This window comes from Podarcis vaucheri (assembly GCF_965113315.1).
Source record: "Podarcis vaucheri genome assembly, chromosome: 1".
Taxonomy (NCBI): Eukaryota; Metazoa; Chordata; class Lepidosauria; order Squamata; family Lacertidae; genus Podarcis; species Podarcis vaucheri.
Genome location: NC_138759.1, coordinates 107,402,878 through 107,691,235, shown reverse-complemented (window position 1 = coordinate 107,691,235; position 288,358 = coordinate 107,402,878). Strand labels below are relative to the sequence as shown.

Sequence of the window (288,358 nt, the reverse complement as noted above, 5' to 3'; positions counted from 1 at the left end):
CAAGGGCCTACCTTCCCAGTTAAAATGACTTGGATTGACTCGATACAGGCTCTTCCAGATGACCTGTTTATGGAGAAGTTGTCTTGATTTGATTGCACAAAGCTTACATAGGTGCTAGACTATGTCCTGTCTTTCTTGAGCACTCATTCTGATTGGTTTATGGTGAGGTTGTATGGCAATGACTGTTCATCAGGATTTGCTCATGTGGTGGTTATACATCTTCCCTTTTGTTCATCTACACTTTTCAATGCATTTCCATGTCACTTTACTAACTGCAAAAAGTAAATTTAAAATGAAGGAATAAACAAATAAGAGGTTTGTCGTGCCAGGTTGACAGAGCGCTTTAATCTGCTAAATTTCCAGTACACACTTGATCCCTCCTGCAGAATATTTATTATGCTTTTATATTTGTCGGAAGCCACACAGAGTGGCTGGGGTAATCCCAGTCAGATGGGCAGGGTTGTTGTTGTTGTTGAAAAATACTGACAGGTCTAGATGCAACCTCATTCTGGTAATAGATGGACATTTCTGGGATCCATTCAGAATAGGCTCACATCAGGTGACTTAATTTGAACTTGATTTGCCCTGGGTCCAAATTGAGATTGGATCAGAGTGGCCATTTTGCAAGTCAAGGCCCAGTAGCTTCCCCTGTTGTTGGGACTATGATTTGGAACCATCTGTTTGACTAGATTCGACCCCTATCGCTTACCCATTTACAAAGGACTTCAGAAGGGCCTGCTTGGCAAGGCCAGTGGCCCATCTAGCCCAGCCTACTGTTCGCACAGTGGCCAAACAGAAGCCTCTGAGAAGCCTGCAGGAAGGACTTGAGCACATGAACACACTCCCTTCCTGTATTTTCTGGCATTCAGAAGCATACTTCCTCCAACAGAATATAACCATCATGGTTAGTAGCCACTAATAGCTTCTTTCCTGAAGGGTTTCAATTTTGGGTTGTAGTCAAGTAGTCAAGATGGCCTTTCCCATTAGCACAGTGAGGACACACCCATTTTGAATAGGGGCAGGGTGCGCTGCCACAATACAGTGGGACCTCTGGTTGCGAACGGGATCCGTTCCGGAGGTCTGGCTGGATCCCGAGGTTTTCACAACCCGAGGAGAAGCGGTAGACCGCTTCTGTGCATGTGCACGCGGCGGTAGACCACTTCTGCGCATGTGCATGTGGCAAAACACTTCCTGGTTGGCCGCTTTCACAACCTGAAGTTTATGTTACCTGAGGGTAACGTAACCTGAGGTGCTACTGTATAAAATACAATTTTAAAATGAGTTGACAAAATTAGAATCAGAAGAAGAGGGAAGGTGTATAGATAGATAGATAGATAGATAGATAGATATAGATATATCTTCCTCCTTTGGTGCAATGGGTCAATGCCTCTGGCTCTTAACCAGAAGGTTGTTGGTTTGAGCCTACCCAGGTTAGGATTCCTACATTGCAGGGAGTTGGACTAGATAGATGACCCTCTGGGTACCTTCCAACTCTACAGTTCTATGATTCTACATATAATCAAGCGTCAAAGGCCAGGATCAAGAGTATATGATGAAAGTCATACCATGAAGGTGAGGAGGAAATTCCAAAGCTTCGGGGTGTCACAGGGAATGCAATCTCCAAAGCCAGCACATGCCAGAAGTGGGAAGGCAGCAGCTCAATGCATTTGGGTATGATATCAGACTTATTAGTTTTGCAGGGGGCTGAGCAAAAGACAGGAACTGAATTTGAAGTGAATTAGACAAATATTTAGTTTGATCTTGAGCAAACTTTTCATCATGCTGATCTGGTTTTCTGGGTTCTGCCTGCAGTTCTAGTTTGTGTTGGATAACTGTAGTCATTTTATTAGACTTCTGAGCTGCAGCTGTGCTCCTTTAACTCAGCTGGCTGGATCACAATTGGGGGCAAATTAACAGACCCCCCCCCCGGGTTTGAACATGTGGGGAGATGCCTTTGCTCCTCTAAGGCTGTTTTTGGTTCTTTTGAAGAATGATGATCAGGTGTCAAAGCCCAGCAACTCTTTGAATTTTGTCCCCTAAATACCTTCATGGCTTGTGGGTTGATGACTTGGCTAGGCCAGCACATTTTGAGGCTGCATGGGCTCTGAAGAACACGGTAGTGGCACTTGCCATTGGTCCAGGACTTGGAACTAAGGTGGCATCTGTCAGAGCTGGAAATGAGGCAGATTTCTTTTATTTGCTTCTTTTATTTATTAAATTAGTATACTGCCCTATACCCACAGATCTCAGGGAGGTTATAACATAAAATCACAATATAAAAACACAAAATACATAACAAAAACAGAAGCAACCGAGTAACCACCCCTTGTGATTGAGACATCATCATCTCATCCCAAGAACCAGAAGCACCTACAGGTGGGAGATAGGCAATTCATTAGAATAGGGGTGAACCTCCTTGTAGAACTTTTAAGTTGTTGTGAAAGTTCTGGCTCTTGTTTGATTGGAGAAATGGTCTTCTCTCTTCTTTCTACTGCTCTGCATCAGCTTTATCAGTTCTATATTTCAGAAGATGCGGGGCATAGAACTACATCGGGAGAGGAGACAGTATGTCATTTATTACACTAGAACAATGGGCTAGTATCACAATATTTTGAGTGATTCTTGCCACAACTCCAGATCTTGTAGCCAAGGTGGAACCCACCTTTCAACCTTTGTTACCTCCTTCTTTTCAGAGTGAGTTCAATGCAGTCCTTTTTATGCAAACAATTCTGTGAATGGTACCTGGTCACTAACTTTGCAAACAATATCATGGAGTTCCATGGGCAAAGGTGTTTGGATCACAGCAATATAGTTATGTTATTCACTGTTCTTCAAACTCTCACCCCTGCTACATAGTTACCATGTAAGATGTTCTTACTTTAATTCTCTCATTAAAACTCTTTCCATACTTCTGGCCTCTGGGTTTTTATTCCCCAGGGGTATTTCCAAACTCTCACAGCTCATCCTCTAAATAGTTGTACAGTAATCATGCCAAATTAATTGCATGCTTCTTAAGCCAAGAACCTACTCTTAACATTGCATTGCAAAGCGGTATATGCCCAGTAGTGTTGTTGCCTAAGAAGTAATGGGAATAAACTGGATCATAAAACTTTCATTCGGTGTTTAATAATTTCTTCACATCCCTTCCATTTGTTTTGATAAAAATCCTTATAGACAGCTTTAGATGAAAGTGGAGACGGCAATTCTGTAAAATAATTTTCCATTTCCTTCTTTTTTAAAAAAGAGAGAAGTCTGTCTCAGTCCATATTTTTTATGCTGCAGCTCCATCTAGCAATGATCACCGGAAATTCACAGAGTTTGATTCAAATGTATATATGTAACTACAGGCCTGTGTGAAAGGACAGTGAAACATTAATCACATTCTAGATGGATATGACAGAAGGTGGATATGGAGGGGCAGGCATCTAAGATTATTAACCGTGTGAAAAAAGGGGCTGCTGATAACAGCCCACTGAAATTAGTGGAAAGAGAGTTTAAGAACTACAGAAAAGGCAGCAGAAGAGTACCTTATGGAGTGATTACCCTAGGGATTCCTGCAGTAACCTGAGTCTGAAAAAGATTGACCTGTGTCTGTTACTTGAGATAATCAGTGGATCACACAATACACGCCTCTGGTTATCCCTAAATATCCAAATGTAGAAGTGTGGGTGGAGGCAGAGAATGGATTCCAGCACAATACTCCACCAGCCCTTTCTACATTCTGCCCCCCTTAAAAAAAAAGTTGTTTCAAACAAGGCAACTCTGTCATTTTTGTTTCCCTCAGTTTCTAATTTTTCCAGTGTTAAATCCAGTTCTCCACATTTCCACATCAGCTTGTGTTTTTTTCTTTTAAAAGTCCTCATGATAATTCATCAGCATTTTAATATGACCTTCCCCTAACATACATAGGTTTGATTGCAGTTCCCCCTGATGTAAACACTTATATTTTGCCAAGCAGTTTTCCCTAATACGTCTTTTGTATGTATGTGTATCACATTGCAGGAGACATGCGTTGCAAAAATTCAGAGAAGTGCGAATGTTGAGAGTTGGCCCAAAATGGTTTCAGAACATGTGAAAAGTTCACCTATAGATGTGAACTGGGTCCATTTCTCCTCCATCCCTGTTTCAAACTTTACAAGCCATTCTGTTCAATGTAAATGTAGACATCTGTAAGCGTAAGCGATGGAAGTCAATCAATGAAATTTTATTAATATTTTCATATTGAGATAATTGTAGAATAAATTTCGAAGAAATTCTCCCAACTTTTCTTCTTCTTTTCTTCTCTATCTTTCCTTCTTCTTTTTTCTTTTCTTCATCTTTTCTCTTTTGTTCTTTTTCATATATGTGTGATCTGAAACATATATGTATGTGTGTATTTGCTATATTTTGCTTATATTTTGTGATCATTATGTTAAATAAATTAATTGTAAAAAGTAAACATAGACATCTGAATGTCTGTCTTGTCCAAGTGTCCAGTGCCAGATGACATCTAGATGAAAGTTCTTAGGCAAGATGAAAACTTTCCTTCAGCATCTCAAAGGTGTGTGCTGCTGTAACCCAAATGGCTCTGATTACCTGCATGTAGCACAATGTGTGCAATACCTTCACATTCTCTTCCAGGAAGAGGAGAAGAGTAAAGGGGTTGCAGTGCAAGTTCTTCAGGGGCTTAGGGATGCTTAGTAAAGAAGGCCACACTTTTTAATTGGGCTTCTTGCAAGTTGGCCAATATTTCCAGGATGCTTGACTAAACAGGCTTGATCTGGTAGGCTCTCCTTATGTCTCTCTCTGTGTGTGGTTTTTAATAATGACAGGCAGGTACAGAAAAATAAATAAAATAAAAACGAGGGGTTTGAAAAATAAAATTAATAATTAGTTGATAACAATTGTTAATAAAGAACTATAGGCTGCAGCTATGTGATTGACTGAGTCCATGATAAAACATACTAAGAGGGAAAGGATATGTATATAATTGCAAAGGGTTGTATGGTCTAAATCAAAACAATTACTAATTTTCTTGTTTCAAAAAAAGAATATAAAAAGTAACCTTGAATTGTAGTAAATCCAGACGCTTACATAGACCTGTGGTAGCTGACACTCTTGAGCCACTGTGATTGTGTATAAAATAAAGTAAGGCCAGGTGGCAAAGAAGCAGAAACCTCAAGCATATTGGACCCCTGGACATTTTTAGCTTATGTGAGTTTATTGCAAGAAGGGCGATTTGCCTTATGTTATGTTTTTATGTCCTTAAAGCCTTTTGTTTTAACCAGTAGCAGATCCACCCCTCTTATTGCCTCACTACACTGCTGCAGCCCTTTTAATGCAAGAACGGGGAACCTTTCAGCCTCTAGATGTTGTTGGACTACAGCTCCTATTATCCCATGTGGCTTGAGACTGATGGGAGTTGGAGTACAGCATTTTGAGGGCCATGGGTTGCTTGATCGGTGACATATTTTATAGGGTGCTCCTCCTAAGTAGAAAAATGAAATGGTTAGGAAGGGCGTTGTTGTTCGGAAGCAAGAGGATTGCCTATTGCTTGAAAATATCACATAAAGACAGAAATAAAAATGTCATTTTATATATAGCAAAGCAGGAGATATAGTTTTTACTTGATAGGTACTAGGAGTGGTATTATGAACAGAGAGGTTATATAACAGTAAAATGGAAGACTCAAGCAATGCTTTTGTTAGCTTTAGCTGAACATGAGCAGTACAAGTGATGGATCTGAAAACAAACAAAAACGAAATGTTAACATTTTCTAATTTAATTTTGAAATTCATAAATTCATTTTTTTTAGTTATGGTTTATCTTATTAAAAAGTTGTCTTCTAAACTCCCCCAGCCGGCTATAATACAATATCTTTGTAGTAATTTAATGTGATATTTGCAAAGCATCTGATGCATGAGGTGAATGTACAATGGAAGAGATTTGAAACAGCATGAACTCAGCCTCAGATTCGATACATAATGGCTTGGTGGCAACTGCAGGAGCCAAGCTGTTCTTATGCTTTTGAAATTTCTGCCCCACCAACAGAATGGCTCCACATAGCATGTAGTGGCATTTGACTTTGGGTTAGAGCAGCGGTTCTCAACCTGTGGGTCCCCAGATGTTGTTGGACTACAACTCCCATCTTCCCTGACCACTGGTCATGCTGGCTAGGAATGATGGGACTTGTAGTCCAACAAATCTGGAGACTCACAGGTTGAGAAACACTGGGTTAGAGCAAAGGGACCCGATGTGGTGACCTCCAAATGTTGTAGACCACATTGGGACTAACAGTCTTAGCCAGTGTGGCCAATGGTCCTGAATGATGGGAGTTTTAGTCTGCAACATCTGGAAGGTACCATGTTGGCTACCACTGGTTTATTTGGGGAAGGAGTTCTTACAAAAATATGCTAATGCCCAGCATCCTGATTGGATACATAAGGTCCCCTTCCCATTAAGCAAATTGATCATTTGTTGAGTGAGAAGGGGGTGATAACCCTCCTCCTTAGATAATCTGCACAGATCACCTGTGTGTCCTATATATGTGCACAAGGGAGGCTGTGTCCTCTGTATGTGTGTGCAGGAATATACTTGAGAGTATGGCTGGAATGTGGGCATCAGATTTATTGAGGATGTTAGATTTATTGAGAAACTGTCTAGGCCATAGGTAGGCAAACTAAGGCTCGGCGGCCGGATCTGGCCCAATCACCTTCTAAATCCGGCCCACAGATGGTCCGGGAATCAGAGTGTTTTTACATGAGTAGAATGTGTGCTTTTATTTAAAATGCATCTCTGGGTTATTTGTGGGGCCTGCCTGGTGTTTTTACATGAGTAGAATGTGTGCTTTTATTTAAAATGCATCTCCGGGTTATTTGTGGGGCATAGGAATTTGGTTTTTTTCCCTTTTTTCAAAATATAGTCCGCCCCCTCACAAGGTCTGAGGGACAGTGGACTGTCCCCCTGCTGAAAAAGTTTGCTGACCCCTGGTCTAGGCTATAATCCATTATAGAGCTGAGTAGCCTTGTGCTTGACTGTGGTCCTAGATCAAGTGTGGAGAACCAATGGCCAGGGATGTTGGGAGCCCAGCAACATCTGGAGGGCGAAAGCTTCCCCTATCCTTGCCCTAGATTATATTTTGCTTCTGTTAGGGACCTTGTGGGACAAAAATGTGGTTTTATGGAACATAATTCCCTAAATGGTTTGGAAAAGTACACTTTTGCAGCTTCTGCGGGAGCAATCTATGCCTGGAATAACCCATGTCCGGAGACACAGGCATAGGTTATTCCGACTTCAAGGCTCAGAGATTCACATGCGGCCGTGCTGAGGATGCATCACTTTCAGGAGTAAGAAATAGGGTGACGAGGATGAATGCAATGCTGATGGTTGGTTTTGCAAAACAGGCATCTTTGAGCGCAGCAGAAATTGTGTATCCTCAGATTGTGCACATGGGAATTTGTGTGTAGGGAGCCACACTTTGGAAATCCAAAGGTGCCCCAGACAGGAAGCATCCTTGGCATCCTCTCTCCATTAATTTAACTTCTGAATACCTTATTTTGTGTGCATTTGCATCCAATTTTGTGACTTTGACACATGGCTTTTATGGGTCATACAATATGATAATCTGCATAGTAGGATTTGCAAATGCAAATTTTGCGCCACGTGAGCTGTTAGTGCTGTTGGTTTCAGTTGTGGAGTTGATCATTGACTCGATAGCCCATGCACCTGAGACTGGTGCCCTTGAAGCTCAGTGCCCCATGCTATTGCACAAGTTGTCTGCCCCTGCTCTGAGGCTTACTAGTTGTAGCTTCCACAGTTCTCCCCATCTAATGGAAAGATAGAATGGAGACTGAGCTGTCTTAAGCTTTGCAACCTCATTAGAACCTACCATGTGCCAGGTGGCCCAGGGAGGTCAATGTGGGACCTCTCTATGACCATTCCTTTTTCAAAAGAGAAGAAACTGGCAATGGGGTGTTTTGCAGAGCAACCATTCTTGGATTATTATTTATCAAACCATGCAGTGACATCTGCAGAGCTACCTACATGGAGAAATCCGCCAAGTTTACCACCTCAAGTATGCAATCCCTTCTGCTTCATATATTAGTCATATACAATCTGTGTCATACTGTGTGTGGTCTAGAGTAACTTGTGATCATAATTCAGTTTATTATCTATTAGCACCCTGTGCTGTGGGAACAGGTCAGAGCTGAATGTGAGCACAGAAAGTTCCATAGCATGCCAGTGTTGTATTGCAAAATGAAATTTTTCTTATTAATAATAAAGCCTGGGTGAAAGCTGAGCTGCAGATTCCCTCTAGCTCAGATTTTGCTTTTTAGAGCAGCACTGCTTAATATGTGAAGAACATCTCCCTCTAGTGTCTACTGTGCTGCATTTCTCACCTTCAAGTGGAGTGTAATGAATTGGCTATTCAGAACTTGTAAAAAGTTTGTTTTAGCCTTGAAACACTGAGGTTTGGTTTTATTTTAAAGGATGGTTCCTACTACCCAGAGTTGTGAGGTGTGCGAATTCTTCCCATTCTGTTCACCTGTACACCAGACAGTCTTAGTTTGCATCATGAACTGGCAGGACGATGGGGAGGAGGAAGAGGATCCCAGCGAGGCATGTAGCCAGGACTGGGACACACCGGGGGCAAGCTGGGGATGGGGAAGGAAGTACTCCCAGGGTGATGGAGAATGGCGAGGGAATGGAGATCAGTGCACAGGAGCCAGAGCAGCAAGACCCATCACCAGAGTCAGAGGGGCCCCTGTCTCCACGAACACGACAGGCTCTGAGGCATAGGGAGCAGCAAGAGGCTAGAAGGCTGAGGCAGGCAAGGGCCCACAGCCCAGCTCCCTAGCTGGCCAGGTGGAGCTCGCCAGCTCTGGCAGGAGATTCCTCAGATGGAGTAGGCTTGAAGCAGGTGGAGGTCACCTGCCTCATCAAGCCCAGGTGCTGCAATCAGCAGGCAAAGTACAAAAGGGAAGGAGAGCTGAGGTGCTGTGTCTGCTCAACTGCCCATGTTGATAGGCCTCGGCTTGGGTGGCCTGGACCTCTGTGGGACTGTGCTTTGGGTTTGACCGTGGACTGTATCCAGACTTGGCTTGACCCGGGACTGCATTTTGTGGACATTGCTGGTGTGACTTGACTCCCAGACCTTGGATTTTGGGCTTGACGTACTGACTTGCCATCAGGTAGGCCAGGCTTTTAGGACAGTTTAAACCCATTTAAATAGGCATACATAATTTGAATCTCAGTTTCTGCCTGATCCTTGATGAAGCAACAGCTCTCTCTCTCTCTTCATGCCCAGCATCTCTCGACATTATTTGTTGCCACTTGCTTATCTACTGTTTGTTCATGCCTCTGTGGTACCACACACTTTACATGGTCTTGGACCCCGGTATGAGGAATTTCCACTGTTGACTGAATAATTCCCATTAATCCAAGTTATGTGTGTTTACTCACAGGTCCAACTGATTTCAGTCGGAGCAACTCCAAGCAATTGTTCAGAGGACTGGACTGCACTCATTTGTGTAAAAATGGAAACAACACTTTTGCTTCACTTTAATTATCACATTGCCATGCCAGAGCACAGGAAGGCCAGTGAGCTAATAATTCCATGAACTGAGATATCCGTGGAAGAAAGGAAACTCTGTAGACTGAAATTTGGCCAAGGTGTAATGGGAATCTGTGCAAAAGTCCCAGCAAGACAAATTACAGCTATGATCTGTTTGGAAGAAGCAATGCACAAATGACATGAAGAGGAGGAGTAGTTTGGACTTGATATCCCACCTTTCACTCCCCTTAAGAAGTCTCAAAGCGACTAACAATCTCCTTTCCCTTCCTTCCCCCACAACAAACACTCTGTGAGGTGAGTGAGACTGAGAGACTTCAGAGAAGTGTGACTAGCCCAAGGTCACCCAGCAGCCGCATGTGGAGGAGCGGGGAAGTGAACCCAGTTCACCAGATTACGAGTCCACCGCTCTTAACCACTACACCACTCTGGCTCTCCAGCATGAGCCAGCGAAAGGTAAGCACATTAATATCCCATTTAATTCAATAGGAGAAAATGAGGGACGAGCCTTGGGTCAATGAGAGAGAGTCTGCATAGCATGTTATGAGGTCCCATCCCTGAAAGGGGGTGATCAAATGCTCCAAGGCTCAAGCACCCTTCACCTTTCCTCTGTCCCACAAGAGCCCAGATGCTTCCTTGGGGCATGGCAGAGGGAATGTGGTATTGGCACAGGAGGCTAGGGCTATTCCTCAAGCTATTCCTTTCACTCCAGGGATTCTAGAGTGCAGAGGGCAGCGTGCATTGTGTGAGCACCACTGCTCACAACATCCCTTGCTAGGAAAGATCTCTCCAGGAGACCGCAGGGAGCCACTGTGAGACAATGATTGTCTATGTATAACAAGGGTCTGACTCAGCATTAGGCAGTGTCTTATGTCCTAATGAAGCATATACATCTGTACTTGAAATCAATGGCACATATATGTGGTTAACGTGGGCTGCATAGCATCCAGCACATATAGGAAAACAGCATGACTTGTCTTAAACAACATGCAATATACTAGGCAACTTCCTAATGCAGTGCACACCTCTATGGAAATGGAAGGGGGGAAACTGGAATATTAGAAACACATCATGTTGCAGCATGCCCTTTTGAGGGTTTTTTTTTGGGGGGGGTGGAGGGTGGGAGAGATGGCCTTGCAAATGTAGCTTATTTCCTCTTTCCTAACTGGTGTAACCTATGTTAGAATCATTTCCTCCAACTGCAACAGTTCCTTGCAGCATGTGCCGAGCTCCCACTGGCAACAAGGATTTCTCCATTCATTACCATGGATTGCTCCATGTGCCCAAAGTGATGAATGCGTAGGCTTGCCCTTCCTGTGGAAACTCAAGTTGGAACTGTATTTCAGCACCGAAGGCCAGATTCCATAGCCATTTGTTGATCTGTGAATGAGAATTCTGGCAGATGAATGAAAATATGACTGGGACTAGGAGGAACTATAAATGGCATGGCTAAAAGGCTTCTGACTGCCATTAATTCCAATGACTTCTCTTATCTGCGTGAGAATGTTTGGCATTTTAACACTTTAAGTTAAGTGCCTCCAATGTGCATTTAATTTAGATTTAATAACACCATTTTTTTTTCCTTATGGAAACTCAGTCAATTATTGAAAGCATTTCTTGAGGTTTAGCAATTATTTAAGAGGTGAATTTACAGTAATGTAATTAGCTCAAATAGCATGTTCATAGAAGTAGCATATTTAAAACAACTTTAAATATTTGTTAGTGAAAAGGAAATATTTTATACCACTCTAATTTGGTAATATTGTCTAATAAAAATTTCAGTAACATTTAACAAGGCAGTTTATTCATATTACCAAGGGCATTCTGTGGTGGGGGAGAGAGAGAGAGAGACAAAAACTACAGGAAATGCAGTACCTCTAGTGGGAATGTAGCTAATTTAAAAACTGCACAAGCAATAACTTATTTGGATCTTGCTAAAATGAACCAGACAAAATTCACATGTAGTGTTACATAGTTCAGAAAGGCTAATGCATGCTGCAATTGAAACATGTCACTCTGTAGTCATCGTTTACTGCGATAAAATTTAGGGTTCTGATAGCTTGTGGGATTTGTACCAGATTTCCATGTAGGACTAAGGCTGTGTACACACCATATATTTAAATTACACCCCCCCCCCCCCGAACTGTAGTTAAGGATGCTAGGAATACTAGCTCTGTGGGGGATAAACTACAGTCCCCATGGTTCTTTTTGAGGAATATGCAACAAAATGTTATGTTGTGGAACATTCCAAGTCCGTATTCCAGTCAGCCATGCCTTAGTTCAGGATATTGGATTCTGTTGCTCCTCCTTCTGGTTCCTCCCCCACCCACTCACTGTCAGTATTCTGAGCCAACAGAGCGTGTTCAATATTTATTGGGTTGGGTTTTTCTGCCCTTCAGTTGTTGTTGTTGTTTTTAAAAGGATTTTGTACTTGTGCAAACTTGCTCCATGTGACAGCCCTTTAGATAGCTGAAGATGGCTCTCATTTCTCCTCTTTGTCTCCTCTTATCCAGGCTAAACATGCCCATCTCCCTCAACCGTTCCCCATAAGGTTTGTTTCCAGGCCCTTGATAATCTTGGTTGCCCTCCATTGCACATGTTCTGGCTTGTCAGTACCCTTAAATTGTGGTGTCCAGAAGTGGACACAGTAGGTGTGGCCTGACAAAGGCAGAATCGAGCAGTACTATTACTTCCCTTTATCTGAGTACTATACTTTTGTTGGTACTTCCTTTAAAAAACTTGAGTAAGGGAGGAAAATTGAAAGGAATTTGAGGATCCTGTCACTAAATATATTTTAAAGATTTCTTAAACTAGATCTGGAACAGGATGCTAGTGCGGTAGGCAGCAGGGCTTTCTGATGACCAGTGGTGAAAAGGTTACTGACAGGTTGACATGGTGGGCTGCAGATGAATTCTTCGTGTTGGTCCTCCCTGTGGGAGTTGTCAGACACTTGTGCTTGAATCATGTTTTCCCCCGGGGGTGGTATTGAAAATAGGTTCTTAAATTCCACTCCGTTGAGCTTCTTCCAGTGAAGTAGTGGTTGTAATCAGAAAGGGGCCAGAGTTAGACCTCAGGTAAAATAATTGGGAAATATTTATTTCAATCAAAGCATAGAAATGCTGACAATATACAAACTCAACAATACAGTGGTACCACAGGTTAAGTACTTAATTCGTTCCGGAGGTCCGTACTTAACCTGAAACTGTTCTTAACCTGAAGCACCACTTTAGCTAATGGGGCCTGCTGCTGCGCCACTGCCGCACGATTTCTGTTCTCATCTTGAAGCAAAGTTCTTAACCCAAGGTACTATTTCTGGGTTAGCGGAGTCTGTAACCTGAAGCGTATGTAACTCGAGGTACCACTGTAATGAAAATATAAGAATAAAAAAGCATGTATGGATGAGAGTGCAAGTTATAAATGGCAAATGTGATTGGCATGTAAAAACAATTTAACTAAATTGCTACAAGTAAAGCATGCATATTAACAAGCTCTAAGCTGCATTGTCCTAAAACTTGCACCATCCAAACTAGTTAAAGCTTACTAAATTCACTGCCTTATAGTAGTTTAAAGATTAAGGGAGGGGGGTAGGATTATAGCCACCAGTCCAAGCAGAGATCCAAGGAAATGGTTTGTGTGGACTAAGAGGGACTGTTGAGAAAAATGAATCGGGATCCTGGATAATACAAATGTGAAATAAGTTCAGATAAAAATAGAGGGAAAATGTTTAAAATTGACATAGTGAAGTATGAGAGCATTACAAGGGAATAAAGAAAGTAAAATAAAAATGGGAAATACTGAAAATAAAAACTGCATCTATTGAAGACTGTTCATGAACCAAATATCCATCCCGCACAATGGCTTAGAGAAAACAGCCAAGAGCAGCTTTGAGGAAAAGGAGGAGGGGGAGGAGTCTAAGGCAAGGGAAATCTCTATTAGAAAGTTGGAGCTAAGCAAAAATAAACAAAGAAAGAGGAGGATTAAGACAGCACTAACGCTGAAGTTCAGTCTGTTTTTGATCCTGCTACACTTCCATGTTTTCCTGTCTTCTGATTCACTGTTCTCTTATCCAGTTGATTCTCTGACTAAAATGATGAATCAGTGGTAGACTCCTGTAAGAACAGGGGTTCTACTTTATGTTTTAATAACTATTGTTAAGGGATCAATACTCTTGAAACAAGGAGTCTTGTGAACGTTGCTAAAAGTTGCTATGGTGTCTTGGTCTCTTTTTCACCCTGGTACATAGATCTCAGCTTGACCAAAGCCATGCCAAGCATCCTGTTTCTCACAGTAGGCTCCAGGCAGACTGACGCATTCCTGCTCTTAATGCATACATCCAGGTCTGCTTAAACCACAAGCCAGAGTTTTGATTGACCAAAATCGATATTCATTCCATTCTATTGCTTTATGGGATAATCAACCTCATCATGTGTGCAGATTTGTTGTCGATACTGAGCTGAGTGACAGGGGTCCCCTCTGAGCACCTTGATGATGTCTCAGTTGTAAGTGTCATCATGGAGCACTTGCTCTCGGGCAGTTGGAGCTGACCAGGTGTCATGACCCTTTCCCAGAGACCATGCACTCTGACTGGTTCAGAGGACAATGAGGCTCCATTTCTATCCTTGGGGAAGAGGTACCAGGTCTGTCTTCACAACTCTCTTGAGACAGAGGACAAGTCTTGCCTCTGATTCAGAGGAGTTGTCTTGGACAGTACTGTTGTCTCCCAGCCCTACCAAAGACTGGCGAATAAGGTGGGGGCCCTTTAACAACCCGAAAGCTTCTCTAGGGAGGTGGGGCTAGCTTGCTCAGATAGTGAGGCTCAGTGATTGGAGGCATAGCAGCTCACAAAGCCAACATAGCATAACCTCGGGAACTCTCCAAGGCCTGCAGACACTCTGGTGCCTTAAAGTCCTGCTGAGATACTGCTGGACTTTCCCTAGGAGTTCTGAGCTTTCCAAACAGGAGTGGGGGGGCAGTGTCTGAGAATGTCATCTTAAAATAGTATTTATGGTAGGTACCCAGATGGGAGCCGAGGGTGGAGGGAGCTGGAACTGTCCATCCAACTTAGTGTTGTTGACACCAACAGGCAATGACTCTCCAGGGTTTCAGGTGGGACTATCCCCCAGCCCGACCAGAAGACAGCAAGGGTTGAATCTGGGACGTTTTGCATGCAAAGCCTGTGGTTTATAATTGAGCTCCCGTGAAGCTGTAGATAGAAAAGGGACTGAATACAAGATGGCCAGTATCTTAATGTCTTTATACAATCAAAGCTCGTTCTGCATCCACCTCTGCTTGCGTCCGCTTCGGTGAACGTCCGTGGCAAACCTGGAGGTACCGGAATGGGTTACTTCCGGGTTCGCCGCTCGCACATGCGCAGAAGCACTAAATTGTGCTATGTGCAGACGCGGCGCTTTGATATGCGTCATTTCTGGGTTGTGGTGGGGCCTCCAGAACAGATCCCTGCTGTAACCGAAGTTCCACTGTATAAAAAAATAATACACGTTTCAGTCAAATGTCTATCTACATTGTACATCTTGTGATAGTACAAGTCTACGTGTACAGTCCTGGTCACCCCATATTATAAAGGAGATCCTAGAAATGCAAAAGGTACAGATCTCCAGGAGTTACTACACATGAGGAGAGGCCAGGATTCCCCATCTTACAGAGGAGCTCAACATGTGTACAGAGGAACCTACATAGAACCTCTTCTCATGTGTGCCCAAAGTGTAGATGGCAGAGGGTGAATCTACCCTCTATGGCGTCATGACTACCTTTGTGTATTGTGGGGGCACCCCCCTTTTGTGGGCACTGATTGGCTAGGCTTGTACATGTGATTAAACCAGGAATTAAATAAGAAGCAGTAACTTGAAAGGAAAACAATGCAACAGCAGAAATAGCAGTGGATAGGATTGAAAAAGCGGTGAATATTCTCAGTTAAAGAACTTTACAGGAGACAGCATCTTCTGCCTCCAATTTTTGTTTCTATTTTTGCCTGGACATCAAATATGGGAACATTCAGCTCACTCCCAATAAAAAAATTTCTTTGAAACATTTTCCTCTTACAATGCAATAAGAATTCTCTGAAGCACTTAACCTGGGTCCTTGGCACCACAAGGTTCTTCACTTGCTGCTTTCATGTGTTTTCCCCCTGAAGCCTCTTTATATTGAATTTGGAGGACAGCTGCCTGTCAGAAGTTTAACACTTTTCAAAAATATGTCCTCCCAATGTGATTTGACATCCTTGGATAGAATCAGGATTGCTTGTTGATACAACAGTATGATGGAATATAAATACAAATTGGAAACATACTTGATCAAAATGGACAAATTCTCCTTGAGGAAACACTTTACTATGTTCAGATTTCACTTAATGACTACTCATGTCATAGAAGGCAACTGTCAAAATGTTCCATATAACTTGTAGTGTGGATACAATGGAGGGTCTTTTAAATTATTTGTGCAATTGCTATCTGTCTCGGTGCATAAATGGAATAAATACCTCTGGAGGGGTTTTTTTTTTTAGATCATGGACCATGCTCAAATCAGCAAGCAAGATGGGCTTCTTTCTTGCCAATAGAGCAGAATCTCTTTGGCTTTGGTCAAGGCCTAATTGGACTCGGCATGCCCAAGGAATTTCATGGCCTCTGCATTCGCAAGGGAACTCGTGACATGCAAACTACTGTGAGGCCCTAAATATTGCAGCAAGCTGTATGAGATAACCTGAGGTGGCCTTTTAAAACTTACTTTCTTTTTAAAGCAGCTGATAGTCACTGCAGGTGGCTAGTAAGTGCTGCTGCTACTGCTGCTGCTGCACACGTTTAAAATAAGGCCACAAGTTCCCCAGGGAGCAATAGGAGATTGGCTTCCCATATCTCCTGGTCGCAGCAACACCGTCATTTGGCCCTTGTTCCTGTAGCCTGTCCCTGATGAAACAGCAATGCTGAGCTTTCTTCCCTGCGCTTGGCCTCAGAATGGCAACTATTTGCAACTACAACATTTCAAAAGTGATATCCAACTGGGCGGGGAGAGTGATGGGTCCAAAATGTTGCACCATTACATATTTTGGACTTGAGAGCTTCTTATAAGGATTTGGTCTACCTGTTGAAGAAGAACACCATTCTCTTCAGGTGGGAATTTCCACAGGGACTGTCTTTTGACTATAGGGGGAAGAAGGTGAAAATAAAGACGATACAGGATAAAGACAGGTTCCTGCAAAGAAATCAAGAAGATTTACAGAAAGGAACTGTAGACCCAATTGCTGAGCAAAAGAGTGTAATAGACATCCTGAACCTCTCGTTTGGACAGAACCTTCCACCACCAACAGAGGAGGAACAACAATTGGGAGCTGTTGGAGGAATACCAGAAAAATAACAAGATGGCCCTGCAATTCCTTAGCTGGAATTGTAATGGGATGAACAGTCCTTTGAAGAGACGACAAGTATTCCATATTTTGTACAGAGAACAACTGGACTTGATTTGTTTACAGGAAACCCATATAACTAGAGCACACAGGAGACTGCTTATGAATAAAAAATTGGGACAAGAATTTATTTCGTCGGACAAAGTGAAAAAAAGAGGAGTTGTGATTTATGTAAAAGAGAAGTGGGCTCCAAAAATGATGTTCAAAGATGAACAAGGAAGATATTTAGCGGTGGAGATTCAGGTACAAGGAGAAAAATTTTTGATAATTGGGATCTATGCACCAAATGAAGGTAAAGCAGAATTCTTCAAAAAACTCCATGAAACTTTGACGGATTATTTGGAATATAATATGATAATCATGGGAGATATGAATGGTGTAGTTTCTACAAACATGGACAAGACACAAAGACTGACACTTACTAAAGAAGGGAGACTCCCGAAGACTTTCTTTGAAATGACTGAAAATATGGACTTAATAGACATTTGGAGAACAAGGAACCCTCTTGAAAGAGAGGGAACCTTTTTCTCCCATGCAAAGATGACCTGGACCAGAATCGACCAAATATGGGTTACTAGTGGAATGGCTCCGAAGATTAAGAAGGTAGAAATCTGCCCAAAAACCTGTTCCGACCATAACGCCGTGAAGATGGAAATGAAATTTACAACAACTGGTCAGTTTAGATGGAGAATGAATGACACCCTATTTCGAGATAGAGAGATCCACATGAAGGCCCAAAAAACTCTAAAGGACTATTTTGAAATCAATCTAAAGGGCGATGTGGAAAAAAGAGTGATCTGGGACGCAAGTAAAGCTGTGATGCGAGGATTTTTGATTCAACAAAATTCAATAAAGAAGAGAAAACAGAATGAGAAAAAGGAAAATTTTTTGGAAAAGATAAAAGAAGGAGAGAAAAAATTAAGATCAAAACCAAAGTCCCAGGAGATTTTGAGGGAGATTAAGTTGTATCAAACGCAATACATGGAATTGATGAACCAAGAGATAGAATGGAAAATAAAGCAAGTGAAACAAAAGACATTTGAGTCGGCAGACAAATGTGGTAAACTTCTGGCATGGCAACTTAAGAAAAGACAGAAATTAAATACAGTCACAAGTCTAGAAGTGGATGGAAAAAATATATCTAAACCCAACGAGATAAGAAATTGTTTTGTGAGTTATTTTAAAAAACTTTATTCCCAAGGATTACAAAATGAAGAGGACATAGATAAATTCCTTAATAAATATGGATTACAAAAGATCTCTCATCATAGCAAGGTGGATCTAAACCAGAGAATAACAGAACAAGAGATAGAGGGTGCCATTCAGGACATGCAACTGGGCAAATCTCCAGGGCCAGACGGACTGACTTCCAGATATTACAAATCTTTAAAGGAATGGCTGATACAACCGTTAAAGGAGGTTTGTAACGAGATCTTAGAGGGAAAAAAGGCACCCGAATCGTGGAAAGAAGCATATATCTCACTCATACCAAAGACAGAGACTGAAAAGACTCAACTGAAGAACTACCGCCCAATTTCGTTACTGAATGTGGATTACAAAATTTTTGCAGACATTTTAGCAAAAAGATTTAAAAGAGTACTGATGGAGAAGATTCACAGAGACCAAGCAGGCTTTCTCCCAAAAAGACACCTCTCAGACAATGTTAGGAATATAATAGACATTTTGGAAAAGTTAGAGGTGAACATAAATACTAAAGCAGTTTTGATATTTGTGGATGCGGAGAAAGCCTTTGACAATATTTCGTGGAGTTTTATGAAAAAGAATCTTCATGGGATGGGGGTAGGACAAGGATTTGAGAATGGTATGGGTGCAATATATTCTGAACAAAAAGCTAAGTTGATTGTAAACAATGTAATAACTGAGGAACTTAAGATAGAAAAAGGAACACGACAGGGGTGCCCAATTTCCCCATTGCTTTTTATTTCGGTCCTGGAGGTGTTGCTGAACATGATTAGAGATGACCAGCAAGTTAAAGGTGTAAAGGTCGGAACCAAACACTATAAGTTAAGAGCGTTCGCAGATGACCTTGTATTGACCTTGCAGGAGCCAAACACTAGTACAAAAAGAGTGTTGGAAATAATCCAACAATTTGGACAGGTAGCTGGATTTAAATTGAATAAACAAAAAACTAAAGTCTTAGGGAAAAACCTAACAGATATGGAAAAGAATAAGTTTCAGGAGGAGACAGGTCTGACGGTGGTTAAGAAGGTGAAATATCTAGGGGTTAATTTAACATCTAAAAACTTGAATCTGTATAAGGACAATTATGAAAAATGTTGGTCAGAAATTAAAAAAGATCTAGAAATATGGTCAAACTTGAGATTGTCAATGTTAGGCCGAATTGCAGTGATTAAGATGAATGTATTGCCTAGAATGTTATTTTTATTTCAAACTTTGCAGATTATTGACAAGATGGACTGTTTCAAGAGGTGGCAGAAAGACATTGCGCAATTTGTCTGGCAGGGCAAAAAGCCCAGAATAAAATATAAAATATTAACAGATGCAAAAGAAAGAGGGGGATTTGCCCTGCCGGACTTAAAATTGTATTATGAAGCAGCAGCATTCTGCTGGCTGAAAGAGTGGATGCTCCTCGAGAATACAGATATCTTGGACTTAGAAGGTTTCAATAATGCATTTGGCTGGCATGCATATCTATGGTATGACAAAATCAAAGTGCATAGTGCCTTTAAAAATCATATTGTAAGGAAAGCGTTGTTTAATGTTTGGATGAGATATAAAGATCTGTTGGAAAACAAAACCCCTAGATGGTTGTCACCCTTAGAGGCTAAGGCTCACAAGAAAGTTAATATGGAGGTCGGGTGGCCAAAGTATTGTGAGATCTTAGAACAGGATGGAGAGAAACTGAAATTAAAGAGCCATGAAAAACTAAAACCCAAAGTACAAGATTGGCTCCACTATTATCAAATAATGGAAGTTTTTAAACAAGACAGGAAAATTGGCTTCCAGGTGGAAAAATCAAAACTTGAGACAGAATTGTTAGAACCCAATACTAAGAATTTGTCAAGAATGTATAACTTGCTGTTGAAATGGAATACACAAGACGAAACAGTTAAATCAGTTATGATTGAGTGGGCACAGGACATTGGTCATAATATTATGTCTGCTGACTGGGAAAGGTTGTGGAACACTGGTATTAAATTTACGGCATGTAGTGCTTTAAAGGAAAATGTGATGAAAATGGTCTATAGGTGGTACATGACCCCAGTTAAGCTAGCAAAAATTTACCATTTGCCTGATAACAAATGTTGGAAATGTAAGGAAACTGAAGGTACTTTTTATCACCTTTGGTGGACATGCCCGAAGATTAAGGTTTTCTGGGAGATGATATATAATGAAATGAAAAAGGTATTCAAATATACCTTCCTTAAGAAACCAGAGGCCTTTCTCTTGGGCATTGTTGGCCAATTGGTGCCAAAAAAGGATAGAACTTTTTTCATGTATGCAACAACAGCAGCAAGAATACTGATCGCAAAGTATTGGAAGACACAAGATTTACCCACCTTGGAAGAATGGCAGATAAAAGTGATTGACTATATGACATTGGCGGAAATGACGAGCAGAATTCGTGACCAGGGAAAGGAGACTGCGGAAGAAGACTGGAAGAAATTTAAGATTTATCTTAAGAACTATTATAAACTTGATGAAGTTTAGTCTGTCGAGATTTTACAGAGAGAAAGGGTTGCAGTAATATAAGATTAGATCAAGAAAGGACTATGATGAATTAGGATGGGAAAAAACATTTATAAGTTGCTATAAAATTTCGACATGAGGATGCAGAAAGGGGAGGTATGGGGAAGTCCGAGGAAAGAAGTTTATGAAAGGACATTTTGAAATTATATTTGTTTGTTTGTCTGTTTTTCTTTTATGTTTGTTTGTTATAAAAACTTTTGTAAAACCAATAAAAATTTTATAAAAAAAAACAAAATGTTGCACCATTAGTGCAAGGACTTCCTCTTTTGCAATGGGACTTACTGTTCCTCACCTCACCCTGAGCCTCCTCAAGTTTGCGCTGGGATTTCTACCCTGAGAAGCAGATGAGTGTGTGCACGCATGTTGACTGCGTTAGAAACAGCCCCCTTGTCTGACTACGATTTCCCTCAATTGAAAAACAACAACAACTGGAATATTAATTGATTTTGTACTGCACATGAATAATGTGGTGCAACCTAGCAGTGGCAAACAGACACTTTTTTTGTCTTCTCCAGCGCCCAACCTTTAATTCCCATTCTGTGAAATGAGAATTCTCTGCGCACACTTATGTGGAAGTAAGGCTCATCGAATTTAACGGGATTCATTTCTATTTGACATATATAGGATAAGAATTGATGCTTTTGAATTATGGTGCTGGAGGAGACTCTTGAGAGTCCCATGGACTGCAAGAAGATCAAACACATGCATTCTTAAGTAAATCAGTCCTGAGTGCTCACTGGAAGGACAGATCCTGAAGCTGAGGCTCCAATACTTTGGCCACCTCATGAGAAGAGAAGACTCCCTGGAAAAGACCCTGATGTTGGGAAAGAAGGAGAAGGGGACGACAGAGGACGAGATGGTTGGACAGTGTTCTTGAAGCTATGAACATGAGTTTGACCAAACTGCGGGAGGCAGTGGAAGACAGGAGTGCCTGGCGTGCTCTGGTCCATGGGGTCACGAAGAGTCGGACATGACTAAATGACTAAACAACAACAAGGATTACACTGTAAATAATCTTTGATCCATGTAATTTTTACCCTGCCACAGTCTCATTCTGTTGGGTGGTTTGCTTCCTGTTTGCTATGGCTTATACAAGCACTTTTCTTTTTGCACTGTTTCTCTTATCTTATAAACTGTAACAAGCTTTCTATGAGCTAACTAAAGACTGTCAGAGGAAATGACAGCCAAATCTGCGTATTATTACTGTCCCTTGTTCATGCGGCCATGAATTTATTATTAGTTATAACATTAATTATGGTCAGGCATGGAGTCTGAGAGGGGAAACCAGAATCCACATCAGGCCACTGAGCGGAGCTCTTGTCCAAATGATGGCAAAACCCCCAAAAAACCAGCTAGATTATTTGCATTTTCCCTTTGACTGAAATGAAGCACATACTAAAAAATTATAGTTCTTTTTTCTGCTATAAAATTGTCAAGGAAAAACAGATCTCCACTATTAAAGAACTTCTCATACTCCTGATATTATATGCATTATTGGGTTGGGAAGAAATGATAGCGTTTGGCTCTGTGCTAAAGTTATCTGAGGCTGTGCTTTTTTTATTAGTTTAGAAATCATTGTTGAATATCTTAGGGGTGAGCTATGCTGCTCTCATGCATGGAAAAGGGACTCTTTGGAATATAGGATCATATCAAACATTTCCGAAGAGGCAGCTGCACAGAAACCATGAATTACTTGCTTCATCAGTGTATACTCCCAAGTGTGGGGAACCACTGGCCCTCCAGGTGTTGCTACAACTCCTGCCATCCCTGGTCATTGGCCATCCATGCCTGCTGAGGCTGATGGGAGTTGTAGTTCTATAACATAGGGAGGGTCAAAGGTTACCCACATCTGATTTAAACAGATGATAGACAGCCATTAACTGGCCATGCTGTACAGTGGTACCTTGGGTTACATACGTTTCAGGTTACATACGCTTCAGGTTACAGACTCTGCTAACCCAGAAATAGTACCTCGGGTTAAGAACTTTGCTTCAGGATGAGAACAGAAATTTTGCTCCGGCAGCGCGGCGGCAGCAGGAGGCCCCATTAGCTAAAGTGGTGCTTCAGGTTAAGAACAGTTTCAGGTTAAGTACGGACCTCCGGAACGAATTAAGTACTTAACCTGAGGTACCACTGTAGTTGAATCCTGCATGGTAGATTCTGCACTGAGCGCAGGGAGTTGGATCAGTTGACCTCCAAGATCCCCCTCAAGACTGTAATTTTATGTTTCTTCTTCCTATGCCTAGATTATTGGCGATGCCTAAAAGAATCCAGGTATATATTTTCAATGGGATGGGACATATTGAGGGAGACACACATATTGGGATGTGTGTCTCCCCCAAAATACATGGCCCAGAGAGGAAGCAGGAATCAATGCAAATATGGTTTCTATTAAGTCCCTACTACCAGTAGCATCTTTTTCTTCTTCCACATTTCCTGCCCTTTTGTTGTTCTTTGGTTGATTAATATTGAGCCCAAAGAAGATTTCTGTGAACCCCAAGAGCTTCATCCTTTTTACTTGGTGTTTATAAAAGCACTGCTATGGCTACGCTCTGCCTTCATGGTTGGAGAACGTAATGCTTCTGAATACCAGAATGCTGGAAACTGCAGGAGGGAAGACTGCTCTTGCACTCAAAACTTGCTTGTGAGTTTCCCAAAGGCATCTGATTGGCCACTGTGAGAACAGGAAGTTGGCCTTGATGGGCCATAAGCCAATACCCTCCAACAGTTCTCCAATGAAAATAGGGACGTCCTAAGGAAAAGTGGGACATTGCGGATCAAATCAGAAACTGGGACGGCTGCTCTAAATCAGGAACGTCCTTGGAAAAGTGGGACACTTTGGAGGGTCTGTAAGCTTGATCCAGTAGAATCTTATGTTCTTATGTTACACTACTGCTTCTGCTTGGATGTTCTTTTAATGTACTCCTGTAATTGCCTGCCTTTATGTCAGAGCACACCAGTTGTACCTCCAGAAAGAAAACACTAGAACTGGAGGAAGATGATATTCTACCACGTTGTGATACTTTATGGCACAGGTACTTCAGCCACTAGGTAATACCACACAATTTGGCTTCTATGAATTCCAGGCCTAATTCATAATCTAAAATTAATCTTCAGCATTGTCACATATTTATTTCTACTACTTTCTGCCCTGCATGGGATCAAAAAGTTCCAATAAGTTTAACAATCGATTCTTTTTATGGGTGACATCCAGCTAAGTCATACTTAGAGTAGGTCCATTGAAATCAATGGGCTTAACTCCACTGGTTTAAATGAATCCACTCTTGAGTATGTCTATATTACACACACATATTTTTCAAGGAAGAGTAACCATTGCTTCTTTGTCCCAGTCAGCCTTAGTACAACGTATGGTCTTTCCTAATGGATAAAATTTAGCCTGACGAGTTTATAAACAACCACCAGTATCCCCATCTTAAAACACTTTTTTTTTTTTGCAGATGGGTCTCCTACCATGTCCTCTGCTGGTGCACTCTCAATTTCTCACACATAGAACATGATTTCATGAGCTTTTGCTATAACTTTGGGAATGAAATGGTTTTATCTTTTTATTCATTTCCTGCTGCTTCTAGCTTGTTTTAATATTCATTGCAGAAATTTTTAAAAAGGAAAGCCCTCCCTCAAAATAATAAAGCAATGTGATGTTTGAAATTGCTCAAAACTTAGTGTGATACCAACCTCATGTCTACTCAAATCTAAGTCATGTTGAATTCAGTGGTCTTTACCTCCTAGTTAAGTGGGGTTAGGATTGCAACCTTAGCCTGCATTCTCACCTGCCTTTATTCTGCAAGCCACATTTTGACAATAGGTTTGCATGTCCCATGTAGTAAGTCACCAGTGCATTGATCTATATTAAGATCTCTAATAGATGGCATGAGACTCTGCATGCTTTTAATTTTCCTTTTAGAATCTTAATATTTGATCTTTGAGAGCTATCTTGGCTACTGGGTATCACTATTCTTGAATCCTGCTGTTGACACAGCATACGCAGTTAAATGCAACAGAATAAAAAGTCAGCATAGACTTTTCTGCATTTCTGTGCTTCTACCATGGGGTGCCACTGTAACCACAGACTCTCCCTGTTAAAGAAAAAGAAAAAAATTTACACATGGTTATCTCTTTCAGATGACTGGATTTTTCAAGTGACATGGGATCATTATCTAACATTTTTTAAGAGTATATATTGTTTTCTTAATATTATTTGGGTTGGCAGAAGATTACCCTGTGCTATGGAGGCAGGATATAAAAAATAAATTCTATTAGAAGGAAAAATAAAGATTTGGCTTTATTTTTATTCTCTCTCAGTGAGTGATTAGGGATGGAACAACAAGTCCAGAATACATAAGAATGGACCTCCCAATTGCAAACATTTATTAAGCTCTTTAAAAATTGTACAATGAGAAGCCTTCCTGAGGTCTGGACCAGCAGGCTTGTGGCTGTTTTCAATTCATTAAAAAAGGGGGTGGAGGGGTCTCAGCTTATATATTTTTGTACAAGTGGAATGCTATTTTCAGCTTATTTATCTTTTACATGTTCTCCTGCTGCTGCCCTCATATTTCATTGATTCAAAGGGAGAGAGTCACACAAAACACTGGTGCTGGTATAGTTCCATGAAGTGCAACCTTGCACACTGGCTTAAAGTGTGTGCTTACTGCCCAAAAGTTGTATTAAGTTCTACTCAATTTACTTCCAGGGAAGGACATATAAGCACATGTGACAATCCTTCGGTGCATCCAGTGATGTAATTGGGAGTGCAATCAGGTATCAAATCTCCCGTGTGAACTTCTAGTCTCCCTCTTTCTGCACTCCATTCTTTCTCTTTCTGCTATTCCCTTCCCCCATTCTTCTTTCCTTGCCACCTTCATTAAATATGATCAATGGCTGCCTGGGTATCTAGGGCCACAGGGTGCCCACCCCGACTTTAGATCCACAAAGGAGATTTAATTTACACATCAGAGGGACATACCCAGAATCACTTAACATGCAAGGCATGACACCTCTTCTGTCAAAGAGCAGAGAGGGCAGTAAATCACACCATTCAAAGTTGGAGTTAACTCTTTCTTAGCAAAAAACACAATCTTCATGGACTTGACTGAGCGTCAGGCCAAATGAGCAGCACCACTCATCCCTGGTAGGTCTAACCCCATGGATCAACTGCTGAGAATGAAAGACCCCGCCTTCTCACAGCCATCTAAGCCCCCTCCTTTCCACGGCTTTCCCCAAGCAATCGTCTGTGTGCGGCCTGCCACTGCTCTGCCTTTTTGAGCTCTCTTCTGGTTCTCGGAGGCAAGGTGGGAGAGGGGAGCTTGTCAGAGCAAGAGGAGGAGATGCCCATGACTCTCCACAAGCCTGACTCATCTCTGCCTCTTGGCCTCCCTCCTTTCACCTGCTTCAGCTTCAGCTTCTGTCTCTGGTTCTTGACTTCTCTCTGCCACCGACTCTCACAGATCACTAAGCCCGGTTACCATTTCCCTGTCTTCTCCTCCCTCTGCCCACTCATCGTTCCTCCACCACCACCAGTCAGACTCTGAGCTTTCTTCCCTTGGTGGTTCCCCAGCTGTTTCCTCCTCCCATTCCTCTGCGTCTAACTAGTCCACAATGTCCTTGTTCACTGATCCTTCCAGACAGCCTTGCTGGATCATCCAGGTGTTCATCTAGGTCAGGATTCTATGCAAAAACAAACAAACCCCAAAACCACCTCCCAGTAGCATTAAGCAGCCCACCAGTAACTGCTAACCCCTGCTTTGTAGCATTTGCAAACAGCAATGGTTTCAACCCCTCTCTTTTTAATCTATATTTCAGCTGCACTTAGTGGGAACTGTGACAAATGCCTCTACATAATCTACTTGTCCCGTTCATTATTTATGGTTATCTTCTATAGACAACTGGCTGTCTCCTGACTCTTGTGCTAAACCTATTGTTGAAGAGCTAACAGATGGGGAAAGAGGCACTCCCTAGCTAATTACAGAGGTTAGAGAGGAATCTGCAGTCGCCAAAAATAAATGGGAGGACAGCAGTTTGATAACATGAAAAATGTTTTCTTCCCAGCTTTCCACTAATCTGATGGAAGCGTCAAGTAGAAGAAGGTTTTGTTCTCCCTTCCATTAAATGACGACATTGGCCCACTGGCTTACAGCAAAAAATAAAAACAAAAATGGAGCATTCAGGACCCAAAAGGAGATTATTTTGTCCTCTTTCTCACAGCCTCCCACATGTGCAGGTGCCTAATTGTATGGAGTTTACCATTATGATTGCAGCCACCACGTGTTCAAAGAGATAACACAGTCCTCAGTCCTGAAACCACTCTTTCTGATAGTCCTCACCTGAGAACAGCAGGGAACACAGCTCTGAAGACACATGTGAACTAACTTTTTAAAGACCAAGCGCTTTCTCTCATTCTGCTACCGCAAAACCCTATTACTTCCATCTCAACCTGACAAATGTAATCTGTGCACTGTAGCATGGTCATCGGGAGAGGTTTTTTTCTCTGCAGGAGGGGGCAAAACCAACCAACCAATCTGTAACCAAATACACACCTATCATTTCTGGTAGATCTGGTGACTGACGCAGTGGTGAAGCATAGAAAGACCTGGCTTCTGAGAAACTCCCATTGTTTCTCTACTCCTTCTACAGATGGACCTTGCATCCAGATGCTTTCTCACTCACTGCTGCCTGAATCCGATTCTTTCCCTAGATCTCTTGACCCTCTCCAGTCCTCAAACAATTGCACTAGGGCTATGATTAACTTCCTCCACCCCCACTGCTTTTTCTTTTTTAAACAAACATGTCAGGATAGTATCACTGGACTACAGGGTTGCTATTCATTTTGCCCCCTCAGTGGATACATCAGTACTGGATCACAGCGGCACCTCCTGCAAAATGGACCTAAATAATGATGGACTGTATCTGTGTTGAGATTAGTGAAGTATTTTTAATAGCTTTTTTGTCTAGAATAAGACCTGGACTGCCCAGTCACACTAAAACTCTGGACACCAGGATTGTTTTCTATGGGGCACCAATCGCTTCTCCACCAGGAAAAACCAGGGGGAAATGGCTTTAAAACAAAGCAAGAATCTGGGTGCTTCAATATTCTTCTCTTTGATTGGCTAGCTCTGCTTTCCTAAATGTCAGTCAGTTATTGACTAAAAACACTGATAGGCTGGCTTTCAGGGAAGTGTCCACAGGATTTTGCTGTTAATAGTTCTTAACCGTGGCTGGATCAGGGCCTAATGCTTGCAGTTGTCCAGATGACAATCCCATGAATACTTAATTGGAAATAAGTCACACTGAACTCAGTGAGGCTAACTGTTGATTGATTGCATTTGTATCTCATCTTTTTCCTCCAAAAACTTTATTTATACCCCACCTTTTTCTCCAAGAAGCTCAAGGTTGTGTGTACATGATTCTCCTGCTTCTCGTTTAGTATCCACAACAACCCTGTGCTATAGGTTAGACTGAGAGGAGGAGACTGGCCCAAGACCACCCAGTGAGCTTCATGGCCGAGTGGGGATTTGAACCCTGGTCTCTCAGGCCCTAATCCAGGCATAGGCAAACTTGGCCCTCCAGATGTTTGGGGACTACAATTCCCATTATCCATGACCACTGGTCCTGTTAGCTAGGGATCAGGAGAGTTGTCCCAAAACATCTGGAGGGCCATGTTTGCCTACGCCCACCCTAATCTGACACATTAACCACTACAACACACTGACTCTCATAGGATTGAGTCCCATAATTCTGCAGATTTGTGTTGTTTCCCTAAAAATTAACTGTGACCTTTGAAAGACCTAACTCACTTTCTAATTGCATAGTTTCGGAGCTTATTTTCCACTGCTCTGTGTGTACAATCCAATACACTTGCTAATTGCTTCTAACGAACTCCTACAATTTATTAGGGAGAATTGCTCTGCTGGATAAGTTTTCCTTTCAACAATCACTATCCTAGTTCCATTTTTAAGAACATTTCCTTTCATTTTCTTTATTAACACCCATAGGCTCCCATGGATCGCTAATTAAGTTCCCATATGATATTTCTTCACCGGGCAAGGATTTTTGAGTAGCTCAGTATGAATCCAGAAGCATATCCAGAAAGCACTTCTTTGTGCCTTTCAAGTTATGCAGGGACTCTGGACCCAGCCGTGTTACCAGATGTTCTTTTTTCATCGGCTGATAATGGTGCAATGGTTTGCCACTGCTAAGCTATCAGGCATCATTTTAGTATTATTATTATTATTACTACAACAAAGGCTACCTCCGAGGCAGTATCAACCTATGTGTTAATGGAGATAGTTTTTTGTTTTTTTTACATTGCCGTAAATGTCAGAAACTTGGTGAATGTTGACATTTATTGGTAGCGCTTCATGTTTGCGACTTACGGGAAATGGCAGAAATGGTTGACATTTAGCAGTGCATCTCATGATTCTTCAGCATCCACATTCGCACGATATATTTAAAGCACTATTATACCACTTTAAGAGTCCTGGCTCCCCCCAAAGAATCCTGGAGGCTGGAGTTTATTAAAGATGCTGAGAATGGACAGGAGACCCCTGTTCCCCTCACAGAACTGAAATGCCCAGATTGGTTGGTTGAGCAGTCAATCCATTTTCTCAGTGAACTCTGGGAATTGTAGCTCTGCAGGGAGAACACAGGTCTCCTGACAACTCTCAGCACTTTAATAAACTCCAGAACTCAGGATACTTTGGAGGAAGCTGCAGCTGTTAATGTGGTATTATAATGCTTTCAATGAACAGCGTGGATGTGGCAAAGATCTCAGGGTCCCTCAGTATTTGTCCCAAGGCTGGATTAAGGTGGGGACTTTGGTGCAGCTTGCCAAAAGGGGCCTGCATGGAATTTAAAATAGCCATTATGGAATCAATATTCATTTTATTATATGTATTTGTATACTGCAGCGAATGTATACACTTTGATCTAATTCCAACGTAAAGGCATCCATTTTTCTCATGGTCTACATTGTCACTGAAGCAAGAAATGACTGCAGTTTCAGAGCCACTTTTGAAACATGTTAGTTTTTTTTAAAATTTGTATTTTTCAGTTTTTAAATTTTACAACATACAAACATCCAATACAGGTACCCCATTAGACTCCCCCACCCTTTTGTGGTTCCCTCAGTTATAATTTTCATAATTCATCTCCTCCCTTGTTCCAATTATTATTTACTCCCTCGGTCTTTCTTAGTTAATACTTTTAACTATGAGTTTTAAGATAATCCTGCTAATTAATTGTTTACAACAAATTTTCAAATCGTTTACATAATTCCTCCATTCTTTATTAAAGATTGTTTCTTCCTGGTTTCTGATTTTGCCATGGTAAGTTTTGCTTTTTCTGCATAGTTCATTAATTTTATCTGCTATTCTTCCTTGGCTGGAGCTGAATCGTCCTTCCAATTCAGGGCCAGCAACATCCAGGCTGCTGTGGTTACATGCATAAATAATTTTTTCTGGTCCTTACATACCTCTGCACCTAATATTACTAAAACAAAAGCGAAGCCATGTTCAGAAAGTGTCACCACTTTCATGAAGATTAAATAATTTGAATCCCACTTCTGAACAGGGGGAGTGTGTCAGCTCAAAGTTTGCTTCAGATCTCACCCATGATATAACCCAGGCATCAAGTATTGGCTGAATAAGCTAATATTTTGATAGCTTGCTTGTTTTTGACTTTGGATTCAAAAGCATTTCTCTATCAGCTATGCATACCCTAAGCTTGCAGCATATTGGATATGATGAATAAAAGCCCATTGCCCCCAATGTGAAAGAAATGTTTCCAAATATACTGCTCAATTTCCCACTGAGACCAATTATCTTAAATATTTAAATCTCTCTGTGATTTTTTTTTTTTTAAAGTTGTAAGATTTAATTTATTGGATGGGAATGCTTTTCATTCTCTAAAGATTTAATTATAGATTGAGCTTTCTGTAGAGGGCAGAGGGTGTGCCACATGCATTCATCTATATGAACTTGATTAGATAATGTTTGTGAAACACAGTTTCACATAGCTGTGTTTGAAAATTACTTTGCTGCTGCCCATGTGGCAGAATTAACACAGGGTGATAAGACCTGTTCACATCAACAGAACCCTAATAATACTAAGAGGAAATTGAAATGACAGTTTCTGATAGGATTGAGAATTTTCTTCAAATGTAGCTCCTGTATACTTACCCTTTTTTATTATTTTACGAAGAAATAAGATAGGATCTTGCTAAGCCTATTTAGTCAGGAACATAGGAAAATGCTGGTTCACAGACTCAAATTGTCTACTCCAAGGATGGGGAACTTCTGGCCTTTTGGATGCTGTTGGAATACAACTCCCATCATTCCTGGGCCTTGGCCATGCTGGTGGGAGGAGCACATGGGAGTTGGAGTCAGTGAGCTCTGGAGGATGACAGGTTCCCCACCTGTGACCAGTTCCGACTGGTAGTGGGTCTCCCATCTCTCAGGCAGAGAGGTTTTTCACATCAACTGCTCTTTTTGATTGGAGATACCAGGGATTAGATATGGGACCCTGTGCATGTAAAACATGCCCTGCCACTCAGCCGTGACCCCTCTCCAGCCATTAAGTCCAATGGGACTTGCTCCTTAGTTTAAAATGTTTAGGGTTGCAACCAGAATTGGCATTTTGGTAGTGGCGCCTGTTATGTACTGAAGTTCTCACCCTGGGCCAGCAGGGGAATACTGTAGATAGTTTCCACTCAGGTCCACATATGCAAATAAGGAATTGAAAGTGACGCTCAGTGATTGGATAGTTACAGAAAGTTGTTACTGTTGCTTTTGTAGTTGAGCTCTATATAAGCAGGTTGGCTGAACCCTTCAGTTCAGTTCAGTTCTGGCCTGTAAATAAACAAGAGTGGTTTGAAGAATCGCTGTGTCATCTGATACGTTCACCCATAACTTAACAGTGCCCTTCTTGTGGGATGCCTTCCCATCAAATGTCAAGGAAATACGCAGCTATTCTACTTTTAAAAGAGGCAGCCCTGTTTAGTGAAGTTTTTAATGTCTAGTGAAGTTTTTAATGTTTAATTCTGTATTGTGTTTTTAATATTCGATTGGGAGCTGCCCAGAGTGGCTGCGGAAACCCAGCCAGATGTGCGGGGTATAAATAATATATTAATAATAATGATGATATTTCATTCTTTGTAATGAATGGCTAAAGCCGCTGCCCAGGCTCTGATGCCTTCTGCAAATAAATGCTAAACAGAAGTGAAATAGTTAGCATTTGACAATCTGACATCAGCTTTCCAGATCTGAAAGCACAGCGTGTATCCAACTGAATTAAATCTGGGAGCATACATAGGCTGAAAAGATGGAAATAAGTCATAAGGGGTCTAAAATGTGCAGTGGACAACTATTTCCAGTGTTCTAATTTTGCTTTGCTTTCAGTCTGTGTTAAAAGCCATCTACTTGGATAGAGCGAAGAGCTGTAATTATGAGAGACAAGCGTCAAAACAATATCTTAGACTTTCCGTAGGGACTTCACAAACAATAACCTCAGTTTATCGTGAAGTAGCTTGACTCAGCACAAAAAAACGAGTTCTCTAATCTTAGATGAGGGGAGGGGAACTGATCGATAAGAATCAGAGGGGGCTGTGGCTTAATGGTAGAACACATTCTTTGCATGGAAACGGTCCCAAATCTAATTCCCAAATATCCAGATAGGTCTGGGAGAGGTCTCATCTAAATCCCAGAGAGCTGCTGCCAGCCAGTGTAAACCAGGCTGGAAGGAAGAGGGCTGAATGCAGCCCTCCAAGGCTCTCTTTCATGCCACCAGGACTCTTTTCAGTCCACACACCTCGCTGCCCCTGCTTCACACACTCCTCGAATGGTTTTGTTTCTGGCCTAGCTGGAATATGTCTTGGACTCTGAGAATGTTATCTTGCTTCCTTAGATGGATGATAGTGCACGTGTTCTCTCTCTCTCTCTCTCTCTCTCTCTCTCTCTGTGTGTGTGTGTGTGTGTGTGTGGAACAGGGGTCAGCAAACCTTTTCAGCAGGGGGCCGGTCCACTGTCCCTCAGACCTTGTGGGGGGCCGGACTATATTTTGAGGGGGGGGATGAACGAATTCCTATGCCCCACAAATAACCCAGAGATGCATTTTAAATAAAAGGACACATTCTACTCATGTAAAAACACGCTGATTCCCGGACCATCCGCAGGCCATATTTAGAAGGCGATTGGGCCAGATCTGGCCCTCGGGCCTTAGTTTGCCTACCCATGGTGTAGAAACTGGCCTATGAAGATGAAACTCGACATTTTTCTTTATTAGAAGGTAAAATTCACATTTCATTGTTCCATCCACATTTGCCTCTGGCTCTGCCCACTACTAACAAGTCCCCCGGTCTGCCACTGCCACCATGGGTGTCTCTCTTTATTGTTTTTCCATTTAATTGCTGTTATTTTCTATGATGTTTTAAACTTTATTATTTATTATATTGTGTACATCAATTTGAGACATATATGTGAAAGTTGGTAACAGCAGCAGCAACAGCATGGTATGTTGAAGAACAGCCTACAGACCAGACTTACAGGTTATAGTTTCTCTGCGGAAGTTGATTTTAACTTCCAACAGAATAGGAACAGGTAGAAATATCGGGCAGGGGTGCGGGAAGAGAGGAGAAATCTAATTATCCCAGATGATTGGTACCTAACAAAAACTGTCAGGAAACTGTGCAGAGAACTTTTAGCCCAAGGCTAAAAGTCAAACTAGTTGCTAACTATATCCACTGAGAAAAAAGTAGTTCCCAAGTGGAATAAAAAATAACCTGGAGCATATTTTTCTTGTTGATCTGATGGTGTGCTGTACAATGAAGAATTGATATAGGAAACATTTTACTGGGGTGGCTAAAGCTACAGTCTTTCATAGTAAAGATCCTTTTGAAACAATGAGTTAAGACAAAGATGGGGAAAATTATGTATAGGAAACCACATACATAAATGCCAAAAAATGGATGGCATTGTAAAAATAATTGCCCCACTTTCCTTGAACTGATCTTTTGCAAAAGGAGAGGGTTCCTTTTCCTTATATCCTCTTCCAACCTGCCATCTCAAACATGGGCAGTCACTTTCTTGTCTTGCTGGCACTTTCAGCAATATCCCATGATTTCCATTTCTTTTTATAGTAGCGCATTATTCCTGTGATGCTGATCCTCATCAAACATGACCTTTCTGAAGGTTTGCATTGCTCTGCTATAAATTAAATGTGAGGAACTTGGTTTGAGATTAGCAGTCGTGTCAATCAGAAATCTCTTCTATCACATCTGCTCCGTTGCAGCCACAGATTGGACATTTAAGGAGCTCAGCAGATGGTGAAAAACCTCTCAAGTCAACTGACTTGCAAAGAACTTCCATTTGCAGAACTCTTAATGACCCTTTTCCCTTTTTCAGTAGGAGAAATTAGCTAAATTAAAAGACCAACAAACCCCATCTGTTCTCCAGGATACATGTCATTGGCTTACAAGTCCCAAAAATGGAATCATGTTTGTGAGCACATAAATTTTAAGAGATAATGCTCCTGAGATCAAATTTAATCAATATCGTAAAGTGAGAAAGAAAATTAAAATGAACACAAATCTCTCTTTATGCCCATTTGGCTCCATTTTATTTACTTTCAGAGGTTTTTTTTAAAAAAAATATTAATTAATTTTCTATCCCACCCAGAGTGACAAACAAGAAAGTTGTAAAATGAGACAATAAAAAACCAAATGCAAAACATTGGAAAAATATTGAAATGTTTACACTGGAAGATCTATATGCTGCCTTTCAAATAATTTTTAAGGCAGCTTACATTATTTTCAAATGATTCTCAAAACGACCTCATATTTTTAGTAATAAGATTTTTTAGAAGCTCACATACCATGCAAACACAACCCAGCAGCCCTTAGTCTTCCCACTGATGGGTAAGTAGTGATGGATGATTTTGATTTAGGTTTCTCTCAATTTCACTTCTCCTCTCCCCGCCCCGCCCCCTAACTTCCATTGCTTGGCATTTCTGCAGATCAGCATTTTAGGGTGAATTTCTCCCAATAAAACTGATATGCTGTTTGACCAATTAAAAGCAATTTCTCATGATACAATTCATCCCCCCCATATGCATTTTAAAGGCACACTTTCCACTAATACAGTGGTGCCCCGCAAGACGAAATTAATTCGTTCCGCAATTTTTGCCGTCTAACGAATTTTTCTTCTTGCGAAGCACGGTTTAAACGGCTTAACAAAGTCGCAAGACGTTTTCGTCTTGCGAAGCAAGCGCATAGGGGAATTCGTCTTGCGAGGCAAATCGCGAATGAAAAAACCTTTCGTCTAGCGAGTTTTTTGTCTTGCGAGGCATTCGTCTTGCGGGGCACCACTGTAAATGAATTTTTGTATACAATGGAGCTAGGAGGCTTAGTTTGCGGTTCAGAATCAAGTAGAGTTGTACCTCAGGCTAAGAACTGAATTTGTTCTGGAGGTCTGTTCTTAACCAGAAACTGTTCTCAACCTGAAGCACCACTTTAGCCAATGGGGCCTCCTGCTGCTGTGCGATTTCTGTTCTCAACCTGAAGCAAAGTTCTTAACCCGAGGTGCTATTTCTGGGTTAGCGGAGTCTGTAACCTGAAGTGTCTGTAACCCGAGGTGCCGCTGTATCCGCTTCCAGAGTTAATGCTAAATACAATAATTCTGGCAAATGAGCCACCACAGCTGCTCAAGGGCCATGAAAATTTCTGTCCTGGGCTTTTTAGACTCGTCTTTCCATGTACTATCTGAAACCATTCACTAAGGCAGGGATGGCGGATCTGTGTCTCTGGATATTATTGGCTTACCATGCTGTTTGCCCTGCTGGCTGGGACTGATGAGAGTTGGAGTCTAACAAACTGTGGATAGCCACAGGCTCCTCATCCTTGCCAGACTCCGGAGTCTGCCTGCCTGCTCCCACTCAGCCGCCCTACAGCTGGGGGGGGGCAGGCAGTGGGCGGACTGTTTGGGCAACAAGGAGAGACGTGTGGCTTGGACGTGCTGCAGACCCCGCGGTGAGTGCCTCAGGGCATTTTGTCACCCCCCTCAGTGGTGACACCCAGGGCGGCCCTCACCCACCGCACCCCCTTCCTCTGCCCCTGCCCCTTGCACAAAGGAAACAGTTAAGGAAGCATACTTCCCTTTGTGGCTGTTGAGCTTGGTTGAACTGAATGGGGCAGTTTGGTTTAGTGAGGTGACATTCAAGGGCAGAGAGGAAGGCATGTGGGAAAGGGTTTACTCATTACTGTGATGTAATCTTGACTCGGGTCCCCTAAAACTGCTCTGTTTCCCCCCCTCCCCCAGAGCAGATAATCCTAAACACAGTATTTGAAGCTGTAGTTTAAAAAGTTGTGTCTAGTTTGACCTTGTGTCTCACTTTGAAACTCTGCACTTTTATCTTCTGAGTCTGAAGAGCAAACCCGTAGTGTAGTATTTTCCCTTCAAAGCCCAGTCTTGTTTGAAGATTCTCACACGCTCAGCTGCCATACTAGCTACTTGGAACAATTTCATCCCTCCTTAAGCTCTCAAATTACCATTTGTAACTGAAATATTATTTTAAAGCCAATAAGAAAGCAAAATGGCTACAATTGCCTTTGGCCTTCTCCAAGACTGTGGCAGCCTTATAATAGGGTTGCCCTATTCCAGCGATTCTCAACCTGTGGGTCCCCAGATGTTGTTGGACTACAACTCCCATCATCCCTGAGCTCTGGCCTTGCTAGTTAGGGGTGATGGGAGTTGTAGTTCAAAAACATCTGGGGACCCACAGGTTGAGAAAGGCTGCCCTATGCGGAAGGGCAAAAAAAGAGGACAACGGGGGGGGTGAGCACCAGGGCTGGCTCAGCTGCGGATCAGGAGCCTTCCCTCTCCCCAGCTGAGCTATATAAAGATTGCTCGCCTGCTACCAAACAAAAAAACCCCTGAACATTTCACCAAGTCTAAAAAAAAACTCTCCCCCCACCCCGGACCCAGATTTTACCTCCCCCCCCCAAAAAAAAAGAAGAGGACGTGTCCAGGAAAATCACAATGTATGGCAACCCTACCCTATGATCACATGTCTTGCCTGATGGAACGACAAGATCTATATGGGTCCTAGATGTTGTGCTGCAAATGTCTGCAGGTGGGAAACCAAACAGAAGACAAAAGCTTCCTTGTCAGCTAAACCAGGGATGGGGGTGGGGAGGACCTGTGGACCTCCAGTTGTTGTTGGCACCAACTCATGGCATCCCCTGACACCAAAGAGGAAGAGTGAGAAATGTTGTCTTTGAAGAAAGAGGTCATCATCTGCCTTTCCACCTCCTTAGGGCACAATGAAATTTAGGATATTGCTTCAGGATATCAGGTTCATTTTAGCATTCCTAACGATAAAGTTCCTTTTTTGTAAAGGTGGATTTTACTGAAGGCTTCAGTGGGTACGTAAATTTTTTAAGGAATGTCCTTAGGACTAAGTCACACCTCATAGAGTTTCTGCTTATGATGCAGAAGACAAACTAATAATGCAAGCATCTGATATAGGGCACAATTATAGGGTACCTTGGGGGGATATTCTAACCTTAAACCCCCCCCCCATGATACGACATCTCTTTCTTTTTCTTTGAATACCTACATATGCTTTTGTCTCATGCCAGAAGATGCAAATAATGGCTATTCTTCAGATATAATTAAACAATTTACTGCTGGAGGCCTAGAATAGGATGCTGCCTGACTGGCAGACTGCAGTTGTGTGTAGGGAATATTCTCACTGAGCTCAATAGGGCTAAACATGCTGAAGACTGAGCTGCAAGACTCCTATAATTTCCACAGTTCCTTGGGGAGAGGGATCAAGCCCAGCCCACCCATCAGGCAAGGTGAGGCAACCGCCTCAGGTGGCATAATCTACAGGGGCAGCAGATCCAGCCTCCACAGAATGCATTGCCTGCTGCTTCCGCTGTGGCAACAATGGCTGTAGTGCACTCCACAGCAGCCTCTTGGGGAATAGGAGGTGCTGATTGTGTCCTCCTACCCTTAGGGAGGAAATGATAGGGGTTGCCCTCTGGGGTTTCCTGGGCTCTGCAACCCCACTAGTGTGATTCAGAGCTGGGCTCCTTTCTCCCCCATGATGGTCTTTGATTCCCACTTCAGCCATTGTTCCTATCTTCGATCTTCTCTCACTCCCTTGTTCCCAATGTACAGTGGTACCTCGGATTACATATGCTTCAGGTTACAGACTTTGCTAACCCAGAAATAGTACCTCGGGTTAAGAACTTTGCTTCAGGATGAGAACAAAAAATGTGTGGTGGCAGCGCTAAAGTGCTAAAGTGGTGCTTCAGGTTAAGAACAGTTTCAGGTTAAGAATGGACCTCCGGAACGAATTAAGTATGTAACCAGAGGTACCACTGTATATCTTTATTCCCCCTTTGTGCCTAATGCAGATCTTCACTCAACCCTCCTCCCCTGGTGGGTATAGCACCATTTTGTAGTTCGCCTTAGATGCCAGAACGTCTAGGGCCAGCCCTGAGAGGGATTACATACGCCAGTCTGGGAACTATAGCTCTGGGAGACAAATGGGGGCCTCCTAACAACTCTCAGCACCCTTAGCAAACTACAACTCCCAGAAATCTGGGGGGACGGATGGACTATGGCTGTTTAAAGTGGTATAACAGTGCTCTAAATGTATGGTGTGAATATGGCCTGGATAACAACACTAGACTATATTGCCATACACTACTCATTCCCAGACACCTTGCTGTGCTATAGAATGTCGATAGACTATAAAATATCTTCTGTTAGGTTTTGTAAAGTCATGGGATGATCTTGGACCCAGAGGAGCCTCTTACAGCATAATAAATGACACCTCTCTCCCCACTAAACCCATAAACCCATTGGGATACCATTAATTAACCAGAAGTGGGTATGTAGGTGCCATTCATATAATATATACAGTTTCTTGTATTTGTGCATTGATGATTAGTTTCCCACACACACACACACACACACCCCTTCCATGCATCACTAAAACATACCAAGTAAGCATAAAAGAATCCATTTCAGTCTGACTTTTGTCTAAATTAACCTGCTCATTGAACCAGAGACTCTGGGTAATTTGGATGCAGAACGAGTTTACGCTTGCAAATACCTGGGGAGATATCTATTATCATGAACATATAGCAAAAAGTGAAAGGAGGAGTATTACACCACTTTGCTGGCTGCTTAGTGTAGGTCAATCCTTTTATTTTCTCTTAAAACTGGTTATGAAGCAACTGTGATGAATTCCTGCAGATAAGATCTTTCTCTCCTGCTGCTTGAGCCCTTTGGAATTTTCTTACTTAACATCTGAGCCAGTGAGGTTCTGGGGGGAGGGGGAGGGGAGGGGAGGTTGCCAAAAGCTGGACCACACCAGCAGAATGACAAATGAGCCCATTGCTGGAAACCAACCAATGTGCATCATTAGTGTGTTTCTGAAAACCTGAATAGCAATAAATATGTCTTAATGAAATAAAATTACCCCTTTTAAATAGATGCATCTGTACATGTAGACTCGTGGAATTGTAACCCTGCATTTTAAAAAGAGGAAATTTGCATTGCTGTTGGGCTATCAACAAAAAAAAACAACAACATAGGCATGTTTTGGAAATGACAAATAAGGGCCTTCTCTGCAAATAAATGATGAGCACTCATTTTGGGGACATTCCTACTTGGAGAGCTTCATTAATTGTGGTCATCAGAGGTGAACTTCCCTCCAAACGGAAGAGTTCTGGGTTCAAATAGTCCATAGGATAAAATGCATGGTCAGTGTCCTTTAACCTCTCACACTGGACTAGAAGTACTGGGACATAAGATATATGTGTCCTTTTACCCCATGCAGCCTTTACATTTCCAGATCAGGGGATTCTTTGCCACACACTGTTCACCTTGAATGCCATCCCTCTTCTAAGCATCTGTAGCTTGAGTACCAAAGATTCTGGCTACATACCAAATAAAGAATATTATTTAGTAATATTCTCTTTAAGGCAAGAGCACTCCATCTTTGTTCTCTGCAGTCATAATTCCCGCTTGCATAGAAGAAGAAGAAAGGAGAGGAGAGAAATGATTCTCAGTTTCTTCTGGAAAGCACTTAAACTGTGGTGACCTAGTTCAGTTCCATTTATCTGCTCCTCTTTGGAAACATTCTTTCTCAGAAGTGTGAAGACAGTGATAAAATGATGAAAAATGACTCAGGGGTGGGGGTGAGGAATGCAGAAATGCTGTAAATGCAACTTTTAATGGCTTTATTTTGTATCTTGTCACAATACAAATACAGGCACAGAGGCAAACACACAGTGTTCATCAGAGTAGCCAACCTGATGCTCTCTGTTCTGCTGCCTCTGTATCTGTATAGCAGGAGAAACCAAGGTGGTTGCTGGACTACAACTCCCATCATGACTGTCCATTGGCTGTGCTGGCTGGGGCTGATGGGAATTGTAGTCTTTGATGTTACCGCCACTATTATTTCTTCTTCTTCTTCTTCTTCTTCTTCTTCTTCTTCTTCTTCTTCTTCTTCCATTTATCACCTTTTCCTCCATGGAGCTTAAGGAGTGGTATACATGGTGCTCCCTCATTTTCTCCTCACAAGAATTCTGTGAGGTAGTTTAGGCTGAGAGGCAGTGACTGGGTCCAGGGTCACTTAGTGAGTTTCATGGCTGAGTGGAGATTTGAATCCTGGCTTCCTATGCCCGAGTCCAGCTCTCTAACCGTTATACCACACTGGCTTTCAGTTGACAAGTTGTAATTTCATTGAGTTTGGGGACCTCTCGCATTTGTTTCCATAACTCTTATGCACTGGTTGTGGTACTAGATAGCTCACCCTGCCATGTGGAATTGAACTGCCAATCAGCAAGCTAAAGAGGCTCAGTGGTTTAGACCACAGTGCCACCCTACGTACTGCTGCAGTGGGAAAGTAAGCAGAGTTTCCTGTGCTCTGGCACCAGTCATGGTTTTCCGTGCTCTAGAAGCAGTTTATTCATGCTGGCCACATGACCCGGAAAAACTGTCTGTGGACAAACGCCATCTACCTCGGCCTGAAAGTGGAGATGAGTGCTGCACCCCATAGTCAAATCTAACTGGACTTAACTGTCCAGGGGTCCTTTCCTTTCCTTTACCTTTACCTTTACCTTTACTAGAGAGCCCATAACAACTCTGATAATACAAAACTGAGATACAATGCTAATGACAGCACACCACAAGCTACTATTAAGAAGCTCTATTCAAGTGATGTGACCATGAGCTCCTTTCTAAAGTCCCCTCAACCACTTCTGCCATTGTGATAGCGACTGGCAACATGGCAACGAGAACCTGCCGATCTTCCAGAGCGTTCTGTGTTTGCATTCAGCCAGCAGCTGAACCTTTGCTGGCTTTTCTTTTTAATTGGCAGCTCAAGCATAACAAATGAAACAAAAGTTATATTTAGAGCTATGAACAAGTCTGCATTATGAGGGAAAGAACATACAGTACAAGGAGAAATTCATTATTTATTTCTCAAGGCTCTTCCCTACCTGGGTATTGCGTTTCCATTTGGAAATATGCCAGTGGATTTTTGGTCGTTGCTGTTGCAAGGAGTTCAATGGAGCTCTAAAAGTGTTTCTTTCCCTTTTCTGCATTATTGTTCCACGTGGTCTTCTTTCACAGCAGAAATATAAAGCCAGGTGAATCTGTAAATGTTCTCTCCCTCTCATTTTATTATTATAATGTGCAGGATTTGCCTAACAGACCCTGTCAGCAGAAGCTGTTTCCCACCTCTCCTACCCCCCACCCCCAAAAAATATTGGCTTGGGGAGGAAGGATCCCAAAAGAGCATGCAGGGAAGCAGGGATGGTTTCATCTGGCAAGCTAGAACATTTGAAATTAAATGAAGTTGAATTCTACCCTATGTCTTTTCACTGCCTGTCTACCTATCCTATCCAGCCTGGGACCTCATGGTGAAGGGCAGGTAAGAAAATAATAACACCACTAACCGTAGTAATATCTACCTACATACCCACCTGGAACCAATGAGTAGGACTACAACTCCCATCAGCCCCAGCCAGCACATCTGGAGGGCAGCAGGTTAGTGAAGGCTGGGGTGGAAATCACAAGGAAGTAGATTCTGGCTAAACTTCAGGAGAAACTTCCTAACAGTGGACAGAGTGCCCCAGGAAGTGGTGGGCTTTCCTTTGTTGGAGAAGAGGTTGGCTGGATACTGTAGTTTGTCACATCCTGCATTGAAGTTCCAGGGAGCAGATGGGGAGAGGGGGCATCGTCATGGAACTGCTTACCCAAATCATGTTGGGAGTGAGGCAGGAGAGCAGTGAGATTAGTCTGCTTTGGGTGCACAATCACAGCCAAGCTGGTGCTCCTACTGGTGTTACCCCAGCACCCTGACTTTAATGCTGTCATGCTCAACTCCTGCACAGTCCAGGTACCTGGCAGTGACACTGGTGCTGGGAGGATGGCTCTGTAGCAGCGCCCACCATGTTGACCGCTCCTGCCTCCATTATCCCTTCCATCTTTATGGTTCTATCTAGTTTGGTATCTACAGTTCCCAACAATCTGTCAGACTCCAAAGTGACCAAACAATACCCAATATTGAGTTATACCAATGAAGAAGAATGGCCATGCAGATGGGCATCATTTGGTTTCTCCATGACTACTGTAGGGTTACTGAAGGCAGACAAGACATTTAAATCCAGTCACCAATGTTCTCCTCAAGTGCACACATTTACCTTTGCCCATCTAGGTTAGTATTTGCCCTCCACCCTTATAGAGAAAGGAGAAATGCTGCAATTGCTGTTGGGACTTCATTTCCAGAGTGCTGTTTCGCTCCTGATACTAGGTTGCTCAGCCTTTATGTACAACACCTCTTTATGATATTTATTTCCACATATGAGTGCTGATCAGGTGTGAACCGCAACCTGATCTTCTGTTAAAGGCCTCATTCTGGACTGCTCCACTTAGTTTAGCATAGTTAAGCTCTCCTCTATACAAAACTGCACCTGTACAAATCCAACACACCGAGAGACAAACATCCTCCCAAGATGCAATGATGACCACCAACTTGAATGCCAGGAAGAAGAAGAAGAAGAGTAGTTTAGATTTGATATTCCACTTTATCACTACCCTAAGGAGTCTCAAAGCAGCTAACAATCTCCTTTTCCCTTCCTCTCCCACAACAAACACTCTGTGAGGTGAGTGAGGCTGAGAGACTTCGGAGAAGTGTGACTAGCCCAAGGTCACCCAGCAGCTGCATGTGGTTCACCAGATTACGAGTCCATTTAATTAAGACCATCTTCCACAAACTCATGCCACCCAGATGTGGTGGACCATAACTTTGATCTTCCCTGACCATTCTGCCATGCTGTCTGTAGCTGATGAGAATAGCCAGTCTTCAAGATATGGATGAAACCTGGCTCAGCAACTCTTCAGGGATTCAGAGAGGAGTCTTATGAAGTTTTACTTACAGATGCCACAGTTAAAAGCTGGGGCCTTCTAAGTTCAATGATCTACCATTGAGTTACAACCCTTCCGCTCGCTTAGCCTTCTCTCTAATAAGGCCTGTTTGTTTTCCATTGGTAGCATTATTTATTTATTTACAGGAAAGTTGAGTCACGTAATTTTCTATCCCATGGCACACTCTGGAGATAGCCTAAGGCTAGTGATCCAGTACACATATACAATAGATTAAGTCCTATTGAACAGAGTAAGGATTACTTCTTAGTAAAATAGGCATAGGATCACTCTGTCTGTGACTTAGAACTGTGAAGAAAAGTAGTCAGACTTTGTGATTTTTATGCTCTCTCCAATTTGTGACCAATTTTTTTTAAAAAAAACGCCTGAGTATATCCTACTCAATTACTTGCCCGTATTTAGAGCAAACAGAGTAGGTGAGGGAAGAGTGTGCCCTTCTGTTTCATCTTTTAGCATCATACATCACTTAATAACAGGTAATTCTCACTTTTCAAAAGTTGGAGTTTCTTAGCAGTGAGAGGATTAGCAAAACAATTTACTTGCTTTTAGCCTGTGCAAACTTATCCCTTTCAAGTTAATTGCTAACTAATTTTGCAACTTTGTAACTTTTCTTTATCAGGCAATTAACCTTTTCAAGCAAAACCATCAAAGCCCTTTTCTGAAGTCCCAGGTTAGCCTTTGATAGCTGACCGGCTTCAGGAAGCAACTTTCATTCTGTCCCCCAGCACCGTATATTTCCTGTACATTCCTTCTAGTGGATGAGCATGTACAGAATTGTCCACTGCGACCTACTTGGTGACACTTTACCTCTTCGTAATTAACGATAAAGGTCTAAAGGATACTGTCCAGGAAGAACCGCTCATTTGCTTATTTAAATGAGTGAAGATAGCACAGGCACCATGTTCAGCAAATTGCATCCAGCTTCAAAATAAGCCAGTAGAAGTGCAAAGTCCATTATCAACAGTATTTATTATTTTTTTCCACTCTCTGCATTCATGTCTGTCAATTTGCTGATCCAGCAACTGATTTCAAGACACTGCATTTTTATCTTCCCTAGCTCACTTTTTGCAGAACTGCTGACTTAGCAGAGATCTTTCTACAAAATAATTTAAACTTCACTAACAAAGTGAATGGGCTACTCTTGTAAAGGAGTAACTATGTTGGTCTTGGATAGCAAAATGTTCAGCGCATCTCTAAGAATCTTGTAAGCTGATCTATTTGCAGACAACAACATTTCATCAGAAGCAGATTGTTTTAAAATGACTTTCTGATATTTTAATCAACACCGAAATCATTGATCGAAATGGTTTAATATTAGAGAAAACGACTGATTCGTGCCTGCCATCTACAGTTGTAACACAATTAGCACTTGTTTTCTTCCATTCATCTTGCAAACCGGTTTATTGTAATTTTGGGTTGCCATATTTCAAAAAGTGAAAATCCAGACAGAAAAGTTCTTGAGGTTCTTTTTGCAAAATCTCAAGCTTTAAGGGAAACCACCTAAAATGCCACTACTGACATGGGTTGCCATACATCCAGATTTTTCCAGATGTTCCAGTGATTTTCACCTGGACACTGTTTCCGACAACCAATCCGGGAAATTCCAAACATATGGCAACCTTATTGTTGTTATTTCAAGTATTTATATGCTGTTTTTATTCTTCAAAAAATTGCAGTGTGGTTTACAAGGAATTCAAACAACAAAATTTAATATAGTCTTATTTTTCATCATTGTTATTAATTCAGTTTCTCAACTGCCCTTCACCATAAGTACTCAGGTCAGATTACAGTGATTTAAAAATACAATGTTAAAATCAGTTTAAAACAAATTAGACTCAGGAGAATAGAGGGGTCCATTCAGGTGTTGAAGGCCAGGGCAAATAAAATCTATATTTAGCAAACACTGGAAACTACCTAATGATGGTGCCAGATGCACTTCTGTGAGTTAAGAATTCCACAGTTTTGGGATTGTCACAGAAAATTACCTCTCCCAGGCTGCCACCATTTTACTATTAAAACAGATAAAACATCAAAAACTGTAAGACAGGATTCCACTCACTCAACACATTTCCACTTGTTCAGTGCCCAGACAAATACAGCTCTCACTCACACACCTGTACCTTTGTCAGCTTGCACAAACACACATGCATGCCCACAAACATACTCTCCCTCATTCCCCACAAATATCAGTCATTGCAGGTCCGTACGCAGAAAATCTATATCTAAACATGGGCAGTGTAACACTCTGGGGCAAACACCAAATCTATTCTATGACTCCACCAACCCTCAACAAAAACCTCACATCATTCATTAAAATAAAAAAATTCCTTCCAGTAGCACCTTAAAGACCAACTAAGTTAGTTCTTGGTATGAGCTTTCGTGTGCATGCACACTTCTTCAGATACACACTGAAGAACTGTATCTGAAGAAGTGTGCATGCACACGAAAGCTCATACCAAGAACTAACTTAGTTGGTCTTTAAGGTGCTACTGGAAGGAATTTTTTTATTTTGACTATGGCAGACCAACACGGCTACCTACCTGTAACTGGAATCATTCATTAAAAACACTCGTTCACAAAAGGTTATCATTTATGGCTGAGGAAAAAAAGCTCACACCCCAGTTAGCAGACACCAATTCTCAGCTTCCACCCGCTCAGTAGTCAGATTCCAACCATGCTCTGAGCAGTCCTAGTCTTTGACCTTTGGACAGCACCACACATCCCTACAATCAGCCCTGAAGCTGTGGTGACCAATAGACCAATTAGCAGTATTCAGTAATGGCACATCCCAAAGTAGCCCCAAAGCTGAAAATATAAAGTTCTGCTGGTGCCACCCCACCTCAATCTTTACACCAAAACCTAGAAATCTAGAAAGGACTTTCTGCTGAAAGCAGCTCCATTTGAAAGTTCCTTGGGCTGGAGGGTGAAACATATCCCCTAATGGCAAGCTGTCACAGGAGCATGTTGATCAGTAAACTCACAGTTCAAAGTTGGAGTAAACTCTTTATTAGCAAAAACACGATCTCTGCAGACCTGGCTGAGTGTCAGGCCTAATGAGCATTAGTAGCTCATTTCCAACAGTCTCACTCGATGAAAACCAGTTGCTGAGACTGAAAGTCCCTGCCTCTTCACAGCAGTTTAAGCCCCCTCCTCTCTAGGGCTTTCCCCAAGCAATCAGAGACTGCATCCCCGTGCAGCCAATCTCTCCTCTGCCCTTTTCATGCCTCTTCTGGTTCCGGAAGACAAGGAGGGATGGGAGCTTGTTGAAGCAGGAGGAGGGAGACACCTGTGACTCTTTACCAGCCTGACTCATCTCTGCCTCTTGACCTCCCTTCTCCCACTCACCTGCTTCAGCTTCTGCCTCTGATTCTGGACTTCTCTCTGCCACAGACTCTCTCAGCTCACTAAGCCCTGTTAACTCTATATCATTGTCCCACCACCATTCCCTGGCTCTGAACCTTCTTCGCTTGGTGGTTCTCCAGCTGGTTCTTCCCACCATTCCTCTGCATCCAACCAGTCCGTAACACAAACATAGTTTTGCTCTCTCTTTCTCTTTGCAGTTCTCCTGCTGGAAGTTGTTGTTGTTTAGTCATGTCCGACTCTTCTTGACCCCATGGACCAGGGCAGACCAGGCACTCCTGTCTTCCACTTCTTCCCGCAGTTTGGTCAAACTCATGCTGGTAGCTTTGAGAACACTGTCCAACCATCTCGTCATCTGCCGTCCCCTTCTCCTTGTGCCCTCCATCTTTCCCAACATCAGGGTCTTTTCCAGGAAGTCTTCTCTTCTCATGAGGTGGCCAAAGTATTGGCGCCTCAGCTTCAAGATCTGTCCTTCCAGTGAGCACTCAGGGCTGATTTCCTTCAGAATGGAGAGGTTTGATCTTCTTGCAGTCCATGGGACTCTCAAGAGTCTCCTCCAGCACCATAATTCAAAAGCATCAATTCTTCGGCGATTAGCCTTCTTTATGGTCCAGCTCTCACTTCCATACATCACTACTGGAAGTAGTGCTCCATTTTGAAAGCTCCTGTTGAAGCGATCTGAGGCCTAGTTCCATGTGCTCCACATTACTGCTGCACATATCAGTTGGGTGCACAGAGCCCTGGTGCTGAAGTCCAAACAGGGCCTTCCAGCGCAAGGTATTTTAGTGCACGTCACAAGTTGTGCAGTAAAGGACAACATACTGAATTGGCAAGAGGCAAAGAACCACTCATTGGAAGGGGACATGCCACTCCATGTTAGAAATCTGACTCCCAACTATGGGTCTGTCCATAACTGTATGGATATCATCAGTCAGATTTAGCAGAGACATATATTGGCTAATGGTGAACAGGCCGGTTTGCCTTAAAGTAGGATGGGGATGGTTTGTTTTCCCAACCTCATTATCATCTGCCCTAGTTCCCTTTCTGCATAAGAGGGTTGTTTTTTATATATAAAAAATGCCACAAGCATCGATTAAATTTGTACTGCTTCTTCTCTGTAATCTTTGCTATTGTAATGAGAATGTGCGGTAAGAAGGAACATAAAATAACCATTTTAAGCGATGAGAAAATAATTTTCAAGAGGTATGTTTTGAATGATAATGAGAAAATTCTCAAAATGTAATCCATAATTGGTCTGCTTTGCATTTCTGCCAAGAGCATTACAGCAAGGCTCTTGCTTTTTTTAAAAAAAAAAATACAATAAAGTGGTACACTGACGGCATCAGTCATTTATATGGGGTGTACAATAGAGGTGCGTGTGTGATGCGCTATAACCATTTGGACTAAGTCCACTCTGTTACCACAGAAGGGGACACTAGGAATTTGCATCTTCCTAAATTCACATCTCCTGACCCAATACGCAAAGTGAAATGCAGCCAAGCTTCAAAACCTGAACTCATTTTGCAATGTAGTTCTACAACAAAACAAAACAAAACAACAAAACAAAACAAAAGTGTACAAAGAGCATGCATTGCCTCTTTCTTCAAGTTCTAGGGTCTTTTCTTACATTTGATGCGAGACATTAGTGCTGTTTACAGAATAAGGTTGGGGAAGAAGATGGGGGGGGGAGGGGGGGAAAGGGGGTTGGGGTGGTAATATTTTCTGCCAGTGTCACTTGCTTATGATATGTTTCCTTGGTGGTGAGAGAGGTTGGAGGCGTCCAGAGCATGGCTGCTTATCTTTAGTTGGCTGCAGTGAGATTTGCTTGCATGTGAGGGGGGAATATTGGGTCAAGTTAGCCGTATTGATTCATATGCTGTCGGTGGGTTCTTGTCTTGTTGGGCTGTGTATGTGATAAAGGGGACCCATACCAGTGTGAAGGCGTCCTCGTGTTAGTCTTAGTCTATAGATTAACTTTTCTAGTAAGGCTGTTTCCCATACAATTTGGTACCAGTGGTCCATGTTCACTCCTGACACATCTCTCCAGAGTCAGGCTATAATGATTCTGGCTGCTGAGAGTGAGTGGGTTATAAGCTCTTTGTAATGTGAGTGGGCATTATTATCCTGGAGTATGTTTAATAGGGCCAGTTCTGGGGTGACTTCTAATACCCGTTTAGTTATTTTGCTTATTTCTTGTAGGACTGTTGTCCAAAAGGGCTGGATTTGGGGGCATTCCCACCACATGTGAAGGCATATGCCTATAGAAGTACAGCCTCTCCAGCATTTTGGTGAGGTTCATGGGCATATCAGCATATATTGGTGAAAATAATGTACAGAAATACACCATATTAGGCAAAACTCCTAGCCAAAAAATGTGTATATTAAGTAAAATTGTGTACCAAAATATTTATATTAGGAGAAATGTGCGTGAAACCTTCATGCAGCCTTTCCTTTTTTAAGACATACTGATGTGGAAATTAGGTAAACTGCACTTAAGGCCAGACAAATGATAAACCAATAGAAACTGAAGGAGATGGATTGGTCCATCTTTTCATGTACTGTACTAAAAATGCCACTGTTTAATAGGGTCAAGAAGACCTGTCTTTTGCACACTAGTTGATGCCTGTGCACTACATATCAAGTGAATTTCTGTCCAGTATAGTAGACTCTGAACTTTGTAATGTGGCCAGTAAGTAATGAATTATGAAATTATGAAAGCTGTAGAATTTGTGTGACAATAAGAATAATAAGTGTGTGTAGACAAAAATGTGAAAATGCTGTTTGTGAGCATTTATATTTGTTGCTCATGATTCAAAACAAAATTGGGAGGGCATGGTAGTCAGGTGAAAAGGACCCAGGGTTAGACCACAAGCTTAATGTGAATCAACTGCAATTAAATGATGCATCAACAGAAGTACAGTGAATGTCAAGGGAATAGTCTTGTCCCCATGTGGAGTACTGTTTCTAGAGCTAGGCACTACAGTTTATTGACAGGATATTGACAAACTGAAATGTCTGCAGACAAGAGTGACCAACTTGATAAATGTGATTCTGACTAAACATTAGAAAGAACTTTCTGATTATAAGAACTGTTTGACAGTGCAACAGACAACCTCGGAAGGTGGTAGACTGTCCTTCACTTGAGGTTTTCAAACAGAGTTCAGATGGCCATCTGTCAGAGATTCTTCAGCTGTGATTCCTGTGTTGCCAAGGTGTTGGATTAGGCAATGCTTTGGTTCCAACTCTACCATTCTGTGATTCTGCCACTCTACGTCTTTGTAAGTCACTGTCTGAGACTGGTAGGATTTGGAATCCAACATCTGGAAAGTTGCAGCTTCCCTGTCCTTGTTCTAGGGAATAAATGGGTGAATGGCACATTTATCATTTTACTTCCAGCTGATTGCAATAGAGCAATGCTCAGGTGCAGTTCAAGGACCCTAGTGTCCAAAAGCCCACTGTATGGATGAAACAACCTTTTTCTACACCACTGCCAACTTTCTTTAAAGTTCTGCAATGGCACAATTACAATCCTACAGATCATGTGACGACGTGGTTGAGTTGCACCACAAACAGTCTTAACAGGGAAAGATTTGAAGTGGGCTCTGCATGTTGGACTTAATATGTGCTCTGTTCTGAACTATAATAGTTAAGTGATGCCGTATGCTTCTCTAATTAAGACAGAAACAGCAACTGTTGCTCCTTAACTATCTCGTCCTTCGTCAGTCTATTTAGACAGATTTAGCTAATTTGGGCAACTGGTGTTGCTAAGCAACCAAACTACTCTTGTTTTTCCTAGCACCCAACAACACTATTCTTGAGGCAGATGTTGAAATCCTCCATCTCTTCCCATCCACCTCCAATTAAATCGCTGAAATCTCCCCGTCCAATGAAATTGTCTAGTGATTACCAAAAACTATATTAGACTGATTCCTGATTGAGGAATATGCAAAAATCAAGAATGAAAGCCTCTGCAGGACAGCAGGTGCAGCAGGTTTTAGTTTCCTTTTTAATGAAACATGTTCACTTTTTGCTATGCAACAACAGGTGACAATTTCCCATCTCTGATGGTTATAGATACCCCCCATACACTGGAATTCAGCCCCCCCCCCCACTTACGCCTGCTTCAATCTCATACTTCTGTTTTCTGAATTTATTCGTTAAACAGTCTATATATATATTTTAAAAATCACGCAGAGCGTTTCTGCTGCTGTTGTTGACATCAGCTTTGTTGGGAGGTATGCATTTTAACAGGGTCACTCAATACATTACTGTTTATGCCTTCTATGAACTAGTACAGGGGTAGCAAGGCACTAGCCTCTGGGACTGATTTGCCCCTGCCAAGCAATTGTATTCCCTACCCCAGTTTGGTTGCAGTACCTCCATATGATGGGGGTGGCGCTGTGGTCTAAACCACTGAGCCTCTTCGGCTTGCCAGTCAGAAGATTGGTGGTTCGAATCCCCACAGCGGAGTAAGCTCCCGTTGCTCTGTCCCAGGTACTGTCAACCTAGCAGTCCAAAAGCACAGCAGTGCAAGTAGATATATAGGTCCTACTGTGGCAGGAAAGTAAATGGTGTTTCCTGCCATTTCTGTCAGGGTGTTTCATTGCGCCAGAAGCAGTTTAGTCATCCAAATGACCCGGAAATCTGTTTGTTGACAAACGCTGGCTCCCTCGGCCTGAAAGCGAGATGAGCACCACAACCCTTTGAGGCCAGGGGTCCTTTACCGTTTACCTTTACAGTGGTACCTTGGGTTAAGAACTTAATTCATTCTGGAGGTCCATTCTTAACCTGAAACTGTTCTTAACCTGAAGCACCACTTTTGCTAATGGGGCCTCACGTTGCCACCGCACAATTTCTGTTCTCAGCCTGAAGTGTACTATTTCTGGGTTAGCGGAGTCTGTAACCTGAAGCATCTGCAACCTAAAGTGTCTGTAACCCGAGGTACTACTGTACATGTATGCAGCATGGTTTGTATTACAATGGCAAGCCTTTTCCAGACCCTACGAGGGATAATGGAGTAGTAGTAGTAGTAGGAGGAGGAGGAGGAGTAGTAATAGTAATGTTGGACTAGGGATGGTGAGATACAAGTTCATATCTTCCCTCAGCCATAAACCCTGCTAGGTGACCTTGGGCCAGTCAATATCTCTCAACCTACCATACCTACATATGTGAGAAGAAACTGTGGAAGGGGAGTGAGAACCATGTAAACAGTCTTGACCACATTGGAGGAAAGTTGAGGGTTGAAATATAATAAAACCAGTAACAAATCATGGTTACACAACTGCTCTTGGGCCTGACTGTCTTATCTTTGTACCATTTATTGTACCCATACACCATTTTATATTTGATTTACTGCAACAGATCAATACAGCCTTGGACTTTTATTTATTTCCAGGAAATATTTACCTGTTTGTCAGAGAGTGCTCTTCCACCATCACTCTGTGTATCCCTTCAAAAACACTTTGACTCAGAAGGCTGCATTTTGTTTGGCTGGTAAGAATCTTGCAAATTAGGACAAAGCACACTTGAGAATCTCCTGACAAAGCCTCTCATTGATGTAGACAAGAGTATTTCACATTCTTCATACCCTGATGTGAGACCTCCTGAAATCATTAAATGCTCTTATCTTCCTCTGGTTCCTAATCTAATCAAAACAACATTGTATCCCCTGTTGAACGGCTAGAGAGAACCTTGAGATTTGGGGGGGGGGGTGTCTTTATCAGTAGTTTAAACTCTACCCAAAGTTTGTTTGGGTAGAGTTTAAACTACCCTCTCCCCTGCTTGTTAGGTAGGAAAAGACAATAGCCTTTCTTTTGTTCACCAAAACCAACATTCCACGACCACCTTTCTCATTTGTGACTCTCGCCATCCTATGATTGGTGTTGGATTCCTGAACTCATGGAATCCTTTGCATTTCCATTTCCCTGAATTCCTCCTGTGCATACTTTTTGAGTTTTGCCCTTGGACACTCTGCCTAAGTTCTGGAGCTCCAGGCTAGATGTTCATCCTTGCACCTCCAAACTCCTGGGGATTCTGGAAGAGACCTTGATGGAATAAACTAAACCTGACTGAACCTTTTGAGTCTCATGACAATGAGTGCTCCTTTTCTGTACTCTCACTTGCAGTTGACCCTTCCTGGTAAAGATTTGTTGTGGCCTAGGAAAGCATTTTTTAAATACTTTTTTATTTTATTTTACCCTGATGCTAAGTGCAAACATGCACAAACGCACAGACCACCTGTGTCTCAGACAGAACATAAGGAATGAAAGGTATAATTCTTTTTCTCTCTCATCTGCCAACTTTCCAGTTCTTATTGGGATTCCTCTCATTTCCCACTGGTTGCCTAAGCAAGCCCAGTATTGCTTCCTTGGCAGCATCACTTATCACTGCCTCCTTTGCGACAACTTCAACCATAAGCTATGAAGTTACCATTTGGCTGCACTTTGTCAACAAAGCTCCATTATCATTGCTGCAAAACTCTGGAAAAGCTTGACCATGTCTCAGTTGCTCTCCAAGTGGTCACTCCACTACCTTGACTGAACAATCTCAAATTGTTTATTGTTGCATAAAAATTATATAGAGCTTGGTTATTATTTTTTTAAAGCACACTCTCAGAGTTGCTTAAAAACCTCAAATTATGCATTCTGTGTTCCTGTATATTTGGAAAATGTGCTAATTTCCGGGCACTCTCTACCAGTTAAGTAGCAGCCTGCTCTCCAGCAGAACAGGGCCAGGATCATATTGGGAAACAATTCAGCAAAGATATATTTGAACTAAATTCTCCTCAGTCATGTTCTTGACAGGCTTCCCAAGGAAGCGAAGTAGCGCCCACCCAAAAAAGCCAGTATTGTACTAATTAATGTTTTCAAGACAAAAAGTAACTGGTCTGAAGTCATTTGTGGCAAGGGCAAATGATGATTCAGTTATTATTAACTTTAGCACTGGCAGATTCCATCAATGTAGATGTATTTTATATTATGATTTTTAATAGCAAATCTAGGGTTCCCATATTTCAAAAAGTAAAAACCAGGATACCCTGAAAGTTGTTGAGGGAAAATCCGGACGTATGGCAGCCCTAAGCAAATCTTCATATACGGTATATGACCACTGGAATATTCCACCAGTCTGATTTTAATAAAAAGATTCTTTTTCTCTTTTTCTTTTGCTACTAAGCAGAGAAAATGTCTGAGAGATAACATTAATAATCTATTACTTTTCAGCCAGCAAAGACACTATCTTTCCAGAAGACTTTTATCTTTTATCTAAGCACACCTTTAATATCCGATACACCACATAGCTCTCTGCAATGCAGATAACAAAGCATTTGTATGCAAAGTTGAAATGTTATTATCTCCATCTTCCTTCATAGGAGGGTTTTTTTGATGTTATCTCCTCACCTACTGAGCTATAGTAGAAAATTATTTTAGCAAAGCCACAAGGCAGAAAGATAAATTTCAGGGAAATGGTACTTACCCTGTAGAGGTATCATGAGACTCCCCTTCTAAATTGGCCAAAAGAGTCTTAAATCCTTTTAGTGCAAGTCTACTCAGAGGTGTCTCCCAGGAATAGCCCTAAGCAGTTTGGCTCTGCTGCATTTTTGACCAGACTGCTTGTTTCACATAGGTCTGTTTTCCAGTTTGGCATAAGACTTTGTCTTAGCAATAACACCAGGTCCATCTCCTGCCACAGGGAGTGACAGGAATACAAAACCAACAATAACAGAATCTTTGACAACAGCAGCTAAACTAACTGGGGCAACAGAGATGTGCTATATTGTGACATCATTTGGCCATGCCCATATATCTGACTAGAGAAGGCAAGAATTTGTGTGTTTAGGCCTCAAAATCCTCTTCAGGTGAAGAAGGGTGTTGACCAGGCTGTATGTGGAGATACACTGTAAATATGAGTAACCTCACTTCTTAGCTTTGCTTGGTCAACAATGCCAGACTTTTTGCTCCTTCTACTTCAGAGCCCAGCTTTTAGGTTTCAGCAGGAGTATGCATCCATACTGGCTGCTCATATGTAGCTTCAACCTGACACTGGAAGCTGCTTCTGGATTTACCCTCTGATGACTATCAAAGATGAGAGGTAAAAGCAGTTCTGCTGGCTACTGCAAATATAGAAGGAGGACAAAGGGAGCTGGATTGTCAGTACTCCAAATCCTTCTATACATCAAAGTGGAAGCAGGAAGCCCAGAGCCTTCTAAATTCTTTGACATGCCTCCCCAGAAGGGAGATTCAACCAATCCAAGGATGTTGTGCCTCTTGCACCATGGCATGAACAGGTGACCTTTGCTGGCTCGTTTATGCTCCAGACCAAGGATTGTGGATAACCATCAATGCCACCATGAATGTATCTCCTCCCCGAGGCAGTCCAAGAAGAAACTGTTGTAAATAAAAAATATGCCCTTTTCCCTTATGGGGTATCCAAGAGCCCATATAGAGTCCTTACATAGGTTTCCTATTGGTAGGAGAAAATAACAGAGGCCAACCAGAGAATATTGAGAAGCAAAGCAGCTAGTAAGCTTGATCTTTATTGATCTGTTGCAACAGGGTACTCCCTCCCACGCAGGAGAGGAAGAGGACCCCCCAAAATGCCGTGCAAGGGCTTATAAAGACTTTTGAAATTCCCATTCTCTAGATCAAGACCACCCCCAGAAACATTATGCATACATCACAGAAGGGGTGTAACCTAAGACCACCCCTCAGATACATCCCACCTACATCACAGAAATTTAAATGTTGTTTTTCTCTTGTCCTTGTTTATCTCCTGTCTGGCAGGTTGCTTGATTGGATTTCCTGGGGAGCCTGGCCATTCTTTTGTAGTGGTAAAATACTTATTTCCTGGGCCAGGTCACAGGCTCACACCTTATTCAAACAGACATATCCTTGAGACAGGATTTGTGAGGAAAGAGACAATGGGGAGGCTTTTCCAGTTTAACCTTGCAGAGAAAGGATTTGGTCAGTTTAGGAATCAAAATGGTTCCAGGCTGGTCTTCCTGTGTTGATCTATGTATGTGCAGTTATGAACATTACCATATATCTAAGACCATAAAATTCCTATCACATAACCAAGACCTTTTTGTCAGGTTAGCTTTATGCCCAGTTATAGAAAAGGTGAAAGTTAAAGGGGGGAAATGGTTTTGAGTCAGGGAGAAAGTCCTGCTACAGATCTCTGTGACCTCCAGGGTCACAGTTATTTGAGTCTTGTGATAAGAGTCAGTGGAAGTCCTCTTGGACTTGGTGGTATATTTCCTGATCTATGGTATGCATTCTAGCTGAGCTACTTTTATTGTGGGGTTGAATTATCCCCAAGCATTACGGAGAGACATGACCTACTTGACTTTCCCTTTCAACTTCCTTTTCACCAGTCTCCTCATCTTTAAGAAGTTTCTCCTTTTGAAGTCAAATATGACTGTGCTGGACTTCCTTGGCCATTGTTCACTTACATATACGTTGCATCTGAGAGTGCTATGGTCATTTTTTATAACTGGTTCAACAACAGTTTCATTTCACAGAAGGTGCCGACGTCCCTGTAGGACTTAAGTCTAGAATCACCTCCCCTCTCATCAGTACTATGACAAACTGCTCTACAGCAGAGTCATTTAGGGCATCTTTACCCACATTTACCCAGTCTTCACAAGGGTATTCCATTGTGTATTGATAATGTGAATGATTTGGCTTGGTTATTTTAATTTTATTTTAATTTGCCAATCAAGATGGAATGCCGTGTCTCATTTAGTTAATTGTTTGTGTATGCTTGTAGGTGATGCATGCTTGTAAGATTATTTCATCTGTAATGTAATGCTGTACTCATTAACGTACCAAAAGCTAAGGTTTCCTAGCAACACACTCTGGATAAACTGTACTGCTCTAGGGTCCTTAAGACAATCTGCAAAGCTCTCTCAGTACAAAGGTAAAATTCTCTTCTGCTATTCTACACTTAAATATATGACTTCTAGGGGAAAAAACCCAAACGATTTAGATTGATATATCTATCATGCTACATTTCTCAAACGGATTTGGCTCCCAAAGCATGCATGAGTTATTTATATTCTTGCGGATTAATCTGAGTATCTTTCTTGAAGTGTAGAGCACTTTTTGATTTGCAGTTTGTTTTGCTTTTTTTAGTTGAGTATTTTTTGTGGAATGCATAGCATTTGTTGGGAACTGAAAGAAAGAGAGCTGCAGGGAGGCCAGACTTCAGATCTACATTTAGCCATGAAGCTCCCTGGCTGACATTGCACCAGTCACTGGTTCTCAGCCTAAGCTACCTCACAGGGTTGTGAGATTCCATGAGGAGGAGGAAAACGATCTATTCCACCTTGAGCTGAAATGTGTCCTTGAGCTCTGAGAATGCCTCTTGCCTGCCTGGATGGAAGATAGAGGGGAATAGGTATGTGAGAACTAATCTACACTACAAAGCTAAAATTCACATTTGTTGCTCTGCCCATTTTTGCCCTGCCCACCATGTTAATGTGGTCCTCAGATGATTGCCAAGAAATAAATGTGCCTCCTGGACCGAAGAAGTTTCCATACCACACCGCTGATGTGGGAAGGATTTCTTTTTCCCCTCTAGCACAGCCTACAGTGACACCCGAAAAACTTTGTGGCAAGCTCAGGGAAGATGTTGACTCAGTGTGTGGCAGCTGTGGAAAAGGCATATTCCATGCTAGGGATCAGTAGGAAAGAAACTGTGAAGGAAAAATGCTAATATCATAATGCTGTTACACAAATATGTGCTGCAACTGCACTTAGAATTCTATGTACCGTTCTGGTTGCTTGACACCCCCCACCCAAAAAAATGATATTGGTGAGTTGGAAGAGTCAGAAATAGACAACCAACTATTTACAAAAAAGACAGGACTCAGTTTTTGTACCTACGTACCCACCCACCACTTTTAATTGTTCTCTGAGATGTGGAGGGGGGGAGGAAAACCTGGATATTCCGGGATCAAATCAGAAACCGGAACACGGCTTTTGTAATTCTGGGAATGTCTCTGGAAAAATTGGGACACTTGGAGTATATTCTCTCGCTTCTGGTTTGAAAAGTTGTGTACACATAGTGATAGGCACAATCTGTTGTTTATGAATTTCTGCGTTTTGATGTGTTGTCCCCCAAACCAGCCTTGAATAGAAGTTGAGAAAAATAATGATCTAGCTGTGTTTTATGCAGGTAATGTGTACACTGTTTTTCAGTATTGTAAGGGGAAGCAATGAAATTCAAGAGGGACAGAGGGAGGCCACAGAGAGCCCTGGAGACAAGATCAAGCTAATGATTAGTGGTAGGCACACAAAAACTTCCAACTTGACTTCAAAAGTGGCATATAGATATATGGGGGGGGGGCTCTTGCTGCTTCAAGCTTATTTGGCCATCAAACATCTGCTGTGCCTCTGTTTGATGCCAGCCAATTCATGCATTAAAAGATCTATGCAAAGCCAAATTATGCAGCATTACCGATGAACGTAAATCTCCGTCAAAATTATCCCAGAATTAATTTGGTAACCTACTTTCTTGCCTTTGCAGCAACATCATTTTTTTCCCCAATAAAAATTACCCATGCCCTAATTACTATATCTTCTAATAGTGTTGTGATTTCTTTTGGAGGAGGGATTTTTTAAATTAGGAGTATGGCAAGGGTTGGTCAAGGATGGAGCAAAAGGTGAAGAGTTATAAATACCAGTTGCTAGGGGGCAGGGCCATCTTAAGCATATCCGGTGCCGTTGTACAGAGATCCCACCACCCCGCCCCCGTTTCCCAGAGTTGCCAACCTTTTTTAAGGGGGAGACACCCCAAAGTTGTTGACCTTTTTAAGGAAAGGTTCCCCAGAGTTGTTGACTTTTGGGGGGGGGGAGCTGACACCATGTTTACACATTATCTCTGCTTGGGAAAAGAAAACAGGAAACATAAACAAACTTTTTTTAGTTGCTCATTTATTAACAATGCACCTATATACTATACCAGGGGTGTCAAACTCAAATTCATCGGGGGCCGCATCAGCAGTTTGGTCACCCTCAAAGGGCCGGTTGTATCTGTAGGACTTACAGTACAGGAGAGAAGGGTTCAGGCAGCCGTTGGATCTGTCACATCACAGGACGGCATGCGCTCAATATAAAAACAAGTGGAGGTTTCCTGAATGCATGTAAAGTGGAGGTTTCCTGTGTAGAACGGCCGGTGCCGCTAGAGGGCAGACGTTCTCTGGCTTGTAGGCTGCCGTGCATGTGCTGAAGAGGCGGCTTTCTTGTGTCAAAAAAAAAAAGCGAGAATAAAAGGTGAAGGCTGGCGGCTGGCGGCGGCTACATGGGCCACTTGACGAGGTCTGGCGGGCCGGTTTCGGCCCGCGGGCCTTGTGTTTGACACCCGTGTACTATACACTTATATAGTCTCTCATGCATGTGGGCCAGCCAAAATCTGACAAGTCACTCCTGGTCTTAAATTATCCAGGCAAAATGGCATACCTTAAACTGCAAAACCTTAATTGACTCTGTGTGAGTAGCTGCACGTACACAGTTTCCCAAGACCTGTATGGTGTTTTTATCTGAGTAGAATGTGTGCTTTTATTTAAAATGCATCTCTAGGTTATTTGCGGGGCATAGGAATTCGTTCTTCTTTTCTCTCCCCCCCCAAAAAAAATATATAGTCTGGCCCCCCACAAGGTCTGAGGGACAGTGGACTGGCCCCCTGCTGAAAAAGTTTGCTGACCCCTGCCCTAGGAGAGCAATTGGTTGGATTTCTATAGCTTCTAGCTCTTGGCATTGTACTGCAATGGCCTGGCTGCACTAATTGCAGCAACAGTGTGTTCCTTGATTGCTACATTCACCACTTCCATTTACAGAGCTGAAGTCAGCTACCTTTTTGAGCTTCAGTTTCATTAACAATCACATTAATCAGAAGGAACTAAGACAGAGAGAATATTTTCAAATTGTGAAGCAGTACTCAAAGTCTTCATTTTGATCCTCAAATGAGATACATGAGATTAGTTTCTTTCTGCCTTAACATTTTTACTTAATACAGGGGGTCTTACAAAAGGAAGGGAAAGAAGAAATTATTTCCCCACACCCCAGACTGCTATGTGTATGAGAGAGAGTGTTATTCTTTTATTCTGCAACACTGCAAGCCCCAGGCAAAAATATTCTCAAATATACCTTTCACCTTATTTTGTGAGCAATGTCTATAGTAACCGGCAGTTACCTGTTCGTTATTTTTAATCAGAGTGATCTATCATTCCTTCCCCAAACTACTCTCCCTAAAGGATGGCATGGTTAGGGGCAAGAAGGAACTCTAAGCTCTACGTCTTGGCCTTCTCATCCTCAAAATTATCATCATCATCTGGAGAAAACAGGCAGCTGCACTTATCTTGAAAAGGCTTTTTGTAAATCTAATGCTTGGAGAGTGCCTTTTTGATGAAAACCATTCATATATATGGTAAAGGTAAAGGGACCCCTGACCGTTAGGTCCAGTCGTGGCCGACTCTGGGGTTGTGGCACTCATCTCGCTTTATTGGCCGAGGGAGCCGGCGTACAGCTTCCGGGTCATGTGGCCAGCTTCTGGCGAAACAGAGCAGCGTACGGAAACGCCGTTTACCTTCCCGCCGGAGCAGTACCTATTTATCTACTTGCACTTTGATGTTCTTTCGAACTGCTAGGTTGGCAGGAGCAGGGACCGAGCAGTGGAAGCTCACCCCGTCGCAGGGATTCGAACCGCACTGCTGGGGCTATATAAAAGGCTATTACTGCCCCACAATTTCCAAAGCCATTACAGCTCATGAACTTCTTCCACCTGTAGTTAGCAGCACATCCCAAGATGATTGTAGGTACTTTGGTCTGGGACAAATGCACCTTACCCATTAATCAAGCAGAGCACTGAACACAATGTTGCTGTTGTTTAGTCGTTTAGTCGTGTCCGACTCTTCGTGACCCCATGGACCAGAGCACGCCAGGCACTTCTGTCTTCAACTCCCTCCTGCAGTTTGGTCAAACTCATGCTGGTAGCTTCGAGAACACTATCCAACCATCTCGTCCTCTGTCGTCCCCTTCTTGTGCCCTCCATCTTTCCCAACATCAGGGTCTTTTCCAGGGAGTCTTCTCTTCTCATGAGGTGGCCAAAGTATTGGAGCCTCAGCTTCAGTATCTGTCCTTCCAGTGAGCACTCAGGGCTGATTTCCTTAAGAATGGATAGGTTTGATCTTCTTGTAGTCCATGGGACTCTCAAGAGTCTCCTCCAGCACCATAATTCAAAAGCATCAATTCTTCGGTGATCAGCCTTCTTTATGGTCCAGCTCTCACTTCCATACATCACTACTAGGAAAACCGTAGCTTTTACTATACGGAACTTTGTTGGCAAGGTGATGTCTCTACTTTTTAAGATGCTGTCTAGGTTTGTCATTGCTTTTCTCCCAAGAAGCAGGTGTCTTTTAATTTTGTGACTGCTGTCACCATCTGCAGTGATCATGGAGCCCAAGAAAGTAAAATCTCTCACTGCCTCCATTTCTTCCCCTTCTATTTGCCAGAACACAATCAATCAATCAATCAATCAATCAATAAATCAATCAATTCTATCTGAACACAATAAATAAAGCCAATTCATGTTCAATGAGTCTTATTCCCAGGTAAGTATAGAATTGCACTGTAAAGTGATAATAGGGACTATTAGTAATAGACTGTGTTAAACTGACAAGGGGAAGTTTGCATTCTTGTTCACTATTATTTTTTAAATTTATACACTACCCTTCATCCAAAGATCACAGGGCAGTTTACAATAGCCTCCCCCCCCCAAAAAAAATATAGGTGCTGATGTGGGGGAGCGATTTGCCACATGGGGTGGATGGGGGTAGGGCTATTCTGCATGTCCCCAATTTTTGCTCCCATGTTGTTGAGCATGGGATGCATAAACACCCATGTGCTAATATGGCTGTCTGATTTAGAAAAAGGCTGCAACCATCTACCTTTGAAAGACTGACTATCCAATTATATGAGGGCATTGCTGTACCTGGCAATACTGCATCCCTTAAAAGCTTGAATGTTCCCAGCAACTGTGAGTTAACAGTTCATTCTCAAGAAACATAACCATTTTGACATGGAATAATTTGTCAGGTCTACAACTGGAGACTAGATTAGTTTTATAGCTCCTCTGCAGCAAATCATATTACCGCTTACAGGCTGGCTAGTTATTGATGATACCAATTATCTGGCAATGGAATAAGTCTCATGGTACAGGAAGAGGTGAAATCAGAAGTTTTCGTTTTGGGATTTTGTTCAGGGTTTAGCTTGGAGGAACACCTTTTTCTGTGCATCAGTGAACTGCACTTTCCCACGAGTACAAGAGAGGTCCAAACATGACCCACCCTCTCAGTTGAGTCCTGGTGGTAGCTGGTTCTACCTGCATGAACCATCATCCCTGAGAATGGCTGAAATGCAGATTATTATTTTCTGCAGATTCACATGAAGAGCTGCTGCCCCCACTCCCAGTGTTGCACAACACACTATCTGCACTTCCAGAGTGTGGGTGTCTACACAGTGGAGTCCTCCAGGCACAGGCTTCCTCCCAATCTGAAATCCTATGCAATTGTGGTTTCACATCATGTGGAAGCCTATGCATATAGAAGGTGATGTGTATATAGGCTGTATTCAGTGGTCTGTGTTTGCCTGAGTCTGGACTAAGGATTCTGAGCCCCTGTGTTCTGATTCAGTACATGATATCCAATCACAGAACATTTCAGGATTTGCCATTGGTTCTTAAACTCTGAGTCATGATTTGCAGCTTCGACATTTAGACAGCCAATCACGTTTGGGAGTGGGAGTGGCCCAGGCCTTCAGAAATGTATATAAGCAGTTGCTTTGCAGCTGTTAAATAATACTACTACTAATAATAATTTATTTATACCCCGCCCATCTGGCTAAGTTTCCCCAGCCACTCTGGGCGGCTCCCAATCAAGTGTTAAAAACAATACAGCATTAAATATTAAAAACTTCCACAAACAGGGCTGCCTTCAGATGTCTTTTAAAGAGAAGATAGCTGCTTATTTCCTTCACATCTGAAGGGAGGGCGTTCCGCAGGGCATGCACCACTACCGAGAAGACCCTCTGTCTGGTTCCCTGTAACCTCACTTCTCGCAATGAGGGAACCGCCAGAAGGCCCTCGGCGCTGGATCTCAGTGTCCGGGCTGAACGATGGGGGTGGAGACGCTCCTTCAGGTATACAGGACCAAGGCCGTTCTCGAGTTCTGTTAGTTCAATAAAGGTTCTTGCTGTTATCTGTGTGTCTTGCCTTGTGGGAACCCACCTACACTTCATAGGCCACCCCCCTGTGCAGATGACCACTCTCAGCACACAGACACTGGGCAACAGAACTGGGAAGCCATGCAATCCTGGGTTGTGGGATCAGTGGTGTGGCACTGCTGCCTCTTCTGAGCCTTGACTCCACATCTTGCTCATCGTAACACAGTTTGCTCAAACTGCAGACCATGTGGCGAAACTGTTCCTGGATTGAACCACTTTATACTGCATATAGCAGACAGCATGATCCAATGAACCAGCATAGCAACCATATTGACACCTGGAAAACTCAGGTGTCAGCTCTCACCCTGATATGCTGCAGGTGTATTCCGCCCTACTGGGAAGCTATTTGATCATTCAGAACCTCCTCTCTCTCCCCCCATTGCCCTTTGAAGTGGTCCAGCCTATGTGCATTTGTATCAGCTCATCAGGATGGTTTGGGATTGGAGTGCTTTGCAAAATTCATGCAGAAAGAATACAAGTGCATGCATATGGACTATATAAGATGCTTGCATAAGACATTGGATAATTATAGTCTTCTGAACTCGTCTCTTCCCATAGGATATCACAAGACATGATATTAAAGAGAACCAAGTTTGCGAGTTTCTAAAATTGGAATGAATTTATGCGTGAGTGAGTTTTTTCTCTTTACTGATAACAACAGGTAACCTTGGAGACCACAATTTTTAAATTTGGATTATCAGAAGAGCAAGCTTATTTCTGTTCAGTGTTTTATAAGGGCCCACTTTATTAAGTTATCCATCAATATTCTTCTCTCCTCTCTTCCAAATGCTGTTACATTTCAAACAAATTTCACCCCTTCTCACCCTGGATTGGTTTTTAAAAGCCCTTGTGGCTCCTGTAGCTTAATTGGATTCTTGCCTCATGCTAGACAGCTGCTTATTAAAATTTGAACTATTTATAAATAAGTAATAGCTTGCTAATAATAACCACTTTCCCCATTAATGAAAGGTTTTCTCTTTGAATAACTGCTGAGGACTTTTGTGTGACATCTTGAATTGTATTTTTAAGTGGGTTGTTTTGTTTTTTTGTTTTTTGCATTAATGATGTTTGAAGTTGAATACCTAGGTTTGTGGGAGAGGATTGTGTACCAGCTCTATTATTTCTATTTCTGTTTTGTTCCTAAAACACAAGCTCTTATTTTTATTCTATCATTTCAGAATAGAAAAATGTGGTTTAAGAGAATATTCAGAGTGCAACGCTGGCTTAGTAAGTCTGCAGAAAATGCAATCTACTGCTGGGGAAAAAATAGGTACTGAACTGGGGGGATTATAGGCACAGCTATTCAGACTCTCCTTAAAAGGTTGGTGTGTCTATCTCCTGCTTATCGCCAAACATGCAGGCAGGGAGGCAGGCTAGCAGCTTCCCTGTTGGTGGAGCCTGACAGAAAGTTCTGAAATCAGGCGTTCTGAGGATGGGGAGAGGACAGGGGTGAGGAAATCCACAATCCACTGGAGATGCCGGTCTTACTGCCAGCATGTGCCAGCATCAGGCCCAATGGCTGTGCCAGCCTGGAACTGGTGCAAAGACTGGGCCTGATCTTCCGCCCTCCTCACCTTCCACAGCAGCATCTGTGAGTGGGTGGATTGTAGGTGTGATGGTGATTTAGCTGTTCCAGAAACTCCACCATCATAGGACTGGAGGTGTGTGTTTAGATTGCATCCTAAGGGTGATTTCATGTTTTATGCAGGAGGAATATTGGCATGCCACTGAATGTAGGGAGCTGCATTCAATGATGCATGCTGGGGTTGTTGTTGTTGTTTACACCCACCCTTTGCAATTGCAAGTGTATTGTCAGGAATGAGCCAGCTCCCAGCAAAGGTTTGCAGCCAACTGCAGAAAGCAGCCAGGAACAGAGAGGCTTAGATGTTAGGCAGGACAGGCTGATAAGGCAGTAGCTGAGAGCAGGCTAGCACACAGCCAAAGCTCGCAGGAAGCACAGAAAGGTGTGAATGGTCTCAGAGATAGCCTCTCAGAACAGGAAGAGGTTGGAGCTGGAAAGAGTCTTCAGAAGGGTTATCTTCAGTAATGACTCCAGAAGCTTTGTTGGAGCCGTCCAGAGCTATCTGTTTGTTTTTGCAATAAATCCTCCCTTTTAATTACCTACGCTTGCTGTGTTATCAAGCTGCGAACCTGGACTCCTGACATGCATGCACTTGAAATGTTAGTTAGATAAATGTACCAATACAGTGGTACCTCTGGTTACATATTTAATTCGTTCCAAGATTCATTAAGAGGTCCATTCTTAACCTGAAACTGTTCTTAACCTGAAGCACCATTTTAGCTAATGGGGCCTCCTGCTGCTGCCTCGCCGCCGGAGCACAATTTCTGTTCTCATCCTGAAGCAAAGTTCTTAACCCGAGGTACTATTTCTGGGTTAGTGGAGTCTGTAACCTGAAGCTTATGTAACCTGAAGCATATGTAACCCGAGGTACCACTGTATGTGTCTCAGTGTGTGTGTGTGTGTGTGTCTATCTGGTTTTCATTCTGTCATTTTTCAGTGGAATTCCTGGTGATAATTCCTGTTATCCTCACAACATAGGAATATGATTCTGTCCAAAAAAAAAAAATGGTACTTAGGATCTTTACTTTGTTCACATTCAGGAATGGTTCATGATATAGAATCAGCTGCCGTTGGGATGCAACTGAGATAGTGAGTCATGAATGAACCACTGGGGTACTAGCAGGGAAATGCAGCTCATAATGATTCACTGATGTAAAAAAGCGTGTTCCTCCAAACCCTGAACAAAATCATAAAATAAAATAAAATAACAAAATCATAAAAATAACACTTCTAAAGATATCCTTCTATCTTCACAACAACCCTCTGAGGTACATTTGTTTGAAAGCTAATGACTAGCCAGTGGTGCAGCAATAAAACTGCTAGCACATTTGCAAAGCTAAGCAGGGTATGGTGTGGTTTCAAACTGGATGGGGGACTGTGTGGTAAGATTCCTTCATTGGGGGGGTGCTTGGACTAGATGACATCTGGAGGCCCTTCCAACTCTACAATGACTGGCCCATTTTCACTGAGTGGGCTTCATAACTGAGAAGAGAATAAGCTTTTATATCTCTTCCAGTTTGATTTCCACATCTGCTATCTTCTAAAACATACATACATACATACATACATACATACTTTGCAGACATAATTTTATCTGTATGCTGCCTTTCCACAGTCCAAACCATGCTCAAGGTGGTTTGTGACATGAAAAATATACATCACAGCAACGTAACAAAAGTAGTCATAAACAAACACTGAAAATGTGCAACCAAATCGAACCATTTCCACATAAATCACAACAATATCTGAAATAAAGAGTGATTTGTGATTTTAAAAGAGTGAATATTGGAAATAAAAGTTTATTTTAAAAAAAAACACAATATCTGAAATAAAGAGACAAAAGCACAACAGCAGCAACCCCTGCACAACAACAAAAAACCACAAGCAATGCCCCAAGCCAATACCCCAAGTCTATTCAGCAATCTCAGCTTTTGTAGCTAGAGTCATTCAGACCCCTGCCTTCCCAGGCCAGGTAGAAAAAGTACTGCAAAGCTGGGTTCACAGCTAAAACAGTGCAAATATGCTTCCCAGGGTCCCATTTTCTCCCAGTCGCCTCAGTCAGCATAGCTGGAGTTGGTTCACTTCCTAGCATCACAGGTAAAAAGGTAAAGGTAAAGGTACCCCTGCCCGAACGGGCCAGTCTTGCCAGACTCTGGGGTTTGTGCGCCCATCTCACATCTATAGGCCGGGGGCCAGCGCTGTCCGGAGACACTTCCGGGTCACGTGGCCAGCGTGACAAAGCTGCATCTGGCGAGCCAGCGCAGCACACGGAACGCCGTTTACCTTCCCGCTGGTAAGCGGTACCTATTTATCTACTTGCACCCGGGGGTGCTTTCGAACTGCTAGGTTGGCAGGAGCTGGGACCGAGCAGCGGGAGCGCACCCCGCCGCGGGGATTCGAACCGCCGACCTTTCGATCGGCAAGCCCTAGGCGCTTAGGCTTTTACCCACAGCGCCACCCGCGTCCCAGCATCACAGGTACTCTACAGCAAATAAACAACAGACACCTCCTCAGACAACAGATAGGCAACTCAGGAGGGAGCCTTCGCTCAACTTTCAGCATCAAAAGCAAATGCGGGTGTTTGCTGAGGACGCCATTACCACATCAAAACCCCTGAAGCTACTTAGCCATCCCCTTCACACATCTGAGCCTCTTGGGATGTGAAATCCTATCTGAAGCTGCATGCAGCAACTCGAGTACAAAACATATATTCCATAAATTCTCTCAGATGCATTTCTGAAAATGCATTCAAACCCTCCAGAAAGTGATATTTGCACACCAGCATGGAGTTTAGATAGAAGCCCAGGTATTAAAGCTGCTTGGATGGTGAAGTCCTGAGTTTCACCTCCTCATCAGCCTCCAGATTTCATTCTACAACAACGTTTCCATGGCCATGCATACTTTTTTTGCGCTGTTCCAAGAAATAGAATTAAACCACTCCAATAGCATTGAACCACCATCCTATCCCAGCGAATACACAAGCCTTTGAAGTATATATGGATTGGCATGAAGTTGTGTTGTCAGGGTACAATTCAAATGTTCTTTTTGCTCAAGTAAGACCTCTGCTATAAAAAGAATGACACTGATTCTCATGGGAAGACTAATATCTGATGTTCAAATATGCGACATGTCGGCTTTAAATCTCTCTTCCATCAAATGGAGCACTTTGTGGCATAAGAGTGACTCGGCAGTCTGCTTTAACAAAGAACTCTGTGGCGGTTCACCGAGATGTCTTGTAGCTGCCATATTTGCTGAGGCTCTTTTTCAAGTCTTTGTATAAAGCTTTTTCCATATATTTCCCCCCCAGCTAGGGTCCTCAAAGCATTGCAAACTAAAATGAAGATACCTACAAATATTAATTTCCTTATGTATTTATTATGTTTATATACAGTGGTACCTCGGGTTAAGAACTTAATTCGTTCTGGAGGTCCTTTCTTAAGCTGAAACTGTTCTTAACCTGAGGTACCACTTTAGCTAATGGGGCCTCCCACTGCCGCCGCACCGCCAGAGCACGATTTCCGGTCTCATCCTTAACCCAAGGTACTATTTCTCGGTTAGCGGAGTCTGTAACCTTAAGCGTCTGTAACCTGAGGTACCACTGTACTATCTTTCTTCCCAGGAGCTCAATACATGGTTCTCCCTTCACTTTATCCTCACAATCAGCCTAAGAGATAGCGACTGGCCCAGTATCACCCAGAAAGCTCCATGGCTGAGCAAAGGGACATTTAGCAAAGGGGTTCCTGAATAAACCTTCTTACCTGCTTCATGGAAGGAAAGATTGTTCCCCCTCCTCTCTCCTGTAGCCACTTGTGGTTCCTGGAAGGACTCTCCAAAGGGACAGCTGTCCCCTCCTGAACAGTCTGGAATGGGAAGCTGCCTTACACTGAGTCAGATCACTGGTCTCTCTAGTTCAGATAGGCTCTGTGCCAAATGCGACTGAACCTGCCACACTCCCATAAATCTGCCTCTGCCCTTAGTTAAGTCCTTTCCTTGCTCTAACTTTCCACTCCATGTTATCACCAGTTGCTTGAACTAAGCTTTTAACTATGCTTGTCTTTGATCTTTGAAATTCCTCAATGTGTTTTGTCATGATCTCTCAGCAGGCTTTCATTATGCTCAGGTGCTCGCATTTCTCCTCCAACTAATTAACTAATAAGAGACTATTTAAATAACATAGACTCCCTGCTGTGTTTTATAGACCCTTCAACATAACTTAGCTTCTTTCGAACTTATACATTCTTCATAGTGATTAACCAGGCCCAGAGGACCGCTTACTTAAAATCGATAATTTCTGGTTGGGGAAGGAACGTACTCTAGGTTCATGCCTTCTGCAGTTCGTCAAGGCAGGTTAGCAAAGATGCCACAAAACCTACATTTCTGCCACTATGGCTCAGATGCAGCTGTGGAGCTCCTCCACTGTTTGTCTAGATGTTTGCAGGCACAAGACATTTTAAAATGGTACCAATTGGTCAGTGTGTCAAAAGTGTCTTAGGAATGTTGTACATTGTGGTTTTTTTCTGGCCTTTGATCGAATATATCAGTTTTTAATTTATCTTGTTTAGCTGGTTTTAGACTTGATATTTTGTTTAATTTTATTATTATTATTGCATAAAATGACCAACCAGTATATAGGATGTTAAGATACTGAGAAGACTGGTTACCGCTTGGATGGTATTAGCCAAATTTTGCAAGTTAAACATAAAAGATGTTGCTGGAGAAGCTTGATTGTTTCAAATGTATGATTTCTCTCCTGCCCACACCTCAAGGGTAGTCATGGCAGTCTTTTTTAATTTTTTATTACGGGGGGAAACCTAACACATTACCTTAACAACTAGCACATTGATTGTGGCACAGGCTTTTGTGGGCTAGAGTACACAAAATTATATTATCTTTCATTATGGCCAACAGTTGCCTAATAATAATAATAATAATATATTTATACCCTACTCCTCAGCCACTCTGTGTGGCTCCCAACAGAATATTAATAACAAGATAAAACACCAAACATTTAAAACTTCCCTAAGTATGGCTACATCTTAAAAAACAGAGACATCACCTTGCCAACAAAGGTCCGTATAGTAAAAGCCATGGTTTTCCCAGCAGTGATGTATGGAAGTGAGAGCTGGACCATAAAGAAGGCTGATCGCCGAAGAATTGATGCTTTTGAATTATGGTGCTGGAGGAGACTCTTGAGAGTCCCATGGACTGCAAGAAGATCAAACCTCTCCATTCTGAAGGAAATCAGCCCTGAGCGCTCACTGGAAGGACAGATCGTGAAGCTGAGGCTCCAATATTTTGGCCACCTCATGAGAAGAGAAGACTCCCTGGAAAAGACCCTGATGTTGGGAAAGATTGAGGGCACAAGGAGAAGGGGACGACAGAGAATGAGATGGTTGGATGGTGTTCTTGAAGCTACCAGCATGAGTTTGATCAAACTGCGGGAGGCAGTGGAGGACAGAAGTGCCTGGTGTGCTCTGGTCCATGGGGTCACGAAGAGTCGGACATGACTAAACGACTAAACAACAACAACAACAAAGTATGGCTGCCTTCAGATGTCTTCTAAAAGTCATATCTGATGGGAGGGCGTTCCACAGGGCGGGCGCCACTGCCGAGAAGGCCCTCTGCCTGTGAATGAAAACTAAAAAATGGTATGATGGAATGCTAAACAGTGGCAAGTTTCTGGTTGAACTTTCTAATTATAATACTACTTGAAGGGACAGCGACCTCATCTTATTACAATTATTTTTAATTCTGTTCAATTGTTCCCTACATTTGTCGTATTATGTCTATGTCCCCTCCCCCATTTTATTGTTTTATACTATGATAACTTCTAGCTTTTGTTGCATTTATTCCCATCACAACTGATTTATTTTCTATTGTATAATGATATTGGGGAGAAATACAACCAGATTTACAAATACATGTGAAATACTATGTATATAAAATAATAAAAAAAATTGACCAGCTCATCCTGGAAAAAGTTCAAACAACTGAATAGACCTGTCAGGGGGTTGTCTGAACATCCCTTTTGTTAGGGCTTTACTTGGTTTGGGCTCTACTTGGATGTAAATTCTCCTGAAATCAGCCATTCTAAATACCAAGTTGATTTAGGACTGAGTTTCTCTACTCTGATTCAAAAATTCCACTTCTTCATTCAGTGGTACCCTGGTTCTCAAACACTGCAAACCCAGAAGTAAGTGTTCTGGTTTGCGAACTTTTTTCAGAAGCTGAATGTGCTCCGTTTTGAGTGTTATGTTTCTGATTTGAGTGCCACACTTCCGTTTTGAGTGTTACGCTGAGGTCTGTCTGTTTTTGCTATTTATGTTGCGTTTTTGTTTTTTGTGGCTTTTTTCTTGTTTTTGTGACTGTGTGGAACCCAGTTCAGCTACTGATTGATTGATTGATTGTGTGACTGCAGTACATTGTTTATCGCTTTCATTTTATGGATCTATAGCCTCATTAGATAGTAAAATTCATGTTAAATTGCTGTTTTAGGGGTTGTTTTTAAAAGTCTAACGGATTAATCCATTTTGCATTACTTTCTATGGGAAAGCGTAACTTGGTTTTGGAACGCTTTGGTTTTGGAACGGACTGCAGAGTGTTTTAGCATAAAGAGTATATGCAGAGAACGCATCATAAATCTAGTGAACGGGTTAAATACAGCTAGCATTTACCATCTGCTTTATCATTTACCATTAATACTCTGTTTGGAGTAGAAATGAAAAATAAGCCCTCTAATTATCATGTTCTTAAGATAGTGCTGAGCTTAATGAACTTGGGTTTACAAATGAAATGTCATTTGAAGGTTATGTGTGTTCAGGTTTGTTTATCACTGCCACCTGCCACCTTCATTGCAAAATGGATGTATTTTTTAAAACCCTGGGAGTCTAGCAGGGTTAAGTCTGTGACAGTACAAACCTACGTCACTCAAAGTTGTATTCTGATGTCATTAAATGCATAGGTGACTGCAAATGAATGTGTTAGGCTGACAGCAAATCCAAACTTTTATTGGCAAACTGTATCCAGCAAACATGTAATAGAAAAAAATAGTAATAGATTTTGATCAGCTTGGTACTGATCACACCAAGGTTGCAGGTTCAATCCCCATAAGGGACAGCTGCATATTCTTGCCTTGCAGGGGGTCAGACTAGAAGAACCTTAGGGTCCCTTCCAACTCTACAGTAAGGGCCTGGAGAGCTAAGTTGGTTCTGTGATCTCTGAAGAGCTCATTTAACTCCCTAAGAGAGCCAGTGTGGTGTAGTGGTTAAGAGCGGTAGTCTTGTAATCTGGGGAACCGGGTTCGCGTCTCCGCTCCTCCACATGCAGCTGCTGGGTGACCTTGGGCCAGTCACACTTCTCTGAAGTCTCTCAGCCCCACTCACCTCACAGAGTGTTTGTTGTGGGGGAGGAAGGGAAAGGAGAATGTTAGCCACTTTGAGACTCCTTAAAGGGAGTGAAAGACGGGATATCAAATCCAAACTCTTCTTCTTCTTCTAAGTATAATTTTTGAAATATGTGCAGCTCTAAATGTAAAATTTGAAACTCCGCACAGCCTTTTGTAAATCCCCCTTCCCAACCTCTTGAGGTAGCTTAGGATGAACTGTGACTTGCTGTGGGCTGCCCTGCAATTTTTAAGGCTGAATGGATACTTCAAAGAATATATACTGCAACATGCAATACTTTAATTTAAATTTTGTTATATTTTTGTTTCCATTGAATTTGGTTTGAAAAGAAATGACATTATCTAATTTTGATAATTTTATGAAATTGATTGTTTCCAAAGTCTGGGGCTTTTCTTGCTATTTTTTTAAATAAACGTTTTATATGGTTTCATGTATATAGTGTTTTTGTAAAAAACCAAATATCAATCTTGCTAAACACATATAAACATATATAAACCCATGATATACATGGGTTGTTTACAACCATCAGCACTAGACATTCTTTCAAAGAGGAACAATGTTTCACCATATTTCAGGAATAACTCAATTCAATAGAGACCACTTTTGATGAGCCCTAGATCTCTCTGAAACCACCTATTTTTAGACCCAGGATTAACCTGAACCAAATGCACATGGATTAGAATTCAGGGTTTCCCAAACTTGGATTGCCAGCTCTTTTGGACTACAACTCCCATCATCCCTAGTTAGCAGGACCAGTGGTCAGGGATTATGGGGATTATGGTCCCAAAAGAGCTGGAGACCCGACTTTGGGAAATCCTGGATTAGAATAACAACAATATCTTATCTAAATGGTGGCGCTGTGGGTTAAACCACAGAGCCTAGGGCTTGCAGATCAGAAGGTCAGCGGTTCGAATCCCAGCGACGGGTTGAGCTCCCATTGCTCAGTCCCTGCTCCTGCCAACCTAGCAGTTTGAAAGCATGTCAAAGTGTAAGTAGATAAATAGGTACCGCTTCAGCAGGAAGGTAAATGGTGGTTCCGTGTGCTGCTCTGGTTCACCAGAAGTGGCTCAGTCATGCTGGCCGCATGACCTGGAAACTGTACGCCTTTTAGTTTAAAACTTCTACATGCCATTATATCGAACACGGTATCTTCTCTGCCTAATCTAGCCTATTTAGGTTTCCTTCCCCAGCTTGAAAAGTATGGCTGTTTTTCTACATACAGTAATTGTTAATGATAGTCTGATGCCTCCCCAGCAAAAGAAATCCTATGTAAAATCTTCATAAACATATGAGTCATTTCCAAAGCCATTCCACTTTTAAACCTGCTAATTAATGTTAGCATTCATTTAGATAGACTTCTTGAGCAAGTTATACACTCACATCCTGCTTCTGGGCTTTCCATAGGCATCTGGTTGGTCAATTTGAGAACAGGATCCTGGATGAGAGACAGCTTTTGATTTTAGCCAGCAGAGCTCTTCTTAGGTTCTTAGAAAAAACATCCAGTATAAACATAAGCTGTATTATTATTATTATTATTATTATTATTATTATTATTATTATTATTATTATTATTTGCTTTTTTAAAAAAGAAGAATACACCAAAACAATGTACATCTACACAGCAAGCAATTTCCATACTTTGTTTTGGCAAAGTTGAATAGTTTCTGACCCATGATCACATTAATTAAGGGACTAGTTATTTCAGATGAACTAATTCACTAAATTAATTCACAAATCTCTGAACTTGAAAGTAGCTCCTATAACTTCCTAGTGAACTGAATGTGAAATGAGTAGCTCTTTTTCAGTGAAACTTTGTGCATTTTTTTCCCCAATTCAATTTTATTTTTAATTCACATGGTTGCATTGCACTGAAATCTTCATTTGATTATGGCTTCAAGGCCACAATTGTTGGGAAAATTAAAAGAAAACATTTGTTTATATTACACTGTGCATGTTTTGATGTTTCTTAGTCTTCTAAAGTATATTATGTATTTTAGCAGAACGCATTCTAAAATTCTAGTAGCTGGGGAAGGGGAAATGCCATGAATTAATTGTAAAATGAACTGGAATGGAACTAATTCTTTAAAAAAGCGAACTGTCCAAACACTGATAAGGACTAGCTACTGGAAACCTCACGGGGAGAATCTAGTCCCCTGAAAGATTCCCACATGATAGGTGCTCCTGGCATTCCCCTTGCACCCCTTTAAAATTAAGGTACAATATTTTATTTGTCAAAAGAAACATTTCTATACTTCCATATCAGAAAATGTCAGGGAGGTGTCTCACCCCGCTTTTTCCTGATGTTCCCCTGGTACTGTGTGTTTATAACACAGAAAACTGGTGTGTCTCCTTGCAAGTATGTCTACTTATGTTCATAGAATCATAGAAGTGTAGAATTGGAAGTGAACCCAAGGATCATCTAGTCGAACCCCCTGCAGTGCTGGAATATGCAGCTGTCGATGCTGCCATCTTGGCATTATCAGCATCATGCTCTAACCAGCTGAGCTATGTTGCAGTGCACCGGCTTCTCCCTTGAAATGAATGGTTTTCTCATAGATTCTGGAGATTGCCATTATAAATAAAGGAGGCATTGCTCTGTTTATTCAGACACTGGAAGGAAAAGTGGATGAAATATGAACTTTACAGGAAATAACAAAGCAGTGGCGTACTAATATGCCCATGCACTTGTTGCTTCCAGTATATCTTGGGACACACTCAGTGGAAAAAATAATTGGCAGAGGTGTGTGTGTGTGTGTGTGTGTGTGTGTGTGTGCTGAGTTATTAGTGTAGGATGTGTGAGGTAGAGAAGATGGTTGTCTATGGCATCCTTTGTATCATACAACCATATGCCTGAAAGAACAATTATCTAGGCTTATTCAGCAAAGCAATCTCTTGGTTTCATAACATTCAGTCATTGCCTAGGACTTGGGGACTAGCAGTAATTGGTACATGTGTGGCCAACTCCAGAAGGATTCACATTAATTAAAGCTTTAAGTTTAGCAAAAACAATCTAGCTGGAGAACATACCAACAAATATACTCTTGGAAATCCTATCGGAAAGTTCCACATAAACAGAAGTCATAACTGGATGCTTTCGATGGCAGTTAAGGGCAGTCTGTAACTTCTTGAACTATCAAGTCTTGGCTGAAAGCATCTTAAGTACATTGATGGCTGCATTACAGGCAAAAGATACAAAAGCTACAGAACAGAAAATCCTCTTACATCTACAAGAACAACTTATGCATGCCGAGGGAATCTGGATTCTTACACGTAAGGGCAGGCTGCATGCTTGCTATGTGTATACCACTTATTTTTTTTCCCTGTTGCGTGTTTGTCAAAGCGATCCACATACACAATGGTGCTGTTTAAGCTAATGGATCTCTTTCATCATATTAGAGATGAATTCAGGACCAGGTATAGCAACTGGTATTAAAGCAAAATGAGACTCTATTCACATGAGTTCTATGACCACTCTATTCTTACTGACCCAGTGAAGATCCATGCTTCCATTAAGTATAATTTCTTTAGTTCACCCTGAAATGGGAATGCCTGTGTGTTGGTGAAAGAATGGGGAGATGCCTATGCCAATGAAGCTAAAAAACAAACAAACCAAGAAGAGCTCTCTCGGAGCTTTAACTAGTTGATAATAACTGATTGTTGTTCTCCAGCAGCTAACATGTGAGTGTTTTAACCTTAGATCAGGCGACATAGGTACTGAATTGCAAATTGCCATTTTGAAGGGAGTTGCCTTTGTTTTCTTTGCTCCAAAACTCTGTGGAAGGAGGATGCAAATAAAGCTCTCCAGGTAAACATCCTAAGACAGAATGCAGGCTGTGGAGAGAGTGACATACTGTACCTCAGTTTATAGGTCTGTTTGGATTATTCCATATTTTGTAATATGCTAAGCCTATGGTTGGATAAGCATATGCCTTATGGAACTGTTTTAGAAATTACTACATGCAATTTATTTCATTAAGTAAGTGGTTTGTTTGTTTTTTTAAAAAAAGATAGATGTAATGGCAGGAGAAACTAAATCTTAATTGGTTTTAAGATGGTTCTCTATATCCATCTTACTGTTCTTGACTGAAATATAATTATTCATGCTCAGTAATGAAGGTGGATATTTCCTCAACCCCAAGGAAAGAAAGAAAATGCTAGTTATTGCTGAGCATTCTCAAAAGATAATACAACAGTTTTGTTGATGGCAGAAGAGAAAGAAGAGGAATATTTTTACAGTTTATCAGCTGTAATTTCTTCACATTCTATATTTTTAAGCAAATCAGTAGAAAAATGGGGGAGGGGGGATTAAGTGCAAAATGTATTGCGATGATAAAGCTTGTGCACCACAGTTTTTGTTCTCTAATTTGCCGAGCATCTCCAATGGAGACAACGGGCTAAAAAATAACTTTGACAAAATTTCATCACCACATTTTTTGGAGAGAGGCTGGCTGTACACAGCTTATGTATTTTGTGGTATATTACAGAGATAACACAAGTCTCTAGTGCTTTCTGATCTCATGAAGGCTTATAGCACCACTCAGGAAATGGAGAGTGCATATCAGTATTTATCCAATGCACAGCCCTTATTTCTGGGTATATTTGATAGTCAGTAATTTTGTCTAAATGAGCAATGTCCTTGTCTATGGAGTTATTTGTCCAAAACTGAAACTTGTGATGGCAAGATACAGTGGCCAGTTTCCAGCTAACTGTGCCCAACCAAAACTTCATGCATGCTACCTTAAACGTAAAGGGACCCCTGACCATTAGGTCCAGTTGTGGCCGACTCTGGGGTTGCGGCACTCATCTTGCTTTATTGGCCAAGGGAGCCGGCGTACAGCTTCTGGGTCATGTGGCCAGCATGACGAAGCCGCTTCTGGCGAACCAGAGCAGCGCACAGAAATGCCGTTTACCTTCCCGTAAGCACTTTGACATGCTTTCGAATTGCTAGGTTGGCAGGAACAGGGACTGAACAACGGGAGCTCACTGCGTCGTGGGGATTCGAACCGCCGACCTTCTGATTGGCAAGCCCTAAGCTCTGCGGTTTAGACCACAGCGCCACCCGCGTCCCTTATGCTACCTTAAGCTCCTCCCTTATTACTGGGTCTGCAGTGTATAATTTTACTTAACTATACACTGACACAAGTGTCATGCGCTCTTAAGTAAACCCCTTGCTTCAAAATGAGAAGTCAGACGGACCCAGGCTCCTCAAATTTCCATTTCACCGATAGACCCAAAGAACAGATGTTAAAAAATCTGCTCATAGTTGGCCAGACGGCTTTCATTCCCCGTTTCTGGTCATAAAAAACGTCAACCTCGCCATCTCTATCTTTTCAGATGTATGTGCATCATTTGCAAGGTGAGAGATAAACACAGTGGGAACACGGATGTAATAGCCACTGTGAAATCTTGCCTTCTTCCTGTTGCCAACTTTTGGCTCTCTTCGATATACCCAGTGAAATGTTATGACACAGATCTGAATATATTTCATGCTGTACACATCTCCCCATCACTATATCCATAGAGAACAGGTGGCATGAAAAACACAGTGCACAGACATAGAAATCTACCAGCACTGGGCTAATGTAGGGATGGCACAATAACCCACCAGATTTGATCACTGACAGGGATATTGTCGTTTCACTAGTGCAGGCAAGTAGCCCAGACCTTCATTTCTCTTCCTATACAGTTTAATTTCCGTCAGGAAAATTAACTATTGGCAGCTGGGTGTGAAAACACCTGTGTATGCTTCTACTATATGCATTTGAAATGCAATAACTTGCAGTAGTTCAGATGTTTTGTGTGCAAAGGCTGCCAGAACCAGCAATGAAACTGACAGACTTCCCTGGATCACCCTCTACAAAATATCTGGAGAAACTCCTTCAGGGTAGAGGTGGGACTGAGGATTCACATCTGCTGTTAGTTTTACCTCTGTTGTGCAAATACTTCTCCAAATTACTATACAGGTGTGTGTGTGTGAGAGAGGGGAAGCTTGTTGTTTTCAGCCTTGCTCTTTGCAGCCTTGCACACAATTAGTTTATGAGATAAACTGCAAGGTATCCAGTTCCCCCCTGCAAAGGTTGAAAGAGCAACAGGGGAAACTGACCAAGGGCTTGCCAGTTTCATCTCAATAATGAAGAAACCTTTCTGACTACACTCAGAGGTGGGAGAAAGCTTGACAGTTTCGCCACCGCTCTTGGCGCCAAGCTTTCCAGGTCAGTCTGAAGCACTCTGTAGATTATATGATACTACAGTGGTACCTCTGGTTATGTACTTCATTCGTTCTGGAGGTTCGTTCTTAACCTGAAACTGTTCTTAACCTGAAGCACCACTTTAGCTAATGGGGCCTCCTGCTGCCGCTGCGCTGCCGGAGCACGATTTCTGTTCTCATCCTGAAGCAAAGTTATTAACCCGAGGTAATATTTCTGGGTTAGCGGAGTCTGTAACCTGAAGCGTCTGTAACATGAAGTGTATGTAACCCGAGGTACCACTGTATGCTACTTGCCGAAGGATGTGTTTGTTGAGCCCTGGCTTTGATTTCCGTGCAAAAACTAGTGGGGAGTTTGGATGATATTGGCTATTTACTGCACGTTCCCTCTGATTTCTCTGATTTCTCAGCTGAGAGGTTATATAGCATTGCACCAAGCACCCCACTATTATTTCCAGCACATTTTCCTTATTGCAAAAGTCCGGATTTTGAGGGAAGCAGGTTTGTTGTGCAAGACTATAATTGCATTATCAGAATTGGTTGCAGTGTGACTGAATCCCAGTCAAAGAAATCTGGAAACTCCCTATCTGATAGAATAGTGGAAAACTCCATAGGAAATCCAAAGGAATTTAAAAAGTATAATCCAGAAATGCTTACATTATCCTCCCGTATATCTTGCCATGTCTATGTATCTCACCTGTGGTGAGTACATCCAGGCTTTCATATAAGAGCAATAATTAGGGCAAGGAAATTATTATACAGGCATAGATATCACATCCATCTTCCTTTTGTGCGAATCATGCTATAATCTCTGGTATGGGTTTTGAGACAGCTAATACTGCCCTATCTTTTGTCTGTGTGTTTGGCGTGTGTGTGTCAAATCAGACTTATTTGATTTAAATGACATTCATGCTGTCACACCTGAGTGATGCCAAGGATGGCATTCAATGGCCTGGATTCAAAGGAACAGGCAACTAATTCTGTAAACCCAAGGAAGCTTTAACCTTGCATTTCACAAACAGCAGTGCTCCCCTTTCCCTATGCAATATGATGGCAACCTGCTTGTGCAAAAGACAGAGCAATTCTATGCATGTTTACTTAGAAGTAAGCACCATTAAACTCAATGGGATTGCTGTTTCCAAGTCAAGGGAATTTAGGATTGCAGCCTTCATTTTCTGGTTTCATCAGTGCCTTTTGCATTTCCAACCCCTTTTTTATCCTTTCTTTATCTTTCTATGAGAATGCAAATATTAATTATATTCTTTCTGTTGTTCTAATCTTTTTACTTTCCCTTCATTCCATTCACCATCAGCCTCTGTCAGTATTAATTTCCATTCTAAATAAATAACAATTTAACTTAATCTTTTCATTGAAAACCTTGGCTGGAACCTTGGTGTAATTTCTTTCCCCTCCATTTTAAGTGTAATTGTTTTCCTTCCCTACTAAGGCAATTAAGATAAGTACCCTTCTTTATTATTTTTAACCTTGCTTTTAAAATTTATACACTTACAGAAATGCTGTTCTTCATGTTTTGTTTGCCTGCACTGAACCTTCCTTTATTTTTCCTCATTCCATTTTATTTTTTAGTTTGCTCCAATTATGTTGTCATGTCTGTATTTTTCCTCTTTCAGAAATTCAGTTTCTCTTAGAATATTCCAATTCCAATTTCCATGTTGTGCCGATAAACACAAAGCAATATTGTAGAGTCCGCTGGGAGCCTCGGTGGACTAAGATTATCGCTTCTAATGGATGACTGGTGCTCACAAACAGTAGATAAACGGGTAAATTTGTACCTAGATTCTACCATTCCTGCTTGTGGGTTTGTGCTAACCTGACAGAAGAAGTTCCTGTGCGCTCTGGCACTCGTCATAGTGTCCTGTTGTGCCAGAAAGAGTTTAGTCATGCTGGCCACATGATTTGGAAAGCTGTCTGCAAGACAAACATCAGCTCCCTCAGCCTGGAACGAGATGAGCGCTGCACCCCACAATTACTTTTGACTGGACTTAACTGTCCAGTCCAGTCCTTTTTTTACTTCTCATGGGGTGGGGTTCATTCCTATAAATAGAGCACAAGCACGTCCGGGAAAAGGCTAGGCTGAAACCTTTCTCTTTGACTTCTAGCATTCTACATGCAAGGGGTTGTTTTGGGTATGGAAGAGCATCAAAGCAAGTGATCCCCATCTGTAGTCTACCGTGACCAGTCCAGACACAGGCAGTCTGTTGTCTGTGAGAACTACCCCAGAAGCTATCTTTCATTGCCAAATTCATGAATGTTATTGTACTCTAGACCCTGAAACACTTCCTAAAACTTTCCATCCTGTTAGAAAATGTCGGGGACAGCCATACAGTCAAGAGGGGATGCACAGGTAATGGAGGATTTGATCCTGCACATTGCAGCTTATTCACAAATGTCTTCCCTCCACATAAGTAAAGTTGCCACCCAAGCCAACCAGTAGTGTTTCTGAGCTTTCTCAGCCTGCCTTGAAACGAGGCTCTGATCCCTCTGAATTGGCCTGATGTGGCTCAGGATTTGGCCCTCAGAAGATTGCAGTGCACAGCCCTAGCAGCAAGAGAGGGAAGGGTTAAAGTCACTCTTACTTGGTATGATCCCAGTAATCATCAACCCCATAGCCGATGTATTTTTTTTTATTGCAAAGATGAAAAACAACAACACCCTGTATGTTAGATCCAAAGGTACATTTAACATCATGTGCAGTTCGGCTCTTACTCACAAGCAAACATGTATAGGAGTGGGTGGCACTCCTGTACCTTGGAAATAATTGGTACTTCAAAGCATTTCACTTTGGCTGGATCGTGTCCACAGTAATTTATAGAACCACCATAACCACATGCAGAGCATTCTGAAATGCCTATTGATTTACATTTGTGTTCCTATCTCTGTACTCTTATGAAACACTTAATATTTCCCAGTAGGCCTGTTAAATTATATCGGGCGTAGGCATTTAATATTTGCAAAATGATGTGAAGTTCCAAACCACTACAGAGACACTCAGAATTATTGTTAAATGAGTTTATTAAATGCTCTTTTGAGGAATCGATTTCTGACCTTAGATTCATTAAGAGCTCCCGAGAAGCCTTTAATAGGCATTGATTTTTTTTAATGTATTTTTTTTAAAAAAAACCTCTTAAGAAACAGCATGCCATCCTCCTTTTAATTATTGTTTATAAGAACTGGCTATGAGCAGAATGTGGGATGTGGAGATACTTCTAAAGGAAAAGAAACTCTACAGTGGTTGAGACAGACAGACTAACAACCAGTTGCATCACAACATTGATTTTATACATATGGATAGACTTCAATAAAAGCTTTTCATTTCACCAACAGGGACCCTGAAAACAGGCTATTATATAGAATTAGACATTTAGAAAGCCTGTAATGCTTCTAATAATTATATTTTTAACCTTGTGGTCTTGGACTACGTTCTCAGCCTCATTTGCCTTCAGTAACAACAAAATAACAACTGCCAACCTAGCAGTTTGAAAGGATACCAGTGCAAGTAGATAAATAGGTAATGCTGCTGCAGGAAGGTAAACAGTGTTTCCATACACTCTGGCTTCCGTCATGTTGTGCGGTTGTGCCAGAAGCGGTTTAGTCATGCTGGCCACATGACCCGGAAAGTTGTCTATGGACAAACGCCGGCTCCCTCGGCCTCAAAGCAGAGATGAGTCCCACAACCCCATAGTCACCTTTGACTGGACGTAACCCTCCAGGGGTCCTTTACGTTTACCTTTTTCTCTTTTTTTACTCAGTTAAGGATATACCGTATTTTTTGCACCATAGGATGCACTTTTCCCCCTCCAAAAATGAAGGGGAAATGTGTGTGCGTCCTATGGGGCGAATGCAGGCTTTTGCTGAAGCTTGGAGAGCGAGAGGGGTCGGTGTGCACCGACCACTCTCGCTCTCCAGGCTTCAGGAAGCTATCCACAAGCCTAGCGCGCCCGGTGGGAAGTCCCGCCGGGCGTGCGCGGCTTGGGGCAGCAGCCTGCCGCCCGAAGCACGGGAAGCCCTCCGGAGGGCTCCCAGTGCTTCGGGTGGGTGTCCGGACGCCTCTGGAGGGCTCCCCGTGCTTCAGGCGGGTGTCCGCAAGCCTTGGGGCGGCAGCCTGCAGCCCGAAGCACGGGGTGCCCTCCGGAGGGCGCCCTGTGCTTCGGGCAGGTGTGCGCAAGGCTTGGGGTGGCAGCCACGGCTGGGGGGGGGAATAATTTCTTTTATTCATTCCCCCCCCCCAAAAAAAACCAAGGTGCGTCCTATGGGCCGGTGCGCCCTATAGGCCGAAAAATACGGTAAGTCAATATCTTATTTGCCGAAGTTATGACAGTTGCTGTGAGGCGAAAACCTGCAGACCAGCCAAGTTATCTGAAGGAAAAAATCCTCCCTGGCCCCGAATATGGTGATCAAGTCTGGTTGGGCGGTGAATCCTGTGCTGACCTCTAACAGTGTAACCTACAAAAGGCTGCCCTCTTAAATCCTGTGGGGGTGGGGCTGCCTTTCCCTGTGAGCTGATTGGCCTGCTGGACAGGTCCTTCCCACTGTTCCGGCATGGCTAGGAAGAAGGTGCCAGACATCTCTTTCTGTCCCTTCCTACAACCACGTGGGAAAATGGCTGATTCCACACACCCCCACACACCTCTACGTCTCCAGAGCCCACAGATAAGTGGATAATCTCACTCAGTCACAATTGGCTAATGGCTGGCTAAAGTCCAGAGCAGATTTAGGGGGCATGTAGGGGATATGCGGGGAGAGGAGACGGGTGGGGAAGTTACATTGCGCAGCTAAAATTCATTGTGATAGCTTAACTGTTTAGCTACATACTACCCAGAATTAGATATTTTGTGATTATTTAGTACACACAAATGTAGAATCTTCCTGTTGCAGCCTGTGCCTTAGTTTTGTAATGTTTCCTTAAGTTACAGAAACTAAACCAAAAAAAGGAAAAGGAGGAAATATCCAAGCCACCCCTATTGGAAAAAATAATGGAGGATATAGGTGGGCAGACTTTGTGGTAAATACTGACTGCCTGACCTGTTCTCAGACATGCAACCGGAACCATGCCAATACTTCAAGTCTCTTTCCTTTTTCCTTCTTCCTTCTTGTTCTTTATGACTCATGCCTATAATTGGAGCTACATACAGGATACCGATAAATGGATCCAACGACACTTGCAACAACCAGCTTCTCTGATATTTTGATCTCAACGATAAATGTAAAAGCAAACGAATATGCCCAGCAGCGGCTCAGCTTTACAAGGACGTGTGATTTCCTTCCCTTAATGAAAGAGAGGAAAGATTTTGATCCAGAAGCTTGTGGATGTTTAAATCATGACAGACTTATGAGAGTGTGCTGAACGGTTGCTTTTTCTGCTGGTGAAAATCTTGCATAAAAGCTTAGTCAGTCATTTAAGGCAAAGGATGAAAGTTAAGTGATTGGGGTCTTTGAGCCTCAAAGTTCCACAGAGAGGGACTTCAGATTGTTCTAATTATTGGGGCAGAGCATCTGTTTGTCTTGCTACTGGCTATATATTAGCACTTTTCAGGTGTTCCTCTGAAGTAAACAAACAAGAGGGTGGCAGCACAGATGAGCAGGCCGGACCCACCAGCCAATGTTTTCATCGCCTTCCATGAGTTGAAAAGAAAATGCCTGAGGAGGGTGGTCTCCCCAAGCATTTCAGAACCGCCATTTTCCAGGTTTCAAAAAGATGCAAGGTCTATCAACAACCAGACTAGTGCAGTGCCATCAGGTTGCGAATTAGCAAGAAATACACATCTCAAATTCAGAACGTTGGTCAGTTTTCCTGTTTACAAAGGAGACAGAGGGAGAGACTACCCAAAGGCACACTGTTCTATATTACAACTACTACAAATCAGGACAGTTGTCATGGCGGCGGCGGCCTTGTTGCGGTCGTGATGGAGGTGAAGAGAGAGCCCAGTCAGCAAAGTTAAGGCTGTGGGTGGGTGGGTGGCAATGGTGGTGATTGTGAGCCAAAGTGGCCTGAGCTAGTGAGGGCGAGGTTGGGGTGTGGCGAGGTTGGGCAGTGGCAATGGCAGGCCTGAGCTGGAGGGCAGTGACATGGTGGAGTAGGGGCGCCCCAGATTTAGGTTAAAAGAAGTTGGAGGGTATGCAGAGGCAGCAGTAGAGGAAGCAGGACATCACAAATTGACATGAGAAGCCAGAGCGGCTTCTGTCAATCAGTGATGTCCCAGTCAAATCAGGACAATTGGTGGGTGTGCTATTACAGTTACTCCTATTTATAATTTCATTGCATTTGTTAGTTGTGATTTACAAAAAAGGTGTCTCGCAGTGACTTAACAACTAATTATTTATTGTTTATTATTACATTTCTATCCTGCCCTTCCTCCCAAATGAGCCAAGGCTGACAAACACAAACTGGTAAAATAATGTAAAAGCCAAATTAGAAAGCAGCGCACAGTACAAAATTCCTAAAATGCTAATTCATCGGTACAATAAGAATACTTCTCAGAAATTCTGAAAGAGGCACCCAAGGCTGGGCAACCGTGTTCACATTCAACAACAAAACCCAGAAGGTTCAGCATTTTTAGATGAGGGTTTGATGGGGAAGGGGAGAAATCTTTTAGGCCCCCAAACATTTGCAAAGGCTTGCAGTTGGCATTGGGCAAGCAGGATCTCCCCCAAATGTTCTTTATAATGCAAGTAAGCTGCTCCAAAGTTTGGTTCACACATCCATGCTGATCACTTGGGATCTCATCACTCAGCAGCTCATACCTGTACAATCAAAATGCCACCATTGTATATGACTGCATTGGAGCCAGTGGTGCTAAGCAATATGAAGTTGGTCTCTATATAGTGTTTGATCTATTGTGGCTGTTTCACAAGCACAGGCAATCATTTACTTTTACTAGGTTCTAACAGTAGTCGTTTTCATTTTTTAGATTAAAATGTTAAAATTCATTTAAATTCAAACCTCTTCTTGATTTTAAATTTCTGTTTATCCCACCATTTAGTCCTTTGAAGCCACCTGGGAATCAAGGCACTTAAATATAACATATAGAACAGAGATTCAGCACCATTACCAAACTATAACAGCAACAGGTATTAGATATGCATCTTTCACAAACTAAAATCACAAAATTCTTTCACGCACACAAACATAATGAAAGGAAATGCAAATGTAAACATAAAAACGCAAACTTCTGCCATGTACTTAATAATAGCAGCACGTAAAACATTGTCCTTTATATATATAAGGTAGTTTCTATAGCAACAGCAAATAATTGCTTGTATCAGGCATTTTCATCTTCACTCACTTGCACAGAACAAGATACATCACTTTATCCATACTTCTGTAACCCATACCCTGAACCATATACAGTATATGAATTACGATCCGCTCTAGTATGTGTGCAGACGTGTGTGAAATTATATATATATCTCATGTGTGCGCACAAGTATACAACTTGAAGTTCTCATTTTGTGCTTTTGGAAATGTTAATGCCTAAGCTACCTGACCTCCCATGATATGCGTGGCCATTTGTGTTTTCCTGGGCAACTACTTGAACAATTGTATTTTCTTGCTCAATGCTAAGAGAACTTCCTGGATGCCAAATGCAAGTGTCTATTTTCCCTTTGAGAATGAATAAAGGAAGAACAGAAATGACAAATTGGCAGAGCATGGTCAGTGGGAGCACATCTTAATAAAATGTGCATATGTGAGAAGCTCATTTTAAAAAATACATTGGAAATTATCCATCCTTCCAGCCATGAGCCTGGGGAACATACAAAACTGCCACAGTGGATCCCTGGGCTGCCTGATGCATAAAAGAAGTGCATCTGGTCCTCCAGTAGAAGGTAATAAATATAGCTGGAGAGCTGCGCCATGCATGTTTGCTTGGCCCAAGGGCTTATAGGGAAGGAGAGAGAAAAGGCCTCCCATGGAAACAGAATTCTATGCCCACATGTAGAAAGATAGATCATGTCATATTTTCACCTCAGCAAAGATAAAGGAGGAGGTTAATTGCACAGGCCTTACACCAGACCCTCCAAGTTTCCCTATTTTACAGGGATGTCCCTGATTTAGAGAAGCCCTCCCGCTTTCTGATTTGATCCCAAAATGTCTTGCTTTCCCTTAGGACATCCCCATTTTCATTGGAGAAATGTTGGACCCCTGAGCCATCTGAAGGCAATTCTGTATAGGGAAGGTTTTTTTTTTTTTAAAAAATGTTCTGTTATGTTTTTATATACAGTGGTACCTCAGGTTACAGACACTTCAGGTTACAGATGCTTCAGGTTCAGACTCCGCTAACCCAGAAGTAGTAACTCGGGTTAAGAACTTTGCTTCAGGATGAGAACAGAAATCGCGCGGCGAAAGCGGGAGGCCCCATTAGCTAAAGTGGTACCTCAGGTTAAGAACAGTTTCAGGTTCAGAACAGACCTCCAGAACGAATTAAGTTCTTAACCTGAGGTATCACTGTATGTTGGAAGCTGCCCAGAGTGGCTGGGGCAAGCTAGCAAGATGTGTGGGGTATAAATCGTAAAATATATCATTATGGAATGGGACATCCCTATTTTCATCAGAGAAATGTTGGAGGGTGGAGGGTGTGCTCACACCACTCCATGAATAATAGAATTGTAGAGTTGGAAGGGATCTTGAGTATCATCTAGTCCAACCCTCTGCAACGCAGGAATGTGCAGCTGTCCCGTATGGGGATTGAACCTCCAACCTTGGCATTACCAGCACCATGCTCTAACAAACTAAGCTAACAAGAGGATGTGTTAAGTAAGTCAAAAGTAAGTCTACTTGAAAAAAATTGGAATGTTTGGCTTCTTGCGTAAACTAGTGATGACAGTGTTGAATTTGGATACCCGGCTTTCAATGCAGATTTGCCCAGCTCCCTGTTTGTAAATATATTTCCGAGATGAGCTCCTTTGCCCTGAAAATGGTATTCTGCTTGCAATTTAAATGGAGAATATTATGAGCTAATGTGCCTATTTTGCACCTGCATGAACGATATTCCTCATGGCCAAACCAGACATTACTTTAATTGCTAATGTGATTAGCAAGCGACCACATCTGTTTGTTTCTTTTTAAAAAAATAATAATAATGCAGCAGGCACAGGGAAGGGTAGAATTTTCATCAGGACTACAGCATGCTGATGGGTGGGTGAGAGAGGTTTATCACTTCCTTATTCAGCCGCAATCCAGATTTTTAAAAAGCACCTTCCATCAGCAATTAGTACTAGGGTAAAAAACAAAAAACAAAAACTCGCATCAATATCAAGTGAGATGGATGAGGGCAATGCCAGACGCATCATTAAAAAAAGACAACTGCAAAAATATCAATTTTGACAAAATATAGATATATAAAATTAGAAATATACTTAAAATTTCTTCATTACAAAATTATATGCTCTAACAAGACAACAACCAAGTAAATAGACTGCACATAAAAGGTAAAGGGTCCAGTCGTGGACGACTCTGGGGTTGCGGTGCTCATCTCGTTTTATTGGCCGAGGGAGCCGGCGTACAGCTTCCGGGTCATGTGGCCAGCATGACTAAGCTGCTTCTGGCGAACTAGAGCAGCACACAGAAACGTTTACCTTCCCACCAGAGCGGTACCTATTTATCTACTTGCACTTTGATGTGCTTTTGAACTGCTAGGTTGGCAGGAGCAGGGACCGAGCAACAGGAGCTCACCCAGTCGTGGGAATTTGAACCGCAGACCTTCTGATCGGCAAGTCCTGGGCTCTGTGGTTTAACCCACAGCGCCACCCGCGTCCCTTAAACTGCATATATCTTCACATAAAAATATGATTCATAAACCTTAAAAAATGAATGCCATAAGTCAAAGTTTCCTTCAGGAGCATACTTAGAACCCCTCTTTTGATCTGTCATGAAACTGAGAACTAACTTCAGTTTCAATGCTTCTTAACACAACTGCTTGAGACAACAACTCTCTCAGTTTACTCACCCAAGCAGACTAAAATGTAATCATCTAAACTGTGTGTGTGTGTGTGTGTGTGATTGTCCTCTAACCCAGCAGTTGTTTTTTTATTAAGCTGTGTGTCATGATGTTTGGTTTCCGCTTCAATGACAGAATGTCAGAGCCTCCAAAACCAGACTGCGCAGAGGATGGCTAGTGGTACCCATCTGACGGGGGTGACCTGGCTGCTACTGCCGCCTCTTTCTGCTTATCCCATGTAGGTAGGTAGGAAGGAAGGAAGGAAGGAAGGAAGGAAGGAAGGAAGGAAGAAGGTAACATAGAACTGCAAAAAAAGACATTTCAAAAAAATAATTCAGAAGCACACTCGCAATCGCAACCCAATGACAAATTGAGTGAAGAGGAGAGATTAGACTATCACTAAGTGAAATTCCGAGAGACCATGTGCATGTAAATTAAAACCCCAAGAAATATCAGGCTATGGTTGCTCGTTTTTGTTGTTTTATAGATAAGGTCTGTTTACAGTTAAAAAGCACCCTCCATCACAGAACTATAGAGTCACACATGTTACATACCAACTCTAGATTTGCCTCTTTAATCATCCCTCAAGCACAGGGTGGCAGCACTGCTTAACACAGAACTGACAGGGAGTCTTCTTCCTTTCTTTCTCAATCTACACACACAAACACACTTATGCAAACCTCTTCCTTGGGTTTGCTTGTAGGTTGGAGCAATGTGCTTAGAGCAAATGATGGTTGCAGAGCCAAACTTGCAACCCTAAGCATTAGGAATTCACTTTAAAAGTAGATTGTGGGATTCTCGAAATCCCAACAAGATCACATGGGCAGTACAAAGGAACTCCAGGAGGGTCACGTCAAGCTTTCAGTTTATGCGCTGTGCCCTGTGCTGCCAGATACTGCAAAAATATATCATTGTGCCTAGCCAACTCTGTGGATTGAAAATTATTCGAAAGGCTAACAGAGCTAAATTTAGGATAATCGTAAGTGAGCGTGTGCCCTTCAAAGGCCATAATAACAAAAAAAAAAAGAATTATTATTTGTAATAGCTGGTTGTGATGTCTAATGTTTTCCAAATGCCATGACTAAATCTTTTGGAGTGCCCTACTAGTTATTCAAATGACAGGTGTTGAGTGGGTAGTTGGTTTACAGAATCAGAAGCGGCAATAATGGGAAAAAGTGTGACAAGGAGCGAAATTAAAAATAAGCCATTTTTTTATAACTGCAAATCCACTAGTGACTTTTTTCAAATATACATACGTCTTGGGGAGGTAATACTATAACTTGGCCAGAATGCAAGAGGAGCCCTTCCTTGCACATGCTAGAACACCATTAGCAATACAGTACATATCAAAGAAAAATATCACAATGCAAAATGTTCATGGTGCAGTTCATGTAAGAAATCCTTGGGTGTGAGAGACAGAGACCCTTATGCCTTTCAGAAAGCTGGTAAGCATGTTTGTGTGTCATATAAAAAGTCTGATCCTTGCTTGTATACTGCTATTTCCAAGGAGAAATCCCCATGAATGTCATGTGATTGCTGTCACCTCACCTATGATCACCTGTTGATGAGCAGGAGGAAATTAGATTGCCCTCGCTCCCCCACCAAAAAAAAAAAAAGGTTTCTGGAATTGTAAAAGCATGAAAAAATCTGGACGCTGATGAAGGATTTATTTATTTATTTACTCAAACAGCATCCCTTTGTGTACATGGGAATTGACCCAGAAGAACCACCCACCCACCCAATGATTGCCTTGCTTGCTTGATCTTCTAGAATGTCTCTCATGGTTGAATCCTGCCCTAAGTCAATCTGAAGGCTGAGGTGTTTAAGGTCTAATGGTGTGTGTGTGTGTGTGTGTGTGTGTGTGTGTGTGTGTAGCCATCTAAAGGTACTTAAAAGAACTATAGTCACACCTCGGAAGTCGAACGCCTTGGGAGTCGAACGTTTTGGCTGCTGAACGCTGCAAACCCGGAAGTGAGTGTTCCGGTTTACGAATGTTCTTTGGAACCCAGAGGTATGATGTGGGTTCTGCGGCTTCCGATTGGTTGTAGGAGCTTACTGCAGCCAATCGGAAGCTGCCCCTTGTTTTCCGAACGTTCTGGAAGTCGAACAGACTCCGTTCGACTTCTGAGGTATGACTCTAGTAGGATTTATGCTAAATTTGCAAGCATGGAGGAAGGTGATGTCCCTTGTGGCTGAGCCCTGTTCTAATCCAGTCTGCAGGCTGGGTGGGTGTAGCCATCTAAAGTTACTGAACTTCTAGGACTCCTGTTCAATTTGCAGGCGTGGAGGAAGATGGCGTGTGGTGGCTCTACCTATCCATTCAATAGCTTTGCCATCATTCATCCCATTTCAAGTACAAGGAAAAGACAGTGTGCCCTTAATATGTCAAATAATGCTTACGCCCCATGCTTTAAGTGCCACCTCACTTTTATAGTTTCAGACATTGAAGCAATAGCGGAGATAAATCCAAGATGACGTTCCAGACTCATGCCACCCATTTTGTCTGAGAGACTGGGTGCTGCTGTGTTGCACCTCCTTCGGGAGGAGCATGTCCAAAACTTCAGCACCCACATCTAATGGTTTAGCGGTCCCAGAGAGAAACACTGAAGAAAAGAATTGCTGGAGGAAGTAACAGTTTATCTCTCAACTGCAGGCACACCGAATAGTGGAGGCTGAGGGGTCTTCACAAACCCCCCCCCATTTTCAAGGAGGGGGCTGCCCCCCAAATTCTGTGGCTCCTCTCTGCCTGATATTGCACGGGCAGAAGGAGGTCAAGCGTTGAGCCGAGCTCCCCGCTCCCCATTCCACACCCAGCACACGAGCACTGGCATCGTGGGCCCAGCACCCAAGGGGAGAGGTAGGATGTGTCACATGACATGTTACATGATGCAGCAGGTGATGCTCCCTCCCCCCATGTGTGTGTGGGTCAAGTCAGCGCCCCTGCTCAATTGAGTATCTCTTCACTCCAACTTGACTCCAAATAGTTACTTCAACTTACACAAAAGCTCTTGTTCAAGGTTAGAGTTACATCTGTTTCTCCACCTGCTTTTGCCTCTGGCTGCAGCCACTGTTGGCATGTAGCTCCGTGAGGCATGAAGGCTCATGAGGGCATCTGGCCTTCCTACTGGAAGATGTTCCCCTCAAACAATGCATGAATTCACCCAGGGACCATACCCTCACTGAGCATGCCCAAGCTGGAGCAGGGGCTGCCAGCCTGATCCCATTCCCCTCTCTGTATGCTCATTCGCCCTGTATTTGTCTTCTGACAAATTATTTCACATTTTGGAAGAAACTGACCACCTCCTCATGTCCTTAAGCTTGACTGAGAAAAAAAAATGGTGGGTAAAAAGGAAGCCTATTATTAACAAGCTAATAATTAACCAGCTTTATCTTTTTCTTTCCAAGTAAAAGTTTCAGTTTTGACTTATTGTTCAACGAGGCTTATTTTCAGTGACCTGGAATAAAAGAAAGGAGATGGCAATCACCCTGTGCATTGCTAATTCTGTTATTTTTAAATGCCTGCATTACCTGAATGAAATTTCCTCCTCCTATGTTCAAATTTATATACCTTTTTTTACATTTCAGTTCACTGATGCTCTTTTCCATTTGGATGGGTTACGTAGAGGCAATATTTTCCATTCTACTTAAACGATTAGTCACGGCTTATTAGTCTGAACAATTTAAGATGAAAGGCCCCTTTCATTTACCCAACTTGTTTTAATGAAAACAAGTCTTCAACTTCTTCAGTTGTGTGCTCTGGAAAATATTGTTCATATATGTTCTAATGGATGGCCACCATGCCCATTGTCCTGTTTGTTTCGGAACCTAAGGAGAGCATTCCTGGATCAGTCCAAAGTCTTATCTGGTTCAGCATCCATTCCTGCTCTTGTAGTGGCCAACCAGATGTCTAAGGGAAACCTGTGAGCAGGACTTCAGTGCCACAATACTCTCCCCACAATCCATTTCCATGGATATTTTGGGACTAATTCAGATTGTTTTTAACATATCACATTTCTACTTCCTGCTTTCTCTGTGGAACTCAGGGCAATGTGCATCTTGGCCTGCCATCCCTCTCTCTCCCTCTCTCTCCCCCCCCTCTCTTTCTCTTTCTCTCTGTCTGGCAGGGGCCATAAGTTAGGCTGAGAGCTAGAGAGATAAATCCACAACCTAAGTTGCTCAGTTGAACTTCATGGCTGAGTAACATTTCATACTTGGGTCTCCCAAGGCTGTGTATAAAATGTCCACTATCTGTCATTTCATACTTGTGATGAAGGATAAAGACCATGGGCATATTTAAATTCTAAACTGCTTCTAGAGAAGGTGAAAAAGCACAACTATTTTCGTGATTGTAGTTATACCTCTGAATAGCAATGCGGGCAAATTTTCAAAATCCTGTGAATGTTAATGGAGAGGTGGAGAAACCCGGAACACTGCTGTCTTGAATGAAGAGCAGTAGCATTTTTCAGTGCCCAGTAAGTTATACTGCTGGTCCACAACTCCACTACTGAAAAAATGGTTGATTTTCTGGCCAAACTTGATTTGCTAATGACTTACTGGTGCTGACATTCTATTGCCAGTTAATCATTGGCATCCAATCCCTTGAGTGAGCTGCAATGAGGACATTATTTATGGATTTCATTCTTGGCTAGTTAATTTTGTACTCAGTTAGACTGATAAAGAAAAAGCGATTTATATGCGTTGTGTGTGCGATATAACATTTTGCCACTAGATGGCGACATGGAACCCCATTTTTCTCTACTGTTTTCCCTGTTTAAATTTACAACGCTTTAAACTGAAATGCTTCTTTGATGTGTCTAGATCCTGCTTTTGTTCCCTGTCTATACTCTGCATTTATCAAACACCACTGATTGTGTTGCAGTGTTTGCAGCAGAGGTTTTCTAATGGAGTGAAGGCTCTGGCAATGCAATGTGAAAATCTTGATGAAATGACTGGCAGCAAGATGTCCGGACAATGTCTTCACTGCAACTCACAACAAAGTTTGGCTGCCAAAGGTTACTTCAGGAGTGAAGATTAGACCTTTCCCTTGTACTGAACTTCAATCTTCAATTAAGCTTTGGCATCCATATCTTTGAGAGAGCTGCAGCCGGAGACATAGTGTGGACATCTTGCTGTCAGTCGAGTCTTTAGGATTCTCACATTGCATTGCCAGACGTAGACAGAAACCAGCTGCTCTTCATCATCTGCACTTCAACACCAAACACACACACACTGATATTGTGCTACAGAATGCATTGCACTTCATTGCACTTCAGTTCTAGAATGATACGATAGGAATGTGATGGGTGTCTCCTATCATCTCAGATAAATAAAAGTCGCTACATATCAAATAAGAGAATACAGAGCTTTAAGAAAACAAAGTAAGCTGGAACATGAAGTTGGCATATTAGCCCGTATTAATCATCCTCGTTGTCCAATGACATTTATTAGCTAACGGAAGGAATCCATCAGTGGAACAAGAAAAGGAGGCAATTTTTGGAAACCCCCTTTGCCCACCGAAATATGCTGCGTAGCCTCTAGCGAAACTATAGAGCTGGTGCAGGACACTACCATGGGGAGGAAGAAATCACCCAGTTGTTTTCTGCCTCTCTCATTTCACTAGGTGGACTTTACTGGATACCACCCAATCATCCTCATTATCACCACCATCACTGTGTGTACTTTGTAGGGAAGAAGGTGTGTGTGTGGGGGGGGAGTCTATTGGCTCTGCTGATCAGCAGATTCCTTCCTACAGTTGCCATTGTGAAAGCCTTCCCAGCACCTTCTGATCACTTGGGGGTGTTCATGGGAATCCATGTAATTCCCTGGCAAACACCCTGTCTCCTGGCTTCTTGGATACCAAGCCTCCTCCCATAGTTCATTAGTGCTTCTGCTTTAGGTAGCTTACCTGATGCGTACTAGTCATCAGATATGGAATAACACTGGCTCAGTTCTGTTGCTTGTGCTACTGGAACTTGTTAAAATGGTTTGGATTCTGGAAGCTGCTAATTTATTAACTAGAATGCATACTGTGGGACTTTGCGGTTTGCATCTGTTATAAATAATTAAAGCAGATGCAACCCTTTCCGTTTATTTATTCTTATCCACCCTTTGCTGTAAGGCCCCACGGTGGGTTACAACAGTATAATCAAGCAATTATAAGCACAAGTAAAACAGTTTATACCGTTGTTATTGTTTGCTAGCCTTCTGGACTCTCCTTGGTGAAAGAGGCAGCATGGAGAGTGGCAAAATAACTAAAAGACAGTAAAGTAACTAAAATGATCACTTCTTTTTGAAGTGTCAGGAGTCTGAAACAGGGATCAGCAAACCTTTTCAGCAGGGGGCCGGTCCACTGTCCCTCTGACCATGTGGTGGGCTGGACTATTCCTATGCCCCACAAATAACCTAGAGATGCATTTTAAATAAAAGCACACATTCTACTCATGACAAAACACCAGGCAGGCCCCACAAATAACCCAGAGATGCATTTTAAATAAAAGGACACATTCTATTCATGTAAAAACATGCTGATTCCCGGACCATCCGCCGGCCGGATTTAGAAGGTGATTGGGCTGGATCTGACCCCTGGGCCTTAGCTTGCCTACCCTTGGTCTGGAATGTCCAACCCTTTTCAGGCATCTCTTCACTCCAACCAGGCTAGAACAACTGACTTTTGCTCAGTCCTGCATATTCTGGCTCTGCTGGCACAAGCAGTGTCCCTCTGAATACCTGTTACTGAAAATCCTAGGTGGGGAGAGTCCTGTGGTCTTAGAGCCCATCTGGTTGACCTTTGGTGTGATCCAGCATGGATCTTCTTACCTTACCAGTCCCCATGGGCTGCAAGGCAATGGAGGGATTTGTTGACCCTTACATTCTTGGCAAAGTTTGAGTTCCAACAGATCTCGAGATAGTTGAAAGTATCCCACGATTACTATATCTCTCCTTTTTGGTAACCTGTTCTAGGAAGCCACCATCCAAGTCTTCAGTCATGCTTGGAGGTCTGTAGCAAACCTCCATAGTAAGGTCACTGTTGTTTCCCTCTCTTACCATTTTTACCCATATATTTTCAATCTGCTTTCCATGCTCCAGGCCCATAGATCTCTTCACATGTCTTCACATCCTTTAAATATCATGCTACTCTTCCTCCCTTCCCACTTAGTCTATTCCTCTTGAATAAGCTATACCCCTCAATTCCTACATTCCAAACATGAGTCTCATCCCACAAGGTTTCAGTAATGCCTGTCAGATCATATTGGCAATCCTGTATTAAGAGCTCAAAGAGCTATCAATGCAGGGCATGTGGAAAGAGATTTCTGGAAAGGGGGATAAGGTGCGCTTCTTCCTTTCCTACATTCATGAATAGAGCAGGGAAAAGGCATTTTTAACCTTACAGTCTGCATCCTGCTGACTCTTATCCCCACCACTGCAATGCTTTCTATGAGCTTGAGGAGGCCCATTTCCCTGACTTCCCGCTCCCTAGACACCTTCAACATTCTCTGTGGCTCAGCTGTTGTCAACATTCTGTAGATCCTGGAAGCTCACAGGTCCTATTAGGCACTTTTTCGCATTTTAAATGATTTATTTCCTTTTTAAATTTACAAAGTAATATACTTCTGCATACCGAAAGAATCTCCCGGGAATGTAAAAATTGCTACCTTACTTATCCAACCAACTATGGCATTAGAGAGAATGGTGCCAATTTACACGTAGCAAAATGACAGATTTTATGAGAAAAACCACCACACTCAATGTTTTATATGCATATTGAGAAATCTGATGCTTATATTAAAACAGTGGTTAGTGATGCTTCGTACAAATCAAACACTGTCCTACTACACCTGACATGATCTATTGAACATGCAGCAGTGCTAGTACACATTTCTAACTAAATCACTGTTATTTTAAAGAGCACCCCTAAGTGCACATGAACATTATCTCGTAGTTTCAGGATGATGATGACGACTGATGATAAAGTTAACACATCAATCAGATAACTTAGGATCATTTTATTCAATTGCAGTAATTTTCAGGAGGCAATCCACCAACACCAGCATAATTTTCTTTAAAATAGAAATTGCAGTAAGATTATCACACAGAAGCACACAAATCAATCATGGTACGATATGTTTCTTTCTGGGTCACTTTGCTGGGATGGAACTGAGACACTTGTCTTTCTTCTCTTGTATTTCCTGGAGAGTTGATCACTGATGATAGTTCTAGGAGACTTCTGTTCCAATCTGTAGTTTTTGGCCTATAGGATGTCCTAAGGTTCAGTCTTGTCCATCATGCTTTTTAACATCTGCATGAAACAGCCAGATGTGGTCATCCAGAAGTGTGGACTGAAATATAATCAGTATACTGATGGCTTGAAAAGACCCAGCCTCTTCCAGATTGAGAAGTTTTGTTTGTCTCTTCTTATAAATATATTTATTCATTCTTTTAACTTACATCCTGCTATTCTTTACACAACCCCCTTTGGAAATTGCTCTAGAGCAGGGTTTTCCAAACTCCAGCCATTTTGGGGCTACGATTACCATCATTCCTGAACACTGGTTCTGCTAGCTTGGGGTGATGAGAGTTGTAATAAAAAAAGAAAAGAAAAGAAAAGAAAGAACAGCCAGAGTTTAGGAACCCCTCCTCTAGTGTGAATATTTATAATAATTTCCAATAGATTTTGTGCTTGTGTGTGTGTTCAGTGTTGGGGGGGGGGGAACCTGCTAGTACAGTGGTGCCTCGCAAGACGAAATTAATTCATTCTGCGAGTTTTTTCGTCTTGCGAATTTTTCATCTTGCGAAGCACGGTCAAGTCGCAACTGCACCTCTTCAAGCGGTTTTAAGAAAAAGGAAACAAACTTGCAAGACGTTTTCGTCTTGCGAAACAAGCCCATAGGGAAATTCGACTTGCGGAACGACTCAAAAAATGAAAAACTCTTTCGTCTTGCGAGTTTTTCGTCTTCTGAGGCATTCATCTTGCGAGGTACCACTGTAGCAGGAAAACATATCCTAGTCTTTTTATTGACCAACTCGAGATATGAATGTATGAAAATTAAGACCACAGTCCAACGCAGAATTAATGGGCAAGTCCAAATGTGGTGTTGTATTGTGGTCCAAACACTTAGCTGATTTCAGTAGGACTTAAGAATGCTTAACATCTTCAGGATCATGATTGTACAGAGCTACATACATACAATGTTTAACATGTTCATAGAGAGACCAATCAAGAAAGGTTTGTCTGAGTGGTAAGCATTGTACAAATATTCAGAGCGCTAATCTCAGAGCATGGTTCAGTTTATGGTACTCATTTACTATAACAGTAATTCATTGTACAGGTTCATTTATTTTCCATAAATGTTGAGGCTTTTTGTAGCAGCAGGAGATCATTATCTTACGAGAGGGATCTTTTAATGTGGGTAATAAATCTCAATTGTATTTCGACAAATTCTATATCACAGGAAATTAGTGGGATTGCACCTTATCATGGTGAGGAGCCATAACAGAGAAGTTGGTCTCATAGAGACATCATTTAAAAGGGTATTGTAGTATCCTGAAACTATTTTGTAGCTTAGGCCCAATTCAACAACCATTTCACTTTCCAGACAACTATTCCACTAAGGCTAAACTATTTCCTAGTAGCATTAAACCACTTACCGTATGTTCAGCATGCTTTTCCACTTTGCAATTTGGGGCACATGGATTTATTACAAGAATTCAGTCTAGGAAGCACTTGCTTTCCCAGAAGTCAACTGGGATTTTCTAAGGTAAGGGCTTTTCCAGGGAGCTAGAGCCTACCAAACTCCAGATCTGGTTGGCCTACAGTTGTCTCTAGCCTCAGTTGCCTCTGGATCCCTTCAGAGATTATATCTTAGGATGGTACCTTGGAGCTAGCCTAGCTCCTTTTCCTGAATTCTGCCAGCTTCCTGGGTGAGCCTCAAACACCCATGGACACCATGTTCCATTGGTTTGCGTAGGAAACAGTTTACTGTGCTTATCTGTCCCATTCAAATCAATGGGTCTTAGAAGTGATTGGCGTACCTTAGAACAACAAGGTCTCTTAAAAATGCATTAAAGACCAACAAAATTATCGTGACATAAATTTCCATAGAATAGTGTCCAGTTAATCAGTTGCATTTAATGAAGTGAACTATGGTCCACAAAAGTATATGCCATAATAAATGGGTTAGTCTTTAAGATGCACTGTGTCTATGGCTTCTAGGTTTGTTATGTTTTATTGCAAGATCTCATCAATGTATCCAGACAACTGTTGCAAAATGATGACATCCTAGAACCTATCAACATAAACAATGAGGGTCAGCTGGAGTGCAAAATTCTATAAAAAAAAAAAGTGAAGAGGAAGAAATGAAACTGTTCCAGTCATTGAATCTGATTATACTCACAGAAGGAAGCAGACCTCTGGTAGACTAATCAGAGAATTAGTGACAGCCTTCTCTCCCCTATAAAAGTCAACAAATTAGAAGCATCTCAAGGATGTACGTGGCTGAGATGTCGAAGCTTGCAATATCACCTTTGTCCAAACCTGCCTGACAACCAGCAGCACAATCCTAACCATGTCTACTTGGAAGTAAATTCTATTGAATTCAATGTGGCTTACTCCCAGGTAAATGGGGTTGACTTCAGCCTAATTTAGCTTCTTGTGCATTTTTGGGTTCACTGTAGCTGAACCAAAATCTGCGAATAACATTTCTCATAAAATGACAGAAAAAATAATAATTTTAGCAGAAAAAATGTCACCAGCACAGTAAATAGCCCTGAAGAATAGCTTTCTGTTCCACATACCCATCTGCTTCTCTCTCTCTCTCTCTCTCTCTCTCTCTCTCTCTCTCTCTCTCACACACACACACACACACACACACAAGCTGTAATAAATATTTGGATGTTGGACCCCCCCCATACTTTTAGATAAATAATACAGTTTCAAAGATGCAGCAGAATTGTTTCCATTGAGGAAAGACCTGCTAAACTAAGGTGAAATCTGCAGTACTTTCTCATCATTACATGTTTGGCTTGCGACAGTTAACATTTTTCTTAATGTATATAAGCTCATAACATTGGGGGGGGGTAACTATCATTGTTGTGCTGAGATCATTTCTCAAGGCATCTACTGCCGTAACTATTCAAAGACTAAAATGTATAAATGAGCCACATTATCTTTCAAGATCCCACACTGCCGTGTTTGCTAACTGTGCTGCATGGCTGAACATGGCAGAATGACGGTGAATACCAAGCTGCCATTTTAGAATTCTGTTTAGAATCAGTGGACAAACTTATAGCAAGGTCCTCAGGTCTTAGGTGCTCACAGTTTCTCAGAGACATTCAAAGGTAAGCATGGTGGAAGGAAGGAACTGGAATGGGCCCCCTGCTCACACAAACACTTCCCATGGAAGTGTCAGGAGCTCATCCTACTCTCGAGTAGGACCCTGGCAGAGACACATGCCCGACTGGCATGTTACCTCCCTCCTGGTCGATCGTTTAGGAGCTTCAAAAGCTTCCTTCAGCCCGAACATCACAGCCACCAATGCCAATCGATATCGGCACACTTAGGGATCTGCAGAGTCTTCGCAGCTTGCGTAACAGACCTCAGCAACTCCACATTTTGGCTAATCTACTTTATCTACATATAAACACATACGGAGCACTGCAACATGGCTCCATCTCTCTCTAGCATCAGACAGCAGAGAGAAAGAACAAAGGAGAATAGTCCCACTTCACGGAACACAGTAACACAAACATCCTGTCTCCGACACTTCCCACTCTGTGGAGTCAAAACATACACCGTCATATGAAAGACAACAATCCCATGACTGCGATCATGGAGCAGGAATTCTAACATCTAGAGCCTTGTACCATCATTAATTGTGCCTGTGTTACCATGCCTTTACCAGGGTGTGGAGGCTGAGGTTGGCCAGTTTGCTAACTGGGAAGTATTACACGGCTATGGACTTGCACATCCACCCTAGACTTTCACAGTTCTGGAAAGTCTGATCAGCTGGGAATAAGCTGGTTACCAAGCAAGAGAGTAAAAATTACCCATATGCCCTGTGTGTGATGCCTCATCTTTTCTTCTGTACCTCCCTGACTGGTACCTATGTTCTTCCTTTGTGGGGTCAAGGGTTCTATAATTCTAACCCTATGATACTGAATATATGTGAAAGGCAAATAATGATCCCTTGACACTGCCTTACATATCATTAAGACTATTCCTACTCCATTTTTTTAATATAACTCTCTCTTGCTCTGAAAGAGATGTGTAGTCTTTCTATAAGTTAGACTACACATCTCTCTCAGAGCCAAGCCACATAGGTTCAAAGGCTCCCCTTCAATTTCAAAGACGCATTAGGCTGACTACATGCGTTGTTTGATCTCAGAGTTGTGTTTCTTCGTAAAATTGGGTCCTATATTTCAAACCATGCTGTCTTTTGAAATGTTATGTGGAGCGTTAATATGCTATAACTATCCCTGAGTCCTCTGTCCCTTTCATTCTTTATAATAAAAGGGGGGCCCTTTTTAAACAAAACATAAAACAAAAACCCCGTTGTATTTGTGTGTGCTTTAGAGAATGAGTATTTTTATATTATGTTCTCAGCTGCTTCTTTTGAATAGTCCTTAACCTTCAGCTCTTTTGTTTAATATTGGTATCACCCCAATGAAAAGCTGCTTGCTGTCTAGAATAAAATCGTCAAACTAGCTTGTGGAATCAAAAAGAGGTACAGAGACTGTGAGGCTGTAGAAAGCAGAGCTATGGATATACTGCTCTGAGTTGTGTTCCATGCAATATTAGTAGGTTTTGGTGGGGCTTGACTTTGTTCAATCTAAGCCTTTACAGACTGTAATAGTCTGTTCTCCCGGTTTGCTGATTTCTGTATTTCAAACAGGAATATGAGAGAGAGGGTTAGCTCTTTCATCTTCACACTTTCATCAAATGCATGTAGGGAGAAGGGGGATCATAGCCAATATCCCCAACTCTGATCTTTACATATTTAGTGGACTCTGTGACTAGAACCTACACACATCATGAAACGAAAGTCCTGGTTTCCCATAGATCCCACTTGTATAGAGAGGGTTGCATTCACATCCAGTGGATGTGCGCAAGTCAGGAAAGGTACCTGCTGTTCCAGGAGGAAAAATACACCACACCCCTCTCCCCATCCCTCCTACACCTGAAGGTGATCCTGCCCTCTGCCACATGCAAACATTACCACGGGAACAGGGCTAATGTCTCTTATGGATGCAATGCAGCCAGCGAGTGAGACCAAAGGAGCATGGCAGGCAGAGGGTTCTAGATGCTGCTTGCTTGGGGGTGAGAAAGGTATCGTGGAGATGAGGCCACACAGAATATGTATAATAACAACAACTTTAATGTGAAATACCTGGTGGACGGAACAAGCCATGCACACTTCCGGGGTGGCGCCATCGGCAATGGCGGACTCCCTCTGATCTGGAGGGACTAGCTCCGCACGAAACGGGTCTTTTCCGCTACGGCAAAGCGGGGACCCTTTGAAAAATCACAGGCGGATGAAGCCTGTGACCATGGGACTCGACGGGCACCCTTAGCGCCCCCCCAACCCACAAAGGAACCCACTAACGGGCTCCGAAGCGAAGAGGGGGAAGTGGTGCGGTGCTGAGAGTCAACTGCTTTTTCTGTGGAGCGAAGCCGCATAGCCGTTGCCGGAGAGCGCTGCCTTTTTCCTGGGACAATTTGGCTTCTAAAATAATCACCCGTGAGTACTTAAATTTCGGACAATTGGACTTTAAATAAGGATTTGTGAGCAAAAAGGAATTGGACTTAAAAATTTACTTCAATTTGGCACTGAAATGGGAAGGTCTAAACAGGAAGTCAGCCTTCCGTTTCTTTGTAGACAGAATAAAGCAAAGACAACGTAAACTAGAGCTCAGAAAATCGCTTCTAAAAGATTAACTTTCATCATTTAAAATTGTTGAACCCCCCCCCCTTCGGAAGCAGGAGAAGAAGGGGGATCTTTTTTGGACTGTTTAAACCTGCAGAAGTGAGTTTAAAGTAAAGTAACTTTCCACCGTCCTGATCCTGGAGTGGGATGTCAGGACTGACGTTTGAAGCTCATTGACCAGAGACAAACGCTTTTGACAGATAGTTAAGAAGAGAAACATAGTGATTCCACTGTTCCCTTTTGCATTTTAAAGGAACAAATATGGACATAATATCTCAAAAAGGAAACTTTGTTGCTAGATTTGTCCTTAAAAGAAAGAACAAATAGAAGTTTTCCCCCTAGAGGGAGACTGTGAAACTGTAACTAAGTAACTAATTTCAGGGAGCTTGCAGCTGTTACAGATTACAATCGTGGGAAAGACTTGTGACCTTGTAGGACAATGTATTCAGAGGCTCTGTTGTGTGCTCTCTGTAAAACAAATGCCCTACTGGAACAGTTAAATGAGAATACGGATTTGATGACTAATGCGGTCAGAATTTTTGAACAGGCAGTGGGAATCTATGTGGAGCCCACCCAGGAATTGGATCAGGAGTGTGCCCTGACAGAACAGATGAGAGAAGAGGATGTTGCTGAATCTTGGGCGCCAGAGATGGAGGGAGCTGTGGCCCTGCAGGAACATGAGCTTTTGGATTTGACAAATGAACTTGGAAAAAGCCAGATTTGGAAAGATAAAGTTTGGACTGGTTTTGAAATGGGGGGTTGGATAGACCCCCCCCCCTATGCAGGGATGTTTGGACTTTCCAAGTCTGGCAATGGGCCGTGAGATGTTTGGGGCTGTGGAGGCTCTTAATCTTGGAGGGATCCTGAAACATGTTTTTAAATAGTACATGGAGTTTAGTCTGGACTTTGGAAAAGGGGCTGGTTTGTTGAAAAGGGTCAAAAACATTACTAAGCTGGAGTTCCCACGAGTGAAAGGAGAATATGAAGAAGAGCCGCGGAAGGGACATGGAACAGACTTAAGGGCCTCGGATATAAGGTTACCAGGTTAATGTGCTAGATCAATGGATAAAAAGGACTGACAAAACCCGGGACCAGGAGGAAGGGACGCTGGATGAAGATTGGATTGTTTTTATCTCTTTTTTTTTTACTAGGATTGGTTTATAAAATTGATGAATGTTAGAAAAATGTTGGAACGTAATTACTTGGCTCTAGCAAAAATGTCTAATGAATTAGGCAAGAATATTATGGTTATGAAAAGTTGGTAAAAATAAGATTTAAGTTTTAAGTTTTAAAGTTTTCTATAAGATAAGATGAAAATAGATTAAGGTAATGTAATGACAGAATATTATGAAATATGGAAAGGATTTGCTGCGATAATTAATAACTAGGATACAAAAAAAGGGAGGGGGAGGAGGTCAAAGAATGAAGGTAATGAAAGTTGAAGATTCAAGAATGATGGATTTGTTTTTATCTGTTTGTGGTGTATTTTTGTTTTTTTGAACCTACATTGTGTGATGTGGTTTGTTTTCCTTTGTTCTCTTTTTTTCTGCTGTGTTTTTTTTCCTGTAATTCTAAAAAAAATTCAATAAATGTCATTTTTTTAAAAAAGGAACAAGCCATGCACCAGGTTGCTGTTTGTAATGCAGAACTGAAATGGAAAAGTATGCTGCCAGAGAGCTCATAGTACAGCAAGCCAGGAGGATCAATGCACCAATACACACAATCTTTTGCAGCTTTGCAAGAAATGGCAGTCTGCTCCTCCCAGCTCAATATCTATAGTTGTAAATAAACATATTGTTTAAAAGACATCATAAGTCTCCAGTGCTTATGAGCTGCAGTGTACTGATCCCTGACTAAAATCTGTAGAGTTGTCCCCTTGGGCTTCTGCTCACCAATTGAGGAAGAGTGGAGCATATAATAAACAGATAAGTTGGTGATGTCTTAGTGCCCAGTGATGCCTCTCTCAGTCCTGAAATGCTCTCAAGTAAACTGGGATCAGGGAGAAAAGAATTGCTGCATGTCCCACTAGCCTACGTTACTGAACTTTGTATGGCTAAAGGCTTCTGTAAAGATGTGTGGATTCAGCACCTCCAACCAGTAGATGGTTGCATATTGATTTCCTTTACTGCTTAGTTAACATTCTCTGCAAATCTGACTGTTCTGGGGAACTGGGTGTTCAACTATGTTCCTGGACCGCTGGAGTAATAATGAAATCAGCTGTATTACATTTGACTCACCAACATAGTGTTGAGGTGATACAAATGTCACGGAGACAACAGAATTCTCTGTCATGCTTTCCTGATTGTTCCATCAGCACAGCCATTTCTGCTTGCCAAATGGAACGAGGTCTCTTCTCACCCCACACTGTTCTGGCCCTCCAGGGTGGATTTGGGATGATATGGAGGGTGTGCAAGGGGAGGGAAAGGGAGGTGGCTACATTACCATGCTGGATTAATTGGATCTTGGACATATGCTCCTACATCCACTATTCTTGTATTTGCAGGTAGTTAGCCATTAAATTATTCTTTACCATTCCCTTCCCTGTTTCTGCTTTATCCCTGGTGGTGCACGTCAACAGAAGGAAGGAAATGAGTTTCCGGGTGCTAGTGTTCCTACTGAATTGGAATACATATCTTTAATCCCCTCCCCCCTCTTTGTTACAGTTCAGTTAAAAAATGATGTCAAACTATTTCCTTTTGTTTCATCGTTGTGTGCGTCAATGCAAAAATCAGTATCTCTTGAACCTGTGCAAATGTAGTCAAAAATTTGATGTGATTAGGTAGAATGAATGAGCAGCAATTTCCTGTGGTTCATGGATTGTTTCTATGGATTTACTTAATGAAGGAGTCATTTTTAATATTCCTGTTCTGTTAACAGATTTGCAAAACAGACAGATTCCAACTGTGTGTCACTTCATCTCTCGATATTTTTGTCTATTACCTATAATGCACCATTTCTGTATATTCTGCAGTCTTTTATGGAACTGGAACAAAAAAAAATGAGTATCTTAATGAGATCATGTGTTGAAAAATCATTATGCAGTGGATGGGCTAATTTCCATACTTTCAACAAACATGCAAATGCTGTATACATTTTAATTCATTATTCCATTTTTGCCCCAGTAGAGCTATGAATTTGCTGCTGTCCAAAATGGAACTCACAAACATAGAATGCTTCAAATCGCATGAGCCAAAAATGGCAATATATATGGGAAGACACTCACAGGGCCTTGATAATTACAACAACATATTCTTCAAGTACATGGATTGCAATTTATTACGGGGAAATTCTGAGGCAAAAGACTGAATGGAAATCACACAGTTTGTAGGAAATTAACTCTCTTGTTTGGAGGGCATGCATAATTCATTGAGTGGTGTGCCGAGCTGCTATTTCTTTAAGTTACAGAATGGATTGTTTCCTAAGATATGAATAAAATAAAAGGCATAGGTGCACAGTACATTTATTGGGTGGGATCCAGCCGATGCCTTTATGATTACAGGAAGGTTTTATATCCAGTAGAGGGGTCCAGACCCTCCAAGTGTCCCTAGGGACAGTCCTGGATTTTTAGAAGCCATCCTGGTTTCTGATTTGATCCCAGAATGTCCCACTTTTCCATAAGACGTCCCTACTTTCATAGGAGAAATGTTGGCGGGTATAGAATAGGATGTCCCTATTTTCATTGGATAAATATTGGAGGGTGTGGGAGTCTGCTAATGGAAAAAAGAGAGGGGGTCATTGTTGTCAGCCCCTCCTTCCTCTGCAGCCCCCTATGCCACCTTCCATTATTTTCTGGGGGTTCCCCCAAGTTTTTGGAGTTGATTATCAGGAGGCGCCAAGGACTTCAGATGGGGAACTGGCCAAAATCTGCTCCCCATGACTTCCATTAGCATTTGCTCTGTTTGTTCTGTGATGAAAGGGTGACAACTGGATCACTGGCGGAGGAAGAGGAGTGCGGGGGGAGCAGTGTGATCCTGGTAGAGTGCCATTGCAGCTGCCCCCCCACCTGCGCTGGGCACCACGCCCCTGTAGGCGGCGTACCCCACCGCCAGGATGCAGGCCCCACCCCTCTGGACGGTACGCCCCACCCCTGGGACACATGGCAGCCCCACCCCCGCCTGCTCTCTGCCTTCTGGTGCCGGAGCATGAAGCTCTGCCACTGAACTGGATCCCACCTTTTCTTTTTATGGAACTCTGTAAATCACAGGTTCTGGTGGCTAGGAATAACCAGAAATATTTCTGACAGCAATCTGCTCCTTGTTGCCCAGAATGAAGTATTGGGGGAAGGGGGGCATGTATGCATGTATGCAAGTATTGGGGAAGGGGGTGGATGGCTGAGTTTTTTGGTTGTTTTTTTAAGGAATAAAAATAGTGGTATATAGAAAACTGTTGGAAACTGCTTCCTGCTGATGTCATTGCACGTGAATGTCATTGACAGCAACATATCTCAGCAGTGCAGAGCAAGAATGACTGGAGTAAAAATAGGTCTCTTTATTTTGACAGTTCATTCTGGAAGCAATGAGGTTCAAGTTTCTCTTTTCTTTCAAAAAGGAACTAGCATATTCAATACATTACAAAATGTGACCATAGCTTAGATTTCTGCTGGTTACATTGAAAACTATAGCTAGAATATTTTGAGAGAATCTCAATTCACTCAGTTTCCTATGGGATTTGGTAAAACAATTATACATGTCTATGTGGAAGTAAGTCCCACGGAGCTTACTGAGGCTTACTCCCAGATAAATGGGTATAGGATTGCAGCCATAGATGATAATTCAGTACAGTATAAAGATTTCATAAGATTGTGGCTTTAGATTATCTTCAACCTGGGGACGTATGCAATTTCCATTATAATATTTAATCAGTCTGAGAGCAGAAAATTCTTAAAATTAGGAACCTTTAACGTTATGAGTCAAATTGAATTTAAGCAAGAAAAACCAGGTGTCTGTGGTTTTGTTCCTGATTTTCTTCTGTCTCTGTCTCTAATAAATAAATAAAGAATGGCAAACAAGCACCTGCAGTCTGGAAGGTAGCCTCTATAGTTTGAACTCCTGGTTCTATTTTTAATGTATGTATTGATTTGTATTATTTATATGGTAGAAGCCTGCTGTTGCCTCTCTCTCTCTCTCTCTCTCTCGCTCTCTCTCTCACACACACACACACACGTACTGTTATTGGTTGGGATGGTATGACATCATGGAATGTTGAACTCCCCAGGAGGCTTCTTGGCAATGCCTGTACACACACACAGTGTCTTACTAATAAATATTTTCTTCAGGCAATCTTTTGAGGTTGTGACCTGATTTTGTGCTATAGACTGGGATGTTTTCCAGCGTGAGCTATTACATTTCCTTCTAGTATCATTTCCCCCACCCCCACCCTTTATTCCCTGTTTACATCTACTCTGTTGTGATCTTACTGCTAGCTGATTCACTACTAGAGTATTTTTCTTTTGGGGTGGGGAATGATATGTAAATTTTATAAACAAATGCAATCAATCCTAAGTGCTTAATTTTTATTCTTTAACAAACACTCATTGATTTCAGAGGACAGATTTAAAAATATGCATGTGTCATTAGAGGTGACCTGGAAAAATGTTTAGGACTTCAGAATGTGGTGGGCTGAATTTCACACAACTACGGTAATTTTTAACCAATAGGCAACATCTTGAAATTTACCTTATGTTTCTGCCCAGTTATCATATGTCCCATGCAGTATGAGTCAAGATAGGCTGGATATTCCATGAATTTGTGCATCAACAACTCTGATGACAGCAGTTGTGGAACACTGGCCTCACGATTCATACTTGCTCACACCGCCTACATTAAATATACATTTAAAGCCCATGAGTTCTACCAAAAAAACCCTGGGAGCTGTAGTTTAGGCTTCAGATCAAATTCCCAGCACAAACTACAGTTCCCAGGGTGCTTTTGTGTCTGCTGTGTGCACACCAAAAAGACCCCTTGATGATAATGAAGTAGAGGATTCCATTTGACAGCTTTTCTTCTAGACATCCTCAAAATTCCGGAAGAGGATATTAGCAAAGATAGCCAAAGCGATCCTATTCTGAGCTGTTGAGTCAAAATATTCTGTTGTGCCACTAGCTAAATGTGCAAGCTCAGGAACTATAGTAACATTGGTTTCCAGCAAAAGATAGACTGCTGTAGCATTTTTTTTGAAGAAGAAAGAATCCTTGAGGGGAAATCACTTTCTCGTAGAACTCTGTGTGAAATGTACAGTGGAAGGACTGAGAAATTATGTAAGCTCCCACAGTAATTCAGGGGTTACTAATGTGGCTTCTCCAGCACTTCTGCTTATTGTTTAAAGCCTCTTCATGGGAGCACATTATACGTTGAGACAGAATGTGCTCTTAACTCCCATTTATACTGGGAGTGATGGCCCTGGGGTCAGCGTAGAGCATTGGCAGAGGAGGGCTGCTGCTGAAGCGATTTCAAATAACGATGCTTTAACACCTACACATGCCATTCACTGCCACTCACAAGAACAGTTTGTTGTTTAAATCTAAAATCCATGGGCCAATTCGTTCTGACCCCTGCGAAGCGAGCTCAGCATGAGGGAGTCGGCGAGGTCCAAATGTTTACAACTCTGCCTCTGCAGGAGTTCCTTCGCTGCTCTCCAGTGGGTCCTCATGGGATGGCACGAGTCACAATTGGCGCGAGGAAAACCCAGCTGGTGGGAATCAGATCTTTCGGCTGCAAACCTCCACAGACTATCTGCTCCGAAACAATTTACAACATAGACAATATGAAATACAAGGAAGCAAATTACGAGGCCCCATCTTTGTAGAGATTCCACGTTTTATACAGGAGAGCAGAGTCTCTAGGGTCTGGTTTTAAAGCAGTTGCAACGTTGTCAGGAAATTCGGAATGAAATCATCCCCCTCCTCAGTACAAACCAGAGGGTATGTCGCACAAGCCAAGCACATGGTCATCTGCCCAATAATGGTGCTGAGCTTCATAATTGGGGTCTTTGGAATATCAGCTCCAAGGCCCATTGTGAGCTAAGCCCCAAATCCTGTCAAAAATGGGCATAACTCAGCTTCAAACAGCTTTTGAGATTCTCCAGAGTGGGAATCACCATTTTGGTGCCTGCAGGTGCCAGTGTGTCCACCAGACCTCTTAAGGCACCCACAGATATTATCAATATATCCTGCCCAAATCCACAATGAATGAGAGGCTGTTTGCCCTTTCTGCTCTTCTTCCTGTTTGCTTTGGCTCAGCCTTTCCTATATTGAACACGTCCCCTCAGATATGCCCTACATTTCATTGGATGTCAGGTAGACACCCACTCTCACTTTTTTTCAGAATAGAGGAGAGGCACAAAGAGCTGCTCTCTGTGAATGCAGCGATGGCTGGTTGTTGAAGGGCTAATGGGGGCATGACCACACCTTTTATGCTTGTGTCTCTTTTTCTGCCTTTTCTGATGCGGCAGCCATTTTGTGTTACACCACACCCATGCCACCATTTTGTGTTTGGCACCCGCAGCACTTTCTCAAAATACTAAATATGCTCACTGGCCCAAAAGGGGAGGCATCCCCTGCCCCAGGGCCAGATCTCTCTCTTCTCAAGCTTTCCCTTGCAATGGGTGCAGAGTAACATATGAGAGGCATTTCCACAGCAGAGATATCAGTCTTCAGACATCCATTGTTGTCAAATGCATCTTTCTGTGAATGGAATACATTTATGTTCGAACAACAAGACTCACCCTTGATGCCCCCTGCCGCCACCCAGTGACAGGGGACTGTTTGGAACAGATGGGGGGGGCTTGCAGTTCTGAGAAACTTCTGTTCACACTATAGAAAATATAAAGTCTATAGTTTTCTATTCCACTTGGCTCAACTGAGATCTATATAAAAAACTAGTTGTTTTACAAAAGTATAGACTATCTGAATAAACATATGAAAAGAAGGGCGATAGGTTTCTCCAAGTATTTTTTGAGTTAAGTTAGTTTGTAAATAATTTGTAATTTATTGGGGCAGAAAAATAAAAAATCTGGTTATTGACTGACAATAGCAGTCTTTCTTTCTTTCTTTCTTTCTTTCTTTCTTTCTTTCTTTCTTTCTTTTTTCCTTTCTTTCTTTCATCTACCTTCTGTACCTTACATCCATTTGTTGGACTAATCGCATGAAATTTCTTTTATCTACAAAACACTGTTATTCTCTCTCTCTTTCTCTCCCCCATCCTCCCCTTAAAGCTCAGATGTTTATTCAACTTCTCCTCCTCATGAATATCATGAATGACTCTAAAAACATATGGACTGTAAATGCGTCTTAGGTAAGAATTAACCATCTAATTCATTTTGGGATTCCAAATGTGTGGTATGCCAAGCCAACAACATCTGTTCCACTAAAATAATAAGTGGTATAAATAAAACAATGGATAACAAGCGGTGATTAGACCACATGGCTATATTGAGAAAGATGTGGGGAGTTAATAACAGGTAGGTTGAAGTTCTTGCAGTGTTCGAAAGGGAGAGGGGAGTGGAAAAAGCTTTGGAATTATTTGAAGGGGGAAATATTTTAGCTTTGTCCCAAATAATGCATCATAACATCGAGGACTCAGCTACATTGGCAAAGAAAAAACCCTTTGTATGTGTTGTTTATGCATTATAACACTGTAACACCAGATGGCGCTGGCGAGTTTCTTTTTTGACAACCCGATTTTTCATACAAAGTTTACAACACATTTAACTGAAGCACTTCTTTAATGTGTCTAGATCTAGCCCGAGTCTCTGGCAGTGGGGCCAGAAAGTCTCATTAGCAGGAAGAACAAATCCTCTTTCTTTCTGACTGTCTGGACCCCCCTAGAACTTCTTTCATTGGGCAAATAAAGCATATAACAGCATTCAGAACTTCATTTTCATGTCAGCTGTAGCCCATGAGTTAGATCCCTACTCCCATCATTCAGGGCTAATTGCCATGCTGGCTAGGGTTGAAGCAAATCAGACTCCAACATCTGGAGAAACACAAACTCCCCATCCCTGTCTCAAACCAATCATGTCATCTTCCCATCCTCCGCAGAACACACTTTCCAGTGTATTGTCTCATTGGGAAGATACAGCAACAAACCAGAGCGACGCCATCAGCCCCCATTTGTTTGTCTTCAGCTTCCCCCTCCAGCTTCAGGCTCACCCCTGATGCTGGATGAATCACTGAGCATCTCATTTCATCCTTCTTTATCCACGAGGTTTGCCCGTGGCACACAAAATCCCACTGTCGAATTTTATGTGCAGCATATTGTTGTCATATCGGTTTTACCCTCCCCTGGTTAAATCTATGACCTTTTGTACGCCAGAAACATTTTGCTGCATCTGTGGGAGTCTGCTGCAGGGAGCAATGACAGTACAGGTGGCAATCAACAGAGAAAGGGGGTACCAAGATTTATTTATTTTGTGGGGGGGCTGGACTGTAGAACTAATTACAAAGTGATGATTTGAGGACCAAGGCCAACAGTGGTAAGCCAGCTTTGTTGTTCATTGCTGCACAGTACTCACAACCATACTGTTTCCTCCTAGCAACTTTTTCTTGCACATGGGGAACTTTGGAAAGTGTTCAGACCCATGATTAGGCATTGATGTTATTTACTGTTGTGCAGGGGGAACAGATCACTGGATATCACATGGGTGCTGCTTTCTGTAAGCATCTTTCCCAGTGCCTCCAAGCTGTTCACCTGTAGATCTTGGCTCCGTGGTCACTGAAGTGTTTCTCTAGCCTTCTTTAGCTATTCAGTCTATACATTGCAAGGGCAAAACAGTAGGGAGGCATGGGTGCGTGTGTTCTGGCTCCTCCCCAAGGCTTCTTGCAATCCCTGTTCAACCCCAGCCTTTGTGTGTTTAACAAAAAGGTCTAAACAGAGCAGGTGTGTTTGAAGATGCCGTCCAATCCCCTTCACTGCCAATTAGATTGGCTTTTGTACATTGAATAGGAGAGGCACAAGCATGTCCACTGACTCAGGCAGCAAAATGATTAGGTAGTGCATATTGGGAAGACTTTGTGGTATGGGCTTGAAGTTTTGGGTAGCATTTATTTGGTGGGCTCGAGGTTTTGGCGCCCTGCCCTCAAGGCAATACACATGGCAGGGGTAAATGTTGACTTCAATACCTTCTCCAAGTTTTAGAGGCATTTCACAACCATATAAACAAATCTAGAGTCACTCTCTGAAACCACAAGAATAACTTTCAAACCTGAGAATTGAAGGAAACTTTATATTTTGGACTTCACAAAAATCAGCCTTAAAAAGCACAACAGGGTTTTTGGGAAGCTTTGCAGTCCTTGAAAGCTTTTCCTGCTTAGATCACGAGCCTTAGGTCCTTTTGTGCAAAGCAAGGGGCAGGCTGCTCAAGTCTGGAATGCTTTCTTTTTTAACTTGTTTATCCAAAGTCTGCTGTGAGTTATTATGACAACCCTGGAAAGTTCTAGTCCTCAAGCCGTCACACCCTTTATAAATAGCACTATCTAATTCTGAAGATGAGTGCAGGCACCTCTTATCTGCAAAGCATGAATGTGCTTAATGAACAAAGTTCCCAGTTGTCAAAAGACCTGCTAGAATGGTCCTGCTGTAGTTTTATTCAATGCTGATGTAGGAAAGTAGGAAACTGTCCAAAACAGGCTCTGCAGATAAGTCAAATCCTTTCTGAAGATAGACTATTTGCAAATAAAAACATTTGTGCACGTAGGTGATGGCGGCATTTAGCTATCTGCTCTTGGGGAATGGCTGGATTTATTTACTGGGCTTGAGGGAATATTTTGGTTCAGAAAGACAAATGTGCTCCTCAGAAGCTTCAGAAAATAATACAGAGAAGTGAAAAAGTATGAGTATGTTGGAGAGAAGAGATTTTTAAAAGACCATTTCATAACGCTAATCTGGCATGATCCAACAAATGTTAAGCACTTTTAGCTCCCAATTATTTGGTTGGTTTTAACTCTTATTAGAGGGACGCGGGTGGCGCTGTGGGCTAAAGCCTCAGCGCCTAGGGCTTGCCGATCGAAAGGTCGGCGGTTCGAATCCCCGCGGCGGGGTGCGCTCCCGCTGCTCGGTCCCAGCGCCTGCCAACCTAGCAGTTCGAAAGCACCCCCGGGGGCAAGTAGATAAATAGGTACCGCTTACCAGCGGGAAGGTAAACGGCGTTCCGTGTGCTGCGCTGGCTCGCCAGAGCAGCGTTGTCACGCTGGCCACGTGACCCGGAAGTGTCTCCGGACAGCGCTGGCCCCCGGCCTATAGATGTGAGATGGGCGCACAAACCCCACAGTCTGTCAAGACTGGCCCGTACGGGCAGGGGTACCTTTACCTTTACCTTAACTCTTATTAGTCCTCTCCTGTTGAAATCATTTAACTTTAAAATGCTTAACTTTGGCTGGATTATTGATACCGTCGGTACCTTGAAGAGTCTTTAATGTAGGAAGTTATTGGGTTCTTCTTATTTTTATTATGTATTTTTATATTGTGATTTTATGTTGTGAACTGCCCTGAGACCTGTGGCTATAGGGCAGGAGGTTACTACTACTACTACTACTACTACTACTACTACTACTAATAGCTACAGTGTTAAGAAAGAATTGGAGTGGAGTGGAAGAAGCTCCCACAAGTCAGTGGTGGCCAACAACTTGGATGGCTTTAAAAGAGGATTAGATAAATTAATGGAGGAGAAGGTGATCAGTGGTTACTAACCATGATGGCTACCCTCTGCCTCCACTGTTGCAGTACACCTCTGAATGTCAGTTGCTGTGAACCACAACTGCTGTTTGCTCAGGTCCTGCTTTTGGGATTCCCATGGATATATGCTGGCTTTACAGAGTTCTCAGTTGTGCTTAGAACCCTGACGGTCCCGGGTTCCAAACTGGGCTTAGAATTCTGATCTTCCAGAGTTCTAAATTGTGTAGGCAGCTTACCCAAGCAGAGTATTAGTAGTACAGTGGGACCTTGGTTTAAGAACAGCTTAGTTTATGAACAACTTGGATTAAGAACGCTGCAAACCCGGAAGTAGGTGTTTTGATTTGTGAACTTTGCCTTGGAATAAGAACATGTTCCACTTCCTGTTGGGCGTGTTCCATTTGTAAACTGAGTCCCCCACTGCTATGGGAAAGCACGCCTTGGTTTATGAACACTTCGTTTTAAGAACTGACTTCCGGAATGGATTAAGTTCGTAAACCAAGGTACCACTGTAGTAGTAGTAGTAATAGTAGTAGTAGTAGTAGTAGTAGTAGTAGTAGTATACCACCCTGTACCTGCAGGTCTCAGGGCTGTTACAACATAACATCACAATACAAAAACACAAAATACATAATAAAAAAACAAAAACAACCCAATAATTCCCCCGATCCCCAACACATTCTAAAAGGGCTTGGATGACAATCAGACAGAGGCCTGGTTAAAGAGGAACATTTTTGCCTGGTGCCTAAAAGTATTTAATGAAGGCACCAGGCGAACCTCCCTGGGGAGCCACCACAGAAAAGGCCCATTCTCATGTTGTCACTCTCCAGACCCCTCTCATGGTGGAGGCACATGAAGAAGGACTCAGAAGATGATCTCAGCATCCGGGGAGGTTCATTTGGAAAGTGGCAGTCCTTGGTATTGCGGTCCTGCGTTGTTTAAGGCTTTATAGAGTAGGTATCCTGTTGCAGATTTTCATCCCCCAATGTCCAGATAGCTGAAGGAAGGTTGGCAATAATGCTAGGGAGCAAACCGTAGTCTCACCCTTGCACAGTGTTAATCACATGGGAAGAAGTATTCCTGAGCCAGGCAATCTTGACCAGAGTGCGCGCACACAACCCTTGCCTCGTGGGTCTGATAATCTATTTTTTTAAAAAAAACAAAAACAAAACATCGTTATTACGTTTTTCAAAATTTACAAAACAAACATACAGAAACTGAATAGTAATAAAATATTTTTTTAAAAAAAAGAACAAGAGAGAGAGAGAGAGAGAGAGAGAGAGAGAGAAAGAAAATATTTCTCAAGTATAACATTTTTTAAGGAGTACAAACCATAACTTGAATATTCTATACACAAATTTCCTAGAAAGAAGGTACCTTAATAATTCTTCTTTCTCTCTCTTTTTCATTTCCTTACAGCAACTTCCTTTTTTTCCTATTTTACTGGTTTGAGTCCCTTATAAATTTGTTGGCTTCCTTCTATCTCTTTGCGGGTCTGATAAATCTAACAAGGAAGGAAAACTCCTCCATCAGCTATTGTCACTGTTATTTGCTATCGTACTTTTTCCACCCTTCTGATACGGTATCAGCCTACTAGGAAGAGTGGTAATGAGTTACCACTACATGCCATTGCAGGGCTAATAAGCAAAGAGAGGTAATTTGGCAAGTTGTCGAGACAACAGCTGTTACTAACTTACAATGGTCCCACTAAGGGAACGTAACAAACATAGATTGACTCTGCTGGTTTTCTGCAAGGAGATTTGGGGTCAAATTAATGAATGCCCCACTCGGTTCCCATCAGTAAATCTCTTATGCTCCCCAATTAAGTGGCCCTTTGTGGTTCCCCAGCAATGAGACTTGGTTGCTGACACGCTTTAGCATATATTTTAATAGCATATTGTGTAGATCACAAGCCCCCACATTCTTCCTCTTTAGTAATGAATAATAAAAAGGAGGCAATTTCGGAAAGGCTTTCCTGCTACACTCTCATCAAGCGCTGTCATTAATATTGTCCTCGCAGAGAGAAGAATAAAAATGGCTATTATGCAAAGTGAGTAGCAGGATTACTTATTCCAGCGAGTTATTACTTCAACAACCTAAAGACGTGTCCTATAGGTTCTAGAAAAATAGCATGACCCCAAAATGTACCTGAAAGGCAGGTTTTGCGGTGGTTAACAAAATGCTTTCCTATTCAGTTACACACTAACAGCCAAAAGATATATTTCACGGGAGATAAAACCAGCCTAGCAGAACATGAGGTATAAAATTTAAATGAGGGTCATGCAACAAATGTAGCCATCGTCAGGAAAAGCTAATGCAACATCATTTGCCTGGTAGTAAGTACGGCACAGGAGCTAAACTTAATGGAAGAAATGGGCTTAAACATTTAAAGGGGCTGAAAATGGCAAAATGCCATTTCGGATTTCAGGAGGGTCAGGGGAGAGATTCTCCACAACATCAAAAGGCTCGTGGCTATATTCAAGATGAAATGAAATTACCCACTCTCTTTGTTTTGACTATATCTATTTTTGTTCTTAAGGATAGTAACATTATGAACACAGTCAAATAATCTTCCTTTCTTGTATAGAAAAGGGATATCTGCCTTTGTGGTGCATACCTACTACCTGGGCCCAGGTACCTTTGTTTGGAGCAATAATCTGTAGGAGATGGGATGGTGGGGTGGCGACACTCACCTGACCTCCTGATAACAGAGTTGCTGCTGTTACAGGGGAGGAGAAGGGGAGGTCAGCAAGGCAGTGGGGGGGTCAACATGATGCAAATATACTGGCAGAGCCAATCCGGTGGTCCTGCTGGTGACCCCAGAGGCTCAACTGCCAGGAAGTCAGGTGACCACTGCTGCCCACAACTGTCTATAATCCCTCCATGTATATAACAAGTGCATTGGTCAGTGTGAAGAAACACACTAACAAGGATCTTCTTATGGTCCTGACCTGCTGGTCTGGTTTCTCCTATAAACAAAGGATCATTCATTGCACAGCTAATGCCAGTCTCCTCGTTGTTCACACAGCAAGCAGAGATGAATTGGGACTGTGGCTCAATCGACCTATGGAGAATTTGTGCAAACCCCAATGTTTTCTTGATTCTGGGGTGGGTTGAGGGCCCTTGCTTCCAGTGCTTGTTGCTTCACACTAAGCCTGCCCAGACATGCCCTCGAGGAACCACTTTTGTCTCCCTACACTGCATATTGTTATTTTCTGTCTATTCTTGTTCTTCTCTGGGGAAACCTCCAGTCACTCTCAATCATTCCCCTTCCTATCAACCAAGCAGATTATTCTGAGTGTGCAAAAAAAGTACGAGGGAAACTTATCACTTGTCAAGCGGCTTACTCCAGGGAAGCCAGCTCTTTGTGGTGAGGCACGATCAGTTCTTCGCAAGTGAAGAAAGAAAAGAACGACCTCCTACCGAACTGCTTTCAATACAGTGAATCTGAAAGGAAGGGGGGAAATAAGGGTGAGAAAGGTGGGGCGGGGGAGAATTGTAATCTCAGAAGAAAGTTACATGTGGTAAGAGACATGGATAGGGGTGGAGAGGTGATAAATAATTTCATTCAGTCCTGTTTTTAAAGTGCTCGAATTTTGGGTTTGATTGGCATTGATATGAGTGTTTTAGGTGGTTCTAGAGTGGATTTGAGACACAGATGGCAAAAGGTGTCCTGGTGCCCTTCAGGTACTTCTGGACTCCAATTCCCATCAGCCCCAGCCAGCATAGCCAATGGTCAAGGGTGATGGGAGTTGTAATCCAATGAAATATGGAGGCCCCTAGGTTGGGGGGAGGGAGGCTGCTGTAAAGAAATCAACCAAATGTTTTGGTGTAGACCAGCTGGGATCATCTTCAGTTGGGGGGGGGGGTCTGAGTACCAGAATGCAGCCTAACCTAGAGGTAAATCACAACAGCGGCTAGACCCCTATACAAATAAATGGTAACAAAAGATAATTGAGAACTGGGTCCGTAAAATGCATGCATGGGCTCAAGATGGGTCCTTGGTCTAAAAAGGTTGCAGAATGTGACTCTAGCAAGGTGTTCACTGTGCAGTGAAAGTATTACAGACAAGGAGCTTCACAATAAAAGTTATTCCGTTTTTTCTCAAGGTCTTCACAATTCCTAGGGTTGTGAGCTAGCTTCCAGCAATTTGACGTCTGCTTTGCATGCAGTGCATTTCTTAACCGCTTCATTTAAAATGCACATTGATGTTCAAAACTATTGCACATTTAGGATTATTTAGTTATTATTTAAAACATTAAGAGTATTCAACCATAAATTGTCAGATTAAGACAATCACAATCACTAGCAAAATTAAGGTAACCTCTCCCTCACCCCCTGTGAATGTAGATGTGTTGTAGGTTATGTGGACCAAAGGAAATCTGGGCATGGATTGGGAAGATCAAGCATGTATTTCAAAAACCATGCAAAGTTTTTATCTGGGAAATCTGATCTCGTATATTCAAAACCAAAACTCTGCACAACTGCCTCCAAAGAAGATTTAATTCGTTTCTTCCTCACTTAAAAGGTTATCTCATATTTTCTTAAAGGCTTGCATTGTGAAAACAGGTTTGTGCAGGAGTTCTCTTTTTCCATTTTCCATGTAACACGTTCTCATTAGCGAAGCTTTGTCGTGGTAGGAGATCAGATCAAACTAATCCTTTGCAAAAGATGAATTATTTCTATCAATACTTTGTCCCATTTTGCTCTGGATACATGAAATGTCTCTCAGCAGAAATTATGTGTTGGGCATGCCTGGTCCTGTTGCGCTCATCTGTGTATTTGATTATAGCTTCTTTAGAAAATATCTCAGCCTGGAAACAACTTTGTGTTTATTATAGTCATTTTTGTTTATTGAAAAGAGATTTTCACACCCTGTTGTCAGTGTGTGGCAGGAGAGTCAAACATTAAAGCTGATAATACGATTTATGGAAAAGTTATTTAGTCTTGGCAGACTGTTTTAAAACCAAGTCAGTCCAATATTCTTTATCCTTAGTTCTGGGTTGATGAGTTACACAATTCATATACAGCTTGTCATTGCTGGCCTGCAGTTGTGTGCCTAATCAGTCAACCGGCTTGGCTAGTAGCTCATGGTGATCTTTTAAAAATGAGCATTCAGAGTAAGGAAAACAAAGAAGAATGATTTGCAGGGATTTTCACAGGCTCACTAAAAATTTGACTTTCATCTGCGTCGCTTAGAAATAGCCTGGAATGGCAAAGTTTCACAAAATGAAGTATTATGTTTATGTGGATTTAAGTACAAGATAAATAAGAAAGATGAAAGATAAAGCTGGAGAGAGATAAGGAGAAGTTCAATAATATGGAGGAGGAGAAAAGAACCAGCCAATAATAAGAATAACTATCTGCCAGGACAGGATGCTGGGGGGGGGGTGTTTCTTTTTTTAAGGAAGCTGATGCAATAACAAAGAAAGGTGCACAGACTTTGGAAGGTTAAGGGTAAGAAAAAGTACCATTTTGACCTAGAGAACTCAGGTAATGAAGGAATAAAATACCATTTCCTGAACCTCTTATATTGGAACCATATTGACACCTATAAGAGTGCAATACAGTGGTACCTCGGGTTACATACGCTTCAGGTTACACACTCCGCTAACCTAGAAATGCTGCTTCAAGTTAAGAACTTTGCTTCAGGATAAGAACAGAAATCGGGTTCTGGCGGCGCGGTGGCAGCAGGAGGCCCCATTAGCTAAAGTAGTGCTTCAGGTTAAGAACAGTTTCAGGTTAAGAACGGACCTCCAGAACGAATTAAGTACTTAACCTGAGGTGCCACTGTAATAGCTGATATCCCATAATTACATAACAGATAAACATTGTTGGGAAAGGAGTCTTTGGGCTTCCTGCAGTTGTTTTTCCTCTTTCTTAAAGCTGTGATGAGTTATCAATGGTGAAGGAAGTTGAAAAAATGGAATCCAAGTGGTTGGGTAGCAACCACTTTTTGTCTGGGGAATCCCTGTCCATTTCTCCCTTACACCAGAGGTACAGAACCTGTTCAGCTTGACAGGCTGTGTTCCTTATCTTCACCAGCCTCATGGGCCCCGTTTCACAGGTGGGTGGGGTTGCCCACCTGTCAATCACCTGGGGGCATAATGACCTCAGGTGACAACAATGCCTTTGAAATGCATCTTTAGCGGAAATGACCTGGGAATGCATTTGCAAAGGCTGTGTCTCATTTTGAAGCGGTTTCACAAGAATCTGATGGGCATTGCTCGGGCCAACAGAAACTGATCTTGGCTGTTGGTCACCTTTGAAGTGCATTTCCAAGTGGTTTTAATAGAACCAGTAATGGGCACTATGTGACATTGCCTTTGAAATGCTTTTCCAAATGGTTTCTCATTTCAAAACACACTGCCTCCCATCTACCCTCACATATGACATCAGGAGTGGGGCAGGTAGGTATGGTTTGGGGGAAATGGCTTCATGGTCAAATGTGGACCCCTGCCAGGCCTCATTAGAGCCTATACTTTGTGTGTCTGGAGCTGACTCAAAGGGAAGTAGCTAGTCCTCAGGAACTTGGATTTCTTTTGATGCCTAGGCCCTTACACTCACAAGCCAACCCTGAATCCCAGCATAGAGCTGTGTTTGTAAACAGCTATACCCAAAAATATGCATCCTCTTAAAAAACTTACCCTCTCTCTCTCTCTCTCTCTCTCTGCCATGATTAGGACGACAAATCTGATGCATTTTCCTCCTGTGTTCTGCTTTGTAACTGCTGTATGGTCCGTTAGACTGTTATGCTCAAAATTATTATATCTATTGACCTTAACTAGCTAGGTTTCTCTCTCAGGTTGCTGGGGTTAATTAGAGTTCTGTTTGCTGAGCTGTAAATAATGCCTGCTGTTCAGAGAGTTCTTTCCCTGTAAAATGGATGAACATTTCAGCATGTTAATGTCTTTTGATTATGAAGATGTTGCTGTGGATTAGCAGGGAGGCAGAAAGAACAGCAGGGCCACGCTCGCCACAGGTGTGTGACTCCATTGCAGTCAACAGCAGTGAACTGGGAATGAACTGCAACTTCAGGTAGATTGGCCCAGAAAGGAAAATATACTCAGTAACGTGTTTATTTCAGTAACATGGCAATAAAACGAAAGGACTTCAGAGGTGGGGACATAACATGGATTGTAATGTACAGAGCCCTAGCACTAAACTGAAAGCTTGTGCTCTTTTATTTAAGAGCATAAATGGTTGTCGCAGTCTAGAGATAAACAACTACCTGACATTCAGAAGACATCTTCAGGGAAGTTTTTAATGTGTGACATCTTAGTTTATTTTTGGTCCCAGATGGGCGGGGTACAAATAATAAATTATTATTATTATTATTATTATTATTATTATTATTATTATTATACCTGTGCCACTGCCAAATCCTTCATAGCTGTAGGTTTGAAAAGCGCGGTGAGCAAAACAATCCAAGGTATAGGAAGGCAGTGCGATTTATGCCAGAATAAATTATGCCATTCAAATGGGTGGATTATAAGTAATAAATTATTATCGTTATCATTATTATCCCTATTCCAAACTCCAGATGGGCAGGGTATAAATAATAACTTCAACTTCTTCTTCTTCTTCTTCTTCTTCTTCTTCTTCTTCTTCTTCTTCTTCTTCAGTAGGCTTTGTGCCAGCTTAGCTGGCCCAAGCCTGGCAGAAGGAAAACAAGCCTTTAAAATAGGTGTTTGACTTACAGCACCCCTGTTTTCCAGAGTAAACACTGTGTTGAGACATGTAACCAAAGTTAATGGAGTCTGGAAAAGGAGTAAGTCTTCCCTTCCATGCCATGCCCACCTCACACACCTGGAACAACCCATTTCTGCCCACTGCCTTAATAAACCTCAATGCAACTGGCTGGACCATTGGACAACGCTGCCTAATTTATTCTGTGGAGACAACATGGCAGGGGGTGAATTTTTTTATTAATGGTGGGAGGGACAGAGGAGGGAAGTGGGAGCTGTAGTTAGCAACTGAAGGGCATCTTGCATGGAGGGATATTAGTTATTTCCTGAAACGGCGCACTTGCCATATCAAGGCCAGCAGATGACCAAAGATCGTGTGTCTGACTAGCTTTATTAAATTGCTACTGGTCTGCTAAGGATGTGAAATTTCCTGCTCAGTGGAAGCAAAAGCCAGTTCCCCCATCTTTTACTGTGATCAGTACAGCCAATTTTTGATCTACTGCTGTTTCATAATTACCACGAATGCTTTGTGAGTCTTCCATTGTCTGCTGGAAATTAAGCAGTTTGTGTCTGCGAGGCTAACAATGTAATACAGGTGTAATGAATAATGTGTGCAAAACAGAGGCTGTGGATAACACTTTCTTACATGCTGTGAGTTCTGGAATAGCAGTGGTTCACTGAGAAGGAACTAAGAGAGCCCTAGTTTGGTGCAATACTTGGAGTGTTAAACTACGACTTGGGAGACCAGGGTTCAAATCCCCAATCAGCCTTGAAGCTCATTGGCTGAGAGCTTGGGCCAATCACTGCCCCTCAGTCTAACCTACCTCAGAGAGTTGTTGTGAGGATGAACTGTTGAAGGTGGAGGGAGAATATGAAAACCTAAATATCCCAGTGTTGCCCAGGTGACAGCTTTATACCAGGCACCCCCAAACTTGGCCCTCCATATGTTTTGGGACTACAACTCCCCTCATCCCTAGTTAACAGGACCAGTGGGATGATGATGGGAATTGTAGTCCCAAAACATCTGGAGGGCCGAGTTTGGGGATGCCTGCTCTATACAGACGTTACTGCCACTGTGCAAGTTTCTAACAAGGGAGGGAAGATTCCCTATAATATGGGTCGAACGTTGTGTGATTGTGTATACAGAAAACATAATATGCTTAGAACTTTCACAAAGTAAATAAATACAGCCATTTTCAATAACATGTGACATTGCTCAGATTTGTTGGCATGTGTGTGATCATGCACTGAGAACCACCTGATCCTTTGACTCAAACACATTTCCTTGGTTTTACAGCAGGTAAATTTCCCTGATTTTCCTGCTAGCTACAAAGGAGTGTATTGAAAGCTAAGGCACATGGGTTTCAATTGTTCATCCTAATACAGTTTACTTGGCATTCAAGTTCCACTGAAATCACGATGCCCTTCTTCAAAATAAATGCCTGGGTGTGGTGTTAACTGTACATAAGAGTGTGATCTGTGGCCAAAGCTGTCATGCAACCTTTTCTGCAAAAACGTATTTAACTTTTTGAGTTTAATTAGTTTGTCAGATTTTTCACTTTGTGGTGGTGTATATACAGTTTTTGTCTGTAATGCTTTACTGTGCTTTATCACCATTTCTTAAAAAGTGCAGGTTAGTTGCTTTCCTTTTCAGAACCAGTGACAGGCCATTCATTGTTTGACACCAATTTTTTCAATGAGAAATGTTCCTTCTTCTGTTCATGGTGTTCAAAGTGCTTTGGAGGGCATTGGAGACATCTGTGAAGTGGCTTGTGGGACTCTTTTCTAATGAGCAGATTCCCTTCTCTTTCTCTTTTTCTTCTCTCCCCCCCCCCTTCCTTTGCCAGTTCTTTGGTGTCATAGAACAGGAGTTGCTAATTACAAGTGTATCCCTGTGTCAGATATGTGATCTTCCCAGAGTTGTCATGTCGTCTGTGGCTTGTCTGACTCTTACAAGAGCGGCTCTTAAAAGACGTGGAGCTTTGATTGTTGGCTTCAAGCGCTTCTTGTTTTCGTTATCCATAGGCATGAGTGACAGACATTAGCATTTATTTTAAAGAAAAAGAAAACACAACCCCTGTTTGAATTAATTATCTATTTTACATAGGCCAGGTCCAAAAACCTTGTGAACCTGCCATACTAGCATACACAGCCAACCAACCATGCCATGTGGCTTTTTAGGGGCTTGGCAGCATGCTTGTCCCATATGGGTAGCAAAACCAGTGGTCTTTATTCCCTCCAGGTCCTTGGCAGACCACTAGACATGGTGGATGGGGTAGTGTTTCATGTGTTGGTCAGAATCTCATTTGCACAGGCCTTGTACAACTGTTACATTCATCTGCTGTGTAATTTGCAAGAGGAAAGGCCAAAGCAGCTACAAAACAAATGGTAACAGTTACTGTGGGAAGAGAGAAAGTAGCAGTTTGGTCCTATACAACAGGGCTGATGGATCTGAAGAGCAGAAGTTTGCAGTGTTCCTTCCCGTCATGGCATGGGACATTTACCTCCCCATCTAACCAGGGAGGGAACAAGGGGGGAAATGTTGCCCTTCCTCTCTCTGGACAATCCACTTTAGCAACCCCAGTTTGGCTGCTGTCACAGATTCTGGCACTGCTGGTGGTTCAGGAGAAAAGGTAATCGACATTGTGCCCCCAAGGTGTTGTTGAACTCCATCTCCCATCAGTCCTAGCCAACATGGCCAATGGCCAGGGATGATGATAATTGCAACATCCAGAGGACACCATGTTGGCTTGTGCCACTGCAGCCAAAGTGGCATAGTGAGATTGACTAGAGTAAGACATTCTGCTCCTCAATAATGTATCCTCTTACTACATTAATTCACCTTATTGGTCTCTTACAACAAGAAAATGCATTTTCAGGACTACATAGCTGACCTCGTGCTAAGCGCAAATGAATGCACGCTTTATTTCTCAGCTCCAAATCTGATCAATAGATTCATCCTATATGTACAAAATACATTTATTGGACTCAATTTAATTATGACTAATTCTGTTTTTGGTTTTTGTTTGCTTTTAGATTTCCAAAGACCGCGATGGTGGTGTGATGTGCTGCTCAGCACTTGGCATGGTATGTTTAAATGGTGTAAGATACATCTAAAAGTCTGGACATTTTCCTATGAAGGTTGCTAAAAGTTATTTGAAAACTTGGTGTGGCTGATTCCTCGTTCCTTGCCCCTCTGCGATGTCAGCTTAGTGCAATATTTTGCTAATTGGTCTCCTTTATCTGTCTTTTCAAAGGCTTAAGTCCCGAAAAACTGATAACAATGTACCTTTCTCAAGGGGATGTTTGTGTGGTTTCTAGGAAGAGGAATTCCTGAGTTTATCACCAATTAGTTCATCAAATGCCAGTCAGAACCTGCCAGGCACCTAGGGAAAAGGGGGTGTTAATTGAAATAGCCTGTAATTACCCTAATTCAGAAGTGAGATGTTCCCCATCAGCTTAAGCTTTTCGTTCCTGCTTTGTTCTGCACCTGTGTGAGTTCCCTTCTGCTGCTTTCTTCTAGCTACTTAAAGCTGGAGTGGAGTGAGGTGTCTTTTAATTTTATCTACTGAAGTTAAATAGCCGGTGGGGGCGGGGGATAAATACTTTGGTAACTTTGCAATATTTCCACTGTCACAAGTATGGCTTGTATCTCAGTAATTCATACTCAGTGTAGGCCCACTGAAATGTGGTCACTTGTCCAGTATTAAAGTTACATTGTGCCCCACACAAAGAGGCAAGACATGGGGAAATTGGGGCCATGACTCCATTGAACGCCATACAAGAACTATGTAGAAAGCCTACTGTACAGAAACTACCTACCTGGGTCAGTTGACCCAGTTCTTAATACAGGCCACATTTGTAGCTGGTGAGGGAACTTTAGCCCCATATCTTCAGGATTCCTGGCCCCATTCCTGGCCCCGTAGCCCTAAGGAGTGGTTCTCAGGAATCAATATAAAGGTGTCTCAGAGTACTGCACAATGAACATGGTCTTACTGATTCCACTATTCCACTAACAGCCACAGCCACATGGGCACCTCCAAAGTCAACAGAACCAATTGCTAAGCTCCACACGCAGGATAGAGTTGGCAAAATGATGAAGGCCATGGGCATAAGAGACAAGCCAACAAGCCACTACTTGCTCACAAAGTGGGCAGAATACTGCCACTTATAGGGTGGGTGCTGCACTGCACTTCTAAATCCAGGCCAGATCTCATACTCTTTGTGGATGCATGCAGAGTCCCTCATGCCTTGCCAGACTCTGGGACCAGGTGGAAAGCCACCCCCTGTCCAGGTATGCTTCTGTGACACCGAACTATAGGACTGGGCTTTTGTTTCCTTTTGCATGTTGTAATGGTGCTATTAGCATTCTAAACCTAATTTCTGTTAAGTTTTGCCATCAGTAATTCTTTTGCTTAGTGGTCTTCTAGGACAAACATTTTAATTTAAACCCTATGTTGTTGGTTCTCGCCGGTATTTTAGTTTAATAAGCTATAACGTGTCTCCAAACTGGGATGCTCGGTAATTGCTCTGGGTTTACGTGGCATCCATTGTTCTCTTAGCTGTGCTGCTCTTTCATCTGAGAATGATAGATTTCTTTAAATAAATGGAAAAGCATGCCTTGCAACACACACCTTCCCCAAGCTGCTTCTCTTTCCTCAGAGGAAATTATTCATCCCTCGCCACAGGTGGGAGAGCAGCTGGGGAGGTGATTTTGAGAAGGAAAGGGTTACGCAGCTTTTCCTCCTCCCTTTTGCTCCAGATCACCACCTCCCGTACACTTTTCCTTAAAAAAAATAAGATGAAAAGACATCGTTTGCACATCATCTAGCCCCACAATTACTGTATGGTGGATAACTGGGATATTTATACGTGAATTTGTTCTGCTTGCTAATGCGGCCAAGAAAGAGGTTGTCTGAAAGCTAAATGCTAAGGGAAAGTGGCAATTAAATGTAAATCATTGCAATGTCCCTAGCAGTATTGCATGTGTGCTATGTTGCAGGTAGCAATGCACACATGCTCACGTCATGGACTTTCATTCTTCTGGGTAGCCTGTGAATTAGCAGGGGTGTAGGGATGTGCACAGATGCTAGAAGAGGGTATATTTATTAGATCTTATCCTTCCTTCCTCACGTTTGTGAGTTCAGCAGAGTGCATCCCTTTGCACCTTAACAGGGAAGCTTAGATAGGCTAGTTTGGGCCTGTTAGTTTAAGTAATCCAGGATACTTTAAGACAGGCTGGATTCTCCTGGTATTTTCCCCTTTTCTCCCCCTTAAAACAATATTCACACAGTCTTGTAAAAGGCAAAAAGTAACATTTACTCAGAGTTTCTTTTGCAGAGTAATAGATTCAGCAGCTTTGTTCAGGCAGGCTTAAAATGGTAATTCATGCTTAAGTCTAGTTTAAGGTGCAGATTGTTCTTACATTTCTGGCTTTGTGATGAGAAAAAGAGTTAAGAGTGAAGTGAGGCAAAAGAGGGGCGTGCCCAGGCAGGTGAGGAAACTATAAATGGCTATGGCTCCCCCCTGTCAGGGCACAGTGGGTGTTTCTCTCAGAGTTCTCTCTAGCACACGAACAGGAAAACTTTGTGAGCTTCAGCTCTTATCATGTGCCCATCTAGCAAACATGCATTGTTGGTTTGACCACATTGTTAATATCGCGCTGTGGCTCATTAGGAGGCCATCTGCTCTAAGATATGGTAGTGATATTTGAAGGGTTGTCAGTCCTCTCTTTGAATGTGTCCTCTCTCTAACAGCTGTCCAGTCCAAGATAAGGAACCATAACAAACCTGTGGGGAAAATCTATTGGAAACTTCATTGGACTACAGTGGTACCCTGCAAGACGAATGTCTCGCAAGACGGAAAACCCGCAAGACGAAAGGGTTTTCTGTTTTGGAGGCGCTTCGCAAGACGAATTTCCCTATGGGCTTGCTTCGCAAGACGAAAACCCATAGGGAAATCTCCGGGGACCTCTTTTAAATGCTGGTGGTGGGGAGCAAAGCCTTTCCCCCTCTCCGGCCTTCAGAAGAGGTCCAGGAAGGCCGGCGGGGGCCAAAAGGCTTTGCTCCCCACCGCCAGCATTTTAAAAGCAGTCCGGGATAGCAGGGAAGCGCTTCCCCCTATCGCGGACGGCTTTTGAAGGCAGGCGGGGGGGAGCAAAGACTTTCGCCCCCCGCCGGCCTTCAGAAGAGGTCCAGGACCTCTTCTGAAGGCGGGCAGGGGGTGAAAGTCTTTGCTCCCCCCTGCCTGCCTTCCCGGGAGAGCTTTTGAAGGCAGGCGGGGGGGGGCAAAGACTTTCGCCCCCCGCCCGCCTTCAGAACAGGTCCAGGACCTCTTCTGAAGGCGGGCGGGGGGCAAAAGTCTTTGTCCCCCCTGCCTGCCTTCCCAGGGGCTTTTACATCGCCCCGGACAGCGGAGAAGTCCTCCGCTGTCCCGGGGTTTTTTAAAATGCTGGGGGTGGGAAGAAAAGCCCTTCCCCCCCCAGCCTTCAGAAGAGGTCGGGGGACAGACTGTCGCCGGACCTGGTCTGAAGGCGGTTTCCATAGGAACGCATTAATTGATTTTCAATGCATTCCTATGGGAAACCGTGCATCGCAAGACGAAAAACTCGCAAGAAGAAAAAACTTGCGGAACAAATTAATTTCGTCTTGCGAGGCACCACTGTACTTTTGTTAACAGATTCAGGAAATCTCTTAATGCTCGCAGAAACGAATGATATATAGAAGGCACAAATGGAAACACTTTGCAAGGGAGAGGAGTAAGCCAGAACTTCTGAATTTATTCTTACCAGCCTTTTCTGACATTCAAAGTCTGAATGAAAAATGAAGATATCTACTTGATTGTCCTAAATCTTTGCGGCATACATGTTGAGACTGAACTCTGCATTATTTCATGGGCAGCTCTCACATTTTGGTTTCCAGGTACAACTGTGAAGGTAACGTCACTAGCAAGTCTGATCCTAGATAAAACAAGTATATTCTGAACAAAAAGGAGACAAAAGGAAGGGTTTCCTTAGCAACAGGAACTGTAGAATAGATCTCACATAGCTACTCAGGTTTAAAGTTCACATTTGTTCTTATCCAGTTCTGAGGATAAGCATGAACCTAGACATCAAAAATGTTATAATTATTTCCTCCAAAATACTTGCCCCACCTATGACATGAACTTTTAAAAATATATCCAGGTGACTAACATTTTATGGCCTAAGGACCTCATTCACCCTTAGCCAACCAGTTGGGCCTATGTGCCACAGATGGATGTAATTATCTCACACACTCATGAACACACAAGCACAGACTGCACCCAATCTGCTGAACCATGCAGTCCAATCAGTTTTCTTACAGGAGCAATAGCACTCTTTAAGTTTGTAGAGATAAAATCGTTAAAACGTAATATACAAAATTCGTCGCAATGCTAGCTGCACACAAATAAAAGACTGTGGCTTAAAGACCTTCAGTTAATTTCTGCAGAGCTGTTTCTGTGATATCAAAACTTTATGTTTAATAGTACAGAGAGTTACCACATTTAACTTTCTGGAGTCAAACCTCTGTGGAGTTTTTCATCCCTCTGAACCAGACAGGTGGTAATTTTGTTAAGAAATATTAATGTTATTCAGACACACACACACACTTTAGATTTTAAAATAGAGAGAATTATTTAAATAAGGATGAAATTTCCTCACAATCTATCATGATACTGAGGAAGACAATAGGCAATTTTAGGAAATATAATCAGAATTATAATATTAAGAATTAATATGTCCGATCCTTCTTTCGCGCTGAGCTTTCTGGTGAACCACATCTTCCTAAAAAGTACATTACAGTAATGCAAAGTGTGCAATGACTGCATTAGATGGACAAATTTGTCAACTTCAGTTTCTCATTTTTACTAATTTTGCCACATTGCCACATCAGTTTGCAATTCCTTTTAAAAAAATCATCATGAATAGTCACCAACATTTTAGCATGCATTTTTCAAAATATACACACTTTGTGTGCAATATTTGCTTAGTAGGCTCTACTTTGCAAGCATTTTCCCCCAGTGTAATGTATTTTTGTATGTTATTTTCACAAGTACATGCACTATTATGCATGCTTTCCTCTAATATACACAGTTGTTTGTTGGACAACATTATCACAAAATTCAGAGGACTTACAATTTCAAAGGATAGCAGACTTTTGGGTCACAGACTGTATTGGGAAGGGTGAGTCAAACCAATTTTCTGCCTCATCCATAGCTGACTCCTTTCAGCTATGTATATGTTTGGAGAGGAACCTCAATATGTGTAAAATGAATCCCCATCTACATGTAAAGACATAATTTTAAAATAGCTAAATGACTAAAAATAAAAGAAAGAGAACACCGAAAGAGGGGGCAAAGTCAATCCAAACCTTTGGTTGTCTACAAGCAGAAGAAAAAGGATGATAACAGTGATTTTCAAAACCAACAAAATTAGTCAAACCTCAAAGGGATGCTAAAAACCCCTTTCTAGGAAGTTTGCTATGCCTGGCATGTGTAATAAGAACCAATGGTCATTTCACATCTAGTTTTGAAATGGCGTCTTAAATTAATTCACTCAGGGAACAAATTAAAGCCTGTTCAATGCAGTGACTATTCTATATGTACCAGTCCTCAGCAGAGAACACGTGGTGGCTAGGATCTAGAAAGGCACAGTCTGCTCCACGCACATGGAATTATGAGCATTTCCCCAGAGTTACCTTTCATAATAAAGAGCTTTGCCAAGACTCTGCATCATCTTTAAATCCCATGGATTTCAGGGGCTCCTGCATGGGCTTTGTTTCTATGGAATGAAGGTCACTAGAGGCTGATGGCCTTTCTAGGACATTAAGTTTTATTTATAGATATATACAGGCCGAGCTTAAGAATGGAGTTCACAGCATTGCAGCGCCAAAAGATCCTGCTCCTTATGTTTTGAAGAAGGCCCTCAGTGCCACAAAGCACTGAATTGTCACAGAGAGCAAAACCAGGCCTCTGTGCCTCCTTCAAACCCAGCTGCAGGACTTCTAGTCTGTTGTCGTCTTTCACGAACGTACACATTTCAGTGGCATCACCTGCCGCAGAAGCAGGGTTGAGAGAGGCTAAGCCTTTATTCCTGAATGGATCTCTCCTTTGAGAAAAGTCCACCCATTGAGAAATGTTTCCTTACAGAAGCAGGATAGTCGATCACTCTGACAGAGGCAATAAGACAGTGTCCAGCAGTCCTGACCACACTTCATTCTTAAACCAAGAATTGCACACCTACAATTTTAAGGGACTCTTCAGATGACATCTAGACTACCCCCCCCCCCAATTTGCAACAGTACACACTTTGAGGCACCATCTCTTTGGTTTTTGTTGCTCCCTTCCTTCCTTCCCTCAGCAGGAGCATCTCTAGTTGCTGAGCACTATGGCTGCCCAACAAGATCTCATGGACCTGGGTTATACTATTTGTGTTCAGGTCACACTTGGCCTCATGGCAGCCCCTTTGAGTTCTGAGACTCTATTCGCCTCTATTCCCTGGCCTGTGGCTATGATTAGCTCTTTCTGCACCCCTAACTCCACCTGCATAGTCTTTTTGCCACAACTTCCTAGGTCTAAAACAATGCAGATAAGATGAACTGCCCAATAGGCTTCCCTTATTATCTACAAAAAAACCCAGGGCTGACAACAGATAAAGGAATTGTTGTTCTCATTAATGTCAAGGTTAAAAAAGAAGTCCGTAATTGTATTTGGATTAAGAACATTCAGAGTCAACATCAGACTTCTTTTTGCAGCGGTGTTCATTTTTTTCTGAGGGGGCAAATACTCTATGCCTTTCTTAAGCTGTATTTTTCCATCCTTCTAATATAGCCCTTTTAATGCATTCCTGGTTTCTAGTTTGGAGAATGGTTTACAAGGCCATCAAAGGAGGTTGATAAATTCTCGATCCATTTATTTTCTTAATTCCTGGCAGGGTGTGCTGCAAAACTATAATTGCTGCTAATATAATGAAACAGCCACCATTCCCCCATGCAGCTTTGCTAGTGTGATCCTTTGCATGCCATGGCTTGTAGAGCTCTCATTAGTAACTCTCAGTTTATGATACTTGAGAAATAATGTGCCGCACTTCTTGTGATGGCAATGAATACCTTGGCTAAAAAGCAAAGGAGCTGAAGAGAGCTAGATGCGCTCCTGTTTGTTCTATCTGGTATCCATAGAGACAGGAAGGATTCCACGGGTGGGACATCTTCTGAAAACATTTCACAAGGTTATTTCATCACTGGGCCATCGGCAGAGCTGGGCAGCAGGCAGCAGGCTGTGGTAAGCCACAAGACATATCAGAAATTGCAGGACCAAGACCATAGTCATGAGTGAAGTCAGGGCCAAAGGACAAGCTAGGAAGCAGAATAAGAACATAAGAACATCTGCTGGATCAGGTCAGTGGTCCACCTAGCCCAGCGTCCTGTTCTCACAGTGTCCAACCAGATGCCCTTGAGAAACCCTCAAGTAGGACTCTGTGGTTTCCAGCTTCTGACTGGAGACAGAGCATAGCCACCATAGCTAGTAGGACTGAGAGTAAGCTAATAGTCAGGGCCAAAGGACACAGGGAAACACAATAATTCAGGAAGAGCTTGTTGCTCAAGCAAGGCTTAACTGGAACAGGAAACTCTTATCCATGGCAAAGCTATCCCAGTTCAGTCATAGCTGATGAACCCACCACAGTTGGTAATGCACAATTTAAGTCACTGTGGTTACCTGGGTCTCTAGTGATGAATCCAGGAACAGCCCCCAAATTGTGCATCTGCCCGTTCAGAGGGAGTTCAAATCCATCAGGGACAGGTACACATTTCAGCTCCCAGATCTGGGAACTGCCTATCTATAGGGTCTTTATCTTGTCAGGATTCAATCACAGTACATTAGCCCTCAACCAGGCCCTGGTTGAGGACATGTGTGGCTTCTCTTGATTCATGTGTGTGTCACTAATATATTGGTGATGTTTTGCTCCAGGTCTCCTAATGACCATCCCAAGTGACTTCATATAGAAGTTAAATAGCACTGGGGACAAAACTGTGCTGTCTGGTATCCCAGATATCAGCTGAGTGAAGAAAGCACCCAATACTATTCTCTGGAAGCAAATGAAACCGCTATGGCACATTCCCCCAAACTCACTGGAACAGTCCAGGAGGTCAACGGTTTCAATAACTGCTAAGATATCATGGAGAATCAGTAGGGTCAGTCTCCTTAGAAAGGTCAGAGTGGCCAAGACCAATTCTGTTCCAAAACTATGCCTCAACCCAGACTGAAAAAGCTCAGGAAGAGTAGGTTCATCCAAGACTGTCAGCAGCTGAACTGCCACCACATTCTTCTTGCTCAAAAAATGGTGTACAGGTGACTGGGTGTTAGGTAACATAGACCCATGAGTCCTAGGCGGGTAGGTGTGTTTTCAGGAAAGGCTTCACTATGGCTCCTTCAAGGCAGTTGGGACCACTCCTTACATCTATCCAGTCAACCTGCAACAGCTGGTACGAAGCCAGGAAGGGAAAAGGTGGTAGGTTGGACAACTGCAAGTGCCTTATCCGCATTCTTAGGTGTCAGTAACTGAGATGGATCCCACAGAATAGGACAGAATGATGCATTAGACACCTCTGTTGATACTGTATCAACAGCAGCATTCAGATCTGCTGGAAGATGGGTGAATTTCTCCTTAAAATGCTTCACAAAACTCCTGCAGTGATTTTGATCCAGCTCTGGATAATATATGGATGGTGAAATAATATTTGGCTTGCTGGGTCACATCTAGCAAACCTGACTTCTACATAGAATTACAGAAGGAACCCAACGGCTGTTTAGTCCAACTCCTGTCCTAACACTAAAGCACTCCAGACAATTCCTTGACAATATACTGGGGAAAAAACAAGCTACTGAGAAAGAGATTTGCACATGAATCAGTTTTTAAACTACTAAACCTATAGTGGGGGTGTGCAGGACAAAGAGAGAAGTATGTAAATGTAGAATGAGCTAATATACATGTGCATAAATGAGCTGCAGTGCAGTCTCTAGCTCACAAATTGTTACAGAAAGGGGAATTTTGTTATAAAGCTGCTTCTTCCACGATCCACAATGGAGCATGCATATACTGGCCAGAGAGTGATCAAGAAGATGCCGTAGGCAAAAAATATCCATGTTTGTGCAATGTTAAGAATCAGTGTTCTGAGCTGAACCACACACATACACTCAACACATGATGGCATAATTTTTGTTTAGTGAAGTGTCAGCCATGGATTTCTTGCAACGGGATAAATCAGGCATAGGCAAACTCGGCCCTCCAGATATTTTGGGACAACAACTCCCACCATCCCTGACCACTGGTCCTGTTAGCTAGGGATGATGGGACTTGTAGTCCCAAAACATCCGGAGGGCTGACTTTGCCTATGCCTGGTATAAATTAAGAGTCTGTGTCACTAGGGGATACAATGTTCAGAACTGGATGAGCACTTTGCTATGTGGGGGAAAATGGGTAACTAACTAATAAGAAGTAAAGAAAAGAGGAAAGGAGATAAACCATAATATCTTTCAGATAGACCTGTTTGGGATTCTTTAAGGTGGATCACTGTTTCATCTGGAAAAGGAGCAGCAAAGGGTAGCCACTTTTGCTCATTTTCTCCAAGCAACAGTTCTCACTGGTTTATATAAGAGGAAAGTTGTTAGGAGAAAGCATTAAAGTTGGAAACCCTAGATTCTTTCTAAACTTCCATGTTGGTGACACACTTTTTTCGACATGCACCATTTCACAACATGTTAATTCAGTTCTCCTAGCAAACCAGAGGTTTAATTAACCTGTTATAAGAGATATGGACACATATCATGCGACACACCTAAACACTGCAGTCAACCTACTAACCGGTCATGATACACAGTTTGGAAAGCTCTGCCCTAGATTAAGACACACCCACACCCAAAAATGGGAGGTTCTGCCTGCCTTTTGAAGCATCAAAGCTATTCACCTTGGAAACAGGATGTTATGATGCTCAATGTTTTTATTTTAGGGATTCAGTGGGTAGGTTTATCATGGGCCCAGGATTCAACATGAAGTTGACTCTGTCATGACTCAGCAACTGAAGTTGAAAAGATAGTTTCTCCCTTATCAGATGGAATCAGGACACTGGGCATCACCCAGACTTTGCAAACTCCCTGGCCAGTTCACCAACAGCAAGTAACTTTCCTCTCCGATAAGGGGACAGTAGCAGAAGATATAGTAAGTGGATTCTGCAATGAAAGTCCACTCTTGTGAAGGTGGAGATCCAGTGACTTCCGGTGATGGTCTCTCCATTTTCCCCCAAGACATTAGGATTTTGCTTGAATTCGGGAAGGGAAGAGTCATGTTCAGTAAGTTGTAAGGTGTTGGGAGCTTGTTACTCCATGGAGGATTCATTGTGGAAGATTTATTCTTCTGGGGCAGTGTAGAAGAAACAGGAGCAGAAAGAGACTGGGCCCAAAACAGTTTGAGCTGCAGTAGAGGGTTGAATTGCTTCAGGAATTTCTGGTAATACTAATCTTGTGGGGCGGGGGGCATAACGATAGAGTTTGGGGTTACTGTGGGACTGCATGGCATTTTCTCTAGCAAGGGGTCATGACCCAAGTTATTATTTTCTGCTGTAGTAAAAATGACTCCCATTATTGCTGCAACAATTTGCTCTGATTTCTTCATGGCATTCCAGAAAGTCTTAACAGTTTATCTCTCACAGTGTGCCAAGCAATAATGTGACATATGGCTCTTTTTCTTTTTTTAACCCTCCAGAGATACAAGAAGTGCTTGTGAAGGTCCATTTTATCGAAGAGCTTTTAATAGATTTGTGGTGGGTGGAGAGAAATAGAGAGGCAGGGGGAGGAAGAGGTCTCTAGACGTTCTGGTTAGGAGCAGCTAAGTGCTTGATAGAGGGGATAGGAAGAACAGGATTCAAAGAAAGAAGGAAGACTTTGGTAAATAACATACTGCCTTTCATATAAAGACAATGCATGATACAGAGACAGCATGCAGCCTTCTGTTTTTTGAGGTGGTAAAAGAGCTTCCCGCCATTAAGCGAAAGTCAGAAAAAAATACTGGGGGGTACATTAGCTCTTGAGCTTTTTGCTAGCCACGAATAGGTTTATGAGATCTTATCATAATTCCATTTAAGATTTAAGACCTTCCCCTGCTTTTGATGCCCTTCCAATGGGAAATTAGCATTTCCTTACATATATGAATATCTCCTCCCAGTTAAGTTATCCATGCTGTGACACATAAGTTAGAGCAATTGTTTCTTTATTTTTTGAAGATGAATGAATGAATGAATCGAATTTTTTTCGATCACTGACCAGAGTGACTTTTTGAAGTTGTCAGTACACACATCAAACGCCAACTGCCCTACATGAGGTATTATGTAGCTTACATGCTGCAGGCTCATAGCTGTGTGGTTGGAATTGCAATTTCAGCACCAGGAGCTTCCCATAAACACGTAGTCAGAGTTTACTTGTTGTTGCAACCATCCTGGTCATTTCAACCAAATAGTAAATGGAAGTATTCTATGCATACTGTGCAGAATAGGCATAGATACACTGTTAAAATACAGTGACAACCAATTTATACAGTTATACATTAAAATGCAGACCCACACAAATAAGTTTCTCTATTACATTACCGACCAGACTTTACAGTCCATCATATTGTCCTTGATGAACGTACTTCACGCTCCATAAACACATAACACATGGCTTATAAGGCAGTTTTCTCTAGGAATCTGCTTCTTTGCATCTACTGTCCATTTAACAACTGGTACCAAGCAAGATAAGCAGAATGGAATTCTGATCTTGAGATGCAAGAAAGCCTCTAAATTACTCATCAAAAGGGGGCAGAAATGATGATGCAAATCTAAACTGAATCCTTCCAGCACAATATGTTAATTTTTTTATATAATAGTTATTAAGACTTACAATCTATGAGTAATATCCTGTGTTCTAGAAGCCTATTACATGATTTATAAGGAAGCTGAACATTCTAGCTCACTTATAATGTCAGGGAACAGTGGTAAGGTCTCAGATACTGCTCTTTTAAAAAGAAAAGAAAAGAAAAACTTTATTGGTTTTTGTAAGACCAATTGTCTAGAGCACAAATTGTCTAGAGCACAAATCAGTGACAAGCGAAATAATCATGAAGTACTGGTGGTTAAACAGCTTAGCACTACAAACGTACAAGAGAGACCAGCAATAAAAAGTTGCAGTATAGAGAATTCTTCTTCAGTGTTCCAGCTAACCATGTCTTCTTTCAGAATAGTCCACTCCCATCTCCCCTGCAGAAGACATGAATTGAGCATCCATGCCATATTTAAAGCACATGGTTCCCTCAACATAGAATACTGGGAGCTGGAGTTGACTCCTCACAGAGCTGCAATTCTTGGCACCCTTAACAAACTCCACTTCTCCGGGGGAACCATGTGCTTTAAAGGTATGATGTGGGTGTAGCCTTAGTATTCTGTGCCCTGTGGGCATGCTCAGTCCTCGTCCGGTTGGTGTGGGTGTGCTTCTCTTAGGCTTCCCCCCCTAAATGTTTATTTCTTCTATGAAACCTTCAGGTTCCCCTATGTGGACAGCTCACGCTTGTTTCTCAGCAGCCATATTTTGGCTATATTCCCATGATAACTCAGAGGAAGGGCTGTAGCTAAGTGGCAGAACATCTTAGAATCATAGAATCATAGAGTTGGAAGAGACCACAAGGGCCATTGAGTCCAACCCCCTGCCAAGCAGGAAACACCATCAGAGCACTCCTGACATATGGTTGTCAAGCCTCTGCTTAAAGACCTCCAAAGTAGGAGACTCCACCACACTCCTTGGCAGCAAATTCCACTGTCAAACAGCTCTTACTGTCAGGAAGTTCTTCCTAATGTTTAGGTGGAATCTTCTTTCTTGTAGTTTGGATCCATTGCTCCGTGTCCGCTTCTCTGGAGCAGCAGAAAACAACCTTTCTCCCTCCTCTATATGACATCCTTTTATATATTTGAACATGGCTATCATATCACCCCTTAACCTCCTCTTCTCCAGGCTAAACATGCCCAGCTCCCTTAGCCGTTCCTCATAAGGCATCGTTTCCAGGCCTTTGACCATTTTGGTTGCCGTCCTCTGGACACGTTCCAGTTTGTCAGTGTTCTTCTTGAATCGTGGTGCCCAGAACTGGACACAGTACTCCAGGTGAGGTCTGACCAGAGCAGAATACAGTGGCACTATTACTTCCCTTGATCTAGATGCTATACTCCTATTGATGCAGCCCAGAATTGCATTGGCTTTTTTAGCTGCCGCGTCACACTGTTGGCTCATGTCAAGTTTGTGGTCAACCAAGACTCCTAGATCCTTTTCACATGTACTGCTCTCAAGCCAGGTGTCACCCATCTTGTATTTGTGCCTCTCATTTTTTTTTGCCCAAGTGCAATACTTTACATTTCTCCCTGTTAAAATTCATCTTGTTTGTTTTGGCCCAGTTCTCTAATCTGTCAAGGTCGTTTTGAAGTGTGATCCTGTCCTCTGGGGTGTTAGCCACCCCTCCCAGTTTGGTGTCATCTGCAAATTTGATCAGGATGCCCTTGCGTCCATCATCCAAGTCGTTGATAAAGATGTTGAATAAGACTGGGCCCAAGACAGAACCCTGTGGCACCCCACTAGTGACTCTTCTTTGCATGCATCCCATGGCCTCTCCAGGTAAGGATGGAAGACTAGAGAGCTGCTGCCAGTGCAGGGACCATTCTGAACTTGATGGTCTGGCTGAAAATAAAGCAGGCTCCTGTGGTCCAGTAACATGTCATGTTGTTCATATATGTAAGTGGACTTGCAACAAAATGAGAGCCAGTGTGATGTAATGCTTAGACTGTCAGACTAGGACCCCGGAGACCAAGGTTCAGGTCTTCACTTGGCCATAAAGGTGACCTTGGGCCAGACTTTGCCTCTCCACATAAAACTGAAGTATTTGGGTTCTGGGTGGTGGAGAGTATGTTTGCAAAGGTGAAAGTTTATTTCCCATGTATGTAAGATTGCCAACTTCAAACAACTGAAAGAAATGACTTCAGCTCTGAGAAACAGCCCAGATAAACTTGGGATGGAAGAGTCATTTCTCAGGTCCCCTTCCAACAAGTTTATTTGTTTTCAAAGACATCTCCAGACAGAGGAGGACATCAACAATTCATCAGAAGAAAATCTATTCTTTTCAAGTCTCCTCCTTGATTTTCAGCACTGATGTTACTAGTAAGGAGCACAGAATGATCAGTATTCGCCAGCAGATGTTTTCAACATGGGTTAGACTTCCTACCCCCACCTCCAGGCAAACTGGCTTACACTAAGTAATGAACAGCCTGGAGAAAGATTCATTTCCTTTGCCATTAGGTATTCGAACCCAGCCTCACCCAACACTGCTCAAGCGGATTCCTTGACCCTTTGGAGAAGATTTTTTGTTGTGGCAGTGCAGATATTTGCCGTAGTGAGAGGTGGGAAAGTCCCCTTTTGCAAGCATCCTTCTGCCAACACATCTTTTGCTTTGGTAATGGACTGGATGAGAGCCATGAAACTGAAGCTCAATCCAGATAAGACTGCTAGTGGGTGGTTTCCTAGACCAGATGGATGGGAGTTTGCCTGCTCCTGATGGAGTTATACTCCCTCTGAAGGACTGGATATACAGCTTAGGAATATGTCTGGATCCATTATTGTTGTTTGAGGCTCAGTAGCCTCAGTGGTGCAGAGTGCCTTCCATCAGCTTTGTAAGGTGGCCCAGCTGTACCCCTATCTGAACAGGGATAGCCTAACTTCTCTCATGTATGCTTTGATAACCTCTAGGTTAGATTACTGCAACACATTATACATGGGGCTACTTCTGAAGAGGGGACGCGGGTGGCGCTGTGGGTAAAACCTCAGTGCCTAGGGCTTGCTGATCGTATGGTTGGCGGTTCGAATCCCCGCAGCGGGGTGAGCTCCCGTCTTTCGGTCCCAGCTCCTGCCCACCTAGCAGTTCGAAAGCACCCCTAAGTGCAAGTAGATAAATAGGTACCACTTTATAGCGGGAAGGTAAATGGCGTTTCCGTGTGCTGCGCTGGTGCAGACTCGCCAGAGCAGCTTCATCACGCTGGCCACGTGACCCGGAAGTGTCTCTGCACAGCGCTGGCCCCCGGCCTCTTAAGTGAGATGGGCGCACAACCCTAGAGTCGGACATGACTGGCCCATACGGGCAGGGATACCTTTACCTTTTACTTCTGAAGAAGGTTCAGAAACTTCAGCTGGTGTAGAATTCAGTGGCCGGGTTGCTCACCGGTTTGAGCATATAACACCAATCCTGGTCCAACTGTGTCGGCTGCCAATTAGTTTCCGGGCCCAATTTAAAGTGCTATTTTTGACCTGTAAAGCCTTAAACAGCTCAGGACTGTGATACCTCAAGGACCACCTCTCCCCATATGAACTGCCCTAGACCCCGTGATGCTCATCTGAGGCCTATCTTTACGTGCCTCCTCCGTGAGAGTTCTTGAGGGCATCAACATGAGAATGGGCCTTTTCTGTGGTAGTTCCCTGTTTGTGCAATGCTCTCCCCAGCGAGGTTCACCTGGTGCCTTCATTGCTTATCTTTAGGTGAAAACATTCCTCTTCTCCTAGGCCTTTGGCTAATTAAACAATGTACGGCCTTTTAAGGGTTATTGTTTTTGTTTGTTACTATGCTATACATTTTAATGTGTTTTTATCATAAACTGCCCTGTGATCCTTGGATGAAGGGTGAAACAGAAATTTAATAAATCATCATCATCTCTGCATTTCAATAAAAAAATATTGTGGTAGTGGGAATAATAAGTACAGATGGACCAGTACAATGTTTCTGTGCTTCCCTTGTTCAATTAATTTGGCATCGCTTTTGTTGCTACTCCACTGTATGATCTGGCATTCAGAAGGGTTGGTTTTAAATGGTCCCATTAGTATTCCAGAGGTAAATTAGCTTGAAGGGGATCATTGAGAACCAAGGTTGAGTGCTTTTGAGGCTGCTGTCCATCACTTACGTGTAATGCAGGTAGAAAATTGCGTGGCAGAAGAGGTTTGTGAGTGTATTTTGCAGGGCCTCCGTGTATTTCAGTGGCATATGGGCAGGAGAACTTCCCACTAGATTCTGTGCCTACACTCCTTACAGACAAAAGCCACTTCATCTGCAGGGGATGAGAGACCCACTTCTCTGAGGACACTATCGCTAGCAGACAGCTCATAAAAACAAGATCACGGGGATTGATAAGCAAACAAAAAGGCCTTTAGAGCTGCAGGATAACCATTTTCTGAGCTCATTAGAAGCTGCTCTACTGTTAAATATTTCATCATTCCTTGATTCAAGAGTTTAAAAATATTTACCCACAGAATATTGCATGGTGAGATTGTTAGACACCGACTTGCTATCAGATTGCACAGACACAATTCTGGCAGAAAATAAATGCTAAGCTCTAGCAATTGTGGGTGCGTATATATATATATATATATATATATATATATATATGCAGGTTTTGGTGTCTTCGGGTGTCTTCCCGTGTAAGAGTTCGAAGATGGCGAAGATGGCGGCGCCCGCAATGCTCGGGGGGGGCCGCCCGATTGTGGAGCTTCTTCAACTCCGCCCGGACCGGGAGTAACAAGAAGCCGAAAGCACCAGCCTGAAGATGACGAGTGAGACCTCGTCGAAACGTCGCCCAGACACCCCGACTCTTACACGGGAAGACACCCGAAGACACCAAAACCTGCATTCCTGTACCCGTGAAAATCTACGAAAGCATATATATATATATATATATATATATATATATATATATATATGTGCACAAGGCACAAAATCACAGCTCGCCCCTATACACGAAGCCAAGCCAGAGCACAACTAAATGCAGCACAGCCATCTTCTCAGAAAAACTCTTCACAAGCTCAAGAGGTCAAGACACGAAAGCTTTAGCAACTAATCTACACTTAATGACCCACCCAGTGGTATTCAGAATATCACTCATGAAATCACTCAAGATATCCCTCAAGTAATTAAGGAACAAAAGAAGAAAAGGCACACTAATCTAGGAACTTCCTCTCTGCCCAGAACGTTGGAGGCTATACACCACACCCCTCAACAGTATTTATAGAAACTCAAACACCAGATTCTGCTCTGTTCCAGTAACAAGAAGCCGAAAGCACCAGCCTGAAGATGACGAGTGAGACCTCGTCGAAACGTCGCCCAGACACCCCGACTCTTACACGGGAAGACACCCGAAGACACCAAAACCTGCATTCCTGTACCCGTGAAAATCTACGAAAGCATATATATATATATATATATATATATATATATATATATATATATATATATATGGCTCATGCTGTCAAAGGGAAGCCACTGAAAGCAGCATGTGGCCCTTCCCAGAGCTTTTTACCAAATCTTAGCCAATTCAGAGTTAACCCATTGAAATTAATGGACCTAAGTGAGTCATGCCTAATTATTTCAATGGGTCTGCTCTGAATAAAGCTTAGCTGCATGTAACCAAGTGTGTGGATTGCTGCCAGTGCATTGTAAATCTCCATGCCCTTATATCATGTTACTGGAGGGTCCTGGCTGAGACCTAGATTATGATCCATTCACTCCAATTGCAGGTTGCTACCTTCTCTGTTAAAAGGAAGGGGAAGCTCTTAAAGGCTGGCATATATTCTGTTGAAAGTCATGCAAAGTGGTTGGAGCAACCCAATAAGATAGGAAGGGTACAAAAAAACCTATATTATTATTGTGATTATTCTTCCTAACAATAACCTCAGCCCCTGCAAATGATTACTTAACACTTTTGGGCTGGAGTAATCTGATGGAGGCTGCATGCCAGCAGTAGGTGAGGCTGGAACCAGTGATGGATGAAGGCAGAGACAAACCTGGACAGGCTGCCCGTTCCTGGTTCAACCAATAGCAACAGAATTCATAGAATCATAGAATTGTGGAGTTGGAAGGGATCCTGAGGGCCATCTAGTCCAACCCCCTGCAATGCAGGAATACACAGCTGTCCCATTCAGGATTGAACCTGCAACGTTGGCATTACCAGCACCACGCTCTAACCAACTGAGCTATAGAATCCCTCTTTTCCTTTAGTCCCCCAGGTGAGCTGTCCTTTATCTACCTCAGAGCTAATCTTCACATAGAGAAGTAATGTGTGCCCCTGCACTGGTTGTCTGGCCTGAAACCAAATAGATAATTTATTTTAGTGTTTTATACATATTTGGAAACTGCTTGATGGTGTTGTTGTTTATTGGTTTTTTATGACATGTGATGAGGCGCATGGAAACAGTTAATATAATGCAGGGTAATAAAACAGTTTCATTGCTTGCACATTGGCACTATTAATAACAACTTGTTAAAATAGAGGTGGCCCGCAGTACACTGTCCGGATGTTGTTGAACTAGGACTCCCATCATTCTGGAGCAATGGCAACGCAGGCTGGAACCGATGGGAGTTGGAATTGAATAGCATCAGGGGCAGGGGGACCCACGTAAAAAGCTGGTTCATCATTATACACATTCTTTATATACTTTTAGTTTTGCATAAACCTTAGAACTGAGCTAGAAAGCTCATCTGAAAAGTGTAGTCTAAAGGTTCCCTCCTCCTTTATCTCATTTTCTAGGAGGTAATCCATTATTTTGTACGAGTGAAAGAAGGAAACATCTTCAGAATTGAGCACATAGCTATATAATTAGATTTAAAAAATTGTTTCACGGAAAAAAACTGTTTGCCAATTTGTTCTATGCCAATTGTTATTAATGCTATTCTTGGTAACATGCAGAGATCAGGTAGGCACCAGCTCCAAGCACAGCAACCACAACACTTTGGAATACTTGAAACAAACTAAAGCAGATTGCTGTACTTTTCAATGTTCGTTCAAGAGCTTCCGCTTAGACAATGGAACTCTTCTCCCCCTGTGTCCACCCACCAAATGTGTTCTGGGAATTCCCCCCAATCCATTGGAGCAGGTTCGGGTGTGGAGGGGGTACATTATGGAAGAAATGGAGGGGAAGTTACTCCTGTTCATATGAAAGACTCCAAAGAAGAAATGGAAGGGGTTTGACAGCTAGAACATATTTTTACCCATCAGAAAATAATCTAGATAAATATTGATTAGTGGGTTAGACACAGAAACACACATGGGTAGCAGGGGACCATCATGCAAATTTGTTTTTGATATCTTAAGAGGTGTCCAAATACATAGTGAAAAAACAACTTCCCAAAAAATACAGTAGGTAAAGGGACCCCTGACCATTAGGTCCAGTTGTGGCCGACTCTGGAGTTGCGGCGCTCATTTCGCTTTATTGGCTGAGGGAGCCGGCGTACAGCTTCCGGGTCATGTGGCCAGCATGACTAAGCCGCTTCTGGCGAACCAGAGCAGCACATGGAAATGCCGTTTACCTTCCCGCCAGAGCGGTACCTATTTATCTACCTGCACTGGCGTGCTTTCGAACTGCTAGGTTGGCAGGAGCAGAGATCGAGCAACGGGAGCTCACCCCATCGCGGGGATTCGAACCGCTGACCTTCTGATCAGCAAGTCCTAGGCTCTGTGGTTTAACCCACAGCGCCACCCGTGTCCCTTAAAACATACAGAAGATTACTTTAAATATTAGGCATCACCATAAATCTGTGACATTTTAGTTTTGGTCATTTCCCTTACAAATATGTTTCCTGACAGTATTTAGTGGTGAAGTTCTATCCTTGGTGTCTAAGAATTTGTCCTCTTGCAGTCTCTGAATTTTTGGACTGAAATTTGATCCCAGATACTCCTAGCAGGAGAGGGAAATGAGCTAGAAGCCGACCTGTTTCCACTTCCACCAGATGGATAGTTAACAATATCTTGAAGAAGATGGGTGAGGCTTATTAGCATAGATGAGGTGGTCATCGTGCAGACTACAGCCTAAGCTGCTCACAAATACCGAGTGACTATCTTTAGCATCAACTTTTGCAAGACGTAGGGTTTCAAAAGCTGAAGCGCTGGGTTTTAAAAGTAGTTATTTATAAGATCTACTGTAAGAAAACAGCACAAAGGCAATAATCACTTTAGGGGCAACAATAAGAGCACAAATATCGACACCAATTCAGTAGTGGGGTTTACAAAGAAATTTTGAAGATTTGTAACATCTTTCCCAACTTTCTGATTTATGTTTTCCTTGCTGTTCTTTTGGAATATAACCTAGTTTAGCTTCTTGTTTTGTTACTCTGTGCTGTGCTAGAGTTTCCCAGACCCATTTATCACAATTTTAGAAGACTCTTAGAACAGCTTTCCAACCTACTCAAGAAAATATCCAAGACCTTACTCCTGTAAGGTCCCTCCAAGCACCACACAATAGAATTATCTGTGATTACTGTTAGAAAATTGCATTTTAAAATGACATGCTACTTTTCCATAATTATTTCCCATCAAATCTTTTTTCTGTTTATAGTCAGAAGGCTTTTTTTTTTGTTTAAATTCCCAATACAGAACAAGAATGCAAAACATCAGTCAATTGCACACCTTCTTCTCCTACTCAGACAATTAGACCTTAGGTAATCATTTGCATCAAATGGATGTCTGTGGATTTATCCTGTTTGTTGAATAAAATTAAACCTTTGCCCATCTCTCCAGGTGGCAAAACATAAATATCTTACTTTGCCACTTTAAAGGGTGAGAGATGTTTACTTTATACAGTCAATAACCAGAGTTTTTATTTTACAGATTAAATTGTAATAATGTTATTTTATAAAACTGTAGGAGGTATTTTTACATTTCAAATCTGTTTGATTTGTACATAAGTGGAACCTCCCTCAAGTGAGATCTAAAGATATGCAATTGGAAAATGGGATTCTTGAAGTTCATGAATGGCATTTTAAACAGCAGGGACCGTGATTCCATTCCCGTTTTTCATCGAAGCAGAAATTGCAGGTAGCACTTATTAATGCATGCTATTCATCATTAGTCTCTCGCTTGCATGCTGTACGAGAAGGGTATGATTTAACACTTCGGGGAAATTTAAGAATATGGCTGCCTAAATCTTTCTGCAGACATGCTTATGGCCAGGCCCTTTGAAAGCTCCAAAGAACCATTTCCAGCTTTTTGAAGCCTCTAGCCATAATTGCATGGCACCAAAAATAGAGTGGTAGATAATTTGATGTTTTTATATGTAACAAACACTTTTGTAGCCTGAGCATAAAAATGAGTTGTGAAACTCATCAATGGCCACAAAATGAAGAGGGGGGAAAGTGTCTAAATTTGAGTTGGAGGCCCCAGGCCTAATAGCCCTCCTGACCCCATGCTCCAATTGGCTCAGTTGATGGTATCAGTACAAGCCATACATACATTTCTTGGATGTTCTGATTCAGTAAATGCCATTCCTGGAAGCCGTGTGACATCTATTCTGACAGAGCAAACTTGGGGACTTATGAGATGAACACAGATACTAGCGAGGGGAGGAGGCGCATTGTGTGCCCGGACACTCCCCACTGTGGCGGGCGCTGTACTGGCTGTGACGTCACATGGGGGCGGTGCGTGCGTTAGTCACGCACCATCCCGACGTCACCTTCCCACCCGCCCGCTACATTGTAAGGGGCATGTACGCTGGTCACTGCATTGAAAGGGGGCAGGTACGCTGGTCACTGTTTTGAAGGGGAGTGAAGAACACACACACACACACACACACACAAAGGTAACTTGTTAATTTAACGTTTATTTCTATGAGGAGGAGTAATTCTGAGGGGTCAAACAAAGAAATAATAAAAAAGTGACAAAAAAGTTATTTTTATAATGACGAGTTTTGCGGCTCCCAGTTGTTTTTTCTTTGGAAACGGGTCTAAGTGGCTCTTTTTGTCTTAAAGGTTGCAGACCCCTGGTCTAACCCAATGTTTTCCATATCTAGGCAGAGGAACTATTTTGATACCACCGCTAGCAAACATAGAATTCTGCTACTCTGAAGATCTTGCTCACTGTTTCAATGTGACCAGCTGGTTTACTCCTCCCATAGGAAATTAACCAAGAAGTAAAAAAGGAAGAACTTTCTGCAGAGATAGCTTTTTTTATTGCTGGAAAATGAGTTTCCCAGATATCAAAGCAGACATGGAATTCATAAAAGTCTCCACCAAAACTCCTCTAGAGAGCTATTGTTGTTTCCTTTATTGCCACAGAAGATCTGGTGTAAGTCACTGAGCAAACACACATTGCAATTATTGATGAAAAGCCTGCACTACTTTCAGAGGGTCCAAGGCTTGGGCATTAAAGTCTAATCAAATGCCTAGAGTCTCATAACACAGAAGAGCACGGAAATTGCTGCACCAGGTGAAGCGTCAAGTGCTCTAGGTGTCATGTCTTCTTCACATAGGCCCTAGAAGACAAGGCCACCACTCATTCTTAAACAAAGAGGCTGCTTTTGCCCACCAAAGCCCTTTTTCTGGGACAGACCTAGTTGTGTTTTATGTTTTCAGTAGTTGAGGTATCCATTTTCCCTTTTATGGTTGCCACTATATCACATCAATGAAGTCACTTATTTATTTTACATCATTTGTATTCCACTTTACAGTTTTTGGAAGGAAAACAACCCAAACACCTCAAGCGGTTTACAGCATATTTTGAAATACAACATTCCAAAATCCCAGAAGAAAACGTTACACAGACAAATCATTTGTTCAAAAAATAAATAAATCCTCATTAATGCAGCATAATTAGCAGCAAAACAAGACATCCTCTTAAATGTCAGAAAACATTGCAAGTAAAAATCAAATAAAAACCCCATGCATTAAAGCATTGTTAGCAGCCAAACCAAATAACTCAAATAGAAGCTGCATCCATACTTTCTGGCAAAGTAACATTTCCCAAGCACATCCTTATTACCCTTCCACATACAGATTTCATTCTCAGGCATTTCCACCAACCATATCCATAATACAGTTGATCCCAGAAGCAGGTCTGGTGGGGGCTATGCTAGCTTCCTGGCTGGTGGCTCACAGTTGCTCACCAGGACGAAGACGGAAAGAGGAGAGGTGGCAGGGAGGTCAGCACAGTGCAAATGCAGTGGCAGAGCCAATCTCATGCTATTTGGTGGTGTGTTTCTACCTTGCCCACCTTAATGCCATCTCATTCCTTTCCGTTTTGGTAAGCAACAGCTACCCAACTGCTGGGAAGCTAATATGGGCTCCAACCCAGCCATACAATTACGTTGCTAAGGCTTAGCATTTGGGGGGGAGGTGTTATCAGCCATCCGCAGAAATGTCTGTGGGTAGCTGCCTGTCTTTAGCAAAGGCTCACAGAATCAACAACTTGCGTTTCTCTCTCTCCATCCAGTCTTACGTTTTAGCCAAAGACACACAAACTTGAACGCTCATTATCTTTGCTCTTTGCTCCTGCTATTAGCATGTCCCTGTGATATTTTTTGAAAGGCGTCACATAAAAAACACAGGTTACTCAGTAGGAATTTAAGAAAGGTCATTCTGCTTATTAGAGGGGAACAATGACATACTGTTTTGTGCAGAAGGCTTTAGCTCCTGAGTGTCAAAATACTCCTTCCATGTAAAACTGAACTTCAAAGTAGCATAATAATATGGTAAACAGCACAGTACAGTGGTACCTCGGGTTACATATGCTTCAGGTTACATAAGCTTCAGGTGACAGACTCCGCTAACCCAGAAATAGTACCTCGGGTTAAGAACTTTCTTCAGGATGAGAACAGAAATCGTGCCCTGGCAGCACGGCAGCAGCGGGAGGTCCCAACCTGAAGTGGTGCTTCAGGTTAAGAACAGTTTCAGGTTAAGAACAGACCTCCAAAACGAATTAAGTACGTAACCAGAGGTACCACTGTATTTGAAGTTACAACCTTAACTAGGAATGTGCCAAGTATTATCTGGCTTTGATTTTCAGGCCAAAATTTGTGATTTTACAGATGGAAATATTTCTTTGCCGCCTCTCCCAATACCCTTGTGTAAATATTAATTAGGGCTGTGCATCAGATTGAGATGAATTGTGAGGTGAAGCTGGATGCCCCGGGGAATTTGGCCTTGCCAACAGTGAATCAGAGCTCTATCAGGAGGCACAGATTGAAGCAAGGAGCCCTAAAGTGCTTTGTAGCACCTTGTTGATCCAGGCATCAAAATAATGCTGCAGACAAGCGTCTGCTGAAAGCAAAAGCAATGTATTTAAGCTTACCATAACATTAGGGTAGGGTGATGGGAGAGCAAACACTGAAGGAGAGAGTGGGTGCAGAGGCAGAGCCTTCTTGTAATTGACACTCCAGCTTGCAGGTAGAGAATTATTTCACCAATACTCTCAGTTCCGGTACTTTGGGAGAGCATTGCAAGAGTGAAACCTATGTCTCTACTGTAAAGGAAGATGGGGAGGTGAGAGAGTACCAACAGAACTCTGAATAAGTAATCAGAAACAATCATTTTACCTGGAAATTGAATTCTTTCGATTCCAAAATCATATTGTCTGCAGTTTGGAACATTTCTTAACTAAGGGTAATTCTCCAGTCAAATAAAGGAGCCTCCTAATTGGCCCAAGTCTGTTTTATCAGCACCAAACCAAATATTAAACTTTTTTTTATTAGTTCCATTGTTGTTTCTGCTCTTTGGGTTTCCACTGGTTGCGGTGTCTTTCTTCCCCTTTGCTTAGTCATATGGGTGATGCCTGCCAATCAGCGATCATAGAAGTACATAGCCAGTCAGATTTGGCCCTGTAGTGACTTCACTGAGAGCAAACGAAGTCAGTTTGGGAAAGTACACATGAGAGGGCAATATAAACAAATGGAAATATTTTCAGTAGTAGTGCCAAAGATCATTAACAGAGAAGTCATTTTAAATGCTGCCAACAATGTTCTGGAAAACTAATCCCTAACCTTAATGTTTCCAAGAAATCTAACATATAGAAATGACGCAAATGCTTCAAAATGCTTCATTCATTCATTTAAAACTATTTTAAATGCTTCATGAATGAATAACTTCCTTTCCAAATAAACTTGGCAACATATTTAATTAATGCATTTTCTCCTCTTGAGGTCACCAGAGTAGCAGTTTAAAATTGCAGTGTCACAGCGTTCCATAATTCACTGGCAGTGAGTTAGTAGAAAGAGGCAAAGAGGCATGAACTGAGGAAGCTTTTAATTTGGTTAATGGAAACCAGATTCTCAAGGGAGACATTTTTTTAAAAAAATCACATAATCTTAACAGACAAAAGCAGCACAAAGGGAAGTGTTTGTGTGTTTGACCATGGGATTGTTTTACGCAATCCATTTGGCTACAGTGGAACCTTGGTTTTTGAGTGTCTTGGAAGCCAAACGTTTTGGTTTTTGAACGCCGACAACCTGGAAGTAAATGCTTCCATTTTTGAACGCGCCTTGAAGGTTGAACAGCTTCCACCGAGTCCCCCTCCCCATTTTCTCCACTGAATTTGCAGACTGCCCTTTCCACCTCAGTTTTTAAACGTTTCGGAAGCTGAACGGTCTTCCAGAATGGATTATGTTTGAAAACCGTGGTAAAGTAATTTTACCAGAAGGGTTCTTTACAGTTCCACCCAACAATAAGTCCTTTGGTTCAGGCCTTTGGTTCTCCGGAGTAATTAATGTATGAACGCATGGAATATCCACACCCTCAGGATACTGACATGCATGCTGACCATGCCCCTGAAGTTGACAGGAGCAGGCTGGTGAGGATGCGCAGCACTGTGTACCTTGCCTCCAGGAAGTCAAGTTGCTGCCACTTACTGGGAGGGCTGGATTGGCCTCCCTGCTACCTTTCCCTCCCGTTAAATGGCAGGGCCTCCACTGCTGGGAGGCCAGAGGCATGGTGGTGCCCTCCCTCATCTCTGTCAGTCTGAAGGTGCAAATGAGGGTCTGTCTCCATGACAGACCAGGGTTGACATCCCCATGGAAGGAGTCCTATGCATGCACAGCCATACTCATGCAGAGCATATCCAGATAGGTCTTGGGAGAACAGCTGGCATGTATTGGCAAGGGGACTTAAATTATTTGACTAGGTCTCAAGTTAATTGAAGTGCAATAATTTGAGATTGCTACATAATGCTGCGGCAGAACTCCCAAAAAGATAAAATATAAAACTGTAATAAGAAAATTCACTCAAATTCAACTTCCTATCTCGAGTTCACCAAGGTGCTTAAGAGAACTTTTCTGGCTAAACTTTCTTTTTCATTGGGCTGCTTATTGAAAGTACCTGTGCACCTCTAGAAGTAATCAAAGAAGTTAAGGAAATAACATTAAAACCCAAAATGACTAAATGTTTTTATTAAAACATTTTAAAAGGTGAAAGCTAAACAAAACTACCTAGCAATGAGTGCAAGGGCATCAATAATAAACCAGGTGGTTTAACAACATGGCAATGAATTCGAATGTGACAAAAGTCACATCTTTGTTGATAGCCCTAAAGGAAAAAGAGAATTATTACTCAACAAGGAACTATTTTATACACTCTTTCCAGAGAAGCCTGTGGCTGCCAGTTATGTTATTTTTATGCCATAAAACTGAATGAAGTCACTTCAAATTTGCCCACTGTGTTTCTTGAATTGTTTCTGTCTTTTGTGTGTGTGTGTAAGTTTTTGCTTTAATGCGGTAGGCCATAGCTGTTGATACCACACTGATTTTAAATTATCACCTAATTCCTTCCATCTTCTAGCAATTGTCATTCTTGCTGCTGCTAATTGATTATTCCCCCCCCCCAAGATCATTCCCCCACCTCGTCAAATACAGAAATGAGTGCCATTCTAGGATCCAGGCACAAGGAAAGCCCAGTTTGTAAAATGCACTCTCCCCAAATTATTTCATTTTTGCATGGTACTGCAAGTACAAGTGGGAAAAGGTACCAATCTTCCCACATACCTCTCCCCTGCAACAGGCTGTTAATTACTTGGAAATCTGCTGAGGCTGTGGGGAATCACACCTGGGAGTTGATTTAAAGGAACTCTGTTGGTGGCTAATATGTAGAATGAATGTGTACTACTTCTAGTACCAGAGGTAAAGTGGGTCTGAATACCAGCTGCCAGCAGAGCAGGGTGATCCCCCTCATTTCCTCCCTGTGGGCTTCCCACAGTAATCTGGTAAGCCACTAAGGGGGCAGAAGGCTGGACTAGATACTATCTACAATTTTGTAAGTTGTGAGTCTTTGTTTCTTAATTTGACCCTTTTACATAGTTTTGTATGCATTGTTGTATTTTATGTCTTTGTAACTTGCCGTTATTTTTATTGATTATAGTTTAGTAATTATTTGTTGTCATGGTTAAGAGTGAATTTCTGTTGTGTTTTTTTATTTGCTGATATTTGGAGAGTTAATTTTACTGTACTTTTCTAATGGGTTGTTGAATATTATTTGATCTAAGTTGGTTGTTTTAAAGCTGTGTTTTTATTATGACTTTTTGCATTGGATCAGGTTATTGTAAGGTATATGATCTTTGTTTATTTTGTTGTTGTAAAGCGTCTTGTGTTCAGTAATATAGAAAGGCGGTATACAAAGTGAAATATGAAATATACAGACTGACAATGAGCTGAATGGTATAGCATCCCAAATTTTACTCCATTTTGCTGGATCTGCAGTTTACACCTGAATCATTTCCCCAGTTATCTGTAAGAGAATCTAAGGAGCCCATAGTTGCTTGTAAGAGTATTTTGCAAATTTCAGATAAATTTTGCTTCTCTCATTAAGTATCCAAAAGATGTCATTGGTCTGGTATATGTTTCCTTTCCCACAGTGCTTTGCATCATATGAGAATAGTAAAGCTGTTGGATAATTAGTGCCATTTGGAGGAAGTTGTCTGAGACAGTATATGCCATATAAGCCTACAAAGTGTGGCACAAAATTCTGGCTGTGTTGCAGTTCCAAAAAGTCATATGTTTCTGATGCAGACATATATGAGGAGGGGAAAGAAGGCATATTGGTAGCAAGAAACCTTGTTCTGTTTGGTTGGGTGGAGAAAACAATACATTTACAGGGTTCTAGAGCAATTATAACAACTGATAGCTGATAACTTTTTTTTTACCAGTGTTAGCCAGGGAATTACCTCTGGTTGGTACACTGAAATCAACCAACCAGAAATTTTATTTATTACATTTATATACCAACTTTATCTTCCAATGATCTCAAGGTGGTGTATATGATTCTCCACCTCCCCATTTCACCCTCACAACAACTCTGTGAGGTAGGTTAGACTAAGAGATGGAGCCTGGCCCAAGGTATCCCGGTCATCTTCAAGGCTGAGTGGAGATTCGAACCCTGCTCTCCCAGTTCCTAGTTGAACAATCTAACCGTTACACCACACTGGCTCTCTAGAGCCAGTTACCAACTAATCTAAAAGTTTCAATGGTAGCATTTGCCAAAGGAAAGGAAGGACAGTTGTTATTCTTTCTTCAGTGTGTAACAATGCAGCAATCTCAGACCAGAATCGCAAACTTGACACATTTATTATAATAAAACCAAAGGTGGCATAGGCCAGATGGCTTCCATATTCACTTGTAAGTGCATGATCAAATGGTGGCCAACTGTGGTTTTATTTTTGTGTGTGATATAACTGCAGAGCTGGATTTCTTGTCTATTTTTTTTAATATCTTACATTTCCTGGAAGCTTTTGTTGCTTTATATGAACATATGCAAAACTGGGTGATAATGATGCAAAGTTTTCTTTAACTTGGAAATTTAAGAAAGCTGATGAAAGGGCTCTGTTTAGCTTTGATGCTCTATGCTTGCTTCAGAAATTGGTGGTGATTAAATGGAAGCAGATCTTTTTTAAAATAAGGGAAATGCACCCAAACATTGCACTGCGAGCCTCTCTCAGTACTTAGCATCTACAGTGCTTTAGACGTATCATACTAAATAGTGGAAAGTTCATCATATCTCTACAGAATAATTTTGGTGCGTATTTTATTATTCTTATTTTGTGGAAAGGAGATGGCATTGAGCTCAGCCAGTGTACATCAAGCAGAGCTGAGGAAAGCAGACAACCAAGAAATAAAAAAAGCAATATTTCAGCCTTTGGATATTGCAGGTGTATAGCTGAGCTACAATGAAGAATGTGAATTCACCCCCTACCGCATCTCAGTGCATAGCATGAAATGATGAGATCTCCCAGTCTCATAGCAGCCCTGGAGAGATGCTGATGGCAATGAAAACATCTTATCATTCACATAAATCCTTTGACGACTAGGAAAACACGTTGCTACCAATCCAAGCTGGGGGGCTGAGGGGAATAAATTTTCAGCGCTGGGGTTCAAATTCAGAAAGCAGACACATTTCTCTCTTATCTCCCTTCTGTTTTAAATCATTTGCAGTCACACGCTCCTGGATGCTGCTGGTTAGATCTCTGTCAAATTGACTGCTTAGGCTGACTGCTCTCTACACAGCTGTCCTACAAAAATAAAAAATAAAAAGCATGTTCCAGCACATTCCTGGCTCATTATCACCATCCGACTAGATGGCACAAGTTCTGATGTGGTTCAGGTTTAAAATGCCCTGCTTTCTTCTCCTTCATTTTGTCTCCTTGCCTGGCCTACGGTTATCAAACTATAAAGGATGGATGCTCTCCATGGAAGTCCATTTCGAATCAGCAAATTTTGTTGTCCCTTCTCCCCAGAACCCGAAGCGCCTCATTCCAGGCAGTTTTAGGAATCAAACTGATCTGTTGCAGGTGGATCTCCCTGAATATTCATTTCGTTGAAGGCTGAAAAGGGGAAAGCAGCATCAAGCTTCAATGTAATATTGATTTAAATATGCATTTTTAGACATGCTTTATCTCAAATTGTGCATTTCTGCATGTATCTTCTCTCAAAATAGACACCTTTAAATGTGTTTTAGCATGTGCTTAGAACCAAGAGCTGCATGGTAACATCACCGACTTGTGAAAGCCAATGGATAAATCACAGCACACAATCCTGACTGCTGTTGTACACACATTAGCCCTAAAGGTGCATACCAGGTCACTTCATACTGGAATACTCAAAAGACTGAATTCTTAAGCATCTCTGCTCCTGCTTCAGGCACTGAAGTGTCTTAGATAATGTAGGTCTTCCACTGACAGCACATACCTACAGTGCTACTTTGGTTCTCAAACGCCTTGATATTTGAACAACTTGGAACGCAAACACTGCAAACCCAGAAGTAAGTGTTCCGGTTTGCGAACTTTTTTCGGAAGCCAAATGTGCTCCATTTGAGTGTTACTTTTCCGTTTTGAGTGTCACACTTCCGTTTTGAGTGTTACACTGAGGTCTGTCTGTTTTTGCTATTCCTTTTGCGTTTTTGTTTCTGCGGCTTGTGTGTGCGTATGTGACTGTGTGGAACCCAGTTCAGTTACTGATTGATTGTGTGACTGCAGTACATGCGTTGCTGCACTTAGCAGAAAAACACTCCCGGCAGCCAGCCATAAATTCCTTTCTTTATTTTCTTCTGACAAGAATACATGCAGAATAAACAAAGCGACCCGTCTCTCATGACGCGTTGCTCTAACTACTTTCTCTTTTCCCTCTCCCTCGAGACCAACAGAGCCAACGGCTCAGCCCCTTCCGTTTCCCCCTGTGACGTGGATCCCCCTCTCTCTGAAGCACCCCTTCCTCCCCAGACTCACTATCCTCTTCTCTGTCTTCTGAGGAGGACTCAGTACTGAGCAGTGGAGATCGTTCCCTGTATCCTCTAATTCTTTCCTCCCTCGCTGCCTGCAGTTCCCTGACAATTGTCTATTGCTTTCATTTTATGGATCAATGGTCTCGTTAGATAGTTAAATTCATGTAAAATTGCTGTTTTAGGGTTTGCTTTTGAAAGTCTGGAATGGATTAATCCATTTTGCATTACTTTCTATTGGAAAGCACACCTTGATTTTGGAACGGACTTCTGGAATGGAATAAGTTTGAGAACCAAGGTACCAGTGTATCAAGTTTTATAATATGCTCTTCACCACCCACAAGTCAGGAGTCGGGGCTTGGGGAAGAGGAAGAGCCAGGGATGTCAGAGGCTGGAAGTGTAGAAGGAAGGGGAGGAAGAGGCAGACCCTGAGAGAGTCTGGCTGTTTAGGATCTCCTCTGTCCCATCCGCTGTCTCCAAGGACAAGGAGGGGCTTAAAGCACCAGAAGCAGCAGCAACTACCATGCAGGAGAAGTCTCAGGTTGTTTGTACACATCCTGGCAGGCGAGGTGATTTAAGTCCGGGACCCAATCTGGTTTGGACCCTAAATCTGAATCAAAATTCGAAAATCTGAATCTTCAGTCCTCCCACTGAATTACATTAGGAAACCAAAACAGCCATAACTGTATTTTTCACATAGGTGAATGAAATTTTGAGAGGCGGCAGCCTCTCAAGAATGTATGAACTCTGCAAAATTTCAGGCAGATAGGTAAAGGAAAAAAGTTAGCTTTTAAAAATAAATAAATAATTTTTATTTTTAAAAAGTAGAATGGCCATCACGTTCTTGCTGTATTACAGCATCACCATCATAATTTATTATTTATAGCCTGCCCATCTGGCTGGGTTTCCCCAGCTACTCTGGGAGGCCTCCAACAGAATACAGTGGTACCTCTGGTTGCGAACAGGATCCGTTCCAGAGGCCCGTTTGCAACATGAAAGGAACACAACCCACAGCGGGACGTCAGTGCATGCGCGGGTTCTGATTTGCCACTTCTGCACATGCGCGTGATGCCATTTTGTGCGTCTACACATGCGCGAGTTGCGAAATCCAGAAGTAACCCTTTCCGGTACTTCTGGGTCGCAATGGGACGCAACCTGAAAAAACATAACTTGAAGCACATGTAGCATGATGTATGACTGTATTAAAAATGCCTGAAAAGGGTACCACACTCCTTTCCAAGCATGGCTCCATGTCAGAACCAATCAGAAGCTCCCTTTAAGCTCCTGCTTGTTCTTTTCTAGCAGCATTCAACCCTCATAGCCCAGACACCTCATACAGGGTCTGGTTCAAGTATTAATTTGCAAGGGCTTAAATTTCATACACAGACATAAACACACACCCATAAGGGACATGTGTAGCATCTCAGTGGGGACAGAATATTTATCAGCATTGTCAGCATTAAAATGCCGATGCAAATATAGTTACAAGGACATTGTCGGAAATTTAAGCTTTTCTTAATTATCAAATTGCAAAGGACATTTATATTAGTGCTTACTTTAAATCAACTTCAAGCTATTTAACTTTCCTGAAGGAACAGTAAAATATTACAGGTGAGTACCACTGAGCCTTGGACTTGCCAGTCAGAAGGTTGGCGGTTCGAATCCCCGTGACAGGGTGAGCTCCCGTTGCTCGGTCCCTGCTCCTGCCAACCTAGCAGTTTGAAAGCACATCAAAGTGCAAGTAGATAAATAGGTACCACTCTGGCGGGAAGGTAAACGGCGTTTCTGTGCACTCCTCTGGTTTCAGTGTTCCGTTGCGCCGGAAGCGGCTTAGTCATGCTGGCCACATGACCTGGAAAAACTATCTGAAGACAAATGTTGGCTCCCTCGGCCTGTAAAATGAGATGAGCGCCGCAACCCCAGAGTCCTTTGCAACTGGACTTAATTGTCAGGGGTCTCTTTACCTTTATCTTACATGTACTGCACTTCAGCTCATGAGGTGATTCTTTGCCAATTTACAATGATGCAAGGAAACTGGTTTTAGCCAGCGCAGTGGATGGATCAATTGTTTCTTTGGTTATCTTAGAACTTCCCTGTCAGTCCATAAGGAGAGGTCTTATGTTCAACACAAAGTGCCTCTGTAGCTGCTAAAGAAAGAAGCATAATAGAAGGCGAATGATGTGTGTAGTGTAATACTGTATTTCTCCAATAATAGTTTTTGAGCATATGAACAAAGGCCCAGCTTCTAAAATTCATTAATCCGACCTACCTAGGCCAGTCCTATGCCCCACTGGGGATGAAACAATTGGATGTAGCCAAAAACCAACCAAGTACAAACCACAGAATTCTGTTCTTTGTGCATAATTAAGAGATTATCACAGATGTTTCTGCAATAATGTGATAATGGGAAATGGCGCAGTGTTCAAACACTCTGGCTTTTTACACAACCCTTTTTGATGTTGCTATCTTAGTTTTAATCAGTATCAATGCAATTTTACTTCAAGGCATTCCTGTCCTTTATGTTTTCTGTTTGGTTTTTTTTTTTACTAAATTCTCTGGTTATTCATTCCTCTCTCCCCCCACAAGGGGGGGAAAAACTGTTCCGAAATTACTGATATGATTACAAATTGAAGGTCAAATCTTAGGGTGCAAAATATGGAGAATTTTTTTTAGAAAAGTAAAACACAGATTAAGTAGAGTCAAACCCAAACTGAGAATAGTAAAATCAACTGATTTATGCAATAGCTGTGATAGGTGATGTGTTCAGTAATGGGGAAATGTGGCTTGATACAGGGGACCCAAAACTTTTGGTCTTATGGGCACATTCAGAATTTGGGGGAAACCTAGTGTGTGTGATCACAAAATACCTGCAATGTGGAAATGTTCATTTGCAAAATGGCTGCTGTGGTAGGTGCATTCAGTCAAAGAACACCCATTTCTATAAATCTTCCCCAAAAAACAACCACCACCACCACCACCACCACCCACCTCTAAGTACTAGGCAGAGGTGCTATTTAGGCCCCCAAACACAAAGCCATTTTGGGGGTGGGGTGGGGAGAAACGACTCTCCCAAAATAATTTTTGTTCCACTTTCCCAGAATGCAAAACACAAATTTTGGAGATTTTCTCTCTGTCTTCCAGGCAAACTACACACAGAAGGCAGTTCCCACCCCCAATTTCTCTCCATGTCAGACAAAATACCCATTTTATAGATGGCAAATCTCTCTCTCTCTCTGCCAGCCAACGCACACCATTCCCATATATCTTCCTACCCATATCACTCATACATACCTGTCCGAAACAGGCCCTGTACCTGGGTGGTACATCTTTTTCCTCTCTCCCCACCCTCCAGACTGCAGCTGTTACGTTTTCTAATTCCACCCCCCCCACCACCACCATTACTTACCTTTCCTCCTAACACTGAAGCACAGGCACTCTTGCCTCAGCTGGTGGTGTCCAATTAAAACTCTCTTCTGATGCAATGGCACCAGCCACTGGCAGAGAGGACCATTCTCTCTCCTCGTTTCCAAGTCTGCCAGCCAATCAAAATTGCATGAGGGCCTAAACAGGCAACATGGCAGGACTGTGTGGCCATTATAATTTTTGAACTGGGCCGGGGAGGATTAAAGAGGTTGGTAGGCAGCCTGGTAAGTCTCATACAATAGTGCCCTCAGGCACCATGTTGGGGACCATAGCTTACTAGCTGGATTATTGTTAAATGCAGGGGTTTGCTTGTATTTTGGGTGTCATGGACTGGTTGGACACAGAATGGTGGAAGCAGCTGGGGAACAAGCAAGGGGGAAAGGCTTACAGCCCGGGAAGTGGTGTTGGGACTGCAGTGAGTGGTCACATAGAGAAGAGGGAGAAGCCCCTGAAGGACGAGGTGTGCAGCCTGGGGGTCATTTTGGGCTCACAGCTGCCCATGGAGGCGCAGGTTAACTCTGTGTCCAGGGAGGCTGTCTACCAGCTCCACCTGGTACACAGGCTGAGACCCTACCTGCCTGCGGACTGTCTTGCCAGAGTGGTGCATGCTCTAGTTGTCTTCCGCTTGGACTACTGCAATGCCCTCTATGTGGGGCTACCTTTGAAGGTGACCCGGAAACTGAAATTAATCCAGAATGTGGCAGCTAGACTGGTGACTGGGAGTGGCCACCGGGACCACATAACACCGGTCCTGAGAGATCTGCATTGGCTCCCAATACGTTTCTGAGCACAATTCAAAGTGTTGGTGCTGACCTTTAAAGCCCTAAACGGCCTTGGTCCTGTATACCTGAAGGAGCATCTCCACCCTCATCGTTCAGCCCGGACACTGAGGTCCAGCGCCGAGGGCCTTCTGGTGGTCCCTCATTGCGGGAAGCCAAGTTACAGGGAACCAGGCAGAAGGCCTTCTTGGTGGTGGCACCCGCCCTGTGGAACACCCTCCCTTCAGATGTGAAGGAAATAAGCAGCTATCATATCTTTAAAAGACATCTGAAGGCAGTCCTGTTTAGGGAAGTTTTTAATATTTAATGCTGTATTGTTTTTAACACTCATTTGGAAGCCGCCCAGAGTGGCTGGGGAAACTCAGCCAGATGGGCGGGGTATAATTAATAAATTATTATAATATTATTATTATTAGTCAGGGAAGAGGTGTTGGAAGCTGAAGAGGTAACAGGGCTTGGTGAGCTGGGAAAGCTCAGTGAGCAGAGAATCAGAGGCAGAAGCCGAAGCAGGAGGGTGGGAGGAAGGAGACAAAGAGGCAAATATTATTCAGGCTGGTGAAAAGTTATGGGGTGTCTCCTGCTGCTGCTGTGAAAAGCTCCCATCCACCTTTGTCTCCCAGAACCAGAAGAGGCATGAAAAGGGCAGAGAGTTAGCAGGCAGTGTCTCCGATTGCTTGAGGACAAGCCCTGGAGAGGAGGGGACAGGCAGCTGTGATGACACAGGGACCTTCAGTCTCAACAACTGCTTCATGGGGGCAAGACCTACCAGAGATGAATTTCTGTGCTCACTGGGCCTGACATTCCTGTGCAGATTGTGTTCTTGCTAAGCGTCAAGCCCAATTTTCATGGTGTGATCTACTGCTGGCTCGCTCCTGGCAATGGGTTTATAATGTGGAACATAGGGAGTTAGTTGCCTTATTCAGAGTCCGACCATTGGTCTACTGAGCAAATGGGAGGTTGCTTAGGGATGGCTGCTTTCTGCCTCCTATTCCACCTCCCAGCACTAGAAGCTAAGGGCAGGAATGCCCTTGTCCTGTATCATCTCACCATGGTGGCTGGTACCCTTCTGAGGCCACAGCCGCTGGCTTTACCGTAATCGCTTCATTTTGACACCAGCTATTTTGTAGACCATTTTCTCTAAAAGGGAGATTGAAATATTTTAATCAACAAAACATGTAAATGAATACATAACAGTGTGATCCTTAACACATGTAAATGAATAGATAAGTGTGATCCTTACTCATAAGTAAGTCCTACTGGATTCAATTGGATTTACTCCTAAACAAGGGGGATTAGCCTGGCAGCCTTAATCATTACATGCTGTTCTGAAAAGTCTCACTTCGCCACACAAATGGGCAAGAGGAATTAATTCTGTAAGTCTTCGGATCATCTCTCTATCTCTCTATCATCTATCTATATCTCCAATAATATAGATTCATACATCTGACATTTTCACTTTGAGAGAAATTAAAATGATAACATCGTGAACCACTTACAAGAAGCCTAATTTTGAGCCTAAGTACTATTTAAAATGAGTGCAGTGCTGGTTTTGTTAATCTGTTTACAGCATTTCCAAGTACAGGATGATTGCTATGAAAAGCACTTGAAATATTACTCCAAAGATATGTGCATAATCTCCTAGATGAAACACATAAGACTGCTGTATCACAGTCTGGTGTTGTTGTTTTTAAAAATAATCATCAGGGTGACTTCGTGGAAATAGATTTTTCATCTTTATTATCAGTTTCCCAGAAGAGTTTGCTTGTTGATACAATCCACAATTGCAATTTAAATTACCGGTATGTTCCAGGCTAAATTTTATTTTAAAAAATGCTCTTGAGCAATCCATTTTCTGAAGGAAGCCATTTTCTATGTATGGCTCCCCTTCTAAATCAGATCTCAGCCCCACTTCCTGCCACACATACAACACAGGTTTTAGAGAGGAAAATGATTTCTCATTCAACCTCTGCTCTATATATTTAGGACAACAACTAAATTCATAGTCACCCCTATGAAAATGGTAGTCTTTATTTATTATGAAAACTGATAATTTCCTGATTATCTAATATTTGATTAAACTAATATTTTATTAGTTTTCATAGTATCTTCAGTAGCGGTTTTTTTACAAGCACACCCTAGAATAAGTCATGGCTTAACATTTTATAGAACACATACCCTAGAAAAGTGCCAAATCATAAGAATGATACTACATTGTTACATATTTTTATCATTTCAATCAGCTTTTGAAAGAAATAAGTTCCAGATTCTTCATCTGTCATTGCTGCTGGAATCCTGTCTAAATTAACTTTTAACATCCGCTGGCACATTACAGTCATTATCACTGAGACTGGCAGAAAGCAGTCAACCAGTCATTATCCAATTATTCTCAGCAAGAAATCCTAGGGTTAAAATTCTACTGTCTGTCTCTTTAGCCCAACAGTGGAACTCACAATGCAGTCGAACTCTTCAGCCAGGCTAGTCAGGAAATGGATGCAATTAAATGCAGATGAATTCTTGTGCCAAACCTAGTTTGGTTGCTTTTAAAATTGATGCTTTGCCCTTGCTGTGTCTACAGTGTCCATTTCTTTTGAAATCAACTATGTAATCCATTTCCCCCCATAATGAAAATTCATAATTCTGCTTTTGTGCAGATCCTATTACCTACCGACAACAGCCATTCCTTTCAATTAAAGGTTTCAATACAGTGTGTTTAGGGGAGAGCACTCACAGGAGAAAATGTGCTCTCAACCAGCAGTTAAAATCAAGCTTAATACTTTTTAAATCTTGCATTGCCCAAACTGGCCTAAGCAAATAATTAATTGTACTGATCAGAGGAGGAAAAGAAATGGATTCAGATGTTCATGATACACCAATTTATTACACATACACACTTGATGTTATACCACTTTAAAACACTATACAAAGTTCAAAATCTGGGGACTTAAAGTGGTAAATAGAAGTTGCTAGTGACACAACTTGTGGCAGGGAGAAACTCTGGAAGCTTGAAGTACAGCAATGTAACTCCTTGTACATTAAAAAGAAATATCCTGCCAGTCACTGGAAGGTCAGTTTGAGCCAATTAACTCCCTCAAATGAGCTTTAGAGGGTATGGGGAGTGGGGAAAGGGAAGAACAGAGGGGGTTGCCTAGAATAACTTTCCCTGCATGGTTTTTATAAACATTTCTGTACCTGCCTCTCCATTAGGAACATGGGAAGCTGCCTTATATGGAGTCAGGCCCACATGGAGATGCTGGGGATTGAACCTAGAACCTTTTGCATGCAAATGAGGTGCTCCACTACTGACCTATAGCCCTGAACAGGATTCAGCAGCTGCATCCCCTCCACCATTCCCCTGCCTGAATACAGACCAGATTCCCTCTGCCCCCAACCAAAAATGATCAAGGAGATGGAGGAACTCCCCTGTCACTTGTATTCTTGTTTCAGTTTGGCCAGGGCCTTTCTGGCATTTTCTTACCAACCACATTGGTGCAAACGCTCAGACTTCACACAAATGTAATCAGGGCTCCCCCCCCCTTCCTGGCAGAACACGCTGGAACTCAGTTCCACATCTCTCAAGTGGGCTCCTTTGCCATTATAAAAGAACAAGGGAGGCGTTCATGGTGAGTTCTGGCACTTCTTTATATATAAAAATAGCACTATATGCAATGTTGTAAAGCTGGAAAAGGTGCAGAAAAGGGCAACGTAAATTACCAAGGGGCTGGAGCAAATCCCTGATGAGGCAAGGATACAGCTTTGCAGTTCTGAGAAAAGGCTAGTAAGATAAGATGTGATAAGAGGTGTATAAAATTGTGTGTGGCACCGAGAGAGCAAACAGTGAAACGCTTTTCTCCCACTTTCGTAAATACTACAACTCGGGGACATTCAATGAAGCTGAATGTTGGAAGATGCGGAACAGACCAACTAGCACATGGTTCGGCTATGGAGTTTGCTCCCACAAAAGGTAGCGACGTCTACCAATGGCTTTAAGACGATTGGACAAATTAATGGAGGATAAAGCTTTCAGTGGCTTCTAGCCATGATGGCTATATTCTTAGCTCTACTGTTGAAGGCAGCATGGCTCTGAATGCCTAGCTGCTGGGAACTGCAGTTGGAGAGAGCGCTGTTGTGCTTTGGTCCTCATTGTGGACTCAGGAGCCTCTGGTTGGCCACACTGAGAACAAGATGCTGGTAGAGATGAACCTTTGGCTCTTACGTTCTTGCATAGGAGCTGTTTCCAGTTGTGCTATTCCATGTGGCTGCCGCGAGCGCTTCTTCATTACCCATCACACCTGCCTAAAGGCTTTTTGTTTCCATGGGATCATCTGCTTTCATATGGAATGGCAACATCTGATGTGGCAACTCTTTTATCAAAAGCACAGATGTATTTTGTTGTGGGAATGATCTTCGTCAGTTGCCCCATGCCTAAGTTCTGGTATACTGTGGTATACAGCAGGTCATGGGGGAGAGGCAGAAAGGCAAAAGGCTGGGCAGGCAGGTGGGAGTGCCTCATAGGAGGCTGAATAAGATCCAAATGTGAAATGGTATCTGTTTGAACAAAGTATTTGCACAGCAAATATCCATTATACTTATTAAGCTCACGATAAACAAACTTTCCTTTTATTTATAGCTGTCCTTCATAGTGTAGAGGACATTTATTTATATATTCAGGTCTTTGGCACTGGACTCGTATTTTCAAAAGACTTGAATGAGTTTTATAGGACACATTTAATTTCATTTGCAGATGATAAATTGGCATGTTTATTTTGAGATGTGTACTGTGAAAGTGCAGTGGAGTAAGGAATAGAATTCTTTAGTGTGCTCCTCTATTCAGTCTTGTTACAGATTTATCAAATGAACAAGATGCATGTACCTTGGAAGTCAAACGGAATCCGTTCCGGAAGTCTGTTTAACTTCCAAAATGTTCAGAAACCAAAGCGTGGCTTCTGATTGGCTGCAGGAAGCTGCGGAAGCTCCGTCAGATGTTCGGCTTCCAAAAAAAAGTTCTAAAACAGGAACACTCACTTCCGGTTTTCAATCGTTCGGGAGTTGAAACGTTTGGCAACTAAGCCGTTTGAGATCCAAGGTACGACTGTACTGCAAGCTACAGAAGGAAATGTTCAATATAGGTTGGTATAAAGACAGACTATGAACAAGTAGTACAAGCATAAAATAAGCTGCCGGTTTACTTCTTTGACTACTACTTCCATTAAATAGAAGCAATGTGATCAGGACTTGGTACCTAACAGCTGTCCAAGGAACACAGAAGAGGAACCATGGGTGGTTCTACAAACATTTGAAGTTAATAGAAACTTAGTGGTTTGCAATAAATATAAATGTCTTGAATGTGATCAGAGGTTGCTGCAGCCTAGATTACTGTAACGGTCTCTGACCATTTGCTCTTTGGCCAATCTTGATTATAGATCAACTCCCTTCATCAAAATGAATATGATTGCTACTTGCACAACAGATCAGCTGGCAATGAGTTTGGAAAGTTGCTCAACAAGTTATGTGCTGAGAACCTGGCAGTTCACCACAATTTAAAGCAGAGTTCTTTTCCTGTATTTGCCAAATATATGTAAAACACTTGGACAGAATAAGGAAATATGGCTGCTGATCATAAATTTTGAACAGAAAGGTAATGAGGTTAGGGTTCAATATTATTTAGTACGTATCCTCAATGAATTGGCAGATATGGTCTCTATTTCCTTTTTGGCTTAGTGTCTTAATATTTTTACTTCTGTTTGTTGTAATGCTTGTTTTCCACTACTAGGTGTCACTATAATGCTGATTACGAATCTAAAAAGACTCCATCAGTGACAGATAGCAAACATATGTTCACAGAACAGCTTGTAGTTGGAAGTAAGCACCTCATTTATCAAGAATATGGTATAAGCCAAATTCTGAGGCTATTTCCAAAGTCTCTATGCAACTTTTAAAACAAACTTGCTTTTTTTTTAAAAAAAAAGTCCATAATTCGATAAACTAGACAAACACTGGTGTTTAAATCCAATAATTTTCTGAAAGTTTAATATAGTTTTAGATAAAACTGAGCTTGCAGTATTAATGAGTACAAGAGTTTGTTAATTTTTTTTTATATTATCCAAATAAAGTTGTACATTTATACAGTTATAGAGTGCATGCCAGAAAATGCAATTACTTGATTCTAATTTGAATATGTACAATTTACAATATAATTCAAGCATAAATTCAGCAGTCAAAAACACAGACCTGCTGTGCAGTCAAACAGAGTTGTCTTGGTAGCATAAGCACTAGGGCCAGGCAGAAATGCGAATGATGGAACCAGAGTCGCCGCTTGACTAGTAAAAAAGATTACTAATGAAAAAAATATACAATTGCTTAAAAAAAAACTTCCATTTTTTTTTATAACCACTCTTTGATGTATTGATTAAAAGCAAATATATTTTAATCTAAGTACACAGTGCATGCTGCAGGGTTGGCCAAACAATCTTAATTCCAGCAGGAGAAAAAACTATTTTAGCTTAATATTTCAGGTCCTTTGAATAAATTGAAATTAACTTTTTTTTAACACTTGTGCATCCTCACAAGTGACTAAAGAACAATCCTGTTTCTGCGTGCTATTTTGCACTGTACAGAGATTGCCTTGTACTGCATAGATGAGTAACTCCTCTTACTCCTATGCAAACTCAGATCCTAACACATGATTAAATAGTAGACGATTCATTCATTATTGAAGTTTCAATAATGAAGCATGGATAAAAGGTAACATTTAAGCATGGGACATGCAAGTAGCACAAAATGTCCAGCCTCCACACTTAAGTACAGAGAAGTGGCGTTTTTTCTCCAAGAAACAATGTGAGCTCTTTAAGATGTGTGTACACTATGCCACAGAAATCAAATTACATATTGCCAAAGAGGCTCTTAAGAGGTGGGTGTGGAAAAAACTGTATAAGTTATTCACACAGTTATTCTGGTCACAAGACGGGTTCTCTATTTTTTGCTGTGTTTCTTCGCATGGAATTACAGACACAGTGAAATGAATTGACAGTTTGAGCTAAAGGTTGAACAGCATGCATTTCAATTCACACATTTTAAACTAGTAAACGAAGTTGGAAGAAAATGCAAAGCTTGTACGAATACAGCGTGATAGACAATCTCCCTGTGTTATCTGGGTTTCACCCCTTGGCTCCACAAGCAACTGTAGCATAGTCTCCTTTTCACTGCTTATAGTTTACAAAATGATTGACTATTTTCAGGTTTTGGTTGATCTGCTATTATTTTTGCCATTGAGTTATACAGAGCTATGAATTGGTCACTCATTCATGGGTTTTTTTCTGTTTTCCAAATGGTTCAGAGCCCTTTTGAGATGCTAATGTATATATGGATTCATATTTAGCTTAAATGTATGTCATTTGAATAAAATAACTTTAATTTTCTATTGCCCCACCAACACTCAAAACAAACCCCACCCCAACCAAGCAATTTTCAGGTAATCAAAAACAAATGGCTTCACACAGAATCCAAAACTTGGACAGATTTAGTATTCATTGGTTTTAATCAACCCTGTTTTGTTCCACAGCAAAACCGCTACATACTATACAAAGAATTGAAAGAACAGCGATGAGGGTCCTCTAGAAGATATGCATCAAAATGGCACTGCTACCAGTTATCTTATTATCACTCAGGGTGAGTCCATTTATGCATGTTGAGCACTTGATGGCAAGATCTAGAGATGACTAGTATGTCTGCAACAGACACTCCTGCATCTTTCGTCCTGCCTCAGAGCAAACGGAGGATCCAGTGATTTGGGTCCAATGGGGCCATCATAAGAGGGAGTCCAAATTTCTGCTGATCCCTCTTCCCACCACAGCATCCCACGTACGTCACATCCTTTCTGCAGTGTATTTTTTTGGATGCATGGGGAGGCTGCCAAAGGGAGAGAGAAATAGGAAATCCCTCTTATGTGAGTGGTTTACTGCAACTGAGCCAGAATGTTTCGTTTGTGGATGTTCACAAGTTCAGGTGAAATTTGTCAACTGATGAGTGATCAAGTGATGCACATTCATCTGTGGAATTAGCCCTCTGTTTGTAGTACTGTACTTTAAACAAATAAAAATTGCTCAGTTCAGATAATCAGCATAAAACCTTTTCTCCAGGATGTAAAAGACAAATTCCATCTACTGTCGCATTTGGGCTCAAAGCAAACCGGGGGGGGGGGATGTCAGGCAAATTCTCCTAATGTTATTTGCAAAAAATAAAATAAAAATCTAACATTTCCTTTATTTTTCAACATTATAAATACAAGTCCAGTTTAAAAGCAAACTAAATGTTTGCCATTCAAAAACTGGTATACCTCATGTTGCGTCCGCTTCAGGTTACGTCTTTTCAAGTTGCGTCCCGTGGCAACCCGGAAGTACCGGAATGGTTCACTGCTTGCGCATGCGCAGAAGCGCTAATTTGCACTGCATGCATGCGCAGACAAGTGCTTCTGGATGCGTACGCTTCGAGTTGCGGACGTGCCTCCAGGACGGATTATGTCTGCAACTCGAGGTTCCACTGTACAGATCACAGAACTTTGCTGTGTTCTGAATTTGTTGTCATTTTCTTTCAGATCTACCCCATGACAGCAGAGTAGGATCTAGATCTGAATAGCTACACAGCTAGCATTGTATTTCTAAGAAAGCTGTGTGCACTTCTGTTTCTCTAGTTGCATTCCCTCACTTCATATTTTGGCAAACTGAGACCAATTTCAAAATTGGGATCTGCAACTGAAAAGAGGGCAGAGGCAGTGAACTTTTCTTCTAGTTGGACGCAAGCCCTTGGGATCACCTAGTGTGTCTCTTGTGTCTACTGGCTAAAGATTATGCATTTATATCAATAGTAGCGTTTTTGTTTTGGTACTTAAGATGATCAGTCAAGCCCCAAGCATGAAAAGCAAGGGCAATATATTATTGGGAAAGTTTTGCCCTTGGCCAGATAATCTCATTTATTTGTCTTTCCCCATAGCATGTAGAACAATTTCTATAATTAAGCCAGCTGGGTTTTATTAAACATTTTCCTGGTCCGACAGGCACCTCTGGCATGATTCACCTTGATCCCTGATGTCTTATGTGTGCAACACACTGTAAACGGAATTATTGTAGGCTATATATTATGGGCTACTTGTATTACTCCAATTAGCAATCCTATTCTTAGGACTGTGGCTCTTGTCTCAGTGCAGGGGAGGTTCCGCTTATGACTTCCAGGCGATTATTGAACACTAATGCTTTAGAATTATATGAATTTCACAAAACAATTGAACATTCAAGGTTCTTGTTAACTAGGGAAAAAAACAACCCTAAGAGCTCAATGCTATATTTTGCCTTGTCTAAGATTGCAAAGAACAAAAGGCTTGTGCTTTTATAGCTAAGTTTCTCCTAAATAGGAATTGGCAGGAACACCTCCTATTGGTTCCCCTACCGCCATTATGGTTAGGTTTCTGTTGAAATTCCACAGATCATTACAGTATCTGTTGGGCGCCCAAGAAGTCTTCATCCGGGCTTCTGTGCACCTGTCAATGCTGCTTGTCACCAGGGTGAACCCCCATCTCAGCCACTGATTTCTGTATTAGGTGGAAGTAAACAATCCCAACGCTGGAGAATGAATTTCCTCTGAATTTCCATTCCGCATCTGAATGGAAAATGAAATTTCCTATGCAATTCTGACTCCTGCCAGGAACCGCTGACTTATTTGCCTATTTATTACAAGAAAGGTGATGTGCAAAATTTGTTACCATTCTCCTGATACTTTCAGCATCATTTTGGCTGCTACACTGGCACGCAGAGGCAAGCACAAGGGATCAATACTGGTGTAGCAACATCGATGGCTCCTCATTGTATGACTTTGGATCGTTACTCCTGAGCTTGCCTATTCTGCTAGCAGATAATGTCAGCTTTGGACAGGGCTAAAAAGGTGCTTTTAAAAAAAATCATTTTTGTGCACCAAATGGGAGAGGCCCAGGGGTCATTATAGAATGGATGCTAACTATGCAATATTTTTAATGATGCAGTCTTGGCAAATAGTCACCATTTATCTTCCTCTGCTTTAATTTATCTGATAATTACCGTATTTTTCGCCCCATAAGACGCACCGGCCCATAAGACGCACCTAGTTTTTTGGGGGGGAAATAAAGGGAAAAAAAATTATTTCCCCCCCAGGTGCGCTGCACTACACCAGCAGCTTGGGGCGTGCAGAGCTCAGCGCGCCCCAAGCTTCTGCGTGCCGGTAAGGTATCCACTAGCGTGGGAGAGCCGGGCGCCTCTCCCAGGGCTAGCGGACCCCTGCGCTAATCCAGAAGCTTGGGGCGAGCTGAGGTCAGCGCGCCCCAAGCTTCTGCATGCGCGCAAGCAGTCCGCTAGCCTTGGGAGAGCCGCGGGGCTCTCCCAGGGCTAGCGGATCGCTGCGCTACACCAGGAGCTTGGGGCGTGCTGAGCTCAACGCGGCCCAAGCTTCTAGGTGCGCGCAAGCAGTCCGCTGCCACCCAAAGCCTCACGCACCCGGCGGGACCTCCTGCCGGGTGCGCGAGGCTTGCAGACACTCGCCCGAAGCAGGGGGAGTCCTCCCGAGGTCTCCCCGTGCTTTGGGCGACAGGCTGCCGCCCCAAGCCTCGCGCACCCGGTGGGACCTCCTGCCGGGTGCGCGAGGCTTGCAGACACTCGCCCCATAAGACGCACCCCGATTTCCCCTTCATTTTTGGAGGGGAAAAAGTGCGTCTTATGGGGCGAAAAATACGGTATTGCCTCACAAGGCAAGGTTGGTAGTGTGAGAAAGTACCCTAAACTAACAATGCTACACACCTTAATGCAGTAGCCATCATAAAAAAACCCCTTCCAGGTAGATTCAGATGACCAGGAGCCTTGCAATAGATAGTGAAGTACTTACCCTTTGTGTCACTGAAATGGTGATAATGCTAGGCAAAACCATAAACCATGATTTCGAAGTTACAGGCAGGGGTAACTAACATAGTGCTCTTCTGGCGATTTTTGACTACAACAGGCATCCCCAAACTCGGCCCTCCAGCTGTTTTGGGACTACAACTCCCATCATCCCTAGCTAAGACTACCAGTGGTCAGGGATGAGGGGAGTTGTAGTCCCAAAACAGCTGGAGGGCCGAGTTTGGGGATGCCTGGACTACAACTTTCCCCATCCTGGCCAATGTGGCTAATGATCAGGGGTGATGAAAGTTGTAGCCCAACATCATCTTGAGAACACTACACTGGCTACCATTGTTAAAGTCAAACACTTCTCCTAGGATTTTAGATGCTGCACGTTAAGCTTCTCAGCAGTTACTGGGAGGCTCTCAGTTGTCTAAATCCAACTGTATTCTAACTTGTTTTTCGGAGCCTTGTACAAGTTATGGAAAGAATAATAATCTACTTAAGTGCAGCCTTCTCCAAACTGGTGCCCTCCACATATTTTGGACTACAACTAGCATAAGCCCCACGCAGCATGGCCAATAGTGAGGGATGGTGGAAGATGCAGTCAAAAGCACATGGGGGGTGGCACCCAGTTGGGGATTGGGGATTTAGGCAAGATGAAGCAATCAGCATAATAAATCAAGAAAAAAAATCTCTTTTTGAACTTTACTTCACTCTTAGAGCTTGTTTCATATTATTTAATATGTGACTAGAGGATGAGACTCTTCATCTCCCAAGGTTGTGGGTTTGAGCCCCACATTGGATGAAAGATACCTGCATTGCAGGGGGTTGGACTAGATGACCCTTGTGGCCCCTTCCAACTCTACAATTCTATGATTCTAAGCACCTATCACTCTTACATTCTTTGGGTTTTTATGCACTGTGTCTAAAATGGAAACCTGTCCTTATTTTGCACGCATTAAGCCCATTGCACTTTTTTTGTTTTTTTAATATAAAGCATGGGTTCAGGGATCTCTGTAGCTCTTCCTCCCAAAGAAGTGGAGGAAACTGTTAAAAATAAACAATAAAGTTAGGAGATTAAGGCTAAAAGTATTGGTGTTCATTATTCCTAATACTGGTAGCCTGAATCTAACAAAGAAACATGCACTATAACTGTCTGAACAAAACATCACAGTTTACATCAGGAGAGTAAAAAGGTACTGGGCACGATTCAGCCAACATGAAACATTTATAATTTCCATTGATGGAAACAGAAGCCATCTAAGGTCTTACTTAAATTTTAAGAAAGCGACTGCTCCAAATTGTCCTTTATGTGCACTTCTGCATAGTTCTCCACCTACAGGGGGTGGGGGACAGAAAGAGAAGGAGGCTTGGCAGCAGATGACCTCTCCACATGCTGAGAGGCTGGGAAGATTGCAATAGGCAGATGGATCATGCCTAAAATGTTTAACTTTGGCTGGATTGTGCCCATTATAAATAAATGTATAACCTGCCCTGTTAGTAACCCACTTGGATGTTTTATCTACTACTTAACGCTTAAGAAATATAGGAGAATCACACCCCATTTACACACCCCACCCATAATATACAGTATAAATATAGTAAGAACCATGCCATAAAACTATATGCAAAATTTGCACACTATTATTGCATGCTTGTGGTGATATTACATGCCGATTAATATTAGCTTGTTAGCTTTCATATGGTCCTATACTGAAGTTCATGTATTTTATTGTATAACTCAACAAGAGTCCTTAATTTGGGGGAATCCAGTTGTCCCAGAGTGCATGTAACTCTTAAGGAAAACCAGTCATCAAATGTAATTTTCAATGTGTTTGCTTTCCTGCTCAATTGGATTGAATGGCAATTCAAACTTGAAATAATACCTAATATGTCTGTTCATGTTATGTAAACCGATCAGAATTCATTTTCCTCAGTTTTGGGGGGAGGTTTCCTTCCATTCTCCCTCCTCCTCCTCCAGATAATCTTTGAAGTTTGGGTGGCAAGTCTGCCATAGACTGGCTCATAGGATCTGACAACATTTTTGTGGTTTTAGATGCCAGTTTCTCTTCTGAGTTGCCAGGGACAGAACTTATTCGCTGGAGTTTCAAAGGTAGGTCCCCCATGCTGTAGGCTTTTTCCGAAGTGGTAGAACTCATCCTCAGCAGTTTTTTAGGAAAGTCATCCCTTCCAGTCATTTTCTGCAATTTTGACGGTAGCTTTGTACCAATGTCATCCATGCCATCTAGACATTCTACAGAATTATTCCTTTCTTTACTGTTACTTACAGCTGGTGCTATTAATGGGGAGGACATAAGGAGCATTTCTTCCTGTTCTTTCACACTGTAAGGTGCTGTAGGGACTTCAAACGTTGCATGGAACTGGGAATAGTCTACTTTGAAGAATCCTTCCTCTAAGGAAATAACAGGGAAGAAACGATGGCCCCAAAGAACTTCATCTTCTGTGTAGGATGTTCTGGCTTGACAAGTCATTCCTACAAGTTCAAAGGCAAACAAGAGCTTGGTCAGAAACTTGAAAATAAAATGGTTTGGTTCATATTTAATCCACTAGGTCTATTTATGACAGTGGAACATGGCAATGATTCACATGATAGAAACACCACATGAAACTAGCTTCCACATATAACAGAGCAGTTTGTCTTAAGGATCCAAGGCATGGTACAGACTTTCTCAATTGCTGCCCCACCCCCAAGAAAAGCATAAATATTAATCACAATAAGAATATATTATTAATGCACAGCTGGCATATGGCACTGTACTTCTTGGAGACTCAGTTCATGCAGTAAGGTGCTGAAGTCAGAATTACTGTTACCTATAATTGAAAATTGATCAAAAACAAAGAAGTAACATACTTATTGAAAGGAGTCATACTTTGGTTAGAATTCCAATCAGTGGTAGAAACAGAGATATGAAAGCCAGGGGCAAAATGGCACCTTGAATCTAGATTATGGGTGCAACAACAGAATGTCTAGGGGCCCTTTTTTATAAGAATACAAAGCTGAAAATGAATGAACTGCAGCTAAAATATTATGTTCATCTTCCACATGATCTGGTCCTTCCCCCGCGGGTGGCGCTGTAGTCTAAACCACAGAGCTTAGAGCTTGCTGATCAGAAGGTCGGTGGTTCAAATCCCCACAATGGTGTGAGCTCCCGTTGCTCGGTCCCAGCTCCTGCTAACCTAGCAGTTCAAAAGCATGCCAAAAAACTGCAAGTAAATAAATATGTACTGCTCCGGCGGAAAGGTAAACAGTGTTTCCATGCACTGCTCTGGTTTTGCCAGAAGCAGCTTAGTCATGCTGGCCACATGACCCGGAAAAATTGTCTGCAGAAAAACGCCGGCTTCCTCAGCCAGTAAAGTGAGATGAGTGCCCCAATCTAGAGTTGTCAGTGAATGGACTTAACGGTCAGGGGTCCCTTTACCTTTTTTTTTTTAGTCCTTCCCCTGCCAACCCCCTAATATTCTTAAAAGGGTCTCTTTTCCAGGCTTCAGACAGTATCTGGAAGTGGGGAAGCAGAAAAAGGTCCTCCTTTGCTTCCACTCTGCAGTTTTAATCTGAAATTTTAGCACAGTACTGCGCTCAGAGCTCAGAAACTGCTCGTGCTAATGAAATTCCCTGTCGCAAAATGCGCCTAGAACAATGGGAGTTTCAAACACTGATTCCAATGCAGTGGCATCTCGGGTTAAGTAGTTAATTTGTTCTGGAGGTCCGTTCTTAACCTGAAACTGTTCTTAGCCGGAAGCACCACTTTAGCTAATGGGGCCTCCTGCTGCTGCCGCACCGCCGGAGCACGATTTCTGTTCTCATCCTGAAGCAAAGTTCTTAACCTGAGGTACTATTTCTGGGTTAGCCAAGTCTGTAACCTGCAGCGTATGTAACCCGAGGTACCACTGTACTGTCAAATTTCAAGACTTGAGTGGTTTACTATAACACATAGAAAACATTTCATGAGGAACATCCTTCTTATTAGGCCCTTGATTTATTCTTATGGTTAGGAATCACATGAAGGATTAGATTAGATTCTTATTTATGTAACACCTTTGCCCAAAGGATATTGTATTGACTGTGGCAAAATGGTCATCTGTGTGGTTAACCATATACATAGTAAATAAGCAACAACACTAATATAGCATTGATACCAAAGGGAATTTCCTTTCTACCTTGTAGGCTAAATCCCTGCTGTTGAGGAGTGCTCCAATGCACCCACCCAAATGAGGGGCAGGTGAAAGCTGCCACTGGAAGCATCCTCCCTGACAGTAGCTAACCATGGCTACTGTAGTCCCAACCATGGGACATTTGGGAACACAACTAGGCTGGCACAAGAGCTACTCAAATGACTTTGTATACAAGCTTGGTAAAGAAAATGTTACACAATGACTGCTGGGGAAGACCTACTTTTCACCTAAGATAACCCATCACTTGGGGAGGAAAGATACATGCATGCAATTATATGCAAGTGGGGTGTTTTGTAATTATTTTCCAAATGGATATAAATTATATCACAGCCCAGTTGCAATTGTCAAAATCCTGAGGGTGCATAATGATTTGGCACCTGCAGCCAAGGAACTAGCTAGTTCATTTCATGAGTACAGTGGTACCTCGGGTTAAGAACTTAATTCGTTCTGGAGGTCCGTTCTCAAACTGAAACTGTTCTTAACCTGAGGTACTAATGGAGCCTCCTGCTGCTGCTGCCACCATGCGATTTCTGTTCTCATCCTGAAGCAAAGTTCTTAACCCGAGGTATTATTTCTGGGCTAGCAGAGTCTGTAACCTGAAGCGTCTGTAACCTGAAGCGTCTATAACCTGAGGTACCACTGTATGTAAAAGTAGAATTGTGATCTCTCCCCCCAACAGATTGCTGTTGTCTCCCCTTCAGGTTATCCACTCACAATGCTGCAGAGACTTTGGAAGCAACTACTGACAAAACCCTGTTCAGATGAGTAAAGCTAACAACCTGATGCTCTATAACCCAGAGTACCCAGTTTGCTAATCCTCCCTTTTGCCTGTCCACTTCCTTCATGCCAACAGTGTGCAGTCCTGCTTGTTCCTAGGCTCTGCTTTCAGCCCTCTTTGCCTCACTTTTTTAAAATATAGCTTGCCTGTCACTTCATCAGACACCTATTTCAATCTCCTCATAGCACTGAGCTCTTTCTGATGTTAGGGCTGGGGAACATTTTTTGACTTGAGCATTACCTTAGTGCATCTGTAGTATTCCAGGGGCCACAAGGCAGTGGTGGGCAGGCCAGAGGCAAAAACTGGGTGGCAAAATGGTTGTGACTCTTAACTTTCTATATTTCCAGCCCTGCAAATGTCAGAGGTGCATATGCATATACCTCTCTAATCCAGGAAACCAAGAGGCATTATCACAATTCATCCCACACCCAGGCCAGTCATGAGATTGCTCGCCCATACCTTAAGTGATTTCAGCTATGCTCAAAGCACCTACCTACCTATCTCCTAGTTCCATGTCTCCTCTGTGAAGTTTCTGATAGGTTTGCTTCCTGGAAAGTTTAACACTGAATGCCTGGACTAAGTTGAACAGTTCAGCTCATAAACATTCCATGGGTTTCATCACCACAAGCAAAATACAAGCAGTTATTAGAAATAAAACCAACCAAGGCCACAATATTCCTGTGAGGCCAAGTATAAATGCACCTTACTTCTGTTTTTTGGCTAATGCCAAACAAGGGTAGAACTGAGATGTCTCAGTGTTTAGTTTGCTGCTTATTCTGTATGACTGTGGTCATCGATCGAGTAAAATCTGAGAAGAACTTGAACATAATTACCCTCCCCTCCTTGAACAAAAAGAAAAAGAGAGAAAAGAGAATAGGGGGGAAACTGCTTCCAGATTGTATCCCCAATTAGTAGATCATTTCCCTTTCTGTTGCATTACACTTTCCCCCCAAATGCTTTAAGATGTACTGCCATCAATGTGAATTTTTCACTTTAGTATGCCAAGAAGCAAAAGCTATTGACTGTGATCCAGTTTGCATGTAATGCTAAGCCAAACCATGGCTTAAATGAGTATGAGGCTACTCAATGCAGAAATTGTAGCCACTTAGCTCCTCCCTTGGTCCTCCTGATATCCAGAGCAAAGCCATAGATTGACTTAGCATTAGATTTGAAGCTGGGCTTGTGATCTAGCTCGCTCCAAATAAACCACAACAAGACAAACCACAACTCCAGGTTTGGCTATAACACCTTAGCCCTAGGGCTGGGAAAGGATTGAAGCAGCTACAATTTCTGCTATGAGTAAATGCACAACCATTCACCTTAGTGTTACATGTGAGCTGTACCACCATGTACAGTGGTACCTCGGGTTAAGTACTTAATTCATTCTGGAGGTCCGTTCTTAACCTGAAACTGTTCTTAACCAGAAGCACCACTTTAGCTAATGGGGCCTCCCGCTGCTGCTGCACCACCGGAGCACGATTTCTGTTCTCATCCTGAAGCAAAGTTCTTAACCCGAGGTACTATTTCTGGGTTAGCGGAGTCAATAACCTGAAGCGTACGTAACCTGAGGTACCACTGTACTGTGTCTCCATTGTTCCTGTGCTGCTCTTCATGCATGCATGCTACAGATGGGCTAAAAGCAGCACAGAAGGAAAATGAGAAATAACGATCGGCAAGTAAAAATATATAGCTGCAAAAAAGGCATTTTAGCGCAAAAAACCAGGTACTGAATGATTCATGCTGATTCTACAACATTCCCCCCAAAAATCCTAAAGTAATCCCCAAATCTATGTAGAGCTACTTATTAAGGATGGATAACACCCTTAAAGGGACGCAGGTGTTGCTGTGGTTGGCGGTTTGAATCCCCACGATGGGGTGAGCTCCTGTTGCTCGGTCCCAGCTCCTGCCAACCTAGCAGTTCGAAAGCACACCCAAAAGTGCAAGTAGATTAATAAGTACCGCTCTGGCGGGAAGGTAAATGGTGTTTCCATGCGCTGCTCTGGTGTCGGTGTTCTGTTGCACCAGAAGCGGCTTAGTCATGCTGGCCACATGACCCAGAAAAACTGTCTGCGGAGCGGACAAACACCGGCTCCCTTGGCCTGTAAAGCGAGATGAGCGCCGCAACCCCAGAGTTGTTCACAGCTGGACTTAACTGTCAGGGGTTCCTTTACCTTTATACCTAACACCCTTAAACAGGTGCCCAAACAAATTGTGAAAGAGAAAGTACATTTCAAGACTTCCAGAGAAGAGATTTAAGGAAAGTGAAGTTACAGGAAAGAAAGGAAGTAATGTGTGTGTGTGCTAAGACTTCCCTTAGAAATTAGTCATGACAAAAGGCAAAACACTCCAAGAAGAAAGTAAGTAGTGAATATGAGAAAAACGAAATCAAACTTTGACACACAAAGGGGCTTATTCATTGCTAGTTCCTTCTATCTCAAGCAAAAAAAACCCAGTCTTCTAAAACACTGTAATTGTATGCATTTTTTCACTTACAAAAAACCCCCCTTTAATTATTTAAATTAGGTGTGTATGATACACTTTTAGAGTAAACCTTGAAGGTGGAAATCTTTTTGCTTCAGAATATCACAGAGAAAAGAGCTATGTTAGAGCCTCAGAGAAAACAATTTTCAGGGAGGAGACTCATCCACAGCAGGCAGCTGGAAGTGGCATAAAGTATTAAATGATCTGCTCACCAGTAAAAGGGGCTGACTAGAGAAATGTGTTAAGGCTAGAATTAGAGCGCTATTTAAATCAACAACCTATTAAACAAATCATTCCAAGGCATTCTGATTTGTTACACCTTATTGGGGGGGGGGGAATGACATTTATGTCACACTGCTTTAGGCAACAATTAAGTGTTTGTCTTCAAACTTGAGTGTACTGTCATGACTAAGGGATGCACTGCTTTTTACGGTCTGAGCTTTCATTAATGCATTTTTGCATGATATCTGGAGCTTCAGTTATCTTAGAGAAGGTAGTATGAAAGAAGCATGCTGTTGCAATTGTATGCAGGCTATGTATAATTGCATTTCTTGGTGAAGCTTTCCCCTCCCACCACAAAAGAGTGTCCTTGGAGCAGTTTTTGTATTTTGCTGTGAAAGGGAAATGATGGCTCTTCACAAAGGCTTCTCCTGCATTATCAAGTTGTTATTATATAACATGATTTTGTCCTTAGTATTACCACTCGGTGACAAATGTGATGTGACAGCAGGGCTCAACTTGTTTGGGAAAAGGAAGGGGCATTATTATTTTTATATGTGCATTAGGATTGTCTGATAATACTTTCCAATTTAAATGGTATCTGCAGCACGGTACACAATTCTAGCTCTGCATTCATAGAAAGGAGTTGCATAATTATCTCTGTGTTGCTGTTAATGCAGACAGCTTCCATCACTGTTACTGAGATATATAGTTGCTGCAACCCTGCAAACTGAAGCAGGCCACAAAATAAATCGACAGCTTCCTTGGTACATCGTGTTGCCTTTTAGGGGCAATTGGATTCGATTTCAGCTCCTGGGAAGGCTTAGTAAACATTTACACAAGTTTGGCTAGTGGTTTTCCTTTGACTAAACTTCAGTTCACAAGAGGTCTTAGCGAGAATCGGGTGTTGAGAGACACCATGCCCATTTATCATCCTCCTTCGCATCACAGACCCGGAAGCTGGGGTCTTCTATGCTTCATGTTCAATAGACCATAATAAACGAAGGGTGGAAGAGATTCTATGAGTTGTATGCAGTGGTTAAGAAGACCTTCCCTGGAAAGACTGGCTTAACATTATGTGAACCTTAATATTAGTAGCTGGCTTTGCAAGCAAGTCATGTAATTAGAAGTGTTTTAGAAATGTACAAGTATATGGAAGCACAAGTTAGGGTAATTGAGTATATGAGGAGTACAAGGTCCAAACTCTAGCCCAGTGGTGGGGAACCGCTCCCCAGAGACCACACACTTTCCAATTTAAATGGTATCCATCCACACTGTCCATGAATGCCAGGTTGGAATGTGTCATTGAACTGCAGTAATGCTTCTCGCTTGTCTGGATAAAGAGATGTGAAAATGTGTAGAAGCCTCTGACCTTTGCATGGCTACTATACAAAGAGTCACATCCATTGATCTGTCCACTTTTGCCCCTCAGCAACATTGGTATGCGGCATTTGGAAGTTTTATCACAAGGGAATGCAGCCCTCAGACTTAAAAGTTTCCCAGGGATGCTCTAGCTTCTCAGCTTTTAGGAATGTTATACTTGGTCATCCTGGACCAAAGGAGTATGTTGGGGCTTATACAATCAAAGCACAGCCCCTTTGCCAGTGGAGCCCAGCAGCTAAACACCTCAAGCCCTAGCAGTGCAGATTACTGTCTAAATAAATTATTTGAAAATAATCCCACTTGCGTCCATGAACCTTTCTTTCGAGTAAGTTCTATGACAATAACCGAAAATGCTCTCCTTGGGATAACAGAGTTCTTAACAAATATATACCATTTCAGTAATAGTGTAAATTCTATGCAATGGTTCTATGCAGCAAAGAATGCCTACTTCGTATGGATTTACACTTTTAGCTAGTCTCCCTGAAACATCTGCATACCTGTTACTATGGAAAGCTACAGACAGTAATGCATAATTACCGTATTTTTCGCTCCATAAGGCGCACCGGACCATAAGGCGCACCTAGTTTTTAGGGGGGGAAATCAAGGGAAGAAAAAAAATCTTAGCAGCCTGTCCGCTTCTCCCAGAGCTTCTGTGGCTGTCAGGGGAAGCCCCCCCCCCCAGCCCCAAAGAGCAAAGAAGCCAAGACAGTGAGCGGGATGGATCCCACTTGCTGCCTTGGCTTTGTTTTTAGCCGCGGGGCTGGGGCGGGGGAAGCCCGAGCTTCCCCCGACCCCCGACCCCAAAACAGGTCGGGGAGTGGCATGCAGCCTTGCCTCCGCTCCCGGAGCTGGCGGGGGAAGCCCGGGTTCCCAGGGACCACACATTCGCTCCATAAGATGCACAGACATTTCCCCTTAGTTTTTAAGAGGAAAAAAGTGCGTCTTATGGAGTGAAAAATACGGTACTAGGATCAACATAAGATTGCCTATTAGTGGCAAAAAGGTATATTTGTTGCAGTTGTTGCTGCAAGGAGCATACAAGATGCAATCCAACTTTCTTAGAGACTACACTCTGGATTTGTGTAGGGTTAACTCCAAAGCCTTTCTTTCTCCCAGCAAAGCAGAGTATTCCTTCTCCCAGATGGGCTACGTTCCCAAGTTGACGAGCCCCATCTGTCCTTCACTTCCCTCTACAGCACAAGCAGAAACTGCCTTCTTGACTGTAAGACCCACTATTAGTCTCGTCCACTCAATCCACCGGAACTTGTAATCAACTTGTAACCAATTTAGCTATGTAGACTGTATCCACATTCTTCATACTTTAATTTCTGAAATCGCAATGTTAACAAATAGCAAATAACATTTCACAAATACTTTCTTTAAAAAAATATGGGGGGAAATACCAATTTTATGGCGACTGGGTCTTGGATAGGTGAATCTAAGATATGGAAAACGTCCTTTTAAAACATTTTAGAAATTTTTCCTGCAGGCTGTTAAATATATTGCTGCCTTAAACTTTTATCATACCCCTTCAGTGTTTTATTGCTTTTAATTATCCCTTTTTCTGTTTACTGTAATAAATATGTTTACTCTACTTTGGGCAACCAGCTAACGCTATTCATCTAACTTCAGTTATATTCCTTTATAAGCTAGACAAATTTAGTTTTGCAGATACATTTTACAAAGCAAAGTGATAATAATAGCACATGCTATTCTCATAAAATTGTGATAAAAGATATAAAGGAACACCACTGTGTAAACAGCCTCGTTTATAACCATTTTCAGTGTTTGTCCTGAAGCCCTTCAATGCACACAGAGCTCAGGACATGGTCTTTTCACAATCTGGATGTCAGAAAGAAGGTGCCAAAAGTGGTATGGGATATTCCTAACTATTTAAACCATTCAGGAAGTCATACATATTTAAATAATACAGGAAATTCTAGCATGATTCATGTCTCTGAAATGAGAAGGTGACACTATTCAATCAAGTTATTCTGGAATAGATATGTGTATGAAGTGAAGTATATGGTCTCAAGTAAACCGTTTTAAGACCTGCACATTTGTTTATGATTATTATTATTTTTAAGGTAAGCTACTATTCTAGCCCCAATGTTGGAGTGTTCAAAATGAAACGCTGAGCTAAAAGCAACAGTGAAATCAAGTCAGCTTTAAAGACTAGTGCACAATGAAGTAAGGCCTAATGAGCTCCATGTTGCTGACTTCTGAGTAACCATGGTTTCAATTGTACCACACAACCAGCAGATAAAACATAGATACTCCCCACCCCAGTATACCACAATACAACATAATATTCAAATGCTTTTAAGTCACCAGTGGAAAAAGCAGAGAAAGGAGAATAGTCAAGAGTTCATTTGAAGGAGAGTTTTGAGGGACAGCACCACAACGGACAACTGCTCAGATGTAAGATATTGCAAAATGAATTCTGTGAAAGTAATTCATGTATTATCCTACTAAAACTTGTTAGTCGCTTTATCTTGCTCAAGGCAACCTAAAGTGACTTACAACCAACCCCGGATACCTTAAAACCAAGGGAAGGAAACCACCCCAGTACATTAAAAACACCCTGCCCACTTCTAAAAGGCTAGAAAGCCCAAAGCCTGGTTATAGAGAAAAGTTTTTTGCCTGGCACCTAAAGGTGATGGTGCTAGGCGAGACTCTATGGTGAGAACATTCCATAAATGGGGAACCACAACAGAAAGGTCTGTTCTTGTGGGTGTATTTAGTGAGTGGTTGTCATGTCCAACTCACATCTCGATTGTGTTACTGCAATGCACTCTGTGTGGGGCTGCCTTTGAAAAGTGTTTAGAAACTTCAGATGGTGCAGAATACTGTGGCAAGATGGGAGGTGGCTATCAGGAGGAGCTGCAGGGTTATCGTTTTTGGTGGTAATCGCACATGACCTTTAGCATCTAGCATCAATCCAATTTTGCCTTAACTGCTGGTCACTTGCACCTCTGCTACCTAGCACTGTCTGAATGTTTTCTGTTCATACAACTGATGTCATTCTCTGTCACCTTGATTTGGGCTACACAGATACATTTCTCAAAGCCGAAACGATTTCACTAGTGTGCCAGATGCCACCTTTTCTCATTTGGAATTATACTTTTTATTGGACTTTTTCTTTGACAAAATGTTCAGTTTAAAAGCTAATAATAACTATTATAGTGATTATAATGACATAATGCTACTCAACATTTGTAAGGGCCTGTTGTACAGAATAACAATATATTCTCTCTAATCTACCATGCCATTGTCTTAAGTACTGGCTTTCTTTACTGTATTAGGGAACTAAACCAGATGATTAATGTTCATCTCCTTTTTGTATGTTCTTTTATTTTCTGTAGATTCTTTTTAACAAGGAAGAAAAGAATTGGTTCATTACGAAGTTATGGTGACAGACACTTTTTCTTGCTTTCATTAAGTTAATGGCCCTATTAAGATTTAACAGAGTCTATATACTAATAATGTCTATCCCTGAACACATTCTAATTGCACTTAGGAAGACAAGTTTTGTTGCAAGCTATATGTTTACATTAACAATCATCCGATGCACCGCTTTATTAAAGTTATCTTAATTTTATGTGCTACTTCCCATGTTGACATATGCGCTAGCAATTCAGACTGAGTTTTAATAGCGTATGAGAAGACAACTGCACAAACCATTTTCTGTATAGCGATATCTATGTTTAAATAGGTGTTAGGCTGTTGGTCGAGGAAAACCAAAAAAGAGGCAGGGAGAGAAATGGAATTGGCTTATAGTAAATATTCTTAAAAGGAGATTAGGGTTGGAGGGATGCACACTATAAGGTTAAAAAAAACCCCACCTCTCTCTTTTCCCTATAGGGATGTTTCCGATTGACAAGCCGAAGAGCAGGGGTCCTTAATAGGGATATTTCAGAAGAAGAAAAAGGGAAAGCAACAGCTATTCCTTTTCCTATTTTCCATACTTCTTCTACTCTTTATATCAGAGATAACCAACATGGGGCCCTTCTGATGTGGATGGGAACTATAACCGAAGAGCAGCTGGAGAGACCATGTTGGCTACCCCTGCTGCCTTTTTCAGACTTGCTGGAGGCATGAACAGGAACATGCCTGTTAAGAGTCTGGAGAAACACAGTAAAATTTTATTTTAGTTTTTTTAAAAAAATGTATTTATATCTATGTCACTCTTCCATATGAAACCAAAGTTGGAATATTTTGTTAAGGATCCTCTTTGTAGCCTGTGAGCTTCTTGGCTCAGCCAGGATTTGAACAGGAGTCTCCCAGATCGTAGTCCAACACTCTAACTACTACACCACACTGATCACAATTGAAACGAAAATATGACCTAGAATACTGACAAATACTTTGTTATATTCATAAATAGTAGTATGGCATTTTAGCTTTCACTTTTTGTTTCTAGATTACCATTTTTTACATGAGGACCCTAGTAGTTATTATTTTTCTGTCTTTTGCATTATTGTTGACAAGCATTTTTCCTACTGAAAATTCATAGCTGCCAACATTTTCCCTTTTTTAAGGGAAATTCCCTTATTCCGAATAGGATTCCTTGCAAGAAAAGGGAAAAGTTGACAGCTATGAAAAGGGCATCCAAATTGCCAACATATAAATGATTAAATACAAATTATTGCATTCAATGAGGTAGAACTTTTGGCTTCAAAACAGAAGATCTATGACTATGCACAAGGCTAAAACACAAATGTAATTGCTTTAGCCTCAGCTAAGATAGGAGACTATTTAAGCTTTCATCTTAGCTAATGAAGAAGTGCAGCATTTTAATCCCAGGAGCACGAGAATGCCTCAGAAAGGCTGAGTTGCACAACTATTTCAAGCCAGCTTTTATGTCACATTACCTAATTAGTGTATGCTGGTTTGCTACCCTAAGTACTCCCCACATTACAAATACCTACACTTTTTGCACATGCTGGGTTTCTCTGAGTCTGCAGGAACAGTTTAGATTCTGCCATTCTGCTTTTGACTAACACTGAGTGGACTAGAATGAAATTCATAATGTTTATTGTCCACAGGCTTATTTCTCAATTCTAGTAAAACGAAGCATGAACATGATTCCTTTTCACATGGAAACACATGACATGATCCCTGTGTATTGTCAGAAATGAGCTGCCATTTGGTGTTACGTTACGCTTCCATGGCAGCCATTCTGTGAAATGCCATCTCCCACAGCAACGTTTTGTGACGTGTTATGTCCCCACGGCAGCCATTTTGAGAGTGGCACTTGCAGCACTTTCACAAAAATTCCAAATGTGGCCAGTGGCAGTAAAATGCTGGCGACTGCGGTATCAGATCGTTGTTGCTGTTGTGTTATTACTTTAAGCTAAATGAACTGATGCTTTCCCATTCATACCAACCCCTGAATAGGTCCCATCTTTGCAGCATGCACTGGTGGTTTGAACTACTAAGGTCAGCAGTATATAAATAGGGCAGTTTGAAAATGTGGTGTTTTGCTCTGACTCATAATGGGTTCATTCAGCCAACCCGTTGTCTCCTGCTCCCAACCAAGTTTACTCTTGGCCGTGATGGGGAAATGGCAGTGGAGATGGCTGGGCCATCCTGAATGAATGCTTCAAGTATCCTTTACTGCTACAAAAGAAGGGAGTTGTGGTTTTCAGTGCCCCCCCGCTTCAATTTATTGAACTGTAAAAAAGAGCAAATTTCAAGGAGAACTGAGCAGTTTACCCATGACTAGCTGGGGCCAACTTTCAAATTCCAGACAGTATTGTTTGAAAATCATGAAAAACCCTTTCAAAAAATGTTATTTTAAGGAACGTTTACAGAGCACACATGCAACAACTTCCCTTGTAGTAAAACTGGTGCATAGCCCAAAAGGACAGGCAGATGCCACAGTTGCCTTATACCACATGCTGTTTCTGTTTTGTCAGCACTTGTCATCCTGTGCAAAATGACATCTATATATAACTTAGTACATTGGGATGCCAAAGTATATTACGTTCTGTTTCCAGTTATGTCTGAGCATGTTCAATATGACCACTGAATGTTGGCTGACTGGTAGAAGGCTGGATTAGAAAGCAAGGGAGAGTGTGCTTTTTATTCATCTTGCTTTCTATAGCCTTGTTTTTAACATAGAATTATTATTATTTTTTTATTGACAATCTTAATGTATATTTTATACTCTTCGTAAACTGTTTCGAAATGTTATACACAGTTAAATGGGTTACAAATTTTGTTAAATAAAATAAAATAAAATCATAGGAAGAGTCTGTGGATGACAGGCTGGAATCTTGAACTGAAACATTCCACTTTGTCATGCTTTTCTGTAGATCCCACTTGTAAACCATTATAAGGAAATAAAATCTTGAAAATCTCGAGGTACCAATATGACACTGGAGGGAAATTCCTGGCACCGAGTTTACAATATTTTATGACTGATGTTATATTTAGAAGCAAAGTTTATGGTCATTGTTGGATACTGACTTTTATGCTACAGCTCTAAAATGTATTTCGGTTGCTCCAATAAGTAAAAGTGTCTCGAGTATTTTGAACATATATAATTGACATATTATGTCAAACACGGAATCCATTTACACAGTTCTATGAGAAAACAGCAAGTGTATGTATGTATGTTGTTATAAATAAGTAAATATAATAATTTTATTATTTATACCCCGCCCATCTGGCCGGGTTTCCCCAGCCACTCTAGGAGGCTCCCAACAGAGGACTAAAAACAGAATTAAAACTTCGAGCATTAAAAACATCCCTAAACAGTTAAGAGATGCAACGGAAATGTATTTTCTTACTAATAAGAAGTGTGAGAAATATATTTGAATACAGTGGTACCTCGGGTTAGGAACTTAATTTGTTCCGGAGGTCCGTTCTTAACCTGAAACTGTTCTTAACCTGAAGCACCACTCTAGCTAATGGGGCCTCCCGCTGCTGCCCCGCTGCCGGAGCACGATTTCTGTTCTGATCCTGAAGCAAAGTTCTTAACCCGAGGTACTATTTCTGGGTTAGCCGAGTCTGTAACGTGAAGCGTATGTAACCTGAAGTGTCTATAACCCAAGGTACCACTGTATTTCTTTTTCATAACTGAATACTGAAATGCACACAGGGTGTTATCCAAACTATGTCAGACTCAGAGAAGACCTATTGAACTCAGTTGAGCAAGGTTCTATAAGTTCATTGATTTCAATGGGTGTGTTCTGAGTATCTAACACTGGATATCACCCATGGTTAAACCAGAATTCTCAGTCTGTGAAGGCTTATGCAAAACCTTTAAAAAATCAAAATTTTATGATTTTCAACGCTCCAGTGTATCCTTTCAGGATTAAAAACAAAAACATTAATGTTGGCATGGTGGTGGTTGCTAATATAAAGTAGATAAGTAATAAGACTTATTCCTGTTGGAATTTACAAACCCTTTCTGCAATATGATAATGAAAAGTTGACAAAAAGAGAGAAGGTTTAATAATCAGGAATTAGACTTGCACTGCTTCTGCACTTTCAAGAATGATTTAGTATTTGCTATGAGGCAAATACCTTTGCTTTTTAACTCAAAAGATACAGGAGCACAAAAGCAGGAGAAAATCTTTCCGTTTCTCAACTTATTACACATCCTGTAGACAAATGGACAGTGACAATATCTTGGGTTTTTCATTGGGCAAAAGCACTGGGTTGGGTGCCCTAGGAGAGATATAACTGTAATGAATATGTGCTTCATTTATTGTGGTATTAATTCTTTATTCCTGTTAGATATAGTAAAAAGCATCTTGGCTCCATTCTGGACAGCTAACTCTCCTGTTGGCTTTACTTATCTGTCTGTAAGCAGTGTTGCAAGAGCTGTGAAAATGCAGATTTCCACAGGCTGTCTAAACTAGCTATGGCTTCTTACAGAGAAGTCTATTTCACCTTTAAGTACCCTTTAGTACTGAGCCATTGCACCACTAGCTGATAAGCACTTCCTTTTGAGGGTGTTAATCATTTTTATTTTCATAGCCAAATGTACCAAAAGCATCTGGAAGCTCAGGGCAGTGTGGATATAAATATGACTTCCTTCACATTATCACATGAGGACAGCCATTTCCCCCCTCATGCTATCTCTGGAACTAATGTTACATTATTTCGGTCCCCAGTATATAAATAAATATCTAAAATGATTAAATTACTTGTTCAGGCCACCACCCACAGCTATCATTACTGAGTACAGTGGTACCTCTGGTTACGTACTTAATTCGTTCCAGAGGTCCGTTCTTAACCTGAAACTGTTCTTAACCTGAAGCACCACTTTAGCTAATGAGGCCTCCTGCTGCCGCTGTGCTGCTGGCGCATGATTTCTGTTCTCATCCTGAAGCAAAGTTCTTAACCCGAGGTACTATTTCTGGGTTAGCGGAGTCTTTAACCTAAAGCGTATGTAACCTGAAGCGTATGTAACCCGAGGTACCACTGTATGTGGATTCACAACAAGAAAGCTTATTGCCATGGAAAGTTTTAGATGCTGGTTGCAGATAGGATTTCAACAGTCCACCAACGGAAAACCTTGAAAAAACTACATTTTTATGGTATGAGAACTTGTGGACTTTGGCTGTTGTGGAAAAAAATCACATATAAACTGTGCGTTTTCAGGGGTGGGGGTGGGGTGGAGGATCCAGAATGCTTTTATGTAACCTGGTGGGATTTTATTTCCTATGTTTCAGAACTGGATGCCCAACATTCACCATCCATGCCAGCTCAGGAAATATGGATGTCTTCATTTACATTTCTGTGCCACCATTTCCTTTCCTTATTATTTATTTGCTTTGTTATGCTACTGTACCTTTTGGTTTGTTAGTAATGATCACTATGTTACAAAGCCAAAAATATACATAAATAATTACAAAAAGAGAGAGGGGTGATTACATAACGCCATTTTACAGAGAGACTTTCAACCTCATTTTTGAAGGATGTAGCAGGAGTGGTGCTTCCTAGCCTGTCAGAGAGGCTTTTGCCTTTACAGAAGTTAAATGAAACAAAGAAACAAATACTGAGTTCAAATCTCGGGAACCATGGCCCAATAACATAAATAATCAACACTAATGGTCTGGTTGCACAACATGGCAAGTCAAACTATGGTTTATCAGGACCATGCAAATATGTGGGCTCCTCTTGCTCCACTCCAATACTTTTTACTTCTGTGTTCACCTGCACTAAGCCAAGGTTTGGTTATTGTGTAATATCTGAGCATGGGCCCATGGTAGCTAAGAACAAACCTTGGCTACAACCCATGGTGCAAAACCACGAGTCTGGGTTCAAATGACATGTTAAGTCAAACCTTGGTTTAGCTCAGTGGAATGCTGGAGTAAAAAAAATACTGGGGAAGAGCAAAGTGGCTGTAAGCTCCTCATTTGCAACTATTTGTGAATACGTCCTGGTACGCCATAGTTTGGTGAATGTGCTCTGCATATCAGGCAAAAGGAAAAAGCAAAGCCTTCTGGTGGTTCCCTCACTGCAAGAAGTGAGGTTGCAGGGAACCAGGCAGAGGGCCTTCTTGGTGGTGGCGCCCGCCCTGTGGAACACCCTCCCATCAGATGTCAAGGAAATAAACAACTATCTGACTTTTAGAAGACATCTGAAGACAACCCTGTTTAGGGAAGTTTTTCATGTTTGATGTTTTACCGTGTTTTTAAAATTCTGTTGGGAGCTGCCCAGAGTGACTCTGGGCAAGGTATAAATAATAAATTATTATTATTATTATTATTATTATTATTATTATTATGTGATTTTGCTCTGCTCAAGCTTATCACTGTTTTTGAACTTAGCTCTAAATCTCCAAAGGGAACTTTGTGAAAGCTTAAAAGGCCAAAACAAGATATTAGTGTTAGATAAACCTAATAGCAATATATCTTTACGGATTGAAAAAGTTCAGTTAAAGCTTCTCTTAGGTAATAAATTCAAACAGTGACTCACGTCACTGCAGCGTTCATTTTATATGCTAAATAGTATAATCTGTAATGCAATGTTCAAACTAGGGCTTTGCTGAAGGTTTGCCAGGTTTTTTAACCACTTCTTTGCTGGCATCCACTGTCATTGTCTCCCCTCTCTGCAGTTCCAAAGGCAAAATTTCCCCCTTCAAATGACTTCATCTTCTCCCTCCCCCACTGTCATCCCAGCCAAATGAATGAATGGGATGATGTCATGGTGCTATTTCACTGTGGACAAGTGAAGTGAATTAAGAATGAGGGCAGTTCTTCCTACATCGATTACATGGATGAGCTCAGCCAATCCAATTGCTCTCATTACGCACGGGTGAACGCTTTTGCTCACTTTCTAATGCAATTCCTGAAAAGCTGCCCAAGGGAGGGTGCTGTTTTTTGATGCTGCTGAAAACATTTTGTGAAAAATGGCCCCTTTGAGCTCAGCCCTACTTCTAACTGCCTTGTAATATTATTATTTTTGTACACCGAGATTGGAAAGTCACAGTTCTTGAGTTGCGACAACACTGTTATGCTATGCTGGTACTCAGCAAAATATTACTTCAGCGAGTTGTAGTTGAGACCTCTCACAAGATAGGAGATGAAAATGTCTCCTGTCATGATCTCATACTTAGGATGCTCACTGAATTGTATTAACACTGAATGCAATTCAAATATTAAATTAACTGCTGCCTTTAGGGAACAACTGCTTGCCATTTTCAGACAGTAATGCTATCTTTACTTGGAAGACAGGTGCTTTCAGCACTCTGCCATTATCTGTGCATCTATAGTTTATTACACAACCGCAGATGGAAGTTAAATGTTAAAAAACCATTTCTCCCTAACTTGATGTGTTTCTTCATTCATATAAACAAATCATTTTGCTTCAGTTTTGCTTTGCTCTATAAGACGCAGAAAATATAGAGGAGCCTACAGGACCAGCTTCCGTTTGGAAGAAAGAACACTTGAAGACTTGCAAAGTCTTTGTAATCATCAGAGCCACAGCAACCATAAGGACACACAATAAGCCTGGGAGGCCAACTCCAGAACAGCCTCTCTCATGGAGACAGTGAGTAAGAAAGCACAAAGGCGAAGGCAGGAAGAGGTGGGAGGGGGTCGCACTCAGAACACTGATTGCTTTCAGTTCATTCTGCATCCAACAAGCAAACCCCTTTCTTTTGCTTGCACCCCTCTGCTGCTCTCCTTGCCACTTGTATATCACAACCTTCCCGCAAGAGTAAGGTAAGGTAAAGGGACCCCTGACCATTAGGTCCAGTCATGACCGACTCTGGGGTTGCAGCACTCATCTCGCTTTACTGTCCGAGGGAGCCGGCGTACAGCTTCTGGGTCATGTGGCCAGCATGACTAAGCCGCTTCTGGCAAACCAGAGCAGCGCACGAAAACGCCGTTTACCTTCCCGCCGGAGCGGTACCTATTTATCTACTTGCACTTTGACATGCTTTCAAACTGATAGTCCACTGCACCACTGCATGTGTGTCCAACCCTCTCTCTTTTCCCCATTTGCTGGCATGGTGGGGTTATAATTCATGCATTTGGTGCAGATCATCCTGCAAAATCCTATATGCATTGACTCAGGAGTAAACACCCCCAAAAATAAAAGGGGCTTACTGCTTCCAGGTATGTAAGTTATATGATTGCAGTGCCCTGTACTCATATGTACAATTGTTGTTGTTGTTGTTGTTATTTTGGGGGGATGGCAAAACTTTTTTGCCCTGGGGTGGCAGATGCTATAAATATAACACTGGCCTTTGGTTGAAAAAGTTCCCACCCCTGATCTAATCACTAATATACCAACAAAACTGGAGAGAAAGTGTTGTTATCCGGAAGCAAGCTCAGATGAGACAACTGCTGTCGCTCACCCAGCAGGCTTTCCCAGGATCATTTTTGCTTGCCTCTTTGCAGTATCTAAGCCTGACCTAGATTAGTAAAGCACCCCTGGGTCCAGGCTTCAAATCCTTCACATTGCTGACATGGAGCCTTCCAAAATTCCTCTTCAGCCAACCTACACTCCTCCACTCTCAGTGAAACGGTGCAATGAGCACAACTAACTTAATCAAGATTGGTGTATTTGTGTTCCACTCCCAACATTCTATGCGCTCCGAGACCACCATGACACAAAGCCCAGCAGGGCAACCTCTGGTTTGCAGAGGTATTATATATATATATATATAATATATATATATATATATATATATATATATATATATATATATATATATATATATGTAGGGGAAGCAGTCCAACTCAGAGCCTGACACTTTTAAGCTCATGGTTATTGAGCGTTAAGCAAAAGATCCCAGCATTACAGAGAGTTGGAATAGATGATCCTTATGATCCCTTCCAACTCTACAATTCTATGATTCTATTAGAAGTGTGCTCAGTGCTCAGTGCCCACAAGATGCTGGCTGTTGAGTGAAAAAAAAGGGGGTACCTGAAAACTTGATATAAGTGGGAATGGAAAAGAGGGATGGAAGAAGAGACACATATATATGAAAAGTCTGGAGAGAACCATATATGATTATTTCTATGGGCTATTTCTTGGTTCATAAGGTAAAGGTAAAGGGACCCCTGACCATTAGGTCCAGTCGTGACCGACTCTGGGGTTGCGCTGCTCATCTCGCTTTATTGGCCGAGGGAGCCAGCGTACAGCTTCCGGGTCATGTGGCCAGCATGACGAAGCCGCTTCTGGTGAACCAGAGCAGCGCATGGAAACACCGTTTACCTTCCCGCACTTTGACGTGCTTTTGAACTGCTAGGTTGGCAGGAGCAGGGACTGAGCAATGGGAGCTCACCCCATTGCGGGGATTCAAACCGCAAACCTTCTGATCGGCAAGTCCTAGACTCTGTGGTTTAGAGCACAGCGCCACCCGCGTTCCTTCTTGGTTCATACTTATAAGCTATTTCCCCAGTGACAGGAATTAGAGCTGTCTGTAGAAATCAATAGAGAAATGCCAAGATTTGTAGGGAGTTGGAACTGGGCACTAGGGTGTCCACTCAACTCCTAACCCCCACAAAAACCTCCCCCAGAACAGCCCAGTAAGGAATGGGCATCCTCAGGGGGCATGGAATGTGGTCTGACTATTCGGCCCCCAAAAAGGAAGGAAGGCCGGGGAGGGGGTTTGCCTACCTGTGCAGTCTGTAGGCCAACTGTACACAGGCTATGTATATAGACTACTTCAAAAGATCTGGGTGGGAAACTAAATTATTCAAAGACATATGCACACTTCTGAAATCTGCCATGTCTTTTGGAGCGACATCTTCTGCGAGTTGTCTACACCACCTTGTCTCCACTGTGTCAGAGATAGTGTAACAGTTCCTGCTGCTTCCCATGACATCAGAGTGATGAACAAAGGGAGAATGCATGGCCTTAATGGATTAGAACCAATATAATTTTCACATAGGTTGAGTGAAAATCACCCATTCCACATGCATCTTTTCTGGGTACAGTGGATGACTGACTGTGGAATATAGATAAATGGGTCTATTCTGTTTGGATGCAGCTGCGCACCTCGTATGAATTTCATAAGGCAAGAGACAGAAGAGTTCTTACTGCTTCTGCAAGGGTATCCTGAAAATGTGAAAATGCATCAGAGGGTCTTCTAATGGCTTTGAGAAATATGGAGAAAGGAAAGGGGCTATGAAGGGTGATTTGCACTTGTCACTTCATAACTTGGAGGCGTGGAACGGCTATAGCATAAATCATTATGAAACAAATTACTATGGATCATTGCTTCTTATCACCTGAAGCCAAGGCACCAGAATTGGAGCAAAGAGAGGAGGTAATAAGGGACAGAGATCCCTGATGACCCCAGAATGTGATGATTTAGCTGCCTGAATGTGTGAACTTTCCCTAAATATTATGGCAACAAGCACAGAAAATGTCAAGCATATTTTGCTTCCTTCCTTTTTTTACGGAAATAGTGCACCACACTGAGAGGAAACACAAAAGGCTTCGTTCTACTATTTTTATATTTAAATGTTTAGGGCATGGCAGCACACATCATTGTTGTTATGTGGCAAAGTGTGGGATGCATGCTAAAAAATGAAAGTTCTTCTGTTTCCTTGGCTCTTTGCAGTACAAACACTTGAAAGCACCTGAATTTTATTATTGATTTATTTATTTTATAGATTATTTATATGCCGCCCATTGCACACCACATGGTGGTTTACAACAAAAACAAGATAGAAACAATATATAAATACACAAAGCAATGGATCAGAACAACTCATAAGTAGCAATTTATAGCAACAGCGGCTAAATCAGTTTATCTATTCAAGTCTTTCCTGCTCCCAACAGGTATATTTTAAACAAGCCACTTGAAACTATGAAAGGATGGGGGCAAATGCACCTCAGTAGGGGAGGAGTCCTTTATGCAAGGAGCCACCAAAACAAGTCCCTTCCCTGGTCCCCCAAACCACATACTTCATTCTGAGTAGGGGCCAACAAGAATTTAGCCAATGGCTTAAGATGGCTGAGGTGAGCTTTTAAAAAGTTTGAATGGAAGTGAGAGGGATGGAGTGTACCAGATGAGTTCTCCCTCAATGGTGTCCCAGATTTTGAGTTGTTTCCTTTGTCACACAGAACTCAATGGAAGCCACTGAGAATCAAGCTGTGTCCTATAAAAAAAGTTAAAGGACCCCTGGATGGTTAAGTCCAGTCAAAGGTGATTATGGGGTGCAGCGCTCATCTCGCTTTCAGGTCAAGGGAGCCAATGTTTGTCCACAGACAGCTTTCTGGGTCGTGACTAGCATGACTAAACTGCTTCTGGCACAAGGGAACACTATGACAGCAAACAGAGCACACGGAAATGCCGTTTACCTTCTCACCGCAGTGGTACCTATTTATCTATTTCCACTGGTGTGCTTTCGAACGGCTAGGTTGGCAGGAGCCGGGACAGAGAAACGGGAGCTCACCCCGTCACACGGATTACCTCCCCCTGTTCATGTGACTGTTGCCATTTTGGCTACATAAGTGACAAGACTTAAAAAGCTGAATTTGAACATTTAGATCACCTTTTTCCTCCAAGAGGCTCATCCTATATCCCCCCTCCAGTTTATCTGCCCAACAAACCTAAAGACTAAAACTGAAAGATAGTGACTGGACCCAGATCACCTGAATGAGTTTGATTGTTGGTTGGGGATTTGAACCTGGGCTGCCACTGTTCTAGTCTGACATGCACGCCACAAAACCACACAGGTAGCTGAGCTGAAGTCTCTGAATTGCAAACTTGCTTGCAAAAGTTGCTTGCAAAAATATGGTCTCTATTTCTGTTCAGTCCAGTCCTAATTTGAATTCCTACAGAGGAGCCTATATAGCAGTATCTCCAACCTTACTGGAATATATACTAATAATAAACAAATGTAACAAATTGAATATATCCCCAACACAAAAACAGACAAAAGATTGGGATTCCTTTGCTTTCCTTAAATATATCTAGATGCCAAAAAAATGCATGCATCCACAATAACAACATTTAAAATCTAACCATGCAGAGTTCTCATTCTTTACTTGGCTGTTTTTGAATGCTGCAGAGAAAACTGGAGCTTTTGTTTTGTTCCTCAATTTAGATGCTTTGTTTCTGCACCATTACTATAAATACTTTTACTGCACATTTAGATTGTGTTGTTCTCCCTGGAACAATTTCATTTCGTGAAAATATAGTCCCTCCTTTTTTGGGTGTGTGTGTGTATTTTATTCAGTCATTAACTTTGATTCATTATCGTAATCTGGGATAGTATAGTTAGTAAGACTTAATATTATTATTATATGAAGCAAGGGCAAAATGGAGATCTGTGAAATGTAACATAAATGGTAAGCAGGATCTTTACATTTATGCTCACTCAACAAGGGGGGGGGGATATATTAAATGAATTACAATTGTTTGGTGTTTTGTATTTTGGAAATATCAGCATTTAAACGAATGAATGAATGAATGAATGAGGTAAGTGGGGGCGAAGTAGAGATCCCAAACAATGCAGAGCCATACTGGTGGTTTACTGGGAAGAAACGTCAATAACGGTCCGTCATTATCCCTCCATCTATGCTACCAATGCTTACAAGCCCTGAAGGCACAGTATTAAAATACAATATGTATTCTGAACACCAAAAGTGGAAATTATTATATATGTTGTAGTATGACAATGATGGGACGCGGGTGGTGCTGTTATCTAAACCACAGAGCCTAGGGCTTGCTGATCAGAAGGTCAGTGGTTCAAATCCCCACGACGGGGTGAGCTCCCGTTGCTCGGTCCCTGTTCCTGCCAACCTATAGCAGTTCAAAAGCACATCAAAGTGCAAGTAGATAAATAGGTACTGCTCCGGCGGGAAAGTAAACGGTGTTTCCGTGTGCTGCTCTGGTTCGCCAGAAGCGGCTTAGTCATGCTGGCCACATGACCCGGAAGCTGTATGCCGGCTCCCTCGGCCAGTAAAGCGAGATGAGCACCGCAACCCCAGAGTCGTCTGCGACTGGACCAAACGGTTAGGGGTCCCTTTACCCTTTACCTTTATGACAATGATATGTGCCTTGTTCATATATGTGAATGTGCATAATAAAGGCTATTTTTACTGAAACAAAGCATACAGCACCGTACTAGTGATATATTGCTCTAGTTCTGCCGTAGATGCACAGACTGGAGTCATGATCCCCATAATGTCGGGTATGTACCATGTGGCAAGAGAATGCCAAATAATGACGTGAACAGGAATAATAATAATATAATAATAATTTATTATTTATACCCCGCCCATCTGGCTGAGCTTCCCCAGCCACTCTGGGCAGCTCCCAATCAAGTGTTTAAAAAAATACAGCATTAAATATTAAAAACTTCCCTAAACAGGGCTGCCTTCAGATGTCTTTTAAATATAGGATAGCTGCTTATTTCCTTCACATCTGGTGGGAGGGTGTTCCACAGTGTGGGCGCCACTACCCAGAAGGCCCTCTGTCTGGTTCCCTGTAACCTCACTTCTCGCAATGAGGGAACTGCCAGAAGGCCCTCGGTGCTGGATCTCAGTGTCCGGGCTGAACGATGGGGGTGGAGATGTGCCTTCAGGTCTGGAGAATGGCTGGAGAAAGAGCTTGACTCCCATAGGAAGCTCATATTGACAGTGTTTGTGGACAACTGTTTGTCCAGCTAATTCAATTTTGCCAATGCTGACTGACAATCCTAGATTACGATAATGGGTCAAAGTTAATGACTAAAGAAAAAGTACACCAAAAAAAGAAGAGAGGCTATAATGAATTTGATCAATATATAGGCTGCCACCACTGTATTTTCACAAAATGAAATGGTTCCAGGGAACATAATCTGTCAGCCACCATTGTGCCATGCTATCCAACAGCACAAGTCAATATGCTTTATAGATCACATCCAGATTTGCCATAGAAATGACTCTTCTAAGAAGCTGCCTTGTAAGTATATTGAGTAAGGAGTATGAGATTTGACCGGAGAAGTAAGGAAAACCTGCTCATATATTCACTGTAGCTACTTCATTCCAAGCAGTACCAATAGATATATCACTGCAGTGTAAGGATGCACTTTCAAGCACATTTCCCTATAAAATATATTTGAAATCAGTTGGTGTTGCTTTCATGTACTTGTACTCAGCTTTGAAACTGAAGTTATTTAGAATTTATAATAAGTCCTGGTGAGCAGCATTTTGAAAATTCCTCCGGTTATGATGGGAGAAGGGCTGGAGTTAATGTCAAAACGAAATCCATCACGTTTACAAATTTGCAGAGTAAAAACCTGAATTGAAACTAGAGCCAGGAACTTGTATTTGAAGCTGACTGATGTGGCTGTCAATTTTTATTATTGGCATTGTTTGCGTTTGTGTGTTGATATAGGTAAGTGAGGAGAATGCTAAGAATAGCACAGAACACGGGCAGCCTCGTGAACTGTATAAAATAAGCCACAGTATAAACATGGTGAAATGAATTAATTTTTTTCATCAGAATAAACACACAAAAAGTCTCGATCTTCCAGTACAAGAAAAATCTTAACTAGTTGCACTAGGAGTCAATCCTACAATTCATGAAATAAAGGCTCAAACAAAAGAATGTGACACACTTAAGAAAACCCACAATTCCATTTTGTGTAGCTTTGAATAGAACAACCGAACAGAGCATTCTACTAAGCAGCTTTGTTACCTAGTAACAGATATTGTAAAAACACACACACCCATATACTACAACCAGGGAGTAAGGAATTTTAAGGTATAACATGATCTGAAGAACTGTGTGTTTATTATGATAGAAATAACTGAAATAAATATGAGTACGAGAACAATTAAAATGTCAGCTGGGGAAAATACAAGCCTCCTGCTTTCCCAAGAACACTTGAGTGGATAAATGATAGTCACTGGAAACGGGTATTTAGAACATGTGCAATGGCAAGTTAATATTAAAATTCAAGAGAAGAACTGCAGATGTCCAGCAACCCACAGCTTCTTTCTAAAGGCATAATGCAAAGGCAATTATTTTACTATTATCATCCCTTGAAATGACCATAAATCCAACACTTGCAGAAATCCACAAAATGAGCTCCTAGTCTCTCTCTCTCTCTCTCTCTCTCTCTCTCTCTCACACACACACACACACACAGAGAGAGAGAGAGAGTGAGAGAGAGAGAGAGAGAGTGTGCACATATGTACAATGTGCTAGTGTGCAGCTTTCCTTCCAGTCTGCGATGGCAATTTTGGTGGCTAACAGAGGGTCATATATGAAACAATGGTGGAGTGATTTAATGCAGAGAGTGTATCTATGTTGAAAGCGAATTTGACTTACTTGGATACAACCTAGAGTTTATTTTGTTAAGATCTGCACATGATACAGCTTGCTTTTACTGATGCATAAGCTTACTACTCAAATGGGGACAAGTTAAGATTCTGCAATATATATGGAATGTATTATCAAATGAAGTGCACATTGGTCACAATAGAAATAGGACCTCATAAGAATAGCACAATCCTTTTGCCTCTGTCATCCAAAACCTTTATGATGCAACCAACTTCTGCCTTTTAAATACATTAGTCCCACATTTTCCCCTATCTAGGAGATTTTGGTTTTTAGCAGTTGTTCTATTAAAAAAAGAGGGGGGGGTTAAAAGAAATGCTATTCTATTTCCAGTCTTGTGTCATTGTCAGAACTGTGAAAGCTTTAGGCTTTGGGTTCTTGTAAGAAAGGATTTCTCTGTAGATTCCACTGAATCACAGCCTCAGCAGTATTTTCTTTCTTTCTTTTTTTAACCTAGCATTCTATTTCTGAAAACGAGTGTACATCTTCAAATAATCATTTTTCTGAAATGGAAAGACGCTATTCAAGGAAAATGTCTTCTTTTAAAAAAATGAAATAAAAAGTTTTCTTTTAAAAAACGAAATAAAATAGTGTTTTTAAATGAGGGGCAGTCTGATGATTTGTACAAAAAGTTTGAAGTCAGTACTGAACTGCACCTCAATTTGACTGCCAGTTTTATTTGTCATAAAAGTGAAGGTTAAGCCCACCATTAATAGTTCAACGTCAGCTTATTTCCACCAGAATTCAGTCACTTCTATCAGACAATGCTAAAAACAGGAACAAAAGTTTTCAGAGGCAGATTTTGCCTAGTGGATACCATACTACTGAAGGGGTGGGAAGAGGGACTCTCAAATCTAAAAGCTAGGGTACTAATATGATAGGCTTGCCTCCAATCACATTGGGTTTCTGTTGGGCAGTGATAGGTAGGGAAATGGACATTTAGATGCTTCTCAGAAGGTGCTCTCCATGTGATTTCACTTATGCACATGGGGGGAACATAACCCCCTCATAAGTGGGGTGATGCCTGTATACATGGTTGAAATCCCACAAGTTAAATACAAAGCCCACACTAGGAAATGGCCTTGCTCAGAGGCAGAGAGCTTAAAAGCTACTTTTCACAGTGGATTTCCCTAGAAGGGCAAAGAACACAAGGGCACAGTGCCCATTTCCCCCCGGCTCTCTAGCTCTCCTACTCTACCGCCACACAACTCTCTCTAGTTGAAGATCCCAGCTCTGGGGCCACCCGGAGGACTCGTGGGAAAGTGGCTACTGCTGCTGTGCTACTCCACGTATCAGCTGTTAGGCGGGGAGGCGGAACAGCTTAAACAAAGCCCTGCTGCACCTCTGCCCTCACTGACATCCTCTTTGGGTTCTGGGGAGGGTCTCCTTGTGAGCCACAATGACTCTCCAGCTTTCCTTCTCCATTTCCTGATATGATTCTATTTATTTCCCAGTGCCGCCTGTATATGCGATCACATTTAAGTGGGGAGTGGTGGTGGTGGTGCGTAGTTGAAATCATGCAAGTTAAATGTACATAGGATATGATCATACTGTACTTGAAGAGAATGCTTGTGGGGGATAAACAAACAAACAAACAAACAAACCCTGATAAGATTTTGAGCTGAATATTTGCGCAGCCCTCATAAGCCTGTTATTGCTTTGGTCAGCTATGTTACTTAGGGCTGAATTAAAAATCTGGCAACTACCATTTCTCAGAATAAGGCAGGTGGGAGATTGCAAAGGAAAGGTAGCATATGAGGGAAGAGGGCACCAAAGCCCTTGCTCTCTGAATATATAAGGCTGCAAATCCCAGGTACAATTCAAAATAGCATTTGCTCAGAAGCCTTATATTTGTGTGCGTGCACAACCACATAATTGATCCGCTCCGAAATCACAACAAAAGTATAAACAGACAATTTCAAACTTAGCTCTCCATCATGCAAGGAAGTTTACAAAGCATTAAAAAACAAATAGTGTTTGTGGCTATCATTGAATTAAGCATACTTTTCAGATCAAGGTCTATTGCAGATTGGAAACACTTTGCTGATTTAGCTTGGAATAGTGTCCAGTCACCTTCAACTACACAAAAGCCAAATTTGCACTAACTTTTGGTGCAAAACAACTGGATTTTACAACTTGAAGAGTTTTTGGTTTTAAAAAAATACTGTTTCAGACCACACAATACTTAGTGGAACATTATGTCCAGGCATAGTGGAAACTAGCAATCACTCTGTCAGAAGGGAGAAATTAGAAGTTAAAAATACCGTGCACTGAAAACAGAACATTTTAATTCTAGTGATAACAATCCTCATCAACACCAACAAATAAAGTTCTTGGCAGTTTTGAAGTAATCCAGTGAGTCTCTTTTTGAAGTCAACCTGTGTTGTATGGAAATGTAACTTTTCCACTGATACTTTGATTGTGTCCTGTCAAACTTAAATGTAACTTTTCCACTGATACTTTGACTGTGTCCTGTCAAAGTTACATGGATAACCTATACATAAATATATTTTTGTATTTTTGCAAAACAGTCCCCTCCAAATGTTTGGACATCTGAGAAGTTTGTATTTGCATTTTGGCAACATTAAAAGGAACAAAAATAGTTGTTTTAAGAGTAAAATGGAATCTGTTTTTTCTGTGTTACCAGGAGAACTTGTAATAGTGAGGATTCTTCCTACACTCAGATTTTCAGTATCAGGCTTCCATGTGTGTTCACTTACAAACTTGATAAGCAGAGACCAATGATAGTTACTGTATTTACCATCTTTAAGAAAATGTACTTTAAAGTACATTTGCCTGGCAATAGCAAAGACTGCAAACACCTTCCACTGCCTGAGAAGATTATGACATTACTGTTTACCTTCCCCAGCTACTGATTTGCAGCCTGACAAAATCCTGCCAGACCCTTCATAAGGTGAGCAATCTGCCGCGGCTGAATACTTGATCAATCTTCCCACGATTTCAGTTTTCAGTTAGCTTTAAACTACTTCTTAATGAAAACTATAATAGCTAGAACAATGACTCTTTTTGTCTTCTTCTATAGAGATTAACTTGGAAACCATTGACAGCGCACTGGATCCTGACATTTAGAAGAAATCCCCTCTCTCCAAGCACGTCAACCATTTGCTCATGATTCACATTAGTCTTAATATGAGGCTACAAATGTGCTTTTGAGGTGACTGAAAAAGCTATGCATCAGACAGATCTAATACTTTTCTGTTAAGCACGCTTGTGTTCTGCAAACCTGCATGAGTCAATGTGGTGCATGCCAGATTTGTGACCTAGAACTTCCATCATTCCTGGCAACTGGCCACACCTCTGAGGCTGACTAGAGTCCACAACATCTGGGGGGGGCACCACATTGACCATCCCTGTTGTAAACAATCATGAGTAGAATGATGCTGTAATTGTTCCATATATTCACTGGTGCGTGTACCTTACTAGCCTAGAGAATATAAACAGAAACACAACTAAGAGGCATCCTGTATACATAAAGAAGATATAAAAGGGCCCCAAACTGCTATTTTTTTAAACAATTGCTAATTGGGCAGAAACTTAAGAGTTTCCCCCCATGAATATGTCTTCTTGCATGAATTGTCCGAAAGAATACATTCTTAATATCTTAATATATTGCTGATATTTAATAAAGTATACCACCTTAAATATGAGAATCTTTCCTTTACATACAGTAGGTTCTTATTACTGTAATTACTGTTGTGACTGACATAATATTTGAATATGATTTCCCTTCAAATGAGTCAAGTTTACAAGGAAATAAGTTGAATTCACATAATGGAGTAAATAATTAGATGAATAATTTGATGAATCAGTAACACTATGACAGAACTATTAGGAAATGAAACCTGCAATTATGAGTATTGCTTTTTGAACCAAGCCCTGCTTATTATTCAAAGGATAAAAATACTTTTTTTGCATTTTCTGTGGTAGAACTTGAATGTGGATATATGTTGAATGAAGAATCAAATAAAACCAAAATAAAAAAATTCCTTCCAGTAGCACCTTAAAGACCAACTAAGTTAGTTCTTGGTATGAGCTTTCGTGTGCATGCACACTTCTTCAGATACACATGCACACGAAAGCTCATACCAATAACTAACTTAGTTGGTCTTTAAGGTGCTACTGGAAAGAATTTTTTTATTTTGACTATGGCAGACCAACATGGCTACCTACCTGTAACTCGAATAAAACCAATTGGTTATAAACAAAATTCACCTACCTACCCACATATTTTAATTGGGAGAAAGGGAAAATGTTCCTGCCCTGCAGAGGGTTGGACTAGATGATCCTCAGGGTTCCTTCCAACTCTGATTCTGTACCTGATAGTATGTTGACAAATTTCTTTCTTCAGTTGCTTACCCTATAGACACTTCTTCATGGGATTATATGGATGACTGAACATTCTCCTTTGGTAATTCATTGAACTTAACGTTCAACCACGATTGAAGGCCATTTATGCATGCGAGCATACACTAAGAGTGAACTTACTTGGCTATTATTGCAGAGATCATAGCACTAAAAGTTAAAAGAGAAGTATGTTCACAATGACCCCAATTTTAATGTCAACCTTCTTCATTCTTCCAATGGATTTTTCCATTTATTGATTTTTTAAGTTATATTGGTTGAAGTGCTGGCTCAATGCACCTAAATCTTCACTCGCTTCTAATCATTTATTAATAAATTATAACTACTACTTCTTCTGAGAAGTCTGCAAAAAAGCCCATTTGCACAGTAACTTTTCCCTCATGCAATGGGACTTTCCTTTCCTCTCCTCTATGCAGTCCCTCCCACAGCCCCCAAACCACTCTACATAGGAGTCGTGGGGGCTTCAGTCCTCACAATATAATATTTGAGGAGGCTGGGCTTCCACAAAGTTGATTGGAATTCCCATTCAAATGGTGTGTGTGCACTGCATCATGTGGGGTGGGGCTTACCTGGGCCCCCTCAATATTTCATTCAAGTTGGCACCCCTGCCAACTTGGGGGTCCCTTCAGAGTAGATTGGGGGCATGAAAGGCTGCAAGAGGGAGCAGAGGAAGAAGTCCCACTGTCTACGTTGGTGTGACACTGGGTATTATTCTTAGTCTACATTGCAAGCTGTGATTTTGAAGGCAGAAGGATGTGCCTGTCAATATCTTTTTGATTTTGTTTTCCTGCTGAAAAATAAGAATACTGAAAACTGGTGTGCAAAGTCAACATTCACCTCAAATAATTCCCAGTGTGGGATCTGTTTTGTGATTGAACTAGCAATTAAAATGCAGCTGGAATGCAAAAAAAGAGCAACTGAGCATATGGTAGATGCATTTAGTTGTAAATGAAGCACACAACAGAAATCACTGGCTCAAAATGTATTTGTTTCGATTACTTTCCTGCCTTATACCGGGGCTTCACTGATTAAAGATTACCATTTGTCTTTACAAGGGTTGGTCCTCCTAGGAGGAAATCATGCAAGGTTTCTGATATTATTATTTTTTGCCCAAGATGCACAGAATCATTAATAGCCAAGTAAGCATTTGAACCTCAGTCTCCAACCCAAATGTGATATTCTCTTCACTCTGTAAACTACACTGGCTGAAATTCTTAAATAAGCAGTATTTTTGTGTACACTGAGAACTCTCGTAGGTGTAACTGGACACAATTAATGTCATGTTTCCACCAAGCATACTGGTGGCCTTTGCAGACTTGAATTTCTTTACCTTCAGTTTCCCTCTTCTTCAAGTCTCCTAAAAATGGTACTAACTTCTTTCTTTTTTAAAAGCCCACCTAAGATCTCATTTGTTCCTGGTGGACTTCTTCGAGGTGGCACCCAGATTGTGAAATTCAGCCCAGGAAACCTTGTTTTACAGCATTAGCTAAGAACGGTGCTTTTTAAGCCTGTCTTATACTGTGGTACCTCTAGTTATGAGCTTAATTTGTTCCGGAGGTCCGTTCTTAACCTGAAACTGTTCTTAACTAGAGGCGTGCTTTCACTAATGGGGCCTCTTGCTGCTGCTGCGCCGCCAGCTCACAATTTCTGTTCTCACCCTGGAGCAAAGTTCTCAACTCGAGGTAACTCTTCCAGGTTAGCGGAGTTTGTAACCTGAAGCGTTTGTAACCTGAGGCGTTTGTAACTCGAGATACCACTGTATAGACAAATTTTCTGTTTTGGGTATTGCTTTTCATGTTGATCCTTGAAGTTTGATTTTTATTTTGTTTAATTGTTAAATTATTTTAGATGCCTTGAAGGCCTCCGTTAAATTGTTGTGAGAATATGCAATTAAAGGACACATTTTAAGCTTAATATCAACCTTACTGAAAAGCCTTGGGATAAATCGAACTGAAATATAAAAGCAAAATGACAAAGGATTTAAGGGTACCCTTCAGTATTAATTAAGCAAACATCAATAGCTTTAATGTTTGTAAGAGCCATAAAGCAAGACAGAGAAACCTTTTGGGATGTAATTAGTACAATTTTTGCTACCTTTAGTGGACTATAACCATAAAAAGCAGAGCAATATTTACCATTACTCTTATGTTGTCAGTTTGAAACAACAAGAAGATGAATCAGAATTAAGTGTTCGACAGTGCCCTAAGAAAATATTTCCAAAGTCATTATGGGGTTATTGCTTATTACTGTACACTGCAGTGGGCTTTAAGGGAAGGAAGCAGGAGAATGCAAGGAAATAAAGCGAATGGAAAGGTACCATTTTCAAGAAAAGCTAGGAATTCTCTCTCTTTCTCTCTCTCTCTCTCACACACAACTTTTTTCTTAAAAAATTTTTTTAGGGGTACTCTCATTTTGACTCGAGAAAATCACCATTTTATAATTCAAATCAGGGGAAATACAGTAAATGGACAAAAGTACAAAGATTCACAAAATGCTTAGGGGTATGTGTACCCCTGCGTCCCCTCAGAAAAAAGCACTGTATGTATGTATATATATATATATATATATATATATATATATAGGTTTTGGTGTCTTCGGGTGTCTTCCCGTGTAAGAGTCGGGGTGTCTGGGCGACGTTTCGACGAGGTCTCACTCGTCATCTTCAGGCTGGTGCTTTCGGCTTCTTGTTCCAGTAACAAGAAGCCGAAAGCACCAGCCTGAAGATGACGAGTGAGACCTCGTCGAAACGTCGCCCAGACACCCCGACTCTTACACGGGAAGACACCCGAAGACACCAAAACCTACATTCCTGTACCCGTGAAAATCTACGAAAGCATATATATATATATATATATATATATATATGCAGGTTTTGGTGTCTTCGGGTGTCTTCCCGTGTAAGAGTCGGGGTGTCTGTGCGACGTTTCGACGAGGTCTCACTCGTCATCTTCAGGCTGGTGCTTTCGGCTTCTTGTTACTGGAACAGAGCAGAATCTGGTGTTTGTACCCGTGAAAATCTACGAAAGCATATATATATATATATATATATATATATATATATATATACACACACAGTGGTACTTCAGGTTAAGTACTTAATGTGTTCCAGAGGTCAGTTCTTAACCTGAAACTGTTCTTAACCTAAAGCACCACTTTAGCTAATCGGGCCTCCTGCTGCCGTTGCACCGCCCCTGCACGATTTCTGTTCTCATCCCGAAGCAAAGTTCTTAACCTGAAGCACTATTTCTGGGTTAGCTGAGTCTGTAACCTGAAGCGTATGTAACCTGAAGTGTATGTAACCTGAGGTACCACTGTATAGATAGATGATAGATAGATAGATGATAGATAGATAGATAGATAGATGATAGATTAGATAGATAGATAGATAGATGATAGATAGATAGATAGATAGATGATATACACATATACACACATACATATATACACACACATGTGCAAGGTATTTATTAAGATGGATAGATACAAAGAAGACTGATCTCTGGCATCTTTTATAGCTGTACAGAAGAGAGATTTTCATCAGGTGTAGCTTACATGGGTACCCTAGTACTCATCAGCCTTCTACTTATACTTATACAGTGGTACCTCGGTTTATGAACTTAATCCGTTCCGGAAGTCTGTTCTTAAACCGAAACCGTTCTTAAACTGAGATGTGCTTTCCCTAATGATGCCTCCTGCCGTCGGTGCCCTTCCACCATTCAGCTTCTGTTGGTAGACCGAGGTAAAATTCACAAACTGGGACACTACTTCTGGTTTTGAGAAGTTCGTAAACTGAATCGTTTGTAAACAGGGCTGTTCTTAAACTGAGGTACCACTGTATATTAACAGGCAATGAAGGGTGCAGAAGGTCTTTATGACAGAATGAAGAGGTGACACCAAGAAATTCCAGTGACCAGCAAAGTATCTACCTATGTACCGTTTCACTTCAGTGGTATGAATTCTATAGTGTTAATGACACTATGAGCTTTTCCTATTTTGTGAAATGCAAGTTTTTATGGAAAATATCATCAGTAGGCTTGCATAGGTGTAATGTTCCCAACGTGCTAACCATGATTAGACTGGCAATATGACATGTATTTGCATGCTCCCTAACTTCTCAGACAAGTTAAATCTTCATGGCCGAAGCTATGAAACCAGTGTTTAAATGGATAACTAAACATTAGTTATGAAGATAGCCAGGGTTTTCTTTAGTCAGTGGTGAGGCGGGCATAACTATCACCATGATTAAATCAAGTGACAGAAAAGGATATTCAAGCAGGAGACAAGAAGAAAAATGAAAGGAGTATATATATATTCCTTTAGTTATTTTGTAAACCAAGCATCTGCTTAATATTAAAGAGCATACTATCATACACACCTAATCATATGATACAGATAAAACAAAGGAACACTTTTGTTCCCTAAGGACATAATTTATTTCAATAGTTTAATTCAAACAGTAGTCTACTGTTTTCTTTAAAAATAAGCAATGGTATCACATGCATTCTGAACATTGAATTCCTACATTGAAAATACTCCTTGTATTTTCACAGGCTGCATTATTTTTACAAGGAGATGTAGATGTTGCACATATTTAACATGCATGCCAACATTTGCAGACTTCTTGTTATAAGTTACAATGTTATAAGGCACCAATCTTAATTGAGTTTTGGTATCAGCTGAAGACCTTTTTTGTCAAGTATGCACAGACTTTAAAATCTAACCTTTAGGGAGTGTGTGTGTATTCTGTTGTGTTTCACTGTACTGATATTTTCACATTACTGTGTTTTAATATATACTGTTTAATACATCTACCTTTAAATATATTTTGTTTTAATATACAGTCATACCTTGGTTTTTGAACAGCTTAGTTCTCAAACGTTTGGGCTCCCAAACGTTGCAACCCTGGAAGTGACTGTTCTGGTTTGCGAACTATTTTTGGAAGCCGAACGTCTGACGGAGTTTCTGATTGGCTGCAGGAGCTTCTTGCAGCCAATCAGAAGCCGCAATTTGATTTTCAAATGTTTCGGATGTCAAACGGACTTCCGGAACGGGTCCCGTTCGACTTCCAAGGTACGACTGTATATTGTAAACAACCTTGGAATTTGATAATGAAAGGGGTATATCTAAAAATAAATACTCTTAATTGAGTCTCCCATTCCAAATGACTTAAGCATTTCTCTCTTACATGCACATACACAAAATGAAAACCATCCCAATCATGGGTAGGCAAACTAAGGCCCAGGGGCCAGATGCAGCCCAATCGCCTTCTAAATCCGGCCCGCGAATGGTCCAGGAATCAGCATGTTTTTACATGAGTAGAATGTGTCCTTTTATTTAAAATGCATCTCTGGGTTTTTTGTGGGGCATAGGAATTCATTCATTATTTTTTTTCCAAAATATAGTCTGGGCCCCGCCACAAGGTCTGAGGGACAGACTGAAAAAGTTTGCTGACCCCTGGTTTGAATGGTTCTTAGCTCTTTAATGATACCTTATTTCCTCAGCTGAATTAACACATTTAGATAAGAATGTATCATAACTTCCTACTGCTGTGGTAGGAGTAACAGGTCCAGATGGCGTTTAGCTGAGAGTTCGTCTCTGCTAACAAAAATATACAACTTCTTCCGAAGATCAGCCTTGGTACCTGAGAACTGGAAAGTGGCCAAGACAGCATCAATTTTTGCAGAGGGGTTCTGGGGGGATCCTGGGAAACTACAGCCTTGTTGGCTTAATGCTTGTTCTGGGAAAGCTGGTGGAATGCATTGACATATTAGCAAACATATAGAGGAACAAGTCTTGCTGAGGCTGACCCAACATGGCTTCTTTAAGAATAAGTCCTATCTCACTATCTTATTATTTGAGAGTGTCAACAAGCATATAGATAGCAGTGATTCAGTTGTCACTGTGTACTTTCAAAAAGCTTGGGGTTGATAATCCATTAAGATCTGGAGGTGACGACGTTTGCTACCCCTGATATAGGTGATGTAACATGACACAACTTATGAAGTCAGAAATGAATCGCACAATGCAACACTTTTTAAACAAGTATGTGCAAGGAGTCAGAATATTTACAGTAAAAGTGCAAATTAGGACACTAAGATCTCTCAGACTCTTGAACCACTGACAATTAACAATATTTTCTTACTTTACAAAAAAAACAAAAAACCAACACCTTGAGACTGGCACAATGATAAATTAAAAATATCAAATGAAATCCCAATGAACTTAAAAACTCTCTCTGACAGCTGGAAACACCACTTGATATGGCACACAAGAAATTCTTATCTGTTCCATGTTGAATTAATTCACTAACATGCTACAACTGCAAAGCCTCCACAGAGATTTTATGTAACAGTCACATTGCCAGTACTGTGCATGTTTTTCAAAGAACAAAACAGTAATGTGGGTGTTAATATGGCTGAGTTTTAAATAGCTATTAGTTAAGTAACTATAGCATCAAAATAACTTGGATGAAGAGAAATTTCGCAATCTATTATGCCAAATTGGCTTTTATCACCCCCCCCCCCCAAAGGAAGCGCATTAATCAGTCTTCAGTGACTACCAGTTCTCAAGGTCATGCAATGAAACCGAGTGTTGGAAGACAGACAAAAGGAGTACTTCTGCATAAACCATGCAGTTCAGCCACTGAATTTGGTCACCAGTTTGGTTGACTTTAAAAGATGGTTAGACACTTTCAGGGAGAATAAGGCTATCAATAGCTCTTTGCCATGATGGCTATGTTATACCTCCACTCTTGGATGCATTAGGCCTATGGATGGCAGTAACATGGCCCTGATTTTCTTCCATTTGGAGCCCTCTTCACATGTATAACCACTAGGGTTAGGAGCACAGGAAGCTGTGTAATCCTGGACCATTTGCCCATCTAGTTCAGCACTGTCTAGATGACTGATGTTGGCTTTTCAGGGTTTCAGGTAGGGGGCACACCTGGCCCTGAAGATGCCATGGATGTGAGTAGATGCTCTATCACTAAGCTATGGCCCTCTGCAAATGATACCCATAAGGATTGTCTTGTATTTTTAGTATTTCATCATCAGACAATTGCTGTAGTGCAATTTTTTTTAGAATCATGGGCTAAACTTTGTCAGTGAGACTAAGTGTACCATCCTAAACCCAGCAAATTAGATGTATTCCCCACTGAACTCAATAGGACTTCTGAGTGTACCCGCTTTGTTTTTTGCTACACATCAGCTTACTGTTGGGCACTCCTAATTTTGACTTGTTACACTCAGGGGCACCACTGAACTCGGAGCTAAATACCAGGTTTCCCTCTGTCCCAGTTGTATCCCAGACTGTTCCCTGTTTACTTTGCCTCATCTCATCAAATAGTAGTGATTTAAAAACGAGTCTGTTTTTATCTTCTCATCTGCATAGCCCTCCTAGATTCTGGCACAGGGAGATATACAAATAGATATATTTAATAAGGGCTTGGCATTTCCATTCAACATTATATTTAATTTTTCCCACATTTGCTAAGTGAAAAATAATTCACCTACTGATCATAATTTTAGCCACCATTTTGTAATTGTTTTGTAATATTGGCAACGTCATAATGACCAAGTGTTACTGTTACAACAAAGAGAACTGGGTGATTGTTTGGGCCTGTATTTTTCCCCCAACCCAAGTATTTTAGAGATGCCACATCAAAAAGCCTTTGCAATTCCTTTTATCACATTTACAGTACAATCCTATACATGTCCACTCAAAGAAAATAAAACATAAAACACAGGTTTAATCTAAAGTAAGCAGACAGACAGCTGCAGCTGTAACTGATTAATTACTGCTGTCCTTTCTCAGTATAGCATATTTTCTTATTTTTTTTGTAAAAATTTATGACTACTTACCCCCACTGCTTTAGGACCGGTTAACTCTAAAATCTAATCGCCTCAACTGCTGGATGCACATCTGTAACTAGTTTATTCCATTACCCAAATGCTATTAATTATTCTGTTTGACTTTTCTGATGTTCTCAGGTTGAAATGCTCAGCACTAATGAGGCATTTACTCTCAATTAGAAAGCTCCTTCAGAATGTAGCTTTAATTCCAGAGAGTTTCACAGATGAATTAATTAGTGCCTACATTCAGGCACTTTTCTTGGAATGTGTTGACAATGTTTCTGAGCACAGACCTCACACTGATAACCACAACCCTTATTGTGCTCCATATCAATGCTTTTGTTTTATCTTGGATGAAGAACAAATTTTGTGGCTTAAGCAATAAATCACATCTCCTGGAACACATTTTTGGTAAGTGCAATAGAAAGCTGTGTTTTAAAAATAATTAACAAGGTAAGGAAAAGCTTATGTAATGATTCAACAGACCATGAAGCACTGGATTTCCAGGGCATATTCAACTTGCATTTATGTTATATAAAGCAAAGAACTGCAAAGCATTCTAAGGCAAACTAATAAACCAGCAGCAAGCGGTGTAATTGCAGATTAAATAAGCTGTACTTCAAAAAGTATGGAAATCCCAATTGCAACCTATTACAATAGGACCTAAGCGTTTCCCCCATCCATCTATTCAGCTTCCTACAATCATAATCAAACCATTCATTTCCACATTTACTGTGGTGGTATCTAAACCAGTATGAATCAAGGGGGAATGTGTGGTATTCAGAACTGTCTCTGCTACTAAGAAGTGCCTCCTTCGTTTGGGCAATGGAGCAAATCATTTTCTGAAATGGACTTACGGTATTTTAGAAATATTCCTGTTTTAGAGATACTTTACTAAAAGTACCTTGCACTAAAAAGTCTACCATATTGAATTGTGGCATTCTACTTGCACAATGGGATTTACCCGACCTCTCCTTTCCCCCTCCAGCGCCCACCCCCATGTGCCCCCAAAATCTGCTCTGGATGGTTTGGGCAACCTTTACAGAGATATAGAAGCACTTTGCTGCTGAGCAGATATCCCACTATGGGTCCAAGCATATAACAATGATTTAAAAAAGATTCACTCCAGCTTTCTGAGACGTATTCTTGGACTCCCAGCTGTGATCAAATATGAAACAATGTGTGCAGAAATAGGCATACACACAATGGAATACTGGGCCTGGTCCACCTCAATAAAGTACTGGTTACGCTGCCATTTTCGCTGCTCTCCATCAAGCCTGCTCGCTGATTTACTCGAAGACTCTTATAAATCAAGATGGTACCAGTACCTTGAAAAAAAGATTGAATCTTTAGGCATCGAGCTGGAGCCCCTGTACAATTCTAATGAGCAATACATTTTCCATAATATCCTAACTAAACTAAAGGATGTCGAGAGACAAAATATTATGGCAGCTGTAAACAAAATTTGCTCCCCCATATTCTATGATTTAAATATCTTAGATAGCAGAGCCAATTACGTCACTAAATTAATAATCCCAGCCCAACGTAGGGCTTTTATGCTGGCCCGGTTGAATGTTTTTCCCTCAGCATTTGTCTGGGGAAGATATCAAAACATCCCTAGAAACAAGAGACTCTGCAGATGTTCTATGAATGTCCCGGACACTGTAGAGCATATTCTCTTTCATTGCCCATTGTACAGTACGCTCCGTCAACGCGTGCTGTCCCCTCTTTTGGGTGGCCTGGAACCCCAGCAAGGTGAATGTGTGGGATTCTGCCTATCCGACGTCGACCAAAGGGTAACGACGGGGGTAGCTGAGTTTTTGGCAGCAGCCCTCCAAGGAGCAGGTTAACAAGGAAAACCACTGACTCTATATGTATATATATATATATATGTATGTAGGCAACCGCTGCCTTTTTATATATATTTCAAGTCACTTACATGTTATTTTCTTTTTTATGGTTTTATTTGTACAATGCCTAATAAAGGTTTGATTTCAGTCAGTCAGCTGAGCAGATAGCCATAGCTGTCAACCGTCCCTTATTTGGCAGGAAACCCTTATCCCAACGCCGTGTCCCGCTGCTGTCCCTTACTGATGATGTCCCTTAAATTTCCTGGGTTTCAAAGGAAGCAGCTCATTTCCCTCCCTGCCTGCTGGCCAGGGAGGAGGGAGGCTGCAACTGTGTTGCCTGGCTGTGTTGCTCACCCAATAAAGAGTCTAAGAACAACTGGGGGGTGGAGCTTGCATGCCTTGTGCCGATCAAATCGGCCGCGTTACCTGGGGACTCGCCTTTGCTCAGCGCTTCCCAGCGGAGAGGTGACGGTGGTTTTCCTTGCTGCATCCCCTTTGCCGGGTTGCTGCGCTGTGGGAACCACTGCTTGAGGCTTCGTTTGGCTGCTAGCTAGGCTTCCTGCCTTTGACTCAGAGGGGCTCAGAAGTTGAACATACCTGTGCTTGCAAAATCCCTTATTTTCAAGGCTGCTGATCCCTTATTTTCAAATCTGTAAGTTGACAGCTATGCAGATAGCGGTGCCTGGCACAGACTGTTGATGTACTGGCCCATGCCTGTGTGAGGCCATGCTAGCTAATTAGTAGCCACACACTTCAACAGCACCCTCTGCAGGTACCTTGCGATGCTCTGCTCAGGAAGACAGCATCTTCCATTTCCCTTTGCTCAGCAATAAGCAACGGCTGCCTTTTTGCAGGGGAACCACACAGAGAGCTGCCATTGTGCTTTCAGCGTATCAAAACAAGCACACTGTTTTTAGATGCTCAGCATAAAGTGTACAGCTCAGGTCTTATTTTGGCACACAGGGTAGGCATAAAACTAATACAAGGAGCAAAAGCTATATTGGATTACTTACTACACAACATTCCATATTCCTTACATATTCCCTCAAATATTTTATTCTGAAATTAAAAACTGTCAGGAGATGGATGTCCTGAATTGCTATTTCCCATAAATAATTTCACTGAAGTCAGTGCACAGGTTTGGGATGCATCTTAAGCAAGAGGATGCCACATGCTCACGGAACAGCTAAAAATGAATGTTTTAAATATTAAGGAGCCCTTTTTTACACAGTTTAACACAAAAAATGCAATTGCTTTTCTTTAAAGAGGAACAAGCAGCAGGGAGGATTAAGGATGTTTTGCTTTCAATTTTAACAGGTCATGCTATTATGACAGAACCCAAAACATAAAATTGTTTTATACAGCTAATGATGCACAAGAGATTTTATACACCTAATGATGCACCACTTTGATCCTTTAGTGCTCTTCCCGGGCAGCGTCATCAGTGAGACACAGACTTTACACAGGCTTTTGAATGCTCTAAATTGTATTCAGTTGACAAACCCACCAAAGTTACATTTTGAATGTAACAAGTGGAAATAAACAATCATTTATAGTGAGAGCTGTCTCTTCTGAAAGACCACGAGCAGTAAGTCACTGTATGTGTTCTATGCAATGTAATGAGGAATATTCCATACAGGCATCGAATTGGAGGAAACCCTGTAAGCCATTTGGTTTAACCCCTTGCTCAAACTCCAGAGGGAGAACATCTGCAAGAGAAGCAAGAGATGGTTGTCCAGTCTCCAACTATCTTAGGCTAAATCCACTCCAAGTTTGGATCTTAAACAACATATAGTGAGGTGTGACATAACCTTACTATAACCACCCCAAATTGTAATTTAAAAAATCCATCTGCTATCAAGACTATATACTACCCTAAATGATATATATATTGGGATCTACTGAGCCGCAAATCCATTTACTGACCCTAACCATTCACCTCGTAAACCTATTGCGCTAAATGTTTCAGGATGAATTAGCTTTCCTTGAGGATTTCAGTGCTTATGTGCATACAAATCCAATGCTCACTTGCAGCGGATTGAATCCTATAGTTATAGAACTGAGGGCCAATTCTCACAAATTTGTGACCACAAGGTTTTTGGGCCACTTATTTAGTAGCAGAGATTGTGTGCAGCCCCTTTATTGCACTTAAGAATGAACCTATAAGACAAACCACTGCAATAACCTCATAAACCCCGCAAACCTAAAAAACAATAACAAGGGGTGCTTGATGCATGAGAAGTCATTCATTGGAGCACATTTTGAACTCATTCACAATAGAGTTGTCTGCATTTGTCAAGTGATGACTGACAGCCCAGACAGTTGCTGAGAGAGAAAAAACACACACACCCCTACCTATTAGTAAGGGACAGAATTTCATTCAGGGCTATGAAGCTGTTACATAAGCATTCAAGAACAGCAAGATGAAGCAAACAGGAGATTGTGCATCATCATAGTCTGAAACTGGCCTTAGATAATAACAGATGGAGAAATATTATGTTCATTTTGGAATAGTCCCTGGCTGAGTGATTGCTCTCTCATACGACACGGAAAAGAATGCAGTGGCAATGACCTATCTAGCCAAGAAAACTGAAAATATGCATGTAGGGTTAAGAGAAGAATGGAAGCAAGTATGTGTGTGTATTGGCCGGGGGTGGGGCATCTCCAATACTCTGCAATGGATGCAAAAAGCCAAAACGTTCTGGTAGTTTCTTTGTAAAATAGCTAAGGCCAAAAAACAATATGAACAGGGGAATGAGGAAGAACATGATGATTAGCTCCACTATGAGCACTCTTAATGCCTTGTTTCTCTCTTTTGCACGTTGTTAGAGTGCTAAGCTGCACTTCAAGGCTTTAAGAATGCATGAGAGATGCACTTACAAATGCAAAGATGTATTCTGTATCTAAAAATACCTATCCTTGCAGGACTGCAGGATAACTGGGCTGCCAAGCTACCCAGTTGGTATTTGGCTTTGGTACAGCGACAGGGCATTTTAAAGATTACTATGCTTATATAACAATGCTACATAAAGCGAACTTTTATTATATCAAATTCAATTCTCAAACAGAAGCTGTTTTGGAGCATGCAGTGCCCTGCAGTCTGGGCCCCCAAATCCTCATCTTTTCTGTCACCTCCAAGCCCCCAAATTCTTCTTATTTTTTGTTACTTCCAAGCCTATTAAGCAAAGAAGTACCAAATACAGTCACTCAGAAGCTACCACACCTCACCTGGAATAGCATATCTGAATGGCTGTGCAAAGGGATAATTGGGAGGTCTGCTTTGATACAGGATTTCAGGACATTTTGTCTTCTGAACTGTACTAAATGAAGAGGTTTGAGATCTTGTAACCATTGTATCACACATTCAAGTCCAGTGAGCCTTATTGGGACACCCTTTTACCAATGAATCAAGACTGGACGCCTGCAGTTCTTGTTTGTCAAATTCAATAATTCAATTTTTTGGGTGGCGGCACATCATTTACCAGGGATAAAGGAGCTTTACATTGCAAGAGTTTCTCTTGCCGTCTTCCCTGACAAGAGGTATCGGCAGAGAAGATGGGACAGTAAAGTCAGCACAGCAAGTGAGCTAAACAGAATTAAGGGACTATCTCCCTCCTCTGCAAATCTCCCTCCACATTCTCTTGATTGACAGACATGTTGGTTGAAAATAAAAGAGCATTTCTTACCCAGACTTGACAACACCCCATCTTCTCTGCCAACATGTTTGAGTAGTGGGTACTGTTTTTAAACAATGCCTAATACATTTGTTCAAAATCATCTGGTGTAAGAAGTTCATAAATGTAGAAACGCTGACATTACTATGGACAGGTAACCTACCAGTCACTTTTTTTGAAAGCAGCTGACTTTAGTGCACAAGACTGTTTTATAGAGTGGTAACTATGTTCACATTTAAAAATAGCACACCAGTATTTCTTTAGTTCTCAAACAGCTCAGTTGGGTAGACCACGAGAGTCTTAATCTCAGGGTCATGGGTTTGAGCGCTGCATTGCAAGGGGTCCAACTCTTGGGGGTCCCCTCCAATTCTACAATCCTACGAGTCTATGAAATGATATTGCCAACAGAGGAGGACCATTTCAAACAATTAACAAGGTAACAACAAAAAGTAAATTTGAGTGATGAAAAGAATAATTTATGCGTTGGAAGTGGAATGAAATACTAGCTGTAGACAGTACTATTCTCCCCCCCCCCCCAATGTACATAAAACTATCACACTGAATCAACTTCTCCTAAACAAAACACCAGAGGAAAACCACACTGACATCTTCATTAATACATTATTTTTAAAAGCTTTTAATGTATGAGAAAATGTGCAGAGCTAAGGAATACAGTGGCCTTCTGATCAAGAAGCTATTGCCTTTGATAGAAGAAACAGAGGCAAGCAAGATATCTACTGATTTCTTTTCAATTGTCTCTTTGCAATATATATGCATCGCTATCATCCATGATAATGGGAGTACACATTCACTTTGAGGAGTTATGTGGTGTGTAGCAATTCGAAGTAGGCTTTGTATCAGCAACAGGGAGCCATTACCTATACAACCCCCTGCAAGCAGAGTTAATGCAAACACCACCACCTAGACCATATGAGCATAGGAAGCTGCCATAGGGCCAGAGAAGATGCACAACTATTCACAAATGGGAGCTCCCTTCCCTCAATGCAGGTGGATTCGAACTTAGGTAGGTGGCAAAGAATGGAAGCCCCCATACTATCTGCACCCGGGTTCCAATATGGATCAGGAGGCTCCACACATGCCCTTTCCTTTTAAAAAGTGCAACCACCAACTGCATGAATGGTATCTCATTTAGTTTGGGCAGACCGTTGGACTAGTTACTCCATTGCTGTTTGCTCCAAGCTTGACAATGGTTCTCCAAAATCACAAGCAGTCTTTTTTTCCCTTTTCCATAACTGCAATCTGAGATCCTTTAATTTGAGGTGCTGGGGACTGAATGTGGGACCTTGTACTTGCAAAGTACATGCTATACTACTCAGCTATAGCCTAGTCTATATCATTATCGACACTTAGAGCCTTTCCACACTTAAATTTTTATTTTTTTTTGTTACAGCACTACATGACACCATCACTATTTAGCTATCATTCTGGAACAATATTCTAAAAAAAAACAAAAAAAACACACACCCAGTTTTTATTTTACTGCAAAAAAGTGACCATTGTGGAAGATCCAGAATGGATCCTCAATATTTCCATTTGCGTGGCATGTGTACAAGCGTTGTCGTTGGTTTCTAGGTGAAGTGGTTGGTGGGCCTGGTTTGGGAGACATCTGTGCGATCAATTACAAGTTCACTCGTAACAGTGTTGGATCAAGTCGCAATTATACAAGTGTATATGGGCAGTGCAAAGAGGGATATTATCAGAAATATGCAGAATCTCTTCCAAAAATATAGACAAGATTTTTAATGCACTGTTCTTTCCGGTGCCGCAGCAAGTTTCACAGCCACTGTTGTTGGCTCCATGTTCCTCAGTAGATCTACAAAAAGCATCTTCAGGATGTGGATATGCTGAAAACAGTTTCAACCATTACTCATACTTGGTCTGTTAAACATCAGGTGTGAGGTTTAAAAATTATGTCGCTAAACAACATCACCCCATCAGGGGTGCATATCTGAATAAAATGTGCACCACATAATCAATCACAAGATGCAGTGCACACACACCATTTGAATGGCACTGCTCAAAACCTTTGGTGGGTGGGTGGCCCCCTCAAATATTTTATGGGAGGGCATAGGGACCTTGGCCCCCAAAGGTGGCTCCTATGCCCCCTATTAAAACAGATCCCTTATTTCACAGACTCTTCTGGGTCACAGCAGTTGACCCACTTCTGTGCTCTGCTTGTGTTATAAACTGGATAATATGACGCAATCCTTTAAGGGGGCTTGGTATATACTAGAGCAACTTTCAAATTAGTCCAAAATGAGTTGATGTAAAAAAGGTTCAGGTCTTCACAAAAATGACTTGAACCACTTTGGCTGGTAGAAAAGCACTACGTGTTGTCCAGGCAAAGTAGATTAAAGAGGAAATGGCATTCTCTAAATTCTAGAGGGGTGTTGAGGAAAGCCAGTGTAAGTGGTTGTTTCATGAATAATTAACAATAATTTATTATTTGTACTCTCCCCCCCCCCTCATCTGACTGGGTTGCCCCAGCCACTCTGGGCAGCTTCCAACCTATATAAAAACATATAATAATAATCATTGGCCCTTGGCATCAGCTATTAATTCAATAAGCACTCTCATATTGTGGGGGAAGGGGTGGGGGTGGGAGGGAGAGAAGGGGCCAAAAGTAAATTGGCAGTGCCACCTTCAGCCTGACGACATATGCCACACACTCTGAGAGAATGGTGGGAGTAGATTTGTCATTCAGGGCATGAGGATTACAATATCTTCTGGGTCTTTTCCAAGTCAATACAGTAACTGCATGAGAAAAAGCATTAAGGTTGGTATCCAGCTATATTTTACTCAGAGCAGACCCACTGATAAACCTGACTTAGGGCCTTTAATTTCAATGGGTCTACTCTTGAGTAAAGGTTAGCTAATAAAGGTTAGTTAATAAAAGGGGGAGGGGGGACCAGCAGTCCCCATGTGAGAAATGTTATCAAGACTGCCCAGAATTGTCTCATCATGCAAATACAAGCACTTCTTAATTTCAATATTTGATGTATAAATGAAAAAAAGCAGAAGCCACAATATTTCACCATTATGGAAGATATATGCTTTTATGCTGAAAGTTTTATATGGTAGCATCTGTGCATGCTCTCATGGGTAATGAAATAACGATACTGCTCTCCTGAGAGCCAAGGAATATTTTTAGAAGCTATTCTACAAGGACTGCTGCACTGCAGATTGAATGTCCTTCTGTCGTATTATACACCTTTATGAAAGCAGTATTAATTATTAAATACATTTATAGTACAATTTTCTACTCATGATAATATCCCAAGTGCACTCAAACACATTTTACTACTGTAGTCTTAACATCTTCATAGGGTGACTATCACTGAAACAAATGCCACAGTTGGTTCATTTTTGCAGGCACTGGTGCAAAAATTCTAGGTTTCTTGATACACTAGATTTTCCATTCTGTGGCATGCATATTCAAAACGCACCGTTCCAGACTGAAATTTGACAAAACACAAAACTATTGGCATATTTTAAAGGAACGCAGGATGTTCTGCATCAGAAAGAAAGAGCCATACACGTAAGCAGCATTCCAAACATATTGCAAATGCAGATGAACCTGGATATACATCCATGTCTCAATGCTCACCCTTCCTGAACCCTACAGATCTTCAACTACTTGTCAGGAATACATCTCACCAGTGCAGAGAGCTCCACTGGTTTTCATTCTGTTCTCAAGGTCCTGGTGTTGATCTATGAGGCCCTAAACACCTGCTCACACCAGTCTTTTGTATCCGCTTGTCAGTCTGTAGGGTATTGTTGTAGGACAGGCTTTCTCAACTTCGACCCTCAATATGTTTTTTTGCCTACAACTCCCATGATCCCTAGCTAGCAAGACCAGTGGTCAGGGATGATGGGAATTGTAGTCTCAAAACATCTGGAGGGCCAAGGTTGAAGAATCCTGTTGTAGGACCCTAAATGATAATCCTGGGTGACTTCAATATCCGCACAGAGGTTGGGTCAACTCAAGACTTCATGGCCTCCATGTCTGAGCACTGTACAATGTACTCAGGTTGAAATTCATTACTATATTTTATGGGGCACATTAACTGATGCTATTTAAGTTAGGAACCTTAAAATGGGAGGCTTGTTTACTTACTTGCAGAGATGTCTGCAAATAACCATTTCATTTCCCCCCCTTTCAACTCCCTCCTACAGTGTTCATTATACAGTGTACAACAACATTTCAAGCAGGACAGCAACTGGCTAGCTAACTGTAACAATATTTTAGCAGCTAATTACAGAAATACAGCTGAGAAGACCAGTCATGATCATCCTGTTAAAAACGCAATTAAAGTTTGGGCAAATGGTGCCATGCCAGGAGAGACTGTTCACTTATATTAACACAATGTAGATGTATCTATGGTGTTGCTAGGAGACAAGCTGTTGTTGTATCATACTTCATTTAATTTCTTGTTTATTTTTTCGAAATCAAATGCAAATCCCCATAAAAGCAAACAAGTTGTACACCGTGAATAATATATACAGATAGTCCTGAAATAAGCAAAATTTAGTAATGCTTATTGAATTCTTCCTGTCCTAATAGTGATGCCAAGCAAAGGGGGATAGCTTTTTTACATTTTGAATGTAGATCTCTCTCTCTCTTTATCTCTTTCCCTTTTTAAAGATAGTATTAAAATAATGAGAGGCAATGAGATGGAATAGACAGGGGAAGCAACTTTATCAGTGCCAATCACTTGCTGAGGGACGAGACAAAGAAAGACCAGACTCCATCTCAGTATTCTCCTCTGTCAGAAATGACACTACTGACCACCTGTTTGTCATTGTGGATTTTATCCCAAAGCAGTAAGGTTTACCTTGGTAATGCTAGAAGGGATGGACCAAAAGGAACCATAATCACATCTAGTTCCCAATCCCAAAAAGGATGACAACACAGAAGTTTTCTTCTGTGAGCAGATACCTTTGTCTCGGGGCACTAATCTTGGCTAGAGACCGAGAAAAAGGTGCTCGTGGTGCTTACACTTTCCCCGTCTTTCATATCCGATTAACACACTTTGAAATATTTTTGTGTGGCTTCCAAACCCTAAAAAACCTATTTGACAGCTGTTATATCATGCCTACACATAGTATGAACTAACGCCTTCTGTGAAGCTGCATTCAACACTTTAAAAAATAGTACATATTTACAGCAACTCCAATACTCCTACAATTACATCATACATCACCCAGCTACGGTGCCACCACTAAACAGGCTCTTGGTCTTTTAGTGACCTTCGTCTCTTCAGATGGCTAGGTCACCCACAAGAGACACTCTTTGGACAACTTCAATGGCCTAGGCATGATGAGGAATATATGGATAAGGCAAACTAGCCAAATCCAATAATCTGCTCCCCAACTTTTTGAGAGCTGCAATTTTTAATGTCTGAATTCTGCTGATTAATTTCAGTTTGGCAGCTCCACACTGGAACCAGCCTTTCACACTTTTTTTATAGTATAGCGACCTTAAGGTCTGTTATAGAATGTCTTGGGAGACTGAAATGTTCACTCACTAATTTCTGAGTATAACCATTTTTTTATGGATAGACATAAAAAAGGGAACTTCTCAGAAACCAGTGGGCAAAAATGTCAGTCTCCCAGGACATTTCGTAATAGGCCTTAAACATTGAAAACAACTAAAAACAACAGCAGCAACAAAATTCTCAGGAGGAGACTGTCATGAGTTCAGTTTGGGTTTCTATTAGCAAATTTGACTTGGTGGAGGCTGGTCTTAACAAATCCTGAGAGCTGTTAGGTTGCTAAAGAACTGGTGTTCATTAATTTTGCTACGTCTATTTGTCACCAATGGCTGCTAGGCAGAAATTTGTATTCTGTACTCATTTGTGCTCTAAAATCTACTATGACCCAAGTACTAATACTCTTCCACTGCTTGGCCTTCTGGCCTCACTTTGTAAACAAACAAACAAACAACTTCCCATTATACCTGCATGCCCTTAGGTGACCCAAGAGAACTTTGGTCCACAAAAGCTTATCCCACGATAAATTTGTTATTCCTCCAAGGTGCCCAGATTCCATGTTGATTTTGCTGCACCTTTGAAATTTCTCATTAAAGAGTAAGAAATGTATTGTGGCATGAGCTCTGATAAACAAGAGCTTGCTTTATGAGATGGAGGTCGACGCTCAAAGCTCATGCTACAGTATCTATACCTATTTGGACATATGGGGCCTGATTCAACCAGGCCATTCCACCAGTGGAAGCAAGGACAATAACTCCTTGTAGCACCTCCTCCAAATCTTCTCTGGGGGGTTGGGAGAACCACCCCCTGAACAGTGGATGGGGAAGGAGAGGGGAGATAACTGGGGGAACCCAAACAGATGGAGGGGGTATAAATAAATTATTATTATTAGTCGTCTTCCTCCTCCTCCTCCTCCTCCTCCTCCTCCTCCTCCTTTGGGCTAACAGAAATGTTCACGCTGACAGAAAGACCTCCCTTGTGCTATGTTGAATACTACCCATAGACTGCTTATATTAATCTATACATTTAAGTTAGAATTGATGGAATAGTCTTATTATGTCAGCTAGCAATGTCTTTAAACCATTTTTTCTCCCCCTCTTTCTTTTTATTTGGATTTTTAAAGAGGCAATTCTTGCATGTGCTTTTTTACAGTACTGTAACAAGCTACTTAAGAGCCCAAAATCTGAAACTCAACTCAGATAAGGCAGAGAAACTGTTAGGTAATTTCTCGGCTCGACCAAGATGCACTACCAATTCTTGACTGGAGTACATTACCTCTGTAGTATCCTCCCTGGCACAAAGTGCCTTTTGGCCAGGCACAGCTGGGAATCTCTAAAACTGCCTTCTTGATCAAAATATTAACTCAATGCAGTTGCTTTTAAGTGAAGAACCACCATACAGTGGTTCCTCGGGTTAAGTACTTAATTCATTCCGGAGATCATTACTTAACCTGAAACTGTTCTTAACCTGAAGCACCACTTTAGCTAATGGGGCCTCCTGCTACTGCCGCGCTGCCAGAGCACAATTTCTGTTCTCGTCCTGAAGCAAAGTTCTTAACCTGAAGCACTATTTCTGGGTTAGCGGAGTCTGTAACCTGAAGCATATGTAACCTGAAGCGTATGTAACCCGAAATACCACTGTATAGGAAACCTGATTATACGTCTACCACATGACATCTAACTTTAGCCACAGGCCTCCAGCCTAAATGAGGAAAAAAACCAAACTTTTTTGGCTCTAACAAAGAGAAATATATTCTGTCCTAAAACAGAACCATCCTACCAGTCCAACCTATCCGCTATGATCCAATAAAGCGTGGGGTGGGAGGAAATCACAAACCCTGCTGCCTTTCATCACCACTACACATTTATATCTTAACTATTAGGTTTTCAGGGGGGGGGGAGCACTACTACAGCTTGAATGAAGAATGGCAAAGTTCTACTGTTATTCAATAAGGTGTGTGGCTAGAATTTCCTTTGTAGAATGTAATTATCTCAAAACACAGATTAGCCTAGGTTTACAAGGTAACATTAACAGTTTCATTCTCTCTCAAGAGAAACTAGAAAGGAGGAGAGACCCACAAAATATTGGGTCTCTTAAGCCCTTTTATTGTTACTGTTACCTGTAAAGTGGCTGAGAAAATCTTAGCTACAAGGAAGAGCCTGTAAAAACTCATCATGGCCCATTTGAGAAGCCCTAAGGCTTTTCAGAATGGAGAAGCATGCTTTTCATTTTAGAATGATTCAGTCTGAGGCAATTTTCTTGTGGAACTTCCATTGTGTTTCTTATGTAATAGCACTGTTAGCCTGAATTGACTTTCATATTTTAAAAAGGAATAAGGGGCTAAATCTTGCCTAAGGATCACAAATTATTTCTTAACCAACTCTGTAAGAGTTGCTTTTTACCAACCTTTCAACATGAATATCTCAGGGAAGCATGGATATTATGTTGTGAAATCCTGAATGATTAAATTTGCCACACTTTCCAGCTAGTTCACACATGTATGTTTATCGCTTGACAACAGTAGCACCAAGAAGCATTTTGAATGTTTGAATTATCTATTCAAGATGCAACACAACAGATAAAATACCCATTATAATCAATGGATGTCATATATGGTTGTAATATGATTCTGATATACCAGTTGTTTATTAAATAGTTTAGTACAACATTTTATTCAGAATATTTTTTTCTTGTTTTCCTCCTCTAAAAACTACGTGCGTGTTATGGTCAGGTGCGTGTTATAGAGCGAAAAATACGGTGAGTGTTCACAAATAGTAAACCCTTTTTTACAGATTCAGAGAGTAAAATGCTCCAGTCTCAAAATCAACAGTGACTTTCATTTGGTCAGTTAATGAAATGGTCTAGAGGATATTGCTTTTCAGCTCGATTTCTTCAAGCCCCAAGTATCTCAAAGTTATTTATATTCCTTCAGCATAAACATAGAGGACCACACAGCATATCTAATAGAATTAAGATCTAACCCTCTTGAAGTTAAATAAAAGGATCTAGTACACCAAGCGAATCCTATTAGCACATTTTGACAGGGTGAGCTCTGTGTTCCCCAAAAACTTTTCTATACAGTACTTCGTTTACAAGTTTGCCAAAGTTGCAAGCATTAGTGTATAAATCTTTAATGGTAATGATTCCTTTGCCTGAGGCTAATTTCTGTGCAATCTGGATAAATAGCAGATCTCTGATAATCTCTCCTTGCATCAATTGAGAGTGCTTTATTTTTAAAGATTTGTTAGATATGTCTCTCTCCCACACGGATTCTACAAATGCTTCATGGGACAACTTCCCAGTACTGTAAGAGGATTTTTCTACAGTTTCTTCAACAGTAGTGCAGGAGGAGTTTCTGCAGCTATTTTTAACAGCTGTGGCCCACAGGATTGAGTGTGTGAACTGACTTTAGGATTTCATTATTTTACATTGGCCATTGGATAAATAATTGATCATCTTTGGCAGCTCAGCCAATACATTTTACAGTTGATACATCATGTCCATCTTGCCAACAAGTCTATGCAATGGCCCACAAATTGTTTTGTGTGTGATTTCATGTCAACATGGATGAAGAATCATGGCAAGGAGGCCCATAATGGACAGCCATAAACCACCATGAACTCCTAGCCCTTTTCCTCACCAGATAGAGAACTGTGGGGCAAATGACTGGTCTACAAAATGTCAGCAGTAGTGTTAAGCCCCTGTAATGCTTACTATAGTATAACACAAGACAACAGAGGACAAAAAATGCTGTGGCACAGTATTGGATATATTCCCTTGTAATGTTTTGAAATTGTTATTTTTTCTTTAAATTCCATTTGTATAAGATAAAATCAATATAAATAATTATTCAGTTTCCAGAACCACTGAAATTTGAATTTAACTTAATCACACTTTCTCTTGGTTTAGTTTTCTTAGTTCTCCTACAATCTTTTAAACTGATTTTAGGTGACTATCTAGTCTAAAGTACAGTTTGTGTAGCTGAAGTCAGCAGCTTCTACAGTCCTTTGTAGCAATGTTTAAATCTGTTTTGCTTAATTTTGCATTGTTGTGTGATTGCTCATTTTGGTTCCAAGACAGTTGTAATTCTAACTAATAGTCAAAGGTTGTATATCTATTTTTATTTCCAGTAAACATTTCTCTGGCGCTCAACAACCTCCCTGACTTTCTGATCTGAAAAATTCCATGGATGGCGTTGCCTTGTGGTGTCTTCCCTTAGGATTTAATAGATGTGCAGGCACCTGGGAAGGCTGCAGAGAGCAGAACACCAGCAAGACAATTTGTAGGATGAAAGAAAAAGGCACCCCTCAGCCACCTAAAAAATAAGGTAAGCATTTCACCACAAATTTAGCATTTTCAAATGCTATTTCTTTTCTCACTAATTAATGGAGAATGGTAAAAAACGTACTAACAAAAAACCAACAGAGGATAAGGTTTTGAAATAGCACTAATTCAGACCAAGCGATTGTGAGCAGCCTGGTTGTAAAAATGCAATAACGTACAGGCAAAGTGGAAATTTGAGCTATGTCCCCAGAGTACCCAATACTATTTGATAATCCAGATACTGCATATGGCTCCCAGTGTGTTCAGTTACCTCACCCACTCATGGAACAGAAGCCATGTTCCTGACTGATCACACACAGTTTGCTCTCGACTGGCCGCCAAGGACCGATTCATGTTACTTTTTTGATATGGAAAAGTCAACATGAGATTATTGTACCTTGTCAGTTTTACTTGGTGAATAATTCTTGTGCATATGCCCACGCACTGTGACAGCTGGTATTTACTTCAGTATGTGGATCTGGATTAATAACAATTTGCCAAATTCATACTTGATATTAAATGCCTGTGATCCAAACTGACATGAATAACCTGAGCCTGACCAAAAACTAAACATTCTTGGTTTTCATAGTGAAATGGTCTGCTCAATAGGGACAGAAAGAAATGTGATATGTGTTCCAAGCAAGTAAAGATGCTATTTGCTAACAAGAGCTAACTCTAGCTGCTCCTGCGAAATTTATTGTTGCTAAGGAATTACAAAAGGTTGGTCTTTTGGAATGGAGCAAACGTTTATTGTGAAATGCTACTGTTCCCATAAAAATATAATGTTGGTTCCTTAACTTATTATCCAACCTATTTATATCCTGCCTTTCTCCTAAGTTGGAATTCAAGGTGGCTTACGATATTAAAAAAAATCAATTATAGAATACAGAATAATAAAAACAAGCTAGTTAAAAATAACGATTAAAAAACCTTATAACCTAGCCAAAGCCAGCAAGTAAAATACAGTTTGCCCTGACAGCAACCCAGTGATTGGGTCTGAAGCTTAGTTTTCAAAGGCCTGTCTGAACAGGAAGGTTTTAGTTGGTTGGCGAAAAGGTAATGCCAATCTTACATCTCTTGGGATGCAATTCCATAACATGGGAGCAGCCGCAGAAAAAGCTCTATTGGGTAACAACCAACCATACTTCTGGTGGTAATGGAACTGAGAGGAGGTGCTCACTCAAGGATCTTAGTACCCAGGCAGGTTCACATAGGGAGATGAAATCTTTCAGGTAGCCTAGACCCAAGCTATATAAGAGAGTTACCGGTATATAAATGTTATATAAAAGAATGACAAGTGGAATGCCATAGGGTTCTGTCCTGGGTTCTGTTGTTGAACAAATGTAAGGTTCTGCACTTAGGCGGGAAGAACCAGCAGAAGAAATCTAAGATGGGGGACACCTGCACTGAAGAGTTTGGATTTGATATCCCGCTTTATCACTACCCGAAGGAGTCTCAAAGCGGCTAACATTCTCCTTTCCCTTCCTCCCCCACAACAAACACTCTGTGAGGTGAGTGAGGCTGAGAGACTTCAGAGAAGTGTGACTAGCCCAAGGTCACCCAGCAGCTGCATGTGGAGGAGCGGGGAAGCAAACCCGGTTCACCAGATTACGAGTCCACTGCTCTTAACCACTACACCACACTGGCTCTCACTGCTAGTAGTACATGTGAAAAGGATCTAGGAGTCTTAGTAGCTGTTCAAATCTTGGGCTTAAACTTTAGCCTTATACTGGATCCTTGTTTCAATGCCAGCTCTGTCATATCAGTATAAAGTATATACGTACTTTTAAGTGCATAGTTTTATTGCTAATTTTATCCCACTGCTACCTCTGATAACATTTTTCCGGGAAGTTTTGAATTGTGAATTATATCTCCATCCAGTAAGACTGTACTTGACTTTGTTGAATGGCTCAGATAAATATGTATCATATAAATAAAACATTGAGGAGAACCGTGAAATTTCTATTTCATTCATGTAAAAATAAACTTGCTAAAAATAATTCTCCTCAGAAGAGAGATCAAATAAGTGCATTAATTCTTAGCTATGCAGATACTTACGCATTGCTATATAGTAATTTTTAAATTACCATATTAGATATGATACAGGTCAAATGCTTCTGGGAATAGAGCTTTAGCTTTTAAACAGCTTTGATAGACGATGACATTTCAGGCACTCACTACACTTTAAAATCCAATCTGCAATAAAATGGATTTTTTTTTAAAGTTCAGGTTTCGAGCATGCTCAACTATTTGACTGAAAAAAGGTCCTTTTAGAGATAGCCTTTTCATACATAAAATTATGGTGTGGTATTTAATTTATGAACTACCACACAAGTGCAGTTTTAACCTTAGACCCTGATCTCACAGAGCAGCACAAGTGGTATCTGCAGAAAAAGTGACTTGGGTGGGTCCTGCTATAGCGTCCCAACTTTGAGAAGGGAAGCAGAGCCATCTGCCTCTTTCCATTGCCAAACAAATATTATCTCTAATCATTTTCATTCACTTGAGGTTAGTGCATGCTTGTGCCAAGGTAAGCCTACAGGAAAAACCTGTAGGTGTCAACCCCAAAACCTTAGGCCCAGGTTACACCCAGGGACACAGCTCCAGGCAAACTAAAATAAACTGGAATTCTCAAAAAAAAATTGACAGTCTTTGCAGAGTGCCCCAGTCTGCAGCCACAACCCTCGGCAAACAAAGCCAACTTGGAATTTCAGGCAAATCGGCAAGAATGTTAGGCAAACAGTCTGTTGACACCAGATACAAAAGTCCAACGGCAGCAATCCGAGAAACAGATTAGACTAAATACACACTAAAGCAAAAATGCTGGTAAGCATTGGAGAGCTGGATTAATAAGAGAAGAAACTTGAAGAATTAAACCAGCAGCTTCAGTATCATAATGTTTGAACTTCTTGTGCAAATTCTGTGTTTAATTCCCTGAAGGTTCGCAAGGCATCCCAGCAGCCAATCTGGCTCTCACCGGTCAACAAATAAGGCGGGGCTAAAACACAAAAAGCTTTTGAATTATGGTGCTGGAGGAGACTCTTGAGAGTCCCATGGACTGCAAGAAGATCAAACCTCTCCATTCTGAAGGAAATCAGCCCTGAGCGCTCACTGGAAGGACAGATCGTGAAACTGAGGCTCCAATACTTTGGCCACCTCATGAGAAGAGAGGACTCCCTGGAAAAGACCCTGATGTTGGGAAAGATGAAGGGCACAAGGAGAAGGGGACGACAGAGAATGAGATGGTTGGATGGTGTTCTTGAAGCTACTAGCATGAGTTTGATCAAACTGCGGGAGGCAGTGGAGGACAGAAGTGCCTGGCATGCTCTGGTCCATGGGGTCACGAAGAGTTGGACACGACTAAACGACTAAACAACAACAAAACACAAGGAGCTGTTGAAGTCACAAAAGTCCAACCAAAGTAGTCAGTAATGGCAGCAGGTGACATTCATTTAACATGGCCACCATTAACACAGCCCCACACTCACTGTAAACTGTCCTGGTATATGGGAAAACCACTAGTAAAGCAGAACCAGCAAATCCTACTGTACAAGCATTAGTTCCTTGATTAGATCCAGGTCTTAGAGCAACACAGTCGCTTATGACTTTGTACTGGGCAAAGAAGCAGAAAGCGTAACTTGATATTTGCACAATGGGACTTTCTTCTTCTCCTCTCCCATTTGCCCTCTATATATATTCTAGCTTCCGCCTTCCAAATTCCCCCCCATCAAGAACAGATTTGGAGGTGCTGTGAAGCACATGCAGGGGTAGGCAGGGGGAGTCCTGCTGCACAAGAAAAAAGTATTTGTGCCCATGCAGTGATTTAGTTCAATACTGTCCAATGCATAATATACCATTTGCACTGGGCATTGATCTACCCCTCACCCAGATCACTGGAAGGCAAGCGAAGAAAACAAGAGAGGGAGGGATGTGCATAGTGCAATGATTTAAAGTCATATGCTGCACAAAACTAGGCAGGATGCCGGCAACTGAAGCAAACCACAAAATGGTGCCCCCACCCTGTCATGGAAGAAGGAGGAAGTGAAGATCTACATCAAGAACAAGGGTTGGAATAAAGATCTACATCGGGATCTGCTGCCCCTGTGGATATTGCTGCCCAAGGCAATTGCCTCACTTTCCCTCATAGGTTGGCCGGCTCAGAAACTAGGCATACTGGAAATGAACACACAAGGCACATGGAACAGCTATATGTGCCTTAACTTCTAGTGAAGCACAGATGCTTGTTCACTCTAGGGGATGTGGCTGATATAGCTAATACTGTATGACAGTTCAGACAAACATTAAAGATAGATATAATCAACACAGAGAGTGTTCACAGTATGAAGCTCCCTACATAAAAAGCTCAACCCTTCAAGCGGTAACTTTTTTAAAAACAACAACAACAACAAATTTGTTAATGCATTCTTTACTTTGTAAGCATTGAATCACCTGCTGAGAAAGATTTGACTTTACCTTAAGAATGGAATAATAGAGTGCATTACAGACTGCACCATTTCCCCTCCCCCTTGAATACTGAAATAAAAAGTACAGTGGTACCTCGGGTTAAGTACTTAATTCGTTCTGGAGGTCCGTTCTTAACCTGAAACTGTTCTTAACATGAGGTACCACTTTAACTAATGGGGCCTCCTGCTGCTGCCGCGCCGCCGGAGCACGATTTCTGTTCTCATCCTGAAGCAAAGTTCTTAACCCGAGGTACTATTTCTGAGTTAGTGGAGTGTGTAACCTGAAGCGTACGTAACCTGAAGCGTAAGTAACCCAAGGTACCACTGTAAATGCTAGATACTGGGGGGGGCACTCAAAATGTGCTAACATGAACAAGCTCCTTTGCCACTTATGTAAATTTAAGTCTTGTCTAGATGAGGAATCAGAGAGTATAATATATTACGTAATCATCATATATAATTATTAGTAAAGAAATTTTGCATGGTATCCAGAGGTTTATTGCAGCTTGCACAAAAATTATAAACATGGTAATTAAAGATGAGTGTTTTAAAATTATTTAGAAGATCAGTACCATAGAATTGGATTGGAACAACAGCTAAATAAACAACTCTTGCACCTTTTAAAAAAGTCTTTGAACAAGTAAGGATTTTCAATATTAGAAGACAGTTTAAAGGGGGGTGCAGCATTGCTGTGCAAAGATAGTATGTGATGAAAAGTCTAAGCATTTATAATAAAGTTATTCCATTCAGCATTTTCAACCTTAATAATTTATTTCCCTTTGAAGGGATTGATGAGAACTTGCAGTACTGAAATCCTGAAAGGATAAGTCACATGGTTGTATCATTTTCAATAAAGTAAAACCATGGTAAAGATTTAGTACTGTACAGTCGAACACCTTGCAAGACAAATGCCTTGGCTCCCGATTGCCGCAAACCTGGAACTGATTGTTCCGGTTTGCGAACGTTTTTTGGAACCCAAAGCTCTGCTGCAGCTTCCGGTTGGCCGCAGGAGCTTCCTGCAGCCAATCGGAAGCCGCGCCTTTGTTCCCGAACATTTTGGAAGCCAAACAGACTTCCGGAATGGATTCCGTTCAACTTCCGAGGTACGACTGTAGACCTCTCTACACTTTTCTTTTCTTTTGCAGGTACGAAGAGGCTTCATTTCCTATAGATGAACAAAGCAACTTCAGCACCAGACTCTGTTTCATAAATGATTCCAACACTTGGGAATCTTATTTTGTAGTAGAGTTTAATATGCATAAAATGTACAAACTAATGGTACAAGTTCACAGTATAAGAATGCAACCTTGTTATATTCATTTGCCACATACTACAAGTACATTTACATGCCACAAAGTACATCTATGTACTTTGTATACAATATATAATTGTGGTTCAGTATGATGATGACAAACAAATTACAATCTCCACTTTAACAGAATGGGAGGGAATTAATGTTATTCTTATTGCACCCTGGTTTGTTTGGTTGAAGTCCACTGAGTAGTAACCAAGTTACATTTAGTAACATATATGTTACCATAAAGCACCAATGCTGCAGCAAGCAAAGGCTCCAGCAGCTCAGTCAGCTGCTTGTGGCTGGAAAGCCAGACAGGATGTTTGTGACTGTTGCCATGGAAACAAAGGGGCAGTCCATTCTGTACTGAGCACCGGATGTTAGCTCAGTGTGTGTGTCATATGACCTGTACTGGAAGTACATGGGTGGAGTTTCTTCTTGCTGTTGTCGAGTGCAGACATGTTTCTCTGTACTGATATGAGAGACAGAAATAAAAGATGTAAATAGTTTTCTGTCTGCTTCTTTCCCCTCCTGGGGGACACCAAAGGGGAGAGAGGATGAACGGTGTGTTCCTCTCACATATCTGAGATGAATCGCCGGGACCTCGCCTGCTTATCAGCAGAGTGGAGACGCGGGGAGGTCGACAGGAATATCTGCCGGTGCCTACGCTGTGGCACATTCCTCTGACCCAGGCAGAATTCCAACAGTGGTAGCAGAGGATGGTTGCTGTCCATCGGACATCTGCATGAGAGGCTGGTGAATTGTCCTCCTCTGCTCCATGGAAGCCTGAAGTGAGAGGCTGATTCTCTGCAGCCAGAAGCTGACCAGAAGAAGCTGACAGCTAAGCCGATGCTCAAGGTATGAGACTTTAAGGGCTTAAAAGTGTGAATGCAGCTTGATTCATTCTCTGCTTCACGGAGGAGCGAGTGTGGGAAAGCAGCTCCAACTTAGAAGAGGCCTGCATACCAGGCATTTTTGTGGTTTCCTGTCCGAGGAAAGGAATGCACTGTTGCTAGGCAACGTCCTTCAGAAGGCTGTGCCTCAGAGAGGAGAAATGGAAAGTTACTCGAGAGGGCTGGAAGTCAGTTTGTGCTTCAGAGAAGCGAAAGCAAAGTTTTCTTATGACTAGGTCCTCACGAACTGGTGGAAGGGACTTTCCAACGCAGCCAGAGTCAGAACTGCCAGGTGAAACCTGCAAAGGCTATGATGGCGAAAGGAACCACGCCAGATGTTGGGAATGCATTCATAATCGATACCGGCGCCACGAAGCACCTCTGCCCACACAGAGAACTGTTTTCGACGTTGAAGAAGCAAAGCTTCACAGTGAAACAAGCCAACGGTCAAGAACTGGAAGCGACCGGAATTGGAACTGTGTATCTTGAGAGTCTGAACTTGACTATAAGCGATGTTTACCTGGTTCCAGAACTGAGATTTAATTTGCTGAGTGTGTCGCAGATTGCAAAGAAAGGACTGAAACTGACCTATGATGCTAAAAGATGCAAGATCTACAAAGATGGAGAACTGTTTCTTACTGCCAAAGAGAAAGATGGACTGTATTTGTTGACTTTTGATCAAAGTGATTACATGAAATGTAATACTTCTGATTCTAACGAATTTTCTCTTACAGGTGTGACCAGTGTGAACACCAGGAAGGTGTCTAAGAAGGTCCACAGAGCTTTTCAGCGGGTGTATGCTGATGTGATTGGTCCTTTAGAACCATCTAGAGGCGGAGCAAAATATTACCTTGTGTGTGTTGATTGTTACACTAATTATTCTTGGGTTTACTTGATGAAGAAGCCGCAGGAAACTTTAGAAAAGTTTCAGGAGTTTTGTGACAAGGTTAAAAGTATGCATGATGCTAACATTGATTGTCTTATCACAGATGACAAGCCAGTTTTTCTTTTACAGGATTTCCAGAGGTTCCTGGATGAGAAAGGGATAAGACACAAACTTGCTAGTTCCGAAGAAGCATGGAAGAAATGTGTCTGTGTTAGGGTGAACAAAGAATTGCAAAAGGGGATGCATGCGCAATTGCTAAGTTCACATTTACCACATGAATATTGGGCCGAATCTTTAGCGTCCTATCTTCATGTGTGGTTGAGAAAAGTCTCAACAGAGTTGGGATGTTCTCCTTTTGAGAAGCTGTTTAATAGAAAACCTTCTGTTGCCTACTTCAAGGTTTTCGGGTCTCATGTGAGAACAGAAACTCCAAGTGGGGTAAAGAATGCCAGAGGCATCTTTGTAGGTTATGAAAAAGGTCTCTACAGAGTAATTTTGTCTGAATCTGGTCAGGTGATTCTCACAAAATTTCTAGAGAGTGCTCCTGAACGAGAGAGAGTGATTGTTCAAACTTTTTCCACAGATGATTCTGATGATGATGATGATGAGTTTGATCTTATTGAGTTCAGTGGTACTGATGATGATGACACTGATAGCTCAGACAGCTCAGTTGTCACAGTCATTGAGAGGAAATCTCAAATAATGACTAAACCCTCAGAAAAGGAGGATAAACCACAGATTAAGCTTAGTACTGGTTCTCCAGAGAGTTCAGAGGCTGAACCAGAAAGCAGAGAAGAGCAGCAGCTCTTAAGAAGGTCTGAGAGAGCAACGAAGGGTGTACCACCCAAGAGGTATTCAGAGGAGTTTGCTAACCTTGCATATGTTGCTGTTGTAAACGATCAAGGACAGATTGAAGCTGTGTCTGAGTCAGAGACAAAGGCACAACAGAAAGTTGTTAACCAAGGAAATGTGAAGTCACACAACCAGAGAGGTACATTGGTTAAACCAGTGGCGGGTAGTTCCAAGGGTGGAACTGAAACAACAGGGGAATGTTATAAGTATAACAACTGTTTGTTTTCTTCTCTGGATGACGCTTTGCTCGCAGCACGCATTGATACTTTAGGGGGAGTATGTTACCATAAAGCACCAATGCTGCAGCAAGCAAAGGCTCCAGCAGCTCAGTCAGCTGCTTGTGGCTGGAAAGCCAGACAGGATGTTTGTGACTGTTGCCATGGAAACAAAGGGGCAGTCCATTCTGTACTGAGCACCGGATGTTAGCTCAGTGTGTGTGTCATATGACCTGTACTGGAAGTACATGGGTGGAGTTTCTTCTTGCTGTTGTCGAGTGCAGACATGTTTCTCTGTACTGATATGAGAGACAGAAATAAAAGATGTAAATAGTTTTCTGTCTGCTTCTTTCCCCTCCTGGGGGACACCAAAGGGGAGAGAGGATGAACGGTGTGTTCCTCTCACATATCTGAGATGAATCGCCGGGACCTCGCCTGCTTATCAGCAGAGTGGAGACGCGGGGAGGTCGACAGGAATATCTGCCGGTGCCTACGCTGTGGCACATTCCTCTGACCCAGGCAGAATTCCAACAATATAGACGTGGAAGAGTTCAAGAGAACAAGAACATTCATGTTATGGTTCCACATACCAGCCACAAACCCGCTCATTAGAGACAAGAAGAAAGCAGCATTGTGGTTCTTGAACAGAAATGTGCTTCAAATAAGAGAAACAAGTGAGTTGTACTGTTCTCTAGCACAAAACAAAATGATGCAAAAACAGGACTTCTACCCCATCTATCTTGTGGGACAATATGGAAGAAAACGCTTCTAAAGCTCCATGTTTCTCTCTGGCTAGGGCTACATAAAGTGAGGTTCCATAAATACATCCACTATTTTTTAAGTGGGATGAAAGCTCTTCATGCCACAGTGAGGTAGCCTCTGATGCACTAGAACAAATTTTGTAAGATATCTATTGTACGTATATTTCTGTGTTTTATATTCTACAACTGCTCCAGGAAGGCTTTTCTATGCAGATTTTTATTTCAAAACTGTACATCTTATTGGTTTAAAATCTTTATTTCTGCCTTACACATTAAACTTGTTGTAGGTACCAGTTCTCGTTCCCACAATTATCTTTCAACAAAATAGTATTAGTTCTGTGTTACTCCCTCATATATATATTTGTAGAATAGAGTAACAGTATACCCCTTTTCAGCTAACTCTGTTCTTCAAAATCCATGGCTCTTGCCATGGATTATTTGATCTGTTGTGGGCCACAATCTCCAAAGTAGTCCCCCAAACACGTTAAAAACTACAAGATTAAAAATTATTTTGCTTAACTCCAGTTTAAGGCTATTCAGTTCACCTTACTAATGATTTAAAATATTTTGCTGTGTTTCCAGTGTTTATACCCACAAATTTCATCACCAAGTTTGCCTATCCCCAAAGCTCTCCACATTTGTCACACGTCAAGGAGAATGGATCTTTTACCAAAATGTGTGCAATTATTTGAAGAACAAAGTGCATTAGCCACATGTTACCTCTTGATTTGCAGACTTAGACTGACACAGATGCTTTCAATGGGGCTATGTATGAATTAAGCACATATTAAGTGTGCAAAATAGGAGCAAAAAGAAGCTAATTTTAACTGGTTTTTTTAAAAAAGAATCCATGGTAGAGGTTAAAGGTAAAGGTAAACGGACCCCTGACCATTAGGTCCAGTCGTGACCGACTCTGGGGTTGTGGCGCTCATCTCGATTTATTGGCCAAGGGAGCCGGCATACAGCTTCCGGGTCATGTGGCCAGCATGACTAAGCTGCTTCTGGTGAACCAGAGCAGCACACAGAAACGACGTTTACCTTCCCGCCGGAGCGATACCAATTTATCTACTTGCACTTTGAGGTGCTTTCAAACTGCTAGGTTGGCAGGAGCAGGGACCGAGCAACGGGAGCTCACCCCATGGCGGGGATTCGAACTGCCAAACTTCTGATCGGCAAGTCCTAGGCTCTGTGGTTTAACCCACAGTGCCACCCGCGTCCCATATGGTGGAGGTGAGAGGGAGACTTATGTTTCATATTTTCAGACCCTCAGTTTGCTACCAAGTTTGGGGAAAGGAAGGAAGGCAGGCAGGCAGGCAATGGGAGAACGAGACTATATATATATATATTTTACACATCCAGTGATTTTTAATATACCTTCACAAACATATTTTATTCACAAGTCCCCTGTCCTAATGTCTAGTTTCTGCTCTCAGACCATGAAGTGCATATCCTAAAGTACTTTTGAACTTGAAGCATTCATGTCAACCTCAAACAAGATCAAATGAAGGGTGAAATTAGAGGTCACTTAATTAGTACAGCTCGCAGTTAAAGGAGGAAAGAAAAAAGTGAGAAGGCTCACATAAGCAAAATAGTTCTCTAAATCTAGAAAACTTATATAATCAGAAAAGGTTAACACGGGGGAAAAGGCTTGTTTTAATGCTGCACTGTTAAATGGGAAAAGACAAATCAGAAGAAGAATGTAAACAGAATTATCACCAGAGGAAAATTAAGAAACAGCTGTGGGTGTTCAAACACCTACTGATGAAACATGTTCCCATTTCCCCCTCTGCTCCCTCCTTCTTGCAAACTACCAAATCGATACACATACATTTAGTAGTCTAGGAGAAGTCATAAAATCTATGAGCGCTAGTAATTTAGGATTAAAACCTAATTAAAGTCTCTGCTGTTTCAGAGACGTAACATAATTCATCAGCAAGAAACTGGAAGACACCATAAATGAGATATGAGTTTTAGTATAACAAGGATAAAGAACATTTGAATACTGTGCCTTAAGAGGGGTTTTTTTTAGAACAAAACAAAACCCATCACATACTAATCTGTCCAAGGACTTGGACTACTGCAATGCGCTCTACGTGGGGCTACCTCTGAAGGTGACCCGGAAACTACAATTAATCCAGAACACGGCAGCCAGACTGGTGACTGGGAGCGGCCGCCGAGACCGTATAACTCTGGTCTTGAAAGACCTACATTGGCTCCCAGTACGTTTCCGAGCACAATTCAAAGTGTTGGTGCTGACCTTTAAAGCCCTAAACGGCCTCAGCCCAGTGTATCTGAAGGAGCGTCTCCACCCGCATCGTTCTACCCGGACACTGAGGTCCAGCACCGAGGGCCTTCTTGCGGTTCCCTCACTGCGAGAAGCCAAGTTACAGGGAACCAGGCAGAGGGCCTTCTTGGTAGTGGCGCCCTCCCTGTGAAACACCCTCCTACCAGATGTCAAAGAGAACAACAACTACCAGACTTTTAGAAGACATCTGAAGGCAGCCCTGTTTAGGGAAGCTTTTAATGTTTGATGTATTACAGTATTTTAATATTTTTTTGGAAGCCGCCCAGAGTGGCTGGGGAAGCCCAGCCAGATGGGCGGGGTATAAATAATAAATTATATTATTATTATATAAGGCTGTCTCATGCTACAGAAGAGAAAAGGAAGACTACAACAGTGATGGAACCACCAATTGGACTCATGACAGAAGCGAGTAACTAAGCTAAGAACATCAGCAAAGAGCTTCAGAACCTGATATTTAAAATAATAATAATAATAATAATAAATAGCAATGACTTTGAAAGGGCAGAATTATGCAAAGCTGAAAGTCCTGGTCAGGCATCCCCTGCCATTTTTTCTTCCAGGTAATTGCTTTAGAATGGCATGGGACAATTTGTAACTACAACATGAAAGAGATAAACCATATAAAATGTTTCTTTTTAATAATAATAATAATAATAATACATAAAATTATTATGTGCACTCACACACTAGAATTATAATATGCACGAAGAAAGAGTATATATTAAATGCTTTTGAAGCCTTACTAACGTATCACCCTCACTGCTTTCCATTCTAAATAAGTAATTTCGTAACAGAAAGCATTCACTACAGATAATTTTTTTAAATGTATTTAAAAAGAGTAACAGAAAAATATATAATGAATTCCTTTGGATATAAACAAATCTTTTTGTACTCAACTGATGCTAACTGGAACTTTCTATTGGCATCTATGCACAGGATTTGGCCCTAATACAGTGGACATATGGTTTATGGCAACGTGAATGACAGCTATGATTTAAAAAAATTAAAGAACACTGAGTAGAAAAGTGAATATATTTGTTTAATGCTGCTCTAGCAAGACATTTCACATAAAATGCTAACCCACAAAGGGGAGGTGAACAGGATGTGTGTGTTTGTGTTTCACAGTTGTGGCGATAGTGAAATTTAGGAAATCTTGATACTCCGTATGCAGAAATCTTAGTCAAATGCCAGTTCTACATCAAGGACTGAACATGCCTTAAGCAGTGAATCTGGCAATTCACATTACATATTTTTACTCACTCTTACTTTTAGACATTTAAATATATGTGAGTGCTTTTTTAATTCAGAAAGATCTAAATCTAAGAACATATAAAAAACTGAAATACCGGCACAGTAAAAGAAAACAATAAAATGTTTCAGAGAGAAATAAAAGAATACTAAAAAATAAAGAAATGGATTCTGACCCTTTATTTAAGGAATCAAATATTAAGTCTTTTCCAGGGCACACTTTCTGGGCATGGGTTCAAGCAGTTTTCTCCTTGCTACACTCATTTCCCAGGGAAAGACAGGTCTTTAGCTCTAAATCTGAAGAACAGCAATAAGCAGAAAACCTGATTGTCGTTTTCTCTGACTGAGCACTGTTGAGCAGTTTTCCCAAGTGGGACAAGAGGAAGTATGGCTAAGGCCTCAGTCTACAGACTCATCTACACAGCTGCAAATAAAACATTCTAAATGTGTTGTAATGTGACACTAGATGGCGACAGTGAGCTATGCAAAATTCAATGTATTTTTCAAAACGTTTTTTTAAAAAGCATTTTCACAGCATTTTTTAATAAGTGTGTAGATTCTACCTGAGAATCATACCCAAAGAGGTTTTTTTAAAGTCATGGAATACAAGCTAAATCAGTCTGTGTGTCTATGTATGTGTATATGTGTGTCCATGCATGCCTACACACACAAACAAACACACATCTACGCATGTTGCTTGCGTTGAAAGAGTCAGTGCAGGCTCCAAGGATTCAAGAATCCCTGACTCAGGGACCCACAACTCAAAAGGCCCTTATACAACAGGCTTGTGCTGTTGCTCAAGCCCAGTCATGGCGTTGGTGCCTAGGTTAGTTTCTTGCATACAGCTGATTTGCTCATGACACTTTGAAAGGTATATGTTAGTTCATTAATAAATGGTAACTACAGGTGGTTTAACTCTGTGGGCTAAACCACAGAGCCTAGGACTTGCCGATCAGAAGGTCGGCGGTTCGAATACCCGCGATGGGGTGAGTTCCCGTTGCTCGGTCCCTGCTCCTGCCAACCTAGCAGTTCGAAAGCACGTCAAAGTGCAAGTAGATAAATAGGAACCGCTCCGGCGGGAAGGTAAACGTCGTTTCCGTGCGCTGCTCTGGTTCACCAGAAGCGGCTTAGTCATGCTGGCCACATGACCCGGAAGCTATACGCCAGCTCCCTCGGCCAGTAAAGCGAGATGAGCAACCCCAGAGTCGGCCACGACTGGACCTTTACCTTTACCTATTGACATAGCAGAAATCTCAGGTGTTAAATCTGAGCCTCTTAAAAACGGGGGGGAAACACCAATCCTGACTGTATAGCACTAAAACAATGTACGAAACAAGCACTATGCAAAAAATAAAAAATGTAGCACAAAGACCTAACTGAAGAGATGTCGCAGTATAGCACATGATATTCACATAATCTAGAGCACTGGTCTTCTGCTGGTGGGTTGGGTACTACTAGTGGGTCATAGCCTGACTCAAGGTAGGTCACAATAGGACAGGAGCAGAACCACCACACAGTTATATGGCAAAAGGTTAAGAAGCGGGTCCCCAAATACATGTCTGGGTTAAAAGTAGGTTCTGGGCCCGAAAAAGGTTGAAGATACCTGATCTATAATATCTGTAAAAACCCTGTGATCTGTTACTTTAACTACCACATCCAAATAAAAACATAAGTGTTAATACATATGTAGCTGTTAAACGCAAGTTGATGTGTTTCATAAGCAACAACACAATTAATCAAATAGCACCCTTTGTCTTACATCCAAGATAAGAAGCACTTCAAAACAGTTTTTAATTAGAAACAAGAGGCAGGCTTTCTTTATCTTTATAATCGCATTAGCTGAGGCCTCTTTGCTGTAGCACCACCAAAAGCATTTAGAATAGAAAATATGACCTTCACAAGCACATGAAAATTACACTATCTTCTTCAGCACCCTTTCTTGATCCCTTATTCTCCCCCCGCCCCCCGCCCCACAATCTACTTAAAATGTAGTCCCTGTTTGCATAGTTCTGGTCTTCTATGCCAAAGAGTAAATCCTGTTCCTGGGAAAAAATAATTCAGCCTTTCCCATCCCAGCATGGATATTGTGCCTGCGACAATAACTACCCACCTTATGGAGAAAGAGTTTTCTTGTTTTTGCTACATATACTGGATCAGTTCTGGTGCTAATACAGTGGTACCTCAGGTTACAGACGCTTCAGGTTACAGACTCTGCTAACCCAGAAATAGTACCTCTGGTTAAGAATTTTGCTTCAGGATGAGAACAGAAATCGTGCTCCGGCGGCGTAGTGGCGTAGTGTGGGGGGTGCAGGGGGGGCCGGCCACACCGGGCGCAACATCTGGGGGATAGGGTTAGGGGACGCAAATTACTTGCCTTGCCCCGGGTGCTGACAACCCACGCTACGCCACTGCGGCGGCACGTCAGCAGCAGGAGGCTCCATTAGCTAAAGTGGTGCTTCAGGTTAAGAACAGTTTCAGGTTAAGAACAGACCTTCAGAACGAATTAAGTTCTTAACCCGAGGTACCACTGTTTAGTGATTGTATAATTGTGCTGCCTATATACTGCAATCATTCATTTTCTCCAAGTGGCTCAGCCAGCTGAGGTGAGGTAGGTAGGAAAAGGAGAAAGTTTGCTTTCAGCTATGGTACTTCATCTCTGGAATTCCTTGTCCATGGAGACTTCAGTGGGACCATTGTGTTAAGGGAGGCTTCAAGGAAAGAGTTTTCCCCATGCAAATTACAAGGGGAGAGGTGTGATCACAGAGAATGGTGTTCATGGCACTTCATCTAAAATCCAAACCACGGTTTTAAAAGGGTTTGGTGGCCATGTTCAAACTGTGAATCCAATGAAGCTGCTTGTTTCAACAAGTCATAGTTAAGATTAACCACTTAACCCTAATCATTGGATTCAAACATAACGCTAAACTGTGATTAATCAAAAACAGAAGTGAATGCTTCAAATTTCCTGCTTGTGGCCACATAAGCCCAAGGCTCACCTATGCTCATTCATAAAATAATAAACAATACTTTATTGTTACATTCTAATCCAACCACCATGCCTCAAGTTTTATATAAAGTATAAACCTTAACCTGAAACTGTTCTTAACCTGAAGCACCATGACTTCGATAAAAGGACAATTAATGAGCAGCTAAACAGCTTAGGAATTAACTGCACGGAATACCTCAGACAGAGTTTGACTCTACAACCTGTTTTAATAAAGAAGGAAACTCGTCTCCTGAATGTTATACAAAACATGTCAGAAAGGGGCAGCATTAATAAGAGAGCTCACCACCAGCCTCATCAGGAAAGGCTCCATAACAGACAAAGCTATGAAACTTACCGTAATTCTGTTCTGCACCAACCCAAGTGCAGCCAGCTAGCCATATGTGGCAGTTCCTGGGAGCTCCGGAATGGATCCCGTTTGCATCCCAAGGTACCACTGTATTAATAAACAGCCGAGGCCCTCTGCTTGATATAAAGAAAGTTCAAACAGAGAGCAGAATAAAATGGGATTGTGTTAATTCTCACTGTGGAATAGCCACAGTTCTTCTGTGTGAAGATGCTCGTATTAGTTTACAAGGGTAAATCCAGAGCAAACACTGGGGGGTTGGAAAAGAAAGCATTATAACCACCTGAATTCTGCTTGGGTTCAGGTGAAAAACTCAGCTGGAGGACAACTCCCAGCTTTCAGATGCCTTGAAGAGTTACCCCCCAAGAGAACTGGGATTGTAGACAAATCATCATCGTCATCATCTTCTTTCTGCTCCAAGGGATTTTGCCTCAATCCCAAACTTTCCCAGGGGTAGTACTGCTTTGAAGAGCTGATTCTGAGAAAACTGAGGCTTGGGGCAAAAGCTAAATCCTCCCAAACCCGGAACCACTTAACAGCAGTGATTTATATGTGTTTGCATATGGATGGCTTTGAAGTGCTGCATCTGCAGAGCTTTAGTGAATTCTGATTGGTCAGAAATTAACCAACTTATTTCCTGAAAGACATGCTGAAACATGTAGTACCCATGCCCTCCTTTGACAGGAACATGACAATCCACCAAGCAGCAGGAGCTCTTCACTGCCAGCTTTGTCACTGCTCAAAATTCATCTTCTGATTTTGTTCTCTTGCCCTTTCCTTGTAAGTTTTGGGTCCTTGGTGGGGAGAGAAAGGAGGGGAAGGAGAAGCAGGCGACAGGGAAGGTGGCAGCTGGGTCTCAAGCCCTTGAAACTGCTTTGTGTCTGCAAAAGAGCAGTCCTCATCTGGGATGACAAAGGAAGAGGCAGGTCAGGTTGTTCACTGGCAAGGTCATTAATAGCTTTGGGTATTTGCAATAGGTGCAAAGGGAGGAATACAAAGAATGAGGGTTTTCTTCTTCCTCCAGCCATTTTATGCGTGTGGGTGTATTGTTCAATATATTTAGAAAGCCATCTATCCCTGTGATTTGAGTACTAATAGGGAAAAGGAGAGAAACCATTGAATCTACACCTCATATTCCCATCTACCAGTCACAACAGACAACAACAACAACAACAACAACAACAATGCAGTCATACCTCATTACATTTGCTTCAGGTTGAATCTTTTCAGGTTGCGTCCTGCGGCGACCCGGAAGTAATGGAACAGGTTACTTCCGGGTTTCACCACTTGCACATGCGCAGACGCTCAGAATGACATCATGCACGCGCACAGATGTGGCGAATCATGACCTGTGCATGCACAGACGTGAGTTGCGTTCTGTTCATGATGCAAACAGGGCTCCGGAACGGATCCCATTCGCATCCAGAGGTACCACTGTAATAATAATAATGATTTATTATTTATACTGCGCCCATCTGGCAGGGTTTCCCCAGCCACTCTAGGATGGCTCCCAACAGAAAATTAAAAACATGATAAAACATCAAACGTTAAAAACTTCCCTAAACAGGGCTGCCTTCAGATGTCTTCTAAAAGTCAGGTAGTTCTTTATTTCCTTGGCAGCTGATGGGAGGACGTTCCACAGGGTGGGCTCCACTACCAAGAAGGCCCTCTGCCTGGTTCCCTGTAACCTCACTTCTTGCAGTGAGGGAACTGCCAGAAGGCCCTCAGAGCTAGACCTCAGTGTCCGGGCTGAATGATGGGGTGGAGACGCTCCTTCAGGTATACTGAGCCGAGGTCGTTTAGGGCTTTAAAGATCAGCACCAACACTTTGAATTGTGTTTGGAAACTTACTGGGAGCCAAGACAAGAACTCCCAATGTCTGAACAACACTGGCTTGAACTTAAAAAAAGAGAACTAAGTTTCATACCCTCAAGCTCTTGCTTCTCCCCTGGAAAACAAATTCCCTCCCATACTCAGTGACCTTATTGAGAAAAATGACCATTTTCAACTTCAGCAACAAACTGAAGGCAGCTGAGATCCATGGGACTGCAGAGTGCTTGGAATAGGTCAGCTTCATAATATATTGCAGAAGCCACGGTGGAGACAAAGAAGCATTTCCTTTTCCACCAAGCAGTCATATCATGATTAAGCACGGAAACAAGTGGCAGACTCCCATGTCTCGTGTATCTGTAATACGAACCAGAATGACAGCAACGCTGAAATATTACATGGGCAGAAAATGAGCTGCCAGCTTTTATATGTTCGTGGGAACTTAAAATGCAAACCAATAAATCCATTTTTAATGCCGAAGCCATTCCTTGTCATAAAAATGAGAAAACATAGACATATTGAATGCTGCAGTACTTAACAGCACTTGGCCTTCTGCTTGTACTATGGGGTGAAATAACTCCTCCATGCTGAGAATTTTCCTGCTTACCTCTTTGAAATAAGAAAACCACAGATTATTTTCAGACTTGAGCTGCATTAATGAGTATGTGGAGCATAACACTTCTGTAGCGTTGTGCATGACATCTTACACTGATCTAATCAGAGTTGCAGGGATTGAAACTAAGCTTCAAAAATGCACTCAAGTGATGGATTTGTTCACTTATTATGCTCTATAATAATTTGACAAACTAATGGAGAAATGAAAACTTAACAGGAAAACACTAAGAAACTGCAATAGATTTTTCTCTCTTTCTTTATAATAGTGGGTTTGGGGCATCTTTCTGAGAAGAACAGCTTGAATTAGCTGTCTAAATGTGTTCTATAAGGATTTACATAACTTAATGTATCTTTCTGCTAGAAAATAACAGGGTATTACTAAGATTTCTCTTAAAAGGGCCAATACATGTTGATTAAAAAAACCCTCTAGATTGTTGACGTTATTTAATTAGTGTCTATTTTACTTCCCTGAAACTAGCATTATTAGTCATTATTGGTAACTAATAACTGTTTGAGCTGTTTGCTTTTGAAAATGCATTTTTAACATTTTAAAACGCTTCTCCCCCCCCCCCGCCAACGGTAATAAACCTCACTTTGTTTTAGAAAATGGGACCCACACATGGAAGCAAAGGTGCAGAAATCTCCCCCCATCTAAGGGCGATTTGGAGATGATCATGGTATCACAGCAGCTGTAGTTATCCCAGGGGTATCAGCAATAATCTCCCTTTCCCCCTACTGCACCATAGTGGTACCATGTTGATTCCTCTGCCTGCCACAGGCTATGACACAGAAACAGAAAGCTCTTTCATGCCTTCAGGCAAGGAATCCAGGTACCTGCTCCCAGGCTGCTGTTCACATGCAGATTATTTCTGCTCAGCAGGAGCAGGGAGGGAGGGGGGGACGAGTTAGCAGAATTCTTCACATGACCCTTCCAGAAGAGGTCTAGAGGGTGGCAACACAAAAACAAGCCTTTTCTGTGGTGGCTCCCTGTTTACTGAATGCTCTCCCCTAGGGGGCTACCTGGTGCCATCATTATATATATTTAGTTGCCAGGCAAAAACTTCCCTCGACAGTCACACTTTGGAAGTCGAATGGAATCCGTTCCGGAAGTCTGTTTGACTTCCAACGCATTTGAAAAACAAATTGCGGCTTCTGATTGGCTGCGGGAAGCTCCTGCAGCCAATCAGAAGCCGCGGAAGCCCCTTCAGACACTTGGGTTTCAAAGGAATGTTCGCAAACCAGAACAATCGCTTCCGGGTTTGCGGTGTTCGGGAGCCAAAACGTCCAGGTTCCAGGGCGTTCGGGATCCAAGGTACGACTGTGCAACCAGTCCTTTGTAGCCTTTTAGAAGTGGGTGGGGTGTTTTTAATGCATTTCTCTTTTAGTTTTAATGTATCTATGTGGTGTTTGTTTGCTCATTTGTTTGTTTGGAAGTCGCTTTGGGTTGCCCTGGGAAAAAGAAAACATCTGACTTAATAAAACAACAACAACAACAACAAGAAAATTATTGCAGACCTGAGTGCAAAGAACAATATAAAATGAGCCCATGCATTAGTGCATTCCAATGTATACTCCTGAAGGTCTGCATGTGCTAGATTTCTTATCCTGCAGTTCTGGTTTAACCTCCACTCCCTTCTCAAGACAACTACTTGTAGTGAATTTGCTAGCCAAATATGTTTTACTAAAAGGTAAAACCGGGGGGGGGGGGGAGGGGACAACCTCTGTAACCCCTGCCTTCCATTTTTCCCTGTATCAGTTTACCACAAAATAAACAATACCCTTTGGTCCATTTCAGACCTAGACTGCAATCCAAACTCCATTTATCTAGGAGTAAGCACCACTGAACTCTAAGGTACTTTCTTCCAAGTAAGTAAGCACAGGGTTGCATTGTTAATTATATAAATGCTTTGTATGCTTTGACAAATTGCACATTTGTATGGACTGCTCTGCTGTCCATAGCTTTACACTGCTTATTTCACAATCCTATATCTAGGTAAAGGTAAAGGTAAAGGTACCCCTGCCTGAGCGGGCCAGTCTTGACAGACTCTGGGGTTTGTGCGCCCATCTCACATCTATAGGCCGGGGGCCAGCGCTGTCCGGAGACACTTCCGGGTCACGTGGCCAGCGTGACAAAGCTGCATCTGGCGAGCCAGCGCAGCACACGGAACGCCGTTTACCTTCCCGCTGGTAAGCGGTACCTATCTATCTACTTGCACCCGGGGGTGCTTTCGAACTGCTAGGTTGGCAGGCGCTGGGACCGAGCAGCGGGAGCGCACCCCGCCGCGGGGATTCGAACCGCCGACCTTTCGATCGGCAAGCCCTAGGCGCTGAGGCTTTTACCCACAGCGCCACCCGCGATCCTATATCTACTTTGAAGTAAATCCATTAAGTTCAATGGGACTTACTCCTAGGCATCCTAGGACTGCAACAAAAATAAATATAATAATTACAATTTCTAGGGATCGAAAGCACAATAATCATGTATTGTATGTCTCCCTACACCACAGCAAGTCATTATTACTGCAGTGCAAATGATTCTTGTCTAGACTATTCATTGTTTTGTTACCTTCTGCAATCCCAGTTTTTCAAAAGAAAAAGAAAAAAAGACTATCCTTTTCAAGATACCGATATTCTCTATTGTAAATAAGAAGCCACTCTAAATGTTAATAGGCCATTCCTTCATCATGTCCTCCTGACAGCTGACTTGCATTAATATTTTATTAGAATCATGCTGGGTCATCATTCTGTCATTGATATTCAGTAACAATAAGTTTCATTAAATGTTGGAAGAACTCCCTTCACACCGACATTTCCCAGATCAGACAAGCAAGCAGAGGACAAGACAATTATGCAATCATTCTAAACACTGGAACAAAATGTTATTAAAATAGATTGCTTTGGGGGGAACTCTGGCTTTGCAGCCTTCTTCAGTTCTTGCCGTTAAAGAAACAGAGCTGGCTAATGTAAAGTGTCAACACCAAAATTCAATAGGCTGATCTGGCTTACAGACAGTTTTAACCTGGTCTTTAAAAAATATGCACCGTTGCATTAAAATTCTGCACATTCTGAACAATTATCCTGGAGTTTTCCTTATCATTAGAAATATGCCTACCAAGTGATGGGAACATTAGAAAATTGCAGAATGGCTCAGCTTGCCATTATGACCTCTAGGTTTCAACCCATGGGGGGGCAGGTAGGCAGATTGGTGAATTGGATGCTGATGTCACAATGCCCAAAGATGCAATTGGTGAGATGGAAGATTAGAGTGATTGGTCCACTGGCTGTCGACAGAATCCCCCTTCCTGCTCATCCCAATGGGCTGGTGTATTTGGGGGTTCCTCCTCTGGGTAGAAGGGCCACAAGCCATCCAAACACAAATTTGCACAAACATCAGGTGAAAAAAACCTAACAAATCTAACTAGCCCTGTGGAACGCCCTCCCACCAGATGTCAAAGAAATAAACAACTATATGACATTTAGAAGACATCTGAAGGCAGCCCTGTTTAGGGAAGTTTTCAATCTGTGATATTTTACTGTATTTTTGGTTTCTATGAAGCCGCCCAGAGTGGCTGGGGAAACCCAGCCAGATGGGTGGGGTAGAAATAATAAATTGTTGTTGTTGTTGTTGTTGTTGTTGTTGTTGTTGTTGTTGTTACTACTACTAGCATTAAGGGACAAAGGAGTATGTTAAGGGTCTTAAGCAGGGGTCAGCAAACTTTTTCAGCAGGGGGCCAGTCCACTGTCCCTCAGACCTTGTGGGGGGCCGGACAATTTTTTTTTTGGGGGGGGAGAAATGAACGAATTCCTATGCCCCACAAATAACCCAGAGCTGCATTTTAAATAAAAGCACACATTCTACTCATGTAAAAACATGCTGATTCCTGGACAGTCTGCGGACCGATTTAGAAGGCGACTGGGCCGGATCCGGGCCCCGGGCCTTAGTTTGCCTACCCATGATCTAAAGCATATTTAAATCTCTCTATCTTGAATTCAGGAGATAGACTGGATTGTGAATGGTGCTGTTGTTTCCTATATTTTAAAAATCAAATTTCCAGGCATTCTTATACTTTGTATCAACATGGGACTTGTATACAGTGGTGCCCCGCAAGACGAATGCCTCGCAAGACGGAAAACTCGCTAGACGAAAGAGTTTTCCGTTTTGGAGGTGCTTCGCAAAACGGATTTCCTATGGGCTTGCTTCGCAAGACGACAATGTCTTGCAGGTTCCTGCTGGTTTTTTTTCCCTCTCCCCCTTTTTCTAAGCCGCTAAGCCACTTATCTGCTGATCCGATCAGCAGATAAGCCGCTAAAAGCCGCTAATAGCGCTAATCCGCTAATCCGTCAATGGGCTTGCTTCGCAAGACGAAAAAACCGCTAGACGAAGAGAATCACAGAACGGATTCTTTTCGTCTTGCGAGGCACCACTGTATTAGTCATGATTAGAGGCAACTTTGAAAGCAATATCTTGCTGGTGCATACAAGTATGCCCCATGATACATATGGGTAGGCAGAGATACACAGGCCTCCCACTGCATTAAAGTGGCTGTACACTGAGTCGTGAAACTGTGATTTTACATAACAACAACTCTGAACATTATAATGCATGTTTCTGCATGCATGATTCATTCAAGTATCTATATAATGGACTACTCTCAAACATACAAAAACCTCTAACTAGTATTTACTACCGAAAACAGTATTCACTGTGAAGGCAGATGATTTCTTTTCTTAAACTAAACATGAAGCTGAACAAAATGCTTTCAGAACACCACACTATCACCTGAAGGCATGCATAGTTTAAAAAGGTACTTTGCTATACAATTTTTTGCTATGGGATGAGCCATACAATAATAAAAGAAAAAAGTATTAGCTTACTGAATAACCACAAAAGCTGACCAGCCTCCGATCATAAACATTAATGTGGATGTTTTTCAAAGCATGTGGTTGTAAATTAGAGAGACGATATATGCATGTTGAGCCCAAAGCCATGAAATTAGTTTTTTCACAATTCCTGAATGATCATGAAATATCTAAATCTGCATTACAGTGGTGCCCCGCAAGACGAATGCCTCGCAAGACGAAAAACTTGCTAGACGAAAGGGTTTTGCGGTTTTTGAGCTGCTTCGCAAGACGAATTTCCCTATGGGCTTGCTTCGCAAGACGAAAACGTCTTGCAAGTTTGTTTCCTTTTTCTTAACACCGTTAATACAGTTGCGACTTGACTTCGAGGAGCAACTCATAGAATGCGGTATGGTAGCCTTTTTTGAGGTTTTTGGTGATTTTTGAAGCTTTTCCAAAACTTTTCCAACACCATGCTTCGCAAGACGAAAAATTCGCTAGACGAAAAAACTCGCGGAACGAATTAATTTCGTCTTGCGAGGCACCACTGTATGTAATATGCCCTTGTTTCTTTTGAATTAGGGGAAAGTCTTCCATTAATTAAAACAGTTTAAGACAGTGCAAGGATCTAGTCATTTTGATACATTCATAAATAAAAATAACAATATTTCTAACATATGCTGAAGGGTATGACAACTGCCAAGTGTGAAATCTCAGAACTAACACTTTAACTTCCTTCTTATATATTTATAATGTATATCAGTTGCTCATCCAAGATCGCTCAAAGAAATACGCAAAAACTGTTAAATCATGACAGCTAAAATGTAAGCCAAGTAAAATAATAGCAATTATAAATTATGTTAAGACAAGCAGACTCAAAGTGAACATAGATGCCTTTTCCACTGAGCAAAGTTTGATCATCCAGCAGAAAACATCATGTGGCTTAGAAATATTTTTTAGGAAGTCTGTGTAGTAGACAGGATACCGAATCAATAAAAGTGCTACTCCACGCACCACAAAATTTTAAGAACCCCACATGCAGATATGCATGGATGGGGGGAAGCCTCTCCTTTGTTCACAAACATCACAAGAAACAGCCATAAACTAGTCTATCTTACTTATCCAGAACAAATACATCAATAATTATGCCAAAACCCTCAATAACAAATCTCTCGTTCCTAAACCTCACAACTCCATCACTAAGATCAACAAGCGTCACTTCATCATACAGTGGTACCTTGGTTCTCAAACGCCTTGGTTCTCAAACACCAAAAACCTGGAAGTAAGTGTTCCAGTTTTCGAACGCTTTTCGGAAGCCGAATGTCCGAAGCGGATGTCGGCTATTGTTTCCAGGGCGCCTGCACCAATCAGAAGCTGCGCCTTGGTTTTTGAACATTTTGGAAGTCAAACGGACTTCTGGAACAGATTAAGTCTGGTGTTTTTGCTATTTATTTTGCGTTTTTGTTTTTGAGGCTTATTTGGTTAATTTGTTTTTGTGACTATGTGGAACCCAGTTCAGCTACTGGTTGATTGATTGTGCAACTGCGGAAATGGATAAAAAGAGTCAGTGCAGGTAACTATCATCAGTGCAGGTAAGAATGTTTTTAAATTCATAATAAAAATCATGTTAAATTGCTGTTTTAGGGGTTGTTTTTAAAAGTCTGGAACAGATTCCTCCGTTTTACATTACTTTCTCTGGGAAAGCGCATCTTGGTTTTGGAATGCTTTGGTTTTGGAACGGACTTCCAGAATGGATTAAGTTTGAGAACCAAGGTACCACTGTATTTAAAGAGGTATCCATTAGCACGAGGATTTCATGTGCCCTCCACCCTCTCCAATTCTGCTCCAGAGGGTTGGAGGAACCCCTAGAACAGATTCCGGTGTCTCCCCCACAGAGGGAAGAAGAAGGAAGGGAAGTTCCAACAAGTAGTCAAAAGTCCTTGCCCTAATGGAACTGCAGTACTTCAATATGTAGGTGTCCTTGCTATCAAAAACTAGCTGTTTGCTGAAAACCAATTTATGTCACTTAGAGATTTGTGCAGAGTGTTTGTCTTCTTCTGTTAAGGCAGTTCTGTTCAGCAATGTGGCACTGCAATAGAAAAAAGTTGTACAACTTAAAGCTAATCATCTAAAAATATTCAGGAATGAATTTACAAAACCAATAATCCTTCTTGGGTAGTGAGGTCACAGGGAAAAAAAATAGCTAACTCCCTTTGTTGATGGAGAAGGAGAACCTTTTGGGATTTGTGGGCTCTGTTATAAGCTTTAAATTATCTGCTAATATGCACATAAATGGTGCGTGCACACATTATCCTCTCCCACACAGAATATGTTCTCTAAACCTGGGGGGGTGGGGCGCAAGACCTGTGACCATCAATATGTTGTTGGTACTGAAGCTGATTTAATAAAAAAGTCCCTGTCCTGCCTTCCCACCCTTCATTGTCTATGCTCCCTTTTCCTTGAAACAAGTTGCTACAGGAATGCACTGAAGCTGATGGATCAATTACAGAGTCAACTACCTAACCCAGCAACACTCGATTCTCACTTAATAAAACCAAGTGGCACGTGGTTTGCCCCAATGTGAGTATGTGTTACTTAGGAAATTTAAAGTGATGCTCTTACACTTATCTCATGTTCTTATTGTTTTCAGCCTTACAACAGGACTGCCATTATTATGTTCAGGTAGCAGAAATAAGCATAGGGCTGAAAGACACAGTACTACCCACCATCAGAAAGGACATATTGGAATTTAAACCCATGATTTGGCCACAGTGGGATTTGCTAGTTGATAGTTCATAGAGGCCATGGCGTTTCTCCATTTCCTCGGGAATCATGATGGCATGGTCCTCAGGAAGGCACTTGCCTTCTTGTCTGGCCATGCTTCAATATATATTCCTTTATTACATTTACTGCAAGAAGCTCAAGGCAGCGTTCTTTGCATTCTCCTGCCTCCATGTTATCCTCACTACAACCCTGAGAGTTAAGTTACACTAAAATAAAGTGAGTGGTCTAAGGTCATCTAGAAAGCTTCACGGGGGAATGGATTTTGAACCCACATTTTCCCAATCCCTGCCCAGTCATTACACCCCACCAGTATTGCATGTTGAGGTCCCCAAGCCACCCCACTAACTCACACATCACACATAATTTTTGTTTAAGGTTTTTGGCATAACTTTGGCCACAACTTTATTTAAACACATAACTGTGAGTGGTTGCTTAGGCATTGGTTCCAACTATCTGTCCCCTTGTCCAGGGACAGAACTGACTTCCGGATTCCAGCGGAAGCCAGTCAGGGAAAACAATATTAGGGAGAAATGAAGCTGGGCACCAGACCCTCACCTCTCCCCGCATGTTCCCAGAGGCTTGCATGGCCCAAGGCCTATGCCAGGGATTTGGACGAAAGCATGGCAAGCCCCTGGATTCCTTTAACGGAATTCCCTTGCAACACCAGCATTGGAGGGGTAGGCACTTACCCCTCCACCAACCAATTTTTTAACCAATGCCTAACCACAAACCTTACAAGTTGTGACGATTTGCTATGCAGTAGGCAAAAACCAAATGGCTCCAGCCAATCAGCCAAATGGACAAAATTCCTACCAGGCCCTTGCCCCAAAAGCAGGCAACCCCATGACAGGCATAGCAAGGTCAAGCGCAAAATCCCCAGTTCAGGGAGGGTGGGTGGGTGATCCTGTGGATGCAGCAAAAGAGAAAGCCCAAAGCTGCGTGCCCATTATTTAAAACCTTTGAGCCCAACCCACAAATTGGTAACATTGAAATCTCCCCAGAAACACAAGTACCCAATCACAGTCTGTGGCCATCCGAACAGATCTGCCCAGCAACAGTGGGGTGGCCTGCTAGACCCCACCGCAACACGTGCTCTCTATTACGGAGAACATGCTTTATCAATAGTCTAAATGTTATGAGCATTTACTCCTCTGAACTGTGAAGAAAGGGAAACAGAAACTAAGGTTATTCAAAACACAAATAGACTGGCAACGTATCTTCTATCTACTGAATTATATGTGGTCCATCTATAAACCTAAATTATAAGATGTTCAGTCAGTCTGGTTATCAACAAAGGAAAAGGCAGAGAAAGAGATAGCGACGTTCTCAAACTGCTACTCTCTCTCATCCAGACCTTTTCTTCCTTATTTTTCTTCTATAACAATCATGTTTTCTTTTACCTGTAATAGTAAACCTTCTTCAGCAAGCTTTCTTTCAAACAGCAACCGCCTCCCTATTGCTGCTGAAGGCTGCAACCTGTCTGGAATAGGAAGCAATCTTTTCATTTGAAGCAGTGGGAAACTGCCAGTTATACTCTGAGCCCGGTTTCATCACTTAGCATCTCTACAAGAGGTAGCCAGGCTGAATTTAAATTCATGTTTACTGGAAATAGCAGGACTTGTTGATTCTGAATTCTGGTTCCCCAGCACCAAGGACAAATATTCCCCACCTCAAGAGATGGGGAGGGCAGGGATGGTGGATACTGTAGCCCAGCAAAATCTGGGAGGCCGAAAGGTCACCATCCCTGTGCTATATTCCAGGACTTTCAGTGGGACATGGATGATTATAGCAAAATCACAGGGCATGCATTTCTCATGGTTGCTATCGTTACTTAATGCTTCTGTGTAGGCTGGAGAAGTTCTGATGCCCTCAAGTTTGGAAAGGGAATTATGAACAAGGCTTGGAAAAGGAGCCATGAGAAGGTCCCATCCATTCTGGACTCAAGTTGGAGGCCAGATGGGGATGAAGGATATTCAGCAACATAATCCAGATTCCTCAAATTATTTCTGAAATAGATAGAGATAGTCTAGATATCACTAAAAACGTAATTGTAAGTCACTTACAGAGGTTGTGTTTGTCAGTTACTTTGGGTCACTTTTGTGAAGAAAGTCACTAGATTAATAAACAACAACAACAACAGTATCAGAACAGAGCCCAACAATACCAATAGAGCCCAACAATACCAATATCTTTAGCCATTTCCAGATACTCCCATATCCATATTCTAAGTAGTATATATATACATACACACGTACACACACACACGTGCCAATTTGCAAACTGCTTTGCGGTGCATTCATCAACCTTCAGAAGTGTTTTTAGTTCCCAAGGGATACAAGTGGATGCAGTAAGAAAGCATTTGAAAATCTCAAGTCTGTTCATTAAGGTGCTTTTTACCTATTTTTATTCTGTCTGTCTGTCTTTCTGTATTGGAAACAACTCTAAAGCTGAGCATCCAACAGCAGATTTCAAGTTATAGTACCTAATCCTGCCAAGCCTGGAACACACAATGTATTGATAATGTCCACACATGGACTGCAAGCACTGCTCTACAGAAGCTGTAGTGGTTTGGAGTTACTCGTGCGTAAACTGTCCCCTTTTGGAGCTTGGCTGCCTGGGTTAAACCGTCCTGACTGCACAGCCCATCTCAGCGTGGCTGCCTCAGTCGCTCGCAGAGTCTGTCTGTGGGCGTTTCTTAAACCGTTGCCAGTATAAGAGTTGTTTGACTCCCAATCGTCTCCGCCTCTCATTGCGCAGGAGTCTCCTGCGCAAGGAGGGCATGGGTAGTGGAAGACCAGGGCTCTCCTCACTGACTTCCAAGGAAGAATCCTGGAGCCCTTCCACCTCTTCTCCCATTTGTTCTCCTGGCTCCTTGGTGTTACACTGATTTCCTTCCCCCTCCATCAAGCTGCGTTTCCCCCTAGTGCTTGTTCCTTCCCCTGCAGAATCAGAGAGCCTCTCCTTCGCCTGTTGCTCTGATGTCAGTTTCCTGACAGAAGCCTGTCCTCATGACTTTACTTGCTTGCTTAACCATTTATGTCTTGCACTTTCCCATACTCAGAACAGACGAAATTATCCTGGTTGTTTCAAATTACAGTGGTCCCTTGGTTTAAGAACAGCTTCGTTTATGAACAACTTGGATTAATAACGCTGCAAAGCCGGAAGTAGGTGTTTTGGTTTGTGAACTTTGACTTGGAAGCAGAACATGTTGAGTGTGTTCCATTTGTAAATTGAGTCCCCTGCTGCTATGGGAAAGCACGCCTTGGTTTAAGAACACTTTGGTTTAAGAACGGACTTCTGGAATGGATTAAATTCGTAATCCAAGGTACCACTGTATAAACGTAACTGGATATATAATAAGAATGATATAACAACAATGGTTACAGTATAGCAGCTTCCAGATTGCCAAATATTTAGAAGATTTATTAAAATGATAAATTTGTGAATATTTAATTCCAGAACCCTATGTATATGGGTTTCCCCACTTCTGGTAAGGTAAGAAAAAGCCACCACGCTAATAACAGATTTGGAATTCCTTGAGGGTTTCACCGTTTCCCCTTGTAATGTTCAAATCAAATTGCCGTTATTGTGTCTGTCAACAACAATTGAGCAAATGCCTTGAAAAATGCCAGAACAACTCAGGTAAGCAAAGACTTCTTTAAGTTCAGAAACTTGAATTTCACAAAGTATCTTACAGAAAGTGGCCCCTTATGCTTTGAATAGTCAGCACTGTCACTTCCTAGCAGTCTAAATAAACATAAAAGAAAGTGTGTGGGGTGTGGGTGTGGGTTCACAAAACAGCTACAAGTCACAGTCAAATTCTGTGCATAACTGTACAGTATAGACTTCCGGATTTGGAAAGGCTACAACAATAATTGCCATTATTTATTAAAAGCCCTGGGGCATCACAGGGCATGAACTGGAGTCCTCACAAAAATTTCTGTCTTGTTCCTTCGTTTCAACCCTACCCCGTTAACCCAGCTTCTCCCATTTAAAGGCATGACCTTTCCCATCCCTGGGAAGTGGAAATTGTTTCCAAGACTTTTCATCCTACCACAGGACCTGGCTTCAAGAGCAGGTGTCATCTTTGGTCTGCTGCTAATTGCTTTGACACTGTCTGAGCATGAAAAATATAGGATGTTGGGAACTAGCCACGACACACATACATGGACAATGTGTGACTGAGAAAGGGACAATACTATATTAAGTATAATATCATAATAATCTAGTGTATTAGAATAACAACTAGTATAAAATCACGAATGTGATGATACGCTTTATATTATACCCCCCTTTCTCTGCCTTACATTCATATCAAACTACCAAAACTAATTCCATTGAGCACCATCCTCAGTGCAAGACAATGACAACAAGGGGGTGTGCCTTTTGCACAGTGTGTGGGTCCCATTTTAATATATGGCAGTATGCACATGAACACAGTATGCCTGAGTAAAGATGAAGAGTTAGGCAAGATTTAAGTCAGAGTAATTGCATCTAGCAATATTTAGTCCCAATGAAAAGTATTAATCAGGCCATAGAACTAATTGTATATATTGACTTGAGCTGCACAGTTCGTGAATCAATTTAGATAAGGCGGAAATAAAGAGTCAGCAAGGGTAATAATTATGCTGGATAATATTCCTAAAGCTGCTTCTCGGCACCACATAAGATAGCCTCAGGCATTTACATTAATAGCAGGAAGGAAATCTATTTAATATGCATTTGGTTAGTTAACAGAATTGGCCAGGGAAAGTTCTTGATGTGACTTTCAAATCAAGGAAACTCTGAGTCTCGATCTCTGTAGTTATGACTTCTAGCTCAGTCAGTAGAGCACCAGACTCTCAGGGTTGTGGGTTCCAGCCCCATGTTGGGCAAAATATTCCTGCATTGCAGGGGGCTGGACTAGAAGACCCTTGTGGTGCATTCCAACTCTACAATTTCTATGAAATTTCTATGAAATTAACAACTACTATTCCCATCTTATTACCTATTGCAGCCTGCAATACTAAATTAATTAATTTGTTACAGGGCCAAAGCCCTTAACAGAACAGTAATACATTCTCCAGAAATGGTTTACTTAAGCATACTGAGTAAATTTTCATTTAATTACACACATCAAATTTAGATATTTATTTTTCAATATTTTCCCAGCCTTATTTCAGCCATTGTGATATATCACAAGGTTTAGCTGGCAATATATCATGATATTGAAAACCAGATATCGCACAGCCCTAGTCTAGAACATATCAAAACGTGACAAGGCAAGCCAATTCACCAGCTACATATTGTTAATATATTGGTCCAATAGCAATAACAACCAAGTTATGGTTTAGGCAATCATGAATGTTCTCTCCTTACCAGACCCTTACATGCGTTGCTTCACTTCCTTCCTCTTCCTGATTTCAGCAAGCCAAAATTTCCCATAGTTTATGAGTCAGACATTATCTACACATCAGAAGTTAAAACCTAGTTCAAACCACAATCTGGTGACAACCTATGATTTGCATAAACCATAATTTGTTCAACTTGGACATCAAAGCAAACCTTGGTTTGCCCAAACCAAGATGACAGGGAGAATATGTGAGTGCAAAACTCATTCAAGACAATCAGACTATTCTTTGGCTGTTTGGTCACAATGTTTTAACAAAGTAGACAAGAAAGAGTATAAAGAACCCCAAATACATGCTTTCCTGCCATCATATCCTGTAGCTTTAAAATAAAACTACCATTTTACTGGTGGCCCTCAGAGTTTGGTTTTGAAGTCTCTGTTTGAAAAAGTCTGATGAATGAGCATAACATTGCCAGCTTCTTGGGAAGAATAGTGGTATAGCATTTGATTTGCTGTTGCTCGCTGTCACATAACTCAGGTTTATTAATGATGTAACTGTCAAGTATAACAACATGCACAATAAGAACAGCTATTCAAACCATAGGGTAGAATAGTGTATTGCATACTGTAGATACTATTTGTCATCCACGTTAGAAAGAGAGGGAAAATAACCAATTCGGTTTTGTGTCAGGGATTGTAACATTCTTTCCTCCTCTCTGCAAGTTCTCCATCTCAATATAGTCATGCAAACGTGTTGTTGTTGTGCTAGTGGTTTTATTTGAGACATACATTACACTGTTGGCATTCTAATAGCAATTTTGAATTGCAACATGTTTTGTACGTGATTGGCTTTAAGCAATAATGTAGAGGTCAGAATTTAAATATGGGCAGTCACACATCTCTATCATTGCAGCACTGAGAAAATAATGTAGCACATTGCATATACATTCTGTGGCTTATTTAGTATGTACTTTTAAAGCAAGCTTTTAGTTAACTCAGCAATATGAAAGAAAAATACTGACCGAGGTTATATATACAGAATGTATACATGATTCTTTTGATTGCTATGAAAGTCTTTGGATAACTGCTAGGCACTTGTCTGCAACCATGCTGTATACAAATTATGATGCTGTTGTTCATCAAAGCACAGTTAAAACCATGAACAGATGTGGAATCGTACCTAATCTGTGCTAATGCTGATTTGTGCAAACGTAGTGCTAGCCATTGTTATCTCCCAAACTGAAAGCAAGGGTGGGATTGACACATAAGAAAAATTGGGGTAGGAAAGGACAGTAAAACTTATTGTGGTGATACAGGCTTGGCAATCATGGAAGCCTACATGTTTCTTCATATGAAGGTTGCAATTCTATACACAATTAAGTTGCATAGATTTTATTAGCTTCAGCTGGATTTAAGCATTCAAAGTTTGTACAGGGTTGCAGACCAATTGTCTTGAGGGGATTTGGACTAAAATGCTGGAGTGGAGGGGGGTGATCCTGACTGGGGACACAACAACGTTTTATTAATAAAAGCAAATTTAATGTCTTATGTTGCTTGTCTTTGTTAGTTTAGTAGGTACATCTGTTCATATTCTTTTCTGAAATAATATTGCTCCATTTAAAAAAAAAAATCCACACAGAACCACCTACAGATTCTAATTTGCACTTGCAATCAGTTAAGGATTCTGTAGCATTGGGGCACATAAAATATATTATGATAGCTAGCATTTTAGGGAAGCAAAATGTAAAGATCTGAATGCAGTATAAAAGGCAGGTGGGATGATGCTAGCTGTATCGCCCAAAATTTCTGTCAATAGCTCACCCACCATGAAACTGTATACAACCTGAAAAGTAAACACCTATTCACAATCAAAGAAATAAGAAGACTGTGCCAAAATATGGACTGAAGATATTTTCTTTTTCATCACGAACTTCATTGTGGGACAAATGATTTAGGGCAAGAATGAAATGGCACATTATGTGTGTGGTACAGCTTACTCATCCTCTGGCGCTATTGCGCTGTGTCTCTTCTCTGCCCACACTCCATGTGTGAACAGAGGAATGTGCAACATAGCCGGGTACTGTTGTCAGGAAAGCACACAACATGGTGGTATCAAGACAGAAGGCATGCAACTTTTATTACACTTCTCAGACAGGGGAGAGAACCGTCTTTGGGTCTGCTATTTATTTCCCAGCGGAAGTCCCAGGTTTCTCGTGTATAGTTCTCCCATTCATGCATTTGAAAATATTCAAGGTAGGAAGATTGTTTCAGGGGTTTTCTAATAGAATGAGTCCTAAACCAAATGCTGTAACACAAGACACATAACAAGAATTGCTAGGCTCCTTTCTGGGAACTACTGAAGCCTGATCTTCATTTCCCTTCCCTTCATCACCATCATACCTAGCCAGTGTTCAAGGATCATCTGTGATTCAATGCAATGCATCCGTGCTTGCGCTCTCATTTTATTACCATTACCTAAAGGTTAACTTGCATCCTGGGCATCATTTACTATACAACCGTTCCTAAAGAAAATACAAATATCCTTGTTGCATAGGGAATATAGATCACAAGTGCTTAGTAAACTGGGAATTAACATCTTGCTTCAAGCACTTCTCAGATTTATGGATTCCACTGAGACCACAGTTTTCTGGATCACAGCACTTTGCTCTAGCACTTGCTCATGAAAACACTGAAAGAGAAGTGAAGCTACAGCATGCACAGCCAATTTCATGCATCCCTCTCAATCCACAGATGAAGGTATAGTGTAAATGTACATACATAAATTTGGTAACTCACTGCAAACTCTATACAAACAGTAGCAATTTTTCTCTGCCTGTCCTTCCCCCATTGCTCTGGTTGGTTGAGCATCAGTGCAACACACTCACTAAAGTAATGGAAAGCATGAACTGGCTTACTGGAATTCTAAAAACCGCACAGCCTGGAAATAAAAATGTTTGTTTTTGCATCTTTCCCATTTTTTAGCAACACCAGTTGCCCCCTCTTTCTGTCTGCCTTTGACTCAAAAGCTCCACAGCTGATAACTGATAATAAAACTATGTCAGAATGTGATTACAACCAATAATATTCCTCATTCCTCTTTAAGCCTTTTCCAAGATTCCATATTAACTGAAGTGCCTTGCGCCAGAGAAGTTCCATCTCCCTGAACTAATGTGTCAGTCCGAAATGTTGGAAACAGCATGCTCAACTGCTTGGACCAATAGGAAGACACTGATCATCTACAAAAGCAGTCTATTCCTGATTCAAACTCATCTTCTAGCTCATGTACTTAATGACTACCTACTCACTTTTGTATAATTGTCAACAATGATCATTCACTTAAACTCTCAAAACACTGTTTTCAATTAACATTAGCATTGTCTATCATGGGACTGCTAGGTGCTCCAATCACACCACATGGCTGCTTAAACACCTTTCAAGCATCATCACCTCTTACTAACCAGGTATTAAATTAAAACACTTCATACTAAGACCAACATTAGAATCCTGGGCAATTGCTGTTTGGAGCTGCAGAGCTCTTGCAACATTAAGTGGAATGCCACTAGCAGACAAACACACACCACCTTGAAAAAGGAGAAAGTAATAGTAGTTCAGGCTTCCTCAACCTTGGCCCTCCAGATGTTTTGAGATTACAGTTCCCATCATCCCTGACCAATGGTCCTGCTAGCTAGGGATCATGGGAGTTGCAGGCCAAAAACATCTGGAGGGCTGAGTTTGAGGAAGCCTGGAGCAATTGGAGAACCTCTTTTAGACTTTTTGTGTGGAAGGCGGGGGAATGAATTCTGGATGCTTGGACTTGAAGCCTGAGTAACCATTGCCTAGTAGGAGCAAGAACAGTTGGATACAACCCTGGAGTAAACATTTTGAATACTTTGAATAACTTTTATATATACAACTGAGATGGAGAATTGGAAGTCCCCTTTCTTTCTTTCTCATTCTTTTTATCTTTTTGTTATTTTTTCTTCTTATTTATTTTTTATTTTGCTCCACTTTGTTTTTGTTGTTATTATTGTCCTCTGGGTTAAGGAGGGGATTACACACAGATTAAGGACCCTGTGTGAGAGGCTTGGAAGGGAAGATCTCCCTTAGGGTGGGAGGCTGGGAGAGGAAAAGGAAGTCTCTTTTTGTGTGAGACAGGAGTTAAGACTGCTAAAGAGAACTTTGTATTCTTCTCTTTCATTCTTTCTTTTTGTTGTTGCTTTTGTTTGGATTAGTGGTTTTTTATATTAGGACGCGGGTGGCGCTGTGGGCTAAAGCCTCAGCGCCTAGGGCTTGCCGATCGAAAGGTCGGCGGTTCGAATCCCCGCGGCGGGGTGCGCTCCCGCTGCTCGGTCCCAGCGCCTGCCAACCTAGCAGTTCGAAAGCACCCCCGGGGGCAAGTAGATAAATAGGTACCGCTTACCAGCGGGAAGGTAAACGGCGTTCCGTGTGCGGCTCTGGCTCGCCAGAGCAGCGTTGTCACGCTGGCCACGTGACCCGGAAGTGTCTCCGGACAGCGCTGGCCCCCGGCCAATAGATGTGAGATGGGCGCACAAACCCCAGACTCTGTCAAGACTGGCCCGTTCGGGCAGGGGTACCTTTACCTTTACCTATTGTAATGTATTATGAAAAGCCTTAGTAAAATCTTATAAAAATAAAAACAAATAAACTTGCACACTGTGTAGCACTTACCAGTATGTGGATGTACTTGAGGAGGTGCAATCCATATTCTAGTCAAATTAATGGCAAATCACCTACTGGTGTCAAAAGGTCTGGACTGCCCTTCAAACAACACTCTTCATGGCTTGACCTCTTAGGATTTGTACACGTGTCTGGTGTGTGCATTTTAATAATCATGAGCTGATCTTGCCAGAAGTTTAGGTGCTGGATATCCCCAAACTGCAAGTTAATTATGAAGAGTGGCCAGAACAGCAATTTAAAGCATCATCAAAGCAAGCTTAGCTCATAAGAATTTCATGACTACTAGCCTGCTTTCATGACCAAAGTCGTTAATGTCCAGCTTTCCACTTCAGCACAACTTCATTCAAGGGTGAATTCGACCCTGAATAATTTGTAGTTTGTTCTCCCTTCTTGTGTAAGCAGAAACCAGTACTTCTTTCATTCTTTAAACATCTTTTTTTCTGTTTTGAACGATGTTTTATTATTTATATTTGCATGCTTCTCAGCTTTTTTAGAACATAACCAATATGGCAATTCAGTAAGCCTGCAATTTACGCAGTCAAAACCCATTGGGTTCAATGGCAAGTGGGACTGCCAAAGTCATTTTCCCTAGAATCTTGCACTTTTCCAATACTTTTTAATAAAAAGAAAGAAAAATTTGCTACATGCGTAAAGCTGAATGCACAAAAGTTAAATGTATGTAACTTGTTGGCTTACTGTATATACTAAGGCAGCTCTTAATTATCTGTCAAAAGGACAATTGCCAATTGAATTCATAACTTTTTAATTTAGGAAAAGAGACCAATTCAAATTCCTTCACTGAATGCTGATGCATAATTCAATGAAAAATAAACTAAATCCTTTGGCACTTTGGAAGACTACAAAAAACAGCAACCTCACAACAACCCACAAAAGCAAGCGAAAATTTGTGCCACAGAAGAGGTAACTAGAGGAAAGAGGCATTAGAGATCAGGAGAAACTACTCTGCATGCAGATGAATAGTATGCTTATTAAACTTCTCCCTGCTTACTGTATCTAAGATAGTGGCCATGGGGAGAACATAAAGAAGGCAATATCTAAGGCAGGGGTCGGGTGGGGAACATGTAGCCCTCTGGATGTTGCTTAATGATAGCCCCAACTGACATGCTCAATGGTCAGGGATAATGACAGTTGCCGTCTGAAGTATTTGGAGGCCACAGGTTTCTACATTCCCTAAGGGGATACAGAAGCTAAGCCAATTCTGCAAAAGCAGGATTTATTTATTTAAAAACATATACACCACTTTTCACACAGGTATCAAAGTAGTGTACAATGTAAGATGTAAAATTATTTAAGAAACAGAAGAAAACACAGCACACAGGGAATCACTGAGCAGAAAAGCAAATCAGGATCAAGTTAATGTTTGGGCAGACAAAAATATTTTGAATTGCCAGGGACAGTATACTGCCAAGAATGCTCACCAGACCTCTGGAGGAAGCCTGTTCTATAATAGAAGTACTACCCTTGAGAATGCCCTCTCTCAGGTTGTCACTAGGTATACTAAAGCAGGCCGTGACACCACTAAGAGATGGGGAGAATATTCTGGAAATACAAGAGGGACTAGAGAATATGCCAGAATAACCCATACAATGTGTTCCTGTGGTGGATCATCTCTTTCAGAAGTACATTTTATATTGGTGTATATATATAAGGGTAGTCTAATCTTAAAGTTATCGAGGTGTGAGTGGTAATTCTAGGTCTGAATTTGAAGGAAAAGGTTATAAGTGTTACAAAGTGCACATTGGGACTTACATGAATGGTTCAGCCCTCACATGTATTCCTGCATGCACTCCCAAGAGGTTTTTGCTGAAGTTATAATATGCATCCATTGTGAATATGTATTTACTCTTAAATTTATGCCCTATTATTATTATTGGGACACGGGTGGCGCTGTGGTCTAAACCACAGAGCTTAGGACTTGCTGATCAGAAGCTCGGTGGTTTGAATCCCAGTGACCGATGGAGTGAGCTCCCGTTGTTTGGTCCCAGCTTCTGCCAACCTAGCAGTTAGAAAGCACGTCAAGGGCAAGTAGTTAAATAGGTACTGCTCCGTCGGGAAGGTAAATGGCGTTTCCATGAGCTGCTCTGGTTCGCCAGAAGTGGCTTAGTCATGCTGGCCACATAACCCAGAAGCTGTCTGCAGACAAATGCCTGCTCCCTCGTCCTATAGAGCAAGATGAGCGCTGCAACCCCAGAGTCATCCACGACTGGACCTTACGGTCAGGGGTACCTTTACCTTTATTATTAATATATATATATATATATATATATATATATATATATATATATATATATGCAGGTTTTGGTGTCTTCGGGTGTCTTCCCGTGTAAGAGTCGGGGTGTCTGTGCGACGTTTCGACGAGGTCTCACTCGTCATCTTCAGGCTGGTGCTTTCGGCTTCTTGTTACTGGAACAGAGCAGAGTCTGGTGTTTGAGTTCCTATAAATACTGTTGAGGGGTGTGGTGTATAGCCTCCAACGTTCTGGGCAGAGAGGAAGTTCCTAGATTAGTGTGCCTTTTCTTCTTTTGTTCCTTAATTACTTGAGGGATATCTTGGGTGATTTCATGAGTGATATTCTGAATACCACTGGGTGGGTCATTAAGTGTAGATTAGTTGCTAAAGCTTTCGTGTCTTGACCTCTTGAGCTTGTGAAGAGTTTTTCTGAGAAGATGGCTGTGCTGCATTTAGTTGTGCTCTGGCTTGGCTTCGTGTATAGGGGCGAGCTGTGGTTTTGTGCCTTGTGCCAGCCAGATCTGTGTAGGGATTGCAGGGGGGTGCAGCATCCGGAGGTGCCACTATAGTTTGGCTACTGGATGGAGTCTGTAATATGTCTGTGGAGAGGGTCTGGGTTTGGGTCTGGTGTGGTTGATTGGTGACGGCGTTCTGTGTGCCTCTGGTTCTGGTGTCGGTTTTTGTGGGGAGGGCTAATTTCCAGATGTCTGGCAGGCGGGACGTGTCGTCACGCTTGTTCATGTTGTGAGGGTGTTTCTCTATCTCGATGGCTTCCATGATTATTCTCTTGTGGTGATGTTCCATGTTAAAGAGCAATTTGGAATCTGCAAAATTAATTTCGTGTCCTGTTTCTTTCATGTGTTGGAAAAGAGAGGAAGTTTTTTCTTCTTTTTTGACGGCATTCTTGTGTTCTGCGATACGTGCATTTATTCGTCTGTTTGTTTGTCCAATGTACGTGGCTGGGCAGACTTTGCAGGGTATTTCATAGACCCCTTGGTTTTCCAGCTGGATTTTGTCTTTTGGGTTTCTGAGGATATTGGCTATTTTTTGGTTGGTGCAGAAGGCTGTTTTGATATTGTGTTTATGGAGGATTTTGCTGATTTTGTCTGTAGTGCCCTTGATATAAGGAAGGAGGGCCATGCCATTGTTTTCTTCTGTGTCTTGGTTTTTGGGGGGTGTTTCTTTTTGGATTAGCTTCGTAACCCTGTTTTTCTGGTATCCATTGGCGATTAACACATTTGAGAGATTCTGTAACTCAGTTGTCAAGTGGTCTTTGTCAGCCAGGCGTTTGGTTCTGGAGATGAGAGTCTTGGCTACGGAGTTTATTTGTGCAGGGTGGTGGTGTGATTGTGCATGTAAGTAGCGGTTGGTGTGTGTTTTTTTCCGGTAGATAGTGTGTCCTAGGGAGCCATCAGGTTTTTTGTAGATTAGGACGTCAAGAAAGGGGAGTTGGTTGTTGTCTTCTATTTCCATAGTGAATTGTATTTTGGGGTGTAGGCTGTTGAGATGTGTGAGGAAGCTATCTAGTTTTTCTTTCCCGTGTGGCCAAATTACAAAGGTGTCGTCAACATATCTGAGCCAAAGTTTGGGTTTGTGTTCTGACTTGTCTAAAGCATTGGTTTCAAAGTGTTCCATGTACAAATTTGCGATGACCGGTGAGAGGGGTGATCCCATAGGTACATCCTGGACCTGACCAACCACTGCCTAACCAACACGTACTTCATCCACAATGGACAAAGATACAAACAGATAGAAGGAGCACCTATGGGATCACCCCTCTCACCGGTCATCGCAAATTTGTACATGGAACACTTTGAAACCAATGCTTTAGACAAGTCAGAACACAAACCCAAACTTTGGCTCAGATATGTTGACGACACCTTTGTAATTTGGCCACACGGGAAAGAAAAACTAGATAGCTTCCTCACACATCTCAACAGCCTACACCCCAAAATACAATTCACTATGGAAATAGAAGACAACAACCAACTCCCCTTTCTTGACGTCCTAATCTACAAAAAACCTGATGGCTCCCTAGGACACACTATCTACCGGAAAAAAACACACACCAACCGCTACTTACATGCACAATCACACCACCACCCTGCACAAATAAACTCCGTAGCCAAGACTCTCATCTCCAGAACCAAACGCCTGGCTGACAAAGACCACTTGACAACTGAGTTACAGAATCTCTCAAATGTGTTAATCGCCAATGGATACCAGAAAAACAGGGTTACGAAGCTAATCCAAAAAGAAACACCCCCCAAAAACCAAGACACAGAAGAAAACAATGGCATGGCCCTCCTTCCTTATATCAAGGGCACTACAGACAAAATCAGCAAAATCCTCCATAAACACAATATCAAAACAGCCTTCTGCACCAACCAAAAAATAGCCAATATCCTCAGAAACCCAAAAGACAAAATCCAGCTGGAAAACCAAGGGGTCTATGAAATACCCTGCAAAGTCTGCCCAGCCACGTACATTGGACAAACAAACAGACGAATAAATGCACGTATCGCAGAACACAAGAATGCCGTCAAAAAAGAAGAAAAAACTTCCTCTCTTTTCCAACACATGAAAGAAACAGGACACGAAATTAATTTTGCAGATTCCAAATTGCTCTTTAACATGGAACATCACCACAAGAGAATAATCATGGAAGCCATCGAGATAGAGAAACACCCTCACAACATGAACAAGCGTGACGACACGTCCCGCCTGCCAGACATCTGGAAATTAGCCCTCCCCACAAAAACCGACACCAGAACCAGAGGCACACAGAACGCCGTCACCAATCAACCACACCAGACCCAAACCCAGACCCTCTCCACAGACATATTACAGACTCCATCCAGTAGCCAAACTATAGTGGCACCTCCGGATGCTGCACCCCCCTGCAATCCCTACACAGATCTGGCTGGCACAAGGCACAAAACCACAGCTCGCCCCTATACACGAAGCCAAGCCAGAGCACAACTAAATGCAGCACAGCCATCTTCTCAGAAAAACTCTTCACAAGCTCAAGAGGTCAAGACACGAAAGCTTTAGCAACTAATCTACACTTAATGACCCACCCAGTGGTATTCAGAATATCACTCATGAAATCACTCAAGATATCCCTCAAGTAATTAAGGAACAAAAGAAGAAAAGGCACACTAATCTAGGAACTTCCTCTCTGCCCAGAACGTTGGAGGCTATACACCACACCCCTCAACAGTATTTATAGGAACTCAAACACCAGATTCTGCTCTGTTCCAGTAACAAGAAGCCGAAAGCACCAGCCTGAAGATGACGAGTGAGACCTCGTCGAAACGTCGCACAGACACCCCGACTCTTACACGGGAAGACACCCGAAGACACCAAAACCTGCATTCCTGTACCCGTGAAAATCTACGAAAGCATATATATATATATATATATATATATATATATATATATATATATATATATATATATTTGCTTTCGTAGATTTTCACGGGTACAGGAATGCAGGTTTTGGTATCTTCGGGTGTCTTCCCGTGTAAGAGTCGGGGTGTCTGTGCGACGTTTCGACGAGGTCTCACTCGTCATCTTCAGGCTGGTGCTTTCGGCTTCTTGTTACTGGAACAGAGCAGAGTCTGGTGTTTGAGTTCCTATAAATACTGTTGAGGGGTGTGGTGTATAGCCTCCAACGTTCTGGGCAGAAAGGAAGTTCCTAGATTAGTGTGCCTTTTCTTAAGGAACAAAAGAAGAAAAGGCACACTAATCTAGGAACAAAAGAAGAAAAGGCACACTAATCTAGGAACTTCCTTTCTGCCCAGAACGTTGGAGGCTATACACCACACCCCTCAACAGTATTTATAGGAACTCAAACACCAGACTCTGCTCTGTTCCAGTAACAAGAAGCCGAAAGCACCAGCCTGAAGATGACGAGTGAGACCTCGTCGAAACGTCGCACAGACACCCCGACTCTTACACGGGAAGACACCCGAAGACACCAAAACCTGCATATATATATATATATATATATATATACACACACATACACACACACACCCTTTACCCAGAAAATGCCTAATAAAAACAAAAACAGCCACCCTATAGCCTCCCCCCCCCCAATTTTTAAAGGGAATAGGATGTAAATCGGATTAACCAAAGGCCTGGTTAAAAAGGAAGCTATCACACAAGAGGAATAAAGAAAGATTGGTTTATTAAACATTAAATTAAAATTATATCAATTAAAAAAATAGTGACAGAGTATACGGATGCTGCTTCAGAGAGCGTAATTATAATGAACAGAGGCAGCAAATCATACAGCTTACACACTTGATCTAAAAGAATAAATAGGATCCCTATCTATCCCCCCCACCCTGAAAAAAACAACCAGAGACACAATGTATATGGCATCTTTTCCACAGTGCCCACAGTGAAAGTAAAATGAGAAAGGGAGGGAGAGGGTACCCTTCATCTTGAAGCCTAATGGAACAGAAAGCCAGGAATTAGAAAGCCGAACAGTTGTCTGTACCAGCAAGTCTACAGCATCTATCCCACCCATTCTGTGCTCTGTGTACCAACAAAAGCATATAGCCTTGTCCTCAAGAGTGAAGAGTGAAAATGGGTCCCTTGTTGGAGCTTTGAAGGCTACCCAACCATTTTAAATCTGGAGCTTCTGTACTATTTTGAGCCAATGTATTCTAATGGAAAAGAGGACGTGGGTCTTTTGGATGAGTAATTGTCATAACACCTTTATTTCATTGCTTCTTCCCTACGAGTTAGTGACTATTCTGTTTAACTGATTGAGTTGTGGTAAAAAAAAAGAGGACATGATCATCCTCTATCAAATGCATAGTAAGGCTTTTCAGTTTGAGCAAGTACTTAGTTAGCAAGCAAGGACAGGTGCAGGTGATTCTTTTTAATTAAAAAAAAGTTTAATGACATCAGCAATTCAACAGTCTCGGAAGTTGGTGAACTATGAAAGCAGGAGTCTTATGGGGCCAAGACATGCTACAGTCTTTTTCTGGAGGTTTACATTGCCCCTAGTGCCTCTGGCATGAAATATGCCAATCCCTGCTCACTCCCTGACCTTTCCAGCAGAGCCTGGTAACTGTCCTTGAACACACAAATGTGACATGGCAAATGCAGAGGCAAGCTACCAGGCTTGCCAGTATATTGCCTATGGCACTCTCAGTCTCTCCCACTCACCCTGGTGAAACCATTTTAATACAGATCTGTGATGAACTATTCTTTTTCCCGACGTGACAAGTACGGTCTAAGTTCTGTTTGCAGAAAACAAGGCTAAAGGTGTTCTTGAAATAACATTAAGAACACTTTCAGAGAGCATTAAGAATGAATCCATGAACCAGTTTCCTTTGAGGTTTCTCTATATTTCAAATTCTCATTAGCTAGGAACATGTAATACGTTCTGTAGCTTATCACTGTATTGCAGGGTAACGCTGCAGTTTTATTAGGCTACCAACAACAGATAAGCAGGCAAAGGGCTTCCAACGTATCATTTCTGCCTATAATAGCATTTGATAGTTTTGTCGCACCCAGATTAAATATATTACTTTTAAAACACTGAGGATTATTTTTTTTTTGCCTCTGCTTCAAAGCTTAGGCAACAAGATTGTTGTTGTTATTTAAAATGCTTTCCTGAAACTTATTACTTTTTGTTTTAGGATAGGTATTGCAATTTTAAAAGCATACCAATAATAGATGAATAACATCATCTGCATACTCCCTCTCCATGGAAAGAATTAATAAAATAAGCACAAAGTACTTACATGATTCCCTTCTGAGGCAGCTGAGGAAATTTACAACACAACATGAAATTTACTTGCAGCTTTCTTTAAATAATCCCAAAATACTGCTGCTTTGTATTTTTAGTGCCCTTTGTAGATATAAACTTTTGTCAAATATTAGCATATATATTAACAATGTTTTCAGAACAGCTGAAAAACTCATAAAATTAAGAAAACAGATTTAAAAGAGACAACTTCTGTGTTTTCAAGAGTTTTAATCAACTTTTTTTTTTTTTACCGGACTAAATATCACCATCAACAACATGCTATACTAATGGCAATATATTTGCCTTTCCAGAAAGCAGAATGGGGAAAAGGGTCATAGAAACAGAACATTCTTTTGCCTACAATAAAAAGCTTTCCTAGTACTAAGGAATCACCAGAATTAATGAACAAAACTAAACACTTTGGCCTGTGCACACGGCTCTCTGCAAATCTTTGCAAATCTCTTTGCAAACCACGAACTATCTTTTCCCCTGCCCACCTATCCTTTCTGGAGCATTTTTTCCTCTTCCTTCCCCTCATCAAATCATAATTTCTCAGTATATGTATACTGACAAAAACCATGGTTAGTGCAAACTGTGTCTCCCTCACAACCAGAGATTGAAACCATGTTTGAGGGAAAGCTGGCTTTCACTATCCATGGTTAGGGAAATCCATACAACACAAAGTTACTTGTGGCAGAAAGCCAGGACTGTCCCTGAATTGAGCTTTTTGCATCTAAGCTGCATATGCAATAGGTGTTTATTGGAACTGTACGCATTTGCAACACATTCAAGATAGTATAGACATGCACATCCTACTAAACACGTATACAAACAAAACATGGTAGAAGTGAGCTTAGAGAGTGAATAGGGGGTGGGGGGGAATCAGAGCTAGGATGCCACCCAAAGCTCTTAGTTCTCACTCCTGAGCACCACACACAATTTCTATTTTAGGGATTTTGTTTTTCTCTGCAATGCTCCGATGTCTTGGGGAAAACAGGGAGTGTTTAACAAGAGAAGCCTTGCCTGTTGACTTGATCATAAAAGAATCTGTGTGTGTGTACTTCTGAAGTGGGGAAAACGGAATATTTAAGCCTCATGCTCATTATACAATTTTGCAAGTAGCTTACCCAAGCAAATTTTATCCTAAAAGCTTAGTACAAGCAGGCAGGTATTGGATTTCCATTTAAATTCAATAAGCTTTATAAATGGTAAGCATGAAGACCTCTTCTGTTTATTTCGACACATTAGCCCTAGTGAATGCTCAGGATTAAGATCTTAATGAGAACCAGGAAGGGGCAGCATGGATCAAGTGGTACCTTTGGGGAGCTCTTCGCAAATGAAAGGAAGAAAAACACAACTCTTGGATGTGGCACTTTTATTACCTCTGTATTGATCAATCGCTCCTGAGGCTGACTCTACGCGCAAGTCAATTTTATATAAACAGAGGGCAACTTCACAGCACTGTACAGTACTTAAAATAACATTGCATCATGACTACCTTACAAAGCAATCCTACTGAGCTGGGTCGCTGGCAGGGCCAGATTTAGGTCTGATGAGGCCCTAAGCTACTGAAGGTAATGGGGCCCTTTATATGTCCAGCTGTCCTTTACCAACAACAAATTGTCACTGTTTTTTGTGTTGAATATATGCTATATGGTAATTTATGGACCTAATAGGTACCTAAAGCCATTTGCACATAACAGATAGGAGCCTACACAACACAAAACACTGCTGCTGTATGTAGGTTTTATTTTATTTGTTTTTTATCTTATACTTTGGAAATGTACATCCAGGTGTTTGTTTCTTTCCTTTAAAAAAATTTTTGGGGCCCCAAGAGAGTGGGACCCTCAGCTATAGCTTGTTTAGCTTATACATAAATATGGCACTGGTCGCTGGTAGGAAAGAAGCTAAATGAGAGGGTGCAGCTTGTCACCAGTTTTCTTATTTTCCCTCCCAATAGTCCCAAGATGTATTCTAGGGATGTGTCAGGGATTCAGGGTGCCTTTGGACCCAGCAGATCCCATGACACACCCCAGAATGCTGCCTTTTCGACCCCTCTTCCATTGAAGCACCAACAGTTGTTGAGGGTTTTTACAGCTGCAATAAGGCAGTCCCTATATACAGTACTGACCTACTGCTGTGCCCATGGATTCCGGCCCCTCTGTCCTCAAAATCCTATGGCTGCTGGGAGACCTGCCAGAGCCCTAGGTTTCAGCTATTAATGTTTTATCATTTTTGCCATAACGTTTTATCGTGACCTGTATGCTAATTGTACATTCAGTACAGGAACATGAAGGGAAGGGTGGACAAACAGAATGAGAAGCAGACAATGCATGCAACAAATGTGGATTGGATCTGGGGTAAGATTTTTCTCAGTAACTGTGCATTATTATTATAGTTGCAACCCAGCAACTTAAATCTTTACCTCTGGTGATTATGAATTGCCTCCAGGTGACCAGTGACAAAGCAGAGATTTTATTTTTTTTGCAACAGTTGCTTCTCTTTTTCTATCCCCCCTTTTCAATTATTCATGCATTGAATAAGTGGGCAGCCTTGCTAGTAAAAATGTTTCTGAATGAGTAACTCTTACGGACTTAGTTTGAAAACTTATTTTGTTCATTGAATAATCCCATGCTCAGAGCAAACAATTGAAATGTAACATAAACTGGCTAAGGTTTTAAAATCCAGTGATATTTTAGGAATGAATGAGAAAGAAAATTATCCCATTCCCAAAAACCTTAAGAGCTACTTTGTAGATCATTGTTCCATGCATTTTATATTTTGCTTTAAGGTACTATGCTTTACTATCAGCTAAATAACCAATAATGCTAACCAGTAACTACACTGAATTATTATTTTTTGTATGTTTCAGGAAGTCTTGGAATTACACGCCATAGTCCATTCCTATGCTCTGCAGTATTGAGGTAGTAGTGCTTTGAATTCAATGCTATGTTCCCAATACTGAAATACTAAATAAGTCAGGCTATTTTAGGATTAATTTGCAAATTTAGGATGTGACATAAAGGGCTATGGAAGTCCTGCCCACTTTGCTCCAAATACCTTTGTGTGATAATCCATTGTTCATCACATGGTTCAGGCCTAGCTCTTAATTTTAGCACCAGAGAAATGGGTGCAAAAAAATCACCCTACATGTACAAATTAGTTTCCTTTCTTGGAATAGGTCTCTGCCAAGGCTGTTTTTTTATGTACAGAAAGATAACTGTAAATGTTAAGTGCCTGAAATCTGGAAGTATTGTTTATTACTATGCAGGTGACAATGTCCTACAATGACTACACTGTACATCTACTTATGTGCAAATTCTGCAACAAAAATTGCTCAGGAGGTGTAATTGCAACCCCAAATATCTGGATCAGGGTTTAAAGGCACTGACCTGGTCAATGTAAGAATACATCTATATTACATCAATATTTCGAACACTGTCCTATACCCTTTACCTTTACTCAGTGAATTTCATGGCTGAGTGGCTTTCTGAACCTGAGACTCCCAGATCCTAGTCCAACACTCTAACCACTACACCACACTGGCATGGTGACTTACGCTTCGTGAGGCTACAACCTAAACCTTGGAGTAAGCCCCATTGACTTACTACTGAGTAGACATGCTATTGAAATACGCATAGCACATCAAAACTAGAATACGAATCAATCTGGCTAACCTGATTCAAAAATACACACTCATACCCTGCTCACACACAAAAGCCATTCTCCCTACAGCCAACCAACCACACCCTAAGCCACCGACAACCTCTCTCACCACCAAGGAAATACAACAAGTGAATAGCAAGAGAAGCCATACAAGTTACGCTGACACAACCCCTACCCCAAGTAGAATGATAGAAGCATAACCACCCAACCCCACCCCACTCACCATTCCCCCTCCCCCTCTTCTTTTTTCTTCTTCCTAATTGTTTAAACCAATTCATGAACCAATAACTTCTACATTGACCACTAATAATGAAACATATGTTGTAGATATTTTTCCACATTTATTACGCTAACTTTGTGATATACAAATGACATGAGAAAACTTGGTTTACTTATTTGTATAACATTATTCTTGTTTATAAAACTCAACAAAACAAAACAAAACTAGAATCACAAATCTGAAATAATGAAAACTGCTTCATACCTTTTAATACAGTGGTGGACAACCTCTGGCCTTCCAAATGTTGCTGGAATAGGAGTCCCATAATCTCAGACCACTGGTCATTCCCTAGCAAGGAACTATTTAGGTGCAGCTGATCCCAATCATGTCCTTACCTGCCTGAGGTCACATATGACATCAGGTGTTGAGCAGGTGCTCATAGTTTGGGGAAAACAGCCTCATAGGATAGGATTCCCACAGCTAATTTAAAGGTTTCTTAAATACAGATTCCTTAAGTTTTAAATTAATACCAACTCTCTATAACCCCTATTTTGGAAACAGCCACCCAATGATGCATTTGTTACAAAGCCTTTTAGAACCTAAAAATCAGATTTATTTAATATACTGTAATTAATGTTAGGACTGTGATGCACTTCAAACTGACTTACAGTTTTAAGTCATATGTACAAATGTGAATAAACTATTCAAACGGACTCATTTCTGCTACTTACAGCATTTGCTAGAAAACATAACTACTGGGAGACTGAAATTTACTACTCTTCTCCAACATTGTCTTCTGCTAACTTGTTTTTTACAACTGGTTTAGGTTGCTTTGCTACGCAAACTAAAGAGTGAAATCCTATATGTGTACAATCAGAAAAAGCCCACATTTCATAGGGGCTTATTACCAGGAAAGTATGTACCTGTATAGGCTTACAGACACTGTTTTATGATGTTTTCATATCCATACCAGGTCCACTCTGAGACGTGGCTCAATGGGGTGACAGCCACTTCCACGCCCAACAATATTCATGACTATAAATCAGGATTTCCTTGGTGACAACTGCAACTGTTAAACACTATCATTGTCAAGACATTTAAAGGATGCTTGGTCTCCACGCTCAAAGGAAGGAAATGGCAAAGCTCATGAGTATTCTGGGGCAAGCAGTTCATCAAGGTATCAGAATGCCTACTATATTTACTGCTAAAATTAACTTTCCAAACCTTCTTGGTTTAATGAATGTACACTGAATGAACCTACATTGTAATTTGGATTTAGCTTCCTTACCTATATATCACTTGCCATTTCTCTTCTCTGAAACATAGTCAATAAAATCAATCTGTAGCACAGAAATCCGATGTATACGTCTTCTGCATGAAATCAGTTTCCGTTTTTGTCTCTGTCAACTTACAATACCATCCCTTTCTCCATTAGATTTATTATTAGCTGCCTTTGATTCTACACTCAACTTCAATTCTCCAGCTACAATTGCTAATAACCACACCAATGAGTTTTCTGAGCTCCAGCAGTTTCGCCTTTCATTTCCACTACGGTCTGAATTGTTTTATCCTACTATCAAAAGCTGAACAGGGATACAAAACAAGCAACATCCTAACCCACCAACGTAAGCGGAACTGGTGTGGCCCTCACAGCTCTGGATTTCAACTGAAACAAAACACACCGAGTAAATGGAGGAGCTCATTCGCTGTACTAGCATAAACATATTTGACACACTAGGAAGCAAGTGGGAATAGACCAACCAGAGGGTAAGAAGCACTAACAGGCTCTAAACTGCTCTCCTTTATCAGAGCAGGATATAGCTTGGAGGGATAAGCACGTATCTGTAGTAATATGCTTTGCATAAACCAGACAGGCAACTTTCTCTAGCACTGGAACCCACTCCTTTGTTCCATGCAAGGTTGGTGTAAGGAGATCCAGAGCTAACCACTGCAGATAATTTGAAGGTTGTACGTGTACCCAGAATTAATCCATATCTGCTACAGTGAATGCAAAAGATTATTATTCCTTACATCCTCCAGCCAAATTTCACAAAGTGAGGTTAATTAATTACTTGCAAGAAAAATCCTAGTCCACCTTTCATCATATAACACCAGAGCAGGTTACAGTACAATAAAACCATCAGAACACAAGTTTCTAAAAACAGATTTAAAATACAATACATTTTAAACACTCAGAGGACCACAACCTGGGACTCCTCACTTGTAGCAGCAACAAAATCCCTAATTAATAAAGAGGTGGGGCTCAATTCTACAACCTCTGCACAACTACAATTCAGCTCTGATCTATATTTGTGGTTTTGTAATCTGTATTCTGATCTGAAGTCTCCATAGGAGTGTTTCTGGAATATGGAGGACTGCACACGAAAATACTGGAATTAGAATTCCTATGAATTCCCCTCACCTGCCCAGGGCAGATATATCAGGAACCTATTATCATACTATGTCTAGGATTTGGGGAGGCAGGAAAAGCAATCCAAAGCGTCAACTCAGTTACTCATGTACAACCTACTGTGTGTTAATGCAATATCAACATTAAGAAATAACCTTTTGTTTTATTTGTCTTTAGTGCCAAGGTAGGGAGGAATAATATTTGAAACTAAACACAAACATGTGGTTTGAGCAACTTTGAGATCACTGTACTCACCAGTTGTTTCCACGATGCCCTCTAGGATGACAACAATCTCAAATTGTTCCGTCTGCATGCTTCGTTGAGAAAGGTCATAGAAGGGGCTTTTGGAATCTATCACATGGCAGATTGTAAGTGGCGAAACAAGAAAAAGTTGGTCTGCCCCTGTGCTAAAACCTACATCCAGTTCAAGTTGATCGAGGGGGAGAAATTCACCCTCAGGCGTTTGCCGAGACTATATAAAACATGAAGAAAGAAAGAGAGAGAGAAATCACAAGCTAATACAGTGAGTTTAAAGAGAGTGACAGCAAGTCACATCCTTGCCAACAGTTCCTGCTATCAATCATCCGAGAGAAAATCCAAACAAAAAGATCATGCAGAAATGCTGTTTTTAAAGGGAGGAGGAGAGGAGCCAAACATTACAGAACATGCATGAATTATTTATAAATACATCTTACTATAATTAAATGTTCAGCAGCTCATGAGCTTTGGAGAATTGTTGGGTGTCATAATGTGGTTGCTAAAACAAGCGAAAGAAAAGTGTGTACATCCTTTTTAGTTGTGTCACTGTAGGACAAGAGTCAATAGCATTTTTTTCTGCATTTCTGTAGGAACCAGCCCAGTATCTGCATTATTGGGGAAGATTCCTTGAATGGTTCCGGATCTTGAACATTTGTGTCAGTGTGTGACTGAATGAAACTGTTCCACCATTTCGTGTTCTATTTGGTTGCTATGAAATGGTTCCTTCTTGCTTCAGGTGCTCTCTACCACAGGAGAGTTAAAGGTTCAGAGGGGAAGTAGAGCACAGGAAGGTCAAAAGTTTCCTGGTGGACCTTTTGCAAAGAAGGGCCAAGGCTTCACAACCTAGGAACCTTGCAGTTAATGGGAAATAGAAACTATTCCCTTTCTGATTGGCAACATCCCTAAAATGTTGGCAGGAAAAATAAAAATACTGTCAAACTAGAAGATAAGGAAATGGGGAAAATTAGTCATGGAATCAGAAAATTGAAGAGCTGCAAGAGAGAGAAAGGCCTGAAACCCTAAAAAAGGGTTAGATAGTAGTGTTGGGCAGGAAAGGGCCAAGAGAAGACCACAAGAGAGACTTGGAAGGTGAACATTAACAGTCTAGAATGGGTATAGCTGGATGCATCTACCTTTGTTTATTTTTACTATCGTTATTTGAGGGGGTGTGCTGAAGGACTTCTTATGACCCTTGACCAATCTCTGAAGTTATTCAGACCAAGAACTTGTTGTCCGTTTTCTTTCAGTTCTTTTTATATTCAATAATTATATTAATTTGTCTCTTTTTTTTCCAACGGGCATAGCATGCTTTACATGGTGCTACACCATGTTATTCTCACTATAATGTTGTGAATAAGTTAGGCTGAAAGTTGTTGAAATGCCTAAGAATATTCAGTGACCATGATACAGTGAGAAGTTGAACCCTGAGGAAATACTCTATCTACCACATGCCACACTTTCTATCCTTGGTGAGCGTTTCTATTCATTCCGATATTGCTTCTATTTCTTCCGGCAGCTAGTGCTATCAGGCAGCAACTGTATTCAGAAACATTTGCTACCCTTTCTTGGACGTACAACTACACTTAACATGCAGCAGTATAAGCAGACATTGTTAATTAGGCAGATGCTTTTGGCCATGGGTAGGCAAACTAAGGTCCGGGGGCTGGATGCGGCCCAATCGCCTTCTAAATGCGGCCCACGGACGGTCTGGGAATCAGTGTGTTTTTACATGAGTAGAATGTGTCCTTTTATTTAAAATGCATCTCTGGGTTATTTGTGGGGCCTGCCTGGTGTTTTTATATGAGGAGAATGTGTCCTTTTATTTAAAATGCACCTCTGGGTTATTTGTGGGACATAGGAATTCGTTCATTTATTTATTTTTCAAAATATACTCCGCCCCCCCCCATAAGGTCTGAGGGACAGTGGACTGGCCCCCTGCTGAAAAAGTTTGCTGACCCCTGCTTTTGGCTAAACATACTGCTTTGCTTGAAATATTTTAAAAAAGCAGCTCTAAAACTACAGGCAACTGCCCATGTGTGATCGGAACACACATGACCACTGGCGCATGCACCATTTTCAAAACTGCAAGGCGGCAGGGCGAGGGCTTTAGCAAATCCCAGTAATGTGTACAGTGCCTTGGAACACCACCTCTGTATAAATGAGGAGTTGCTTGTAGTTCATATCAGCTGATAAAATACATGGGGTTGTATTGGGCTAAGTCACACTCAGAGTTGTTCCACTAAAATCAATGGTGCATGGAAAAGGCTGCAATTGAACCACCACCATCCATATGCCAGGCTGCAAAAGGGTTTAGATTGAGCACAGAAGTCCCTACCACTGGATCCTGAATGGCTCCTCACAGCCACTGCAGGCCTGATCATTATGCCAGACTAGAGCTGGCACAGGGATCTGGCCCAATCCACCTGCTCCCAGCAATCTATCTACGAGGAAGCAGAAATGGGGAACTTAGGACTGCTCTGTCATACTCTGAATATGACATATTTGGATACAACCCAACTATTTTCATTAATATCATTCCTGGGGATCTTAGTTTCTTTCTTTCCATATTGTTTCCTTAACTTCAAGGGAAACCCCACCAAACTGAATGACAACAGCGTGTGAACGTTGCTGTATCCTTGCCTGGCCCTATTTATTTCACAAGGGTGTGAATAAGAGAACCCACCAATTAAAGCCATTCCTGAATTGCTGATTGGGTATAAATTTTAGAACACATTAATACGTTTTACAATAAAATAGAACTAACCCCACTGCAAGGCTCCATCTCCCTGTATGCAATTCATAGCTGTCAACGTTTTCCTTTTTTAAAGGGACATTCCCTTATTCCGAATAGGATTCCTCGCAAGAAAAGGGAAAAGTTGACAGCTATGATGCAATTTACTTTCTAACTCAGGCCCTTTAGGGTGAATCTCTCTCTTCATCTACTGTTAATACCTAGCTTCACAAACTATACCACCCAAATTAAGGTGCCATTCACTGTGATTCATGTTTTCTGAACCTTGCTTCACCAACATGACAGTGTTTTCTTTATTAAAAAAAGAGAGAGAGAGTATGAACTGAACATTAAGATGATTGACTGGGTTCCTTTGAGATCTCATACTTGTAAAATAGATGTATATTCTATGCTAACTTTTCCAAATATGGTATCCTTCAAATCCTAATTTGTTCAACATCAAATTATTTTCAACAAACATATATCACTTTGCTCTCTGTAGTCAAGAGATGGGGGGAAAGATATCTGCCACTTTGACATTGGATCTAGATTTCACTTTATTGAATTTGCTGTGATGCTTCTTAAGCAAATTCTTTACTCCACCCTAAAGTATGTCATCCACAATTTACCATTTTCTTTTCTTGGGGCTGTTCAGCAATTCAGCTTTCACACATAAGCATGACATCTGTGCAACTATCGTTCTCTGTTAACGGGCACAGCATATACTACAAAAGTTAGATATTGTACAGATTTAAAATACAACATTAAATTCTTATTGCATTTGGTCTAAATCCCTTTTTCCCCCACCCACACATGTTAGCAGAAGAGTTAAAATGACTATATTCTTAAAGATATTCTGAAACAAATCTACTCACTCGACAAGCGTACACTACACAGCTATGTAGCTGCGAAGTATGATTCCCTTCTATAAAGTTCATCGCATTTTCTGAGCGACTGTCTAACTCTAAAAAGCTGCTTCAGCTGTCTAGTAAATCATATGCAGAGACATCTCAATGTTATAGAAAGCAGCAACTTCATAATGTATCAATCAGCATGGTAATTGGTGTGCGATGCAAATCAGAACTCTGGGAAATAATTAATTTAAATGCAGGGTTGTGCTAAATTCCATCATCTGTACTTCATAATTGGTTATTACAGCCTAATAATGAAAGTCCATTCTGTGGTATATGTCGGTGCCCTCTAGACAAATACTAATGAGGATACTGAACCTGCAATTTAGTTTACTGATTTACATTACTGATAAAAAGCTACTTCTCTACATGGAAGCTGGAAAGTTGTGACTACAATGCTTATTAGTGGAAATTTCCAGATTGGTTTTTTAAAGTATGTCTTGGTAGGAAAAGCTGCAATAGTTCTTCATGCATTTTTTATCACAGTTATGAATTTTATCCTAATGCAGCTATGGGTAGCTTCGCGTCATCTTTTAATAAATAATAGCTTGGGGTATGCTATGTCATGGTCCAATTTCCTAAATTTATTATAATTTACTTTTCATTATTCAATCAATTAAGAACTAGGCGTGTCACTAAAAGTTTCATCGAACCAGTGACTCCTTGAGCGCACAAATGTTTAACTATTGTTGACCTCTTTCTTAATGTTTGGAATTTCTTCACTCTTGAGATGTTGTATTGATGTTCAGGGGTCTGGATTTAATTACTATTAATAAAAGTCCCATCTAGCCTACAGTGCTAAAAAGCAATGTGGGCAACCTACTCGAACCTATATGGAACTTTCTCTTCACAATCTCCATTCATGAGTGACACTAGTACCCACAATGAGAGTCCCAGTGAAGTCAGTGTTATCTCCATAAACTTAAAATGCAATAAGACTGTCAGACCCATTAAGCCTCCACCACAAAGTCTTGAAAGAGTGTTTGGAGAAAAACCTAGCAGAACGCAAAAAATTTTTTTTGTTACAGCAGCCTTCAAAAATTACAAAACCAGAGAAGAACATGTCCCTCTCAGCAAAGAGCTCTTGATTTTATTGTCACAATAGTCTTTCATCATTAATCTATTTTTTATCACCTCCACACTAAGCTTAGCATTCATTTCTCCACTAGTATTTACTCTAGCCATAGTTAGCCCAAACAGTTTGCAAAGCTGCCTCTAATCCCAACTGCAAAATGTGGTTTGGCACTAATTCAGGGTAGTAAAAATGCCACAACAGGTGTAACACTAACTGTAGTTAACTCCAAAATGGAAAGGAAGGAAGAACTATTATCCCTCATGCACAAAGGGAAGGGAGGAGCATGAGAGCTTATAGAGCAGTCCCAACAATTAGGAGATAGGCAGCACTGCATCTCACAAAGCCTCGGTGGCATGAACTGCCCTTATTTGATATTATATAACCATGTACAGTACAGACAGTATTTTAACTGGGTATTTAAAAGGCTGTAGCTATACTCCTGTACACAGACCCCAAGGACAGTGGTGATAATGCATCTATATGGTGCTTTAGAATATTCAAATCACATGACATACATTTAAGCAAGCTAACTGTGTACATAGATGTGGCTGGTGGAGAATATTATTTTGACCTGAGGCTATTGGAGCGATTCTAGATTGTGGATTCTATTTATCTGATCAGTCTTAAGACAGAGGCAAAGCAATATTCTGGATGTAGAAAAAATGAGTCCTTCGAAGGTATATATGACATCACTATCTGTCACTCATACTCCTAAAGTGAAACCTCCACTGAACTCAGTTGACCTTTATGATGTGGGGGTGATCAATATTTTCAATCGAAGGACTGAACTCTGAAAAACATATTGTTCTATTAAGCTCCAGAGAGCAACCATCTTTCCATTTTACTTATAAGAACAGGTGGTTTAATGAATTTAAAGGATTCTAAAAAGGTAACATGCTAGTGGACTGTTTCACACAGTACTACAAAAAGAAGAGGGTAGGAGAAAGTCTTGATTTAAAGGCTGGATGTCTCAGAGAGTTTATTGTTGATTCCAGTTTTTGGAATTTGTCTGTGGAAAGGGGATATGCCCTGAGAACTGGGAAAGATATGAAGGAATTCATGCTTTTTTAAAGAGGAATGAGAGACGGTGCTATAGGGACTACATGGTGGAAGGAACCACAGACAGGCAGGGGATATTTGCTGAAGAGAACTGATGAGAAATGACAATGCAACTGCACTAGAGCTGGAAAAACAAGGAAGGGAAGTGCCGAAAGATCTCCATAGGGTGGGCAGAAAGTAGATTGATCGGGATCTGCTAGGAGATTTGAAATCTGATTGAAAAAGTTTCTTACTCTCATTGCTTAACAACAGCAACAAAATCACTTTCCCCACTAAAATTAAGCAGCTTAAATGAAGAAAGCTATTGAGGAGTGGGCTTCTGTCTGAAATGACTAGGAGCCCTGGAACTGAAAACAAATTCCAAGGCTCAAAACGATACGGGCAGAGGCACCCTGTTCTTTCCTATAAACTGTATGTCTCAGCACCTGGCTCTGGTTGGTAGACCTTGATGTTCTAATGAAAAAGCAAAGCAGATCCAGCAAACATAAAATACAGAAGACTGCATGGAGGCAAAGGAGACACCATAAGGGGTGAGCAAAAGGCAAAAAGGGAGGCATGAATGCTTCAATGAAATCTTGTTTAATGAAGAGAGGTGTAGAGTGCAAACTTGGAAAAAAGGTGAAACATAGAGAGGAACATGCATGTGTGGTTAGCACAGATGACAAGAAAGAGAGCCTTCAACTTACTTTGAGGAGTTTGCAGCGGATCTGTGCAGAGACCATGTGACTGTTGCGGAGGTTGCCCACCCTGAACATGAGGGTGAGCTTGCCATCTCTCATGGAGATGGCAGCATGTTCGCTGAACATCAGCGTCTCTGCCCTTTTCTTAGGTTGGGACATCTTGATGAACATGCAGCCAATGAGAAATGCATCCACAATGGAACCCAGGATGGACTGGAACAGGAAAAGGATGATGCCCTCCGGACATTTGTCTGTAATGTATCGGTAGCCATAACCAATGGTGGCCTCTGTCTCTATGAAGAAGAGGAAGGCGGAGGGGAAGTTGTAGACGTTGGCCACACAAGGAGTGTACTTCTCGTCATGGGCTTTGTTCAAGTCACCTCGCATGTAGGCAATGACCCACCACATGGAGGCCATGAAAAGCCAGGCCACCGTGTAGGTGAGGATGAAGATGAAGAGGTTCCAGCGCCACTTGAGGTCCACCAAGGTGGTGAACAGGTCCGACAGGTAGCGGCTCGTCTCGCTGCCCAGGTTGCCATGCTGAACGTTGCACCGTCCGTTCTTGTCCACAAACCGCTGGCGCTTCTTCTTGTGCGCCGGCGCCTGCTGCTGGTGGAAGCCGGAGCCACTGGACGAGGTGGTCACTACCTGGTAGTCGTCCCCAAATTTCCTTCGCAGTGCAGACATAATACACCCAGGCTGGCCAGTGTCGCCAATCCGCAGTTTGTAGGGTTGGGGGGAAGGGAGGAGAGAAAGAAAGAAGGTGGAAGGACTTGGTAGGTCTGCTGCACCCTTTCCTCTATTCTCTTCTCCAACCTTCCTCCTCTCCTCTCCGCTCTTACTTTTGTTTCCCTCCCCTTGTTTCCAACACACACAAACACATTTGCTCTTTTGGACCACCTTCTTTCTTCCCCCTCCCCACCCCAGCCACCCCGTCTCCCTCTTTTTTTTTGGGGGGGGGGAGAAATCAACTCTTCCTTCCCCAACTCAAACCCAGCAGGACCCCGCCACGTACAGGAGGAGCAGGGGTATCACCATCACCTTATCTTTTTACCTTCCAGCAGCAGGCAGCTCAATCGGGCATCGTCTTCCTCTTCCTAATCCGCTCCTGGAAGTTGCGCGGGTGGCGGGGGGGGGGGAGGCGAGAAGAGAGGCGGCGGATTCGGCGCAAACTAGCCGCAGTCCGCCAGGCGGGCGGCCGCTTTTTGGCGCCCTTTCCTCGCCTCTCGCGGGCACAAAGGCATCGCTGGGCAGGTCCTCTTCTTCCCCACCAGCCTCCTCCTCCTCCTCCTCTTGCCGTCCTTCCTCAGAAGCGGGGGGGGGGGGGGCAAAAAACACCCCGAGAGCGAGCTGCCTCGTCGCGCCTGAGGAGTTGCTCTGTGGGTGCGCGCCGCGTATGGCGTGCGTCCCCGAGGGAGAGAGAAGGAGAAGAAGAGTCCCTCAGCGGCGCCTTGCCACCAACTGGGGCGCAGCAGCCGCGGCTCTGCTGCCACCCATTCCTACGGCTTCTTCGCCGCCGAAGGAGCTGCGTGTAAAAATAACATTAAAAAGAGGGGGGGGGCGCAGAGAGAGAGAGAGTCCTTCCCCTCTCGAGGCTGCTTTTTCGCCTTTCCCCTCCCTTCCACCCGCTCAGCGCTAAGCGAATGGATCAATCCACGTTGCTCTCTAGCTCAGCCGCCCTTCAGGCTGCGCGGAGGAAACGACTCGCGTGGGTTTCTTCCCCCTCCTCATGCTCGTGGGAGGCGGGAGTTGGCGCGGCGGCAGAAGACGTCTCTGGCTGCGCGCGTGAGTTACTGCCTGCGGTCATCTGCAGACCTTCTGCTTTAGCCCCGCCTGCCCCTTGCCTTCTTTTCCCGCCGCCCGCACCGTTCCGACCCTTCATATAGCGCCGAGGGACCGAAGGAGACGGCGGCGGCGGCGTCGAGAGTGCCAAAGGCTACCCCTCCCTACCCTACCCTGGGCGCCCTCGCCTCGCCCACCACCTGGCTTTGGCCCCGAGGCGCCGTCTCCGCTGCCCCGCGCGCACACGCCCACTTCGCCCCCCCGGGGCAGACCTCGCTCCCGGGGAAAGAGAGAAAGAAGCCACGGCGGTCGCCCAGGAGGCCGGTGTGTGCCAGCTTGTACGGCGGAGCAGTGGCACTTACAGGGGAAAAAATAGCATAGATCGAAATGTGTGCACAGGGGAAGCTTGAAGTGGGAAAGGATTAGACGCTCGCCAATGCAGCAGAGTCACCCAATGGAGGGATCTGAGGGGGTGCCGTTGGTGGAAGTCCAATCCTGCCTAATAATATTGAGAGATCTTGCCAGTTTCTGGGTAGCTGCTCCCCTTCTTATTATTTTTTGGTCACTCTGCCTGTTGCAAACATTGCACCAGAAGCTACCCACTTCCTTAATTTCATCAAAGAAAGAAAGAAATGCTGCAAAATTCCAGCACTGCAGCAGCAGCAGCAGCACTGCTCCATCAGGAACCATGGATAAGTGGTTCCGTATATGGTCGCCTTCTCAACTAGAATAGACTTTCTTGATGCAAAGCGCATAGTAATGTGGGTTATAATTATCACGCTGTGGGACCAAGGCACAAATGGAGGAAGGGTGATGCTAGCCCTAAAGTCTGCTGTGGGCCCAAACAGAGAAGGCAGAGTGAAAGCGGCAGCCAGAAAGGCAGAGAAAGGGGAATTTGGGGTAGAAAATAGGGGCCAGCACGGATGAGACCCTTTTCCCCCTGTGGGGCACAAACTATTTAGTACAGGGAAACCTCTGTGGCGATATCCTGGGTAGGAAGAGCACATGAGACTCCAGGGTGTCACTGCATGTGTGTTTTTTCTCCCCAGAGCAGGAGTGACATCATCATCTGGTGTGGCACTAGGATAATGAATGGACTTTCCTTGCTCTGGCAACTGAATGAAGGAATAATGAGCCTTTCAAGTTTGTTTGGTACAGATTCATGTGAGGAAAATACCAAGCAGAGGCTGAATTCTACTTCACACTAGTACTTTGTATAGTTACACTTTTTTGCAAGATAGTTTGCCTTTCTAATAAAGGTTGGGTTCAACAGGTGGAGTTCCTTTGCATGAGCCTGTAGACCAGGCATGGCTAAACTCGGCCCTCCAGATGTTTTGGGACTAAAATTCCCATCATCCCTGATCACTGGTCCTGTTAGCTAGGGATGATGGGAGTTGAAGTCCCAAAACAGCTGGAGGGCCAAGTTTGGCCATGCCTGCTGCAGACATACTGACCCTATTACATGCTGTTGTGAGAGAGAGAGAGAGAGAGAGAGAGAGAGAGAGAGAGAGAAAATGAATAGATCAACACTGTTTTCTGACCATGAACATGGGGGTGTGACTATGGAGGCTGCCATGATAAAGCTCCTACACTTCAAATTAACACTATACCACAGCAGGAGGAGAAGGCCAGCTTGTTTCATTCCACTTGCTGTTTCATTCACAAGCTGTTCAAATGTCCCAAAAGTGAACAGATGATGACTTTTGCCTCTCCCTTTTTATCTTCAATTTGCCTTTGGGTTACATGTCTGTTTTAAACAAACATACAACACAGTATAGGTATGAAACAACAGCCATTGGTCACATTCGACAATCTCTGATCATTCAATGAGTCCATTGCCAAAATATTCATATATGGTTTTATAAACAAATTATTGATCACTAAACTCAGTTCACATTTCATATTTTACCTAAATGTATGTCTTTATATCCCATACAGTTATTAATTCTGCTTTTTGAGGGTTCTTTACATGATTCTGATATCTGCCAAATGGGAGTCTTTTTCGTTGCAATGTTATTTACGCGTGCTTACCTGGAAACTCAAGGGGATTTCCTCCCAAATAAGTGTACTCAAGTTGTGCAGTCTTTGTCATCTATTTCTTGCACTTATTACATTTCTCATATTTCTGCCCACATACAATCTAAAAGCCCTGCCTTCCATTGTTAAACATGTGGCACAACTTATATGTAAGAAGGGATAATAACGGAAGATTTCTTGGAAGAGTATTTGTGGAATATACCAAATGAAGCGTAGAAATAAGTAATGTACATGTGCAACCACCAGCAACAAATCCCATCACTACTGTACAGTACTCTTTCAAAAAGCAACATCCAGAACACTGTTTTGCATAACATTTCTTTGAGATTAAAAATGGAAAGTCATGATAAAGAGCTTTAGTATCCAAATCACTGATTTAAATTCAGTTCTTACATGTTGTGCAGAACAAGAGCTGAATGCTCATTTAGCACCTAAAAATGAAACAAGCAGATGTTTCACTGATAAAATGTTTATATGCAGTGTCTACAAATACAAAGAGCATAGCTAATGGTGCTTTAACAACACAATTCAGACAATTAGGCTCTACCAATAGAGGGCATGACTGCCGTGTTTAAATCCCAGGTCACTGCATGAAGACAGATCTGTGTCCATTCTGTGTGAGCTTGGCACTTGGTTTCATCAGTAATTTGTGTGCAACTCCTACCAGTCAAAAAGCTTATTGCTTTTTTGTGGATTTGCTGTATTTTCACACATGGAATTAATGCATAGGGTTGTACTATCAAACTGTAAAATGGTAGGGGTTTTGTTTTGTTTTGTTTGTTTTGTTTTTAATAGTAGGCTTAAAGTTACCCTCCAAACATTTTTCTTGGGTTGTGTCAGCCACTGCAGTCAATTGGTATCCAACCAACTCATTCTGTCAGCGCAAAGATTTTGGCTTGTGCAACAGGACTCTCCTCCCCCTTCCTCTCCCCATGCTCCCTGCCAAAACCCCTATAGGGGTTTGGGGCAATGGTTTTCAACCAGTGTGCTGTGGCACCCTGGGGCATCTTGAATGCTGGTCAGGGGTGCAGTGAGCAACACTTGCGTCTCTGCCTCCCCAAGGCTTGCACAGCTGTTTGTTGCAGCAGCCCTGGCTGCAAGCTTCCCAGGCAAATGGTGCCTCTTGGGCTGGCCAGGGGGTGCTTCCCAGGCCTCCGTGGGGCAGTGTGAGGAGGCGTCTCTCTTTGGGGCAAGGGGGCAGCTCAGAGAGGCGAGTGGCGGTGCCAGCAGCTGCCCGGAGAACGCCCAAGGGGAGAGGAGAGGATGCTGAGGGAACACTCCACAAGGGAGGGTGTTCGCAAAAGTGTGAGAGGCTGTCATCTCTGCAGGCAAGGGGTGACGTAACTGGGCTCCTGAGCCCCACAGGGGTGCCGCAGAAAGAATGTAGTTGGTCAAGGGAGCCATGGACTCAAAAAGTGCACTGAGATAAGAAGTTAAAAGACGTAACTAAGGTCCAGTGGGTGGAATTCAGTGTAACGCTAAGGAGACCCCACTCAATCATCAAACATTTCTGCTTGCCTGGCGGAAGAATTCCCCCCCCCCCCATACACTGTCTTGTGGGTTCTCCCAACCCACTCAGGTGGGGAAACAGGGAAAGAGAGGAGCAAAGCCCTGTTGGGTTAGCAGCACTCCTTGCATGGGGTTCTGCCAGGGAAACCTGTTACTTGAATCTACCTCATTAATGTCAGTGGGTCCATTCTCAGCAGGACTTCCTATCACACTATTGTTGTAAGCCAAAAATGGCTTATCTCCTGAGTTTATGCCAATAAACCCAGAAGCTTGAGAGGTTAGGAATCCAACGTTTATTGCAAAGCAATAGGTTACAGTTGAATTGT

The 288,358-nt window shown here is 41.9% G+C and overlaps 1 protein-coding gene and 2 long non-coding RNA genes across 4 annotated transcripts; 1 reads left to right on the top strand and 2 right to left on the bottom strand.

Moving 5' to 3' along the window:
• Nucleotides 1-87,012: 87,012 nt before the first annotated feature.
• Nucleotides 87,013-89,934, bottom strand: LOC309528255. Its single transcript, XR_014217592.1, has 2 exons — nt 89,868-89,934; nt 87,013-87,234 (listed from the first exon to the last, which is right to left on the bottom strand). It is a non-coding gene; the product is annotated as an uncharacterized lncRNA (long non-coding RNA).
• An 81,684-nt stretch (nt 89,935-171,618) lies between these two features.
• KCNJ3 (potassium inwardly rectifying channel subfamily J member 3) lies at nt 171,619-285,734 on the bottom strand. 2 transcript variants are annotated; one of them, XM_082198635.1, is made up of 4 exons: nt 283,759-285,734; nt 282,711-283,403; nt 276,246-276,462; nt 171,619-172,398 (listed from the first exon to the last, which is right to left on the bottom strand). In XM_082198635.1, exons 2-4 carry the CDS (start codon nt 283,389-283,391, stop codon nt 171,809-171,811), a joined length of 1,488 nt encoding a protein of 495 aa, XP_082054761.1. In that variant the 5' UTR covers nt 283,392-283,403; nt 283,759-285,734; the 3' UTR covers nt 171,619-171,808. The 2 variants fall into 2 exon arrangements, with proteins under 2 accessions (XP_082054761.1, XP_082054762.1); XM_082198636.1 differs by lacking the exons at nt 171,619-172,398; nt 283,759-285,734 and adding an exon at nt 279,609-279,704 and having other exon boundaries at nt 276,351-276,462; nt 282,711-283,751.
• On the top strand, nt 197,013-201,562 carry LOC309519328. The gene is made up of 3 exons (XR_014213803.1): nt 197,013-197,137; nt 200,586-200,630; nt 200,760-201,562. It is a non-coding gene; the product is annotated as an uncharacterized lncRNA (long non-coding RNA).
• Nucleotides 285,735-288,358: the final 2,624 nt, after the last annotated feature.

What these genes read in the sequence shown, in the direction of transcription:
- KCNJ3 (XM_082198635.1), bottom strand. Translation starts at nt 283,391, where the DNA reads ATGTCTGCACTGCGAAGGAAATTTGGGGACGACTACCAGGTAGTGACC. An exon ending in TCCGCTGCAAACTCCTCAAA is followed by an intron (nt 276,463 to 282,710) that starts GTAAGTTGAAGG and finishes TGTTTTATATAG; the next exon opens with TCTCGGCAAACGCCTGAGGG. An exon ending in GGGCATCGTGGAAACAACTG is followed by an intron (nt 172,399 to 276,245) that starts GTGAGTACAGTG and finishes TTGAACTTGTAG; the next exon opens with GAATGACTTGTCAAGCCAGA.